This window comes from Ranitomeya imitator, chromosome 6, assembly GCF_032444005.1.
Source record: "Ranitomeya imitator isolate aRanImi1 chromosome 6, aRanImi1.pri, whole genome shotgun sequence".
Lineage (NCBI taxonomy): Eukaryota > Metazoa > Chordata > Amphibia > Anura > Dendrobatidae > Ranitomeya > Ranitomeya imitator.
Window position 1 is genome coordinate 428,135,412 of NC_091287.1, and position 288,358 is coordinate 428,423,769.

At 43.2% G+C, this 288,358-nt stretch overlaps 1 protein-coding gene across 1 annotated transcript; it reads right to left on the reverse strand.

Annotated features, from left to right (window-relative positions):
- Positions 1-45,762: 45,762 nt before the first annotated feature.
- Positions 45,763-236,583, reverse strand: OPRK1 (opioid receptor kappa 1). Its single transcript, XM_069731340.1, has 4 exons — positions 236,312-236,583; positions 107,711-108,037; positions 81,446-81,798; positions 45,763-46,604 (listed from the first exon to the last, which is right to left on the reverse strand). The coding sequence occupies exons 2-4, from the start codon at positions 108,004-108,006 to the stop codon at positions 46,081-46,083; spliced, it is 1,173 nt and encodes a 390-aa protein (XP_069587441.1). The 5' UTR covers positions 108,007-108,037; positions 236,312-236,583; the 3' UTR covers positions 45,763-46,080.
- Positions 236,584-288,358: the final 51,775 nt, after the last annotated feature.

The window sequence follows — 288,358 nt, forward strand, 5'->3', positions numbered from 1 at the left end:
ATTACATCAGCCTTCTTGCTACTATTACTAGACCACAAAAATATTTTTAAGGCCTGGTGTCTGTTTTCTACTAGTTTGCAAATCAGTATATTGCATTTGCCGTGTCATTGCTATTTCTAGGCCCCAAATCTAATTTTTCAGGGCTGGTGTCTGATTTCTAGTAATTTTGCAAATCAATATATCACATCAGCCTTCTCATTGCCATTTGTAAACCCTAAAAATAATTATTAAGGCCTGGTGTATGTTTACTAGTACTTTTGCAAATCAGTATATCGCATCAGCCTTGTTGTTGCCATTTTTAGGTGGCAAAAATTATTTGTAAGACCTGGTGTCTGTTTTCTAGTACTTTTCTAGTACTTTTGCAAATCAGTATTTAGCGATGATGTTGTCATTTCTAGGCACCAAAACACATTTTTCAAGACTGGTGTCTGTTTTCTAGTAATTTTGCAATTCAATAGATCAAACCAGCCTTGTTGTTGCCATTTCTAGGCCGCAAAAACAACACTCATCAACACAAAAAAATGATCAGCAAAGGTAATTTGTCTGTTTTATGGAGATTGATGTGCTCATTCCAAAAATATGCTTAGTTTTGCTCTATCACATTAAGTTTCTGAGAAAGAAGCATTTTTGTTATTAAGTTATTTCTGCATTTTCAATGTATGGGGTTTTCCTATGCTATTCCCATTTCTTTGCTTGTCTTACTTAATTGTGAATTTTCTTACAGGGACTACATCAGTAAAGGTTTTAGTGAGTTTTATGGGAAGGAGTATTGACAGTGCAGTCAACCAATGCCTGTTTCTCGGAAAGTCACATGTTATGGGGAGGAGCTAACTGTTATGAGGCGGTAAGATTTGAGTCATTTAGAAAAGGATGGTGATGGCAGCAAGGACTGGTATGTGAGACTCTGACAGGAGACAGGCCTCCACAAGGATCTGAGCCCTGCCACAGGGAGATAGAAGGGAAGGCAGCGGATAGCCGCCATTGTGAGTGGATTTTCACTGCATTTCTGTGAGGGCAAGTCACCTCACAGAGAAGAAAAGAGCTCAGTCACTGAGGCGTAACTGAGTGAGGGTCTCCACAGAGAGAGAACCTGAAAGCAGCCAATATCACACTGAGAAACTACCTGTCTGCAATTGTTCATCTGTAAGAAATAGGCTGACTCGTTTACCTCACAACTGTATATAGTTATTTACCAGATTACCTCCAGTACAATCAGTTCTGAATACATGCTGCCTCTGTCATCTCTGGGGAAATATCTACATGTAGTTGGTCGGCTCATCACATATTTTTTTAAGTTTGTCACCACCATTGAACTGACCTTACTCTACTGTTTGATCTGATTTAAAGGAGAAAAATGCCCCAACAGTGTATCAATCATCCAAACAGATTCTGCTATGTGTGTGGTTCTTTTACATCAAAAGGTCAAGTACGTTCAATCACTCATGATATTAAAAAGGTGCACCAGATGTACTTTAAGTGTCCACTTGGTGATCAAGACAAAAGCTGGGCCCCTCATGTTATATGCTAAAGTTGTTCAAATGGCCTTTGTGACTGGTTAAATATGAGGAAAGTGGCTATGTCATATGCTGTTCCCATGATTTGGAGAGAACCCAAAAATCATAGTGATGACTGCTACTTTTGTTTTGACAAACTGAAAGGCTTTTCTACAAAGAGCAAACATAAGATTAATTACCCTAATCTGTGATTAGGCCAGCTCCACAAGATGGTACCTTGCCAGTTCCTGTACCATTGTTGTCTGGATTGGATGAAAATGAAGTCGAATATAAAGACTATGGAGCTGAAGCTACTGGCGAAGTCATGGAGACCTCAAGTCAAGATGAGTATGTACATGATGGAGCAGCCGAAAAGCCAGAATGCTTTACTCAACATGAATTAAATGATCTCATCAGGGACCTTTCATTGTCAAAAGATAAAGCTGAACTTCTTCCATCTAGGTTGAAACAGAAGAATCTTCTCATGATTATGTCAAAGTGTGTTATTACTGAAACAGAAATAACACATTAACACAATTTTTCACAGTTGATGGACCAATGGTGTACTGTAACAATGTGAATGGCCTCTTTGGAGAACTGAATTAAGAGATTTTTGTCGCAGATCGGCGATTGTTTATTGACTCATACCAGAGAAGCTTGAAAGCAGTGTTGCTTCACAATTGAAATATGAAACCATCAATCCCTATTGCTCACTCATGTCATCTAATGGAAAGTTATGAAAATCTGTCAGTTGTTTAGGATGCTATACAATATAAGCATCATCAATGGAATATCTGTGAATTGCTTCTTGTGTTTATGGGACAGTAGAAATACAGTAGAGCATTGTGTTCGTCGTGATTGGGGACAAAGAAACATCTATGCTCCAGGTAGAGACAATGTTCAGCATAATTCTTTAGTTGCTCCAACAAAAATCTTTCTTCCTCCACTACATGTAAAGTTGGGATTGATTAAAACTTTGTGAAAGCCATGGCAAATGTTCACAAGGGTTCCAGTACATTTCATAGAAATTCTCCAGCATTTCACCAGCATTTCACCAGCAAAACTGAAGGAAGGGGTATTTGTTGGTCCTCAGATCAGAAAAATTATGAGAGATTATGTGTTTGAAGGAACTCTAAATGATAAGGAATTGAGATCTTGGAAAAGCTTCAAGTGGATCTGTGAAAACTTCATAGGAAAAAAGAAGCTCCAGAATATGTTGAAGGTGTTGAGGAACTGTTAATGCATACCCGTGTCTTGGATGTCACATGTCTCTGAAAAAGCACTTTTTTGCATTCACATTTAGATTTCTCCCCTCAAAAACTTGGGGATGTAAGCGATGAACAAGGTGAGCGGTTTCACCAGTACATTAAAGTAATGGAACACTGCTACCAGGCTTTTTGGAATGACTCAATAATGGCAGATTACTGTTGGATGTTATTTAGGGACAACCTTGGAAAAACGTATCTACTACAGTCTAAAGTCAAGCACTTTCAATTTCTGCCCATATTTTGGTTTTTATTTTGCATGTGAAATTATTTTGGTTCAATAAAAACTGTTTTGTAAGGTGAATCATTTATGTATGATATGTAGATTACTGTTTTCTTTATGTCGCCAGTATTTTTCCTATACCTTATAATAATTATGCTGCTCCTTGGAAACTATATGTGCTACAGAATAATTATATACATTTTTGAAATCAGGACAAAAAGGTGATTGAGAAAGGTGCAAAGTCAACTACGTTGATTACAAAAAATATTTTTTGTTGACCTGTGTAATTTTTCACGGCTGGTGTGTGGTTTTTATGTAATCACCCCAGGGAAAAGCACACTGCAAGATAAACACATTAAGATTAGTGTGCTGTACAAATACACATGAAAACATGAAAATAAAAATAAGCTCAAATACTCTGTACAAAATCATTTTCCCTTTAAGGAATATGAAATAATCTTATGCAAATAAAGTATCATAGCAGCCGGTAAAAATTCTATATCTGACTGGAGCAAGTCCCCACTGGAGCTGCATAGAAGGTATATGGTGTGAGTACATTGAAGTTAGTTCAGTGAATGCCTGCAGGCAAAAACAAGTATCACTAACCTCATCTAAATGGAAAATCCAAATATGGTGTTTCCCCGCCATCTGTGGTGGTGTGAAAGCACATTGGTGGCAGTGAGATTTAAATATCTGAGGGAAACCCTGCTCAGGTGTGGGTATCCCGGAAATTGATGGGCAGAATGGGTGGGACGGGCGTGCGATTTAATGAAAGAGTCAGAGAGAGGATTGAAGCGCACCAGGCGCGGCACATGTGCAGTAGCAGCACAAGTCCAGAGGAGCGGTGTGAAAGTGAGGTTTGAAGCGCTGACATGTGCAATGGAACTAATGACGGCCGGGTGCATGCACAATTGCGATTGAGCAGGGAGAAGATTGGATGGTTGCTGTTGCCTGCATGATCTGCGCTTTCTCCAATGGCACGTGGCTAGAAAACACATAACATAGTAACATAGTAACATAGTTAGTAAGGCCGAAAAAAGACATTTGTCCATCCAGTTCAGCCTATATTCCATCATAATAAATCCCCAGATCTACGTCCTTCTACAGAACCTAATAATTGTATGATACAATATTGTTCTGCTCCAGGAAGACATCCAGGCCTCTCTTGAACCCCTCGACTGAGTTCGCCATCACCACCTCCTCAGGCAAGCAATTCCAGATTCTCACTGCCCTAACAGTAAAGAATCCTCTTCTATGTTGGTGGAAAAACCTTCTCTCCTCCAGACGCAAAGAATGCCCCCTTGTGCCCGTCACCTTCCTTGGTATAAACAGATCCTCAGCGAGATATTTGTATTGTTCCCTTATATACTTATACATGGTTATTAGATCGCCCCTCAGTCGTCTTTTTTCTAGACTAAATAATCCTAATTTCGCTAATCTATCTGGGTATTGTAGTTCTCCCATCCCCTTTATTAATTTTGTTGCCCTCCTTTGTACTCTCTCTAGTTCCATTATATCCTTCCTGAGCACCGGTGCCCAAAACTGGACACAGTACTCCATGTGCGGTCTAACTAGGGATTTGTACAGAGGCAGTATAATGCTCTCATCATGTGTATCCAGACCTCTTTTAATGCACCCCATGATCCTGTTTGCCTTGGCAGCTGCTGCCTGGCACTGGCTGCTCCAGGTAAGTTTATCATTAACTAGGATCCCCAAGTCCTTCTCCCTGTCAGATTTACCCAGTGGTTTCCCGTTCAGTGTGTAATGGTGATATTGATTCCCTCTTCCCATGTGTATAACCTTACATTTATCATTGTTAAACCTCATCTGCCACCTTTCAGCCCAAGTTTCCAACTTATCCAGATCCATCTGTAGCAGAATACTATCTTCTCTTGTATTAACTGCTTTACATAGTTTTGTATCATCTGCAAATATCGATATTTTACTGTGTAAACCTTCTACCAGATCATTAATGAATATGTTGAAGAGAACAGGTCCCAATACTGACCCCTGCGGTACCCCACTGGTCACAGCGACCCAGTTAGAGACTATACCATTTATAACCACCCTCTGCTTTCTATCACTAAGCCAGTTACTAACCCATTTACACACATTTTCCCCCAGACCAAGCATTCTCATTTTGTGTACCAACCTCTTGTGCGGCACGGTATCAAACGCTTTTGAAAAATCGAGATATACCACGTCCAATGACTCACCGTGGTCCAGTCTATAGCTTACCTCTTCATAAAAACTGATTAGATTGGTTTGACAGGAGCGATTTCTCATAAACCCATGCTGATATGGAGTTAAACAGTTATTCTCATTGAGATAATCCAGAATAACATCCCTCAGAAACCCTTCAAATATTTTACCAACAATAGAGGTTAGACTTACTGGCCTATAATTTCCAGGTTCACTTTTAACACGACAGAGAGTAAATAAGGATGTCCTAAGCCAAGGTAACAGAGCGAGGAGGCAAGATGTATTTAGGGGAGCACTGGGTTATGTATTATGGGCGCACATGCGATGTAATGAAAGAGTCAGAGAGAGGATTGAAGTGCACCAGACACCGATGCATGTGCAGTAGCGCCTCAAGTCCAGAGGAGCAGTGTGGAAGTGAGGCTTGAAGCGCTGATGTGTGCAATGGAACTAATGACGTCCAGGCATATGTGCAGTTTTGATTGAGCAGGGAGAAGATTGGATGGTTACTGCTGCCTGCGTGATCTGCGCTGTCACCGATGGCACATGGCTAGAAAGCACAACAGAGAGTAAAGTATGTCCTTTTTGTCCCTAACCCTAAGTAAGTATGTCCTAAGCTAAGGTAGCAGAACGTCATATATCAAGATGTATATGGGGGAGCACTGAGTTATGTACAGTATTATGGGGAAATGGGAAAATCATGATCTACTGCAATAAAGAGGTGGAATCAGGAAGGTTATTTAGTAATCTGAAAAAATAAGGTATCGTATTTTCTGGCGTATAAGGCGACTTTTTGACCCCTAAAAATTGTCCCAAAAGTCGGGTGTCGTCTTATACGCCGGGTACGGCGTGTGCAGGGAGCGATCCTGCATTTCAGCGTGTGGTTTCCAGGGTCTGGAGGAGAGGAGAGTCTCCTTCAGGCCCTGGGATCCATATTCATGTAAAAAATAAAGAATAAAAATAAAAAACATGGATATACTCACCCTCGGATGACCCCTGGCTCACAGCGCTGCTAGCGTCTCCCTCCGTTCCTAAGGAATGCAGAGAGTGAAGGACCTTCGGTGACGGCGCGGTCAGGTGACCAGTCACCTGACCACTCATGTGACCGCGACGTCACCGAAGGTCCATCACTCTCTGCATTCCTTAGGAACGGAGGGAGACGCTAGCAGCGCTGTGAGCCAGGGTTCGTCCGAGGGTGAGTATATCCATGTTTTTTATTTTTATTCTTTATTTTTTACATGAATATGGATCCCAGGGCCTGAAGGAGAGTCTCCTCTCCTCCAGACCCTGGGAACCACATGCCGTATAAGATGACTGGGCGTATAAGATGATCCCCCGTCTTATACGGCGGGCATATCCCAAAGTCCATATTTTATATGGAAAAGTTGGGGGTCGTCTTATATGCCCAGTCGTCTTATACACCAGAAAATACGGTAGTTGGTACTAAGGCAAAATGCAAATAAATCAAGAGAAGAAAAAGCAAATAATAATAAGAACACTTTAAGTGTAAATGACAGAAATAAAATAAACAGAATAAGCAAAATGAAGATGAAAATTGAGGGTGGAAAATGAAATGCAAAAATGAGAAAAGGATGAAAAAAATAAAGAAGAGGAACATGGGAATGAAATGGAATACCGTAGATAGAAATGGAAAATGGAAAAAAATTATAAAGTATATGAAAAAATGAAGAAATTAACAGAATAATGGAATAAGGGAAAGTAGAGAAATAAAAAATAGTTGCAAAAAGAAAATAAGAGAAAAAAATAAAATAACATAAGAAATGATAAAAATAAAAATATGAAAAAGAAAAAAATAATACTAAAAAGAAGAAAATGAGAAAAAAAGAAAAAATGAAAAATGGGGAATATTTAAAAATATGGAGTTACTTACCCTCGGAGGATATACAAAGGGACTAGTGGGGGTATCAGTGGGTCTAGAAGGTAAGGGACAGGTTAGTAATGACATAAAAGGATAACAGCAAATATGACAGCAGAAATATGCCAGAAATGAGCCAGAAGTGAACAAAAGGTAAGATTAACCACTGTTAATAAATGTACTGAATTTCTTTCCCTTTCCACCACACTTACTCTCATCATGCTGACATACGCTCTAACAGTTTTGGCTCCATTACTCCCCACTCTCCTTCGCTATCCTCAAACCCCAGCACCCCCTAACCAAGTAATAATCTCTCCTTTCCTATTGCCTCCCCACCTGACCTCCTCTGCTGACCTGCTCCTCAACCTCAGATCTCTCCTAAAAAAACACAAAACAAGCCGCCCACTCTCCTTCTCACACCTGCTCTGTCTCTCTCTGCTTCTCCTCACTGCTGGTGACATATCTCCCAACCCTGGGCCCCCACAGCTCATACCTCCTACTACTACCCCTTCTTATCGCTCCCAACCCAATATAAACACATGAAATATTTCCCACCTCAAATCCGTGCCCATGACGCCCACCACCCTGCACCCTCTCTGTGGATCACTATGGAATGCCCGCTCCATCTGCAATAAACTCCACGTGATTCACGACCTCTTTACCTCTCGTAATCTTTTCTTTCGGGGCATCACCGAAACATGGCTGACACCCTCTGACACAGCCTCCCCTGCTGCACTATGTTACGGTGGCCTCCACTTCACCCACACTCCTCGCCCTGGCAACAAACATGGTGGAGTGGGCCATCTCCTTTCTTCCAACTGTGCCTTTAACTCAATCCCACCTCTACCCTCCCTTATACTCCCCTCTTTTGAAGTCCACTCTGTCTGCATCTACTCCCCCTACAACCTCCAAATGGCCATCATATACCGACCTCCGGGCCCGACCACTGCCTTTATTGACCAATTCTCCACCTGGCTCCTTCACTTTCTGTCTGCTGACATTCTGACCATCATCATGGGTGACTTCAACATCCCCATTAACACCCACCAGTCAGCAGCCCCCAAACTCCTGTCCCTTACTTCATCCTTTGGACTTACTCAGTGGTCCTCCTCAGCCACCCACACAGATGGACACACATTAGACCTGGTCTTCACCCGTTTATGCTCCCTATCTAACTTCACAACCTCCCCTCTCCCTCTATTTGACCACCATCTACTCACATTCTTATCCCTGTTCTCCTCACCTGTCACTCATGTACAGCACCATGCACACCCACGCTGGAACCTCGCACACCTAGACACCCACACACTCTCTGACTCTATCCTACCACTGTCCTCTATATTCTCACTCCACGACACAGACACTGCCACTGCTTTCTACAATGCCACTCTTGCATCAGCTATTAACACGGTCGCCCCTGTCATGCATAGCAGAGTCAAGTAAATAAGGCAGCACACTGCAGCGCTAAAACATGCAAACATGAAACACGAAAATTGAACTGCATTACTGCACTAGAAATATGAAAAATGAGAGCGTTTAGCGCATAAAAATGGCCAATTTTATGTGTACCTGGTAGCCACTTTATGGCATCTCTCTTATACCAGGTCCTACACTTGCCTTTCCTCGCTGAGAATAAACGTCTCCATCTGAATGGGTACCTGTGAATCCTTTTCTTAGACTAAAATTCTCTCTCTCTATGGAGGGGTTATGGACCTGTTGCGATTAAAACACCTGTGGCTAGGAGGCGGAGTGCTCGGTCAGAAGGCTAAAGAATATATTTAAAAAAACTGACATCTAAAAATTCTATACATCCTCTTTTTTATAATGAAGAGTCACTTGCATTACATGCTGTTTTATGCACACATTTCATGTAATCACATTAATTGTGCTATGTGCTATTTATTGTTTTTTTCTGTCATTTCCATATAATCCTATAACATGTTCCTATAATATGGGTACATTTTTGTCCATTTATGATCGGGCATGTTCTTATTTTGGTGTCTATTCCTCTTTGTCAAACCAGGGAGACATTTAGAACCATTAGATCATTATGAGATAGGACCGCTTTTGTTATCTTATAGCTCTCACTGTGTGCATATCTGTGGCTGAGATTTCGGCACTCTGTGGTGTCATTCATGGCTGGTACGCTTGCGCACTGGTGTGCCGGGGGTGTGTCTGGCCGCGGCGCTCGTCATTGGGGTGGGCAGGTTGCTGGGCCGGGTCTCCTTCCGTGTGCGGCCGCGCGGTTGGCGGCCTGTGCCCTGCACATCGCTTACCTCCGGTGGCGTGTGGGCGTGTCTTTCCTTCTCATAGGACTTTCGGTGCTGCATGCGCCGACTCATGAATGTAGGTAAATAAAATTGGCGCGCACTCTGGATAATAGGGGAGCGAGGTGCAGCTGTAGTGGGCTGTGATAGCCCCACGTATATAGAGAATATAGTACACCGCACACTCTGTATGTATATTGCGAATAGTGAGAGATTTATTAAACAAAATTAGACTATGTGACATGAAAAGCGACCAGAGGTAATCATAATGACGTTTCGGCCCTACCAGGGCCTTAATCATATAATCGCTATGGAAAAAAATAAGAAACAAAAAATATATAAACACACAATATATAAAGTAAACAATATTCCAAATCAATGAAAAACATAAATAAAATTCCCAACCTGGATAAAAGAAACAAGAGAACGAGTAAAACAAAATTGGGGGGAGGAGGAGGTAGAGCATAGTAACTGCGACATAACATGATTTACTTTTACAATATAACACCTCGTATGTCTACAGAGGGAGACATAAATAAAAACATGGTCACAGGGTTAGACTAAGGCTCATGAAGCCAGACTATATGACGGTTTATAGATGGAGCGACTTCCCCAACACCACAAACTGGCGGCGCCGCAACAATTCCAGGAGACCAGGATCCTACAGCTCCGGCAGCGACTCCTCTACCGGTTCCAACAGGCAACCTTTTTTAGCCACAGGTCGCAGGGGAGGACGACACCAAACAGACCAACCCGACGAGCGTGGCGACAGAATTGTGACCAGAAGTCAGGTAAGCCAACCAATCAAGTGGTTAACATCTCCAGTTACTCCCTGTCACCAGCGGAACTGACAGTCCTACAGAAAGGATTATCTTTCTGTCCAACACCCCACAGGGATCCATTTCAACTTGAAAAGGACTTGCATCGTTTTTACAGATCAATTAGACTTAAGACTCATTTTGGCAATATGCATACAGTGGAGCCAGTCGAGAGGCCTTCCGGATCTACTGATACCACCCCGGCTGTTGTGAATTCTGAGCTCCCTCCTGTGGTCACAAGTGGTACTTCGGCTGATTCTCTCTGTGAGCTTCCGTTGGTGGAGGAGAGTGGTACTGCGGCTTCTGAGTTTCCTTCCTCAGGTGATGTGGTGAAGTCGTTAGGTGCTGCTCTATTTAACTCCACCTAGTGCTTTGATCCTGGCCTCCAGTCAATGTTCTAGTATTGGACCTGTTTCCTCCTGGATCGTTCCTGTGGCCTGCTGCTCTGCATAGCTAAGTTCTGCTTTGCTATTTTGTTTGCTGTTCTTTCTGTCCAGCTTGTCTATTTGTTTTTTCTTGCTTGCTGGGAGCTCTGGAATGCAGAGGGTGTACCTCCGTGCCGTTAGTTCGGTACGGAGGGTCTTTTTGCCCCCTTTGCGTGGTTTTTGTAGGGTTTTGTGTTGACCGCAAAGTTACCTTTCCTATCCTCGCTCTGTTCAGAAAGTCGGGCCTCACTTTGCTAAATCTATTTCATCTCTACGTTTGTCTTTTCATCTTAACTCACAGTCATTATATGTGGGGGCTGCCTTTTCCTTTGGGGTATTTCTCTGAGGCAAGGTAGGCTTATTTTCTATCTTCAGGCTAGCTAGTTTCTCAGGCTGTGCCGAGTTGCATAGGGAGCGTTAGGCGCAATCCACGGCTGCCTCTAGTGTGGTTGGAGAGGATTAGGGATTGCGGTCTGCAGAGTTCCCACGTCTCAGAGCTCGTTCTATATTTTTGGGTTATTGTCAGGTCACTGTATGTGCTCTGACCTCTATGTCCATTGTGGTACTGAATTACCTTATCATAACAGTACTGGAGGCCCAAAGTACTAATGATTCTCAATAGAGGGAAAAAAGAAGTTCTGAGACCATTTTTTTTTTCTCTGCACTGTGTTTTGCCTTTTTTTCCCCTAGACATTTGGGTGGTTCAGGACACAGGTGTAGCGATGGACATTAAAGGTCTGTCTTCATGTGTGGATCAGCTCACGGCAAGAGTACAAAATATTCAAGACTTTGTGGTTCAGAATTCTATGTTAGAACCGAGAATTCCTATTCCTGATTTGTTTTTTGGAGATAGAACTAAATTTCTGAGTTTCAAAAATAATTGTAAACTATTTCTGGCTTTGAAACCTCGCTCCTCTGGTGACCCAGTTCAACAAGTTAGGATCATTATTTCTTTTTTACATGGCGACCCTCAGGACTGGGCATTTTCTCTTGCGTCAGGAGATCCTGCATTAAGTAATATCGATGCGTTTTTCCTGGCGCTCGGATTGCTGTACGATGAACCTAATTCAGTGGATCAGTCAGAGAAAAATTTGCTGGCTCTGTGTCAGGGTCAGGATGAGATAGAGGTATATTGTCAGAAATTTAGAAAGTGGTCCGTACTCACTCAATGGAATGAAGGTGCGCTCGCAGCTATTTTCAGAAAGGGTCTCTCTGAAGCCCTTAAGGATGTCATGGTGGGATTTCCTATGCCTGCTGGTCTGAATGAGTCTATGTCTTTGGCCATTCAGATCGGTCGATGCTTGCGTGAGCGTAAATCTGTGCACCATTTGGCGGTATTACCTGAGCTTAAACCTGAGCCTATGCAGTGCGATAGGACTTTGACCAGAGTTGAACGGCAAGAACACAGACGTCTGAATGGGCTGTGTTTCTACTGTGGTGATTCCACTCATGCTATCTCTGATTGTCCTAAGCGCACTAAGCGGTTCGCTAGGTCTGCCACCATTGGTACGGTACAGTCAAAATTTCTTCTGTCCGTTACCTTGATCTGATTACCGGGATGTATTTGATGAGCCCAAGTCCGATGCCCTACCTCCGCATAGGGATTGTGATTGTGCTATCAATTTGATTCCTGGTTGTAAATTCCCAAAAGGTCGACTGTTTAATTTATCCGTGCCTGAGCACGCCGCTATGCGCAGTTATGTGAAGGAATCACTGGAGAAAGGGCATATTCGCCCGTCATCGTCACCATTAGGAGCAGGGTTCTTTTTTGTAGCCAAGAAGGATGGTTCGCTGAGACCTTGTATAGATTACCGCCTTCTAAATAAGATCACGGTTAAATTTCAGCACCCCTTGCCGTTGTTATCTGATTTGTTTGCTCGGATTAAGGGGGCTAGTTGGTTCACCAAGATAGATCTTCGTGGTGCGTATAATCTTGTGCGTATTAAGCGAGGCGATGAATGGATAACTGCATTTAATACGCCCGAGGGCCATTTTGAGTATCTAGGAATGCCATTCGGACTTGCCAATGCTCCATCAGTGTTTCAGTCCTTTATGCATGACATCTTCCGAGAGTACCTGGATAAATTCCTAATTGTGTACTTGGATGACATTTTGATCTTCTCGGATGATTGGGAGTCTCATGTGAAGCAGGTCAGAACGGTGTTTCAGGTCCTGCGTGCTAATTCTTTGTTTGTGAAGGGATCAAAGTGTCTCTTTGGTGTGCAGAAGGTTTCATTTTTGGGGTTCATCTTTTCCCCTTCTACTATCGAGAAGGACCCTGTTAAGGTCCAAGCCATCCATGATTGGACTCAGCCGACATCTCTGAAAAGTCTGCAAAAGTTCCTGGGCTTTGCTAATTTTTATCGTCGCTTCATCTGCAATTTTTCTAGTATTGCTAAACCATTGACCGATTTGACCAAGAAGGGTGCTGATGTGGTCAATTGGTCTTCTGCTGCTGTGGAAGCTTTTCAAGAGTTGAAGCGTCGTTTTTCTTCTGCCCCTGTGTTGTGTCAACCAGATGTTTCGCTTCCATTCCAGGTCGAGGTTGATGCTTCTGAGATTGGAGCAGGGGCTGTTTTGTCGCAGAGAAGTTCTGATTGCTCGCTGATGAAACCATGCGCCTTCTTTTCCAGGAAGTTTTCGCCTGCTGAGCGAAATTATGATGTGGGCAATCGAGAGTTGCTGGCCATGAAGTGGGCATTCGAGGAGTGGTCATTGGCTTGAAGGAGCTAAGCATCGCGTGGTGGTCTTGACTGATCATAAGAACTTGACTTATCTCGAGTCTGCCAAGCGGTTGAATCCTAGACAGGCTTGTTGGTCGTTGTTTTTTGCCCGTTTTGACTTTGTGATTTTGTACCTTCCGGGCTCTAAAAAATGTGAAGGTGGATGCTCTGTCTAGGAGTTTTGTGCCCGACTCTCCGGGTTTATCTGAGCCGGCGGGTATCCTCAAAGAGGGAGTAATTGTGTCTGCCATCTCCCCTGATTTGCGGCGGGTGCTGCAAAAATTTCAGGCTAATAAACCTGATCGTTGCCCAGCGGAGAAACTGTTTGTCCCTGATAGGTGGACAAATAAAGTTATCTCTGAGGTTCATTGTTCGGTGTTGGCTGGTCATCCTGGAATCTTTGGTACCAGAGAGTAAGTGGCAAGATCCTTTTGGTGGCCATCTCTGTCGCGGGATGTGCGTTCTTTTGTGCAGTCCTGTGGGATTTGTGCTCGGGCTAAGCCCTGCTGTTCTCGTGCCAGTGAGTTGCTTTTGCCCTTGCCGGTCCCGAAGAGGCCTTGGACACATATCTCTATGGATTTTATTTCAGATCTTCCCGTCTCTCAAAAGATGTCAGTCATTTGGGTGGTCTGTGATCGCTTCTCTAAGATGGTCCATTTGGTACCCTTGTCTAAATTACCTTCCTCCTCTGATTTGGTGCCATTGTTCTTCCAGCTTGTGGTTCGTTTACATGGCATTCCAGAGAATATCGTTTCTGACAGAGGTTCCCAGTTTGTTTCAAGGTTTTGGCGAGCCTTTTGTGGTAGGATGGGCATTGACTTGTCTTTTTCCTCGGCTTTCCATCCTCAGACTAATGGCCAGACTGAACGAACCAATCAGACTTTGGAAACATATCTGAGATGCTTTGTTTCTGCTGATCAGGATGACTGGGTGTCCTTTTTGCCTTTGGCTGAGTTCGCCCTTAATAATCGGGCCAGCTCGGCTACCTTGGTTTCGCCGTTTTTCTGCAACTCTGGGTTCCATCCTCGTTTCTCTTCAGGGCAGGTTGAGTCTTCGGACTGTCCTGGTGTGGATACTGTGGTGGACAGGTTGCAGCAGATTTGGACTCATGTAGTGGACAATTTGACCTTGTCCCAGGAGAAGGCTCAACGTTTCGCTCATCGCAGACGCTGTGTGGGTCCCCGACTTCTTGTTGGGGATTTGGTTTGGTTATCTTCTCGTCATATTCCTATGAAGGTTTCCTCTCCTAAGTTTAAACCTCGTTTCATTGGTCCGTATAGGATTTCTGAGGTTCTTAATCCTGTGTCTTTTCGTCTGACCCTTCCAGATTCTTTTTTCATACATAACGTATTCCATAGGTCATTGTTGCGGAGATACGTGGCACCGATGGTTCCATCTGTTGATCCTCCTGCCCCGGTTTTGGTGGAGGGGGAGTTGGAGTATATTGTGGAGAAGATTTTGGATTCTCGTGTTTCAAGACGGAAACTCCAGTATCTGGTTAAGTGGAAGGGTTATGCTCAGGAAGATAATTCCTGGGTCTTTGCCTCTGATGTCCATGCTCCCGATCTTGTTCGTGCCTTTCATATGGCTCATCCTGGTCGTCCTGGGGGCTCTGGTGAGGGTTCGGTGACCCCTCCTCAAGGGGGGGTACTGTTGTGAATTCTGTGGCAGAGCTCCCTCCTGTGGTCACAAGTGGTACTTCGGCTGATTCTCTCTGTGAGCTTCCGTTGGTGGAGGAGAGTGGTACTGCGGCTTCTGAGTTTCCTTCCTCAGGTAATGTGGTGAAGTCGTTAGGTGCTGCTCTATTTAACTCCACCTAGTGCTTTGATCCTGGCCTCCAGTCAATGTTCTAGTATTGGACCTGTTTCCTCCTGGATCGTTCCTGTGGCCTGCTGCTCTGCATAGCTAAGTTCTGCTTTGCTATTTTGTTTGCTGTTTTTTCTGTCCAGCTTGTCTATTTGTTTTTTCTTGCTTGCTGGGAGCTCTGGGATGCAGAGAGTGTACCTCCGTGCCGTTAGTTCGGTACGGAGGGTCTTTTTGCCCCCTTTGCGTGGTTTTTGTAGGGTTTTGTGTTGACCGCAAAGTTACCTTTCCTATCCTCGCTCTGTTCAGAAAGTCGGACCTCACTTTGCTAAATCTATTTCATCTCTACGTTTGTCTTTTCATCTTAACTCACAGTCATTATATGTGGGGGCTGCCTTTTCCTTTGGGGTATTTCTCTGAGGCAAGGTAGGCTTATTTTCTATCTTCAGGCTAGCTAGTTTCTCAGGCTGTGCCGAGTTGCATAGGGAGCGTTAGGCGCAATCCACGGCTGCCTCTAGTGTGGTTGGAGAGAATTAGGGATTGCGGTCAGCAGAGTTCCCACGTCTCAGAGCTCGTTCTATATTTTTGGGTTATTGTCAGGTCACTGTATGTGCTCTGACCTCTATGTCCATTGTGGTACTAAATTACCTTATCATAACACCCGGCACTATCTATTTCTATTCTGGGACTTCGTAATGTCAGCACTTTCTCACCTCCACACTCCTATCATGCTGTCGAAACGTTCATTTCTCTTGTAGATCGTGACATCAAATCCTTGTCACATGAACAAAGATTAAGATTCTTTCCTACACACACTAACATGACACTCGAAGAGAAACAGGCACTCTCTTCAATACGGTCCAATAATACCATTACCATAAAACCTGCTGACAAAGGGGGTGCCACAGTTGTCATGGACCAGTCACAATTCTGAAGCGAGATACTTAGACAACTGGCAGATACCAATACCTATAGGGCCATACCTAGGGACCCCACTACAGCTATCACCAAAAAAATTAGGGACCTCATTGAAGTATACCTGGCTAACGGAACCATTGACGGCAAGACAGCCACTTTCTTACAAAACCCCCATCCAATTATTCCAGTTTTTTACGTCCTCCCAAAAATACACAAATCCCTGCATAATCCCCCTGGCAGACCTATCGTGGCCTCCACTGACTCGGTTCTTTAACCACTGTCCATATTTCTTGAAAAAATTCTGACACCGCTAACAAAAAACACCACGTCCTTTATACTTGATACTAATCAATTTCTCGAAAAAATTAAACGGTTACATCAGGTGCCTCCCCATAGCCTCCTCGTCACTATGGACGTGAACAGCCTGTATACATCTATAACCCATGAGAAAGGCATACAGGCCACCAGATAGCTCCTGGAACAAACAGATATGTCTCAGAATGCTATATCCTTCTGTCCCGAACTTCTAAACATGGTCTTATTCGAAAACTATTTCCTATACGAGGACACATATTATGTCCAGGTGTGTGGGACCGCCATGGGCTCGAATGTGGCCCCGGCCTACGCTAATGCGTATATGGATTATTTTGAATCACACCACGTCTATAACAATGAGCTTTTTTCCCTACATGCCTTGGATTACTGTAGGTACATAGATGATGTTTTCCTAGTCTGGACAGGGTCATCTGGCACCCTTGACTCATTCTTTTCCACCCTCAGCTCTACTTTCCAAGAACTTAAACTCACCATCCACACCCATGAAACGCAAATAGCCTTCCTGGACACCCTGGTACTGAAAGACGCTAACGGACTCCTAAAAACGGACCTGTACACGAAACCCACGGACTGCAACAGTCTGCTACTCTATTCTAGCTGTCATCCTACCACTACTAAAAATAGTTTACCTAGATCTCAATTCAAAAGAGTTTCCCGCATCGTTACGGACCCCGAGACACGACAAGTCAGACTGACGTCCATGGCACAGAAGTATAGCGACAGGAACTACCCCTCTACCCTCCTGACACAGGAACTCAACAGGTCCTCTAGTCCACCAACGAGTTCTGCACCACGTCATCCCCAGGAAAGGATACCTGTGCACACTCATCATCACACTCATCATCCTTTCATAACTAAGGTGTATTCCGTCATTAAAAAGCACTCCCCCCTCCTAGGTAAAGCTCACCCCGAAATCCCGTCCTTCAAGGTGCCCGGACTCATGAGCACAATGAGACCAACCAATATTCGTGACCAAATAGTCAGGGCCGATATGGGTAGCTCACATCGAGTTCCAACCCAACAGTTCCTAAGCTCACGCCGCAATGGGACTTTCCCGTGTTTGAATTGCGCTGCCTGCTCAAACGTAATAAAATCGGACAATGTGACCCACCCTAGGACTGGGAAGTCTTACCCTATCCGCGGATTCTACACGTGCGACTCAAATTTTGTGGTCTATACCATTAAGTGCCCCTGCGGCCTACTTTACGTGGGCGAAACCACGCAGCACATACGCGATAGAATCGCAAGCCACAAGTCCACCATCAGGTGCAACAAAATTTGGCTCCCCCTACCTGACCACTTTATAAAGGCGAGACATACAGTGGCCCAACTTAAATTTCAGGTCTTGGAGCAGGTACCCCGCCCTAGACGGGGAGGAAATCATATTAAACGATTAAAGTCTAGGGAGACATATTGGATATACACATTAGATACCCTCGCACCTAGGTGCCTTAATAGGGAAATCGATTGGCTGATGTGATCTTTCGAGCCTACTAATATTTTCCTCTTTCCTTGCAGATCCGTTGAGTTCCCCGGTGAGTCTCTTCAGTAGTATTATAATATCCATACCCATATTTGCTCCTTATACCATATACTTGGCCCCTAGTTGGTCCCCACATGTAGGCATCCTTCCCCTAGTATCCTACTATCCCCCCCACTCACATTTACATTAGGGTATTGTTGCCATATCAGTTCAGGTTGTATGATGAATACTGCCCCATCTATCATTGCATTATTTCTCCAGCCCCAGGGTCCTTTTTAGTTATACCATATGCTTGGCCCCTAGTTAGTCCCCACATGTAGGTATCCCCCTTTCACTTACATAATGGTATTTCTGCCATATCAGTTCGGTTTCCATGATGTATACTGCCCCGTCTATTATTATTTCTCTAGCCCCAGGGTCCTTTTTAGCTATGCACATTAATTACACATATGTCCCATTAGGCACTGGCCCTTTCACACTTCCCTGCTGCTTCATTGTCACCACAGCATTACACACTCATGTTTAACATTGCCCGTATAAGCGCTCTGGTTTTGCTCACAGCCGCTGACAAACACAGTGCCTGGGTTCCCTAGCAACCAGGCTTAAACAGTAATGCCGGCCGCGCATGTGCATTAGCATCCCCGAGCCGCCCGCATCACTTCCGGCACCACAGGTCCTACTTCCGGTTTGCGCCCTCATAACACAGCAGCGCCGGCCACGCTACACACAGACAGCAGGGCGCGGGAGCGCCGGGTTTTAACCCCTCTAGTAAGGTAATTAGTTCTCCTTCACCCTACACTGACTTTGCCGATACCGTAATATTATTTGAATGCCTCTTGGGAGTACTTGTCTCTTACATCTATATGCCTTTAATCTCTACAGACCCCACAACAGGGCTTTATCTGCGTCTACATACGCACAGCCACAAGGCATTTAAGGTACAACATACACCATTCTATCGACAGCACTTGATCTTCTATGTACCTCCTTTATCTCTTTTACCTCACGTACCTTTACCATCTTCCCTACAGTGTATGCCTTTACCTACAAGGATTCTTTCCTCTCCTCTGTGCACATTTAAGGTAAATTATTCCTACTATAATTCTCCATGTGTACCGTCATATAGTCTAGCTTCATGAGCCTTAGGCCGGCTTCACACTCAGCGTATGAAATTACGGTCCGTATATTACGGCCGTAATACGCTGAAATGTCCCGAAAATAGTGGTCCGTAGCTCCTCCGTAGGCAGGGTGTGTCAGCGTTTTTTGCGCATGGCATCCTCCGTATGTAATCCGTATGGCATCCGTACTGCGTGGTTTTCTCGCAGGCTTGCAAAACCAACATACCGCTATAGAAATGATCCATGTGTCCCAAAAAGAAAAAAATATATATATATACTGTCTATATATATATATATATATATATATATATATGTCATTAGACACATATATGTATATATATTAATATTTATTCCAGCGCTATACAGCTTGAAAGCCGGTAATTCAATTACCGGCTTTTTCTTTCTCCTTCTTAAAACCCGACATGATTTGAGACATGGTTTACATACAGTAAACAATGTCTTCTCTCCATTTTTTTTGCAGATTCCACACTACTAATGTCAGTAGTGTGTATCTGCAAAATTTGGCCGTTCTAGCTCTTAAAATAAAGGGTTAAATGGCGGAAAAAATTGGCGTGGGCTCCCGCGCAATTTTCTCCGCCAGAGTAGTAAAGCCAGTGACTGAGGGCAGATATTAATAGCCTGGAGAGGGTCCATGGTTATTGGCCCACCCCTGGCTAAAAATATCTGCCCCCAGCCACCCCAGAAAAGGCACATCTGGAAGATGCGCCTATTCTGGCACTTGGCCACTCTCTTCCCATTCCCGTGTAGCGGTGGGATATGGGGTAATGAAGGGTTAATGCCACCTTGCTATTGTAAGGTGACATTAAGCCTAATTAATAATGGAGAGGCGTCAATTATGACACCTATCCATTATTAATCCAATTGAATGAAAGGGTTAAATAAAACACAAACACATTATTTAAAATTATTTTAATGAAATAAAAACAATGGTTGTTGGAGTATTTTATTCTACGCCCAATCCAATCACTGAAGATGTAAATCCTTCTGAAGGGGTTAAAACATTTTGCAGCAAGGAGCTTTGCTAATGCAGGCTGCTCCTCGCTGCAAAACCCCGGGGAATGAGTCTAAATATAGATCAATGAGCTATATTTAGCTTCATTTGCGGTGAGGCGCCCTCTGCTGGATGTTCATAGATCGTGGGAAATTTCCTAGAAAGCTCCCAGGCTTTCTAGGCAAGTTCCCACGATCTATAAACAGCCAGCAGAGGGCGCCTCACCGCAAATGAAGCTAAATATAGCTCATTGATCTATATTTAGACTCATTCCCCGGGGTTTTGCAGCGAGGAGCAGCCTGCATTAGCAAAGCTCCTTGCTGCAAAATGTTTTAACCCCTTCAGAAGGATTTACATCGTTGGACGTTACAGATCTGCGGAGGGTAAGTATATTGTTGGTTTATTATGTTTTTTCTTTCACAGAACGAGGGTCTTCAGTGATTGGATTGGGCGTAGAATAAAATACTCCAACAACCATTGTTTTTATTTCATTAAAATAATTTTAAATAATGTGTTTGTGTTTTATTTAACCCTTTCATTCAATTGGATTAATAATGGATAGGTGTCATAATTGACGCCTCTCCATTATTAATTAGGCTTAATGTCACCTTACAATAGCAAGGTGGCATTAACCCTTCATTACCCCATATCCCACCGCTACACGGGAATAGGAAGAGAGTGGCCAAGTGCCAGAATAGGCGCATCTTCCAGATGTGCCTTTTCTGGGGTGGCTGGGGGCAGATATTTTTAGCCAGGGGGGGGCCAATAACCATGGACCCTCTCCAGGCTATTAATATCTGCCCTCAGTCACTGGCTTTACTACTCTGGCGGAGAAAATTGCGCGGGAGCCCACGCCAATTTTTTCCGCCATTTAACCCTTTATTTTAAGAGCTAGAACGGCCAAATTTTGCAGATACACACTACTGACATTAGTAGTGTGGAATCTGCAAAAAAAATGGAGAGAAGACATGGTTTACTGTATGTAAACCATGTCTCAAATCATGTCGGGTTTTAGGAAGGAGAAAGAAAAAGCCGGTAATTGAATTACCGGCTTTCAAGCTGTATAGCGCTGGAATAAATATTAATATATATACATATATGTGTCTCACTGACATATATATATATATATATACCTATTCTATGTGTACACATTTATTCTACCTATTCTACTGTAAGCTGTCAGTGTGATTTTACTGTACACCGCACTGAATTACCGGCTTTTCTCTCTAACAGCGCTGCGTATTTCTCGCAAGTCACACTGCTTGTCCGTGTGAAATCCGTATTTTTCACGCTTCCATAGACTTTCATTGGCGTATTTCTTGCGCAGTACGGTGACAAACGCAGCATGCTGCGATTTTGTACGGCCGTAGAAAGCCGTATAATACTGATCAGTAAAATACGGCAGATAGGAGCAGGGGCATAGAGAATAATTGTGCCGTATTTTTTGCGAGTTTTACGGACGTAGTTTCTGCGCTCTTACGTCCGTAAAACTCGCAAGTGTGAAGCCGGCCTCAGTCTAACCCTGTGACCATGTTTTTATTTATGTCTCCCTCTGTAGACATACGAGGTGTTATATTGTGAAAGTAAATCATGTTATGTCGCAGTTACTATGCTCTACCCTTCCTCCCCCCAATTTTGTTTTACTCGTTCTCTTGTTTCTTTTATCCAGGTTGGGAATTTTATTTGTGTTTTTCATTGATTTGGAATATTGTTTACTTTATATATTGTGTGTTTATATATTTTTTGTTTCTTATTTTTTCCCATAGCGATTATATGATTATATGATTAAGGCCCTGGTAGGGCCGAAACGTCATTATAATTACCTCTGGTCGCTTTTCATGTCACATAGTCTAATTTTGTTTAAAAAATCTCTCACTATTCGCAATATACATACAGAGTGTGCGGTGTACTATATTCTCTAGACTCATGAATGTACACAGATCCGGGACTACATATACCGGAATGCATCCTACTTGAAGTGCACTTCCTGATTCATTGGACACTAATTGACTACCATTGGTTGACTGCAGTTTTAAAGGAGCATGTTTGGAGTATGATGCCACTCCCCCTGATGAAGGCACGTCGCTAATGGGCCGTGGCACCATCTCCTGAGCTCTGGTAAGACCCTGCTATTTATGTTAGTTACGGTTGCTGCAAGTACAACGTGTGTTTCCCTGCTGTTTACCATATATCTATGCATGACAACTCTGGCACACCACTATGGCTGTATATTTTTGCTCATAGATATTTATGCCCTGTGGGTTGCTGTGTTCCCTATGCAGGAGTCTTTTTTCGTATAGCAACATACCATATTACATATAGTTCACTAGGTCTTGCCAGACCATCTGCTCAGTAGTGGTGCCACCTTTGTTTTTTGGCTCATTAACCAAACATTCCCTGTGGGTACTATTTTTAGATATATGTTTGTCCATTTTTATCCTAATAAAGATTGTTATATTTTGTTCTAAATACGCTTCAGTCTCTATATGATTCTATCAATTTTTGCGTAGAACAGGTGCAGAGTCAGACTAATAATTGGTATGGATGTCATATGACATTACAATTAGCTATTACATAACCATTATTACATAACCATTTATTCCTATTAGCATCCTTTGAACCTTGGGATTATTGTTTGATTTTCAGGTCCTACACTTGCCTTTCCTCGCTGAGAATAAACGTCTCCATCTGAATGGGTACCCGTGAAACCTCTTCTTAGACTAAAATTCTCTCTCTCTATGGAGGGGTTATGGACCTGTTGCGATTAAAACACCTGTGGCTAGGAGGCGGAGTGCTCGGTCAGAAGGCTAAAGAATATATTTTAAAAAACTGACCATCACATCCAAACATAGACTAAGTGTGAACAGGTGCTGAACCTAGAGTAACCAACTCGTATATAGTCAAGTAAATAAGGCAGCACACTGCAGCGCTAAAACATGCAAACATGAAACACGAAAATTGAACTGCATTACTGCACTAGAAATATGAAAAATTAGAGCGTTTAGCGCATAAAAATGGCCAATTTTATGTGTACCTGGAAGCCACTTTACGGCATCTCTCTTATACCAGGTCCTACACTTGCCTTTCCTCGCTGAGAATAAACGTCTCCATCTGAATGGGTACCTGTGAAATGCATAGCAGAGTGTGACGAACAAATAGACAACCCTGGCACAATAAGATCACTAAAATGCTTCGCAAGTATCCAGAATTGCAGAACGGCATTGGAAGAAAACGCATTCGCAAGATGATTTCACTGCACTCAAAGAAGCAACACTGGCATTCAAATCAGCTCTCACCTTTGCTAAACAGGCCTACTTCACAACCCTCGTATCTTCCTTATCTCACAAGCCCAAACAGTTGTTCAACACTTTTAACTCCCTCCTCCGCCCACCACTGCCCCCTCTGAGTTCCCTAATCATTGCCGAGGACTTTGCCATGCACTTCAAAAATAAGATAGACCAAACAAGGCAAGTCTTTGTTGTCCAACCACCACAACCCCTTTGTATGACAGACCAATGCCCAAACCCCATAACTTCACTCTCCAAAATCTCTGAAGGAGAGCTTGCTCATCTTCTCTCCAAATCACACCTCACCACTTGACCCCATCTCACCTCCTCCCCAACCTCACCACCACACTAATCCCATCCCTATTCAACCTATCACTAACTTCTGGTACCTTCCCCACTGCCTTCAAACATGACACAATCACACCTATCATCAAAAAGCCATCCCTTGACCCAAGCGGTATGTCCAACTATCGCCCCATATATTTGCTCCAATTTGCTTCCAAACTCCTTGAGCAGCACGTCCACGCTGAACTTTGATCTCACTTTGCATCTAACTCTCTCTATGACAAGCTACAATCTGGCTTCCGTCCCCACCGTTCCACTGAGACTGCCCTGATCAAAACTACTAATGACTTACTTACAGCCAAAGCTAACAGACAATTCTCTATACTCCTGATCCTAGACCTGTCCTCTGCCTTCGACACAGTTGACCACTGCCTCCTACTACAGATCCTCTCTTCCTTTGGGGTCAAAGACCTTGCCCTATCTTGGATCTCCTCATACCTTGCCAACTGCACATTTAGCGTTTCCTACTCCCATACTACCTCTTCATCTCGCCCCCTCTCCGTTGGAGTCCCCCAAGGCTCTGTCCTAGGACCCTTACTCTTCTCAATCTATACACTCGGTCTGGGACAACTCATAAGGTCCTATGGCTTTCAGTACCATCTATATGCCGATGACACTCAGATCTACCTCTCTGGCCCAGATGTCACCTCTCTGCTCTCCAGAATCCCAGAGTGTCTATCGGCCATATCCTCCTTCTTCTCCTCTCGCTTCCTTAAGCTCAATGTGTACAAATCTGAACTCATTATCTTTCCTCCATCACGCATATCTTTCCTACCTGATCTATCTATCAAAATAAATGAAATCACACTTTCCCCTGTCCTCAAAATCCGCTGCCTCGGAGTAACCCTTGACTCTGCCCTGTCCTTCAAATAGCACATCCAAGCTCTCACCACCTCCTGTCGCCTCCAGCTCAAAAATATTTCCAGAATCAATCCATTCCTCAACCCACACTCTACCAAAATGCTCGAGCATGCCCTAATCATCTCCCGCCTTGACTACTGCAACATCCTCCTCTGTGGCCTACCTTCTAAGACTCTCACACCCCCCCAGTCCATCCTTAACTCTGCTGCCGACTAATTAATCTCTCTCCTCGCTACACTCCGGCTTCCCATCTTTGCAAATCCCTTCACTGGCTCCCAATTTCCCAGCGTATCCAGTTTAAATTACTAACACTGACCTACAAAGCCATCCATAACCTTTCTCCTCCGTATATTTCCACACTAATCTCTCAATATCTTACCTCACGTAATCTCCGGTCCTCCCAAGACCTCCCCCTCTCCTCCACGCTTATTCGCTCCTCACCCAATCGCCTCCAAGACTTCTCCCGAATATCACCCATCCTCTGGAATTCAGTGCCCCAACACGTCCGGCTATCCACTACTTTGGATCCTTCAAAAGAGACCTGAAAACCCACCTCTTCAAAGAAGCTTACAGCCTGTAAAGACCACACGGCCACGTCAACACCATTGGAGCTACTGCAACCCTCGACCTACTGTGTCCTTCCCCATAATCCTGTAGAATGTAAGCCCGCAAAGGGCAGGGTCCTCTTCCCTCTGTACCAGTCTGTCATTTTTAGTTTTGTTTACTGTAAGTGATATTTGTATTTTGATGTAACCCCTTCTCATGTACAGCACCATGGAATTAATGGTGCTATATAAATAAATAATAATAATATAAAAGCACCAGCATGTTCACATCGGCGAGAATGTAGATTCATCATTTGACAATGAGATCCAGTTCCCTATTGAGACCCTTTGGTGTCAATGTTTGTAGAGTGTGTATCCAGTAGAATTCTCTTTCCTTGAGTAGTTTAATGTGATTCCTGCCTATCCTTGGTCGGTCCAACTCAATAATTTGAAACCTTAGTTGAGATACCGAGTGGTTGGCTGAAATGAAATGGTGTGGTAATGGGAGCCAAGTTTTTTGCACCTAATTGTGGAATTATGGCTTGCTATGCGATCGCGTACGTGTTGTGTGGTTTCCCCAATGTACAGTAGGCCGCATGGGCATTTGATCACCTATACAGCAAAGATGGTTTCACAGGTGTAGAAGTCTCCGATTTTAAATCGTTTGCCTGATTACATTAGAGCAACTAACAAAACCAAGGCATGGGTAGGTACCTGTTCTTTCAGTGGCAAGAAAGCTCAGTTTTGGTTGTTTAGAGAGACTACCTATATCTGCTTTCATGATTTGGTCTCTGATTTTCCTAGGTCTTCTTTTGCACATTAGGGCAGGTGTGTTAAATGCCTCAATATGTGGATATGCTCTTCCAAGGAGGGGCCAATGTTTATTAATGATATTATAGATTTTTCATTCAGTGGAGTTGACACTAAAGTTTGGTCAGAGACAATCCTCCTACCACTTAAACTGTGACTGTGGTAGGCTATTCTTTGTAGATTTTGGGTGACAACTAGTGTAGTGTAGCAGATTTCTAGAGTCTGTAGGTTTAGTAAAGATATCCATGGAGATCATGCCCCTCTGATCTTTGATCACGAGGGTATCAAGAAATGGGATTCTAGTAGTGTCCCAATTGAGAGTAAATTGTAATTCGGATCTCACTGAATTGATTTGATGTACAAAGGTGAATAGTGTGTCTGGGGTACCATCCCAGGCAAAAGATATAATCAATGAACCTAAGCCAGCATCTGCTGTGATTTTTAAAGAGGTCATTGTTGTAGATGTATGAGCACTCAAAAGGTATCAACCACTGAGGACTCTCAATTCTAAATATTTTTGTATGCAAATTGCCTCTTCTGAGAAAAAGAGTACTTAAACTTAAATATTTTTGAGCACTCAAAAGCATCCATATAGCTGTTAGCATAAGCTGGCGCTATGTTAACACCCTTAGCAGTGCCATGTATCTCTAAATAGAACTGGTCAGGTCATCAAACCGGAAGAAATTTTCATGTAATATTATTGCCAGTAGGTCCAGGCACAACTGTCTAGAATTCTGTGTGAGAGTAAAGGATTCTAGCAGATTCTGAACCGCGTTCAAACTCAAGTGATGTTTGATAGATGTATAGAGGCTTTTCACATCTAGGGTAGCCAGGATGCACTCAGGTGGGACTTTAGAAATTTATTTTATAGTTTTAAGGAAGTGGCCCATGTTCAGAATAAAAGATCTTGTTTTCTTGATTAGTGGGGTAAGGATTTTTTCCAGGAAAACAGAAAATAGAAATTAGATGGAATCTGTGGATGCCACGATGGGAAGGCCAGGGGGATTAATCACACATTTATGAATTTTAGGTAGTGTATAAAATACTGGGGTAACTGGATGTTGATTAGTTAAGAAGGTTACTGATTTCTGGTCTATGGTGTTCAATGCCAAATATTTACTGAGGATTCCTTCTATTTTAGTTCTAATATCTGGGGTTGGGTCACGGGAAATTTTCTTGTAGGTCTGTGTGTTGGAGAGTTGGTTCATAATTTCCTTAATATAGTCTGTCTGATTCTGGACAACAAAAGCCCCACTCTTGTCAGCCGATTTTATGACTATGTTTTTATTGCTCTTAAATGATTAATGGCTTGTTTTTCTATTGGGGTGATGTATGTCACTGTGTATGAGGTCAATACACACCTCAGTGGCATGATGGTTTTGTAGTGGGTGAAAAGTGCTATGATTCCGTAAACCAAACGTAGAGATTGACAGTTCAGGTGCAGAGGCTTCCCGACATGGGGAGCATCTGTTCCTGGGTTGATCTTGCAGAAATATGAAATGAGTCTTTGGACGTCAGTTGCGGTAGAAGCTCTGGAGATCCTGGGCCAATTTAAATTTTTCCCAAGGAGGAGTGGGGCAGAAGGAGAGGCCATGCTGGATCCAGTACTGTTTATTCTGCGGAGTTGAGGGTGTACGAAGAAATGTTTACCACCGAGTTGGGTGCCTTACCTGAGATCTTTTTGTCATCCAGTCGGTGGTGTTTGCGAGCCGCCCTCCATGTCAGTCTGCTCTTGTGTTCCGAGTGTTGCTCTTTGTTGAGTACCATCTGGATAAAAAATACCCTTGTTGTTGGCCACTTGGTGAACCGTCGCTGTCCGTGCTGAAGGAACCTTGACGTTTTATTTTTTTTTCTCTTATTTTCTTTTTGCAATTATTTTGTCCCTTTTTTCCTTTTGTTATCATTTTTATTTTTATTTTTCATTTTTTAATTTATATTTTTTATTTTGTATATAGATATATATATATATATTTTTTTTTCATTTTTTTCAATTTTTATTTTTGCTTTTTATATTTGTTTTCTCCACTGTCCTTTATTCCATTATTCAGTTAATTTCTTCATTTTTCATATACTTTATTATTTTTTTCCATTTTCCATTTCCATCTATTCCATTTCATTCCCATTTTCTTCTTCCTCATTTATTTAATCCTTTTCTCATTTTTACATTTAATTTTCCACACCTAGTTTTCATCTTCATTTTGTTTATTTTGTTTATTTTATTTCTGTCACTTACACTTGAGGTGTACTTATTATTTGCTTATTCTTCTCTTGATTTATTTGCATTTTGCCTTAGTACCAACTATCTTACTTTTTCAGATTACTAAATAGCCTTCTTCATTCCACTTCTTTATTGCAGTAGATCATGATTTTCCCATTTCCCCATATTACTGTACATAACCCAGAGCTCCCCATATACATCTTGTTCTCCTTGTTCTGCTGCCTTAGCTTAGGACACACTTATTTACTCTCTGTTGTGCTTTCTAGCCGCGTGCCATCGGAGATAGCGCAGATCATGCAGGCAGCAGTAACCATCCAATATTCTCCCTGGTGGATCGGAACTGCGCATATGCCCGGCCGTCATTAGTTCCATTGCACACGTCAGCGCTTCAAGCCTCACTTCCACACTGCTCCTCTGGACTTGGGCCGCTACTGCGCATGCATCGGTGTCTGGTGCACTTCAATCCTCTCTCTGACTCTTTCATCACATTGAATGTGCGCCCCCGCCCATTCTGCCCTTCAATTTCCGGAATACTGGCACCTAAGCAGGGTTCCCTGTTGTGAATTCTGTGGCAGAGCTCCATCCTGTGGTCACAAGTGGTACTTCGGCTGATTCTCTCTGGGAGCTTCCGTTTGTGGTGGAAAGTGGTACTGCGGCTTCTGAGTTTCCTCCCTCAGGTGATCTGGTGAGGTCGTTAGGTGCTTCTCTACTTAACTCCACCTAATGCTTTGATCCATGCTTCCTGTCAATGTTCCAGTGTTGGACTTGTTTTTCCCTGGATCATTCCTGTGGCCTGCTGCTCTGCATAGCTAAGTTCTTCTTTGCTATTTGTTTGCTATTTTTTCTGTCCAGCTTGTCTAATTGTTTTGCTGGAAGCTCTGGGACGCAAAGGGTGTACCTCCGTGCCGTTAGTTCGGTACGGAGGGTCTTTTTGCCCCCTTTGCGTGGTTTTCTTTAGGGTTTTGTGTAGACCGCAAAGTTATCTTTCCTATCCTCGCTCTGTTAAGAAAGTCGGGCCTCACTTTGCTGAATCTATTTCATCCCTACGTTTGTCTTTTCATCTTAACTCACAGTCATTATATGTGGGGGGCTGCCTTTTCCTTTGGGGTATTTCTCTGAGGCAAGGTAGGCTTATTTTCTATCTTCAGGCTAGTTAGTTTCTCAGGCTGTGCCGAGTTGCATAGGCAGAGTTAGGCGCAATCCACGGCTGCCTCTAGTGTTGTTTGGAGAGGATTAGGGATTGCGGTCTGCAGAGTTCCCACGTCTCAGAGCTCGTTCTATTATTTTGGGTTATTGTCAGATCACTGTATGTGCTCTGACCGCTATGTCCATTGTGATACTGAATTGCCTATCACAACAGTACAGGAAGCCCAAAGTGCTAATGATTCTCAATAGAGGGAAAAAAGAAGTTCTGGGACCATTTTTTTTTCTTTGCACTGTGTTTTGCCTTTTTTTCCCCCTAGACATTTGGGTGGTTCAGGACACAGGTGTAGCAATGGACATTAAAGGTCTGTCTTCATGTGTGGATCAGCTCACGGCAAGAGTTCAAAATATTCAAGATTTTGTGGTTCAGAATTCTTTGTTAGAACCGAGAATTCCTATTCCTGATTTGTTTTTTGGAGATAGAACTAAATTTCTGAGTTTCAAAAATAATTGTAAACTATTTCTGGCTTTGAAACCTTGCTCCTCTGGTGACCCAGTTCAACAGGTTAGGATCGTCATTTCTTTTTTGCGTGGCGACCCTCAGGACTGGGCATTTTCTCTTGCGTCAGGAGATCCTGCATTAAGTAATATCGATGCGTTTTTCCTGGCGCTTGGATTGCTGTGCGATGAGCCTAATTCAGTGGATCAGGCAGAAAAAAATTTGCTGGCTCTTTGTCAGGCTCAGGATGAGATAGAGGTATATTGCCAGAAATTTAGAAAGTGGTCCGTGCTCACTCAATGGAATGAATCTGCGCTGGCAGCTATATTCAGAAAGGGTCTCTCTGAAGCCCTTAAGGATGTCATGGTGGGATTTCCTATGCCTGCTGGTTTGAATGAGTCTATGTCTTTGGCCATTCAGATCGGTCGACGCTTGCGTGAGCGTAAATCTGTGCACCATTTGGCGGCATTACCTGAGATTAAACCTGAGCCTATGCAGTGCGATAGGACTATGACCAGAGTTGAACGGCAAGAACACAGACGTCTGAATTGGCTGTTTTTCTACTGTGGTGATTCCACTCATGCTATCTCTGATTGTCCTAAGCGCACTAAGCGGTTCGCTAGGTCTGCCACCATTGGTACAGTACAGTCAAAATTTCTTCTATCCGTTACCTTGATCTGCTCTTTGTCATCGTATTCTGTCATGGCGTTTGTGGATTCAGGCGCTGCCCTGAATTTGATGGACTTGGAATATGCTAAGCGTTGTGGGTTTTCTTGGAGCCCTTGCAGTGTCCTATTCCATTGAGAGGAATTGATGCTACGCCTTTGGCCAAGAATAAGCCTCAATACTGGACCCAGCTGACCATGTGCATGGCTCCTGCACATCAGGAGGTTATTCGCTTTCTGGTGTTGCATAATCTGCATGATGTGGTCGTGTTGGGGTTGCCATGGCTACAAGCCCATAATCCAGTATTGGATTGGAAATCCATGTTGGTGTCCAGCTGGGGTTGTCAGGGGGTACATGGTGATGTTCCATTTCTGTCAATTTCGTCATCCACCCCTTCTGAGGTTCCAGAGTTCTTGTCTGATTACCGGGATGTATTTGATGAGCCCAAGTCCGATGCCCTACCTCCGCATAGGGATTGTGATTGTGCTATCAATTTGATTCCTGGTAGTAAATTCCCAAAAGGTCGACTGTGTAATTTATCCGTGCCTGAGCACGCCGGTATGCGCAGTTATGTGAAGGAATCCCTGGAGAAGGGGCATATTCGCCCGTCATCGTCGCCATTAGGAGCAGGGTTCTTTTTTGTAGCCAAGAAGGATGGTTCGCTGAGACCTTGTATAGATTACCGCCTTCTTAATAAGATCACTGTTAAATTTCAGTACCCCTTGCCATTGTTATCTGATTTGTTTGCTCGGATTAAGGGGGCTAGTTGGTTCACCAAGATAGATCTTCGTGGTGCGTATAATCTGGTGCGAATCAGGCAAGGCGATGAATGGAAAACTGCATTTAATACGCCCGAGGGTCATTTTGAGTATCTAGTGATGCCATTCGGACTTGCCAATGCTCCATCAGTGTTTCAGTCCTTTATGCATGACATCTTCCGAGAGTACCTGGATAAATTCCTGATTGTGTACTTGGATGACATTTTGATCTTCTCGGATGATTGGGAGTCTCATGTGAAGAAGGTCAGAACGGTTTTTCAGGTCCTGCGTGCTAATTCTTTGTTTGTGAAGGGATCAAAGTGTCTCTTTGGTGTGCAGAAGGTTTCATTTTTGGGGTTCATTTTTTCCCCTTCTACTATCGAGATGGATCCTGTTAAGGTCCAAGCCATCCATGATTGGACTCAGCCGACATCTCTGAAAAGTCTGCAAAAGTTCCTGGGCTTTGCTAATTTTTATCGTCGCTTCATCTGCAATTTTTCTAGTATTGCCAAACCATTGACCGATTTGACCAAGAAGGGTGCTGATTTGGTCAATTGGTCTTCTGCTGCTGTGGAGGCTTTTCAGGAGTTGAAGCGTCGTTTTTCTTCTGCCCCTGTGTTGTGTCAACCAGATGTTTCTCTTCCGTTCCAGGTCGAGGTTGATGCTTCTGAGATTGGAGCAGGGGCTGTTTTGTCGCAGAGAGGTTCTGATTGCTCAGTGATGAAACCATGCGCTTTTTTTTCCAGGAAGTTTTCGCCTGCTGAGCGAAATTATGATGTGGGCAACCGAGAGTTGCTGGCCATGAAGTGGGCATTCGAGGAGTGGCGTCATTGGCTTGAAGGAGCTAAGCATCGCGTGGTGGTATTGACTGATCATAAGAACTTGACTTATCTCGAGTCTTCTAAGCGTTTGAATCCTAGACAGGCTCGTTGGTCGCTGTTTTTTGCCCGTTTTGACTTTGTGATTTCGTACCTTCCGGGCTCTAAAAATGTGAAGGCGGATGCTCTGTCTAGGAGTTTTGTGCCCGACTCTCCGGGTTTATCTGAGCCGGCGGGTATCCTCAAGGAAGGAGTAATTGTGTCTGCCATCTCTCCTGATTTGCGGCGAGTGCTGCAAAAATTTCAGGCTAATAAACCTGATCGTTGTCCAGCGGAGAAACTGTTTGTCCCTGATAGGTGGACGAATAAAGTTATCTCTGAGGTTCATTGTTCGGTGTTGGCTGGTCATCCTGGAATCTTTGGTACCAGAGAGTTAGTGGCTAGATCCTTTTGGTGGCCATCTCTGTCGCGGGATGTGTGTACTTTTGTGCAGTCCTGTGGGATTTGTGCTCGGGCTAAGCCCTGCTGTTCTCGTGCCAGTAGGTTGCTTTTGCCCTTGCCGGTCCCGAAGAGGCCTTGGAAACATATCTCTATGGATTTTATTTCAGATCTTCCCGTTTCTCAAAAGATGTCAGTCATTTGGGTGGTCTGTGATCGCTTTTCTAAGATGGTCCATCTGGTACCCTTGTCTAAATTGCCTTCCTCCTCTGATTTGGTGCCATTGTTCTTCCAGCATGTGGTTCGTTTGCATGGCATTCCAGAGAATATCGTTTCTGACAGAGGTTCCCAGTTTGTTTCGAGGTTTTGGCGAGCCTTTTGTGGTAGGATGGGCATTGACTTGTCTTTTTCCTAGGCTTTCCATCCTCAGACTAATGGCCAGACCGAACGAACCAATCAGACCTTGGAAACCTATCTGAGATGCTTTGTTTCTGCCGATCAGGATGACTGGGTGTCCTTTTTGCCTTTGGCTGAGTTCGCCCTTAATAATCGGGCCAGCTCGGCTACCTTGGTTTCGCCATTTTTCTGCAATTCTGGGTTCCATCCTCGTTTCTCTTCAGGACAGGTTGAGTCTTCGGACTGTCCTGGTGTGGATACTGTGGTGGACAGGTTGCAGCAGATTTGGACTCATGTAGTGGACAATTTGACCTTGTCCCAGGAGAAGGCTCAACGTTTCGCTAATCGTAGACGCCGTGTGGGTCCCCGACTTCGTGTTGGGGATCTGGTTTGGTTATCTTCTTGTCATATTCCTATGAAGGTTTCCTCTCCTAAGTTTAAACCTCGTTTCATTGGTCCGTATAGGATTTCTGAGGTTCTTAATCCTGTGTCTTTTCGTCTGACCCTCCCAGATTCTTTTTCCATACATAACGTATTCCATAGGTCATTGTTGCGGAGATACGTGGCACCTATGGTTCCATCTGTTGACCCTCCTGCCCCGGTTTTGGTGGAGGGGGAATTGGAGCATATTGTGGAGAAGATTTTGGATTCTCGTGTTTCAAGACGGAAACTCCAGTATCTGGTTAAATGGAAGGGTTATGCTCAGGAAGATAATTCCTGGGTTTTTGCCTCTGATGTCCATGCTCCCGATCTTGTTCGTGCCTTTCATGTGGCTCATCCTGGTCGGCCTGGGGGCTCTGGTGAGGGTTCGGTGACCCCTCCTCAAGGGGGGGTACTGTTGTGAATTCTGTGGCAGAGCTCCCTCCTGTGGTTACAAGTGGTACTTCGGCTGATTCTCTCTGGGAGCTTCCGTTTGTGGAGGAAAGTGGTACTGCGGCTTCTGAGTTTCCTCCCTCAGGTGATCTGGTGAGGTCGTTAGGTGCTTCTCTACTTAACTCCACCTAATGCTTTGATCCATGCTTCCTGTCAATGTTCCAGTGTTGGACTTGTTTTTCCCTGGATCATTCCTGTGGCCTGCTGCTCTGCATAGCTAAGTTCTTCTTTGCTATTTGTTTGCTATTTTTTCTGTCCAGCTTGTCTAATTGTTTTGCTGGAAGCTCTGGGACGCAAAGGGTGTACCTCCGTGCCGTTAGTTCGGTACGGAGGGTCTTTTTGCCCCCTTTGCGTGGTTTTCTTTAGGGTTTTGTGTAGACCGCAAAGTTATCTTTCCTATCCTCGCTCTGTTAAGAAAGTCGGGCCTCACTTTGCTGAATCTATTTCATCCCTACGTTTGTCTTTTCATCTTAACTCACAGTCATTATATGTGGGGGGCTGCCTTTTCCTTTGGGGTATTTCTCTGAGGCAAGGTAGGCTTATTTTCTATCTTCAGGCTAGTTAGTTTCTCAGGCTGTGCCGAGTTGCATAGGCAGAGTTAGGCGCAATCCACGGCTGCCTCTAGTGTTGTTTGGAGAGGATTAGGGATTGCGGTCTGCAGAGTTCCCACGTCTCAGAGCTCGTTCTATTATTTTGGGTTATTGTCAGATCACTGTATGTGCTCTGACCGCTATGTCCATTGTGATACTGAATTGCCTATCACAACAGTTCCCCTCAGATATTTAAATCTCACTGCCACCAATGTGCTTTCACACCACCACAGATGGCTGGGATAAGCCATATTCGGATTTTCCATTTAGATGAGGTTAGTGACACTTGTTTTTGCCTGCAGGCACTCACTGAACTACCTTCAATGTGCTCACACCATATACCTTCTATGCAGCCCCAATGGGGACTTCTCCCAATTCACCTGAACATTTTCTTCTCCTCTTAAGGTCAATATTTTCAGACTTTCTCTATTTCATGTTTTCCAGCATGTTCACACCACCTGTTTACCTGCTCTAGTCAGATATAACATTTTTACCAGCTGCTATGATACTTTATTTGCATAAGATTATTTCATATTCCTTAAAGGGTAAATTATTTTGTGTAGAGTATTTGATCTTATTTTTATTTGTATTTCCATGTGTATATGTACAGCACACTGATCTTTATGTGTTTGTCTTGCAGTGAGGTTTGACAAAGACCCAGATAGGGTCGAAGCGTTACCTTGCTTCCACTTATTGGCTTTTCCCTGTGGTGATTTCACTGTATATGTAATAAGCATAGACACTTTTTGCAACTTGATGGAATTTGTTGAGTGCGGCTGTTTTTTCCTTTGGCAACTATATTGGACTTAGTCCACGTTCAGCCTGCACCTCCATCCTAGCAGAGTGCACATAATTTTCTGTTCCTGTGGTTTTTATGAGGCTGAGAAATAAATAATTTGCATCAGCTGTCTTCTTGCATTTTTAAACCAAAGACATAAGTTTTCAGGACAGCTGTGATTTTATAGTGCTGTTGCAAACAAATAAATCTACTCTTCCGCAATCTCTTTTCGAATGGTATTTACAAAATCAACTTCCAAAAATGAGGACAGCATCAAATAAGTGATGTGGATGTGACCGTGGTGGTGCTGGTGTAGCTGCTGATCATGGTGGTGTAGCTGATAAAGGGAAAAGACATGGTCATATTGTACCTTCTACATGCACAAATACAACACCTTCCTCTGGTGTACAGAGATGACAGGACATTATGGTTCCTTTCGTAGGCACAAATAGGACTGCACAAATGGCGAGGAGACTATATTTTAAAAAGGTGTTATACTGGATGGTTGACAGGGGCTCCAGTTCATTTGCATTATCTTCCACCAGGTCCAGTGTAGAAAGTGCACAGTTGACACCTGAGGACCATGGACATCCGGCCTCTACATCACTCCCTTGCAAATCAGCCAAATAGTCTGAGCCTCAAGTCATGCAGCAGTCTCTTCTGCTTTCTAATGACTCTGTTGGCTGAAGTTCCATGGCACATTCACCAACCTCTACTCTAGAGTGGAAGAAAATGAGTGCACTGATGCCCAACCACTTGTTAGGTTGGATGATGAGTACGTGGGAGGGCTAGTGCCCATGGTCAGTGGACCACTGCAGTGTAAGGAGGAGGCTGGAACCCTCACATGCCTTCTCCCTCCTCAACAATGAACACATGTGTCACGTGCAGCACCCTAACATTTTATTAATGTAATGTGCGGTTTTCTAATTTTCTTGTATTGTGTATTTACTGTAATGTGATGCATTTGTTATGTATTGTGTATAAGCTTATGGACCGTATACGACCGTAGGGGATTAGAATAGAGGGGGGCACCATAGAATTAAGGAATAGAAGGATAGGATAGGAGTGATATTAAGGTGCAGGCAGCATGAGGTTGTTCAGTGGGAATGAGTTAGGGCAGAGTAGGGCTGAGCATCAGGGATATAGGAGAAGTTTGCACAATTATTAGAAAATGGAAGAAACACAAGATGACTGTCAGTCTTCTTTGGCCTGGGGCTCCATGCAAGATCTCGCCCTGTAGGTTAAGGATGATTCTGAGAAAGGTTAGGAATCAGCCCAGAACTACATGGGAGGACTTGGTCAATGACCTGATGAGAACTGGGACCATAGTCTCAAACATTATCAGAAGAAACACACTATGCCGTCATATATTTAAATCTTGCAGAGCACGCAAGGTCTCCCTGATCGCACCAGCACATGTCCACACCAGTTTTACCTTTGCCAATTAACATATAGTTGATCTAGAGGAGGCTTCAAAAGCGTCATGTGGTCAGATGAGATCAAAACAGAACTTTTTGGTATTAATTGCACACAATGTGTTTGGAGGAAAAAGGACGAGTACAACCTCAAAAAACACTGTCCCAACTGTGAAGCATGGTGAGGGAAACATCATAAAAATCTTGTTTTATAAATTTGCTGAAAAAATGAGAAATTGCTACAAAATTTGTAACCCTTGTAACATGCTAGTAAAAAAAATTACATTTGAAAAATGATTCAGATGTACCATAAACATATGGGAAATGTTATTTATTAATTATTTTCTACTGCATGACTAAAGACTAAACGTTTGAAAATTGCAAAGTTTTCACCAACATTCTGATATTTTCACAAATAAACCCAAAACAGTGATTAACGAAACCAAACTGTAAAGTTCGGGGTTTGTACTGGACTCCTAGTGTCCCTGCTTGGACCTTGAACATGCACTTTTTCCTGTAAGTACATCATAAAGCTGGTTGAAAAGTTTCTGGGCAGCTAATCAATAAGATTTTAGGCTGTAGGCATGTCCAGAGCCATCACAGCCATCACAAGTACTGTATAAAGGCCAGGTTACGGGTTGCGCTGCCATTCTATTCTATTTGCTGTTCTCTGTGCCACATGAGCCTCTTGCTCTGTGCTCTAAAAGCCTGTTCCTGTGTGCCATATCAGCCTTGTGTAGACTGCCCTACCAGACTGTTTCTCTATGCCATAAAACCTTTTGCTCTGTATCATAAAAGCCTGCTGCTCTGTGTCAAAAAATCCTATTGCTCTTTGCCATATAAATCTTGTACTCTGAGGCAAAAATCCAATTGCTCCATTGCATAGAAACATTGTTCTCTGTGGCAAAAAAAATCCTATTCCTCTGTTGCATAAAAACCTTGTTCTAAATGACAAAAAATCATGTTGCTCTGTTGCATAAAAACCTTGTTTTCACTGGCAATAAAATCCTATGGCACTGTGCCATATAAACCTTGTACTCTAAGGCCAGGGTCACACTTGCGAGTTGAATGCGAGAAACTTGCGTGAGTCTCTCGCATCAATTCCTGACAGTGCCGCCTGCACTCTGGACTGGAGTTTGCGGCTGCATGTATTTCTATGCAGCCACACGCTCCGATCCCGAGTGCCGGTGGCAGTGCTGGGAATTGATGCGAGAGACTCAGGCAAGTTTCTTGCATTGACAAGTGTGACCCTGGCCTAAGGCAAAAAATCCTATTGCTTTGTTGCATAAAAGCTTGGTTCTTTTTGACAAAAAATCCTATTGGTCTGTGCCAAATAAACCTTGTACTCTGAGGTGAAAAATTCTACCTGTGTTTAGCACGGCGGACGCATCCGTCTGTCCACAGCCAACGTGGGCAAGCTCACATTCTTTAAAATGAACCAGCCATGGACCACAAAGGACCTTTGGTTGAATAGACAACTATATCAGCTGCACCATTTTTAAAAATTTTGGGGCCTCTTTCACTAAAAAAAAGAAAAAAAGTTTAAAAGATGTTGGCTACCTCTTCCTCTATTTTGACCAACCCATTATAGAGGACCTGTAACTACGTCAAGAGTTTTGCTCTTGTTTTAATCCTGCTACTTTACGAGTAATGAGTTTTTTATATTTTTTTTGGTTATTTTTTTTTAAATTAAATCTACCATACAGTTCCTGAGATATAGGCCTTTTTATTTAGTGCAAATGTTTCTGGTCTTTACCAATAGGGTAGATGCCCACAGGGTAATGATATTGAACAGCCTAAATACACACCGCTAGAGAATTCTGGTAGCCAGGTCCCCTTGGTAAAGACCATAAAAATTAGGAGTTACTAAAAGTACCATATCTTTGGTATAATGTGGCAGATAAAAAAAAGAATACTTAGGGGAGCAGCAGGAATAAAATAAAAGCAAAAACTGGCCACCTTTGCCATGTATATAGGTCTTCTTTACGATTGCTGTTAGGGTGAGTACAATAAATACATTTATTACATTATTGCAACTTCCTGCTCCACATTTTACAAAATCATCATCACTGAAACAATTTCTTCCCCTTGAAAAAAGTAAAAACGTTATTAATGAAACATAATTTTTTTGAGAGATGACAAGGTTTTATTTACTGGAAAACTATTTGAAGGATCTAACAATTCAGTAACAATATCCCTTCTACAAATCGGAGCATCAAATGCTTTTTTCACAAATCATATTCTTTTAATATCATTCATGAGAGTGGAAGCAATGTTCATGGCTAAAAGCATTGGTTTGATTTAAAAGAATATTACAATTTGCAATGTCAGATTTTCAGTTCATTCTCAACATGGTATAATTTTATTTAGATCAATAACTTTTCAGGAAAATTGTTTTTCTCCCATAGTTCAACCTATTGTCTATAACACTTCTGAGACAAGGTATCGTTACCAGCAAACATCTAGATTTGTCACTTACCTTTGTCTATCATCAGTATTGAAGGTATTACATAAACGCTTCAAAGTCAAATACGCCTATGTCTTCTGGTGTCTTCTATTTACACCAGGTTTCCAATTTTGAGGTGTCTATGAACTTTAATAGGTTTCCTAGCAGATAGGAAACTTAAAAGAACTATAAAGGGATGCTGAAAACTGCTACAAATGTAACGTATCTTGTGGATAACACTTGAAAATAATAGTACAAAATATACTTAAAAAATGCTTCCAAAATCTACAAATACAAACCTGTTATCAATACAAAACTATAATAATCACTTTTTCATGATTTGGCATAATCTAACTTGCTTAATTAGTATCGTGTAGAATTACATTAATTTAATAAGTACATATTTTTACACCAGATATATACAGTATATATATATATATATATATATATATATATATATATATATATATATATATATATATACATATATATAAGGGTGAAATAAGTATAGAACACGCGACGAATGTTCTACGTATATATATTTCTACAGGTGATATTGACCTGAAATGCTCACCAGATGTCGGTAACAACACATCCAATCCATAGGATTTGCTGGTATTGTAAAAAGCAGCATAAAAAAGCAGCAAAAAAAACGCAGCAAAAACGCCCTGCGTGAACTTACCCTAATAATGTGAAATGACAGGGATAAAGCATTGGACACACTCAACTCAAATGTATTTAATACTTCATATAAAAGCCTTTGTTAGTGAATGCTAAAACAGGATAAAAACATGCTTAAAAATTGTCTGCTCTACTGGAAAGGAGTTTCTTGCTGTGGTATTCTTAGAAGGTTCTCTTTTAGCCACTATGCATTTCAATGCCTTACTGGCATCTTCATCAAGTGTAAAATTCCAACAGGTAGATTGTAGGGGGTGTTATTTAGCCATTTTGAGTAATGCCCACTGGTATAGTGGATATGACATTTTTAAAAATGTCTTTGTAATAATAGTTTTTTTTTTATAAAGAGTAATTGTGAGATCAAGGAAGTCAATACTAACCGTCTCCACAGTAGGAGTAAAGGAGATTCCCCATGGGTTCAGGTTAAGTTTATTTACAAAGTTGGCAAGGTCATGATAGTTTCCTTTCCATATAACAAATAAATAAATCATCAATGTAATGTAGTGATGGGCAGACTCGAACATTAAGATTCAGGGTCTCTATCGAACACTTAGTGTCCATTCAGGAAGTCCGTGTTACTGATCAGGTTTGGCAGCCCGAACATTGGGTGTTTCCCATACTGTCAGCTCTGTGACAGCACAAGAAACACCGGCTCAAAGATAGTTTGTGCCTAGTGATGAGCGAGTGTACTCGTTGCTCAGGTTTACCCCAGGCGCACACTCGGGTGACCTCCGAGTATTTATCACTGCTCGGAGATTTAGTTTTCATCGCGGCAGCTGAATGATTTACAGCTATTAGCCAGGCTGAGTACATGTGAGGTTGCCTGGTTGCTAGGGAATCCTCACATGTAATCAAGCTGGCTAATAGCTGTAAATAATTCAGCTGCCACGATGAAAACTAAATCTCCGAACACTAACAAATACTCAGAGATCACCCGTGCGTGCTTGGGAAAACCCGAGCAACGAGTACACTCGCTCATCACTATTTGTGACTGATAAATATATTTATGCTCAAATACACCCATTAAAAGGTCAGCTTAACTAGGTGCCATTCTTGTACCAATTTCAGTCCCACAACGTTGGTGATAAATATCTTTTTGAAATATGAAATAATTATTATGTAATATACATTCCACACCAACTAACATTAATAATCTGTATTGTATATTCAATCTACTTTCTTTTTCAAGAAAAACACGCATGCATTGCAATCCAATGTGATTCTGGATATTAGCATAGAGGGAGAAAACATCCAATGTTAAAAAGATAAATTAATTGTCCGACAATGTATCATGAAGAATACAAATTAAATCTTGAATCTTCACATGTGGTTGAAGTATGCGATGAAGATAAAATAAAAGACTGCTCATTAAGGCACTTACACAAGATATGATTGGTCTTCCTGATGGGTTGATCAAGCTCATGCACTTTGGGTAGATGGTTCATAAAAAGCATGGTGGGTTCACACATAGTTGGAAATTTCCTTTATTTTTTATTCTGGATCCTCTTCTCCAAAGCTTTCATTATGTGGGGGGTACATTTTGTTCTTAACCCCTTCACCACTTTGGGATTTTCTTTTTTTCATTTTCTTTTTTTTGTTTCCCTTTCTCCCAGAGCCGTAACTTTTTTACTTTTATGTCAATATGGCATTATGAGGGCTTGTTTTTTGCAAGATGAGTTGTACTTTTAAACAGCTTCATTGATTTTACCATGCAGTTAGTCCTCGGGTTACGACGGTCTCGTGTTACGTCATTTCGTGGTTACGACGCTTTATACGACGCCTCATTCTGACTTACGCGGTTTTGCGTCGTAAGTCAAACTACGTGCAACTTCATGTAGTGGCGGAAGAATAGAGTCCAGTACTGTACACTGTACCCAGTTACATGAGGAAAACGAGTCTCCTGCACGCCATAACACCCTAATTATGTATGGTACTGTGTTAGGATAGGCTAAGTGTTTGAAGTACTCTACTGTTATTATGGTACAGTACTGTATGAACGTATGGTCCGACTTACGTTGAAATTCAGTTTATGAGGCAGCGTAAGAGCGGATCAATGTCATAAGTTGAGGACTACCTATATAGTGTACTGGAAAATGGAAAGATAAGTTTAAGTGTGGTGAAATTGCAAAAAAGGTGAAAGAAACTAAGTTAACTAAGTTAGGTGATCACCTTTATAAACATACTTATGTTTTCTTTCATGGATTAAATGCTAACATTTGACCTTCCATTAGGATTTTCCAGGTCATTACGAGTTTGGAGATACCAAACAAGTATAGATTCTTTTTTATTTAAGTGGTTAAAAAAATACAAAATTTGTAAAAAAAAATGCTGCCATTTTCCAAGACTTGTAGCAATACCATTTTGGTGCTGATATGATCTTTTCATTGCCTGTTATTGCATTTTATTGCAATATTGCAGTAACCAAAAAAACTTAATTCTGGAGTTCTGTTTTTTTTTTCTTGTTACGCCGTTTACTAATCACATTAATTCTTTTTATATTTTGATAGAAGTCAGCAATGCCAAATATGTGTATTTTTAATTTTTTTATTATTTTAATTTTAAATGGGGCAAAAAGGGGTTGAACTTTTATATTTTTTAAATTTTAAAATATTTTTAAAACTATTTTTTTTAACTTTTCAATTGCTTCAATAGTGTCCTTAGGAGACTTGGAGTTGCAATCTTCTGATTGCTTGTGCTACACATAGCAGAGCTTCGGCATAGCAGAGCTTCAGCCCAGCTGTACGTAGCAGAAATCATCATCTGCAATGAATGTGCCTTACTTATAGTTTTCTTTGAAACAATTGTACCTGCTGATTGCAGGTATTTCTGTAGCTCTCCACAGATGGTTCTTGGCTCTTGCACAACTCTTCTTATAAATCTTTTCACTCCTCAGTCTTAAATCTTGCAGAGAACACCTGGTCCTGGCCACTTTATGGTGAAATGGTGTTCTTTCCATTTCTGGACTATGGTCCCCAAATTGCTCACTGGGACCTTCAGTAGTTTAGAAATGTTTCTGTAACCAATGCCGTCAGTATGTTTTGCAACAGTAAGGTTGTGAAGGTCTTGAGACAGCTCACTGGTTTTAACCATCACGAGCTGCATCTTGTGTGGCACCTTGGCAATGAGACATTCCGAATTGTGTGTGAAGTGAGAAAAATCTAGGCAAAAATTAAATATATGGGATCAAGTAACTAAAGATTGGCATGTGCATATGTATTCACTCCTTTTGCAATGAAGCCTTTAAAAAATTCTGGATAAAGCAATAACATTCATAAGTCACGTGATTGGTGAAAAGAGGTTCACCTGTGTGCAACACCATTAAGCAAGAGGCACCACCAGCGCAACAACACCATGAAGACCTAGGAGATCTCTAAATAAGTCAGGGACATCGTTGCTGAGAAGTACAAGTCAGGGTTGGGTTAAAAAAATCCCAATCTCTGATGATCACCCAGAGCACCATCAAATATATTATCACCAAATGAAAAGAGCATGGTATCACAACAAACCTGCCAAGAGGTCTACCCATCAAAACTCTCAGCCCAGGCAAGGAGGGTATTAATCAGATGCAGCACACAGACCAAAGATAACCCTGAAGGAGCTGCACAGTACCCAAACAGAGACTGGATTTATCCATGCGACCGCAATAAGCTGTACTCTCCATAGATGTGGCTTTTATGGAAAAATGGGTAGAAAAAATACCTTTACTTACACACAAAAATTGTATGGCTCGTTTTGTGCTTGCCAAAAAGCATGTGGGAGACTTCCCAAATGTGTGGAGGAAGGTGCTGTTGTCCAATGAGACCAAATTTGAACTTTTTGGCCCCCAAGGTAAATGCTACAGTGAGGAAAATAAGTGTTTGATACACTGCCGATTTTGCAAGTTTTCCCACCTACAGAAAATGCAGTGGTCTGTAATTTTTATTGTAGGTACACTTCATATGTAAGAGACAGAATCTTAAATTAAAAAAAAAATCGCATTGTATGATTTTTACATAAGTAATTAGCATTTGATTAAATGAAATAAGTATTTGATACAATAAAAAACATACTTTTATGCAATTACAGAGGTCAGAAGTTTCCTGTAGTTCTTGACCAAGTTTGCAAACACTGCAGCAGGGATTTTGGCCCCCTCCTCCATAAAAATCTTCTCCAGATCTTTCAGGTTTCAGGGCTGTTGCAGGGCAACATTGAGTTTCAGTTCCCTTCAAAGATTTTCTACTGGGTTCATGTCTGGAGACTGGTTAGGCCATGCTAGGATCTTGAAATGCTTCTTACAGAGCAACTCCTTAGTTGCCCTGGCTGTGTGTTTTGGGTCATTGTCATGCTGGAAGACCCAGTCATGACTTGTCTTCAATGCTCTTAGCGATGGAAAGAGGTTGTTGGCCAAAATCTTGTGATGCATGATCTCATCCATCCTCCTTTCACTACGATGCAGTCATCCTGTCCAATTGAAGAAAAGTATGATGTTTCTCCCAGCATTCATCATGGTTTGGACAGTGTTTATGGGGATAGTACTAATCCATCTTCTTCTTCCAAACAAGTGGAGTTGATACCAAAAAATTATATTTTGGTCTCATCTGACCACATAACCTTCTACCATGCCTCCTCTGGATCATCCAGATTGTCATTGGTCAGCTTCAAACGGGCCTGAACATGTGTTACCGTGAGCAGGGGGATCTTATGTGCCATGCAGGATTTTAATCGATGATGGCATAGTCCTTCCATTAAGTTTTGGTCTGATCTCTGACCTTGCTCAGAATCATCCGTATCCCACAAGCCCAAGATCGAGGAAGAACCACAGTCATCTTGCGTTTCTTCCATTTTCTAATAATTGTGCCAACAGTTGTTACCTTCTCACCAAGCTGCTTTCCGATTATCCTGTAGCCCATCCCAGTCTTGTGCAGGTATACAATTTAGTCCATGGTGTCCTTAGTCAGCTGTTTGGTCTTGGTCATGGTGGAGATGTTGGAGTATGATTGATTGAATGGGAGGACAGATGTCTTTTATACAGGCGTCGAGTTCAAACAGATGCAATTAATACACGTAATGAGTGCAGAGTAGGAGGGTTTCTTAAAGATAAACTAACAGGTCTGTGAGAGCCAGAATTCTTGCTGGTTGGTGGGTAATCAAATACTTATTTCATGCAATAAAATGCAATTTAATTATTTAAAAATCATACAATGTGATTTTCTGTTTTTTATCTTTAAATTCTGTCTCTCACAGTTGAGGTCTACCTGCGATAAAAATTACAGACCATTCTATTGTTTGTAGGTGAGAAAACTTGCAAAATTAACACTGTATCAAATACTTATTTTCCCAATTGTATGTCTTACGCCAAACCAACACAGCTCATCACCCCAAGAACACCATCTTGACAGTAAAACATGGTGGTGAATGCATTATGCTGTGGGGATGTCTTTTTTATGCAGCAGGGATTGGGAAAATAGTCTGAGTCGCAGGGGAGATGGATGGAGCAAAGTACATGGATATTCTTGAGCAAAACATATTATTACCAACATTTGGTGAAAATTTCATGTCAATAGCACCTTTAGAAATGTATTTACTTAGAAAATTGCCGACATGTCCAATAGTTAGATCACCCACTGTATATATATATACACTGTATATACACATACAGCTGAAACCAACTCTCTCATTTGGCAAGTATTAATAATAATGGTAGTCGCAAAAACGGGAAAGGTTTATTTTGATTTCATGTCAGACATTGAGAGAAACATGCATACAGTATGTGTCTTTTTATATAGTGTATGTAAACTTCTGGTTTCAACGGTATGTGTGTATATATACATACACACTTGTATATATACATGTGTATACATTATATGTAAATGTATATATATATACATATATATATATACTGTATTTTTATTGTGTTTATATTCATACACCCACATATGTATATGCACACACACATATCTACAGTACATATATGTGTACATATATATATATACAGTATATATATGCACACATATACATATCTACAAACACATATATGTACATATGTGTATATATACAGTATACTGTATATAAGTATACATATATATGTATATATACACACATATATCTAAGTGTATACAATGTGTACATGATCCATTACTGTTAAGTAGAATACAAAAACACTGAATAGTGTACATTTCATGGGTGCACATAGAAAACAATGTGTGACAGCACTCCAGTATCGAATAGCACATTATAGCATTTGCAAAATTTAGTTTAAATTCATGATTTTACTTTAATTTTGTACACACAAAATTCACATACAGTTGACAGCTATATACATATATTTACTTAAATCTATAAAATCATATGTGTAGCCAATGCATATATTACAGTGAATATAACACACCATGACTACATTGATGTGTTACATGACAATGGATTTGTGTGTTTCCTAGGAAAGTTCTGTTACAGATCTGCTCAAATCTATCATTGAAAATTACACAATATAATCAAACTACTGAAGTTATCTGAGTTAGCCCCAGCTCGTTCATCCCACTACTTCCTTGAGGAGTGTAAGAAGTCATTTCCACTGCTAGTCATACTGGCTTGGTAGTCCGCTCACCATCCCTTGTGTAAGCTGGGTCATGGACAGTGTTCCCAACTCTGCTGTTTCCTTGCCGATCCAATCTTAGCTTTGATGGGAAGCAAAAGTCTTTGAAACATCTTTTGAAGTTTTCATCTAGGAATGCATACAAGATTGGATTTAAGCTACTGTTAGTGTATCCCAAAGCAATGCAGAAATAATAGATAGAGCTCACAGCAATGCCTTGAGGTACATCTACAAGGGTTTCAACCAACACAAAAATATGAATTGGGGTCCAGCAAATAATAAATACTGCTACAACAACCAGCACCAGTCTTGTTATGCGTCGGAGATTCCTGTCTTTTTCCCGAGATCCAGACAGTAGACGAACACTTTTTAACCGCAGGATCATTTGGGTATAACAAATTGTTATAATAAACACAGGAATGATGAATGCAAAGATAAATACGCAGATTTTCATCACTGTGTCCCAGTACCAGTAAGGAGTTGGAAATTGAAGGGCACATTCTATGAGTCCTAGAAGGGTGAAAAGAAAATTAAAGTTAGATTTGCAGAAGATAATATGTTGGTTTGCCCTAGGGCGAATTCACACGACTACAGATCTTAGGAGTTCCCAGTGATGAGATCCTATTTTTTTCACAAATTAGGTATCATATTTTATTAGACACTTTGAGGTTAATGCTATTGAGGTAATAGCTTTCTGTCTGTCACGGATAATCATTGGTCGCGGCCGCTGGCTGTCATTGAATCCAAGTCGCTGATTGGTCTCTCCAGCTACCTGTCATGGCTGCCGCGACCAATCAGTGATGGCCACAGTCTGATTAGTCCCTCCCTACTCCCCTGCAGTCTACGCCCGCTCCATACTCCCTGCAGTCACCGCTCACACAGGGTTAATACCAGCGGTAACGGGCCGCGATATGCCACGGGTAACTCACTCCATTACCGCCGCTATTAACCCTGTGTGACCAAGTTCTTACTATTGATGCTGCCTATGCAGCGTCAATAGTAAAAACATCTAATATTAAAAATAATTTAAAAAAATAACAAATCATTATATACTCACCTTTCGCGACGCTCTGGTGACCTCTGGCAGGTTCCGGTGCCAAGGATGGTGTGGGAGAAGGACCTGCCATGACATCACAGTCATGTGACCGTGACATCATCACAAGCCCTGCGCGCCTGCGCGATAAAGACCTGCCATGACGTCACGGTCATGTGACAGTGATGTCATCACAAGTCCTGCACGCCTGCGTGAGAAGGACCTGCCATGACGTCACGGTCATTTGACCGCGATGTCATCACAGGCCCTGCAAGAGAAAGACCTGCCATGACATCACGGTCATGTGACTGCGACGTCATCACAGTGCCTGCGAGCCTGCGCGAGAACAACCTGCCGTGACGTCACGGTCATGTGACCGAGCTACAAGGGGCCCTCGGAAGGTGAGTATATGTTTATTTTTTAACCTGTGACATACGTGGCTGGACAATATACTACGTGGCTGGGCAATATACTACGTGGTTCTGTGCTGTATACTACATCGCTGTGCAATATACTATGTGGCTCTGTGCTGTATACTTCGTCACTGGGCAATATACTACGGAACTGGGCAATATACTACGTGGCTGGGCAATATATTACGTGGCTGGGCTATATACTACGTCGCTGGGCAATATACTACGTCGCTGGGCAATATACTACATGGCTGGGCAATATACTACATGGCTGGGCAATATACTACGTGGCTGGGCAATATACTACGTGACTGGGCAATATACTACCTGACTGGGTAGCTTCTGATTGGTCGCGGGCCGCCCATGTGACCGCCACGCGACCAATGACAAGCCGCGACGTCACCGCAAGCTATTAACGTGCTCATTTTTAAAAATGAGCGCGTTAATGGCTTTCAAAGACGTAGCGGCTTGTGATTGGTCGCGGCCACGCGACCAATCACAAGCCGCGACGTCACCGCAAGCTATTAACGCGCTCATTTTTAAAAATGAGCGCGTTAATGGCTTTCAAAGACGTAGCGGCTTGTGATTGGTCGCGTGGCGGTCACATGGGCGGCCCGCGACCAATCAGAAGCCGGGACGTGATTCTCAGGTCCTAAAAGCGCTCATTTTGAACAACGAAGCCTGCCGGTTACCCGCGCTGAGTTCAGGGGCCGCCGGAGAGGTAAATATATCAATATTTTTTATTTTAATTCTTTATTTTACACATCCCTATGGATCCCAGGGCCTGAAGGAGAGTTTCCTCTCCTTCAGACCCTGGGAACCATGAGAATACCTTCCGATACTTGATGTCCCATTGACTTGTATTGGTATCGGATATCGGTATCGGTGATATCCGATATTTTTCGGATATCCGCCGATACTATCCGATACTGATACTTTCAAGTATCGGACGGTATCGCTCAACACTAATCTTTACACTTCTTCAGAGACTCAGTGTCGCCTGAGGCGAAGTGATCAACTTGCTGCATTTTAGGTGCGCCCTTGGCCGGGGAACAGTGTTTACTGTAGCGCCTCTTCCCCGGCGGCCGTCCATGTGGTACTGATGCAGCACACAGTGTCCACACATATTACACACACAGAAACGGATATCTCCAGTACCGTTTTTTCCGGTACTGGAAATATCAGTATGTGTAAAACCATCCTAAAGCCACATTCACACTTTCAGTATTTGATCAGTATTTTACCTCAGTATTTATAAGCCAAATCGGGAGTGGGCAAGAAATCCAGAAGTGGTGACGTGTTTCTATTATACCTTTCCTCTGATTGTTCCTCTCCTGGTTTTGGCTTACAAATACTGAGGTAACATGCTGAACTTGTGAACGTGGCCTGATAGTGTGTTTCTGTTACTTCTGACTTCCCACAGACAGAAGTGGCAGTCACAAGATGGCGCCGATAATTGATGAAGACTACTCCAAGGCAACCCCCCAAAAAACCACAAAGTGGTGCAAAGAGTGCAGAATCCCAGCATTAAATCTACAACAAAAATACATACACTGAGAAAACTAAAACACACAGCAATGACCCAATAATCGGAGAGGATTGTTAACAACAACAAAAAAATATATATATATTAATAATGAAATGTGGAAAAACGCAATGTTTCTGCATTTAGGACCATGACACAAGGGGCAGACAACCTGGATATATCGACAGTACACAGGGTGTATGATTTGGGGCCATTTTGCTGACACAAATTACTTGTGAATAAAACTGGTGATAAATCTTATAAATTAGTGCTTAGTAATAGTGTAACAAATGCTGCAAAGAACAATGGAGATTCCTCCTGCTTTGTTCCAGCTCCGCAACTTCTTGGGACCAAACATTGCCCGTGTGCACACAGATAGGGCTGCCACTAGGAATTTCAGTGACCCATACTGTCAAAATTTTCAGGGTCCCCTTGAGACTCCACCCAGGCTCCACCCCAGCCCTGTCTCCACCCCTCGAACTGTCCACAGTCCCACCACCCTCTCTTGGAAAAACTGCTCTACTCACCAATCGCACATTAACAGTTCCCATCACCAGATCACACATATAGCCAGCAGCTTTTGTTTTGGACAAAAGATTTTTTAAGCCGCCATCACAACAAATAAGACTCTTTTGGCAGGGCACTACTCTACTCTAATCTATTAACCCCTTAAGCCCCCGAGGGTGGTTTGAACGTTAGTGACCGGGCCAATTTTTTCAATTCTGACCACTGTCCCTTTATGAGGTTATAACTCTGGAACGCTTCAACAGATCCTGGTGATTCTGACACTGTTTTCTTCAGAGATATTCTACTTCATGATAGTGGTAAAAAATTTTATATTACCTGCGTTTATTTGTGAAAAAAATGGAAATTTGGCAAAAATGTTGAAAATTTTGCAATTTTCCAGCTATTAATTTTTATGCCCTTAAATCTCAGAGATATGTCACACAAAACACTTACGTAACATTTCTATTTTAGATCAGCACAATTTTGGAAACAACATTTTTTTTTGTTAGGGAGTTAGAAAGGTTAAAATTTGACCAGCAATTTCTCATTTTTACAACACCATTTTTTTAGGGACTACATCACATTTGAAGTCACTTTGAGGGGTCTATATTATAGAAAATAACCAAGTGTGACACCACTGTAAAAACTGCACCCCTCAAGTTGCTCAAAATTACATTCAAGAAGTTTATTAACCCTTCAGGTGTTTCACAGGAATTTTTGGAATGTTTAAAAGAAATGAACATTTAATTTTTTTTCAGACAAAATATACTTCAGCTCCAATTTGTTTTATTTTACCAAGGGTAACAGGAGAATATGGACCCCAAAGTTGTTGTAGAATTTGTCCTGAGTACCCCGATACCTCATATGTGGGGGTAAACCACTGTTAGGACGCAAGGCAGAGCTCGGAAGGGAAGGAGCGCCATTTGACTTTTCAATGCAAAATTGGCTGGAATTGAGATGAGACGCCATGTTGCATTTGGAGAACCACAAATGTGACTAAACATTGAAACCCCCCACAAGTGACACCATTTTGGAAAGTAGACCCCTAAGGAACTTATTTAGATGTGTGGTGAGCACTTTGACCCACCAAATGCTTCACAGAAGTTTAGAATGTAGAGCCGTAAAAATAAAGAATAATATTTTTTCACAAATATGAACTTTTCGCCTACAATTTTTTATTTTCCCAAGGTTACCAGAAGAAATTGTACCCCAAACATTATTGTGCAATTTGCCCTGAGTAAGCTACTACCCCATATGTGGGTGTAAACCACTGTTTGGGTGCAATACAGAGCTCGGAAGGGAAGGAGCACCGTTTGACTTTTCAGTGCAAAATTGGCTGGAATTGAGATGGGACACCATGTTGCGTTGGGGAGCCGCTGATGTGCCTAAGCATTGAAATCCCCCACAAGCGACACCATTTTGGAAAGTAGACCCCCTAAGGATCTTATCAAGATGTGTTGTGAGAGCTCTGAACCCCCAAGTGTTTCACTACAGTTTATAACGCAGAGCCGAGAAAATAAAAATTATTTTTTTTTCCACAAAAATTATTTTTTAGCCCCCAGTTTTGTATTTTTCCAAGGGTAACAGGAGAAATTGGTCCCCAAAAGTTGTTGTCCAATTTGTCCAGAGTACGCTGATACCCCATATGTGGGGAACCACCGTTTGAGCGCATGGCAGAGCTCGGAAGGGAAGGAGCGCCATTTGGAATGCAGACTTAGATCGATTGGACTGGAGGCGTCATGTTGCATTTGCAGAGCCTCTGATGTACCTAAGCAGTAGAAACTCCCCACAAATGACCCCATATTGGAAACTAGACCCCCCAAGGAACTTATCTAGATGTGTTGGGAGAACTTTGAACCCCCCAAGTGATTCACTACAGTTAATAACGCAGAGCTGTGAAAATAAAAAATCATTTTTTCCATAAAAATTATCTTTAACACCCAGTTTTGTATTTTCCCAAGGGTAACAGGAGAAATTGGTCCCCAAAAGTTGTTGTCCAATTCGTCTTGAGTACGCTGATATCCTATATGTGGGGGGGAACACTGTTTGGGTGCATGGCAGAGCTCGGAAGGGAAGGAGCGCCATTTGGAATTCAGACTTAGATGGACTGGCTGCAGGCATCACGTTGCATTTGTAGAGCCCCTGATGTACCTAAACAGTAGAAACCCCCCACAAGTGACCCCATATTGGAACCTAGACCCCCCAAGGAACTTATCTAGATGTGTTGTGAGAACTTTCAACCCCCAAGTATTTCACTACAGTTTATAATGCAGAGCCCTGAAAATAAAAAATCATTTTTTTCCCACAAAAATGTTTTTTAGCCCCCCATTTTTTTTTTACAAGATTAACAAGAGAAATTGGACCCCAGAAGTTGTTGTCCAATTTGTCCTGAGTACGCTGATACTCCATATGTTGGGGTACACCCCTGTTTGGGCGCACGGGAGATCTTAGAAGGGAAGGAGCACTGTTTTACTTTTTCAACGCAGAATTGGCTGGAATTGAGATTGGACACCATGTCGGGTTTGGAGAGCCCTGATGTGCCTAAACAGTGGAAACCCCCAATTCTAACTGAATCTCTAACCCAACACACCCCTAATCCCAACCACACCCCTAAGCCAACCCTAACCACACCCCTAACTCCAACACACCCCTAACCCTACTCCCAACCATAACCCTAACCACACCCCTAACCTTGACACACCCCTAACCCTAATCCCAATGGTAAATGTAATCCAAACCCTAACCCTAGCCCCAACCCTAACCCTAGTCCCAACCCTAACCCTAACCATAGCCCTAACCTTAATAAGAAAAAGGAAATAAATACTTTTTAACTTTTTTATTTTTCCCTAACTAAGGGGGTGATGAAGTGGGGGTTGATTTACTTTTATAGCGGGTTTTTTATCAGACTTTTATGATTGGCAACTGTCATACACTAAAAGGTGCTTTTTATTGCAAAAAAAATTTTTTGCGTTGCCACATCTTGAGAGCTATAAGTTTTCCATTTTTTAGTCCACAGAGTCATAAAAGGTCTTGTTTTTTGCGGGACGAGTTGACATTTTTATTGGTAACATTTTCGGGCATGTGACATTTTTTAATCGCTTTTTATTCCGATTTTTGTGAGGCAGTATGACCAAAATCCAGCAATTCATGAATTTCTTTTGGGGGGGCGTTTATACCGTTCCGCGTTTGGTAAAATGGATAAAGCAGTTTTATTCTTCGGGTCAGTACGATTACAGTGATACCTCATTTATATCTTTTTTTTATGTTTTGGCGCTTCTATACGATAAAAACTATTTTATAGAAAAAATAATTATTTATAATGCATTTATTCTGAGGACTATAACTTTTTTACTTTTTCGCTCATGACGCTGTATTGTGGCTCGTTTTTTGCGGAACAAGATGACGTTTTCAGTGTTATTATGGTTATTTATATCTTTGTTTTTGATCGCGTGCTATTCCACTTTTTGTTTGGCGGTATGATAATAAAGCGTTGTTTTTTGCCTCATTTTTTTGTTTTTGTTTTATGGCGTTCACTAAAGGGGTTAACTAGTGGGACAGTTTTGTAGGTCGGATTGTTACGGACGCGGCAATAGTAAATATGTGTACTTTTATTGTTTTTTTATTATTTAGATAAAGGAATGTATTTATGGGTACAATATTATTATTTTTTTCTTTATTTAGGTTTTTTTTTTTTTTTACACATATAAATATTTATTTTTTTTACTTTATAACATGTCCCCGGGGGGCATCATGTTATAAGGTCAGATCGCTGATCTGACACTTTGCACAGCACTGTGTCATATCAGCGATCTGACATACAGGGCTGCTGGCTAACCAGCGCTTGCTCTGAGCAGGCGCTGGTAAGCCACCTCCCTGCAGGACCCAGATGCAGCCCCGTGGCCATTTTGGATCCGGGACCTGCAGGGAGGAGATGCTCATTACAAGGTGAGCACATCGCCTTGTACAGAGGGTCTCAGGGAAGCACACAGGGAGTGCGATGCTTCCCTATGCCGCCGGAACACTGCGACCATGTTTGATCGCAGTGTGCCGGGGGTTAGTGTGCCAGGGGTGGTCCATGACCGCTCCTGGCACATAGTGCCAGATGTCAGCTGCGATAGTCAGCTGACACCCGGCCGCGATCAGCTGCGTTACCCCCGTGAGCGCAGCCGATCGCTATGACGTACTATCCCGTGCCTGGGAATTAAGTCCCATGTCACATTAAGTGGTTAAACATTTCTTAAAATATCCAATACAATTTAGGTATATTTTTATTTATTTTTAACTTTTTAAAATGATCAATAATATCACATACGGGGGACAAATATTACCGCACCATGACCAAACCATATATTACCACCACATAGTGACCTATAATACCACATACAAAGTAGTGATGAGCGAGTGTACTCGTTGCTCGGGTTTTCCCGTGCACGCTCGGGTGACCTCTGAGTATTTGTAAATTCTCGGAGATTTAGTTTTCATCATGGCAGCTGAATGATTTACAGCTACTAGACAGCTTTATTACATGTGGGGATTCCCTAGCAACCAGACAACCCCCACATGTACTCAGCCTGGCTAGTAGCTGTAAAACATTCAGCTGAGATGATGAAAACTAAATCTCCGAACACTAACAAATACTCAGAGGTCACCCAAGCATGCTCGGGAAAACCCGAGCAACGAGTACACTAGCTCATCACTAATACAAAGGAACAAATACCACCACACTATGTCCAGACACCATATTATCACCACAGTGACCAAATAATACCACATGCAAGGAACAAATAACACCACACCATGACCAGACAACATATTACCACCACAGTGACCGAATAATACCACATACAAGGAACAAATACCACCACACCATGACCAGACCAAATATTACCACCACATGGTGACCAAATAATAGAACATACAAGGAACAAATATCACCACACCATGGCTGGACAACATATTACCACCACATAGTGACTGAATACTACAATACTGATCATTAACAAAAAAAGCAATACTAATATCGCCTTAAGCAACATTATACACAGGAGATCTGTACTTAGTATGCAGTGTCTGTGTTCAGGTAATACAGTGATCACCGGTGACATTATACACAGGAGCTCTCTCTATAGTGTCAGTGTACAGGTAATATAGTGATCACCAGGTACTATACACAGGAGCTCTGTATACAGTGCCAGTGTTAAGGTAATATAGTGATCACCAGTGACATTATACACAAGAGCTCTGTTTATAGTGTATAGTGTACAGGTAAAACAGTGATCACCAGTGACATACACAGGAGCTCTGTATATAGTGTCAGTGTACAGGTAATACAGTGATCACCGGTGACATTATACACAGGAGCTCTATATACAATGTCAGTGTACAGGTAATACAGTGATCACCAGTGACATTATATACAGGAGCTCTTTCTATAATGTATAGGTAATCAACGGTGACATTATACACTGGACCTCTGTATATAGTATGCAGTGTATAGTGTCAGTGTACAGGTAACACACTAACTCACCAGTCACATCTATAGGTGAAGTCCTTCATCTTCGCTTTTAGTCTTCATCCAGTACAGACCACCATCACGTCTTCCAGCCAGGGCTCATCTCTGCAGTAAATAACACAGTTATCTAGAGCACCACTTCCTGAACACATTACTTAATTATATCCTAAATTCTAAACTATACCAGATGAAGAAAAAAAGCGACAGTGTCGCTCTGCCCATTAACAGGACCAATTCCCCCATTTAAAACAGCATCCTCAAAAAAATAAAATAAATACATCACTGCAGTAATAATATCCCTTAATTAGCATATAAAGCAGGAATAGAACAATCCACAAAATAGATTATATGTGTAGCAAGGTGGATATTAAAGCTCAACCTTTATTAGATAGAATTCTAAAAACCCAAATTAGTCAAACAAAAATAAAGGGGTACCACAGTGAAGGAAGTGCCCTATAACCAACAAACAGAAAAAAGGGGGGGGGGGAGGAAGAGGGTTGTTAAAAGGTACTACTGGTCTCTCAGATCCTCAATATTAATCTCATCTGATAGCAAAATGACTATAGTTGCCCACAGGAAATGTCTTCCACTTGCCTAAGTCACAATAACATGTATGAGTATAACATCCCTTTCTTATAACTACCACTTGTTTGTACCATGTAAATGAGATCATCTATATACTATTCATCCTATGGGCAACTATAGTCATTTTGCTATCAGGTCAGATTAATATTGAGGATCTGAGAGGCCAGTAGTACCTTTTTAACAACCCCACCCCCTTTTTCTATTCGTTAGTTATAGGGTACTTCCTTCACTGTGGTTTTTGTTTTTGTTGTTTGACTAATTTGGCTTTTTACAATTTTACCTAATAAAGTTTTAATGTCCACCTTGCTACACAGATAATCCCTTAATTAGCCCCTATGGTATATCCTGGCCACCTTGTGTCAAATTCCTGGCTTCAGCCGTATGTTCTCACGTCCTGCCCTCATGAGTATCCATTCTGCCCCCATGTGATGTCCCATGATCCTGCCCCATCTGTCTCCATCATATCCATCCTGCCCCATCTGTCTCCATCATGCCCCATGATCCTGCCCCCTGCTCTATTCTGCCCCTGTGCTCCATTCTGCCCCAGTGTCTCCATTCTGCCCCCCCCCCCCGTCTCCATTCTGGTCCCCATGCTTCTTTCTGGCCCCCGGGTTCAATTCTGCCGGTGAAAAAAACTGCGGTTTGCCTCTTTCAATAAAAAAAACCTTTCTCCTTACCTTGCCGTGCTCCTGCGGCGATGCTCCCGTCCTCCAGGCCTTTCAAGCGCGGACTCGCCAGGGAATGACAATGACTTCATAAGCTGGGGATGTGCGCGCTGACGTCAACTGCCAGCCTCCGACTGGCTGGCAGCTTTAACCATTGCCATGTGGGCCCGGGCCCGCAAGGCAATGCTACCCACGAATCACCGACCTCGTACACGCACGGCTCCGCACACCTCATACACACACGATTTCACTTTGTATGCCTCGCACACACACGGCTCCACTCAGTACACACATGGCTCCATACCGTAAACCTCGCACATATGCGGCTCTGCTCCATACACCTTACACACATGCGGCCACGCTACTTACACCTCATACACACATGGCTCCACTCCGGAAACCTTGTACACATGCGGCTCTGCTCCATACACCTTGTACTCATGCGGCTCCTCTCTGTATACCTCATACTCATGCGGCTCTGCTCCATACCCAATACACACATGGCTCTGCTCCGTACACACACGGCTCAGCTCCGTACACTTTGTACACACAGGGCTCCATTTCGTACACCCCATACACATGTGGCTCCGCACCTTACACCCTGTACACACACGGCTCAGCTCCATACACCATGTAAACACACAGCTCTGCTCCGTACACCAAGTGCACACATGGCTCCTCTCCATACACCTTGTACACATGCGGCTCTGCTCTGCACACCTCGTACACACACACCTCTGCTCCCTACACCTCATACACACATGGCTCCACTCCGGAAACCTTGTACACATGCGGCTCTGCTCCATACACCTTGTACTCATGCGGCTCCTCTCTGTATACCTCATACTCATGCGGCTCTGCTCCATACCCAATACACACATGGCTCTGCTCCGTACACACACGGCTCAGCTCCGTACACTTTGTACACACAGGGCTCCATTTCGTACACCCCATACACATGTGGCTCCGCACCTTACACCCTGTACACACACGGCTCAGCTCCATACACCATGTAAACACACAGCTCTGCTCCGTACACCAAGTGCACACATGGCTCCTCTCCATACACCTTGTACACATGCGGCTCTGCTCTGCACACCTCGTACACACACACCTCTGCTCCCTACACCTCATACACACACGGCTCCGCTCCATACACCTTGTACATATGCAGCTCCGCTCCTCACAACTCATGCACACACGGCCCTGCTCTGTACACCTCGTACACACATGGCCCTGCTCCGTACACCTTGTACACACACGGCTCTGCTACATCCACCCTGTAAACCCCTCCTGACCCCACACATAAACTTCCCCTCATTTAGCACCATGACAACCAGCACAGCAGAGTCCTGCATACACTGAGGCCCCTGATCATGTGACTCCTGATTCATCCCCTCCTGTGACCTCATCACAGGTCCTGTGTGCACAGAACAGCCATATATGAGTAACCCGAGCAGATGCAGGAGAGGAGCGACTTCAGCTTCAGGACCTGTGATGATGTCACGATCATGTGACCGGTCACGTGAGCCGTGGAGGGCTGGATCAGGAGATCCGGGATAGTTGGGAGCCCCGAATAGAGTAGAAACAGAACCTGCGTCTCCGACGCAAGTTCAGTTACTACACCGGCAGAATCTGCCGCCCCCTCTCTTCAGGGAAGGCACCGTCGCCTGAGGCAAAGTGCTCAACTTGCCTCATGGTAGGTGCGCCCCTGCTCACCTTATTCATTGAAAGGCATGTACCTCATCATTAAACAGACATCTCGCACTTTACCCAGCCCTCTGTTAAGAGTGATGTGAAAAACCCCAGTCTTGATGAATTGGGGCAATTAAGTGGTTTCCTGATAAGATGGCTAAATCTAAAATAATCCAAAAAAGGGAGTAAAATAAAATAGAAAACACAAACTGAAAATAAAACAGGCTAGAAAAATATTCTCCAGTATAAATTTTCAATTCCTAAAAAAATGGATTAGTAATTGTGCAAAGTGATTCACATTCTGTATTAGCAATAGTATTATTTTTGTTTTGTTGCTTTAAAGGGGTATTCCCATCCAAGATCCTATCCCAATAAGTATTGGGCATTGAAGTCGCTTAGGTTTCACTGGATAGCCAATTAGAAAAACTATATTACACTTCTAATTGAAGATACTTGCTAATATTATTATTATTATACTGTATCTACTACATGATGGGATGATAGGATCTTGGAGATGGGACTTCCCCTGTGAACATGGTAATCAGTCATTGATGTATGTCATCATAGAACATGTACTTTGTAATATAAATCTCACAACTCACATCCACATTTTCTAGGACAAAATTCTTTGCAATTGCGTTTACCATTTTCCTTATTCACAGAAGAGTGATGATCACGCATACATCCAGGCCACCATCACTGCCAAGGCCATAACTGTAGTAAGATTGTCATATTAGTTTTCAAGGTTTTTTCTCATATGGAATAGAACAATTTACATGTACGAATTCCTGGAACATTGTGATACAGCAGATCAGAGTGCAACTAGCACATAAGGGAAACTTGTAGTGAACCACCACAATTGCATACAAAACAGACTGAATTATGGCGACTTTAGGAGCATAAAATCAAAAGTAATGGATAAAAAAAACCTTAATGTTCAATTTCAATCAGTCCACATTTACAAGAATAGCAGGACACAGACAATAATCTGGTTTATTCCAGTAAGTTTAAAGAAGCTGAATTGGCTACCTGCTGATCATAGTTCATATTTTGTATTGTTCAGTTCATCGTAGATAGGTTAAAGCAAATTTTCAGTTCGATGGTAGGTCTAAATGAGACTGCAGGCAAACTACGGTACTTACATGACTGAAACATTATTCATGCTTTAAAAGATTATCTTCCAACAAGAAAAAATTGGTTATTAAAAATATATTAATCTTTCTCATTACCAGCTTCATTCATTCCATAAAAATGGTCAGCCTTTCTTGCATTATATATTTATTTAAAGCCTTACCAGTCCAAGTATTTCATAGAGACGTACAGTTCTGCTCAAAAGTTTACATAACCCAGCAGAATTTTTGCTTTCTTGGCCTTTTTTTCAGAGAATATGCACGGTGGTGCAGTGGATAGCACAGCAGCCTTGCAGCGCTGGAGTCCTGGGATCAAAAGCCACTAAGGACAACATCTGCAAAAAGTTTGTATGTTCTCTCCGTGTTTGCGTGGGTTTCCTCTGGGTACTCTGGTTTCCTCCCACATTCCAAAGACATACTGATAGGAATTTAGATTGCGAGCCCCAACAGGGACAGCGATGATAATGTGTGCAAAAAACTGTAAAGTGCTATGGAATATGTTAGGCTAGTTTCACATTTGCGTTTAAAACCGCAGCGTTTAATCCGCATCCGCAAGTGGTGGAAAAAACGCATACAAACGTGGCATTTTTTAGACGCATGCGGTTTAAAAAACGCAGCCTTTATATGCGTTTGCGTTTTTGGTGCACATGATGAGAAATTTCACAAGAGAAAAATCAAGATAACCAGACACTGCCAATAGGACTACAGAGGGCATGTATTAAGGTATTTCTTTATATAGACCCCTGAACAGCTGTAATCTTCAGATTTTGCTCCTGTATCCTGTGTCATGACGGATCTTCGCATGGAGAGCTTTTATTTCAACCTGGATTTAAGCATCAAGCTGTTTCTTGTCTGTGCTTTTGCTTGGGAGCAAGACGGAAATCGCGAAAGATGGAGAAGGAGACAACGTAGGCGTTTTTGGAGACACCCCATTATCGAACTACGTGAGAGACGTGAAGCCTATCACATGCTGTATGGTGAGCTTAATGCCAACCCAGAGAAATTCCATGAATATACAAGGATGTCGCATGTCTCATTCCGGGATTTGCTTGCTCGTGTCCAAGAAGCCATATGGAGACAGGACACCCAGCTCCGTAGAGTGATTCCACCAGAGGAACGTCTGCTGGTTACATTAAGGTACGTTCCAAATCTAAACCAATGACAGTCCAAATTTTGTGTTTTCTGACATGTATGTTTTGGGTATGTTCCTTTCTTTCTTTAGCGTAACCACACCATAAATAGAATAGTTTGTAATTTTTGGGGGGTTTGTTTTTCTTACAGATTTCTGGCAACCGGAGAGAGTTTATCATCCCTCCACTTCCAATACCGGCTTGGAATATCCACCCTGTCCAGAATAGTTGTGGACACCTGTCAGGCATTGTGGAATGTACTCCGGGATGAGTTTATACCCCTACCCACCGTGGACATGTGGCTTGAAATTGCGGAAAAATTCTGGAGTGTGTGTGATTTCCCCAGCTGTTTAGGAGCTGTGGATGGAAAGCACATCCACATTATCAAACCTGCCAGAACAGGATCGGAGTATTTCAACTATAAAAAATATTTTTCTGTTGTGCTCATGGCAATAGCTGATGCGAACTGTCGCTTCATCGCTGTGGACATTGGAGCTTTTGGCCGTGGCAATGATTCCCAGACTTTCAAGAACTTGGATATGGGCCGCCGTGTGTATGGCAAAAATTTCCATTTTCCCCTGCCACAGCCTCTCTCCAACACTCAAGATCCACCGATGCCATTTGTTATGGTTGGGGATGAGGCCTTTCAGATGTGTGAAAACCTACTGAAGCCCTATTCCAGTTGGGACTTGACCCACTCTAGAAGAATCTTTAACTACAGACTGACCAGGGCCCGAAGAACAGTAGAGAGTTCCTTTGGCATTCTGGTCTCTAAATGGCGCATTCTTGCATCAGCCATAAATCTAAAAGTGGAAACAGTTGACGAGGTGGTCAAAGCCTGTGTGGTTCTGCACAATTATATAATGGCTAAGGAGCAACCCAACATTGAACTGGATGAACCAGTTGCACACCCACTGCCCGATTTCCAGCATCACCCGGTGTGGTCAACTGCAGCAGTTGGTCACATGCGGGACCAATTCGCTGCCTTTTTTGATTCAGATATTGGACGTGTGTCATGGCAGGACAATGTTGTGTAAATGTCCTGTTGTAATTAGATCTGTACCAGTAATTTTCTGAAATGATAATAATATTTCTCATTAATAAACTTTAGTTTTGGTTGTGTTGACCGTGTCTCCTATGTTTTTCCTCTACAAACGAAGGCTGTCCTAAAACTAGCAGTATTTGGTCTGTATTTAATATCAGTATTTGTAATCCAAAACCAGGAGTGGGTGATAAAGGCAGAGGTGCTAGTTATTATTTTAATATCATAATTTACATCTAATTCTTCCACTCCTTGTTTTGGCTTACAAATACTGATATAAAACACTGACCACATACTGCTAGTGTGACGGCAGCCATGTTGCTTTAAGCTTGGTGACGTCATTGCGTCCTGATTCTGTTCTGCAATATCCATTGGACACAGACTGAAGACACAATTAAAGAGATCTATACTCATCAAGTCAGGTGTCAGAAATAATGAATTCATGATGCACATATAACAGCCTCATGAATTCATTTCTGACACCTGTGCAGGTGATCATAGTTATGCCGTGTGTGACCACCATCGTCCTTCAATTTGTGTGTAATAGGTTATGTACACAGAAGAGAAAACGGAGGTTATACAAGGCAGTTCTCTACTCACCAGGTCAGGTGTCCTAACTAATGAGTTTTTTGACACCTGACCTGTTCAGTAGAGTTCTGCACTGTATTTCCGCCATTTTCTCTTCAGACTGCAACACTAGTCACAGACTAAGCAGAAAGAAGAGATTATGAAGATAATACATCTATTATTTTTTGGCCCACTTCATATCTTTATACTAAAGACACACAAAGCTGCAGTCTTTTTTTTATAACTACTGGAGATATGATGTGGCCCAAAAATTAAGTGTGTGGCGAAGTTTCTTTTATTTGGCGCACGTTGTGTGTTGCCAGCGGCGATAGACACAATACACCAAACATAATTGGGGCAAATCAAACTGTATTTTTTTTTTTTACAACCAAAAAATTTATTTAACTGCGCTGGCTTGGGATAGAGTGATGTAAACGGGGGTGTGAAGCACTGAGGCCTGGCTAACCGTGGACGACGCAGAGGTGACAGGAGAAAGGGCAATGAAACTAGTGGGGTCTGATAGTTTGGGGATGGGGCTTGACACATGAGAGGCTTGAGACGCACTGGAAGGGTGAGACAAACCTGACATTACAGACACATTGGGAGGTGAAGGGGGAGGAATACTAAGAGTCTTCTGTTTTTTTTTGGGGGGGTTGGGTTTGCCGTGTTCTGGGAAGCCTTGGTGGGCTCATATGGCGTGGCATGGTGGTGGGTGACCTGTCAGGGTCCGGCTGCACTGTGTCAGAGTCCATAGTGCTCGTAGAGTGTGCAGCCATGCCAGAGTCCATAGTGCTCGTAGAGCGTGCAGCCATGCCAGAGTCCATAGTGCTCGTAGAGTGTGCAGCCATGCCAGATTCCATAGTGCTCGTAGAGTGTGCAGCCATGCCAGAGTCCATAGTGCTCATAGAGTATGCAGCCATGCCAGATTCCATAGTGCTCATAGAGTGTGCAGCCATGCCAGAACCAGAATCAATAGCGCTCATAGAGCGTGCAGCCATGCCAGAGTCCATAGTGCTCGTAGAGTGTGCAGCCATGCCAGAGTCCATTGTGCACGTAGAGCGTGCAGCCGTGCCAGATTCCATAGTGCTCGTAGAGTGTGCAGCCATGCCAGAGTCCATAGCGCTTGTAGAGCGTGCAGCCATGCCAGATTCCACAGTGCTTGTAGAGTGTGCAGCCATGCCAGAGTCCATAGTGCTCATAGAGTGTGGAGCCATGCCAGAATCCATAGCGCTCGTAGAGCATGCAGCCATGCCATATTCCATAGTGCTCGTAGAGTGTGCAGCCATGCCAGAGTCCATAGCGCTTGTAGAGCATGCAGCCATGCCAGATTCCATAGTGCTCGTAGAGTGTGCAGCAATGCCAGAATCCATAGCGCTCATAGAAAGGAAGGCCATACCAGGGTCCTGCTGCATCATGGTGATGGCAGTATGGAATGCCATGCCAGGGTCCTGCTGCATCGTGGTGGTGGCGGTACGGAAGGCCATGCCAGGGTCCTGCTGCATCGTGGTGGTGGTGGTACGGAAGGCCATGCCAGGGTCCTGCTACATCGTGGTGGTGGCGGTACAGAAGGCCATGCCAGGGTCCTGCTGCATCGGGGTGGTGGCGGTACAGAAGGCTATGCCAGGGCGTTGCTCCTCATCAGAAGAAGAAGAAGACATTCTGATGCATGTAGAAAGAAAGAAATGCAAGAAATTAGGACATGTAGTGGCAGAAAATAGAAAATAAAGGCATTGGCTAGGATATACTCACATTCTTCAGTGTCTTGTTTTCCTCCGAGATGTAGCCTGTGTCTCGTCTGCTTTAGTGTCTGCTGAGTAGTGACCTGCAAATGTCCACTACCTCCCTTTATCACCTACTATGTGGGGGGTGGCTTATCAGTGTCTAGACATGTTTTTCTCTTGTGAAACGCATGCATTCATGAACGCAAGCAAACGCTTGTGCTTGTGAACGCATGCGTTCATATAGACAGCAATGCGTTTTTTTTGTCGCAATCCTTGCGCAATAGACCGCATACGTTTCCAGGTTGCAAATTGACGCCTCTAAAAATTACTACATGTTGCATTTCCGCACCAAGCCGCAAACGACGAAACGACGCATGCGGCTTCAAATGCGGCAAAACGCGAACAATCAAAAACACATGCGTCCCTAATGTTAAATATAGGAATACACAACGCATGCAGATATATGCAGTAGAAACGCTGCGGACACAACCGCAAATCTGAAACCAGCCTTAGCTCAGTATAAAAATAAAGATTATTATATAACACCAAAACGTTTTCTCCAGTCATGGTTAGTGGTTGAGTGAAGCCATTTATTGTCAAACTACTGTGTTTTCTCTTTTTAAATCATAATGACTACCCAAAACACCCAAATGACCCTGATCAAAAGTTCACATACCCCATTTCTTCTACCGATCCCAAGCGCACAGTTCAAGCTAAACAGCCATTTACAGGAACTGGAGGCTTTTTGCCTAGAAGAGTGGGCAGCTTTACCATAAAATAAAGAACCTCATCCACAACTACCACAAAAGACTTCAAGCTGTCATTGATGATGAGGGGGGCAACACACAGTAGAAAAAATGGGGTATGTGAACTTTTGATCAGTTTCTGTGTCAAGTTCCCGCCACTGCACAGGGGGAATTGTTATGAAAGGCAATTCAGTACTACAATGGACATAGCGGTCAGAGCACATACAGTGATCTGACAATAACCCAAAATCATAGAACGAGCTCTGAGACGTGGGAACTCTGCAGACCGCAATCCCTAATCCTCTCCAAACAACACTAGAGGCAGCCGTGGATTGCGCCTAACACTGCCTAGGCAACTCGGCACAGCCTGAGAAACTAACTAGCCTGAAGATAGAAAATAAGCCTACCTTGCCTCAGAGAAATACCCCAAAGGAAAAGGCAGCCCCCCACATATAATGACTGTGAGTTAAGATGAAAAGACAAACGTAGAGATGAAATAGATTCAGCAAAGTGAGGCCCGACTTTCTTAACAGATCGAGGATAGAAAAGGTAACTTTGCGGTCTACACAAAACCCTAAAGAAAACCACGCAAAGGGGGCAAAAAGACCCTCTGTACCGAACTAACGGCACGGAGGTACACCTTTTGCGTCCCAGAGCTTCCAGCAACAAAATAGACAAGCTGGACAGAAAAAATAGCAAACAAATAGCAAAGAAGAACTTAGCTATGCAGAGCAGCAGGCCACAGGAATGATCCAGGGAAAAGCAAGTCCAACACTGGAACATTGACAGGAAGCCAGGATCAAAGCATTAGGTGGAGTTAAGTAGAGAAGCACCTAACGACCTCACCAGATCACCTGAGGGAGGAAACTCAGAAGCCGCAGTACCACTTCCCTCCACCAACAGAAGCTCACAGAGAGAATCAGCCGAAGTACCACTTGTGACCACAAGAGGGAGCTCTGCCACAGAATTCACAACAGGGAATCTCAAACCATCTCCGCTGCAGTCTCCCATTCTTCTCCAGCCGCAGTGAAGCCTGCTCAGCAGAGACGTCAGTCCCAGCGTCTGGCTCAAGCTGATACTGTGCGGCTGGTTACTGCTGTCCTTCCAGGCTCAGCCATTGTAACCAGTGCTTATCAGCAGCGAACAAGCATCCCTGGGACTAAGTCCTGCTTTTTTTTCTTCTGAGCATGCCCAAGAGGCGACCTCTCATTGGAGGTCAGGGGTCACATGCTCAGGTCCTGTAGCAGCTCCTATTGGACCACTTGGAAGGTCCTGGAGAGCTTCCACTATAAAAGGTTCGCATGGCCGCACGGCCATGCGCTAGTATAAATTTATTATTGTATGTGTGTGGATGTATGCCTGTTGATGGATGAAAGCTCCGAATCATTCCCATCCCTAGTGTTGTTGACTGTTCGTGAATGGTGGAAGCTACCTAGCACCTGACAGTGCTATCCCGCACAGCTAGCACACGATACAGCATCTGATAGCAGTGACAGCCATTGCGGCGCCGTGTGCTAATAGAGCGCTTTCCTGGCCCAAGTCTGGGTGGTTAGTGGCGTCCGCCAGAGCGGCACTGCACGCACTCTTGTATAGTAAATTATTAGTTCTGTTAATCTCTGAAACCCCAGTAGCGGTGTCGAGCGCAAGAGGTCTAGAGGAACTCTTTACCTGAGTCTTGGGACAGAGTTCTGTGACTCTTAGCTTGCGCTCTTTGTGCAGTACCATGGCCCTGTGATGCAACAGGGTTACTTCCTTCATACCGGGTGAAGCTAACCCATGTGTGTATCCACATTATACCACCATATAGTCCATAATTACTTAGCAGCAGGTTCCATCTCTGCACGGTGGACCCCAGGCTGCGAACGCACCTTACACCAGCCTTATAATTATTTGGTGCGTTCCGCTAGCCCTAACAAAGTGTAGGAAGCAGAGTAGGATCCGGAAGGGATAACATTGTCTCTAAGTTCCAGACTGCCGTCACACAAGCGGGTGCCAAGGGAGTGTGGATTAATGCGATCGAGGGGGGCTGGTGATACCAAACTGTTATCGAAGGTGCAAGATCCGAGGAACAAATGGAGGAGGATGAGGTGATGGGCGAGCAACTGTCAGATAAAGAGGATAATCCTCCCCTCTCTGTTGATCATGGTTGGCAGGAGGGGATGGAGGAAAGAAGCCTCATTATTACGCAGCCACCAACACAGCATGGGCTTGGTCTTCATGGTAGAGCCCGAAATATGAGTGCCTTCTTGCTGCACTATCTGCAACATGATCCCTTTATAGTTATGATTAGGAATACTGCTGACTACTGGGTTGCCACTATGTTAGATCCACATTATAAAACCAAATTTTGCCAGATGCTTCCCACCCTGGAAAGGGAGCTGCAAATGCTGGAATATCGAAACACGCTTTTACACAACCTTAAGAGAGCTTTTCCCCAAGACAGCAGTGAAGCACACAGTTCGCATCGCAGCTCTAGACTTCCAACCTCCGACACGTCAATTTGTCAATGCCAAAACATTAGCAGCAGCAGCGGTGTAAATGGAAGGAGCAATTTCTGTGAGTTCTTTGACACTTTTTTTAGACCAGCTCGTGCACCAGCACAACAGAGTCCAAAACTTACACATGGTGAACGAATGGAGAGGATGGTGCAAGAGTATATAGAACTGAATATCAATACCATCAGCGAGAGATTGGACCCTTTCACATTTTGGTCTTCCAAAACGGATGAGTGGCCTGAGCTCACCTCACACGCCTTGGAGGTTTTATTGTGCAAAGTAGCCAGCGTTCTCTCAGAACGTGTCTTCAGCACTGCTGGTGGTGTCCTGACTGATAAGCTCTATTATACAATGTATTATATACTTAGCTTTAATATATGTACAGTATGTTGGTTTCCACTATTATTCCCCGTGTATTATTACTCTGATCCTGGTATTTATCTGCAGTATGCAATTATATTATATACCCAGGGTATTTGTTATCAACTTGGTCTGGGGGAAAATGTGTGTAAATGGGTTAGTAACTGGCTTAGTGATAGAAAGCAGAGGGTGGTTATAAATGGTATAGTCCCTAACTGGGTCGCTGTGACCAGTGGGGTACCGCAGGGGTCGGTATTGGGACCTGTTCTCTTCAACATATTCATTAATGATCTGGTAGAATGTTTACACAGTAAAATATCGATATTTGCAGATGATACAAAACTATGTAAAGCAGTTAATACAAGAGAAGATAGTATTCTGCTACAGAGGGATCTGGATAAGTTGGAAACTTGGGCTGAAAGGTGGCAGATGAGGTTTAACAATGATAAATGTAAGGTTATACACATGGGAAGAAGAATCAATATCACCATTTCACACTGAATGGGAAACCACTGGGTAAATCTAACAGGGAGAAGGACTTGGGGATCCTAGTTAATGATAAACTTACCTGGAGCAGCCAGTGCCAGGCAGCAGCAGCCAAGGCAAACAGGATCATGGGGTGCATTAAAAGAGGTCTGGATACACATGATGAGAGCATTATACTGCCTCTGTACAAATCCCTAGTTAGACCGCACATGGAGTACTGTGTCCAGTTTTGGGCAGCGGTGCTCAGGAAGGATATAATGGAACTAGAGAGAGTACAAAGGAGGGCAACAAAATTAATAAAGGGGATGGGAGATCTACAATACCCAGATAGATAAGCGAAATTAGGATTATTTAGTCTAGAAAAAAGACGACTGAGGGGCGATCTAATAACCATGTATAAGTATATAAGGGGACAATACAAATATCTCGCTGAGGATCTGTTTATACCAAGGAAGGTGACGGGCACAAGGGGGCATTCTTTGTGTCTGGAGGAGAGAAATTAGGATTATTTAGTCTAGAAAAAAGACGACTGAGGGACGATCTAATAACCATGTATAAGTATATAAGGGGACAATACAAATATCTTGCTGAGGATCTGTTTATACCAAGGAAGGTGACGGGTACAAGGGGGCATTCTTTGCGTCTGGAGGAGAGAAGGTTTTTCCACCAACATAGAAGAGGATTCTTTACTGTTAGGGCAGTGAGAATCTGGAATTGCTTGCCTGAGGAGATGGTGATGGCGAACTCAGTCGAGGGGTTCAAGAGAGGCCTGGATGTCTTCCTGGAGCAGAACAATATTGTATCATACAATTATTAGGTTTTGTAGAAGGACATAGATCTGGGCATTTATTATGATGGAATATAGGCTGAACTCGATGGACAAATGTCTTTTTTCGGCCTTACTAACTATGTTACTATGTTACTTGTAAATAGGAATACCCAACGGGCATTATTATATGTCTTTCCAGCATAATCAGCACGCTGGTTTTCCTTTGGAACTATACGTGCATATCCATATTACCATTCCCTTGACTGCAATTTTTCAATACTGTGTTGCGGACGTGGCACTATGATGTCATTATACCCTGTTTGTTTTTATATGTACTCGTTTTTATGATTAAAATATTGTCGTCAGAATTTTGAATAAAAATGTATATATACATTTCTTAAAGATTGCTCTAAGGTCCACTTTTTTTTCTTTGGTTGAATATTATCTATACTGTGCTGAAATTGATGCGACTTTGGTATTGTCTGCCAATAATTTTTGGAAAGTGAACACTCCTGGTTAGGTCTCCTTCATGTATGTTGCCTTTAGCAGTAGGCCTATGAGACCATCAGGCCTCCACTTTCTTGGACTCAACTACCTGTGTTACTATCCTTACATTTTTCTGACAATGGTAGTCTACAAAACTGATATTTGTGCCATCTGAGTGTGGCTCAGCATGAAAGCAGGTAGGGGTATTACATGTGGTATCAGGGCTCCCAGCAAAGGAGGCCTACACTGATCCCTCACCCACCTCGTCTTACTGTGACGTTCAATTGAAAACTGTAAATGCTGTCCCAGCCCCCGATACCTCAAGCCTGGCTGATTGCTGCAGTCCCATCCTACAATTTGTACTGTGGGTGACATGCGTTAGGTTATGTTCGGCGAATATTGCAAATTCAGCAATCGTAATCTGAACCGAACATTGAAATATTCACTCATCTCTACTACCCACAATGATGCAGGTTGGGGGTTTGAATCCTGATAAAACCAAAATCAAAATAAAAAATTGTTTATTTAATTAAGTTAAGTATGAACAGATCAGTGAGATGCCAGCCCCACCGCCCCAAGAATAAATAGCTAAATGCCCTCAACACATTTGCTAAAATTAGAAAGTGACCTACTCTTTTATGACTGATGTGATTATAAATCAACATTCTGCACCATTATATTTTCATGCTTGTAGTATGTCACTCCCTATGATCTTCAGCTTGTTCAAATTGGCTACAGCGCACCACAATATCATCACAAAGTCAGTAAATTGAGTGATAACTTTTGATAACTTCCAAACAAGTCTAAAAAATAGCAGTATAGGATAGCTATGCTATTTTCTTTTTTGTAGCATATTGAAATATTAATTTATCAGATGAATTTCTATTGAATGCAAATTATGTATTGAATTATGTAATCAGAATGGAAGATAACTAAATTTTGGTGAAATACTGCATTTGTAACTTTTAACTTCAATCATAACTTGTGGAAATTCATCTGCTAATTTCAAGTAAAATTATGGCCTCGATTCATGAAGACTAGTGTTATTAATGATGGTCTTGATGAGGGGGGGTGCTGTAGTCAGAGATGCCAGATACATTAAGGCTGCCGTCACACTAGCAGTATTTGGTCAGTATTTTACATCAGTATTTGTAAGCCAAAACCAGGAGTGGAACAATTAGAGGAAAAGTATAACACAAACATATACATAACTTCTGCATTTATCACCCACTCCTGGATTTGGTTTACAAATACTGATGTAAAATACTGACCAAATACTGAGCATGTGACAACAGCCTAAGAAGTGCATGCCTTTTAATGAATCAGACTCATATAAATAGTGGTGTGCGCATCCATGCACATCACCAAGAATCTTACTTCAGGTTGAGCTGGAGTAAGATCTATAGCGTACAGTGGGTACGGAAAATATTCAGACCCCTTTAAATGTTTCACTCTTTGTTTCATTGCAGCCATTTGGTAAATTCAAAAAAGTTCATTTTTTTCACATTAATGTAAACTGTGCAACCCATCTTAGCTGAAAACAAACAGAAATGTTGAAATTTTTGCAAATTTAATAAAAAAGAAAAACTGAAATATCACATGGTCATAAGTATTCAGACCCTTTCCTCAGACACTCATATTTAAGTCACATGCTGTCCATTTCCTTGCGATCCTCCTTGAGATGGCTCTATTCCTTCATTGGAGGCCAGGTGAGCTTAATAAAACTAAGACTTGATTTGGAAAGGTACACACCTATCTATATAAGACCTTACAGCTCACAAGTGCATGTCAGAGCAAGTGAGAATCATGAGGTCAAAGGAACTGGCCAAGGAGCTCAGAGACAGAATTGTGCAAAGGCACAGATCTGGCCAAGGTTACAACAGAATTTCTGCAGTAATAAAGGTTCCTAACAGCACAGTGGCCTCCATAATTCTTAAATGGAAAAAGTTTGGGACCACCAGAAGTCTTCCTAGACCTGGCCATCCAGCCAAACTGAGCAATCGTGGGAGAAGAGCCATGGCGAGAGCGGTAAAGAAGAACCCCAAGATCACTGTGGCTGAGCTCAAGAGATGCAGTAATAAGATCGGAGAAGTTCCACAAAGTCAAATATCACTGCAGCCCTCCACCAGTTGGGCCTTTATGGCAGAGTGGCCCGACGGGTGTCTCTCCTCAGTGCAAGACATATGAAAGCCTGCACAGAGTTTGCTAAAAGCACATGAAGAACTCCCATACTATGAGAAATATGATTCTCTGGTATGATGAGACGAAAATAGACCTTTTTGGTGATAATTCTAAGTGATATGTGTGGAGAAAACCAGGCACTGCTCATCACCTGCCCAATACAATCCCAACAGTGAAACATGGCTGTGACAGCATCATGCTATGGGGGTGTTTTTCAGTTGCAGATACAGGACAACTGGTTGCCGTTGAAGGAAACATGAATGCGGCAAAGTACAGAGATATCCAGGATGAAAACTTCTTCCATAGTGCTCTGGACCTCAGACTTGGCTGAAGGTTCACCTTCCAACAAGACAAAGACCCTAAGCACACAGCTAAAATAACAAAGGATTGGCTTCAGAACAACTCTGTGACAAAAACTTGACTGGCCCAGCCAGAGCCCTGACCTAAACCCAATTGAGCATGTCTGGAGAGACCTGAAAATGGCTGTCCACCAACGTTCACCATCCAACCTGATGGAATTGGAGAGGATCTGCAAGGAAGAATGGCAGAGGATCCCTAAATCCAGGTGAGAAAAACTTGTTGCATCATTCCCAAGAAGACTCATGGCTGTACTAGCTATAAAGGGTGCTTCTACTCAATACTGAGCAAAGGGTCTGAATACTTATGACCATGTGATATTTCAGTTTTTCTTTTTTAATAAATTTGCAAAAAATTTCTACATTTCTGTTTTTTTCTGTCAAGATGGGGAGCAGAGTGTACATTATTGAGAAAAAAAAGAGCTTTTTTGAATTTACCAAATGGCTGTAATGAAACAAAGAGTGAAAAATTTAAAGGGGTATGAATACTTTCCGTACCCACTGTAAGCTCATCATAAATTAGGCAAGTGGCGATGACACGCCTCTTTGTGCCATGTCTTGCCCCAGCTCCACCAATTTTGATGGAACTTGCTGAAACTGGGGTAAAAATGTCTAAAGTTGCAAAATTGTTGTTAAATTATGTTCTGCCAAAAAAATTGCAATGCTTCAAAGCATTTTGCAACAAAATGATGGAATACTTGCTTTTTTGAATCTGGGTCTATATGTTTATGTTTTATTTATATTATGTTAATTTGTTTATATTTATTTATTTAATTTATTTATTTATATTTAATTGAAAGCCTTTGTTTATCTAATGGAACTCACTTTCGATAAAAAATATTTCACAGAAAGCACATTTTCCAAAGGTAGACATACAATAAATGATGTGTTCCACTGACACTATAATATACTAGCAATAAAGTACACAGAAATATATTTAACTGAAAAATAATCACTGACTTGCAAAATTTAAATGAAGACCAGCATACTCAGAACTTTCAACACTATAAATTATCACACATTGATTAACTGCAAATTGTATGTTAATAAAGGAGCAGGAAGAAGAAAACTAATTAAATTGAAGACAAAACTAAATCAATATCATGATACAAGCAAATAGTGAAGAGCTTCCCAGGAGGGCCAGAAACCAACATTGACTTCATTTGAATTCATAGTTAAACGTTGACAAACAATTGCCTGATTATCTTTTGATTTACAACAGAGATTTTGCTTCATAGACAATAGCAGCTTACACAAAAAGATTAAGAAAAAGTCGTAAGATAATACACGGGTCTTGATTCATCAAACGATTATGCTTTTTGACACACATAGATTTGAAAATAGCTTTGCGCAACTTGGACTTACACAGAAATGTCATGGTCTTTGATGGCTTCACACCAGTTTTGCCCAGTTAAGTCAAAATGAGAGGAACTGGATTGGGACGGGGTGTGATGCCACTGCTCATCTAATTCATGATGAGCTGTAGTAATGCCGTATGCCAGATATATACAATAATTAAGATTTGTGGTGAAGTACATGGATGCCTGCTCCTCTTAATGAAGTAGGAGCATCAGGCTCCAATACACCCCCCTCATCAAGACATTGCCGCTCTTGATGAATCGAGCTGCTGTGATAAGATATAATAAATAAATTTATTCATCTTTGGACTCATAGTTAAATGAACTAGAGTTTATTCCTGAAAGCCATTTTCTGTCAATGCAATGTTAGTAAAAAAAAATGGTAAATTTAAGCTAATAAGCAAAAATTAAATTTTATAGTAGCCTCAAATCCATGATATATATAATATGCATTAAATGGGTTGTCCAACACACAAAGCACATTTTAATTAATAAATCTTAGAATAATAAGTTTCACAATTGGATGTGTTAAGAAAAAATGTTTCTATGCTCTGCTGAGATAATCTTGTCAATTTGCCCCTGCTATTTACTGTGTAATAGCTGTGTCTGACCATTAACAGCTGCTCAAGTTATGGTCAGCACATATCACAGTTCCTGGCCAGGGGATGAAGCATAAGTCACTTATGACAAGTTGAGTATACAAAGGACACAGTAGCGACTCTCAGCTGCTCTTTTCTGAGGAAACTCATTTCCATGCTTCAACAAATGAGCGAATGTTTATGTTATTATGTCGGATCTCCAGTCCTCTAAGCTTCTCATAAATCAAGTCAGCGATATGAGCTAAAGGGCATTGGATGTCCCATGTCACTAAGTTGATTTATGACGAGCTCCTAGGACTGGTGACATGGCAGAAACATTTGCTTCTGTGATAAAACAGACAGGGAAATGTGCTAACTCACAAAGCAGCTGGTGGGAGCCCTTATTGTTTCATCTGTATACTCACTTATCATATATTACTTATGTTATCTCCTCTGGACAGGAGCCATGGTATGTGCTGACAATGAACTGGAGGCTCTCTGCATGGTCAGACCCAGCAAATAACAGTATGTAGCAGAGGCATATTTATAAGATAATTTTAACAGATTCAATTGCAGAATTTACAGGTGCTTCTCACAAAATTAGAATATCATGAAAAAGTTAATTTATTTCAGTTCTTCAATTCAAAAAGTGATACTCATATATTATATAGAGTCATTACAAGCAGAGTGTTTTTCAAGTGTTTATTTCTGTTAATGTTGATGATTATGGCTAACAGTTAATGAAAACCCAAAAGTCATTATCTCAGTAAATTAGAATAATTAACAAAAAAGCCTGCAAAGGCTTCCTAAGCATTTAAAAAGGTCCCTTAGTCTGGGAAGACTGCTGACTTGAGACATGTCCAGAAGATAGTCATTGACACACTCCACAACGTGAGTAAGTCACAAAAGGTCATTTCTAAAGAAGCTGGCTTTTCACAGAGTGCTGTATCCAAGCATATTAATGGAAAGTTGAGTGTAAGGAAAAAGTGTGGTAGAAAAAGGTGCACAAGCAACTGTGTTAACTGCAGCCTTAAAAGCATTGTTAAGAAAAGGTCATTCAAAAATTTGAGGGAGATTCCCAAGGAGTGGACTGCTGCTGGAGATATTGTTTCAAGAGCCACCACACACAGTTGTATCCAGGACATGGGCTACAAGTGTTGCATTGCTTGTGTCATGCCAGTCATCACCAATAGACAATGCCAGAAGCATCATACCTGGGTGAAGGAGAAAAAAAAACTGGACTGTTGCTCAGTTGTTCAAGGTGTTGTTCAGAGATGAAAGTACATTTTGCAGACTTTATGGAGCTGGAAATTTCATTCTCAAGCATGACTTGGCACCTGTCCACACTCCCAAAAGTACCAATACCTGGTTTAAAAACAACAGTATCACGTATCACTGTGCTTGATTGGCCAGCAAACTAGCCTGACCTTAACCCCATAGAGAATCTATGGGGTATTGTCAAGAGGAAGATGAGTGACACCAGACCCAACAATACAGACGAGCTGAAGGCTGATATCAAAGCAACCTGGTCTTTCATAACACCTCAGCAGTGCCACAGGCTGATTGCCTCCATGCCACACCACATTGATCCCCTGCTGAGCTGGAAATTACATTTAAAGGCTTCCCCAAACTGGTGTCCATAGATCGGGGCCCTGTCCTTTTGTCTACCCTTATTCACACACTGAGGTTAACTCTTACTCATGGTAAGGTTTTTACCATTAGGCAGTATAGGACTGTCCAGATCAGGGTCACCTTGTCGACGGTGGGATGGCTTTTATGCTATTTTTGATCAAAAACAGTATTACTAAGAACCCTGTGTTATTTAGATGCACTTTTTCTTTTTACTCATTTATTTACAGCAGAGTTTTTGCTCATTTTGTTTTTTTTGTAGGTGTTACATGCTTTATTGCCAGTGTGAACATGCATTTATGTGCTACATGTATACTAACTTAAATCAAGCTCAATCTTTGTGTTTTTTTCTTTGTATTTTTGCATTCTGCGCAAGCCAAGGTGTGGCCTCCCTCTCAGCTGCAAATTCCATTTAAAGGCCGGCCTCACACTCAGCGTATAAAAATACGGTCCATAATTTACGGCCGTAATACGCAGAAAAGTCCCCAAAATAGTGGTCCGTATCTCATCCGTAGGCACGGTGTGTTAGCGTATTTTGTGCATGGCATCCTCCGTATGTAATCCGTATGGCATCCGTACTGCGAGATTTTCTCGGACATACAATGGATCCATGTTCTCAAAAAATCGTAAAAACATATATACTGTCATATATATATATATATATATATATATATATATATATATATATATATATATATATATATATAGTCAGTGAGACACATATATATACACAGTATATACAGTGGGGCAAAAAAGTATTTAGTCAGTCAGCAATAGTGCAAGTTCCACCACTTAAAAAGATGAGAGGCGTCTGTAATTTACATCATAGGTAGACCTCAACTATGGGAGACAAACTGAGAAAAAAAAATCCAGAAAATCACATTGTCTGTTTTTTTAACATTTTATTTGCATATTATGGTGGAAAATAAGTATTTGGTCAGAAACAAACAATCAAGATTTCTGGCTCTCACAGAACTGTAACTTCTTCTTTAAGAGTCTCCTCTTTCCTCCACTCATTACCTGTAGTAATGGCACCTGTTCAAACTTGTTATCAGTATAAAAAGACACCTGTGCACACCCTCAAACAGTCTGACTCCAAACTCCACTATGGTGAAGACCAAAGAGCTGTCAAAGGACACCAGAAACAAAATTGTAGCCCTGCACCAGGCTGGGAAGACTGAATCTGCAATAGCCAACCAGCTTGGAGTGAAGAAATCAACAGTGGGAGCAATAATTAGAAAATGGAAGACATACAAGACCACTGATAATCTCCCTCGATCTGGGGCTCCTCGCAAAATCCCACCCCGTGGGGTCAGAATGATCACAAGAACGGTGAGCAAAAATCCCAGAACCACGCGGGGGGACTGTTGTGAATTCTGTGGCTGAATTCACTCCTGTGGTCACAAGTGGTACTGCAGCTTCTGGGCTTCCTCCCTCAGGTGTTCTGGTGAGCTCGTTGGCTGCCTTGTTATTTAACTCCACCTGATTCTGTCTTCCTTGCTCCTTGTCAATGTTCCAGTGTTGGATCTGAGCTTTGGATCTTTCCTGTGGCCTGCTGCTCTGCTTAGATAAGTGCTTCTTTGCTTTTGTTGCTATTTTTTCTGTCCAGCTTGTCTATTCGTTTTGCTGGAAGCTCTGAGACGCAAAGGGTGTACCGCCGTGCCGTTAGTTCGGCACGGTGGGTCTTTTTGCCCCCTTTGCGTGGTTTTTTGCTTTAGGGTTTTTTGTAGACTGCAAAGTTCTCTTTGCTATCCTCGCTCTATCTAGAATATCGGGCCTCACTTTGCTGAATCTATTTCATCCCTACGTTTTGTCTTTTCCTCTTGCTAACAGTCATTATATGTGGGGGGCTGCCTTTTCCTTTGGGGTATTTCTCTGAGGCAAGTCAGGCTTGTATTTCTATCTTCAGGCTAGTCAGCTCCTCAGGCTGTGCCGAGTTGCATAGGTAGTGTCAGGCGCAATCCACAGCTGCCTTTAGTTGTGTTTAGGATAGGTTCAGGTATTGCGGTCTACAGAGATTCCACGTCTCAGAGCTCGTTCTATTCTTTTTGGGTTATTGTCAGATCACTGTATGTGCTCTGATTGCTGGCACACTGTGTCACTGGATTGCCTACATAACAGGGGACCTAGTGAATGAACTGCAGAGAGCTGGGACCAATGTAACAAGGCCTACCATAAGTAACACACTACGCCACCATGGACTCAGATCCTGCAGTGCCAGACGTGTCCCACTGCTTAAGCCAGTACATGTCCGGGCCCGTCTGAAGTTTGCTAGAGAGCATTTGGATGATCCAGAGGAGTTTTGGGAGAATGTCCTATGGTCTTATGAAACCAAACTGGAACTGTTTGGTAGAAACACAACTTGTCGTGTTTGGAGGAAAAAGAATACTGAGTTGCATCCATCAAACACCATACCTACTGTAAAGCATGGTGGTGGAAACATCATGCTTTGGGGCTGTTTCTCTGCAAAGGGGCCATGACGACTGATCCGGGTACATGAAAGAATGAATGGGGCCATGTATCGTGAGATTTTGAGTGCAAACCTCCTTCCATCAGCAAGGGCATTGAAGATGAAACGTGGCTGGGTCTTTCAACATGACAATGATGCAAAGCACACCACCAGGGCAACGAAGGAGTGGCTTCGTAAGAAGCATTTCAAGGTTCTGGAGTGGCCTAGCCAGTCTCCAGATCTCAACCCTAAAGAAAACCTTTGGAGGGAGTTGAAAGTCCGTGTTGCCAAGCGAAAAGCCAAAAGCATCACTGCTCTAGAGGAGATCTGCATGGAGGAATGGGCCAACATACCAACAACAGTGTGTGGCAACCTTGTGAAGACTTACAGAAAACGTTTGATCTATGTCATTGCCAAAAAGGATATATTACAAAGTATTGAGAAGAAATTTTGTTTCTGACCAAATACTTATTTTCCACCATAATATGCAAATAAAATGATAAAAAAACAGACAATGTGATTTTCTGGATTTTTTTTTCTCAGTTTGTCTCCCATAGTTGAGGTCTACCTATGATGTAAATTACAGACGCCTCTCATCTTTTTAAGTGGTGGAACTTGCACTATTGCTGACTGACTAAATACTTTTTTGCCCCACTGTATATATTAATATTTCATACAGCGCTAGATAGCTTAAAAGCCGGTAATTCAATTGCCGGCTTTTGCTATCTCCTTTCCAAACCCGACATGATATGAGACATGGTTAACATACAGTAAACCATCTCATAACCCTTTTTTTTTGCATATTCCACACTACTAATGTTAGTAGTGTGTATGTGCAAAATTTGGGCGCTCTAGCTATTAATTTAAAGGGTTAAATTGCGGTAAAAATTGGCGTGGGCTCCCACGCAATTTGCTCCGCCAGAATGGTAAAGCCAGTGACTGAGGGCAGATATTAATAGCCTGGAGAGGGTCCATGGTTATTGGCCCCCCATGGCTGAAAATATCTGCCCCCAGCCACCCCAGAAAAGGCACATCTGGAAGATGCGCCTATTCTGGCACTTGGCCACTCTCTTCCCATTCCCGTGTAGCGGTGGGATATGGGGTAATGAAGGTATAATGTCACCTTGCTATTGTAAGGTGACATTAAGCCAATTTAATAATGGAGAGGCGTCAATTATGACACCTATCCATTATTATTCCAATAGTATGAAATGGTTAAAACACACACACACATTATTACAAAGTATTTTAATGAAATAAATACACAGGTTTTTGTAATATTTTATTATACTGGTAATCCACCTGAAGACCCTCGTTATGTAAAAAAGGTAAAATAAAAAAACAACAATATCCCATACCTTCCGTCATTCTGTCACGTCCAACGATGTAAATCCATCTGAAGGGGTTAACTAATTTTACAAGCAGCAGCCTGCTAATGCAGCTGTGCTCCTGCCAGTAAAACCCCGGGGAATGAATGGAATGTAGGTCAATGACCTGTAGTTACCTTCAGTCGTTGTGATGCGCCCTCTGCTGGATGTCCTCATATGAACTCGAACGTGGGAAAATATTCTGAAAAGCTCCCAGGCTCGAGTTCATATAAGGACATCCAGTAGAGGGCGCATCACCGCGACTGAAGGTAAATACAGGTCATTGACCTACATTCCATTCATTCCACGGGTTTTACAGGCAGGAGCACAGCTGCATTAGCAGGCTTCTGCTTGTAAAATTAGTTAACCCCTTCAGATGGATTTACAGCCTGGGACGAGACTGATCATCGGAAGGAATGGGATATTGTTGTTTTTTTATTTTACCTTTTTTACAGAGCCAGGGTCTTCAGGTGCATTACCAGTATAATAAAGTATTACAAAAACCTGTTTATTTATTTCATTAAAATACTTTGTAATAATGTGTGTGTGTGTTTTTTAACCATTTCATACTATTGGATTAATAATGGATAGGTGTCATAATTGACACCTCTCCATTATTAATCTGGCTTAATGTCACCTTACAATAGCAAGGTGATATTAACCCTTCATTACCCCATATCCCACCGCTACGCGGGAATGGGAAGAGAGTGGCCAAGTGCCAGAATAGGCGCATCTTCCAGATGTGCCTTTTCTGGGGTGGCTGGGGCAGATGTTTTTAGCCAGGGGGGCCAACAACCATGGACCCTCTCCAGGCTATTAATATTTGCCCTCAGTCTCTGGCTTTACCATTCTGGCGGAGAAAATTGCGCGGGAGCCCACACCAATTTTTTCCGCGATTTAACCCTTTAATTTAATAGCTGGAGCGCCCAAATTTTGCACATACACACTACTAACATTAGTAGTGTGGAATATGCAAAAAAAAGGGATATGAGATGGTTTACTGTATGAAAACCATGTCTCATATCATGTCGAGTTTGGAAAGGAGATAGCAAAAGCCGGCAATTGAATTACCGGCTTTTAAGCTATCTAGCGCTGTACGAAATATTAATATATATACATATATGTGTCTCACTGACATATATATATACCCCTATACTATGTGTAGACATTTATTTTAGCTATTCTGTTCTAACCTGTCAGTGTGATTTTACTGTACACCGCACTGAATTGCCGGCTTTTCTATAGAACGCCACTGCGTATTTCTCGCAAGTCACACTGCTGGTCCGTGTAATCCGTATTTTACTGGCCCCCATAGACTTTCATTGGCATATTTTTTGCGCGATACGGTGACAAACGCAGCATGCTGCGATTTTCTACGGCCGTAGAAGACCGTATAATACGGATCAGTAAAATACGGCTGATAGGAGCTGGGGCATAGAGAAGCATTGTACCGTATGCAATCCGTATTTTCAGCACCTCTCTTACATCCGTAAAACACGCTAGTGTAAGGCCGGCCAAAGGCTTACCCAGACTGATGTCCATAGATCAGGACTCGGTCCTTTTGTCTGCCCTTATTCACACACTGAGGTCAACTCTGACACATCCTAAGATTTTTAATATTTGACAGTGTAGGACTGTCCCGCTCATGGTCACCTTGTCGACGGTGGGATGGCTTTTATGCTATTTTTTATCAAAAACAGTATTACTAAGAACCCTGTGTTATTTAGATGCACTTTAAGCTTTTTCTTCATTTAGTTACAGCAGGGTTTTTACTCATTTTGTTTTTTTGTAGGTTTTATATGCTTTATGGCCAATGTGAACATGCATTTATGTGCCGCATGTGTAACAACTTAAATCAAGCTCAATCTTTGTGGTTGTTTTTATTGATCCAGTAGTTGATGCAACAGGAGCCCCAACCAAGTACTGAGTGCATACATTTCAGTAAGTCTATATTTCGGATTTTAAAATCTTTTTCCAAACTGGTGACATAAAGTATTCTAATTTACTGAGATAATGACTTATGGGTTTTTATTGGCTGTAAGCCATAATCATCAACATTGACAGAAATAAATACTTGAAATAGATCACTCTGTTAGTAATGACTCTATATAATATCTGAGTTTCACTGAAGAACTTAAATAAATTAACTTTTTGGTGATATTCTAATTTTGTGAGAAGCACCTGTATTTTTATTCCAAGATCTATAGATTAAAATGTAGTTTCTTTGTGGGACAACCCCTTTATTTAATATTGTAAATCATGACTTCAAGGGTACTATTAAATGCAATTTTTGCCTAGTAGCACAAGACATTCAACAGAATTATATACCATTGGACTGAATATCAAAGCTACTAAAACTTTTGGAGGCACTTAAAATTTATTGAGAACAATTGTCCTATGATAAAAGATTTGTAGATATCAATAAGATTTCCCGAAATTGCATTTCTATCTTTCAGTTTGAATGGTCAAGAGAGACGTGTTCTAGCAGAGGTACCTGGAGTTTCTTCAGTTGAAAGGAACATTAATTATTACGAGGGTATGCAAATATAAATAGAAACATACTCACCATCACTTATTTTGGTGCCTCCAAGTACAATAGCAGATATTCCAACAGAGGAGGAAAGCATCCAGATACACACGTTGATGATTTTTGCTTTTAAAGGTGTGCGGAAATCAAGTGCCTTTACAGGATGGCACACAGCAATATATCGGTCAACACTCATCATGGTCAAAGTGAATATACTGGTAAACATATTATAATAGTCAATAGATATAACTATTTTACATAAAATATCTCCAAATGGCCAAGAGTTCATTAAGAATTCAGTGCTTTGAAAAGGCATTGTGGTAGTCACCAGAGCATCAGCCAATGCCAGATTAAAAATATAAATGTTGGTAGCAGTCTTCATTTTGGTGTATCTGTTGAGAGAAAATATAAAGGCTACTGAAACTCGATAAACTTGTAGAAGATTGTGTAATAGTCCAAGTTTGTTGAATTAATAAAAAATGTTTTAGGCCTTTGCAAAAAAAAACAATCATTTATCGTAATACAATAAAAAATGTGCAATTGGATCTTAACGCTATATCAAAATAAAAGCCAAGGTTTATGCGCTTAGTATACTATATAAGATTAGCACAAAATAATAAAAGAGTCGATTAAATACTATAGACAAAATAGAATTAATTTACCATATATTATATGCATTACACAGTAGAGTTGGTGAAAATTGATTCGCAGGACTCGGTCCATCGACCACACCATTAATCTCTGTTCACTTGTTGGAGGCCTTAAGAGCCACCTTCTGATGGTATCTGTGTCTCTACTTTTTATTAATGGGCCTGATGTGAAGTCACATGTACTGCAATGATGTGCTACTTTAAAGAAAAGCCTCAGATGCTGGGAGATAGAGACAGCTCTCTGTCGCTGGGAGACAGCTCTCAGAGTTCCTGTCCAGTGCCAACATATTACTGAAGTGTCCGATAGACAGAGTCTGATTCTCACAAACTCTACTATAACGGATATAGCTGACTGTACAATTTTGAATATGAGGGAGTACAATATTAACAAGTGGTCCACAGACCCAAATTTAAAATGAATCTTCAGTTAGGACGACTACTTTTCAAAAGAAAGCTACCCTGGAGAATGTAAGGAAAGCTGCACTTTTAAGTAATTTTTGTCAATATAATACCAGATTCTCCAAAGACCACCCCACACCAGTTCTCTTCTTTGCTAAAAAGGAGGAAGAGTCTCTAAGGGCTTGCATTGTCTCCTTTTGAAATCTTTTCATGGTTGTTTATGATTTTTTAGAACTCAGAAATCCTGCTTTAAACCTTTGTGTTATATATAAGTGTGGAGATATGTGGGTTAGTGGGTGGTCTGGCCTGGCTGTCTTTAGAAAGATTGCATTGACTACCAAATTCAACATGTTGAAACAAAGTCTGGAACTTAATGCAATATCTCTCTGGGTTGATGGTAAAAAGGGTCAACGGGGTGTCATTAATAGTCCAATAATCCATGCCGTTCTGATGCCCAAGAGATCGGACAGCATCCTTTGCCCAGACTTTCAAACTAATCCACAGGTATTTGTTTCAATCAGCTGTGGGCACCAGGTGAATCAGCATCAGGGTCTCAAAGCTTTGCAGTTGTTCATCAACCTCTGTGTTGGACTCATTAAACACTGGTATGACTCTCTCTAGTGGAGATGATTTCCTTCGTGGTGGGCTATCATTGAGGTAGGGTCCGAGGCTGGCAGTAGAGGTACTGGAACTCCCAAAACCGATTTGATAACACATGCCCTCTCCTTGCTTGAGGCTCCATGTTCCAATGCGATCAACAATTCCTGTATTCAGGCTGCTTAGAACTGGGTGTTTGATTACAGACTACCACTGGATCCTTGATTTGGCAAACAGTTTAGTTCCCCTGGGTTCACCTCAGTGGAGTTTTCATCATTATCCACAATGTTCTGGGCATCACAATGGACTAATTCATGAATTCAATCTTACTAAGTGTTAGTGGCCCGGAATTGAATCCATCAAAGCTGGCATAGCTCCCATAGTCGCTTTTTGTTGTTGCTGCTCTACATTCCCTCCAGACTTTTTTGCAGGGTTGAGCTGGTGTGGCTGGATATGGTGGTATCCAAAACCTGCTGTGTATGCCTCACCTATTGTCTGCTGGGCTTGCCTACATGCTATATGGTGGAGTCTGGGACAGAGTCAGAGGCTGGAACATCACACATCTTACTCACACCAAGAACAGACGGCCCAACTTCCATCAGAGTTTCAGTCTCCTCATATTGCAGTTCCTGTCTCTCCTCCTCATCCTCAGCAGAACTAGCCATCACTCCCCAGCTGGGAAATCTGCAGCACTGCCTTGGCGAAGTGGCAGCACGATCTGCTGAAGCTCATCTGCTTAGGTGATAAAGCTCACAACAAAGCCAAGCTGCTGAAAAGGATAGAAGAACAGAACAATCAATGGCTCTCCCCGCTGACCCTCCAACCAAGTCTTCTGGTTGTGTGCGATAATGGTCGTAACTTGGCGGTGGCTTTAAAGCTCGGCAAGCTGGTACATGTTCTATGCATGGCCCACATGCTGAACTAGGTTGTACCGTGGTTTTTCAAAACATACCCTGATTTGCTGGACCTACTTGCCAAGATATGCCATGTCAGCACACATTAAAAAAGTCATCTCAGGTTTTTGCTGATCTAGCTTTGCTGCAGCAGCGCTTTAATTTGCCTAATGACTGACTGATTTGTGACCTGCTTAAACTCTGGAATTCGGCCTTTCATATTTTGGCAAGTCTTAGTGAGCAGCAGAGATCAATATCAGAATTCCAGCTTCTCAATGCCTGTCAGATTAATACTCACACCCCACACATAACAACTGCCGATTGGGTGTGGATCTCTGACATAAATAATAATCATTTTTATTTATATAGCGCCAACAAATTCCGCAGCATTTTACAATTAAGTGGGGACATGTACAGACAATAAATTCAGTACAAGTTAAGACAATTTAAACAGTGACATTAGGGGTGAGGTCCCTGCTCGCAAGCTTACAACCTACAAGGAAATGGGGGGACACAATAGGTGAAAAGTGCTTGTTATTTCAGGTCTGGCAATTATAATAAGTAGGGATTTTCATATAAAGCTGCATGATCCAGTCATCAGCCCGTGTATTTAAGTGCAATAGTCAAGTATCAAGTGCAGTTATGTGCATGGAGGGTGTGGAGACAGATGAATAGTAGGGTGCAGATTCACATGCAGATAATATTTGGAAGGAGGGAACAGGACAAAGTTAGTTTACTGAGTAGTTGATTTGGTAGGCTTGTTTGAAGAGATGGGTTTTTAAAGCGTGCTTGAATAGGTCGGGGCTAGGTATCAGTCTGATCGTCTGGGGAAGTGCATTCCAGAGAGCTGGCGCAGCACGAGAGAAGTCTCGAAGACGGAGCTGCGAGGTTCGGATTACGGGGGATGTTAGTCTTAGGTCATTTTTAGAACGGAGGGCACGTGTAGGGCGATAGACGGAGATGAGAGAGGAGTAGTGTTGAGCGATACCGTCCGATACTTGAAAGTATCAGTATCGGATAGTATCGGCCGATACCCGAAAAGTATCGGATATCGCCGATACCCGATACCAATACAAGTCAATGGGACACCAAGTATCGGAAGGTATCCTGATGGTTCCCAGGGTCTGAAGGAGAGGAAACTCTCCTTCAGGCCCTGGGATCCATATTAATGTGTAAAATAAAGAATTAAAATAAAAAATATTCATATACTTACCTCTCCGGAGGCCCCTGAACATCACCGCTGGTAACCGGCAGCCTTCTGTGCTTAAAATGCGCGCGTTTAGGGACTTCCATGACATCACGGCTTCTGATTGGTCGCGTGCCGATCATGTGACCGCCACGCGACCAATCACAAGCCGCGACGTCATTCTCAGGCCGTAAACTCCTCATTCTAGGAATTTAGGACCTGAGAATGACGTTGCGGCTTCTGATTGGTCGCGTGGCGGTCACATGATCCGCACGCGACCAATCAGAAGCCGCGACGTCATTCTCAGGTCCTAAATTCCTAGAATGAGGAGTTTACGGCCTGAGAATGACGTCGCGGCTTGTGATTGGTCGCGTGGCGGTCATATGAGTGGCACGCGACCAACCAGAAGCCGTGACGTCATGGAAGTCCCTAAACGCGCGCATTTTAAGCACAGAAGGGTGCCGGTTACCAGCGGTGATGTCCAGGGGCCTCCGGAGAGGTGAGTATGTCAATATTTTTTATTTTAATTCTTTATTTTACACATTAATATGGATCCGATACCGATTCCCGATACCACAAAAGTATCGGAACTCGGTATCGGAATTCCGATACCGCAAGTATCGGCCGATACCCGATACTTGCGGTATCGGAATGCTCAACACTAGAGAGGAGATATAAGGCGGTGCAGAGCTGTGGAGAGCGTTGTGGGTGAGAGAGATGAGTTTATACTGGACCCTGTAGCAAATGGGTAGCCAGTGTAATGACTGGCACAAGATGGAGGCATCAGTGAAGCGGCTGGACAGAAATATGACCCTGGCTGCCACATTTAAAGGGAACCTGTCACCCCGAAAATCGCGGGTGAGGTAAGCCCACCGGCATCAGGGGCTTATCTGCAGCATTCTGTAATGCTGTAGATAAGCCCCCGATGTTACCTGAAAAAGGAGAAAAAGACGTTATATTATACTCACCCAGGGGCGTTCCCGCTGCTGGTCAGGTCGGATGGGTGTCTCTGGTCTGCCGCGGCGCCTCCCATCTTCATTACAAGACGTCCTCTTCTGATCTTCAGCCATGGCTCCAGCGCAGGCGTACTTTGCTCTGCCCTGTTGAGGGCAGACAAAGTACTGCAGTGCGCAGGCGCCGGGCCTCTGACCTTTCCGGCGCCTGCGCACTGCAGTACTATCCTCTGCCCTCAACAGGGCAGACAAAGTACGCCTGCGCCGGAGCCGTGGCTGAAGATCAGAAGAGGACGTCTTGTAATGAAGATGGGAGGTGCCGCAGCGGACCGGAGACACCCATCCGACCTGACCAGCAGCAGGACCGCCCCTGGGTGAGTATAACATAACGTCTTTTTCTCCTTTTTCAGGTAACATCGGGGGCTATCTACAGCATTACAGAATGCTGCAGATAAGCCCCTGATGCCAGTGGGCTTACCTCACCCGCGATTTTCGGGGTGACAGGTTCCCTTTAAGATGGATTGGAGAGGAGAAAGTTTGGAAAGAGGGAGACCGATCAGAAGAGAGTTGCAGTAGACGGGAATGAATGAGAGCGACAGTAAGAGTCTTAGCAGTTTCAAAGGTGAGAAAAGGTCGGATTCTGGAGATGTTTTTAAGATGCAGGTGACAGGAGCGATTGAGTGATTGAATATAGGGAGTAAAGGAAAGTTCGGTGTCGAATATCACCCCAAGACAGCGGGCATGCTGCTTGGGAGTTATGGTTGAACCCTCCAGGGTAATTTCGATGTTGGGTAGAGTGAGGTTAGTAGAAGGGAGAAACACAAGTAGTTCAGTTTTGGAGAGATTTAGTTTCAGATAGAGGGAGGACATGATGTTAGAGACAGCAGACAGACAATCCTTGGTATTTTGAATTAGGGTACGGGTGATGTCAGGGGAAGAAGTGTATAATTGGGTGTCGTCAGCATAGAGATGGTACTGGAACCCAAATCTGCTGATTGTTTGTCCAATAGGGGCAGTGTATAGAGAGAAGAGGAGGGGGCCCAGGACTGAGCCCTGCGGAACCCCGATAGTAAGGGGACGAGGAGAGTAAGAGGAGCCGGCAAAAGATACAGTGAAGGAGCGGTCAGAGAGGTAGGAGGAGAACCAGGAGAGGGCTGTGTCCTTGAGGCCTATGGAGCGGAGCATGGTGAGAAGGAGCTGATGATCCACAGTGTCAAATGTGGCAGAGAGATCCAGGAGAATCAGCAATGACCTTTGGATTTAGCTGTTATTAGATCATTAGAGACTTTAGTGAGGGCAGTTTCAGTGGAGTGTAAAGAGCAGAAACCAGATTGTAAGGGGTCAAGAAGAGAGTTATCCGAGAGATTGCGAATTAGATGGGAGTGGACCAAGCGTTCCAGGAGTTTAGAGATGAAGGAAAGGTTAGAGACAGGTCTGTAATTAGCCGTGCAGTTCTGGTCCAGGGATAGCTTTTTAAGTAAAGGGGTAATGATGGCATGTTTAAATGAGGAGGGAAAGATGCCTGAGGAAAGAGAGAGGTTAAATATTTTAGTCAGGTGAGTGGTGACCACTGGTGAGAGAGACTGCAGGAGAGGTAAAGTAATGGGGTCACTATTGCAGGTTGTAGGCCAAGCAGAAGTGAGGAGCTTGGAAACTTCTTCTTCTGGAACAGGCTCAAAGATGTCTAGTGAGCTTGAGGTGCGGCAGGGAAGGGGATCCAGGCACTGAGGAGATTGGGCTGAGATATCCTGATGGATGTGGTTGATTTTTTCTAGGAAATAAGTGGCCAGATCCTCACCACTGAGATTGGAGATGGGGGCCTGTACTTTAGGTTTCAGGAGGGAGTTTAAGGTTTCAAAAAGTAGTTTTGGGTTGTTGGATAGTGAGGTGATGAGGGTGGTGAAGTAGGATTGTTTGGCCAGAGAAAGGGCAGAGTTATAGGTTTTGAGCATGAACTTATAAATGAGGTTCTTCAAACCTTTGAGTACTGCACCAAGATGGTGAGCCCTGATGACGCTATTATCAACATAACCATCCCACTGCTCTGTCTATTAAAACGTTTGCAGCAGAATCTCAAAGAGGAAGCTTGGATTGCCAAGCAGGTGACTATGGAGAAAGATTTTACAGTGACTGCTACCATACAGCCCAGCCTCACACAGTATTCTCAGGCCACATTGGGTGATGATGAGGAACAGGAGGAGGACAAGGATGAGGAGGAACAGGAGTTTTTGCTCTGCACTACAAAGGGAACTCCCAATCCCAGCTTCATGCCTGTCCAGTATAGATTGCCTGAAGAGGAGGAGGAGGAGGCTATGCATTGTGAGGAGAAGAGGATGGTTAGTGTTCTTCCTGGTGAGGACAATGAATGTTTGACTCTTTGTAGTCTGCCACACATGGGAGAGTTCATGTCCAGATGCCATTCCCAAGACCCTTGTGTGAAACACATTTTGTCCAACATAAAATATTGACTGTGCACCTGCTAGGGCTAGCGGAATGCACCAAATAATAAGACAGATAGAGTATGGTGCGTTCGCAGCCCGGGGTCCACCGTGCAGAGATGGAACCTGCTGCCAAGTAATGATGGACTATATGGCGGTACAAAGTGAATACACACATGGGTTAACCTCACCCTGTGTGAAGGAAGCGAACCCTGTTACGTCACAGGGCCGCGGTACCGCACCAAGAGCGCAAGCAAGGAGTCCCAGAACTCAATCCCAAGACACAGGATTTGAGTACATAGACCTCATGCGCTCGACACCGCTACTGAGGTGTCAGAGTGACAGCAATAAAAGCACGAGAGTGCATGCAGTGCCGCATTGGCGAACGCCACTAACCACCCAGGCTTGGGTCAGGAAAGCGCTGTGAAAGCACAAGGCGCCGCACTGGCGGTCACAGCAATAAGACGCTGTATTGTGTGTTTACGTGCTGATGGCTAAGTCGGGCGCTAGATAGCAAACATACACCTTCCGCGAACAGTCATCCAATAGGGAGGGTTATTTAAAGAGCGACTTTCACTCACAACACACACACATTTACAAATGTACACTAGCGCATGGCCGTGCGGTCATGCGCAGCTTATATAGTTGCAGCACGTTCAGGACCTTCCAATAAAGGACCAATGGGAAGCTGCTACCAAAGTTTTGCCCTTTCAGGACCTTCCTGGAGGACCAATGGGATGTGCTGCAGTACCTGAGCATGTGACCCTCGATCTCCAATGGGAGATCCTGCCCTGGGCATGCTCAGAAAGAGAAAAGCAGGACTTAGCCCCAAAAGCATCTGCTCGCCGCTGCCCAACACTGACTTCAATGGCAGAAGCAGGAAAAGCAGCAGTAACTCTCTGCACAGAGTGAGACTGAGCAAGACGCTGGGACCGACGTCTCTGCTGAGCAGACTCCACTGCGGCTGGAGAAGAATGGGAGACTGCAGCGGAGATGGCTCAAGATTCCCCTTGTGCAGAAGCGGGAACTCGACACCTAACATTACCCCCCCTCCTAGGTCCCCCCCCCCTTGGGCCTCGCTACGCTTGAAGGCAGCAATGAGCTGTGGGGCCCGAATGTTTTCAGCAGGCTCCCAGGACCTGTCCTCTGGGCCATAACCCTTCCAATCCACCAGGTAGAACTTTTTGCCACGTACCACCTTGCACCCCAAAATAGCGTTCACCTCGTAATCGTCCGTAGACGAACCCGATGTCCCGGCAGATGACTCGGAAAACCGGGACATGTATACGGGTTTCAAGAGGGACACATGAAAGGTGATACCCAAGCATGGAGGAAGGGCCAGACGGTAGACCACAGGGTTAATCTGTTTAAGGACCTTGAAGGGACCCAAGTAGCGAGGTGCAAACTTAGTGGACTCAACACGCAGCCTGATGTTACGGGCGGAGAGCCACACTAAGTCGCCAGGAGCAAAGGTCGGAGCGGGGCGCCGATGAGCATCGGCGGAGGACCTCATTCTCTCCTTGGAGGCCTGAATGGCATCCTGAGTGCGGTCCCAAATGTCCCGTGCCTCCACAGCCCAGTCTGCCACCCTGGAGTCAGCAGAACACACAGGCATGGGCACAGGGACACGCGGATGCTGGCCATAATTTAGGAGGAATGGAGTCTGACCGGTGGAGACGGCTACGGCGTTGTTAAGCGCAAACTCTGCCCACGGTAGCAAGGATGCCCAGTCATCCTGCCTGGCAGAAACAAAATGTCGTAAATATGTGACCAAGGTCTGGTTGGCCCTCTCTACCAACCCATTCGTCTCGGGATGATATGCCGAAGAGACTCAATACTGAGTAGACGACAAAGCTCTCTCCAGAATCGAGACGCAAACTGGGGACCCCGGTCACTAACAATTTTGTCTGGCATACCGTGTAGGCGAAAGATATGTTTGATGAACAAGACAGCCAACGCCCGTGCAGAAGGTAGCCGTGGAAGAGGCACCAAGTGCACCATTTTGGAAAAATGGTCGGTGATCACCCAGATAATGGTGCAGTTATGAGACTTGGGTAAGCCCACCACAAAGTCCATCCCGACCATCTCCCAGGGCCTGTCCACCACCGGCAGAGGGTAAAGCAAACCAGCTGGCCGTTGCCGAGGGGACTTGTTCTTGGCGCAAGAGACACACGCCCGAACATATTCTGCGACATCACGAGCCATATGCGGCCACCAGTATGTCCTCGCCAGTAACTCAGATGTCCTTTTGGAACCAAAATGTCCACCCACCCTGGACGAGTGTGCCCAAGAGAGAACCTCCGGTCGCAAACTGGATGGTACAAAAGTCTTGCCCAGAGGCACAGACTCTAGCAAAACCGGGGCCACAGTTCTCAAGCTCTCGGTGGGGACAATCAGCCGAGGCTCCTCTTCCTCCTCCGCAGATGACACAACAGAGCGAGAGAGAGCGTCGGCCCGAATGTTCTTCTCCCCAGAAAGAAAATGGAGGGTGAAATGAAACCAGGAGAAGAATAAGGACCATCTGGCCTGGCGAGAATTCAACCGCTGGGCTGTCTGCAGGTACACCAAATTTTTATGGTCTGTGAAGACTTGGAAGGGAAAACGTGCTCCCTCCAAGAGATGTCTCCACTCTGAGAAAGCCAACTTCATGGCTAGCAACTCCCTGTCCCCGATGGAATAATTCCTCTCTGCTGGTGAGAAGGTCTTAGAAAAGAAGAAGCAAGGATGCTTCCGACCTTGAGCATCCTTTTGGAAGAGGACTGCTCCAGCACCAACAGAAGAAGCATCCACCTCCATGATAAATGGCTTATCAACATCGGGGCGATGTAGGATGGGAGCGCTAGCGAAGTGTGACTTTATGGAGTTAAAGGCCTTGGAGACCTCCTCAGACCACAATTTGGGATTTGCCCCCTTCTTGGTGAGAGCAACCAAGGGAGCTACCAAAGTTGAAAAGTGCTTTCACTCACAACACACACACATTTACAAATGTACACTAGCGCATGGCCGTGCGGTCATGCGCAGCTTATATAGTTGCAGCACGTTCAGGACCTTTCAATAAAGGACCAATGGGAAGCTGCTACCAAAGTTTTGCCCTTTCAGGACCTTCCTGGAGGACCAATGGGATGTGCTGCAGTACCTGAGCATGTGACCCTCGATCTCCAATGGGAGATCCTGCCCTGGGCATGCTCAGAAAGAGAAAAGCAGGACTTAGCCCCAAAAGCATCTGCTCGCCGCTGCCCAACACTGACTTCAATGGCAGAAGCAGGAAAAGCAGCAGTAACTCTCTGCACAGAGTGAGACTGAGCAAGACGCTGGGACCGACGTCTCCGCTGGAGAAGAATGGGAGACCGCAGCGGAGATGGCTCGAGATTCCCCTTGTGCAGAAGCGGGAACTCGACACCTAACAGCACCTTTCTTGACCCACTGTACTAGGAGGAATTTGCTTCTCTCATGTCAGAGGCAGACGTGCCATTTTCAGTGCATGCATGCAAGAGGGTCAATGTGGAAGTCTTGCTAAAAAGATTACCCTCAGACAACGCTTCTGGCAGAGGAAGCAGCTTCTTTACCCATAAGGATTACAGGGGAGGGCCACGCACACCAGGTGCAACTCAAGCCATCATATCAGCAAGCGCTATCTGTGGATGTAACTATGACGAGGAGGGAGAAGTTGACCAAGAAGGTGAAGGAGTACTTAAGTGACCAAACTAGAATCCTTTCTGATTCTTCAGTGCCCTTTAACTATTGGTTGTCCAAGCTGCACACTTTGCCCGACCTCTCCTTGTACGCCTTGGAGGTACTGCCATGCCCTGCTCCAAGTGTGTTGTCTGAGCGGATTCTTAGTTTTGCGGATACAATTATAACGGATGGTGTACACGGCTGTCAATGGAAAATGCAGACAGGCTGACTCTTCTAAAATTCAACAAGGGCTGGATTTCCTCCGACTTTGTAAGCCCTACGGATGGCAGCCACCATAGTGTAAATACTGGAGGAGGCTGCTTCCAAGTAAAATGAGGCTTGTACATGTTCCTGACACAGGTTTCAGGCCTGTCAGACTGAGCATAATACAGGCCCTCGCTTGCATACACTGTAATCAGAATTTCATCCTAATGCTTTTGGTGTCTGGTAGAATCCAATTTACTGACATTGCTCATACAGCTTCCTCAACTCCTGTATTATATTAACCTTACAGCGACTTCATCCACTATGACAGTTGTTTCATTGGGATCCGGTGGCAAAAATGAACTGCGGAGCTTACAAAATTCAGGTTTCACTGCATCTGCTGGCCCTCTGAAAATTTGAAGTGAGAGCCTCCTAATTACATGGTGGTGGACAGACTGGTGGTGGCGGGCAAAGCCCAAATTCACATGGACATGTTTGAAATGGCATTGTGAAGGGATTGGGAATATCTATTCCACTATCTTGCTAACTATTTGGCATGAGGGAGTGACATCCTAAATGTAGGTGTGAGAGCTCTACCAAATGTATGATACAGGGCCACCTAAGAACCCTTACCAAACTCAGGTTTCACAACACATGCTGGAACTCTACAAATTGTAAGCGAGGGCTGCATAATGACATGGCGGTGGACATGATGATGGTGGCAGGCGAAGCCCAAAATTCAAATGGGTATGTTTTAGCTGGCATTGTAGAGGGATGGGGAATATGTATTCCACTAGTTTGCTAACTATTAAGAATGAGGGAGAGACCTCCCAAATGTAGGAGTGAGAGCTCTACCAAATGTATGATACAGGACCACTTGAGGGCCTTTAACAAATACAGGTTTCACGGTACCTGCTGGAACTCTACAAATTGTATGCAAAAGCCGCATAATGACATGGTGGTGGACATGGTGGTGGTGGTGGGCAATACCCGAAATTCAAATAGGCATGTTTGAAATGGCACTGTAAAGGAATGGAGAATATGTATTCTACTATCTTGCTAACTATTTGGCATGAGGGACGGACCTCCCAAATGTAGGAGTGACAGGCCTCACAAATGTTAAAGGAAAAACTAAAGCCAAAACACTCCTTGTGAGCATATGCTAAAGGGGAGGTATAATTTTAAATAACAGATATTTTATTTTGCGTTATATACATGTAGTTATGAAGGAAAAGATGTTTCTTAGCATGTTTCCCTTTAAAAAAAATACTGGTTTGGTAGGTCTTTTTAAAAATCCGGAAAACCGGCACAATCGTTTGACAACATCATTCCCAGATACCATAGGTGAGTCAGAAAGGCATGCAGGCATCATCTCCATTCTGTTCCCATTTAGATTTAGCTCTTTCCCATCCATTTCAGCTTTTTTCCCATGTCCCCAGACCTGTTTGTCTGAAAAATATTCAGTTTTCCTTGCTTTGAATTAGTTATTCGGTACGAATACACGGATATTAGAAATTATTCTTGCCGATTATTTAACTATGCAAATTGCCTCTTGAGAGAAAAAGAGGACTTAAACTCTATAGCGCCACCTGTTGGAAGTAGCGATCCTACAAGTCACAATCAACTCTTTAACGAGTCGTGCAATATGACTTAGGATAAGAGCTAAATCAATATCTCAATACGCAGACACAGTGTTTTGGGCTGTTGGCCCTCCTCAGTGTGAAGCATGAGAACTGATTTGGCTAGGTGAGAGGCTCAGGACTGGGGTCTAAGGGGTATCGTTTCTCCTTATGGAGAGTGACATACCAGCTCTGGCTTGTCAAGGCAAGGAGGCTTATTCGCCGTGCAATGCTCCACTGGGAAATATAATATGCAAATTGCCTCTTCAGAGAAAAAGAGGACTTAAACTCTATAGCGCCACCTGTTGGAAGTAGTGATCCTACAAGTCACAATCAACTCTTTAACTTTTATTTAACTATTCACTCATCACTAGTTGCAATCGTTTGTAGGTTTTATGATATTTTCCATTTTATTTGCAGAAAATCTCAATGCATTTATATGAAGTAGTGAGTGGGTCCTAGAGATTGATCTGAGCTAGAGAAATGATTATTTTGTGTAACCATAAAACATCCATTGAATAGTAAGTGAATAGTCTCCATGGAGCTTCGAGAACATGCATCAAATGAGATAATAATTAAACAGGGATGACTAGTCTAAGGTTGAATCTGCGGGTGATTACAGATAATTTATCATCATAATGAAAATACAACCCATTCTTTATATAAACAGATCTTATGTTTCATTTCATGAAAAAAAGCAATACTTATATTACCTAGCAAATGAACTAGTAAACAATAGCAGTATGTTGCTGTAGTGTGTAAACTGGGGATCACAGTATGCAACTTAAATATAAACTGTAAGTTCATTGGAGCAAAGGCGAACGTATGATTACCAAATTCACATGATTGTTACAGTCTACTGTCATTTTCAACAGTCTATATTTTGTACAATTAGTCGAATGTGAGTATACATGGACCCTGATTAGAGATGAGAAGATCGATGAATGAAGAATGGAGTCTAATATCCAGAAACTCACAGATTGACACAAATTCATATATTTTGAGATATGATTTACAGTTCACCAAAAAAGAAAAGAAAATTTGCCTGGCATCATCTCCTACACTGCTAAAGCATTAGGGAGTGGGCTAATGTCATTTTACGGTGCCGCGCAGGTCTCTTCCTAAGGCCGGGATCACACATGCGAGAAACACATCCGTGTCTCGCATGTGAAATCCAAGTTCTGGCGCCGGCACTCCAGAGCAGAGCGTGTGGCTCCATGTGTTGCTATGCGGCCGCACGCTCCGCTCCGAAGTGCCGGCGCCAGAGCTTGGATTTCACATGCGAGACACGGGCGTGTTTCTCGCATGTGTGATCCCGGCCTAATGCTCAGCTGCTACGACATCTAACGGATTATCACAAGTGATGGGCGAACCCCCCGATGTTTGGGATCAGTGGGTTCACCCGAGTTTTTCTATAAAGTTCAAGTTCGGGGCTGGAGATGATGCGAACTTGCGTCTGAACCCCAAACTTTTACTTTACAGATATGGGATGGGGTGGGGGGGCTGTAAAAAAAAGCTTAAAGTTAATAATAAACATTGTAATTATACTTACCTGTCCAGCGACGCATCCTCCTGTCCCGCTGTCAACCGGTCGCATCTGCTTCCGGGGCCTCTCATTATCTTCTGGCGGTATTCACTGCACTCGGCAGTCTTCGGCTTTTCCGGAAGTATTCGTGCGGTGACGTCAGGTAAACCCGTGCTCGGGACCTTGTGACCAAACACTATGTGTTCGATACGGTCCCGAACTTTACAGTTCAGGTTCGCCCATCCTTAATTATCACACCTTGTACAGGATGGTTTTGTACCTAGGCCATCACAGATCAGTGGTTCTCAGTGGTGCTCCGTTTGTACGGCAGAGTCTCTTTTCCTCTCCAGAGTCACTGGGAAAGTCTCTTTTTTCTGTAGAGTGTAAGATCTCTCTCCTGAAAAGTGTAAGTTTTTATTGCCAGTAGGGTTCTCTCTCTCTCTCTCACCTGTAAGGGTATGTTCACACGTTGCAGATTTCCTGCGGATCCGCAGCGGTTTTTTCCACGCAGAAACGCTGCAGATCTGCAAGTGATTTACAGTACAATGTAAATGGATGGAAAAAAAATGCTGTTCTAATGGTGTGGAAAATTCAGCACGGAAAATGCAGCGGATTAAAAGAAGGAGCATGTCAATTCTTTGTGCGGACCTGCAGCGTTTCTGCACCCATTCCATAATAGAAATCCGCAGGGGTAAAATTGCATGAAATCCGCACAAAATCCGCAACAAAAACGCACAAAATAAAAAACACGCAGATTTTGACCTGCATTTTCTGCCAGGAGATGCAAAATCTGCACAGAAAATTCCACAGGCAAATCCACAACGTGTGCACATAGCCTAAAAGTGTATGCTCCTATAGTCAGTTGGGTCCTCTCTCTCTCTCTCCCTCATGTGTTTTCTGAGCAATTACAAGCTTTCCAGTATTGAGATTACAGCAAATTTATTTGCAGCTATTTAACTATTGGTGAAAGTTCTTCAAAGTCAATAAATTCAAGTTTCCAGGGATCCACTCATCTCTAACCCTGAGTAAACAAATTAGGATGGTAGATAAGATAAGGGCAGATGTTGCTATTATTATTTATAATCCCATGATATAACAGATGTTAGTGAAGATTAAATAAAAGCTATAGAAACTTTAAAGACTATGCACACTTATATGAAGAAAGCAAATGTTAAGGCTATGCAAGGGGTCATTATACTGTGTGGAGAGCTATGTTGTGGAGGGTTATGGGCTGTGATATTGTTTGAAGGGATATGTGGGGGCCACTATACCTTTTGGAGGGATATTGGGGGCCATTATACAGTGTGTGGTCCATTATACAGTGTGGAGGATTGTGTGGGGTCTATCATACTGTGTGAAGGGATGTGTGGTAGATATTCTAGTGTGTGGAGGGCTGTGGAGGCCATTATACTGTATGGAAGACCATCATGCTGCATGGATGATCATACTATATGGAGGGTTGTGTGGGGGCTATCATACTGTGTGGGAGGATTGTGGGGGACCGTATACATAAAACATTAGACCAATGTTATTCAACGAGACAGTGCTAATTAGAGCATTTTTTCTTAGCTGTTTTCGAAATGAGAAATTTCATTCCGAGATCGGTACAGGGTGAGAAATAAATCACATGCCATAAGAACCATCAGTATGGCACCTGATTTTTTCCAATACATTACAATTCTGCAGCATAGGAAACAGTAAATGGTCCTGTAAAAGATTAATAGATGTTTAGTAAAAAAACAGATTGCACTTGGACAGCAGCACATGGATGACAAGTGAGGAAAAAATAGTTCCACTCTCCTGGATGAGAATGGATCCGATTTTTTTTTAAACGAAATGTTAAGTCCTTCTCAGTCCCTGGCTTACTAGAGGTAGGGATCCTGAGTAAATGACACGCAAACAAGGTATTGTGTGATCATATACAGGGGAAGCCCAGGAGCACATCTCTCTCTCTGGGCTTTGCCCTCCCTTTATATAGAAAAGAATTATTCTTTTACAGACATGCGCACAAGCGCTCATATTTCACTATCTCTTACATAAACAATCTATACCAGTCTTTATCAGTAGAAAGTTACATCATCTGGAAGGTGAATGAAAGGCTGCTATTGAAAGAAGGAATGCACACATGATTACTTCCATAAAAGGAAATGTCAAGTCAGCAGAAATGTATCTTGTTGTAAGCGAGATTTCTCAGGAAGAAGACAAGATGGATTCCTTTAGTTCAGTCTGATCTCCACAATTCCCCCCTTTGACATTTTCTTTTATTTATTTTATTACCACAGGGCCAAAGACAAAGCCTTTATTTGGTATTACACATGTACATGCTTGTATTCAATAAGAGAATCAAATCTAGTATTAATTCTTCCGTTTAACTCTCGCAACCTTTTCTTTGTTTTGCAATAAGTACAGATATTACAAAGGGATAGCAAAATAAGCGCAATAATCAGTATTAGCAAAGGATAACATAAGAGAAGAAGGAAAAAAAAACTTTATACTCTTGCATCTATTACACAAAGTTTATCTGTGCATACTGAGATACTCTTGAGCACAATCTGGAATAGTACGTATATGACTACAATAATCATAACTATATGTATTATGCTCTGCATAATCCCAGCAACCCACCCACCGATTCCTCTGAACCAGTTGGCTGGGTTAAGAAAAGAAAAGGTATCTGACCACCAGCTATCCTTATTCTGGTCATTGTCTTTGTCATACTGATCTCTAAGTCGTTGTACGTCCTTTAATTTAAATGTCATACTCATAGTACTATTCGGGTCTATATAATGACAGCAGGTGGGTCCGATGATTTGACACATACCCCCTTGTGAGGCAGTTAGGTAATCCAATACCAGGGTATGTTGGTTAGTGACTATTATAAGCTGATTCTGTACAGCTATACTAGTGTTTAGTATATCCAATATATCCCAGATCTGATCATCTAGATAATCCGTGGCTCTAACTAATTTATCCCACATCTGTGTTAACATAGGATAAATAAAAATGGTACTAGCAATTTTGTTAGGAATTCCCATTTGTACTATATGTGGCCTCCCCGAGGGACGTGGTGAGTTATCTGCAGCTCTTTTATACAGTGTGTGCTTGGGCACGGCTTGCATATTCACTTGTTTATTTGAAATTATGAAAGTAGCCGGGGTTAGGCGTCCTAATGTACAAGTACCCTTTATACCTACGGGAAGCCATTTATATGCTCCTTCTCCGCATATCCAAAATGTACCTTCAGGCAGATCCCATAGAGCTGAGTGCTGCAATACCAATCTGTGAGCCAAGTCCACAAATCTAGATACATTCTGAAGCATACACCAAGAGGGTTTTTGTCCCAAGGGGCTACAGTACCCGGCTGCGGGATTCCCACATACAGGCATTCCTTTGATATACTCATTGGATTCATTACAAACCAGGTTCCCCAGCTTACTTGTACAACTGTCTGCATCACCTTGGGGGAACAATTTAGAATGTTTCCATTTTCTATTATGTATGTATCTTTCCAATACTACAGGTTTGAAAGCATCAGAGGGGGGGACGGTTGTACTGAAACTAAGCTGTAGATTTTCTGTGGGGACCTGTCCTAAATTAGTTAATCCAGTCTTATTTCTAGGTACCCATTTTCCTCCCCTAAATGCTAAATATTGTAGATGTGTGTTACTCCCTGAGAGATTACCCTGCCACCAAGGAAATTCTACCCATCCCACAATTGGTATGGCGATTGTAGTATTCCACAGCCTAGCATTACCAATTTGGTTGTTGGCCAGGTTGTCTGAACAATTAGGCCAAGCGAATATTTCTTCTGCTAATACGGGAACTGCTAGAAAAGGTATACTTGTGGCTGATACCGGCGAATGGGTACAGATCCAACAATCTGTCAGGGTTTGTGTATTGTTTAACAAGTCGTGCACTAATTTTCTATGATGTTGTACGAATCTATTGTTCAAAGGGGCTAGAGAATTCAGTCTATCCCACGCCTCCGTTGAGGTTATCATTATTAACATCAATATCATGAGTTTATACTGCTTTTCTTGCAATGGCTTGCATGTATCCATGATGCCTTTCCTTCAAGCTTGACTGATGTAGGTGTTGTCAACAGGACTTGGAAGGGTCCGTCAAACCTTGGTTCTAGAGCCTTTCTGGTGTGTCTTTTTACATAGACTTGATCACCTGGTTCCAACTTGTGACTTCCTTCTGTGTTGTCAGGATCTGGAAGGGAAGCAAAAACTTGTGCATGCACCTTAGTTAATTGTTTCTGAAGATTTTGCACATAAGAAGTCAATGACTCAATATTTAACACAAGTTGCTGTGGAAAATAACATCCTAAATCGGCAGTCCTGCCAAACAAAATTTCATATGGAGACAGTTTAGTCTTACCCCTTGGGGTATTGCGTATTGAGTAAAGGGCCAGTGGAAGGCATTCTGTCCAAGGCTTTCCTGTTTCAGCCATGGCTTTCTGTATTTTTAATTTTAAAGTTCCATTCATGCGTTCCACCTTACCAGAACTTTGAGGATGGTACGGAGTGTGTAACTGACTTTCAACACCCAACATTTTCAGTACATTTTGAAATATTTCTCCAGTAAAATGAGTACCCCTATCTGACTCGATCACTTCAGGGAGACCGTAACGGGGTATCAGTTCGGCAACTAGCTTTACAGCAGTGTTTTTAGCTGAAGCCTTCCGAACTGGATAGGCCTCTGGCCACCCCGAGAACATGTCCACACATACCAACACATACTCATACCCATTACTTTTTGGCAGCTGGATAAAGTCTATTTGTAATCGCTGAAACGGGTAGAGAGGTCGGACGTGGTGCTTCATAGGGGTCTTTGTTGTCTGTCCGGGATTATGTGCCAGGCATATAGCGCATGCAGCACAATAGTCTCTTGCATAGTTGCCAAAACCTGGAGCCAACCAGACTTGCTTTGCCAGTAGTGTCATTGCATTTGCAGACACATGAGTAGGGTGGTGCAGTCCACCAACTACAATCGGATACCAGGCTCTAGGTAGACATATTAGTCCATCTTTCTTCCAAATTCCCGCTTGTTCTTCTGCCCCTTCCTTTTTCCACCTGTCCCTCTCCTCTTCTCCTGCATCTTCCTGTGCTTGTCTCAGTCTATCTTCAGTATTTTCTGTGGGGTTTACAGTATGAACCTGTTGTAAGGGTTTGACAGCTGCTGCTTTGGCTGCTTTATCAGCCCTATCATTTCCCCTAGATTCCCTAGTGTCGAGTCTCACATGTGCAGCTACCTTGATTACTGCTACTTCTTTTGTTTCTTGTGCAGCCTCTAAGATCTGTTTGATCAGAGAAGCATGTTTTACAGGTTGTCCTGACGCTGTCATGTAACCTCTAGCTCTCCAGATTACTCCAAAATCAAACACAATACCATGTGCATACCTAGAATCAGTGTATATATTAGCTGTCTGGTTCTCAGCTATTTTAAGAGCTTCAATCAATGCTGTTAGTTCTGCTTCTTGTGCAGACTGTTTCGGTGGAAGTAGTTCTGCTTTGAGAGTTTCAGATTCTGACACAACTGCATACCCTGTATGGAAGTTACCTGTGTCATCTGCAAACCTACTACCATCTATAAACAGCTCTAAATCTGGATTTTGAAGTGGTGTTTCGGATACATTGGGTAAGCCTACCGTTTCTTGTAAAATGAGCTCTGTACAATCATGTGTGTCTGTAGGGAAAAAATTTGCGTGTGGATCAGTGTCCTTATTCCCCCCTTCAGACTCGAGAGGTAGCAGTGTAGCTATATTGAGAGTCTGAAGCCTTGCAAATGTGATAGTGGAGGGTAGCAGCAAAGAACACTGAAGCCGCAAATGTCTGGCCATGGAAATGTGTTTTGGTTGGACCTGGTTTAATATCCCATAAACATCATGTGTAGTTTGAACTGTGAGTGGATACTCTACAACAATTTCTGATGCTTTGTCCAACAATAGTGAGACAGCAACAACTACACGTACACAGGTTGGCGCTGCTCTAGCTACGGGATCTAACATTGCTGAAAGATATGCAATTGGTCTTTGTTTCCCTGCATGCTTCTGGGTAAGAACTCCTGTAGCATGGGAATCAACTTCTGCAGCCATAAGCTGAAACGGTTTGGTGTAGTCTGGTAGCCCTAACGCTGGAGCTGAAACAAGGGCATCTTTTAATTGTTGGAACGAAATCTGACCTTCTTTTGTCAACAAATAAGGTTCACTTTTTACACAGTCATACAGTGGTTGCATTAGTTGACTGGCATGTATAATCCATTGTCTACAATGAGACACTATTCCTAAAAATGCTCGTAGCTGTTTATGATTTCTAGGCTCATTCATCTGTCTTATTGCTTCAGTTCTTTGTGGTGTAAGATGCTTTTTACCTTGAGAAATGCAATGACCTAGAAAGACCACTTTGGTCTGACAAACTTGTAGCTTTTGTCTATTCACTTTACACCCTTCTTTTTCTAAAAAACATAGTAAACTCACAGTGGACCTTTCTGCAGTTTCTAGATCTGGGCAGCAAAGTAGTAGGTCATCCACATACTGCAAAATTACTACCTGTGGTTCGGGTTCAAACCTCTGAAGGACTGTTTGTAGGGCATTTGAATAAAGAGTAGGGGAGTGTATCATTCCCTGTGGAAGGCGTGTCCACGCCAACTGTTTGCCCTTAAATGTAAATGCAAACAAATGCCAACTATCTTGGTGTAAAGGAACCGAGAAAAATGCATTTGAAAGATCTATTACAGTAAATACTTGAGAACTGGCTGGTATCTGTGATAGTAACGTATGAGGATTGGGTACAACTGGGGTGATTGGATCTAGAACTTTGTTTATTTCTCTTAAATCATGTACCATACGATATTTGGGCATAGAACTCTTATCAAGAGTTCTCTTTTTGACTGGATACAGAGGAGTGTTAGCAGGTGATTGTATCTCTACCAAAACTCCTTTCTCTTTATATCCCTCTATCTGTTTTGTAATCGCTAGTTCCTGCTGGGCACTCACAGGGTATTGTCTGAGCTGTGGGAGAACAGTTCCTGGTTGCACAGATAGTTTTACAGGAGAGATATGCAATAGTCCCACATCGGTGTCACCCTGTGCCCACAGTGTTTCTGGGACCATTGAGAGGTCTAGATCTGTGGTGTACTCTTTTTCTTCAGCATAATCCTCAAAAGCCTGAATTCTAACATATTGTTCTAATGTTTCTGCATCATCAGGGATAGTCAGTATAACTGTGCCATCTTCCCTATAATTGATGTTAGCTTCTAATTTCTTTAGGACATCAGTTCCTAACAAACATGTTGGGGCACCTCTGGCATACAAAAATCTGGATGCAAAACATTTAGGTCCTAATGAGACCTCTAGGGGCACAGTATATGGCAGTGTTCGAATTACCCCATCATAACCCTCAGCAAAAGTTGTTTGTTCTGAAATATCTTCCGGATTCGGAAGAAAATCTTGATTCAAAATTGAGGAAGTTGCACCTGTATCTATCAAAAATGGAATCTCTCTCCCCCCCACATTCACCTGTATCATAGGTCTTCTAGCTGGTAGGGAAGTTTGTAACACATCGAGTCAATCTGAATCTGGTATGGGACCATCTATGATGGTAGATTTCTGCTGGTTGTCCGTTTGGGGAGGGTTATTTCTGGGAACAAATTTGCCTGACTTTATATCTGCCAACTTCTTCCTGCACTCTCTTTGGAAATGACCTGGCTTTTTACAGTAGTGGCAAGGAAAGTTGTGTCTCACTCTTCCTCCTGTATTAGCTTGTGCTATTCTAACAGGCTTACGATTCTCTCTCATATCCATGACTATTCCTAAACATCGTTGTTTCACAATATTTGGTTGTTCAATTGTTCTCCAATCTGGAGTAGAGGATTTAAATTTTTCTCTGATTTTCGGATCTAGCCCCTCTATTAATTGTTTTGTAAAAAGTCTCCTTACTGAAGCATCAGTCAAATCCAATCCTTCATCCCTAAAGCTATTTTCTAATTCTTGACTATATTCTTCAATACTTTGCCCAAATTTCTGCATAATCACACCCGTAGATCCCCTTTCCCTCTGTTTTTCTCTCATGAAAATTATTAATGCCTCTGTGAACTGGGTACCTGATGCTTCTGTCTGTAAGGCACCCCCTTCTGCCACTGGTCTATTGGGCTGTAGGTGTGTCAATAATTCCTGAAAAAGTCCGGGGGACATTTTCATTCTACATAATTCTTCCCCGTCCGCCCAGACCCCAGCATGAGTCTGCATGATTTGTTGTATGTATTGTGCAAATCGGATGGGATATTGAGTGGGATCAGGCGCATTATGCAGGAGGGACATACCTTCAGCAGGGGACCAAGGAAAATACTGTCGGGTCTGGTGATATCTAGTTCCCATTACCCCGTCAGCACCAGGTTCCCTAAAGGGTCTTGGTACTACCCTAACAGGGGCAAGTACAGCGCCATGTCTAGGTGTACCACAGACTAGGCAATCATTTCTCCAATCTGGATTTTGTTGTCCACAGTGTGAACATACCCATCCTCCTACCCCACCAAGATTGGGATACAAGGCTGGAAATTGTTTTCCTCCTTCTGCTCCTCCAGATGGTACAAATGATTGGGCTTTTGGATCTAGGTAAGGTGGTGGGATTATGTCACAACTTTTTCCCTTCCCCATAATCCATTTGGAAGTGTCTGGATCATACTTCCAATTCTCCTCTTTAGCTGTTTTTGAGACCTCTATCATACAGTGTATGATTTCTTCCCACCCATTGTCTTTGATAATTCCACCTCGTTCTTTACTCAGTTTTTCCCATTCTGTACTGAACATAAGTGCTTCTGAAATTCCCAATTTTTCTCTTACCCTTCTAATCTGACTTCTGACTGTCTTCCCACATCTTTCCTGTATGATATCTGCTGCTTCCACTTGTCCTAAGACGGTTTTTGTCTGTTTATTTCCCATTTTTCTTTTTTATTTTTTTTTCAATATTAGCTATTTCTACCCCAGGTGACGTTTGGACAATCACTTATCCTAGGTGATGTCTCGTTGCCTTCTCTCCTAGGGAGCTAAAATATTGAAGGGCTGATCTGCTCCATTCTTTCTAATGTGCAGAATGTACTTAAGTGCTATTATGCACGCAAACAGACCCAGCAACACCATACAGATCACAAAACTTTCTGTGTCAGTTAGCATACTTGTCCCAGGCTCATGGACCCGCGTCCTGGGCTCATTCTATCAAACCTTATCCAGAAATGAAGGAGGTTAAGCACTTAAATGAGAGTCAAGCATGGGCGGAGGTCTCCCCGAAAGGACGCAACCACATGACCCAGTTAGGCTGACTTCCGTGTATAAGGCTTATACCCCAACTATTTCGGCTTATTTTTCTACGCACTTTTGCTCTTCTTTCACAACATACCACAACCTTCACACTGTTCACACACTGCCAGGGACAGGACTCATAAATCTATACAATATAGTAACCCGAGTTTTATAGGTATCTACTCACTACTAGACTAACCCAGCGTGACACGGCTCATAGAGATCTTTCGGATAATACAAGGCAGATAAAAGAGAACTAATAATGTCTCTTACCTGGCCAGGTTTTTCAGTTCATTTGCCGTCCATTATCCCAGATCTCCATTGTCCGTATCTGCAGGTGAATCTCGAGCAAATACTCTCATCTCGGGTCCCTGTTCGGTGCGCCAAAGAAATGTTAAGTCCTTCTCAGTCCCTGGCTTACTAGAGGTAGGGATCCTGAGTAAATGACACGCAAACAAGGTATTGTGTGATCATATACAGGGGAAGCCCAGGAGCACATCTCTCTCTCTGGGCTTTGCCCTCCCTTTATATAGAAAAGAATTATTCTTTTACAGACATGCGCACAAGCGCTCATATTTCACTATCTCTTACATAAACAATCTATACCAGTCTTTATCAGTAGAAAGTTACATCATCTGGAAGGTGAATGAAAGGCTGCTATTGAAAGAAGGAATGCACACATGATTACTTCCATAAAAGGAAATGTCAAGTCAGCAGAAATGTATCTTGTTGTAAGCGAGATTTCTCAGGAAGAAGACAAGATGGATTCCTTTAGTTCAGTCTGATCTCCACACAACTATAAGCATACCTGAGATTTTACAGTGTATTTTAAAGTGACATAACATATGCAAATATGTTTCTATCTTAAAGAGACAGTACACAAAAGTTAAATCTAACTCAATTATACTTTATATATTGCAAATATCAATATTTGCCCATCACAGCATTACCATTTCAATGCATGTACAGTATGTCAATATAAAACTTGACACATGTTAACAGGCACTTCCACCATAATGTCACTAAATAATAATACTTTATTGATAAAGTATTGTAATTAATTAACCCCTTAACGACCAGAGTTATTTTTGGTTTTGCATTTTCATTTTTTGCTCCCCTTCTTCCCAGAGGTATAACTTTTTTATTTTTTTGGTCAAAAAGGCCATGTGAGGACTTGTTTTTGGCGGAACGAGTTTCACTTTTGAACAAAACCATTGGTTTTACCATGTCCTGTAGTAGAACGGGAAAAAAATTCCAAGCGCAGTGAAATTGCAAAAAAAGGGCAATCCCACACTTGTTTTTTTGTTTAGCTTTTTTACTAGGTTAACTAAATGCTAAAACTGACCTGCCATTATGATTCTCCAGGTCATTATGAGTTCACAGACACCAAACATGTCTAGGTTCTTTTTTATCTAAGTGGTGAAAAAAATTCAAAACTTTGTTAAAAATTTTTTAAAAAATCCACCATTTTCTGATACCCATTGCGTCTCCATTTTTCGTTATCTCGGGTTGAGTGAGGGCGTATTTTTTGCGCACCCAGTTGATGTTTTTAATTATACAATTTTGGTGCAGATACGATCTTTTGATCGCCCATTATTGCATTTTAATTCAATGTCGCTTTGACCAAAAAAATGTAATTCTGGCATTTTGCCTTTTTTTCTCGCTATGCTATTTAGTGATCAGGTTAATCCTTTTTTTATTGATAGAATGGGCAATTCTGAATGTGGTGATAACAAATATTTGTAGTTTCGATTTTTTTATTGTTTTATTTTGGATGGGGCGAAAATGGGGGTGATTTGAACTTTTATATATTTTTTTTTGGCATGCTTCAATAGTCTCCATGGGAGACTAGAAGCTGCCATAACGCTTTTGGCTGTGCTACATACAGGGGATGATCAGTTTGTCTGTATGTATCTGAATTACTCACTTGCTGTGAGCGCTGATCACTGGGCGGCGCTCACAGCAATCTGGCAGTGACAACCATAGAGGACTCCAGGAGACCTCTGGTTGTCATACCAACCCATCAGTGTCCCGTGATCACGTGATGGGGGTCACCAGTGGGCGGATTTCCAGCACAGTTGCTGGAAGTGCATGTTAAAAGCATTTGACATCTGCATTTAACTGGTTAATAGCCATGGGTGGATCGCAATTCCACCCGCGGCTATTCTGGGCTCATGTCAGCTGTTCTAAACAGCTGACATGTGCCGAAAAAGATGTGGGCTCACCGCCAGAGGCCATATCAAAGGGAGGGTGTCCGACATCAGTGTACTATTACGCCTGATGTCAGAAAAGGGTTAAGGCATACATTACACATCTTAACATTATCTTTCAACTTACTTGTTCAAGGATGGTGACTAACTTAATCTAACTGAAAGAACCCCTTCAAATGTTGCACCAACATTTGAAATCCAGAATAAATGTCTTGCCCTTAAAGAAGACTTCCTTCTTCTTTTTTTAAATAAGTCTATGTATTTGTGCATGTAGATCTTTCAGCTTCTCTGATTAAAGTATAACATTTTGTAGACTTTGTTAAAACAAATATCAAATGATCTAGTCAAAGATAATCTATTGAAAAATATAATTTCAAATATTTCAGAGCAGCACCAATGGTTCCAGTAATATGCTAAGCAGAATGATCTTGCATTTCGGGAGCACAGCATTTTAGATGATAAAACATGTAGCACCTCTGAAAATATAGCAATATTCTCTCAAAATTACTCTCGTCACTGCTAATGACTGCAATAACTAGTGACTCTCTTCTAGTAATAGTTAATCACTATTATTTTGCATTTTAAATAATTATCATGTTAGGCACACATTGATAATACACAAATATCTGTATCTGTTCGAATCTGTCTACTTACCGTATAATTACAAACATAACCAGAGCATTGCCCACCAAGCCAACGACAAAAACCATGGAGTAGACCGCTGTAATAATGACAGAAATTGTAGGCGAAATAGTGGTATGGTTGCTCTCATGCATCGGTGACATGGTATAATCACTGACATTCTCATAGTCACCCCATCCCACCAGTAAAGTGGAGTTAGGACAGATGGAAGTGCAGACTGGTATGCAACCTGGGGAGCACGTGGTACCCATTGAAGCTTTCTTTGGGTCAACCTCCTCTTCTCGAAAAATCTGTACTGGAGGTTCCATCGGTGCAAAGCAACTGAAGCTCTGGAAAACACTGTATAGATACAAAAAATGGTGAACAATGGTCATATTCAAGCAGATGAAAATAAAACACATAACCAAGTGATTATACTTATTAATATATAATACCATAAATAATATAATTAATAATTAGTATACTTTTATAATTCTTGGTTTACTCTAATTTTTTAATTAATATTTCAAATAATAAACCAAGAGTCAATACAACAAAGCATTCCTATACGATAACATTTGATATAGCATATAACATATAACAGCTCAAATGTGCACAGTCCCGGAGGGCTCTCTTTGCTGCTATATGTTCTCCAGCACATGATGTTTTTGACATTGGCTAAAAATCCTTTCATCATGTCTATAGATAATATCTTTTTTCTTAATCAAGCGTTTCATATTTTCATTTGTAAAGTCACAGATTGGTTCTAATTGTCTTTGATTGGTTCAGCATATCTACAATGTATCATGCATGGTATAACAAACACTAAGTGGAAGAACAAAGTAAACAAAATTACAAATTAGGACAATGGTTTTTATGCTAAGCTGGCCCTCACTATTGATCGATTAAACTGTGGAATGTATTATCTTAGCACGTTTATAACTTTACATTTCTCAATGTTCAGTTGTATTAGAAACATTGCAACTTTACTATGTATTTTCCCCCTCAGGTAATTTGCATTGTACTCTAATTTAATGCAAATTGTGGTAAAATGCTGACTTCCGGAAACAGCGAAGTGGTTCCCAATTTTCTACATGGATCGCTTATATAAGTGAAAAGCTTGAAAAGGTACACAGGTTCATCAAGTCTAACCAGAATCCTACAATGTTAGCCCAAAGGAATATAAAGACCACTGTGCTTCTATACATCTGTGATATGGCGTGCTATCCTGAGAATCACCCACAGGTATGGAGACGTGATGATTTGGCTGTCCTGGATCCCTCCAGAATTAGTAAGTCAGCTGTCCTGGATCCGTGCTTGATCTTCCACAGACCGTGTAGACAGCCTGCCAGCCGGTCACGTCTGTTCTCACAGTGGTCTGCAAAAATATGCCGCCCTGTGCCCGTGCCCATGTGACATCACTAAAGCCACAGGCTTTCCATCACAAAGGAGAAAAAGTCTGTTTGTTCATCGAAAACATTTATGAGACTCTCTTTTGTGGAGAGCACTTGGTCATGGCCGGTTTATGGTAAAATTATGTTCTTTCCAGATTATGGCCCCAACAGTTCTCTCTGGAACCTTCAGTTGTTTAGAAATTCTTTGTAACCAATGTCATCAGTATGTTTTGCAACAATAAGGTCTTGAGACAGCTCACTGGTTTAATCCATCATTTGGCCATTCATAGGCCATCAGTTGAACCAGCTGACATTATTTTTCACTTAGTGGTAGGATTGCTTTCTAATTACTAACAGTATTGAACATATGAAAAAAGAGAAAGTCATCATGACGCCAGCTGAAATCTTTGTCCCTGTGTCATTTCTCATACTGTAATTGCACGTAACTTAATTTATGGGCATCTATGATTTGATTTCTTTTGCCTGTGAGAATTGGATGGGTTGTGTTACTAACATCTGTTGAAAATTTCATGTCATAGGATCTTTAGAAATATATTTACTTAGAAAATTGGTATCGTGTTCAATACATATTTCACCCCTGTATTTACAAAACACAGGTGCTTCTCACGAAATTAGAATATTATCAAATGTTTATTTTTTTTTCAGTTCTTCAATACAAAAAGTGAAACTCATATAATACATAGAGTCGTTACAAACAGAGTGATCTGTTTCAAGTGTTTATTTCTGTTTATGTTGATGATTATGGCTTACAGCCAATGAAAACCCAAAAGTCAATTTCTCAGTAAATTAGAATACTTTATAACACCAGCATGAAAAATGAATTTAAAATCCGAAATGTTGGCCTACTGAAATGTATGTTCAGTAAAGGCACTCAATACATGGTTGGGGCTCTTTTTGCATCAATTACTGCATCAATGCGGCGTGGCATGGAGGTGATCAGCTTGTGGCACTACTGAGGTGTTATGGAAGCCCAAGTTGCCTTAATAGCAGCTTTCAGCTCATCTGCATTTTTGAGTCTGGTGTCTCTCATCTTCCTCTTGACAATACCCCATACATTCTCTATTGGGTGAAGATCAGGCGAGTTTCCTGGCCAATCAAGCACAGTGATACTGTTGTTTTTAAACCAGGTATTGGTACTTTTGGCAGTGTGGACAGGTGCCAAGTTCTGCTGGAGAATGAAATTTCCATCTCAAAAAAGCTTGTTGGCAGAGGAAAGCGTGAAATGCTCTAAAATTGCCTGGTAGACGGCTGCCCTGACTTTTGTCTTTATAAAACACAGTGGACCTACAGCAGCAGATGACTTGGCTCCCCAAACCATCACTGATTGCGGAAACATCACACTAGACCTCAAGCAGCTTGGATTGTGGCCTCTACACTCTTCATCCAGATTCTGGGACCTTGATTTCCAAATGAAAAGCAAAATTTAATTTAATTTAATTAATCTTTAAATTAATTTTAATTAATCTGAAAACAACACCTTGGACCAACCACTGAGCAACAGTCCAGTTCTTTTTCTCCTTGGCCCAGGTTACACGCTTCTGGTGTTGTGTATTGGTCATGAGTGGCTTGATACAAGGAATGCAACACTTGTAGCCCATGTCCTGGATACATCTGTGTGCGATGGCTCTTGAAGCAATGACTCTGGCAGCAGTCCACTCCTTGGGAATCTCCCCCAAATTTTTGAATGGCCTTTTCTTAACAATCCTTCCAAGGCTGTGGTTAACCCAGTTGCTTGTGCTCCTTTTTCTACCACACTTTTTCCTTCCACTCAACTTTCCATTAATATGTTTGGATACAGCACTCTGTGAACAGCCATCTTCTTTAGCAATGAACTTTTGTGGCTTTCCCTCCTTGTGGAGTGTGTCAATGACTTCCTTCTGGACATCTGTCAAGTCAGCAGTCTACTCCATGATTGTTGAGCCTACTGAAGCAGACTAAGGGACCTTTATAAACATTTAGAAAGCCTTTGCAGGTGTTTTTTTATTCAAATTTACTGAGATAATGACTTTCGGGTTTTCATTGGCTGTAAACCGTAATCATCAACATTAGCAGAAATAAACACTTGAAATGGATCACTCTGTTTGTAATGACTCTATATAATATACAAGTTTCACTTTTTGCATTAAAGAGCTGAAATAAATTAACTTTTTGATGATATACTAATTTTTTGAGAAGCACCTGTACATTGGGTATGACTGAGATCACTTCATACAGCGACTGGAGCTATTCATTTTGATGCTGTTGTCTATCAATTTCCAATATTGATAGTCCGTCTCCCTCGCCCAAAACGAGACTGCAGTATTATGATATGTTACCTTATTATTATGGTAGCAGCAAGTAATATTGAAAGAATTGTATTATATAATTAGATTGCAGATTCAAACCCGAAGGGCTAAGAAACTAAGTGCCAGGTAACTAAAAACAATTACAAAATTGGCTTAAATAAATAAATAAATAAAATAACATAAAACTTCAAATTACCAATTGTCTCCAAATATGAAAATATAAAAGTAAAAAAAAAAATGGGAAAAAAAACACTTATAATGCGTCCTATGTAAAAGTCTGATCTATCAAAATATAAAATTAAATAACCTCCTTGGTAGACACAATAAGGAAAACATATTGACATGCCAAAATTGGAGTTTTTCAGTCTAGTTTCCATCTCCCCAAAAATACTTTACATGTAACCCAAAATGGAATTAAAAAACCCTACAACTTTCCACACAAAATAATGCCCTCATACAGTTCTACCGATAGGAAAAAGATATGGTTCTCAGAAAATGGTGGCAAAACGATTCTTATTACCACATTCAGAATTTTTTAAAATTATTAGAATTAAAATAACTGAACAAGTTTGCTAATGATATCATAAAACTGACTGACAGAACCAAGGCCGGCTCCAGGTTTTCATGGGCCCCAGGTGAAAGAGTCTTAGTGGGCCCTTTTAACATATACCACAATTCATGATGCACAGATATGGCAGAGATACAGTATATAGGTATAGTACAATTCCAAAGATTTCACTTCTTACATTACATGAATAATATCTATTGTAAATTCTATAATAGCTCGGAAAACAGACAGTATAGTCCTTCATACAGTATTATGGGCACTACATAGTTCTCCATAAAGAATAATGAGACCCATATATAGCTCCATACAAAATTATGGACCCCATAAAATGCTCCATACAGTATAAAGAGCAAAATATAACGCCCCATGCAGTATAATGAGCCCATATAATATTCCATACAGTATAATGAGCCACATATATTGCCCCATACAGTATAAAATAGGCCCCATATATTGCTCCATACAGTATAGTGAGCCCCATATATTGCTCCATACATAATGGGTCCCATATAATGTTCCATGCAGTATATAATCGGCTCCATATAATGCTCCAGTATATGATGAGCCCCATATATTGCTCCATATATAATGGGCCCCATATAATGCTCCATACAGTATAAGATGGGCCCCATAGAGTAGAATGAACTCCATATATTGCTCCATACAGTATAATGAGTCCCATATAATGCTCCGTACAGTATATGATGGATCCCATATACTGCTCTATACAGGATAGTTCCCCATATCATGCTCCATACAAAATACCCCCATATAATGCTCCATATATGATGGGACCCATATAATACTCCATATATAATAGGTCCCATATGACGCTCCAAATATAATGGGCTCCATATGATGTTCCATTATAATGGGCCCCATATATGATGCTCCAATATGTGACAAAAATAGCGAGAAGGATGGGGAAAGATATGATATATTCCCCCACCACCAGAAATCCGCAGCATATTCAGAAAAATGGCAAAACAAACAGAATTAAAACTTAATTTTTACTTAATTAATCATAACAAAATTTTCAAACCTCATATTTAAAATATCTGTGCAAACAGTGATATAAAAAATGACCAACAAATATATACCTATACCATAAAAGCAGAGCCCGTCTCCCTGTTTGGGAAGAAAAATTATTTATGACAGTGGTCATATAATATGAGGGGCTAGCATGTCCATATTCTTAAAATAGCATGCAAATAAATTGCTGGCTCTATGCCAGATTGCAGAGGTAACAAAAAGGAACAATCTCACTGGATGTTGTACTCTGTGCTTCTCCTCTCCTCCTTGTAAGGGCAGGAGTCTCAGGATGTCAGGGTCAGCCTAATAACAGGGACTGACAGGGATAATACCTGGACCCCCTGTTCTATAAGTAGCAGAGGAAGGAGAAGAGGAAAAGCACGGAGAGTATAACATACGGTGAGATTGTTCCTTTCTGTTACCTCTGCAATCTGTATGTTCTCCCTGTGTTTACGTGGGTTTCCTCCGGGTACTCCGGTTTCCTCTCACATTCCAAAGACATACTGATATGGAATTTAGATTGTGAGACCCATCAGGGACAGCAATGATAATGTGTGCAAACTGTAAAGCGCTGCGGAATATGTAAGCGATATATAAAAATAAAGATTATTATTATTATTATTATTATTAAATACAGCAGAAAATAACCTCAGCCATGTCTGCCAGACTGCCAACAGCCAAGACTCACCTGTCATCACAAAAAGGTTGACTGTTCATGTTGTCCTCCTCCTCAACCTCCTCCTCATCCTCATCCTCCCTCTCTTCCTCATTTTCAGGCCATGCCCGCTGAACAGATGAGATGAATGTGATATGGGTACTACTGTCTGTAGCACAGGCAACCAGCTCCTATTCCTCTCCACCTTCTCATTATCATCCAATCCATGTTGAGAAGATGATATTAGTCTGGGCTGTGTACCATCACCCAGTATAGTTTCTTGCTCCATTTGTAGGCTCAGGGGTGAAAGCCTAATATCAGTCTGTTAGACCTTTCAACAACTCCGCGGCTCCCAGCCTGTGACTGATGTTGATATTTTTGAGATGGATGGGGATAATCAGGGGTAGGAGGTGCTGGAAGTGTTGTAAAAGGTGAGAGAAACCCTGATTGAACCAGGGCTCACAATACTCAATGTTGTTAGCACGTGTTCCGTCTAAGGGTCTGACTGGGTTCCAGTTTCCACAATGTTCACTCAGTGTGCCACCAGGGAAATGTAGCATCCCTAGCCACAAGTCCAGGTGTCTGTGGTTAAGTGGCCCTTCCCAGTAACAGCGTTGGTCAGGGCAAAGGCTGATGTTATGGGCCATGTTCTTCTGTAAGGCAGGAATGGTACATCAGGAGAAATAGTAGCGGCTGGGGACCGAATACCGAGGGACAGCAGTCGCCATGAGATTGTGGAAAGGTTCCATCTCCAAAAGCCTAAACAGCAACATTTCCAGGGCAAGCAGTATGGAAATGTAGCCTTTTAGTCTTGTGGACTGTGGGCGGGTGGCTGCATGTTTATGCTTGCATTCCAAAAACGTGAACGTGGTTGTTGATGTTGGTTCCAAGTGTGCAAAGACAGGTGCAGAGTGGGAGGCATCTTCACTTGCATCATGGACAGGGGATTGGCAGCATGTAGAACAGGGGAAAAGGCAGTCATTTCACATGCAGAAACCTAGCATACGGCCCAACTAGTCGGGTGATTTGCTCATATACTGAGCATGTTATGGTGGTCAGGGTGGTAGTTGAGCTGCTCCTGCTGATGCTGGAATGGCAGATGTTGCAAATGGCCTTTTTTGGGTTAGCAGGACTCTTTTAAAAAAGTACCAGACTTGATAACCCCTAAACCTTGGCCAGGCAAGTTTACTCATATTGGTGTTCTGGGGAACTCTTGCCCACCTTGTGTCTCTGGCTACCCCACTGCCTCTTCCTGACTGTTGTGGTGCTGCGGATCCCTCTTCCTGTGCGCTGCTATTCTTGCTCTGCATGTCACCTTCCCAGGTTGGGTCAGTGACTTCATCGTACAACATCTCATCTTCCACTTCCACACCCTGGTCCTCCTCCTGATTTTCTGACTTAACAAAATCACTTGCTGGCAATTGTGTCTCATCATCATCCACCTCTTAAGACAGTAATTGCATTTTCTCACCTTGGCCTTTTTTTGACTGTGGCTGCTCAAATATTTGGGCACCGCTGCATGTGAGTTCCTCATGTCCCACTTGAAACAGGCAGGGTTAGAAGCCAGAATCTATAAATGGAAATGTGAGCAGCTCTTCAAAGTGTCCAAGTGTGGGATCACCTGTCTCCGAGCATCTGACATGGTGAGAGGTGGATCAGGGTGAGGATTATGTGTTCAAGAATCACGGCTACAGGGACAGGACTATGTGGAAGACAGGCTTATGCTGGCAAAGTGACTGGAAGCATAATCTGCTATCCATCCAACAATCTTATCACACTTGTGTGGCTTCAAGAGTGGTATTCCATGATCCCCTAAGTGGGACAGGAAGCTAGATCAACATTATGTGTGTGTTTCACCTTGTCTACGGCCTCTGCGCTCACCATCAGCATCATCTACTTCCCAATCCCTTACCATGCACGTTGCCCATTTTAAATTACGTATGATACATCCCTGTAGAGAAAACTTTGAAGGATTAGTGTGCGTGAAAATTTACCCACATCAGATGGACTTCCTGCACTGCAGTATCAATATAACAATGCTATTTTTACCCAGCAAGTCTGGCTTTTTTGTTTTGATGTACAACTGTATAAATGCCAAACAATATTTTACTGGTGAAACAAATTTGTAGTATTACTATCGCAAGAAAATTTGCCCACTTCAGATAAACTTCTTACACTGCAGTATCAATATAGTGATGCTATTTCTAAGTAATCAAGTCTGGCTTTTTGCTTTGATGCGCAACTGGAGCAGTATAAATGCTGTAATACTATTTCACTGCTGAAAAAACTTTTCAGTATTACTATCGCAGGTAAATTGACCCACCTCAGATGAACTTCCTACTTTGCAGTATCAATACAGTGATGCTATTTATAACCAAGCAATTCTGGCGGCTTTTTTGTTTTGATGTACAACTGGAGCAGTATAAATGCCATATATTATTTCACTGCGGAAAAATTTTGCAGTATTACTATTGCAGGAAAATTTGTCCACCTCAGCTGAACTTGTTACATTGTAGGAGCAATATAGCGATGCTATTTATAACCAGAAAAGTCTGGATGTATGCTTTTGATGCACAGCTGCAGCAGTAAAAATGGTGTATAATATTTCCCCAGAACAATTTGCAGGATTAAGAGCAAAAAAATAATATCCCTGAGAAGAGCTTTTGGTATGAGTTGCAGCAGAAAGGAAGGAAGTGCAATTACCCCTATCCTGTCCTACACTATCCCTTCAGCACAATCTCTCCCTGAGTGCTTTTAACAGCAGTATTTATATTGACTATAATTAGCCCTAATAAAGGCCGTTGTTGCAGTTGAAAGAAATATAACTTGTTGTTTAATACCTGCCTATACACAGCTAAAATAAATTATCTCCCTAATTCACAAGCACCTCTCCCTGATCTGCTTGTTTCCTCACTAAGTGTGCATGTCAGAAATGACTGATTCTTTGTATATCTGTTTTATTAGTCAAATTTAATGTTTATGCTGTATATATTACTTCAATATTGGGACTTGCTGCCACTGTTGTGTACCTAGAATTTATTGATTGATCCTTTTCTGGAATGGAGAAACTGTATTATGGTGGTGCCTCATAGGCTGTAAGTTATACACTGTGCATTACATGCATCTCTGTGACTGAAAACCTACACAAGCCTTTGCAGGTGCATTTTTAAGAAGTGGCAGCCACCCTCTCCAAAGATGGTAGGTAGGTGAGTGGTTGTTTCATCAGTATTTTGCAGCTGTGCTGTTGTGAATTCTGTGGCTGAATTCACTCCTGTGGTCACAAGTGGTACTGCAGCTTCTGAGCTTCCTCCCTCAGGTGTTCTGGTGAGCTCGTTGGCTGCTTTGTTATTTAACTCCACCTGATTCTGTCTTCCTTGCTCCTTGTCAATGTTCCAGTGTTGGATCTGAGCTTCTGGATCTTTCCTGTGGCCTGCTGCTCTGCTTAGATAAGTGCTTCTTTGCTTTTGTTGCTACTTTTTCTGTCCAGCTTGTCATTTCGTTTTGCTGGAAGCTCTGAGACGCAAAGGGTGTACCGCCGTGCCGTTAGTTCGGCACGGTGGGTCTTTTTGCCCCCTTTGCGTGGTTTTTTGCTTTAGGGTTTTTTGTAGACTGCAAAGTTCTCTTTGCTATCCTCGCTCTATCTAGAATATCGGGCCTCACTTTGCTGAATCTATTTCATCCCTACGTTTGTCTTTTCATCTTGCTAACAGTCATTATATGTGGGGGGCTGCCTTTTCCTTTGGGGTATTTCTCTGAGGCAAGTCAGGCTTGTTTTTCTATCTTCAGGCTAGTCAGCTCCTCAGGCTGTGCCGAGTTGCATAGGTAGTGTCAGGTGCAATCCACAGCTGCCTTTAGTTGTGTTTAGGTTACGTTCAGGTATTGCGGTCTACAGAGATTCCACGTCTCAGAGCTCGTTCTATTGTTTTTGGGTTATTGTCAGATCACTGTATGTGCTCTGATTGCTGGCACACTGTGTCACTGGATTGCCTACATAACAGTACAAGGAGCCAACCTAATGATTCTCAATAGAGGGAAAAAAGAAGTTCTGACATCATTTTTTTTTCTCAGCTCTGTGTTCAGTCTTTTTTTTCCCCTAGACATTTGGGTGTTTCAGGACACAGGTGTGGACATGGATATTCAGGGTCTGTGCTCTTCAATGGATAATCTTGTTACACATGTACAAAGGATTCAAGATACTATTGATCAGAAATCTATGTTAGAACCAAGAATTCCTATTCCTGATTTGTTTTTTGGTGATAGAACTAAGTTTCTTAATTTCAAAAATAATTGTAAGCTATTTCTGGCCTTGAAACCTCATTCTTCTGGTAATCCTATTCAACAGGTTTTGATTATTATTTCTTTTTTGCGCGGCGACCCTCAGGACTGGGCATTTTCTCTTGCGCCAGGAGACCCTGCATTGAGTAATGTCAATGCGTTTTTCCTGGCGCTCGGATTACTTTACGATGAGCCTAATTCAGTGGATCAGGCTGAGAAAAATTTGCTGGCTTTGTGCCAGGGTCAGGATGATATAGAAGTATATTGTCAGAAATTTAGGAAGTGGTCAGTACTCACTCTGTGGAATGAATCTGCGCTGGCAGCTTTGTTCAGAAAGGGTCTCTCTGAGGCTCTTAAGGATGTCATGGTGGGTTTTCCTATGCCTGCTGGTTTGAATGAGTCTATGTCTTTGGCCATTCAGATCGGTCGACGCTTGCGCGAGCGTAAATCTGTGCACCATTTGGCGGTATTGTCTAAGAGTAAACCTGAGCCTATGCAGTGCGATAGGACTATGACCAGAGTTGAACGGCAAGAACACAGACGTCTGAATGGTCTGTGTTTCTACTGTGGTGATTCCACTCATGCTATTTCTGATTGTCCTAAGCGCACTAAGCGGTTCGATAGGTCTGCCGTCATTGGTACTGTACAATCCAAATTCCTTCTGTCCATTACCTTGATATGCTCTTTGTCATCGTATTCTGTCATGGCGTTTGTGGATTCAGGCGCTGCCCTGAATCTGATGGATTTGGATTATGCTAAACGTTGTGGGTTTTTCTTGGAGCCTTTGCGGTGTCCTATTCCGTTGAGAGGAATTGATGCTACACCTTTGGCCAAGAATAAACCTCAGTACTGGACCCAGCTGACCATGTGCATGGCTCCTGCACATCAGGAAGTTATTCGCTTTCTGGTGCTACATAATCTGCATGATGTGGTCGTGTTGGGGTTGCCATGGCTGCAAACCCATAATCCAGTATTGGATTGGAACTCTATGTCGGTATCCAGCTGGGGTTGTCAGGGGGTACATGGTGATGTTCCATTTTTGTCTATTTCGTCATCCACTCCTTCTGAGGTCCCAGAGTTCTTGTCTGATTATCAGGATGTATTTGAAGAGTCCAAGTCCGATGCCCTACCTCCGCATAGGGATTGTGATTGTGCTATCAATTTGATTCCTGGTAGTAAATTCCCTAAAGGTCGATTATTTAATTTATCCGTGCCTGAAAACGCCGCTATGCGCAGTTATGTGAAGGAATCCCTGGAGAAGGGACATATTCGCCCATCGTCATCACCACTGGGAGCAGGGTTCTTTTTTGTAGCCAAGAAGGATGGTTCGCTGAGACCGTGTATTGATTACCGCCTTCTTAATAAGATCACTGTTAAATTTCAGTATCCCTTGCCATTGTTATCTGACTTGTTTGCTCGGATTAAGGGGGCTAGTTGGTTCACTAAGATAGATCTTCGTGGTGCGTATAATCTGGTGAGAATCAGGCAAGGAGATGAATGGAAAACTGCATTTAATACGCCCGAGGGTCATTTTGAGTATCTAGTGATGCCGTTCGGACTTGCCAATGCTCCATCTGTGTTTCAGTCTTTTATGCATGACATCTTCCGTGAGTATCTGGATAAATTCCTGATTGTTTACTTGGATGACATTTTGATCTTCTCAAATGATTGGGACTCTCATGTGAAGCAGGTCAGAATGGTTTTCCAGGTCCTGCGTGCTAATTCTATGTTTGTGAAGGGATCAAAGTGTCTCTTCGGTGTGCAGAAAGTTTCATTTTTGGGGTTCATCTTTTCCCCTTCTACTATCGAGATGGATCCGGTTAAGGTCCAAGCCATCCAGGATTGGACTCAGCCGACATCTCTGAAAAGTCTGCAAAAATTCCTGGGCTTTGCTAATTTTTATCGTCGCTTCATCTGTAATTTTTCTAGCATTGCCAAACCATTGACCGATTTGACCAAGAAGGGTGCTGATTTGGTTAATTGGTCTTCTGCTGCTGTGGAAGCTTTTCAGGAGTTGAAGCATCGTTTTTGTTCTGCCCCTGTGTTGTGTCAACCAGATGTTTCTCTTCCGTTCCAGGTCGAGGTTGATGCTTCTGAGATTGGAGCAGGGGCGGTTTTGTCACAGAGAGGTTCTGGTTGCTCAGTGTTGAAACCATGTGCTTTCTTTTCCAGGAAGTTTTCGGCTGCTGAGCGTAATTATGATGTGGGCAACCAAGAGTTGCTAGCCATGAAGTGGGCATTCGAGGAATGGCGTCATTGGCTTGAAGGAGCTAAGCATCGCGTGGTGGTATTGACTGATCATAAGAACCTTACTTATCTCGAGTCTGCCAAGCGCTTGAATCCTAGACAGGCCCGTTGGTCGTTATTTTTTGCCCGCTTCGATTTTGTGATTTCGTACCTTCCGGGCTCTAAAAATGTGAAGGCGGATGCTCTGTCTAGGAGTTTTGTGCCCGACTCTCCGGGGTCATCTGAGCCGGCGAGTATCCTCAAGGAAGGAGTCATTGTGTCTGCCATCTCCCCTGATTTGCGGCGAGTGTTGCAAAAATTTCAGGCGAATAAACCTGATCGTTGTCCGGCGGAGAAACTGTTCGTCCCTGATAGGTGGACTAGTAAAGTTATCTCTGAACTTCATTGTTCGGTGTTGGCTGGTCATCCTGGAATCTTTGGTACCAGAGAGTTAGTGGCTAGATCCTTCTGGTGGCCATCTCTGTCACGGGATGTACGTACTTTTGTGCAGTCCTGTGGGATTTGTGCTAGGGCTAAGCCCTGCTGTTCACGTGCCAGTGGGTTGCTTTTGCCCTTGCCGGTCCCAAAGAGGCCTTGGACACATATTTCGATGGATTTCATTTCTGACATCCCGTTTCTCAAAAGATGTCAGTCATTTGGGTGGTCTGTGATCGCTTTTCTAAAATGGTCCATCTGGTGCCCTTGGTTAAATTGCCTTCCTCCTCTGATTTGGTGCCTTTGTTCTTCCAGCATGTGGTTCGTTTGCATGGCATTCCTGAGAATATTGTTTCTGACAGAGGTTCCCAGTTTGTTTCAAGGTTTTGGCGAGCCTTTTGTGGTAGGATGGGCATTGACCTATCTTTTTCCTCGGCTTTCCATCCTCAGACTAATGGCCAGACCGAACGAACCAATCAGACCTTGGAAACATATCTGAGATGTTTTGTTTCTGCTGACCAGGATGATTGGGTGTCCTTTTTGCCGTTGGCTGAGTTCGCCCTTAATAATCGGGCCAGCTCGGCTACCTTGGTCTCTCCATTTTTCTGCAATTCTGGGTTCCATCCTCGTTTCTCTTCAGGACAGGTTGAGTCTTCGGACTGTCCTGGTGTGGATTCTGTGGTGGACAGGTTGCAGCAGATCTGGACTCACGTAGTGGACAATTTGACCTTGTCCCAGGAGAAGGCTCAACTTTTCGCTAATCGCAGACGCCGTGTGGGTCCCCGACTTCGTGTTGGGGATCTGGTTTGGTTATCTTCTCGTCATATTCCTATGAAGGTTTCCTCTCCTAAATTTAAACCTCGTTTTATTGGTCCGTATAGGATTTCTGAGATTCTCAATCCTGTGTCTTTTCGTCTGACCCTCCCAGACTCCTTTTCCATACATAATGTATTCCATAGGTCGTTGTTGCGGAGATACGTGGCACCTATGGTTCCATCTGTTGAGCCTCCTGCCCCGGTTTTGGTGGAGGGGGAATTGGAGTATATTGTGGAGAAAATTTTGGATTCTCGTGTTTCTAGGCGGAAACTCCAGTATCTGGTTAAATGGAAGGGTAATGCTCAGGAAGATAATTCCTGGGTTTTTGCCTCTGATGTCCATGCTCCAGATCTTGTTCGTGCCTTTCATGTGGCTCATCCTGGTCGGCCTGGGGGCTCTGGTGAGGGTTCGGTGACCCCTCCTCAAGGGGGGGTACTGTTGTGAATTCTGTGGCTGAATTCACTCCTGTGGTCACAAGTGGTACTGCAGCTTCTGAGCTTCCTCCCTCAGGTGTTCTGGTGAGCTCGTTGGCTGCTTTGTTATTTAACTCCACCTGATTCTGTCTTCCTTGCTCCTTGTCAATGTTCCAGTGTTGGATCTGAGCTTCTGGATCTTTCCTGTGGCCTGCTGCTCTGCTTAGATAAGTGCTTCTTTGCTTTTGTTGCTACTTTTTCTGTCCAGCTTGTCATTTCGTTTTGCTGGAAGCTCTGAGTCGCAAAGGGTGTACCGCCGTGCCGTTAGTTCGGCACGGTGGGTCTTTTTGCCCCCTTTGCGTGGTTTTTTGCTTTAGGGTTTTTTGTAGACTGCAAAGTTCTCTTTGCTATCCTCGCTCTATCTAGAATATCGGGCCTCACTTTGCTGAATCTATTTCATCCCTACGTTTGTCTTTTCATCTTGCTAACAGTCATTATATGTGGGGGGCTGCCTTTTCCTTTGGGGTATTTCTCTGAGGCAAGTCAGGCTTGTTTTTCTATCTTCAGGCTAGTCAGCTCCTCAGGCTGTGCCGAGTTGCATAGGTAGTGTCAGGCGCAATCCACAGCTGCCTTTAGTTGTGTTTAGGTTAGGTTCAGGTATTGCGGTCTACAGAGATTCCACGTCTCAGAGCTCATTCTATTGTTTTTGGGTTATTGTCAGATCACTGTATGTGCTCTGATTGCTGGCACACTGTGTCACTGGATTGCCTACATAACACTGTGCTGCCTACACCTTTATCACGGGACTGCTGCATCCTGGAGTGCATTAGTATTGTGACCAGATGTTGGTAAATATGTCTGCTTTTTTTCTGTAATCTTTTTTTTAATTTGATGTCATTTTGCTGTGTTTTGAATAGGAGAATTATAGTTCAAAACACAAGTTAATTGTAGTATAGTAAAAAATGTATGCTAAAAGTAAAAATGGCAATGGCAATAGACAAAATATTCTAAAAGTAAACAACTTCATACTACTGCATCTGACAATAAGATGTGTGTGACACCTTTAGCAATAACGGAGCATTTTTGGGTGGCAACTTGTCAAAAAAACAAGTCTTCTTAACCCCTTCATGACATAGATGTACAGTTGCGCCATATGTCGTGTCCTTGCCTTTGATGTATGTTGGCAAGCTGATCCCGCATATTTCCCACCAGATGATGGCTGATTTAAACAGCCATAATGTCCCACTAACAGTCGGAGGTGGAGCAGAGCTCCGCCTGTAGCTGTTTAACATGTTAAATGCTGGTGTCAATGTCATCACCGATGGGTTACCATGACAGCCAGGGATCTGCTGAAGAACCCTCTGCCTATCAATATGATAGTTATGTGAAGGCCAGCATTTAGCTGGCGTTCATAGGATATTGTGATTTTAGCTATGCTGAAGTACTATTATGTATAGCACAAGCGATCAGATGATCGCAGCTTCACGTCCCCTAAGAGGACTAGCAAATGCAGTAAAAAGTGAGGAAAAAATGTTTTTAACCCCTTCACGACATGCGCCGTACTAGTATGGTGCATGTTGTGTTTCCCTCTTTGATGTGGGCTCCACATCTTTCCCGAGACATGTCAGCTGTTTTGAACAACTGACATGTAAACGCAATAGATGCAGGTGGAATAGTGAAACATCTACGGCTATTAACTAGTTAAATCCCACTGTCAATCTCTGACAGCGGCATTTAACTCGCGCTTCCGGCCATTGGGTCAAAAATCATCCCACCGGTGACCCCCATCATGTGATCACGGGTCACCGGTTCATTGACATGACATCTCCTGGAGACCTCTATGGCTGTCAGTGCCAGTTTGCTGTGAGCACCGCCCTGTGGTCAGCGCTCATAGCAAGTGAGTATTTCAGCTACATATAGGCAATCTGATCATCGCCTACATGTAGCAGAGCTGATCGGGTTGTGGCAGCTTCTAGTCTCCCATGGAGACTATTGAAGCATGCCAAAAGTTAAAAAAAATGTTTTTACAAATATAAAAAAATAAAAAAATATACAATTTCAAATCACCCCCCTTTCGCCCCATTCAAAATAAAACAATAAAAAAATCAAACATACACATATTTCGTAGCCGCGTTCAGAATCGCCCGATCTATCAATAATAAAAAAGATTAAACTGATCGCTAAACATCGTAGCGAGAAAAAAAAGTCAAAATGCTGGAATTACTTTTTTTGGTCACCGCAATATTGCATTAAAATGCAATAACGGGCGATCAAAAGATAGTATCTACACCAACATATGGTATCATAAAAAAGTCAGCTTTGCACGCAAAAAAATAAGCTATCACCCAACCTGATATCATGAAAAATGGAGATGCTATGGGTATCGTAAAATGGCCCCATTTTTTTATTTTTTTTTAACAAAGTTTGGTATTTTTATTTCAACAGTTAGATAAAAAAGAACCTAGACATGTTTGGTGTCTATGAACTCGGAATTACCTAGAGAATCATAATGGCTGGTCAGTTTTAGCATTTAGAGAACCTACTAAAAAAGCAAAGCAAAAAACAAGTGTGGGACTGTACTTTTTTTGCAATTTTACCACACTTTGATTTTTTTTCCATTTTTGAGTACACAACATGGTAAAACCAATGGTTTCGTTCAAAAGTTCAACTTGTCCTGCAAAAAACAAGCTCTAACATGGCCACATTGACAGAAGAATAAAAAAGTTATGGCTCTGGGAAAAAGGGAAGCAAAAAACAAACGCAAAAGCGAAAAGGGCTGCAAAGTGAATGGGTGAAAAATATGGGGAAAAAATACAAAGTTCAAATCACTACCCTATTGCCCCATTAAAAATAAAACATTTTTTTAAAAAAATACATATATTTGGTATCACTGCATTCAGAAAAGTCTGATCTATCAAAATCTAAGATAAATTAATCCATTCAGTAAATGGTGTAACCAGAAAAGAATATAAACTTTTTTTGCCCACCACAACATTGCAATAAAATTAAAAATGAAGTGATCAAAGCATTGTATCTAACGCAAAATAGTAACAGTAAAAACGTCAACTCGGGGCACAAACAGTAAGCCCTCACACAACCCCTTGTCCTGAAAATTAAAAACATTATAGGTCTTGGAAAATGGTGACAAAAGCAGGCATCTGACTGAAAGAAATGTTTATTTTTACAATGTTTTTTCCCTTTAAAATGCATTTACTAGTTTACAGCAGCCATGCATTGAGGTGACTTTAACATTTCTATAGAGCTTTATTTGCTTCAGAGAACTTGAAAGGGGTTCGAAACAGTTGCAGGAGACGTCAAACTGTCACACACATATTTTCAGGGCAAGTGAAGGCTTTGCACTTCGATTTTTGGCAAATCAATTCGACATTTTTGTGAAACTCTCATGAGGCTGATGAATTTACATTTCAAAAGATTTCCTCATCTCTAGTCTATAACTAATGGATATAATGAAAACAGATTCCCTCCTTCTTAGGCCGGCCTCACACTAGCTAGTTTTACGGACGTATGAGAGGTGCTGAAAATACGGATTGCATACAGTACAATGCTTCTCTATGCCCCAGCTCCTATCTGCCATATTTTACTGATCCGTATTATACGGTCTTCTACGGCCGTAGAAAATCGCAGCATGCTGCGTTTGTCACCGTATTGCGCAAAAAATACGCCAATGAAAGTCTTTGGGGGCAAGAAAAATACGGATTACACACGGACCAACAGTGTGACTTGTGAGAAATACGCAGCGGTGTTCTAGCGAAAAGCCGGCAATTCAGTGCGGTGTACAGTAAAATCACACTGACAGGTTAGAATAGAATAGCTAAAATAAATGTCTACACATAGTATAGGGGTATATATATATATATATATATATATATATATCTAATATATAATTGCCTAGAATACTACTTCCTGCAATTTGTGCCAACTTCCTGTCCGGAGCTAATGTCCGGAGCTAATGTCCGGAGATAAGTGACGTCAACAGTGTCCATTGTCTGATTGGTTGCCGCCTGCTGCGAGCGACCAATCAGAAACGTGCCGTACTGTGACACACTCCGCCCACCATTTTGGTGTGATTTTTGAATTTTTACCTCACAGCAAGTTTCTACTGCGTGGAGGCGGACCCAGTGACGTTGCTCTTCAAGCTCCTGCCGAATTTCGTCAAAAAAATGATAATACCATTTACCAAAACTATATATATTTAGTTGTGAAGTGGTTCAGTGACATTTTCACACCAATTTTGAACTTTTGTTTGGTGTTTTCTCCATATACTGCCTATTATTCATTGACTGTTATACTGAGAGACTGCCGTTTATTAACCTCTTCTTTGCCACATTGGGTATATTGCTCTATTATTTGCCACATAAGGACATTGTCCATTATTGCCCAGCAATTTCTTAAATAACAAGAATTGTCAAGAGCTGGTAAGTGCAGCCATTTTTTATTCTTTCTTACTATTATTTATTAATTGTATTATTCTTACATTTGAATAAATAAAGTATATATGGATTCTAGACTCCCGATTCTTTAGAATCGGGCTGCCATCTAGTATATATATAAATGTCAGTGAGACACATATATATATATATATATGTCAGTGAGACACATATATGTATACATATTAATATTTCATACAGCGCTAGATAGCTTAAAAGACGGTAATTCAATTGCCGGCTTTTGCTCTCTCCTTCTCAAACCCGACATGATATGAGACATGGTTTACATACAGTAAACCATCTCATATCCCTTTTTTTTTTTGCATATTCCACACTACTAATGTTAGTAGTGTGTATGTGCAAAATTTGGGCGCTCTAGCTATTAAATTAAAGGGTTAAATCGCGGAAAAAATTGGCGTGGGCTCCCGTGCAATTTTCTCCGCCAGAGTAGTAAAGCCAGTGACTGAGGGCAGATATTAATAGCCTGGAGAGGGTCCACGGTTATTGCCCCCCCCCTGGCTAAAAACATCTGCCCCCAGCCACCCCAGAAAAGGCACATCTGGAAGATGCGCCTATTCTGGTACTTAGCCACTCTCTTTCCATTCCCGTGTAGCGGTGGGATATGGGGTAATGAAGGGTTAATGTCACCTTGCTATTGTAAGGTGACATTAAGCCAGATTAATAATGGAGAGGCGTCAATTATGACACCTATCCATTATTAATCCAATAGTATGAAATGGTTAAAAAACACACACATTATTACAAAGTATTTTAATGAAATAAATACACAGGTTGTTGTAATATTTTATTATACTGGTAATCCACCTGAAGACCCTTGTCACCTGTAACAAATGTAAAAAAAAAAAAAAATATTCCTTACCTTCTGATGATCAGTCTCGTCCAACGCTGCAAATCCATCTGAAAGGGTTAACTAATTTTACAAGCAGAAGCCTGCTAATGCTGCCACCCCTGTCTGTAAAAACCCTGCGAATGAATGGAATGTAGGTGAATGACCTGTAGTTACCACGAGTTGCAGTGATGCGCTCTCTGCTGGATGTCCTCATATGAACTCTAGCCTGGGAAAATATTCAGAAAAGTTCCCAAGCTCGAGTTCATATGAGGACATCCATCAGAGGGCGCATCACTGCAACTCGTGGTAACTACAGGTCATTCACCTACATTCCATTCATTCACCGGCTTTTTACAGACAGGGGCGGCTGCATTAGCAGGCTTCTGCTTGTAAAATTAGTTAACCCTTTCAGATGGATTTACAGCGTGGGACGAGACTAATCATCAGAAGGTATGGAATATTGTTGGGAAGAGAGTGGCCAAGTGCCAGAATAGGCGCATCTTACAGGTGTGCCTTTTCTGGGGTGACTGGGGGCAGATGTTTTTAGCCGGGGGGAAGGCAATAACCATGGACCCTCTCCAGGCTATTAAAATCTGCCCTCAGTCACTGGCTTTACCATTCTGGCGTAGAAAATTGCGCGGGAGCTAACGCTAATTTTTTCCGTGATTTAATCCTTTAATTTAATAGCTAGAACGCCCAAATTTTGCACATACACACCAATAACATTAGTTTACTGTATGTAAACCATGTCTCATATCATGTCGGGTTTGTGAAGGAGATAGGAAAAGCCGGCAATTGAATTACCGGCTTTTAAGTTATCTAGCGCTGCGGTGGTTAGAGATGCTGATGATTGTTCATGGCGTACTGCCCCGGCCGGTGACAGTTGCCCCTTGCAAGGGAAAGTGTGTTGGAAGCGCAGCGCTCTGTAGTGTTGCAGCTGGCAGGACCTGCGTTCAATTTGGGTCACATGTCCAGTACGTCACGTGGTGCCCCTGTCGGCCGCGCTCCCAACACACTTTCCCTTGCAAGGGGCGGCTGTCACCGGCAGGGGCAGTACGCCATGAACAATCGTCAGCATCTCTAACCACCGCAAGGAAAGCGAAGTTAAGTATTTAACCTACAGTACTCACGTGTATCGCTCCTGCAGACACTGCCTATATTTACCGTGCGTGTACCCAGTAGCAGGTACGATTCCTCCTCCACTTCTTATGAGTGTGCATTTAAGAGGACGGTACTCCTTCATTGTTAGACTTTAATTTATTATCTCGATATTCGCTCATAGGTACTTACGCTCCTTAATATATTTATTTGTCTCTACCCTTAGACCTGGAGTAGTGTATTCCTAATCATATGCAAGCAACTTCACTATCTTTAGTGTAATCTCCCCCTCACCAGGTAAATAATTAATATTATGGCTTCATCTGCATGCATTTCTTAGCGCAAGTTTGATTTTTTAATCACACTTACATTATTCCTTTTTTCCCCCTATGTGGTAAGGGAGTTACTTGCTGCTTTTTTATGCTGTGTCACTAGCGCCGCTACATCACTCTATATATTAATATATTTTTATATATATATATATATGTCTCACTGACATATATATATATATATATATATATATATATATATATAGACAGTGTATATGTTTTTACAATTATTTGAGCCCATAGATCCATTGTATGTCCGTATGTCGGTTTTGCAAGCCTGCGAGAAAATCTCGCAGTACGGATGCCATACGGATTACATACGGAGGATGCCATGCGCAAAATACGCTGACACACCCTGCCTACGGATGACATACGGACCACTATTTTTGGCAATTTATATAACAATTAGCTGGGTAGATTGTTAAATTAATAGGATGCTGCCTTTGTCTGTACATAGTGTTTCAAGTATATTGTGCCAAGTACTGCTCATACAGGGTGGTGGCTCACTCTTGCACAGGACCCACCAGAGGTTTCTCCTGTTCTCCTGTGGGCCAATCCAAGTCTAAAAGTGACCCTAACACATTGAAAATTAAAGGGACACTGTCACCTGAATTTGGAGGGAACAATCTTTATCCATAGGGGCGGGGTTTTCGGGTGTTTGATTCACCCTTTCCTTACCCGCTGGCTGCATGCTCGCTGCAATATGGGATTGAAGTTCATTCTCTGTCCTCCGTAGTACATGCCTGCACTAGTATGAACTTCAATCCCATATTGCAGCCAGCATGCAGCCAGCGGGTAAGGAAAAGGTGAATCAAACACCCGAAAACCCCGCCCCTATGGCTAAAGATTGTTCCCTCCAAATTCAGGTGACAGTGTCCCTTTAAGTACTGTCTAGAGGCAGGATGCAGGCCCAGTTTCAGATTTTCATGGGCCCCGAGGCAAAGAGTCTCAGTGGGCCCCTTTAACACATACCATAATTCATGATGCACAGATACGACAGAGAAATATAGGTATAGTACAATGCCAAATATTTCACTTCTTATATTTTCATAATTGATATCTATTGTACATTCTACAATAGGTCAGAAACCACTTTTAATCAATGTTTAAATCTGTGTGTGAAAAAATAACAGCACCCATGATGTTCTCCCAGAAATTAGATGAGACTTTCCCATTCAAGTGTATGGGTGCTAAAAAAAAACATCCCCAGAATATTGGGACTTAGATATTGACAATGCATTCAATTACAAATTATAACTGGGGTGGATCCGTTAGGAAAAAGTGTGGAGTTGCTAAATTACTGAAAGAAAATTAATTATATTGTTGTTTTTGTTGATCTGTTGCTCAATTCTCCATATTTTTATGTTTTTCAATTAAAAATGTAAGAATAATTGAGAAATTTTATTTTTTTTTTATCTCAAAATTGCCCTAGCAGTCTGAACATTTTGATAGTACCATCAAATTATTAGCAAGGCTAGTAATGAATCCTATTGATGTTTAGAATTTTCAAGCTTAACATTGGCAATTTCACTGTTATTTTCACCTTGTGTCTAAGAGGGCAGCATGGAAAAAGGTTGAATTTATAATCTGTCTGCTTGTATAACTGTGCAAGCTCTGTCTTGTAACTGTAAAGACTAGTGTTGAGCGATACCGTCCGATACTTGAAAGTATCGGTATCGGATAGTATCGGCCGATACCCGAAAAGTATCGGATATCGCCGATACCGATACCCGATACCAATACAACTCAATGGGACACCAAGTATTGGAAGGTATCCGGATGGTTCCCAGGGTCTGAAGGAGAGGAAACTCTCCTTCAGGCCCTGGGATCCATATTAATGTGTAAAATAAAGAATTAAAATAAAAAATATTGATATAATTACCTCTCCGGAGGCCCCTGGACATCACCGCTGGTAACCGGCAGGCTTCTTTGTTTAAAATGAGCGCGTTTAGGACCTGAGAATGACGTCGCGGTTTCTGATTGGTCGCGTGCCGCTCATGTGACCGCCACGCGACTAATCAGAAGCCGCGACGTCATTCTCAGGTCCTAAACTCCTCATTCTAGGAATTTAGGACCTGAGAATGACGTCGCGGCTTCTGATTGGTCGCGTGGCGGTTACATGAGCGGCATGCGACCAATCAGAAGCCGTGACGTCATGGAAGTCCCTAAACGCGCTCATTTTAAACAAAGAAGGCTGCCGGTTACCAGCGGTGATGTCCAGGGGCCTCCGGAGAGGTGAGCATATCAATATTTTTTATTTTAATTCTTTATTTTACACATTAATATGGATCCGATACCGATTCCCGATATCGCAAAAATATCGGAACTCGGTATCGGAATTCCGATACCGCAAGTATCGGCCGATACCCGATACTTGCGGTATCGGAATGCTCAACACTAGTAAAGACTCATTATAGGTACAAGACAGATCCTGCACAGAAAGTATAGACTGTTCCACAAGAGCACTGTACATTAAGGCTATGTACACACGTTGTGGATTAGCCTTAGGAATTTCTGGTGCGGATTCTGCCTCTCCTGGCACCTGCGGATTTGTCGCGTTTTTTGTGTGGTTCCGCAGTGTTTTTGTGCATTTTTTCTGCTTTTTTTGCGGATTTGCTGCGCTTTTTACCCCTGCAGTTTTCTATAATTGATTTTGGGTACAAAAACGCTGCAGATTCGCAAAAAAGAAGTGACATGCTACTTCTTTTAAACCGCAGCGTTTCCGCAGCGGATTTTCCACAAAGTGTGCACAGCATTTTTTTTCTCATTGATTTACTTTGTACTGTAAATCAATTGCGGATCTGCAGCATTTCTGCACCGCAAAAAGCGCTGCGGATCCGCAGAGAATCTGCAACGTGTGCACATAGCCTAAAGCAAGTTTTTATAAGAATTCGGTTGACTCAAGGCTTCATAAAGGCCAGTATATTTTTCATTATTTCTATTGCCATCTGTCTTACAGTTTGAGGAACCTGTCTAAAATGTTGGACTACGGCGAGGTAGTAACTATTCCACAGACCAAGTGATGTCCTGAAGCTGCACAACATCCAAAGAATTTTATAAATATGACAAATTTCAAATATTTCAAATTGCACATTCAAAGAAGCAGCAGTTGTTTTTATCTCATTTTTATTTCTCATGGTTTTTTCATGGGTTGACATAAAATAGAATATACTTTCCATAAAACTTAGAAAATGGCTTAACCCCTTAACCCCCGGAGCTTTTTTAATTTTTTCCTTTTTGTTTTTCGCTCCCCTTCTTTCCAGAGCCATAACTTTTTTATTTTTCCATTAATATGGCTTATTTTTTGCGCGACGAGTTGTACTTTTGAACGATACCATTGGTTTTACCATGTTGTGCAACAGAAAACGGGGAAAAAATTCCAAGTGCGATGAAATTGCAAAAAAGTGCAATACTCCACTTGTTTTTTGTTTGGCTTTTTTGCTAAGTTCACTAAATGCTAAAACTGACCTGTCAATGATTCTCCAGGTCATTACGAGTTCATAGACCTCAAATATGTCTAGGTTCTTTTTATCTAAGTGGTGAAAAAAAATTCAAAACTTTTCTAAAAAAAACAAACAAATTGTGCCATTTTCCGATACCCGCAGCATCTCCATTTTTCGTGAGCTGGGGTTGGGTGAGGGCTTATTTTTTGCATGCTGAGCTGGCGTTTTTAACTATACCAAAAAAAATTGGAAAAAATTTGTGAATTTTTTTTTTTGAGAAGTATAATCTACATTGAATATTTGTCTGTGTTTTCACATGGCCTAGATTCATGCACATGTTCTGCTGTGTTCTTTTTTATCTATATCTATAGATAGATAGATCTGTAGATAGATCTATAGATAAATAGATATATCTATAGATAGATCTATAGATAAATAGATCTATCCATAGATAACTATCTATCTATAGATCTATCTATCGCTCTGTCTATCTATCTCTCTATCTGTCTATCTATCTATCCATCTATATATCTATTATCTATCTATATATAGATCTATCTATCTATTATCTATCTGTGTGTAAACATTATTCTTCAATGAAGTATGTAAATGAAGAGGTTGGACAAGAAATGACATCACAATTCTTTTTTTTGTTCAATAATAGATTTTTTTAGCTTTCAAAAATGCATACAAATCCGCAACAAAAACGCATCAAATCCACACCTGCATTTTCTGGCAAGAGAGGAAAGAATCTGCACAGAAAATTGCACAGCGTGTGCATATAGCCTTTTTCACTCACATCTCCTCTAGTCCTTCTCCCCAGCTTTTACTTCCTATTTAAAATATTTAACCTCTCTCTTTTTTTCCGGTATCTTTCCCTTTTCATTCAATCATGCCATCATAACCCCTTTATTTCTAAAAGCATTCATCGACCAGAACTGCGCTGCTAACTACAGACCGATCTCTAATCTTCCCTTTATCTGTAAATTCCTGGAAAGCTTAGTCCATACTCGCTTAATCCACTATCTCACAGATCACTCTCTTCTTGATCATTTACAATTTGGCTTTTGCTCTTTATATTATACTGAAACTGCCCTTTCTAAAGTCCCTAATGTCTGTATTGACCAATTAACAGTAAAACCCAATGGCCACTATTCCCTGCTGTCTCTCTTGGATCTCTATGTCGCATTTTACACTGTGGATCAACAACTCTTCCTCATCATGCTATGATCTATCTGCCGCAAGGATACTGCTTTCTGCTGGTTCTCCTCCTGCCTCTCTGACCACCCCATCACTGTATCTTTTGCTGGCTCTTACTTCTCTCCTCTTCCCTTTACGATCAGGGTTCCTCAAGGCTCAATCCTACACCCCCCTTTTCTCTCTATACACCACCCCTATTGGACAAACCAGTAGTAGATTTGGTTTCCAGTATCATCTCTATGCTGATGACACCCAATTGTACACCTCTTCTACTGACATTAGCTTCACTTCAATACAAACTACCAAGGATTGTCTGCTGTCTCAAATACCATGTCCTCCCTCTATCTGCAACGGAATCTCTCCAAAACTGAACTTGATATGCTTCCTCTCTCTAATAACTATACCAGATATTCCAATTACCTTGGGTGGATCAACCATAACTCCCAAGGGGCAAACTTGCTGTCTTGTGGTCATATTTGACACAGAGCTTTCTCTAAATGTAGTAACTCATTAGCCCATGTCACCTGCATCTTAAAAACATTTCCAAAATCTGACCTTTTGTCACTTTTGAAACTGCAAAAACTCTTACCATCGCTCTTATTCATTCTCATCTGGAATACTACAACTCTTTACTGATCAGTCTCCCTGTAGCCAAACTTTCTCCTCTCTAATTTTACTGAATGGGGAAGCAAGGATTGTATTTCTGCCAAGTCACTTCACCGATGCCTCCACCTTCTGCCATTTATTGCACTGGTTACCCATTCGCCATAGAATAAAATACAATTTTATCCCTCTCACCAACAAAGCTCTTCACAGTTCTGCACCACAATATAGCTAATCTCTCATCACTATCAATCACCCTACCCGTGCCCGTCATTCTGTAACTGCTCTAAGACTGCTCTAACATTCTCTATAATCCAAAACGCGCATCTCCATCTTCAAGACTTCTCTCCTGTTATGCCAGTGTTTTGGAATGCACTACCCGAAAAGAGGCGTAGCTAAGGGTTCAGCTCAGGGGGGGGGAAACATCTGAGTGGGCCCCTAAACATTGATTACAACTATGGTGGCACACTTTAATCATGGGTATAGGGGGAACCTCGCAGATGATCCTGCTGTAATTGAAAATATATAATGGCCCCCGCATTAGCCCCCACGTTGTATCTCCCTTGGATTCTGGTCTCTGTCCTGTGGGCTGCAAATTGCAGAAAATAAAAACAACCAGTAAATGCGTATAGAGTCCACCATATGGGAATAGGTCCCTGAATGAATCCAGGTAACCCTAAAAAGAATACTCTTGTCTGGACAAGACCCTAAAGAGGTGAATGGAAAGAAAGAGGAAAGCAGAAGAAAGGGGGGAGGTAAAATATCACACAATGAAAGAAGAAAGTGCACCCCCCTGTATGTCATCTCTTCTTTTTTTCCCTTCTCCCCATTTGTGGGCCATGTTATTCAGAGTATACATATGCATCTATATGTGATTATCTACACTCACCTACTGGCTGTTCCAATTTTTATTCTATTTGGCTCTTCGTCATATATATTTATCCTCAACTTTATGGTTTTTTTTATTGTTTATATAAATGGCATTTTCATGTTTATAACCTTGTATTTACTGATATGAGATGAGACACATTGGACTGATAGGACCCTGACCCCGTCTACAGGACCACATTACTAGCGAGACAGACACAGAGAGAGAGAGCTAGACAGACACAGAGAGAGCGAGACAGACAGAGAGAGAGAGAGCGAGAGCGAGACAGACAGAGAGAGCGAGAGCGAGACAGACACAGAGAGAGCGAGACAGAGAGAGAGCGAGACAGACACAAAGAGAGCGAGAGAGACAGACACAGAGAGTGCGAGACAGACACAGACAGAGAGACAGAGAGAGAGCGAGACAGACACAGAGAGAGCGAGAGAGAGACAGACAGAGAGAGCGAGACAGACACAGAGAGAGAGACAGACAGAGAGAGAGAGCGAGACAGACAGAGAGAGAGAGAGCGAGACAGACACAGAGAGAGAGAGAGCAAGACAGACACAGACAGAGAGAGCGAGACAGACAGAGAGAGAGAGAGCAAGACAGACACAGAAATAGAGAGCGAGACAGAGAGAGAGAGAGCGAGACAGACACAGAGAGAGAGAGCGAGAGCGACACAGAGAGAGAGCGAGAGCGCGAGACAGACACAGAGAGAGAGAGCAAGACAGACACAAAGAGAGAGCGAGACACACAGAGAGAGAGCGCGAGACAGACACAGAGAGAGAGAGAGCGCACGAGACAGACACAGAGAGAGAGTGCGAGACAGACACAGAGAGAGAGCGCGAGACAGACACAGAGAGAGAGAGCACGAGACAGACACAGAGAGAGAGAGCGCGTGCGAGAGAGACAGATAGAGAGCGAGACAGAGAGAGAGAGAGAGAGCGCAAGACAGACAGAGCAAAATGGATGCAAGAAACCTCAGGGACTTGTCAGTAGGGGAACAGTGTCCTGCCTCCTCCTCACTGCACAGTGCAGTCACCTCCAGCCCCCTGCAGCCTGAACTCCTACCTCTTCCTATCTCCTGTGCGGCTGCTCCTCTATGCAGAGCTCAGGGAGGGAAGAAGCAGCGTCTCTTCAGCAGACACCACACAGCCATCAATGTGTGTGTGTCTGCAGTATGCTCTGCTGGAGGCTCCGAGGCAGCAGGTACAGTGCTGGCTTCCAGCGTCCCCAGGTACATGCTCCTCTACAGAACAGACCGCGGCAGTGCAGGGAGATTCTGTCCCTGCTCTACCGCAGAGCTCAACTATATTGGCGTGCACAGCAGGCTAATATAGTTAAGGGTAGCATAGCTCCAGGTGGGCCCCCTCTGAGCTCCGGGCCCGGGGCGACCGCACCCTCTGCCCCCCTGGTAGCTACGCTACTGGATCTGACTAATATCTAGCCCCCATGTTTTTAAGAGTGCTTTTAAAACATATCTCTTTAGACAGGTCTGTCACCTCAACTCACCCACCTCTCCCCTGTTCACTCCTTCTAAATATTAATCATTATCTGTTCCCTCCTATTCATCAGTCTCCACATCCTCCAATCCCATGCACCCAATAGCATTTGGTAACTGCACTTAGACAGATCCTGGCTGATGACCGGATCATGCAGCTTTAAATAAAAACGCCTATTTATTATACAGTAATGATGGCTGGACCATACATGACAAGCACTTTTTACCTGTTGTGTCCCCTTATTTCCTTATAGATTGTAAGCTTGTGAGCAGGATCCTCACTACTCCTGTAACTGTTGAACTATTTGTTATTTTATATTGTATTTACTGTCTGTACATGTCACCACTTAATTGTAAAGTGCTGCGGAATGTGTTTTCTCTATATAAATAAAATTATTATTATAATTATCTCTGTTCTAAAAAACATAATTTCGTAGCTGTGGTGTTTAACTCCTTCATAACTAAAAAGGGCCTTTTGAACATAGCATATTTTCTTTTTAGTATTTTCATCATTACATTTTCTTTGTCACATCTCATCATCACATTTCATCGTTACATTTCTATCACGTTTTCTTTGTCACATTGTAGGGAGTAGAGCCAGGCTAACGTTTTCTCCTACATGTCTGGGCCGGAACCATCGGGGCTATCAACAGGGTTGCAGGGGGAAGAGATTGCTGACCGGAGCAGTTCAGGGCACTTGACTGATGGGGCGGGTCTGACATAAATAGCAGTTTGAGCGGGAAGATGGGACACTTGGCAGTGACCGAGCTTGTGAGTAGTGAGACGGTTAATTCCCTCTTCAAGGACCCATGCCCGCTATCTGTGCCTATACCTTCAGCTAGCCAGACTGCCAACACATCTTATTATTATTATTATTATTATTATACCCTCAGCACAGAGAGACTTCCACACCGGGGAGTGACCAGGATAGAGTATGTACCTTGGCTCCGCTCACCACCGTGGAGACACCGCTTAGTCCCATCATTGCAGTGCCTGCTAAGGAACGGTCTGTGCCTGTGACTTTGTCCACTGGACTGTGTGCTTTTACTGCTGCCTTGCCTACTGAACTTTCGGCTTCTTCTTGTGTGCCGTCGACCATCAACTCTACGTCACCGTGCGCACAGATCAGGAGATGTCATGCCAAAGAACCCCGAGGATTCATCGTCACAAGGAGAAAGTGCATCGCTCATTTGCGGGACCGGATCAGAGACATCTCGTGCCGTCTGCGGCGCCGCCGAGGGATCTTCCAGCCACCTTTCTCCAGCGCACAGAGACTGATAAGTTAACCTGCTATATTCTAGTGCATTTGACTTTCCCCATCCTCCAATCACATCCTTTACCCCCCTGCTTGTACCATTACTGTTCCTATACATAAAGAACCTGTTAACCCTTGCTCTGCCTCCTGTGTGTCACTGCATCCTACGCACCTGCTAGCATCGTACAACATCTTATCATCACATTTCATTGGCACATTTCTGTCCAGTTTTCATCGTCAGTTTTGATATTTCTATATTTTTGTCGACAATGTTATACTGACAGTGTGCTATTCAACCCACAATTCTGGCAAAGTTACCATAGCAACCCATCTGCACCGTGATCATGCTGAGAGTGCGCCAATGGGTTGAAAAATGGAGATATTTCCCTGTTAAACTCATTAGGCGATATTGTCACTTTCCAAAGTGTAATATGAGGGAGTAAAAAGTTGAGACCAGTGATAAAGAAATCAAGCAGGAGCCCGGCTGTGTATGGCAGTCAGGCTCCTGCAACTCCTTAAATCAAAGGAGACTCTCTTGAAAGTGTTGTAGACAGTACCAAGCGAACGTCTGCTCTGTAGTGAAAAGTGAGGGGGTGCATCTGAGGAAGACCTGCCGAAACGTGCATTAAGGGGATCCACTGTTGCAGGTTGGAGCTCTGGTACATATGCCTATACTGAGTGTTGCTTAGATATCTGCTTAGTAAACCATATTTGTTTCACTGCCCCTGGTCTGTCTGCTACCGGATAGTTTGGAATCATGCTATTATAGCCTTATTTCTAATATCCAAGCCGTCAGGTTTGCACCACACACCTGGGACAGTCTCCATCATCTTCCAGCATCATGTATATGTATTAAGCACTCAGCACTTGTTTATTGCATATTAACCCTTACTGTCTTGAATGTTCATTAGGATGTATATTGCATTGTTAGTGTGATTAGGACTGCAGCCTATATTTCCATCATCAACATTAGGTACTTACTAGTTTACATGCTCTATATGTATCTATAAATGGAGTGGTTTTTAATATAACCTCTGCATAGTGTATTTTTTATTTTCTATTTGTATGTGTTGCCATCTCCTCTTTAATTATGTCCTTTTTAAAAATAATTGTTAAATAAAAACCAATACTTTTTAGACACTATTTTGCGTTTGGAGGATCCTTTTTTTCCTTATCAGTTCTTAGTCTTTCACGGTCCTCCATGTTACTATTTAGGGCACAATAGGCTCTTGTCTAAACAATAATCAGAACTTCTGCGTTCAAGGCACAAAGAATGCAATCTACTCCGCGAAGACTTGAGAATACGCAGGTATCATAGCCGAGTCAGTGATTTAAAAAACTATTTGATGAAAAAGGCGTTGTTTTTTAATAATAATAATAATAATAATAATGTTTGTTCTGTTTTGGAGGCCCTTGGATATCAACATTGGTAAAATGAGTGGATATTGCTCAAAGTCTCATCAACAGATAGTTTGAAAGCTATCCTTTTGCATAATGGTAATAACCTACCATCAATACCTGTTGCATGCTGCTGATATGAAAGCGACATACAAAAATGTGAAATTGCTGTTGCAAAAAATCCAGTATTAATATAGCTTGAATATATGTGGAGATTTGAAGGTGATTGCTTTATTGCTTGGATTGCAACTTGGATACACTAAATTCTGCTATTTCTCATAATAATGGGATAGTAGTGATAGGAAGTCAAACTATATTCAAAAACAATGGCCCAAAAGTGAATCTCTTGTTCCTGGACAAAAAAAATGTGTTATATGTGTTAGGAGTCGAGTTTCCTCCGCTGCGGTCTCCCATTCTCCTCCAGCCGCAGTGGAGTCTGCTCAGCAGGGACGTCGATCCCAGCGTCTCGCTCAGTCTGACTCTGTGCGAAGAGTTGCTGCTGCTTCTCCAGTCTCTGCCATTAAAGTCAGTGCTGGTCAGCAGTGAGCGGACTTCTCTGGGACTAAGTCCTTGTCTGCACGTACTGAGCATGCCCAGGGTAAGATCTCCCGTTGGAGATCGAGGGTCATGTGCTCAGGCTCTGCAGCACATTCCATTGGTCCTCTTGGCAGGTCTTGGAAGGGCAAAAGTGCTGTAGCCACTTCCTGTGCTGCAACTATATAAACTGCGCATGACCGCACGGCCATGTGCTAGTATTGTCTCATAATGTTATATGTGTGTGTGTAGATGAATGTATGTCGATGGATGAAAGCTCCTAAATATCCCTCCCTAGAGTTGTTGTCTGCTCGCGGATGTTGGTAGCTATCTAGCGCCCGACTAATCATCTGCACGATACACACATTACAGCGTCCTCTTGCTGTGTCCGCCTGTATGGCGCCGTGCGCTTGCCTTGCGCTTTCCATACCCAAGCCAGTGTGGTTGGTGGCGTCCGTCAGTGCGGCATTGCTCACACTCCTGTGCATTTATATATTTATTCTTAGTTTCCTTACACACCCAGTTGTGGTGTAGTGCCAGCGAGGGTCTAATCGGACTTCAATCCCAGTTGGGGTTAAGTACGCTGACTACTCGCTCGCGCTTTAGGTGCGGTACCGCGATCCTGTGACGCAACAGGATTGCTCCCTTCACGCTGGGTGAGGTTGAACCCACGTGTATATACTTTAGTGTACCGCCATATAGTCTGTATTTACTAGCAGCAGGTTTTCACCTGCACGGTGGACCCCGGACTGCGAACGCATCTATACCACCTTTCTTGGTGCGTTCCGCTAGTCCTAACAGAATACTAGCGCCAGGGTCTGGCTAGTAAATGATGGACGATCAGAGTTCACAGCAGTACATCCAGCAGCTGGAGGGAAGGTTGGCGGCTCTTGAGCGTTCAACTTCAGCTGTGGATGTCACTGCTGTCGCTGTTCAGGCTGCTAGTGTTGCTGCAGCCACCTTGTCCACTGCCGCTCCTGTCCCGACTCTAACTCGCCTCCCGCTTCCAGAGAAATTCTCTGGTAACAGTAAGTCTTGTAGGGGTTTCGTGAGTCAGTGCTCTATCCATCTCGAGCTTCTGGCCTCTCGTTTCCCTACAGAGCGGGCTAAGGTGGGATTTATAGTGTCTCTTCTGTCGGACAGAGCGTTGCAGTGGGCTACGCCGCTATGGGAGCGTAGCGATCATGTGGTGCAGAGTGCTCCGTTGTTTCTGAGCACTCTGAAACAGGTCTTTTTGGGACCTCGTGTCACCCATGATACGGCGCTCCAATTGTTGGCATTGACTCAGGGCTCGTCCTTGGTCAGTCATTTTGCCGTCCACTTCCGCACCATAGCATCTGAGCTGGAGTGGTCGGATAAAGCCCTCATTCCAATATTTTGGAGGGGGCTGGCTGACCACGTTAAGGACGCCCTGGCCACTAGGGAGATTCCCGCCACACTCGAGGAATTAATTACTCTATCCACTCGTATTGATCTCCGTTTTCACGAGCGGAGGTTAGAGCGAGCCCAGTGTAGGCAGAGGTTTCGGCTGGCTCCCACCTTCGCCAAACCTTTGGAATCTCCAGACCAGGCTCCTGAGCCCCATGAGCCTGTGGTAGAGTCTCGAGCAGGATCTAAGTCCCGGACCGCTCGTGCACTCCAGATTTGTCATCTTTGCCAACAGTCTGGACATCTTGCCTCCAGATGTCTCCAGCGGTCGAGGAAACGTCAGCGTCTAGTGGTAGTTGGTGGAGGTGCACTAGACACGGCGACGTTTGCCTCCAAATTGTCCTTTAAGGGGACAATAACATTGGGCTCATCCTCTCACTCGGTGGAACTCTGCGTGGATTCTGGGGCGGAGGGCAATTTTATGTCTTCAGCCTTCGCCCAACGTCACGCAATTCCTCTGGTCATGCTATCTCAACCAGTAACGGTACGAATGGGTGAATGGGTCGACACTGCCCACACAGATTACACATCAAACTATCCCTTTTACTCTGTCCATGTCACCATCTCATCAGGAGATTATATCTCTACTCGTCATTCCTGAGGGAATTGATGAGGTTCTCTTGGGGATACCTTGGTTACGGTACCACTCTCCTCACATCGAGTGGTCCTCAGGCAGAATTCTGGGATGGGGTGAATCTTGTGGGAACAGGTGTCATCAAGAGTGCGTTCAGGTTACTACTACAGAGGTACAGTAATAGAGGTACAGTTATAGGCCAGTAAGTCTAACCTCTATTGTTGGTAAAATATTTGAAGGGTTTCTGAGGGATGTTATTCTGGATTATCTCAATGAGAATAACTGTGTAACTCCATATCAGCATGGGTTTATGAGAAATCGCTCCTGTCAAACCAATCTAATCAGTTTTTATGAAGAGGTAAGCTATAGGCTGGACCACGGTGAGTCATTGGACGTGGTATATCTCGATTTTTCCAAAGCGTTTGATACCGTGCCGCACAAGAGGTTGGTACACAAAATGAGAATGCTTGGTCTGGGGGAAATTGTGTGTAAATGGGTTAGTAACTGGCTTAGTGATAGAAAGCAGAGGGTGGTTATAAATGGTATAGTCTCTAACTGGGTCGCTGTGACCAGTGGGGTACCGCAGGGGTCAGTATTGGGACCTGTTCTCTTCAACATATTCATTAATGATCTGGTAGAAGGTTTACACAGTAAAATATCGATATTTGCAGATGATACAAAACTATGTAAAGCAGTTAATACAAGAGAAGATAGTATTCTGCTACAGATGGATCTGGATAAGTTGGAAACTTGGGCTGAAAGGTGGCAGATGAGGTTTAACAATGATAAATGTAAGGTTATACACATGGGAAGAAGGAATCAATGTCACCATTACACACTGAATGGGAAACCACTGGGTAAATCTGACAGGAAGAAGGACTTGGGGATCCTAGTTAATGATAAACTTACCTGGAGCAGCCAGTGCCAGGCAGCAGCTGCCAAGGCAAACAGGATCATGGGGTGCATTAAAAGAGGTCTGGATACACATGATGAGAGCATTATACTGCCTCTGTACAAATCCCTAGTTAGACCGCACATGGAGTACTGTGTCCAGTTTTGGGCACCGGTGCTCAGGAAGGATATAATGGAACTAGAGAGAGTACAAAGGAGGGCAACAAAATTAATAAAGGGGATGGGAGAACTACAATACCCAGATAGATTAGCGAAATTAGGATTATTTAGTCTAGAAAAAAGACGACTGAGGGGCGATCTAATAACCATGTATAAGTATATAAGGGGACAATACAAATATCTCGCTGAGGATCTGTTTATACCAAGGAAGGTGACGGGCACAAGGGGGCATTCTTTGCGTCTGGAGGAGAGAAGGTTTTTCCACCAACATAGAAGAGGATTCTTTACTGTTAGGGCAGTGAGAATCTGGAATTGCTTGCCTGAGGAGGTGGTGATGGCGAACTCAGTCGAGGGGTTCAAGAGAGGCCTGGATGTCTTCCTGGAGCAGAACAATATTGTATCATACAATTAGGTTCTGTAGAAGGACGTAGATCTGGGGATTTATTATGATGGAATATAGGCTGAACTGGATGGACAAATGTCTTTTTTCGGCCTTACTAACTATGTTACTATGTTACTATGTTACCCGCAGATCTCTCCTCTCTCCCCAAGCAATATTGGTCTTATGCAGACGTATTCTCCAAAAAGGCAGCGGAGACCCTTCCGCCCCATCGCCCCTATGACTGTCCTATTGATCTCTTGCCTGGTGCTGAGCCTCCCCGGGGTCGAGTCTATCCATTATCTCTCCCGGAAATGGAGGCAATGTCTCAGTACATACAAGAGAATCTGGCAAGAGGGTTCATCAGGAAGTCAGTGTCACCTGCTGGGGCAGGGTTCTTTTTCGTGCAGAAGAAGAATGGAGAACTACGTCCATGCATAGACTACAGGGGTCTTAATGCTATCACAGTTAAGAACAAGTACCCTTTGCCGTTGATATCTGAGCTTTTTGATAGGCTTCGGGGAGCTAGATTGTTTACTAAACTAGATCTACGGGGTGCTTATAACCTGATTCGCATCCGTGAGGGGTACAAGTGGAAAACGGCATTTAACACCAGAGATGGGCACTATGAGTATCTGGTGATGCCCTTCGGGCTCTGTAATGCACCTGCCGTTTTCCAAGACTTTGTCAACGACATCTTCCGGGATATGCTTTCCACCTCGGTTGTAGTCTATCTGGATGATATTCTCATCTTTTCTCCAGATATTGACTCCCACCGGAGAGATGTTGGCAGAGTCTTCGACCTCCTACGGGCAAACTCTCTTTACGCAAAGTTGGAGAAGTGTGTGTTTGAGCAGGAGTCCTTACCTTTCCTGGGCTATATCATCTCCGCCCAGGGATTGGCTATGGATCCTGCCAAACTACAGGCTGTGATGGACTGGCAAGAGCCCCATTCTCTTAAAGCGGTGCAGCGCTTTATGGGGTTCATAAACTATTACCGCCAGTTCATTCCCCACTTCTCAACTCTGGTAGCTCCCTTGGTAGCCCTCACCAAGAAGGGAGCGAATCCCAAATTGTGGTCGGAAGAGGTCTCCAAGGCCTTCACTTCTATTAAGTCCCACTTTGCTAGCGCTCCCATCTTACATCGTCCCGATGTGGATAAGCCATTCCTACTGGAGGTGGATGCCTCGTCCGTTGGTGCTGGAGCAGTCCTCTACCAAAAGGATGCTCAAGGTCGGAAGCATCCATGCTTCTTCTTCTCCAAGACCTTCACGCCAGCGGAGAGGAACTACTCCATCGGGGACAGGGAGTTGCTAGCAATGAAGTTGGCCTTTTCAGAGTGGAGACACCTTCTGGAAGGTGCGCGGTTTCCCTTCCAAGTTTACACGGACCACAAAAATTTGGTCTATTTGCAGACAGCTCAGCGGCTAAATTCTCGCCAGGCCAGATGGTCCCTGTTCTTCTCCCGGTTCCACTTTTCCCTTCATTTTCTCGCCGGGGAGAAGAATATCCGTGCTGACGCTCTCTCTCGCTCCCTTATGTCAACTGAGGAGGAGGAAAAGGAGCCTCGGCTTATTGTCCCTTCCGAGAGCCTGAGAACCGTGGTGCCGGTTTCGCTAGAGTCTGTGCCTCCGGGCAAGACTTTTGTGCCCATTAATTTGTGACTGGAGGTTCTTTCTTGGGCTCATTCGTCCAGGGTGGGTGGACACTTTGGGACAAAGAGGACATCTGAGCTACTGGCGAGGACGTACTGGTGGCCGCATATGGTCCGGGATGTCAGGGATTATGTTCTGGCGTGTGTCTCCTGCGCCAAAAATAAATCTCCGCGTCAAAGGCCAGCTGGTTTGCTCTATCCCTTGCCGGTGGCAGATAGGCCCTGGGAGATGGTCGGGATGGACTTTGTTGTGGGTTTGCCCAAGTCTCGCGGCTGTACCATCATTTGGGTCATCACCGATCATTTCTCAAAAATGGTGCATTTGGTGCCGCTGCCACGGTTACCTTCTGCACGGGCCTTGGCAGCGTTGTTCATTAGACATATCTTCCGCCTGCATGGTATGCCAGACAAAATTGTCAGTGACCGGGGTCCCCAGTTTGCGTCTCAGTTCTGGAGAGAGCTCTGTCGTCTTCTCAGTATTGAGTTGAATCTCTCTTCCGCTTATCATCCCGAGACAAATGGGTTGGTAGAGAGGGCCAACCAGACCTTTGTCACATACCTGCGACATTTTGTTTCAGCCAGGCAGGATGACTGGGCATCCTTGCTATCATGGGCAGAGTTTGCACTGAACAACGCCGTAGCCGACTCCACTGGACAAACCCCATTCCTCCTCAACTATGGTCAGCATCCATGGGTACCTGTGCCTATGCCCGTGTCTTCCGCCGACTCCAGGGTGGCAGACTGGGCTGTGGAGGCACGGGATATTTGGGACCGCACTCAGGATGCCATTCGGGCCTCTAAGGAGAGAATGAGGTCCTCCGCTGATGCTCATCGGCGCCCCGCTCCGACCTTTGCTCCTGGCGACTTGGTGTGGCTCTCCGCCCGTAACATCAGGCTGCGAGTTGAGTCCACTAAATTTGCTCCTCGCTACTTGGGCCCATTCAAGGTCCTCGAGCAGGTTAATCCTGTGGTCTATCGTTTGGCCCTTCCGCCACGCCTGGGTATCACCGACACCTTTCATGTGTCCCTCTTGAAACCCGTGTATATGTCCCGGTTTTCCGAGTCATCTGCTGGGACATCGGGTTCGTCTACGGACGATTATGAGGTGAACGCTATCTTGGGGTGCAAGGTGGTGCGTGGTAAAAAATTTTATTTGGTGGACTGGAAGGGTTATGGCCCCGAGGACAGGTACTGGGAGCCTGTTGAGCACATTCGGGCTCCGCAGCTCATTGCTGCCTTCGAACTTAGCGAGGCCCAAGGAGGGGGGGGCCCTAGGAGGGGGGGTAATGTTAGGAGTCGAGTTTCCTCTGCTGCACAGGGGGAGTCTCGATCTGTCTCCGCTGCGGTCTCCCATTCTCTTCCAGCCGCAGTGGAGTCTGCTCAGCAGGGACGTCGATCCCAGCGTCTCGCTCAGTCTGACTCTGTGCGAAGAGTTGCTGCTGCTTCTCCAGTCTCTGCCATTAAAGTCAGTGCTGGTCAGCAGCGAGCGGACTTCTCTGGGACTAAGTCCTTGTCTGCACGTACTGAGCATGCCCAGGGTAAGATCTCCCGTTGGAGATCGAGGGTCATGTGCTCAGGCTCTGCAGCACATTCCATTGGTCCTCTTGGCAGGTCTTGGAAGGGCAAAAGTGCTATAGCCACTTCCTGTGCTGCAACTATATAAACTGCGCATGACCGCACGGCCATGCGCTAGTATTGTCTCATAATGTTATATGTGTGTGTGTAGATGAATGTATGTCGATGGATGAAAGCTCCTAAATATCCCTCCCTAGAGTTGTTGTCTGCTCGCGGATGTTGGTAGCTATCTAGCGCCCGACTAATCATCTGCACGATACACACATTACAGCGTCCTCTTGCTGTGTCCGCCTGTACGGCGCCGTGCGCTTGCCTTGCGCTTTCCATACCCAAGCCAGTGTGGTTGGTGGCGTCCGTCAGTGCGGCATTGCTCGCACTCCTGTGCATTTATATATTTATTCTTAGTTTCCTTACACACCCAGTTGTGGTGTAGTGCCAGCGAGGGTCTAATCGGACTTCAATCCCAGTTGGGGTTAGTGTACCGCCATATAGTCTGTATTTACTAGCAGCAGGTTTTCACCTGCACGGTGGACCCCGGACTGCGAACGCATCTATACCACCTTTCTTGGTGCGTTCCGCCAGTCCTAACAATATGTTCCTTTCGGGAATCCTGAAAAAGTATATGTACCTTCACTGCATATTCAACAAGGATTGATGAAACAATTTGTACTGGCACTTGATAAAAATTCTGCTGATGCGAAACTGAAAGAAGGCATTTTTATATGCCATAAATAAGATTGGTGATGGATGATAAACAATTTCAGTAACTGTTAAATCCATTGCAAAAAGTAACCTGGCTGTCCTTCAAAAATGTTTACTCTTCTTTTCTTGTAAATGATAAAGCAGAAAGCTACAGTGATATAGTGAGTGATCTTGGGAAATCTTACCAAGCTATGGGATGAAACATTTCCATAAAACGTAATTTCTTGGAATCCCATGTGGACTGCTTCCCAGAAAATCTTGGTGCTGTCAGTGACAAGTGGATCGCTCCCCCAGGGGCCGTGGGGTACTCGGTACCGGGTCCAATGTTCACTAGGGGATGTCACGTGGCTGACCCGGTCCGTGGCCCTTGGACATCCGTGTAAAAGAGAAAGGTCTTTAAAGGGATAGAGTTTATGTTTGTGACACAACCTGTGGTATTCGGTCAGGGTGACCGACGCTGCTTTGAGGGGTCAGCTGGGGTGATGTTATGGCAGCTAGATGGTATACCTTCCCACAGGTGAAGTGTGTTCCCGAGGCCTCCCGGTGTGTAGACGGTGGTATGGTGAAAGACGCACTGAAGAACGAGGCAGGTTGCAGTCTCTTTACCTTTACTGAAGGCTTCAGCATCCACAGTCCAGAGCACCAGATCACAGAGCAGGCAGAGTCCGGTTATTTTTCCATAAATATCTGTGTGAGGGTTTGCCTTTTGCTTGGCAAGCTGAAGCTTTAATTTATATTGTTTAAGGATACATACTATGTTTTGACTACTTATTATTGCACTTTTTTTGTGGTGTTGTGGTGATGAAGACCAAATTGTAATGTTTCTATTTTTTTCCTGTCATCTCCAGACCTGAACCCCATCGCAAACCTCTGGAATGTAATCAAGAGGATCATGGATAGTCACAAGCCATCAAACAAAGAACAACTGTTTGCGTCAGGAGCAGTGTGAAAGACTGGTGGAAAGCATGCCAAGACACATGAAAGCTGTGATTAAAAATCATGGTTATTCCACAAAATATTGATTTCTGATCTCTTCCTGACTTAAAACAGTATTGTTGCTTCTAAATGATTAGGAACTTGCTTTCTTTACATTATTTGAGGTCTGAAAGCATTGGGGTTTTTTATTATTTTGACCATTTTTCTTTGTCAGAAAAAAAAATAAAAAATGTATTGCCTGGAAATTCGGAGACATGTTGTCAGAAATTTATAGAATAAAACAATTTACATTTTACTCAAAAATATACATATAAGGAGAAAAATCAGACAAACTGAACATTTTGCACTAGTCTCTTAATTTTTAGTTGTATTAAAGACCAAATAAACAAATGTCATGAAGAGGCCTTCATGAGGGAATGTCACACCTATCCTACTTTTGGGAATGATCGTGTTGGGTGACATAATATACAACAACCAGACTCCTGTAGTTTTCATTCCTAGTACCCTATCAGCGTGGCATTCCATTGATTTGGTAATGGAACCAGTGAAACGACCATTTTTCAAAACAACAATGCCAGGCTACATGTTGCTTGTGCTACTGGGAGTAGCCAGTGTGGCTTTTAATATGCTATGATGGTCTGCAGTACCTCCAGATTTGTCTCCCATCAAGCATATCTGGGATGTATTTAAAATATACAGCAGATAAAATGAGTATTGAACACATCACCTTTGTCCATGTGAATACATTTCTGAAGGTGCTACTGACATGAAATTCTCACCAGATGATGGTAACAACCAATCCAATCCACACAGGCAAACCATAGATGTCCATAAATTAAGTTATGTATAATAATGGGAAATGACACAGGAAAAAAGTATAGAACACGCTTACTGAAATGTAATTAATACGTCATACGAAAGCCTTTGCACTATAGTGCTTTGCTCTGCCCTTGGCAGGGCAGATAAAAATGTGCTTGTGCAGAAACGCAATGGAGGTCACTGCGTAGATGGCATAAGACGAGTCATCCACATGAAACGGGGAATGAGGAAGACGATCGCAGCAAAATAGGAGACACCGGGTCAAGACCAGAGACATCCACCGAACCATGCCGTTTGTGAGTGTAATAAAAGCCCTAATTTGTGCCATGCATTACTATTGGGAACAGACATACAGCATACTAGAATGTTAGTCAAGTTGATTGATTTTGGATCAATGTTTAGAAACAAAGGGTCCTTCTTAGTGAACGGCTCAGGTCCCACTGAATTATTAGGGTATGTTCACACGTTCAGGATTTCCATCCTTTTTTTTTCAGGACTGTTTTTTTAAAAAACTGCAGCTCTTGGCAGAAAACGCAGGTCCTTTTTTTGGTCCTTTTTTGTCCTTTTTTGATGCGTTTTTTGATCCTTTTTTTTTATGCAGTTTTCTAACCCTAACCCTAACCCTAACCCTACCCCTAACCCTACCCCTAACCCTACCCCTACCCCTATTCTAACCTTAGTGAAAAAAAAAAAAAAAAATCTTAATTTTTTTATTGTCCCTACCAATGGGGGTGACAAAGTGGGGGGGGTGTCATTTACTATTTTTTTATTTTGATCACTGAGATAGGTTATATCTCAGTGATCAAAATGCACTTTGGAGCGAATCTGCCGGCCGGCAGATTCGGCGGGCGCACTGCGCATGCGCCCGCCATTTTGCAAGATGGCGGCGCCCAGGGAGAAGACGGCCGGACGGACACCGGGACGCCGGGTAAGTATAAGGGGGGGAGATTAGGGCACGGGGGGGGGGGCATCGGAGCACTGGGGGGGCATCGGAGCACGGGGGCGGGATCGGAGCACGGGGGGGCAGCCACACTCCGCCCACGCACTTCCGCCCGCTCCCCCGCACTTCCTGCTGCAGCGGTTCTGCACATCAAATCGCAGTAAAACCCGCAGATATATTTTTGATCTGCGGGTTTTACTGCGGTTTTGACCTCACAATGGAGGTCTATGGGTGCAGAACCGCTGCGGTTCAGGAAAAAGAAGTGACATGCTCCTTCTTTTTTGCCGCAGCTATTCTGCGCGGCTTTTTAAACGAAATTCCGGATCATGTGCACAGCAGTGACTGTTTTCCATAGGGTTACATTGTTATGTACCCTGCATGGAAAACAGCTGCGGAACCGCAGCGGCAAAACCGCTGCGGTTCCGCAGTAAAAAACGCACTGTGTGAACATGGCCTTAATAGTATGATTCCTCTGGGACTCAGTCTTCATTTTATGTCAATAAATCTATTTTATGCGTCTTTATAACATTCTTTTTTTTGTTCATTGCAACATCAAGGTCTTCTTATGCTTAAATCAATACAAAAAGTCCCTAATTACACACATTCAGCACTTTGAATAAAGCTCTTTTATCTTTTGCCAAGAAGCTATAGAGTGATATACCAGTCCATTGCATTCTTAAATTATGTCATGTTTAATTCTATTAGGGTCAAATATATGATACACATATTAAAACTGTAACGCTGGAGGAGAGACAATCGTGAACTGCAAGAGATATTTAGTCATCTAGAAGAATTACTAGAATCAAATCTTCTAATTCTGCGGCTTTAGATGCATGCATTTGTTTTTGCAATTATGTTACTTGATTTGATTAGGCTTGCAATCTGCATTCATTTCACAAATGGTTGTAAATACGTGATTTCGAACATGTGAGACGCATCATTTTTGGTCTCAAGGCAGTTTTCCACATTTTGTAATTGCATTTTATGAACAAAATCAAACACGTAGATTTTAAAGGGATTTTCCAGTTTTATGTAAAGAAAGTTTAATTTTTGTATAATTTTAAATTATGAAAATTATTATTATGCATAAAAAAATTGTGTTTCAGTCCATTACTGATTGCAAGTACTCTGTGGAATTTTAAAGACGGTACCTGTGTGAACAGGAAACAATTGGTGAACAATGGAATCCTAAAGTTTTCTGGAATTTTGTAAACCTTTTTTTATAGAATTATTAAAATCAGGAAAGTCTTTAAACTGTAAATTAATATTCTTATGATTGGAGAGATACTTTTTAAAATTCACTTCTTTACTGATTCTCTAAGATGGGATTCACTGCAAATCTTAAAGCTGTAGAATCAATTCTATCATAATAAAAACCAGACAAAGAAGAGTACTATCCAAATTAGTTGTGTTGACTATGGCAACCAATTATAGTTTGATACATATGTGGATCATAATGAGGGCAATCTGGGCTACAGCCCAGGGCCTGAGGCTCCAGGAGGGCCCATCACTAGATTGTCCTCAGTCACCATAGGCGGTGCACATATCCCAGCGGGGAACTTTACTGATGCTGCAATGCAGACAATACAGAATGGCAGTGAAGCTCCAGGGCAGCTCCTGTTGCCTTCGATGTGACGTGCCAGCTGGCGCCGATGCATTTACATCATCATGCCACATGTACGCTCTGGCCAGTAGAAGTGAAGCCTCGGGGACCATAGCAGAGTGCCAGGGGAACGGGAGCAAGATGAGTATGTCTGTATGTGTTTTTTTTCATTAATGCATACGTGATGTGATGGCTCGTACTGAATATAGGAGGCTATATGGGGGCTTGTACTGTATATAGGAGGTTATGTGCAGGCTCACACTGTAGATAGGAGGCTATATAGGGGCTCATACTGTAAATAGGAGGCTATATAGGGGCTCACACTGTATATAGGAGGCTATCTGTGGGCTCCTACTCCATATAGGAGGCTATATAGGGTATCACAATGTATATTGGAAGCAATATAGGGGCTCTTACTGTATGTTGCAGGCTATATGGGGCTCATACTATATATAGGAGGCTATATGGGGCTCATACTGTATATAGGAGGCTATTGGAGGGCTCACACTGTATATAGGAGCCTATATGGGGCTCATACTGTATATAGGAGACTATATGGGGGCTCATACTCTATATAGTAGTCTAGGGGCTCATACTGTATATAGCAGGCTATATGCAGACTTGTACTGTACATAGCCTACTATATATAGTATCAGCCCCATATAGCCTCCTATGTGCAGGCTCATACTGTAGATAAGAGGCTATATGGAGGCTCCTACTGAAGATAGGAGGCTACATGGGAGCTCATACTGCATATACAACTATATGGGAGTTCATACTATATATAGGAGACTATGTTGGGGTTCATACTGTATATAGAGAGGCTATGTGGGCTCATATTGTTTATAGGAGGCTATGTGCATACTCATAATGTGTATAGGAGACTATATGGGGATCATACTGTATATAGGAGGCTATATGGGGCTGCAGGTTCACACTGTAGATGGGAGGCTATATGCGGGCTCATACTGTAGATAGGAGGCTATATTGAGACTCATACTGTAGATAGCAGGCTTTAAAGGGGCTCATATTGTATATAGGAGACTATACAGGACTTCACACTGTATATAGGGGGCTATATACGGGCTCATACTGTATATAGGATATATGGGGGCTCATACTGTATATAGTGAGCTCTGTGTGGGCTCATAATGTATCTAGGAAGCTATTTGTAGGCTCATACTGTACCTAGGCAGCTATGTGCAGGCTCATACTTTATATAGGAGGTTATGTGCAGGCTCATACTGTATATTGGAGGCTATATGGGGCCCATAGTGTATATAGGAGGCTAGATGGTGGCCAGGGCTGGCTCCAGGTTTTCATGGGCCCTGGGCGAATGAGTGGGCCCCTTTAACACACACCACAATTCATAAAGTACGGATATGGCAGAGAAATATAGGTATAGTACAATGCCAAAGATTTCACTTACTTCTTACATTACATGAGTGATATCTATTGTGCATTCTACATTAGCTCAGAAACCGGACAGTATAGTCCTCTATACAGAATAATGAGCCCCATATATTGCTCCAAACAGAATAATGAGCCCAATATTATGCTCCATACAGAATAATGAGCCTCATATAATGCTCCATACAGTATAATGGGCACCACAGAGTACTCCATACAGAATGAGCCGTATATATTGCTCCATACGGAATTGACCCCATATAATGCTCCATACAGTATAATGAGCCACATATAATTCTCCATACAGTATATGATGGGCCCCATCTATTGCTCCATATATAATGGGCCTCATATAATGCTCCATACAGTATATGATCGGCCCCATACAGTACACTGAGTCCCATATATGGCTCCATACAAAATAGTCCCCATATAATGCTCCATATGTAATTGGCCCCATATACTGCTCCATATTGAATTGGCCACATAAGATGCTCCATATTAAATTGGCCCCATATAATGCTCCCTATAGAATTGGCTTCATAAGATGCTCCCTATATTATTGGCCCCATAAGATACACCATATAAAATTAGCCCCATATAATGCTCCATATATGGGCCCCTTCTGATGGTCCCCATATATTGCTCCAAATATTAAAAAAAATTAAGTACTCACCTCTCGTTGCTTGTTGCTGCTCTGCTCTGGACTCCTCACCATCGGCATCTTCCTGCTCTCTGTGCTGTGACTTCTCAGTCAGAGGGAGCGCACTGGTTACATCATCGCGCCCTCTGACCTGAATGTCACAGTCAGAGGATGGAAGACGCTGCAGCGCTGGAACCGGGAGAGGTAAGTATTGCAGGTGCCGGGGCCCGGAGCAGGTGGGGGGTCCACTCGCGGAGGCTGACACTATAGCGCGGCAGTGTCCCCGACGGCGAGTGGGCCCCCTGCCTGCTCAGGGCCCTGGCACTTGCCCGGGTGCGTTGGGTGCTGACGCCGGCCCTGATGGTGTCTCATATTGTATATAGGAGGCTATGTACAGGCTCATAATGTATATAGGAGGCTATATAGGGGTTTATACTGTACATAGGAGGCTTTATGGGCCTCATACTGTATATGGGATATATGGGTAATTATACTGTATATAGAAAGCAATATTGCTGCTCATACTGTATATAGAAGGCCATATGGAGGCTAATACTGTATATAGGAGACTATATGGGGGCTCATATTGTACATAGGGAGCTTTGTGTGGGCTCATAATGTATCTAGATTGCTATGTACGGGCTCATACTGTATCTGGGGATAAATGTGCTGGCTCATACTCTATAAAGAAGGTTATATAGGGACTCACACTGTATATAGGGAGCTATGTGCAGCTTATACTGTATATAGGGAGGTATGTGTTAGGCATCGGGATTCTCCCGCTGTGAGGGATAGATCCCAAGCATTTTCTGCTTCTGCGGTCCCCATTCAGGTCCGACCGCTGTGATTGCTGCTCAGCACAGACGTCGGTCCCAGCATCTTGCTCAGGCTCGTGGTATATGCTTGGTTACTGCTGGCTCTCCAGTCAAGTCTATGGTAACCAATGAAATGCAGGTGCAGCCTTGCACTCTGGAGTCTAAGTCCAGAAGTCACCTTACTGAGCATGACCGTGATGTGGCAGCTTCTCATTGGTGGTCAGACGTTAGTTGCTCTGATGACGCTATAGCTCCTGATTGGTCCACGGGCGATGTTTCAGCAGACTGGGCATGAGGGTTTGGGGTTGAGCCTAGCATATAAAAGGCTCTCAGTGGCGCACATAGGCGGGCTAGTGTCATTTATGTTTGGTGTGTGGGTATCTACTCTACCACTCTGTCTGTGTGTGTGCTTTTGCTCAGAGACTGTACACGTTGGCAGGCAGGATGCACACTTATGCGGTATAATACCCTTGGCTCAGTGGTCTGCTACATGCTTAGGGTGCCGGTCAGGCACAGGTTCAGTAGTGTCAGGACTGGGGTAACTACAGTAGCCGCTTGGCTTAGCGTCTGTTTCATACATGTGTGCGATTGGCACAGTTCAGTTACAGTGCAAGCTCAACCTTTATGTTATACTTCTCGGTGAAAGCGACAGGGTATTGTACATAGCATCAAAGAGCTCTCGCTCTTGGCTCAGCATCTGCTTCATTTATATTTGTTGTTAGCACTGTTTAGTTGCAGAGCTAGCCCAATCCACGTGCTATGATCCCTGTGACGCTAACAGGGTATAGCACTTCGCATACTCATGCCGTACCTCTCGGTGAAGTAACTGAGCTTGGTACTCAGTGTTTCCTTTCACACTGAGTGGCGTTAACTCAGTGTGTTCAGGGTAACGCTTGCTGTTGTTTTCCGTCATTACTCACACTAGCAGCAGGGTTCCTCTCTGCACAGTGGACCCCGGGTTGCGATTGCACTTTATTTTTACATTTTATTTAATGCAGTCCACCAACCCTAACAGTATGTGAGTGCTTATTCTGTATCTAGGTAGTATATGCGGGGTCATACAGTATATAGTGAGTTATGTGGGCCTTTTAATTTTTATATGTAGCTATGTGTGGAATCATATTGTATATACAGTTATGCACCTGTCAAATTTTGTTTGAATGCAGATTGCACATTTTCTGTTAGTACAATAAACCTCATTTCAAGGCAGAAACATTACTGTGTCCAACAGTTATTAGATATATGAAACTGAAATAGCTGTTGCAAAAAAAACTATTTTTATAAAACATGAAGCTTAAGATTAATAGGGGTGCCCAAATTTTTTCATATAACTGTAGGTGCTGTGTGAGAGCTCATATTGTATGTTGGGGCATATTGCCTGGGCCTGTGAGTTGTTATCCTCATTGTAGTACTGCTTGTGGCCTCCTTTCCTTGTCTTGAATAAAGGAAAACCCTGATGAGCCCCTGAATGACAAAAAGTGGGGGGAAATTTATCTGAAGGAGATGCCATTAAGCTAAGTACACAACTGTTCATGCCATTTAGGGTTTATATACAGTTGTGTGAAAAAGTGTTTGCCCCTTTCCTGATTACCTATTCTTCTGCACACTTAAATGATTCAGATCACCAAACAAATTTAAATATTAGACAAAGATATTACAAGTAAACACAAAATGCAGTTTTAAATGAAGGTCTTTATTATTAAGGGAAATCCAAACCTACATGGCCCTGCGTGAAAAAGTGATTGTCCCCCGTAAAAAATTAACTGTGGTTTATCACATCTTTGGGAAGCTGAGTTCAAATTCCCTAGCCACACGCAGGCCTGATTACTGCCATACTTGGTCTCAATCAATAAATCACTTAAATACGATCTGCCCGACAAAGTGAAGACTAAAAGATCCTCAAAAGCTATACATCATGACGCAATCTAAGGAAATTCTGGAACAAATGAGAAACAAATAATTGAGTTCTATCAGTAGGGAAAAGGTTATAAAACCATTTCTCAAGTTTTGGGACTCCAGCAATCCACAGTGAGAGCCATTATCCACAAATTGCGAAAACATGAAACAGTGATGAAGCTTCCTAGAAGTGACCGGTCGACCAAAATTACCCCAAGAACACAGCAAGAATTCATCGAAGAGGTTACAAAAGATCCAGCAACAACATCCAAAGAACTACAGGCCTCACTTGCCACAGTTAAGGTCAGTGCTCATGACTCCACCATAAGAAAAAGACTGGGCAAAATGGCCTGCATGGTTGAGTACCATGTAGAAAACCACTTGTTCTGTCTTCATACACGTTGATACGGTGTGTGATCCGACATACGGCATAAACCACTTCTGTCTCCCAAATAAGCAGACTGTTCTATGTAGTCTAACTTGTTTATTGGTAAACATGAGCGCGGTAAAACTATAAGAATACAAATGATTTGAGTAAGTATTGTGCAAATAGTAACATGACTGCAACTAACAGGGAAAGCATACAGGATGATGCAACTTCTATAATAACTACATACAGCAGGTAACTGAAATCACATTTCCTGTGTACTGGCTGCTATACAGTTAATCACACTCTGTACAACATTACATAGCAAGAACAGGGATAATGGTCTTACCGGATAAACTTAACCGGAATGGGAAGTAAGTGAGGTAGTTCAACACAGCAGATTAACACGACACTCTGTACAACATTACATAGCAAGAACAGGGATAATGGTCTTACCGGATAAACTTAACCGGAATGGGAAGTAAGTGAGGTAGTTCAACACAGCAGATTAACACGTGTGTCCAGAGAAATACACAGAGAGAAAATGGAGTTTCCCCTTCCCATGATACCTTGGTGAATCCCAGAATGCAACACTCTAATAATTACTGAAAAACACAGGTAATAAATTTAACCACCACTAGGTGGTGCTATAACACAGCAAAACCAAAACTATGGTATTAAACCTTTTTAAAGCTAGGTACGAAACCTGACCTTCGCTAGAATGGGCAGAACACTCCCCGCTTGGCATCAACCGATGCCACCCACAGGTTCTTTTGGCGAAAACAGCAAGACAAGTTCCGCAACTGGTCTAAGGAATAGTTTACTCTCCCCGGACTTGCCTACTTTGACCTCGACCTTACACACCTTCCCATCTTTGCTTGGGAGTATCTTAGTGATGAGGCCTAGTGGCCACTTATTACGGTGAGACTGGCTGTCTTTCATGAGAACGACATCACCGGTTTTGATGTTTGGTTTGTCGGTCTGCCACTTCTTCCTGGGTTGTAAGGTGGAGAGGTACTGCTTCCTCCATCTGTCCCAGAAGGTATTGGAGAGACTTTGGACTTGTCTCCATTGTCGTCTGTAGAGGTCCTTGTTGCTAAATTCTCCAGGTGGAGCGCTGAGAATGCTGGCTTTCTGAGTAAGTAACATGGCAGGAGTGAGAATGGTCGGATCCTCAGAGTCACCAGAAAGTGAAGTCAATGGTCTAGCATTAATGATGGCCGAAACTTCTGCCAGGAATGTGGTCAAACTTTCATGTGTGAGTCTTGTGCTACCTGCTTGCAAGAAGATGGAGTCAAGGATTCTGCGTGCCATTCCTATCATCCTCTCCCAAGCACCTCCCATGCGAGAAGAGTGTGGAAGATTGAAAGTCCAGGTTGTGTCCTTAAGGTGTCTTGCTTCAATGGATCTGGTTGCGTGGTCCGCAGGGTTGTGGTGTGTGGACACATAATGCCACTGTTTAGGGTTGGTGGATCTCCTGATCCTTAGCACCCGATTGCTGACATAGACATAGAAACAACGAGTTTCATTGCAAATGTACCCCAATACTACCTTGCTGTCAGTGTAGAACTCGATTTCTTTGACCTCCAGGTCCATTTCTGTCGAGATAAGCTCAGCTAACTCTACTGCTAACACAGCTGCACAGAGTTCCAGTCTGGGTACTGTGTGTTCACGGAGTGGGGCCAGTTTTGTCCGGCTCATAACAAGCCTCATGTGGCTTTGTTCGTTGATGTCAGTAGTTTTCAAATACGCCACTGCCGCAATTGCTTTGGTTGAGGCATCGCAGAAGATACAAAGCCTTTGCATCTTGATTTCTGTTGATGGCACAGAAGCATATGGTCGTGCAACGTAGAGACTTGACAGGGCTTCTAAAGAGTTCCTCCATCTTACCCACGAGTCTCATAGTAACATAGTAACATAGTTAGTAAGGCCGAAAAAAGACATTTGTTCATCCAGTTCAGCCTATATTCCATCATAATAAATCCCCAGATCTACGTCCTTCTACAGAACCTAATTGTATGATACAATATTGTTCTGCTCCAGGAAGACATCCAGGCCTCTCTTGAACCCCTCGACTGAGTTCGCCATCACCACCTCCTCAGGCAAGCAATTCCAGATTCTCACTGCCCTAACAGTAAAGAATCCTCTTCTATGTTGGTGGAAAAACCTTCTCTCCTCCAGACGCAAAGAATGCCCCCTTGTGCCCGTCACCTTCCTTGGTATAAACAGATCCTCAGCGAGATATTTGTATTGTCCCCTTATATACTTATACATGGTTATTAGATCGCCCCTCAGTCGTCTTTTTTCTAGACTAAATAATCCTAATTTCGCTAATCTATCTGGGTATTGTAGTTCTCCCATCCCCTTTATTAATTTTGTTGCCCTCCTTTGTACTCTCTCTAGTTCCATTATATCCTTCCTGAGCACCGGTGCCCAAAACTGGACACAGTACTCCATGTGCGGTCTAACTAGGGATTTGTACAGAGGCAGTATAATGCTCTCATCATGTGTATCCAGACCTCTTTTAATGCACCCCATGATCCTGTTTGCCTTGGCAGCTGCTGCCTGGCACTGGCTGCTCCAGGTAAGTTTATCATTAACTAGGATCCCCAAGTCCTTCTCCCTGTCAGATTTACCCAGTGGTTTCCCATTCAGTGTGTAATGGTGATATTGATTCCTTCTTCCCATGTGTATAACCTTACATTTATCATTGTTAAACCTCATCTGCCACCTTTCAGCCCAAGTTTCCAACTTATCCAGATCCATCTGTAGCAGAATACTATCTTCACTTGTATTAACTGCTTTACATAGTTTTGTATCATCTGCAAATATCGATATTTTACTGTGTAAACCTTCTACCAGATCATTAATGAATATGTTGAAGAGAACAGGTCCCAATACTGACCCCTGCGGTACCCCACTGGTCACAGCGACCCAGTTAGAGACTATACCATTTATAACCACCCTCTGCTTTCTATCACTAAGCCAGTTACTAACCCATTTACACACAATTTCCCCCAGACCAAGCATTCTCATTTTGTGTACCAACCTCTTGTGCAGCACGGTATCAAACGCTTTGGAAAAATCTCTTCGAAGCGGATCATCCCAATCGGATGTCTCTTGGGTGAAGTCTCTCAACATCATTTTACCTTGGATAGTTACAGGAGTTACAAATCCCAGAGGATCGTACAAGCTGTTCACAACGGACAGGATGCCTCTACGCGTGAAAGGTTTCTCTTCTTCGCTGATCTGGAAGGTGAATGCATCCTTTTCCAAATCCCAAAGTAAACCCAGGCTCCGCTGCATAGGAAGGGAGTCCGTGCTTAAATCCAAGTCTTTTAAATCGGTTGAGTAATCTTGAGAGGGAAAGGCTGCCATTAGTTTTTGGCTGTTGGAAGCAATTTTGTGCAACCTCAAATTGGATGAAGCGAGCATTTCTTGTGCCCTTTTCAGGAGACTGACTGCCGACTCATCTGTGGGTGTGGATTTCAGACAGTCATCTACGTAGAAATCCTTTTCCACAAAAGATCTTACATCCGATCCATACTTTGCTTCACCCTTTCTGGCTGAATGTCTAAGCCCATAGATAGCGACAGCAGGGGAAGGGCTGTTCCCGAAGATGTGTACCTTCATACGATATTCCACGATGTCCTTGTAGGGGTCATTATCGCGGTACCAGAAAAACCTCAAGTAGTTTCTGTGTTCTTCTTTAACAAGGAAGCAGTGAAACATCTGTTGTATGTCAGCCGTAAATGCTACTGCATCTTTGCGGAAACGAAGGAGTACTCCCAGAAGTCTGTTGTTGAGGTCTGGACAAGATAGAAAGACGTCGTTTAAAGAGACACCTTCGTATCTGGCACTTGAGTCAAATACCACTCTTATCTGACCAGGTTTCTTCGGATGATACACGCCGAAAATAGGTAAGTACCAACATTCCTCGGAATCTTGAAGTACAGGTGCAATTTGCGCGTGGCCACTCTGGAATATTCTCTCCATGAAGGTAAAGAAGTGTTCTTTTGTCTCTGGTGACTTCTGCAGTTTGCATGTAAGGGAGACAAATCGACTGTACACAAGTTCTCTGTTGTTGGGTAAGCGTTGCCTCTATGGTTTGAATGGTAAAGGTGCGACCCAACTCTTTGATTCATCTCTTACTATCTCTCGCTCCATGATGTCCAAGAACAGTCTGTCCTCTATGGACGTTGCTACCTGGTTGTCTTCTCTTGTCCTGTGGAAAACTGTGCACCCTATATGATCTTGCTCACCGTCGCATGCATGGTCTTCACAGGAGGGATCAGCTAACGGACAAGATGGAGGGGTGTTGTGTGGCAATTCTTTAATCAGGAAACTGCTCTCGAATGGCTGGAAGAGAGACGGGCGTCCATTCTCGAGGGTATTGGTGAGCATGCTGTTGACTGATGTTGGCCTGCGTGCTCCACCCAAACAGAAGTCTCCCACAATGACCCATCCTAGGTCAAGTCTCTGAGCATATGGGGCGTTTTGTGGGCCGTTGATCTGTCCTCTAGCCTTGTGGACCCGTAGAATGTCTCCTCCGAGGAGTAAGACGATAGGAGCTCCTTGGTCAAGCTCCAGTATCAGGTGAGCTATACGTCTCAAGTGGGTGTGATGAGCTGCTACCTCCGGTGTAGGTATCTCAGACCTGTTGTCCGGAATTTGATTGCACTCCAGTATCGATGGCAAGGATAAGCAGGTTTGACCGGCTATAGACTCTACTTTGAATCCGGTCGCTTTTCTCCCCGCCATCTCGACAGTACCTGCACATGTCTTCAAGGAGTACGGAGAGCCGGGACCAGCAATGTTGAAGGTGTTGAAGAAAAAGCACTTAGCTAGAGACCTGTTACTCTGATCATCCAAGATTGCATATACCTGGATTGCCTTATCCCGTTGGCTCGCTGGGAATACTCTGACAAGACAGATCTTCGAGCAGGATCTTCCTGCTACAAGTTCCTTGCAGATCTCTGTACACTGAGAAGTGACCACTGGGGTGTCAATGTCAGTGTCCATCTGTTTTTCGGCAGACTCTTCTACTCGCGACGATACCCCTGAGGGTGGTCCAGGGTGTAAAGCCGTGTTGTGCTCCACACTACTGCATTCTGCGCATTTCACACTGGTTTCACAGTTCTTGGCGAAGTGTGAGGTAGTCGCGCAGCATCTGAAGCATATCTTGTTTTCCTTTAGGAAGCTCTTACGGTCTTCTAGAGGTTTCTCCCTGAAGGCTCTACATTTTAGTACAGGATGAGGTTTCTTGTGTAGGGGGCAGTGTTTGCTGAGATCCTGAGGTTTGTCCTCCTCTGGAGAGGACTTACTTGCCCTGTAAGGAAAACCTGTGGAGGTAACATTAGTTTTGTGTACTGCCACTGGTGTTTTACTGGGTTTTACACCGGAGGCAGTGGTACATGACATAGTGAAATCAAAACTGGGGTCATATCTAACTTTAGCCTGCTGAGCAACAAAGTCTACAAACACCCTGAAAGGAGGAAATGACACCTTATGAGCCTGTTTGTAACGGAACCCGTAACTGACCCACTTTTCTTGTAAGTTGTAAGGGAGCTTTTGGACAATCGGGTTGACACCTCTGGCAGTGTCCAGGAATGCCAACCCTGGTAGGTCACCTTCTGCCTGAGCAGCATGTACCTCCATTAACAAGTCGCTCAGTTCCCTGAGCTTTTGATAACCCTTATTTGCTATCTTGGGGAAATCATCAATTCTTTTATTCAAAGCATTTTCTATAGCTTCTATTGACCCATAACATTCTTCTAGTCTCTCCCACACCATGCGAAGTCCTGTGTGTGGGTACTTTATGTTAATGTTCCTGATTCTTTTGGCGTGTTCATCTGACTCGCTCCCAAGCCACTTAACCAGTAGTTCTAACTCTTCACTACTGAAAAGATGCAAGTCTCTGATGGCATTCTGGAAGGAGGCTCGCCATGCTCTGTAGCTTTCAGCTCGATCAGTGAACTTTACAAGTCCCTTGGTCACCAGCTCCCGGCGGGTAAAGAACCTTGCAAAGTTCATAGTGGCTGAGTCAGTGCCGACATGAGCTGGTGTGCTGTTGTCATGCGGTGTGTGTGTGGTGCATCCTCATACCTGGTAGGAGCTTCTGGCTTAGGAAAGTCTGTATAAAACCGTTCTGAAGCGAAGGGTGTCCCTGTCAGTCTGGGAGGAGGCCGTACCTTCTGTTCTGTAAGACGGTAGTGGTGGTCGACTTCGTTTCGCAGTATACCTTCCTGCTTCCAGTACGGTGTTTGGAGGAAGGATCTCTGGTAATCTGTATAGGCTGGTTGGTGTAACGGATCAGAGTTGTCTTCTATTCTGGGATGTTGGTGGACATATTCTGAGATGCGTTGAGCAGGGTCCTGACGATCAAGGTCTGGTCCACGTACGTCGCTGTCACGCTCAGATTCGGGAAACTCCACGGCTTCTAAGAACTCAGCTTTGGCTATTGCGGCTGCTGCTTCTTTTTCAGCGGAAAGCCTTTCTAAGGTCGCTCGCAGGCGTGCTGTATCTGCGTCTCTATCGGCTTGCAAGCGGGCTCTTTCTGCTTCTTGCTCTGCTTGTCTTAACTTTAACTGCATCTCTTGTGCAGCGAAGGAGGATCTTACCTTCGCCGCCTCAGCTTCTGCTCGGGCGAGGGTGACAGACCTTTTCGAGGAAGACTTGCTAGAGCGGCTTGTTTGGGACCTCGTCCTGAGTAAGGATGCTCGACTTGCAGACATTGTGTGCCCGTTTGCAGGCTGTAGGACGTCTCAGAGTGGGTAGGAATGACTTCAGTGTGGACTGAGACGTGTCGTGCTTGGTGGGCTGCACTCTCGGTACCTGAGGCTGTATGGCGGCCGCTGCGGTATCTGCAGGCAGTGCGGTGTGGTACAAGCGGCTATTTAAGTGGTCTTTGTAATAGCTAGCGTCTAGCCTGGGTTTGCTAGCCTCCGCTGGAGTATAGCTTCCTTTTTACTGCTTGCTGGTATCTAGCCTGCGTTTTACTGGCCTCCTCTGGTATCTAGAATCCGTTTTACTGTTCTGTCTTCATACACGTTGATACGGTGTGTGATCCGACATACGGCATAAACCACTTCTGTCTCCCAAATAAGCAGACTGTTCTATGTAGTCTAACTTGTTTATTGGTAAACATGAGCGCGGTAAAACTATAAGAATACAAATGATTTGAGTAAGTATTGTGCAAATAATAACATGACTGCAACTAACAGGGAAAGCATACAGGATGATGCAACTTCTATAATAACTACATACAGCAGGTAACTGAAATCACATTTCCTGTGTACTGGCTGCTATACAGTTAATCACACTCTGTACAACATTACATAGCAAGAACAGGGATAATGGTCTTACCGGATAAACTTAACCGGAATGGGAAGTAAGTGAGGTAGTTCAACACAGCAGATTAACATGTGTGTCCAGGGAAATACACAGAGAGAAAATGGAGTTTCCCCTTCCCATGATACCTTGGTGAATCCCAGAATGCAACACTCTAATAATTACTGAAAAACACAGGTAATAAATTTAACCACCACTAGGTGGTGCTATAACACATCAAAACCCAAACTATGGTATTAAACCTTTTTAAAGCTAGGTACGAAACCTGACCTTCGCTAGAATGGGCAGAACACGACTGCTGAGCAATAAGAACATAAAGGCTCATTTCAGTTTTGCCAGAAAACATCTTGATGATCCCCAAGACTTTTGGAAGAAAAGTTTGATGAGACAAAAGTTGAACTTTTTGGAAGGTGTATGTTCCACTACATCTGAAGTAGAAGTCCAAAGCATTTCAGAAAAGGAACATCATACCAATAGTACAATATGGTGGTGGAAGGTTGATGGTCTGGGGCTTATTTGCTGCTTCGGAACCTGAAAGACTTGCTGTGGTAAATGGCACCATAAATTCTGCTGTCTACCAAAAATTCCTAAAGGAGGCTGTCCAACGAGCTGTTCATGACCTCAAGCTGAAGCTCACTTGGATTATGCAGCAGGACAATGATCCAAAACACAACAGCAAGTCCTCCTCAGAATGGCTTAAGGAAAACAAAATTAAGATTTTGGAGTGGCCCCGTCAATATCCAGACCTTAATCCGATTGAGATGCTGTGGCATGACCTTAAAAATGCGGTTCATGCTCGGAGACCTTCCAAAGTGGCTGAATTACAAAAATTCTGCAAAGATGAGTGGGCCAAAATTCCTCCAGAGCATTGCCATGCCAATTTTTTTTTACATCACTGTTTTTTTCTGTTCAAGTGTGTGCATGTATGTCTTTTTGTATTGGGCTTTTAGATTAACTAAATAAAGAGCAAATTTTTTAATTTTTTTTTGCTGAGGTTGACATGTATAAGGGCCCCACAGATTGATTGCTTTGGTTGTTGATTGAGGGGGCTGTGTGGGGGCTCATGTTATATGTAGAGGGCTATGTGGTGGGTCATACTGCATTTAGGGGATGTCAGCAAACTTAATTCTGCTCAATATTAAGTCATACAATTATAAAAATATATATCTGAAATTAATATTGAGCAAAATTAATTTCAGACTACTAGTTCAGCCTTCTCAATAGTCACGGTCTGTCATGTGGCCCTTTGGGAAAATTAATCTCCCACCCATTGTCAGTATACAGTGCTATATAATATGGTGATTGTGATATATTGAGGGGATAAAAAACTTGGACGGGAGTGCTTCTTTAATAACTCTTATTGCACATGCCAGATTAGTAAACAATGTTTAAATAGCTTTATGAATACATTAAAAGGGCTAAATAGCAAAATGTAGGCATTTATTAAAGTTACAAAACCCAAGATGAAAAACATAATAAGCAAATACGCTGCAGGAAAAAAAATAAACAGCAATAGTGCATAAAAATAATATATGGTGCTTAGCTCGCATAATTTTGATCACAAAAATGTAAACGCCATCCCACCATGTCACGGTGTCCCTATTCAGAAGGGACGGTCCTAACCTATAATTTTAAAATCTTACCATTTGTCAAGTGACGTGAATGTGGATAAGAGCTGATAAAGACTGAACTCGGAAGTGGACACAAAGCCATATTAGAGATTAGGACCGTCCCAATCTGCCTTTATTTTGATAAAGAATTCTGTGTTGACAAGTTCCCTTCAAGGCTATTGGGTATCATAAAGTGGAGTGCTTTGCTCAGATTACCTTCTATAAGCCACAGTGTGGCGCCATTGACTAAGTATAACTTTTGGTCTTGAAGATTTGGGGCAGCCATGTATTACATAGTCAGTTGAAATGAGCCAGTCTGTTGAAATTCAAGTATACCAGCTTCGCTGAATTATTCCAAGAAATTCAATTCATCACAAATGTATTCATGGCAGCTTGCAACTACCTCAATTCCCCTAGAAAGATGTATATTACACTCTGATGTGTCCTAACACTGACTCCAGCAGATTTCAAGCTCTTTAGCCTTGGTAAAATGGAGTGACCTCAAAAATATCTCTATTGCAGTGGCGTATCCAGGGGGGGGCAGGCGGGGCATTTGCCCCGGGCGCAGCTGACAGGGGGCGCCAGCGGGGCCGCCTGAATTGATGATGTGATGCGGCATTGCAGCTGTTAAAAGCCAGGCTCCTCGTCGGCGCCTGGCACATTCTGCCACCCGCGGACTGCCCCCCCCCCCCCGCAGTGAGATAATCCCGTGCCGCTGGAGGTTCGCTTGCTTCAAGGAAGGAGCCCCTTCCTTTTCAGTCTAAGCGCCTGGCCGGCTGCTCCCCGCCCCCTGACGACCGCTGAGAGGCACAGGCTGACGTCACAGTCTGACTGAGCGTGTGACTCACTGTGACACATCTCACACAGGCAGGCTGCTTCATAACCGCTGGTCGTTCGTTGCGCCCTGCACCGGTGACTGAGACTCGGTTTGTCCGTTCGCTCGGGGTTCGGGTGTGTCGTCGTGCAGTCAGTGCTCGTGTGTAGTATTACTAGTAGTCACTCACTGTAGGAGGAGGGGGAGCCGGGGAGGGAGCGCTCAGCAGTGGCCAGGGCAGGGGCAAGTTGCAAACTGGGTATGTAACGAGACTGTCAGACTCACTCACTCACTGTTGTGAGAATGAGTCTGACGACTGTGATGGGGGCACAGATCAGGACAGTATGGGGGCAAAGATCTGGACATTATGGGGGCACAAATCTGGACAGTATGGGCCATAATGTCCAGATTTGTGCCCCCATAATGTCCAGATCTGTGCCCCCATACTGTCCAGATTTGTGCCCCCATACTGTCCAGATGTGTGCCCCCATACTGTCCACATCTGTGCCCCCATACTGTCCACATCAATGCCCCCATACTGTCCACATCTGTGCCCCCATACTGTCCACATCTGTGCCCCCAAAGGGGGCACAAATCTGGATAGTATGGGGGCACAAATCTGGACAGTATGGGGGCACAAATCTGGACATATGGGGGCACAAATCTGGACAGTATGGGCCATAATGTCCAGATTTGTGCCCCCATAATGTCCAGATTTGTGCCCCCCATACTGTCCTGATCTGTGCCCCCATACTGTCCAGATTTGTGCCCCCATACTGTCCAGATCTGTGCCCCCATACTGTCCAGATCTGTGCCCCCATACTGTCCAGATCTCTGCCCCCATACTGTCCACATCTGTGCCCCCATACTGTCCACATCTGTGCCCCAAAGGGGACACAAATCTGGATAGTATGGGGGCACAAATCTGGACAGTATGGGCCATAATGTCCAGATTTGTGCCCCCATACTGTCCAGATTTGTGCCCCTTATACTGTGGGGGAGGGGGGGGGGCGCCGAACTGATCCTTTGCCCAGGGTGCAGGAAAGGCTAGATACACCTCTGCTCTATTGGCATCTGGACGGAAAACATTCTTCACTGTTTTGCTGTAACACACTATCTGTAATGCTTACTCAGTATTTGTGGCTTCTCTACCTACCTCTATGGCTAATCTGTGAGCTGTGTCATTTTTTCACGACAGCTAAAAAGAACAACAAAAAGAGGTGCTCCATAGTGTGGGATAAGGAACATTTGTGAAACGGCTCATCTGTTGGAGTTGTGCACGGACAGGCACAATTCTATGTAGCACTACATAGAAGACCTTGCAATGATCATGGATTCTGTCCTACTCGCTGAACCAGGCACACGACGTGGAGGAAATTTAAAGTAAGATATGCAGGGTCAAAAAGGTGCTGCATATCCAAATGATCGATAAGACTAAAGTATATTAAAAGGTTTGGCTCTATTGACAACGTGTTTGATAGCTGTACTAACTCCTTTGTACAGGTACAAACAACTGCTGACCTTCCAAGCTTTAGAGCAATGATGTAATATTGCAATCACATCCACTATTCAGCTGTATACTAATACCTTCAATTGAAATACCCATGAGCGATATATACTTATACATTTTTTTTAAAGTTCTATATTTACTATATATAATATTGTTTAAAATGGTAGCAGTAATCATAAAGATAGGGAGAATAGGATAATGCCATGAATATTTACAACCATAACTGTCCAGAAAAACCCTAAACACCAGGAGGGTAACACTTCAAAATTCATAAGTACATTCTGACTCTAGTAAATGATCTAGGATTAAGAAGTTTATGATGCTATGTATTTTAAAAAAAATAATCTTTTCATTAACATTAATAAATAGCAAAAAATGTATAAAAATTGAAGCTGCCTCATACCAAGAGGAGAAGCAGCATATAAGTAAACAGAAGGCTTCAATAGACAGTGACATCTAGCATAATCCCAACACAGATACGTATCAAAAGTTGATATGTAATCAAGATGCAAGTATGGAGTGACCAATGTGTGTGTCTGATAGACTATTCACTTACTTTCCTAACATTGTAACACTGTAGTATTTTTACTGATAGTCACACCTGTGGGAATTTCTGAGACCTGCCTCAATGAAACATCGTTCAGGATTGGCTGATGACAAGGCTGTGGCGCGATCGCCTCTGATTGGTCGAGGTAGGCGATCCTCTTCTAGCTGATTGGCTAGGAGGTGAGATAGCAGTGACGTGATCATGGGATCGCTCTGATAGGATGGCACTACTGAAGCCCTTAATGGTTGACGCAGGTGAGTCCCCCCAGTTAATAAATGAACGTGAGACTGGTGAGCTTTAAAGGGGTTCTGCGATTCACCTTGATTGGATGACGCTTGTCACCTCCATACCGTGTCTTCTAGCTGGGAACTACTGTGCGGTGAAGCTGATTGGTGGTTAAGTGACTTCTTGAGGCAAAGGGGGTGAGTCTTCCCAGCATTTATAAGGATACTGGTTTGGCCACCGAACACAGCCAGCAATCATGCCAATACCAAGATTTATGATATGCCATCTACATTATCTTGATGTGCACACTTTGCTTGCCCCTGATGATTCAAAGCAGTAACCAATGATTCATGGAACACGTAGAGCTATTGTTGTGAATTCTGTGGTCAAGCTCCCTCCTGTGGTCATCAGTGGTACTTCGGCTGGTTCTGTCCTTGAGCTTCCTTTGGTGGATGTGAGTGGGGCTGCGGCTTCTGAGTTTCCTTCCTCAGGTGACGAGGTTAAGTCGTTAGGTGCTGCTCTATTTAACTCCACCTAGTTCTTTGTTCCTGGCCTCCAGTCAATGTTCCAGTATTGGTCTTGCTCTCTCCTGGATCGTCCTTGTGGCCTGTCTGCCCTGCATAAGCTAAGTTTTGCTGGTGTTACTTTTGTTTGCTATTTTTCCTGTCCAGCTTGCTATATTGGTTTTTCTTGCTTGCTGGAAGCTCTGAGACGCAGAGGGAGCACCTCCGTACCGTTAGTCGGTGTGGAGGGTCTTTTTGCGCCCTCTGCGTGGTTGTTTGTAGGTTTTTGTGCTGACCACAAAGCTATCTTTCCTATCCTCGGTCTATTCAGTAAGTCGGGCCTCACTTTGCTAAAATCTATTTCATCTCTGTGTTTGTATTTTCATCTTTACTCACAGTCATTATATGTGGGGGGCTGCCTTTTCCTTTGGGGAATTTCTCTGAGACAAGGTAGGCTTATTTTTCTATCTTCAGGGCTAGCTAGTTTCTCAGGCTGTGCCCGAGGCGCCTAGGTCTGGTCAGGAGCGCTCCACGGCTACCTCTAGTGTGGTATGATAAGATTAGGGATTGCGGTCAGCAGAGTTCCCACGTCTCAGAGCTCGTCCTATGTTAATAGTAACTATCAGGTCACTTTGTGTGCTCTTAACCACTAGGTCCATTGTGGTTCTGAATCACCAGTTCATAACAGTACTGGAGGCCCAAAGTACTAATGCTTCTCAATAGAGGGAAAAGAGAAGTTCTGAGACCATTTTTTTTTCTTTGCACTGTGTTTTGTCTTTCTTTTCCCCTTTACATCAGGGTGGTTCAGAACACAGGTGTAGACATGGACATTCAAGGTCTGTCCTCTTTGATGGATAATCTTGCTATAAGTGTACAGAACATTCAAGATTTAGTGGTTCAGAATCCTATGTTAGAACCTAAAATTCCTATTCCTGAGTTATTTTCTGGAGATAGAGCTAAGTTTCTGAATTTTAAAAATAATTGTAAACTATTTCTGGCTTTGAAACCCCGCTCCTCTGGTGACCCAGTTCAACAAGTAAAGATCATTATTTCTTTATTACGTGGCGACCCTCAAGACTGGGCATTTTCCCTTGCGCCAGGAGATCCTGCATTATGTGATATTGATGCGTTTTTTCTGGCGCTCGGGTTGCTTTATGATGAACCTAATTCAGTGGATCAGGCAGAGAAAATCTTGCTGGCTCTGTGTCAGGGTCAGGATGAGGTAGAGATATATTGTCAGAAGTTTAGGAAGTGGTCTGTGCTCACTCAATGGAATGAATGTGCTCTGGCAGCAATTTTCAGAAGGGGTCTCTCTGAAGCCCTTAAGGATGTCATGGTGGGATTTCCTATGCCTGCTGGTCTGAATGAGTCTATGTCTTTGGCCATTCAGATCGATCGACGCTTACGTGAGCGTAAAACTGTGCACCATTTGGCGGTATTATCTGAGCATAAACCTGAGCCTATGCAATGTGATAGGACTTTGACCAGAGCTGAACGGCAAGAACACAGACGTCGGAATGGGCTGTGTTTTTACTGTGGTGATTCCACTCATGCTATCTCCGATTGTCCTAAGCGCACTAAGCGTTTCGCTAGGTCTGCCACCATTGGTACGGTGCAGTCGAAATTTCTTTTGTCCGTTACTTTGATCTGCTCGTTGTCATCCTATTCTGTCATGGCATTTGTGGATTCAGGCGCTGCCCTGAATTTGATGGACTTGGAGTCTGCTAGGCGCTGTGGGTTTTTCTTGGAGCCCTTGCAGCATCCTATTCCATTGAGAGGAATTGATGCTACGCCTTTGGCCAAGAATAAGGCTCAGTATTGGACCCAACTGACCATGTGCATGGCTCCTGCGCATAAGGAGGATATTCGCTTTTTGGTGTTGCAGAATCTGCATGATGTGGTCGTGTTGGGGTTGCCATGGCTACAAGTCCATAACCCAGTATAGAATTGGAAATCTATGTCTGTGTCCAGCTGGGGTTGTCAGGGGGTACATGGTGATGCTCCATTTCTGTCTATTTCATCATCCACCTCTTCTGAGGTCCCAGAGTTCTTGTCAGATTACCGAGATGTATTTCATGAGCCCAAGTCCAGTGCCCTACCTCCGCATAGGGATTGCGATTGTGCTATCGATTTGATTCCTGGTAGTAAGTTTCCTAAAGGTCGACTGTTTAATTTGTCTGTACCTGAGCACGCCGCTATGAGGAGTTACGTAAAGGAATCCTTGGAGAAGGGTCATATTCGCCCGTCGTCATCGCCATTGGGAGCAGGGTTCTTTTTTGTGGCCAAGAAGGATGGTTCGCTGAGACCTTGTATTGATTACCGCCTTCTAAATAAAATCACAGTCAAATTTCAGTACCCCTTGCCGCTGCTGTTTGATTTGTTTGCTCGGATTAAGGGGGCTAGTTGGTTCACCAAGTTAGCTCTTCGTGGTGTGTATAATCTTGTGCGTATTAAAAAGGGCGATGAATGGAAAACAGCATTTAATACGCCCGAGGGCCATTTTGAGTATCTGGTTATGCCATTCGGGCTTTCTAATGCTCCATCAGTATTTCAGTCCTTTATGCATGACATCTTCCGAGAGTACCTGGTTAAATTCCTGATTGTATACTTGGATGATATTTTGGTCTTCTCGGATGATTGGGAGTCTCACGTGAAGCAGGTTAGAATGGTGTTCCAGGTCCTGCGTGCGAATTCTTTGTTTGTGAAGGGGCCAAAGTGTCTCTTTGGTGTTCAGAAGGTTTCATTTTTGGGTTTCATTTTTTCCCCTTCTACTATCGAGATGGAGCCTGTTAAAGTTCGGGCCATTTATGATTGGACTCAGCCGACATCTCTGAAGAGTCTGCAAAAGTTCCTGGGCTTTGCTAATTTTTATCGTCACTTCATCAATAATTTTTCTAGTATTGCTAAACCGTTGACTGATTTAACCAAGAAGGGTGCTGATGTGGTCAATTGGTCTTCTGCTGCTGTGGAAGCTTTTCAGGAGTTGAAGCGTCGTTTTTCTTCTGCCCCTGTGTTGTGCCAGCCAGATGTTTCGCTCCCGTTCCAGGTCGAGGTTGATGCTTCTGAGATTGGAGCAGGGGCTGTTTTGTCGCAAAGAAGTTCTGATGGCTCGGTGATGAAACCATGTGCCTTCTTTTCCAGGAAGCTTTCGCCTGCTGAGCGTAATTATGATGTTGGCAATCGAGAGTTGCTGGCCATGAAGTGGGCATTCGAGGAGTGGCGTCATTGGCTTGAAGGAGCTTAGCATCGCGTGGTGGTCTTGACTGATCACAAGAATTTAACTTTTCTCGAGTCTGCCAAACGGTTGAATCCTAGACAGACTCGTTGGTCTCTGTTTTTCTCCCATTTTGATTTTGTGGTTTCGTACCTTCCGGGCTCTAAAAATGTGAAGGCGGATGCCCTGTCTAGGAGTTTTGTGCCCGACTCTCCGGGTTTGCCTGAGCCGGCGGGTATTCTCAAGGAGGGGGTGATTTTGTCTGCCATCTCCCCTGATTTGCGGCGGGTGCTGCAAAAATTTCAGGCTAATAGACCTGACCGTTGCCCAACGGAGAAACTGTTTGTCCCTGATAAATGGACGAATAGAGTTATCTCTGAGGTTCATTGTTCGGTGTTGGCTGGTCATCCTGGAATCTTTGGTACCAGAGATTTGGTGGCTAGATCCTTTTGGTGGCCGTCTCTGTCGCGGGATGTGCGTTCGTTTGTGCAGTCCTGTGGGATTTGTGCTCGGTCTAAGCCCTGCTGTTCTCGTGCCAGTGGGTTGCTTTTACCCTTGCCGGTCCTGAAGAGGCCCTGGACACATATCTCTATGGATTTTATTTCGGATCTCCCCATCTCTCAAAAGAGGTCGGTCATTTGGGTGGTTTGTGATCGCTTCTCTAAGATGGTCCATTTGGTACCCTTGTCTAAATTGCCCTCCTCCTCTGATTTGGTGCCATTGCTTTTCCAGCATGTGGTTCGTTTACATGGCATTCCGGAAAACATCGTTTCTGACAGAGGTTCCCAGTTTGTTTCGAGGTTTTGGCGAGCCTTTTGTGCTAGGATGGGCATTGATTTGTCTTTTTCCTCGGCTTTCCATCCTCAGACAAATGGCCAAACTGAACGAACCAATCAGACCTTGGAAACATATCTGAGATGTTTTTTTTTCTGCTGATCAGGATGATTGGGTGTCCTTTTTGCCTTTGGCTGAGTTCGCCCTTAATAATCGGGCCAGCTCGGCTACTTTGGTTTCGCCGTTTTTCTGCAATTCTGGTTTCCATCCTCGTTTCTCTTCAGGGCAGGTTGAGTCTTCGGACTGTCCTGGTGTGGATACTGTGGTGGATAGGTTGCAGCAGATTTGGACTCATGTAGTGGACAATTTGACATTGTCCCAGGAGAAGGCTCAACGTTTCGCTAACCGCAGGCGCTGTGTGGGTCCCCGACTTCGTGTTGGGGATTTGGTTTGGTTGTCGTCTCGTTATATTCCTATGAAAGTTTCCTCTCCTAAGTTTAAGCCTCGTTTCATTGGTCCGTATAGGATTTCTGAGGTTCTTAATCCTGTGTCTTTTCGTTTGACCCTTCCAGCTTCTTTTTCCATCCATAATGTATTCCATAGGTCATTGTTGCGGAGATACGTGGCACCTGTGGTTCCATCCGTTGATCCTCCTGCCCCGGTTTTGGTTGAGGGGGAGTTGGAGTATATAGTGGAGAAGATTTTGGATTCTCGTATTTCGAGACGGAAACTCCAGTACCTGGTTAAGTGGAAGGGTTATGGTCAGGAAGATAATTCCTGGGTCTTTGCCTCTGATGTTCATGCTGCCGATCTGGTTCGTGCCTTTCATTTGGCTCATCCTGGTCGGCCTGGGGGCTCTGGTGAGGGTTCGGTGACCCCTCCTCAAGGGGGGGTACTGTTGTGAATTCTGTGGTCAAGCTCCCTCCTGTGGTCATGAGTGGTACTTCGGCTGGTTCTGTCCTTGAGCTTCCTTTGGTGGATGTGAGTGGGGCTGCGGCTTCTGAGTTTCCTTCCTCAGGTGACGAGGTTAAGTCGTTAGGTGCTGCTCTATTTAACTCCACCTAGTTCTTTGTTCCTGGCCTCCAGTCAATGTTCCAGTATTGGTCTTGCTCTCTCCTGGATCGTTCTTGTGGCCTGTCTGCCCTGCATAAGCTAAGTTTTGCTGGTGTTACTTTTGTTTGCTATTTTTCCTGTCCAGCTTGCTATATTGGTTTTTCTTGCTTGCTGGAAGCTCTGAGACGCAGAGGGAGCACCTCCGTACCGTTAGTCGGTGCGGAGGGTCTTTTTGCGCCCTCTGCGTGGTTGTTTGTAGGTTTTTGTGCTGACCGCAAAGCTATCTTTCCTATCCTCGGTCTATTCAGTAAGTCGGGCCTCACTTTGCTAAAATCTATTTCATCTCTGTGTTTGTATTTTCATCTTTACTCACAGTCATTATATGTGGGGGGCTGCCTTTTCCTTTGGTGAATTTCTCTGAGACAAGGTAGGCTTATTTTTCTATCTTCAGGGCTAGCTAGTTTCTCAGGCTGTGCCCGAGGCGCCTAGGTCTGGTCAGGAGCGCTCCACGGCTACCTCTAGTGTGGTATGATAAGATTAGGGATTGCGGTCAGCAGAGTTCCCACGTCTCAGAGCTCGTCCTATGTTAATAGTAACTATCAGGTCACTTTGTGTGCTCTTAACCACTAGGTCCATTGTGGTTCTGAATCACCAGTTCATAACAGTACTGGAGGCCCAAAGTACTAATGCTTCTCAATAGAGGGAAAAGAGACGTTCTGAGACCATTTTTTTTTCTTTGCACTGTGTTTTGTCTTTCTTTTCCCCTTTACATCAGGGTGGTTCAGAACACAGGTGTAGACATGGACATTCAAGGTCTGTCCTCTTTGATGGATAATCTTGCTATAAGTGTACAGAACATTCAAGATTTAGTGGTTCAGAATCCTATGTTAGAACCTAAAATTCCTATTCCTGAGTTATTTTCTGGAGATAGAGCTAAGTTTCTGAATTTTAAAAATAATTGTAAACTATTTCTGGCTTTGAAACCCCGCTCCTCTGGTGACCCAGTTCAACAAGTAAAGATCATTATTTCTTTATTACGTGGCGACCCTCAAGACTGGGCATTTTCCCTTGCGCCAGGAGATCCTGCATTATGTGATATTGATGCGTTTTTTCTGGCACTCGGGTTGCTTTATGATGAACCTAATTCAGTGGATCAGGCAGAGAAAATCTTGCTGGCTCTGTGTCAGGGTCAGGATGAGGTAGAGATATATTGTCAGAAGTTTAGGAAGTGGTCTGTGCTCACTCAATGGAATGAATGTGCTCTGGCAGCAATTTTCAGAAGGGGTCTCTCTGAAGCCCTTAAGGATGTCATGGTGGGATTTCCTATGCCTGCTGGTCTGAATGAGTCTATGTCTTTGGCCATTCAGATCGATCGACGCTTACGTGAGCGTAAAACTGTGCACCATTTGGCGGTATTATCTGAGCATAAACCTGAGCCTATGCAATGTGATAGGACTTTGACCAGAGCTGAACGGCAAGAACACAGACGTCGGAATGGGCTGTGTTTTTACTGTGGTGATTCCACTCATGCTATCTCCGATTGTCCTAAGTGCACTAAGCGTTTCGCTAGGTCTGCCACCATTGGTACGGTGCAGTCGAAATTTCTTTTGTCCGTTACTTTGATCTGCTCGTTGTCATCCTATTCTGTCATGGCATTTGTGGATTCAGGCGCTGCCCTGAATTTGATGGACTTGGAGTTTGCTAGGCGCTGTGGGTTTTTCTTGGAGCCCTTGCAGCATCCTATTCCATTGAGAGGAATTGATGCTACGCCTTTGGCCAAGAATAAGCCTCAGTATTGGACCCAACTGACCATGTGCATGGCTCCTGCGCATAAGGAGGATATTCGCTTTTTGGTGTTGCAGAATCTGCATGATGTGGTCGTGTTGGGGTTGCCATGGCTACAAGTCCATAACCCAGTATAGAATTGGAAATCTATGTCTGTTTCCAGCTGGGGTTGTCAGGGGGTACATGGTGATGTTCCATTTCTGTCTATTTCATCATCCACCCCTTCTGAGGTCCCAGAGTTCTTGTCAGATTACCGAGATGTATTTCATGAGCCCAAGTCCAGTGCCCTACCTCCGCATAGGGATTGCGATTGTGCTATCGATTTGATTCCTGGTAGTAAGTTTCCTAAAGGTCGACTGTTTAATTTGTCTGTACCTGAGCACGCCGCTATGAGGAGTTACGTAAAGGAATCCTTGGAGAAGGGTCATATTCGCCCGTCGTCGTCGCCATTGGGAGCAGGGTTCTTTTTTGTGGCCAAGAAGGATGGTTCCCTGAGACCTTGTATTGATTACCGCCTTCTAAATAAAATCACAGTCAAATTTCAGTACCCCTTGCCGCTGCTGTTTGATTTGTTTGCTCGGATTAAGGGGGCTAGTTGGTTCACCAAGATAGATCTTCGTGGTGTGTATAATCTTGTGCGTATTAAAAAGGGCGATGAATGGAAAACAGCATTTAATACGCCCGAGGGCCATTTTGAGTACCTGGTTATGCCATTCGGGCTTTCTAATGCTCCATCAGTATTTCAGTCCTTTATGCATGACATCTTCCGAGAGTACCTGGTTAAATTCCTGATTGTATACTTGGATGATATTTTGGTCTTCTCGGATGATTGGGAGTCTCACGTGAAGCAGGTTAGAATGGTGTTCCAGGTCCTGCGTGCGAATTCTTTGTTTGTGAAGGGGTCAAAGTGTCTCTTTGGTGTTCAGAAGGTTTCATTTTTGGGTTTCATTTTTTCCCCTTCTACTATCGAGATGGAGCCTGTTAAAGTTCGGGCCATTTATGATTGGACTCAGCCGACATCTCTGAAGAGTCTGCAAAAGTTCCTGGGCTTTGCTAATTTTTATCGTCACTTCATCAATAATTTTTCTAGTATTGCTAAACCGTTGACTGATTTAACCAAGAAGGGTGCTGATGTGGTCAATTGGTCTTCTGCTGCTGTGGAAGCTTTTCAGGAGTTGAAGCGTCGTTTTTCTTCTGCCCCTGTGTTGTGCCAGCCAGATGTTTCGCTCCCGTTCCAGGTCGAGGTTGATGCTTCTGAGATTGGAGCAGGGGCTGTTTTGTCGCAAAGAAGTTCTGATGGCTCGGTGATGAAACCATGTGCCTTCTTTTCCAGGAAGTTTTCGCCTGCTGAGCGTAATTATGATGTTGGCAATCGAGAGTTGCTGGCCATGAAGTGGGCATTCGAGGAGTGGCGTCATTGGCTTGAAGGAGCTTAGCATCGCGTGGTGGTCTTGACTGATCACAAGAATTTAACTTATCTCGAGTCTGCCAAACGGTTGAATCCTAGACAGACTCGTTGGTCTCTGTTTTTCTCCCATTTTGATTTTGTGGTTTCGTACCTTCCGGGCTCTAAAAATGTGAAGGCGGATGCCCTGTCTAGGAGTTTTGTGCCCGACTCTCCGGGTTTGCCTGAGCCGGCGGGTATTCTCAAGGAGGGGGTGATTTTGTCTGCCATCTCCCCTGATTTGCGGCGGGTGCTGCAAAAATTTCAGGCTAATAGACCTGACCGTTGCCCAACGGAGAAACTGTTTGTCCCTGATAAATGGACGAGTAGAGTTATCTCTGAGGTTCATTGTTCGGTGTTGGCTGGTCATCCTGGAATCTTTGGTACCAGAGATTTGGTGGCTAGATCCTTTTGGTGGCCGTCTCTGTCGCGGGATGTGCGTTCGTTTGTGCAGTCCTGTGGGATTTGTGCTCGGTCTAAGCCCTACTGTTCTCGTGCCAGTGGGTTGCTTTTACCCTTGCCGGTCCTGAAGAGGCCCTGGACACATATCTCTATGGATTTTATTTCGGATCTCCCCATCTCTCAAAAGAGGTCGGTCATTTGGGTGGTTTGTGATCGCTTCTCTAAGATGGTCCATTTGGTACCCTTGTCTAAATTGCCCTCCTCCTCTGATTTGGTGCCATTGCTTTTCCAGCATGTGGTTCGTTTACATGGCATTCCGGAAAACATCGTTTCAGACAGAGGTTCCCAGTTTGTTTCGAGGTTTTGGCGAGCCTTTTGTGCTAGGATGGGCATTGATTTGTCTTTTTCCTCGGCTTTCCATCCTCAGACAAATGGCCAAACTGAACGAACCAATCAGACCTTGGAAACATATCTGAGATGTTTTGTTTCTGCTGATCAGGATGATTGGGTGTCCTTTTTGCCTTTGGCTGAGTTCGCCCTTAATAATCGGGCCAGCTCGGCTACTTTGGTTTCGCCGTTTTTCTGCAATTCTGGTTTCCATCCTCGTTTCTCTTCAGGGCAGGTTGAGTCTTCGGACTGTCCTGGTGTGGATACTGTGGTGGATAGGTTGCAGCAGATTTGGACTCATGTAGTGGACAATTTGACATTGTCCCAGGAGAAGGCTCAACGTTTCGCTAACCGCAGGCGCTGTGTGGGTCCCCGACTTCGTGTTGGGGATTTGGTTTGGTTGTCGTCTCGTTATATTCCTATGAAAGTTTCCTCTCCTAAGTTTAAGCCTCGTTTCATTGGTCCGTATAGGATTTCTGAGGTTCTTAATCCTGTGTCTTTTCGTTTGACCCTTCCAGCTTCTTTTTCCATCCATAATGTATTCCATAGGTCATTGTTGCGGAGATACGTGGCACCTGTGGTTCCATCCGTTGATCCTCCTGCCCCGGTTTTGGTTGAGGGGGAGTTGGAGTATATAGTGGAGAAGATTTTGGATTCTCGTATTTCGAGACGGAAACTCCAGTACCTGGTTAAGTGGAAGGGTTATGGTCAGGAAGATAATTCCTGGGTCTTTGCCTCTGATGTTCATGCTGCCGATCTGGTTCGTGCCTTTCATTTGGCTCATCCTGGTCGGCCTGGGGGCTCTGGTGAGGGTTCGGTGACCCCTCCTCAAGGGGGGGTACTGTTGTGAATTCTGTGGTCAAGCTCCCTCCTGTGGTCATGAGTGGTACTTCGGCTGGTTCTGTCCTTGAGCTTCCTTTGGTGGATGTGAGTGGGGCTGCGGCTTCTGAGTTTCCTTCCTCAGGTGACGAGGTTAAGTCGTTAGGTGCTGCTCTATTTAACTCCACCTAGTTCTTTGTTCCTGGCCTCCAGTCAATGTTCCAGTATTGGTCTTGCTCTCTCCTGGATCGTTCTTGTGGCCTGTCTGCCCTGCATAAGCTAAGTTTTGCTGGTGTTACTTTTGTTTGCTATTTTTCCTGTCCAGCTTGCTATATTGGTTTTTCTTGCTTGCTGGAAGCTCTGAGACGCAGAGGGAGCACCTCCGTACCGTTAGTCGGTGTGGAGGGTCTTTTTGCGCCCTCTGCGTGGTTGTTTGTAGGTTTTTGTGCTGACCGCAAAGCTATCTTTCCTATCCTCGGTCTATTCAGTAAGTCGGGCCTCACTTTGCTAAAATCTATTTCATCTCTGTGTTTGTATTTTCATCTTTACTCACAGTCATTATATGTGGGGGGCTGCCTTTTCCTTTGGGGAATTTCTCTGAGGCAAGGTAGGCTTATTTTTCTATCTTCAGGGCTAGCTAGTTTCTCAGGCTGTGCCCGAGGCGCCTAGGTCTGGTCAGGAGCGCTCCACGGCTACCTCTAGTGTAGTATGATAGGATTAGGGATTGCGGTCAGCAGAGTTCCCACGTCTCAGAGCTCGTCCTATGTTAATAGTAACTATCAGGTCACTTTGTGTGCTCTTAACCACTAGGTCCATTGTGGTTCTGAATCACCAGTTCATAACAGGCTCTTTAGTGCCAGGTCTATTTTTCTGGGACTAGTGTTGTTTTTGACAGTTGTCAGCTAGTTTTTAAAGGAGGGAAACATCAGGGAATAATACTCCTTATTAGACCAGGTAGGTAATGTGATTCTGAGTCTCATAACTGAGACCTAGGGATCAATATATCGATGCACACATATTGCACTCATGTTACTAATATATTGAGACTGATTATGCAATAAGAGAACAGGATTTAGTGGCCAATATCTCAGGAACAATCTTGTCACCTGTAGTTCTTAGTGAGTTGTAGGCAATATGATACTGAGTCTCACAATTAACCCCTTCCCGACCTCCGCCGTACTATTACTGTGGAGGTCGGGTCCCCTGCTTTGATGTGGGCTCCGGCGCTGAGCCCACCTCAAAGCCGGGACATGCCAGCTGTTTTGAACAGTGGACATGTGCCCACAATAGCGGCAGGTGATATCGCGATTCACCCGCTGCTATTAACCAGTTAAATGCCGCTATCAAACGCTGACAGCGGCATTTAACCGGCGCTTCTGGCCGCGTGGCCGGAAATGATCGCATCGTCGACCCCGTCACATGATCGGGGGTCAGCGATACGTCAGGATAGTAACCATAGAGGTCCTTGAGACCTCTATGGTTACTGATGCCGGCCTGCTGTGGGCGCCACCCAGTGGTCGGCGCTCATAGCAAGCCTGCAATTCAGCTACATAGCAGCGATCGGATGAGCCGATCCAGTTGTGCCAGCTTTTAGCCTCCCATGGAGGCTATTGAAGCATGGCAAAAGTTTAAAAAAATGTTTTAAAAAATATGAAAAAAATAAAAATATATAAAAGTTTAAATCACCCCCCTTTCGCCCCATTCAAAATAAAACAAAAACAAAAAAATCAAACCTACACATATTTGCTATCGCTGTGCTCAGAATCGCCCAAATCTATCAATAAAAAAAGGATTAACCTGATCGCTAAACAGCGTAGCGAGAAAAAAACTTGAAATGCCAGAATTACGGTTTTTTGGTCACCACGACATTGCATTAAAATGTAATAACGGGCGATCAAAAGAACGTATCTGCACCAAAATTGTATCATTAAAAATGCCAGCTTGGCATGCAAAAAATAAGCCCTCACCTGACCCCAGATCACGAAAAATGGAGACGCTACGGGTATTAGAAAATTGCGCATTTTTTTTTTCTTTTAGCAAAGTTTGGAATTTTTTTTTACCACTTAGATAAATTGTAACCTAGACATGTTTGGTGTCTATGAACTAGTGATGACCTGGAGAATCAAAATGGCAGGTCAGTTTTAGCATTTAATGAACGTAGCAAAAAAGCCAAACAAAAAACTAGTGTGGGATTGCACTTTGTTTGCACTTTCACCGCACTTGGAATTTTTTTCCTGTTTTCTAGTACTAGACATGCTAAAACCAATAATGTTGTTGAAAATTGCAACTTGTCCTGCAAAAAACATGCCCTCACATGTCCATATTGACAGAAAAATAAAAAAGTTATGGCTCTGGGAAGGAGGGGAGCGAAAAACAAGAACGCAAAAACGGAAAAGGGCAAGGTCGTGAAGGGGTTAAGACCCAGGGATCAAAATATGAATACAGACCTATAGGACTCACATCATTAATATATTTAGGTTTATCAAATAATTAGAGAATAGGATTTAGTGGTCAGTATTTTTGGCACTGAGAGAAGATTTGTGATTATTATGTAAATATCTTCAGAAATAAAAGGAAATGGAAATATATCCTCAGGATTTTTTAATTGGTGGTCCAAAGTAATACAACAATAAAACATTGTTTTTCCAACTTACATGTTACTATTTCAAACAAGAAACAAAATAAACAAAATGTGGTGCAAAAAAGGCACCCCTAATAAATACTGGTTGCACACCCTTTGGCATTGATGACAGTCTCCAAACGTTTCTTGTAGCCATCTATAAGCTTCTTGCACTTGTCAGCTGGTATTTTCTCCCACTCTTCCTTTGCAGTTTGTTTAAGTTCTTGAATGTTGGCACGTTTTTTTTTCCCAATATCAGATTTCAGCTAAGCCCCAAAGATTTTCAATGGCATTGAGATCAGGACTTATTGTTAGACCTTTTAAAACAATCCATTTTTCCTTATTCAGCCACTTCCGTGTACTTTTGGATGTGTGCTTTGGGTCATTGTCTTGTTAGAGGACCCTTGATCTTTGACTCAAACCAAGTTTTCTTACACTGGGTAGGATATTTCTGTGTAAAATTTCTTGATAACTCTCTGATTTCATGATTCATGTGATACAGTCAAGGCCTCCAGTACCAGACATAGCAAAGCAATCTCACAATATTATGGATACTCCACCATGCTTAACTGTTGGTGAGTGTTATTTTCCTTATAAGTTTCATTGCATCACCTGAAAACAAACTGTTGCTTTGCAGTGCCAGAAAGCTCTATTTTTGTTTCATCTGTCCACAGAACATTTTCCCAGAAGGATTGTGGTATGTCAAGGTACTTTTTGGCAAAGATCAGTCATTCCTTTTTATGCATTTTCTTCAACAATTGGTTCTTCCTTGGCCCTCACCCATAAAGCTATGCTTGATTTAGTGTGTGGCATATGGTACTTGTTGAAACCATGACCCCAGACTGTTCCAGGTTGGCCTTCAGGTCTTTGGATATTTGAAATGGTGTTTTTTCCATCATTCGCACCGACCTTTAGAAGGCATCTCTTGTCAATTTTCCTTTTTCGCTACATTCAGGGAGGTTCTTGACTGTAGCATGCTTGACAAACTTCTTAGTAACAATGTGCAATATTGAAACTGGGATGCCAAGGTCTTTGGAGATGGTATTATACCCTTTAGAAGTCTTGGGTTTGCTAATAATAGCAGTTCTGATGTCTTCAGACAGCTCCTTTGTCTTCACCATTGTTACAAAGGTACAAAGCCTGCCATGAAGCTTTTTAAAACAGTGAGATCATCATTCATTGGCTAATTCATGTTACATGGGCACTGACAATCACAGCTGATTCTCATTTGTGATTTACTATAGGCAAGTCAAAATGTGTTTCCATATTAATTTAATGTAAAGGATGTTAATACCAGTGTCACAGCAAGCTTTAGGTTTTTCTGTTTTTCCCTCTCATTGCTTATGTTTTACATTATTGCTTATCAGTTGCTCTTTTGTATTTAACACACGTGCTCTATACAAAAAAAAACGTTTCACTTGATTAATTTTTTTTTCAGGAGATATTCCATATTATGTACTTAAACTTCATGGGTGCCAATAATGATGAACAGGACTGTATATCTTGTCACTATCCAAATCGGCAAAAAATTGCTGCTACATTCCCTGCATTTGTTTTTATTCAGACTATGACAGTGTCACTTGATTGGAGGTGCTATGGAATCTAATGTGACAGCTGCATTGCATTATGATGAAGCCTGCCGGGCAACGCTTCCATGTGAGCCTTTTCTGGCTGATGTGATCTTCTGAAAATGGCCATTTTTGGCGATTCAAACAAATCAAGTCATAAAGAGTTTGAATTCACTTCATTCAGCCAATTCCTAAACATTCACAAAATTCGATTCATATGCAATTAGTTCACTCATATCAAAAAGTCAGCCACTCACTTGGCCAGATACAACCTTTCCTTATAAAGTCAGCTAGTTATTGGGGGCTCCAAGAGCTAGACTCATAACTAATTGTTAAAGCAGTTTTTTTTATGTATTTTACAATCGTTCACTATCTTTGGAATGATTATGAATTTTTAGGAAACTTTAGCTTCCCATACAGAAAAGTGTCAAAGATGGAAGTGCGCTAATATTTTCTCCACATGGACATCAAACTGATTACAGGGAACTAATACATTCACATTTAACCAACCAGTAGGCTCACAATTCAAATATACAGAGATTTAGATTGTGAGCCCCATCGGGGACAGTGATGATAATGTGTGCAAACTGTAAAGCGCTGCAGAATATGTTAGCGCTATATAAAAATAGAGATTATTATTATTATTTACAGAGAACTGAAACTTCTTTTAGCCTTGAGCTTAAAGGCAACATGTCATGTTGAACGTGGTCTCTGATCTGCCAGATTAGAAGTTGACCAAATTTCTACATAGTTTTGTGGGAAAATATTCAGAATATGCTTATATTTTATTAATGTAAATCCCTTTACATCTCTTGTAGCTCAGGTATCTTGTGGGTGGTCCAAATAAGTGAATGGCAGCTATGTTTGCACATGCAGGGATGATTGACAATGCCCAAAAAGTACACACACAGGACCCATATAAGACATAAATTAGTTAACACAGCTGAAATATTGGACAGCATTTTCACGGAGACAGGATACCTTTTTTCATACTCTCATGTACACATCCATGAAACAGTAAACTTCTGCCACAATGGTATTCTGCTATGTATCCTAACTATGTATATCTGACATGTTCGTTACTCCCAACATTAAAAATAGGATAAGGCAAATGCAAATAGAATGTTATCCAATTGTCCTAGCTCCACTGCCGGTTTGTGCCTCTTCCTTCTCCAGTGGCTGTCTCTCTTTGTGTGCTCTAGTATGCACCGAGCCACCATGTCATGATTTATTCCAAGGCCTCTTAAAGCTGGCTTAGGTGGCTCCACACTGCCTGAGTATTACGTAAGTAAGTACACACTGCAACCATGTGTCTGACCTCATGGCTTTCACAGCTCTATGGTCACCAGGCTCTGCTATGATCCTCACTAAGTGTGTCTCCTGACACATATACCTCTGCTATCCTACAGTGATGTCAGGACAATCTGTTCTGCAACATCAAAGTGACTTATCACTTTGGTTCTACTGTTCTAAGCTGCTGACACATACTCAACTCTGCTGCATCAAACTACTCATCTACACTGGTCTTGTTTCAAGATACTGTCACTAAACTCAGCTCGGCTGCATCAATGTACCTACTGCCTGCATGACTATTCCAAGGTATTATTCAAACATTCGGCTCAGCTATATTGAGGTATCAGCATGCTTATGTGACTTTACAATAGTGCTGTCTGCACATTTAGCTTTGTATGTTTATCTACATTACTTTGTTGTTCCCAGGTACTGCCCACACACTTGACTCTGCTATACCATGGTGCCTAACTACATAAACTGCCCTGTCAGGCCAAGTGCTGGTCGCAAAGTCTGCTCTGTTTTTCTAAGGGGCCTGTCATATCCTGCTCTGCTGACCTGTGCTGTTCAACATACCATCCAGCATTCCCAACTCTGCTGTTCCACACGCTGTCCAGCATATCCAGCTTTACTGATCCTCATTGTTTCACATTTCTTTTAGGATAATCAACACATTTGGTCTGTCCTGCTCACACTGACCTACGACTATCCAAATCCACCACTACATAGCTACGGGGGGGCAGAGGGGGCCATCGCCCTGGGCCCTGCGCTCTGAGGGGGCGCACCCGGAGCTACGTTATGTAACTGTATCGACGAACACATTGCGCCGATACAGTTAAATTCTGTGATTAAATCACCATTGTCCCTATTATATCACTGGCACTTCCTAATATATACCAAACACTTTTCGGACTGACAATCAGGCAGCCGAATAAATTGACGAGATCCAGAACTTAAATTTAAAATAAGGCTTTATTCATGGACAATATATCCCGTGCCATAGTGCACAAGCACCAAAACTAAAGGTGGGAGGCCACGTAAATATAATAGGCTAAAAGCATACAATGCCACATAGTAGAGAACAATGCTACATATAGACTTATTCTGTCACACTTTAGCTGCCTAAGCATACATACAGTGGATCCATTATAAATATAATAAAAAGAGATAGTAGCAATAACTACCTGTAGCTGACCCAGCGTCCCACCTCACCCCAACGCGCGTTTCGCAATCCAGCTTCTTCTGGGGGCTTTTTGTATGCTTTTAGCCTATTATATTTACTCTCTATCAAGTCACACTCCCATTTTACATCACCCTGATGTTGATTAACCATTTATCATGGAGGTGGATACCTCTTCCGTCGGTGCTGGAACAGTCCTCTTCCAGTAGGATGCTCAAGGTCGGAAGCATCCTTGCTTCGTCTTCTCCAAGACCTTCTAACCAGCAGAGAGGAAATATTCCATCGGGGAATACATGAAGTTGGCCTTTATGGAGTGGAAACACCTCCTGGAGGGGGCTCACTATCCCTTTCAAGTATTCACCGACTGCAAAAATTTGGTATATTTCCAAACCGCCCAGTGGCTAAACTCTCACCAGGCCAGATGGTCCCTGTTCTTCTCCCGGTTCCACTTCACCCTCCATCTTCTCTCTGGGGAGAAGAACACTCATGATGATGCTCTCTCCTGCTCCTTAGTGTCATCAGAGGAGAAGGAGGAGCCTCGGCTAATTGTCCCCTCTGAGAGCCTGAGAACTGTGGCCCCGGTTTCACTAGAGTCTGTGCCTCCAGGCAAGACTGTTGTTCCACCTAATTTGCGACCGGAGGTTCTCTCTTGGGCCCACTCCTCCAGGGTGGGTGGACATGTTGTCAATAAGAGGACATCTGAGCTCCTGGCGAGGACGTACTGGTGGCCGCATATGGCCCGTGAAGTCAGATACTATATTCGGGCATGTGTCTCCTGCTGGGTTACTTTACCCCCTTTCCATGGCAGACAGACCCTGGGAAATGTCGGGATGGACTTTGTGGTGGCTTTACCCAAGTCCCGTAGCTGCACCATTATTTGGGTAGTCACCGACCATTTTTCCAAAATGGTGCACTTGGTGCCTCTTCCACGGCTACCTTCTGCACGGGCCTTGGCAGCGTTGTTTATTAAACACGTTTTCTGCCTACACGGTATGCCAGACTAAATTGTCAGTGACCGGGGTCCCCAGTTTGCGTCTCGGTTCTGGAGAGAGCTTTGTCGTCTACTCAGCATCGAGCTGAATCTCTCTTCAGCATACCATCACAAGATGAATCGGTTGGTAGAGAGGGCCAACCAGACCCTGGTCACATACCTGTGACATTTTGTTTCAGCCAGGCAGGATGACTGGGCATCCTTGCTACCATGGGCAGAGTTCGCGCTGAACAACGCCATTGCTGACTCCACTGGGCAGACCCCATTCCTCCTTAACTACGGCCAGCGTCCGCGGATTCCGGTGCCCATGCCCATGTCTTCCACCGACTCCAGGGTGGCAGACTGGGCTGTGGAGGCATGTGACATTTGGGACCGCACACAGGATGCTATCCTGGCCTCCATGGAAAGAATGAGGGTCTCCACCGATGCACATCGGCGCCCCACTCCGACCTTTGCTTCTGGTGACTTAGTGTGGCTCTCCGCCCATAATATCAGGCTGCGAGTTGAGTCCACTAAGTTTGCGCCTCACTACTTAGGCCCCTTCAAGGTTCTGCAACAGATTAACCATGTGGTCTATCATCTGGCCCTTTCTCCACACCTGGGTATCACCGACACCTTTCATGTCTCCCTCCTAAAGCCCGTTCACATGTCCTGGTTTTCTGAGTCATCTGCTGGGACATCGGGTTCGTCCATGGATGAGTACGAGGTGAACACTATCATGGGGTGTAAGGTGGTACGTGGCAAAAGTTCTATTTAGTGGACTGGAAGGGTCATGGCCCAGAGGACAGGTCCTGGGAGCCTGTTGAGCACATTCGGGCGTAGCGAGGCCCAAGGGAGGGAGGGCCCTAGGAGGGGGGTAATGTTAGATGTTGAGTTCCAGCCACTGCACAGGGGGAATCTCGAACCATGTCCGCTGTGGTCTCCCATTCTCCTCCAGCCACAGTGGAACCTGCTCAGCAGAGACGTCGATCCTAGCATCTGGCTCAAGCTGATACTGTGCGCTTGGTTACTGCTGCCTTTCCAGGCTCAGGCCTTGTAACCAGCACTGATCAGTGGCGAGCAGATGTTCCAGGGACTATGTCCTGCTTTTCCCATACTGGGCATGCCCACGAGTTGACCTCTCATTGGAGGTCGGGGGTCACATGCTCAGGTCCTGTAGCGGCTCCTATTGGATCACTAGGAAGGTCTTGAAGAACTACAGCTATAAAAGGTTTGCATGGCCGCACGGCCATGAGCTAGTATAATCTTGTTAACTTGTGTGTGTGGATGTATGCCTGTCGATGGATGAAAGCTCCGAATCATTCCCATCCCTAGTCTTGTTGACTGTTCGCGAATGGTGGAACTACCAAGCGCCTGACAGTGCTATCCTGCATATTTAGCACAAGTCACTTTATCTAATTAGCAGTTATGCGACCGTCAGTGCAGTGCTGTGTGCATATAGTGCGCTTTCCTGACCCAAGTTTGGGTGGTTATTGGCGTCCGCCAGAGCTGCACTGCATGCACTCCTGTGCAGTTAATTCTAAAGTTCAGTTTAGTCTCTGACACCCCAGTAGCAGTGTCCAGCGCAAATGGTCTAGAGGAACTCTTTCCCAGAGTCCTGGGTCAGAGTTCTGTGACTTACTGCTTGCACTCTTTGTGCGGTACCACTGCCCTGTGACGCAACAGGGTTCACTTCCTTCATACCGGGTGAAGCTAACCTGTGTGTGTACTCACATTATACCGCCATACAGTCCATCATTACCAAGCAGCAGGTGTCTTAGCTGCACAGTGGACCCCGAACTGCGAGCGCACCTTATTTCATCTCTAATTATTATTTGGTGTGTTCCGCCAGTCCTAACACCAGGCTGGACACACAACTGCGTAGAGCAATTCTAGCTGAGGAACGTCTGTTGCTGACCCTAAGGTATGTAATTTTGAAATGGGGGATGAGGCGTTTCAAATGTGTGCCAACCTCATAGAACCATAATCAAGTCGGGACTTGAATCACACCAAAAGGATTTTCAACTGCAGACTGACAAGGGCACGAAGAACTGTGGAGTGTGCCTTTGGTTTGCTGGCAGCTAAATGGCGCATTTTGGGAACACCAATCAATCTTGAAGTAGAGACAATTGATGAGGTTGTGAAAGTGTGTGTTGTTCTGCTAAATTACATCCTGGCAATAAAGCAACCCCACTTTGAACTTGAGGAACCTGTTAACACCACTTTGCCGGATTATCATGCTCACCCTCTGAGGACTGATAGGATAAATTCCCTATCAGTATGTCTTTGGAATGTGGGAGGAAACCCACGCAAACACGGAGAGAACATACAAACTGGGATGTTGTCCTGGGTGGGATTAGAACCCAGCGCTGCAAGGCTGCAGTACTAACCACTGTACCACCATGCTGCCCCATGCGCCACCGTGCTGCCCCAACTTTAATAATAAACAACTTAACTGTAACACCCATTAATACTTTACTCAATAATACACACAACAATGCACACATCTACTATATAAAGCTGAATGTGTGTGTGTGTGTGTGTGTGTGTGTGTGTGTGTGTGTGTGTGTGTGTATGTGTGTATGTCCGGGATTGGCATCTGCACCGTCGCAAGCGAAATTTTAACCCCGCGCGTTCCAATTCACCAAACAATTTTGCCCCTATCTACATAATGAGGAAAAAAGTGAAAGGAAAAGTGTTGGAGGCGTCGCAGCTACAGAAACAAAATTTTGCACAGTCACACGTCTGGACCCCGAGAGCATCATAGGCTATGTTGTGAGGTGAAATTTTAACCCCGCGCGTTCCAATTCACCAAACAATTTTGCCCCTATCTACATAATGGGGAAAAAGTGAAAGGAAAAGTGTTGGAAGCGTCGCAGCTACAGCAACAAAATTTTGCACAGTCACACGTCTGGACCCCGAGAGCGTCATAGGCTATATTGTGAGGCGAAATTTTAACCCCGCGCGTTCCAATTCACCAAACAATTTTGCCCCTATCTACATAATGGGGAAAAAAGTGAAAGGAAAAGTGTTGGAGGCGTCGCAGCTACAGAAACAAAATTTTGCACTGTCACACGTCTGGACCCTGAGAGCGTCATAGGCTACGTTGTGAGGTGAAATTTTAACCCCGCGCGTTCCAATTCACCAAACAATTTTGCCCCTATCTACATAATGGGAAAAAATGAAAGGAAAAGTGTAGGAAGCAAATTGACAGCTGCCAGATGTGAACAAGGGGGACTTAAAGAATGAGAGCGATGGCGCCAAAGAGTATATACCGTACAGTTGCTAAGGTGGGGCCTCGACATGGGATACTCACCACACACGGGGATATGAACACACACAAAATGCGCCACACACTACCACGTGCTTGAACACATATACCACCCTCAGCACACATTTCACCACAAATACACCAACCTCGCCACATAAAAGTCAAAACACAAAAGTCGCCACTCAAAACTCGCCACGCGCAGAACTCGCCACATTCAAAAACTAGGCTCTTGCAAAACTCGCCACAAGGATATAATGGAACTAGAGAGAGTACAAAGGAGGGCAACAAAATTAATAAAGGGGATGGGAGAACTACAATACCCAGATAGATTAGCGAAATTAGGATTATTTAGTCTAGAAAAAAGACGACTGAGGGGCGATCTAATAACCATGTATAAGTATATAAGGGGACAATACAAATATCTCGCTGAGGATCTGTTTATACCAAGGAAGGTGACGGGCACAAGGGGGCATTCTTTGCGTCTGGAGGAGAGAAGGTTTTTCCACCAACATAGAAGAGGATTCTTTACTGTTAGGGCAGTGAGAATCTGGAATTGCTTGCCTGAGGAGGTGGTGATGGCGAACTCAGTCGAGGGGTTCAAGAGAGGCCTGGATGTCTTCCTGGAGCAGAACAATATTGTATCATACAATTATTAGGTTCTGTAGAAGGACGTAGATCTGGGGATTTATTATGATGGAATATAGGCTGAACTGGATGGACAAATGTCTTTTTTCGGCCTTACTAACTATGTTACTATGTTACTAAGTGCAAAATTCTCCTCATGAAAAACTCGCCACACGCAAAACTTGCACACGCGGAAAAATTGCCACATGCACAAAAGTTGCAACACATGCAAAAGTTGCCTCACACAAAACTTGCACATACTCAAAAGGCACCACACATAATACTCGCAACGCGCAAAACTCGCCATGCGCAAAACTTGCTGCACACAACTTGCTACACTAACCTGTCACATGCAACTCGCTACACAAAACTCATCTCACAAAAGTCGCTACATGCATGTCGCCACACGCAACTCAACACACACAACTTGACAAACGAAACTCGCCCTAAAACACACACAAGTCTGGTATTATCCTTCAAAAATAAAAATCTGATTAATAAGCAGACAAACTACAACAATTGCACCATATAGGAAATACGGCAGGTGTCAGTCACATGACCTGTCTATTATGTGTATGTGTGAGCTAATATATACTGCCAGGGGGAGGGCTTCCTGTTGGCTGGGGATTTATCAGGCTGCCAATTTAGCTTACAAATACTGAGGTAAAAATACTGAGCAAATAACGTGTTAACGAGGTCTAATACAGGAGGAGATGACACACAGGTATATACTATATACAGGGGAGATGACACACAGATATATACTATATACAGGAGAGATGACACACAGGTATATACAGTGGGGCAAAAAAGTATTTAGTCAGTCAGCAATAGTGCAAGTTCCACCACTTAAAAAGATGAGAGGCGTCTGTAATTTACATCATAGGTAGACCTCAACTATGGGAGACAAACTGAGAAAAAAAAATCCAGAAAATCACATTGTCTGTTTTTTTATCATTTTTTTTGCATATTATGGTGGAAAATAAGTATTTGGTCAGAAACAAACAATCAAGATTTCTGGCTCTCACAGACCTGTAACTTCTTCTTTAAGAGTCTTCTCTTTCCTCCACTCATTACCTGTAGTAATGGCACCTGTTTAAACTTGTTATTAGTATAAAAAGACACCTGTGCACACCCTCAAACAGTCTGACTCCAAACTCCACTATGGTGAAGACCAAAGAGCTGTCAAAGGACACCAGAAACAAAATTGTAGCCCTGCACCAGGCTGGGAAGACTGAATCTGCAATAGCCAACCAGCTTGGAGTGAAGAAATCAACACTGGGAGCAATAATTAGAAAATGGAAGACATACAAAACCACTGATAATCTCCCTCGATCTGGGGCTCCACGCAAAATCCCACCCCGTGGGGTCAGAATGATCACAAGAACGGTGAGCAAAAATCCCAGAACCACGCGGGGGGATCTAGTGAATGAACTGCAGAGAGCTGGGACCAATGTAACAAGGCCTACCATAAGTAACACACTACGCCACCATGGACTCAGATCCTGCAGTGCCAGACATGTCCCACTGCTTAAGCCAGTACATGTCCGGGCCCGTCTGAAGTTTGCTAGAGAGCATTTGGATGATCCAGAGGAGTTTTGGGAGAATGTCCTATGGTCTGATGAAACCAAACTGGAACTGTTTGGTAGAAACACAACTTGTCGTGTTTGGAGGAAAAAGAATACTGAGTTGCATCCATCAAACACCATACCTACTGTAAAGCATGGTGGTGGAAACATCATGCTTTGGGGCTGTTTCTCTGCAAAGGGGCCAGGACGACTGATCCGGGTACATGAAAGAATGAATGGGGCCATGTATCGTGAGATTTTGAGTGCAAACCTCCTTCCATCAGCAAGGGCATTGAAGATGAAACGTGGCTGGGTCTTTCAACATGACAATGATCCAAAGCACACCGCCAGGGCAACGAAGGAGTGGCTTCGTAAGAAGCATTTCAAGGTCCTGGAGTGGCCTAGCCAGTCTCCAGATCTCAACCCTATAGAAAACCTTTGGAGGGAGTTGAAAGTCCGTGTTGCCAAGCGAAAAGCCAAAAACATCACTGCTCTAGAGGAGATCTGCATGGAGGAATGGGCCAACATACCAACAACAGTGTGTGGCAACCTTGTGAAGACTTACAGAAAACGTTTGACCTCTGTCATTGCCAACAAAGGATATATTACAAAGTATTGAGATGAAATGTTGTTCCTGACCCAATACTTATTTTCCACCATAATATGCAAATAAAATGTTAAAAAAACAGACAATGTGATTTTCTGGATTCTTTTTTCTCAGTTTGTCTCCCATAGTTGAGGTCTACCTATGATGTAAATTACAGACGCCTCTCATCTTTTTAAGTGGTGGAACTTGCACTATTGCTGACTGACTAAATACTTTTTTGCCCCACTGTACTATATAGAGGAGGAGATGACATATAGGTACATATATATACAGGAGGAGATGACATACAGGTATATACTATATACAGGAGGAGATGACATACAGGTATATGCTATATATAGAAGATGACATGCACGTATATACTATATGCAGGAGGAGATGACACTCAGATATATACTATATACAGGGGAGATGACACACAGGTATATACTATATACAGGAGGAGATGACATACAGGTATATGCTATATATAGAAGATGACATGCAGGTATATACTATATGCAGGAGGAGATGACACTCAGATATATACTATATACAGGGGAGATGACACACAGGTATATACTATATACAGGAGGAGATGACATACAGGTATATACTATATATAGAAGGAGATGACATTCAGGTATATACTTTATATAGGGGAGATGACACACAGCAGGTATATACTATATACAGGGGAGATGACATACAGGTATATACTATATACAGGAGATGACATACAGATGTATACTATATATAAGGGAGATGACAAACATGTACAGTGGGGCAAAAAAGTATTTAGTCAGTCAGCAATAGTGCAAGTTCCACCACTTAAAAAGATGAGAGGCGTCTGTAATTTACATCATAGGTAGACCTCAACTATGGGAGACAAACTGAGAAAAAAAAATCCAGAAAATCACATTGTCTGTTTTTTTTATCATTTTTTTTGCATATTATGGTGGAAAATAAGTATTTGGTCAGAAACAAACAATCAAGATTTCTGGCTCTCACAGACCTGTAACTTCTTCTTTAAGAGTCTCCTCTTTCCTCCACTCATTACCTGTAGTAATGGCACCTGTTTAAACTTGTTATCAGTATAAAAAAACACCTGTGCACACCCTCAAACAGTCTGACTCAAAACTCCACTATGGTGAAGACCAAAGAGCTGTCAAAGGACACCAGAAACAAAATTGTAGCCCTGCACCAGGCTGGGAAGACTGAATCTGCAATAGCCAACCAGCTTGGAGTGAAGAAATCAACAGTGGGAGCAATAATTAGAAAATGGAAGACATACAAGACCACTGATAATCTCCCTCGATCTGGGGCTCCACGCAAAATCCCACCCCGTGGGGTCAGAATGATCACAAGAACGGTAAGCAAAAATCCCAGAACCACGTGGGGGACCTAGTGAATGAACTGCAGAGAGCTGGGACCAATGTAACAAGGCCTACCATAAGTAACACACTACGCCACCATGGACTCAGATCCTGCAGTGCCAGACGTGTCCCACTGCTTAAGCCAGTACATGTCCGGGCCCGTCTGAAGTTTGCTAGAGAGCATTTGGATGATCCAGAGGAGTTTTGGGAGAATGTCCTATGGTCTGATGAAACCAAACTGGAACTGTTTGGTAGAAACACAACTTGTCGTGTTTGGAGGAAAAAGAATACTGAGTTGCATCCATCAAACACCATACCTACTGTAAAGCATGGTGGTGGAAACATCATGCTTTGGGGCTGTTTCTCTGCAAAGGGGCCAGGACGACTGATCCGGGTACATGAAAGAATGAATGGGGCCATGTATCGTGAGATTTTGAGTGCAAACCTCCTTCCATCAGCAAGGGCATTGAAGATGAAACGTGGCTGGGTCTTTCAACATGACAATGATCCAAAGCACACCGCCAGGGCAACGAAGGAGTGGCTTCGTAAGAAGCATTTCAAGGTCCTGGAGTGGCCTAGCCAGTCTCCAGATCTCAACCCTATAGAAAACCTTTGGAGGGAGTTGAAAGTCCGTGTTGCCAAGCGAAAAGCCAAAAACATCACTGCTCTAGAGGAGATCTGCATGGAGGAATGGGCCAACATACCAACAACAGTGTGTGGCAACCTTGTGAAGACTTACAGAAAACGTTTGACCTCTGTCATTGCCAACAAAGGATATATTAAAAAGTATTGAGATGAAATTTTGTTTCTGACCAAATACTTATTTTCCACCATAATATGCAAATAAAATGTTAAAAAAACAGACAATGTGATTTTCTGGATTTTTTTTTCTCAGTTTGTCTCCCATAGTTGAGGTCTACCTATGATGTAAATTACAGACGCCTCTCATCTTTTTAAGTGGTGGAACTTGCACTATTGCTGACTGACTAAATACTTTTTTGCCCCACTGTATATACTGAGGTGATGAGGTGAAAATGAGAGGTGTGAGGTGAAAATGAAAAGGTGTGAGTGCAAAATGAGAGGAGTGAGGAAAAATAGTGGAGTGATCAGAAAATGACAGATGTGAGGTTGAAATGACAAGTGTTAGGGGGGAATGAGAGGAGTGAGGGAGAAAATGAGAGGTGTGAGGGAGAAAATGAGAGATGTGAGGGGGAAAATGAAAGATGTGATTGGGAAAATGAGAGGCGTGATGGGAAAATAAGAGAAGTGACGTGCTATAACTAACCACAGATATTTACTATGCCCAGGCAACGCCGGGCTCTTCAGCTAGTGTTTAAATAAAGAGCTAAAGAAAACACAGTGAGACAGTACAGTGAATCAAAAGAATTTTTATTAACAAAAATAAAAACAATTTCAATTTAAAAAAAAAAAAGAAAATGTGATTACTTTCGGGTTCTGCGAGAGGGAGTTACATGGTGGACCTGGGGGTGACGGGCTGTGATGATAGGCTTGGAGTGGTTAGGGAAGTAGGGGAAGTGGAAGCCGCAGACAATTGGAGGATTGGATTACAGACATTGGCAGAGGACACATTGGGGGAAGAGGACACCTTAGGAGTGGAAAACAAGTTGGAAGTGTATTTGACAGATTGGATGGGAAAGAACAAAGGGAAGAATAAAGAGAAAAAAATGCAATCGCACAGCCGCTATACGCTAGACCCTTACTGCTCCAGGGGCAGAAAAATGCACTATTAAAGCCTTTTGTCAGAAAACAAACTAAACAAAAAAACCGCTAAAAAGATTATACCTTGGTGCTGCTTAAGAAAAACAGATCCAACATGATACATAAGAAGAGACTGAAAGCGCACTCACCGGTATATGAACAATCAGATCATTGGATCTGTTGAAGTGCTCACCTAGCACGAAACAGCTGTCATCCTCTTTTGTATTCACATACCCTCCTTGCACCGCATGATCTCATGTGAATAAACCGCTTTGATTGTTCATATACCGGTGAGTGCGCTTTCAGTCTCTTCTTATGGAACAAAGGGAAGGTGTGGACAGACTTGAAAATAAAGACACATTTGGAGGTGAGAATCGAGGGGGTAGGTAATTTTTTGGCAGCTTTAGGTTCATGGACTTGGTTTTGCTGCTTCCTCTGCCCTTTGTTTCCTGTTGCTGCATGGTGGGAGTGGGAGTCTGGGCTGCTGCACTCAGCTGCATGGTAAAAGTTGAAGGCTGGGCTGCTGCACTCAGCTGCGTGGTTGAAGGGGAAGGCTGGGCTGCTGCACTCGGCTGCATGGTGTAGCTGGGTACTGTTGGAATTGTCCTAATGTCCAGCGGTGGTTGTGGTGGTGGTGGATAGTGCTCCTGATGTTGTCCTGGAGCTTGTTGCCCTGTAGAGAAAGAATTTTGTGCCTGCTGCTGATATCAGGACCACTGCATGGCCTCGGTGTAAGCATCCTGACAGGCCTTCATCACATAGTGCTGGAGATCAGGACTAAGGTTTTCCATTACACTCCGTTCTACAGAGGAAAAATAATGTTGTGCTGGTCTATTAAGGTCGGCTTCTAGGCGGTCAAGGCATCTGTGGACGTCCTGGAAAAGTGTATTCACCTGAGTGAACCCACTATCCAGTCTTTCTACAACTGCCTGGAAGACCGAGCTTAAGTGAATAAACTCGGGCATGACTGACCTCTCCCAGGCTCTCTGCTGCTGGCGAGCAGACCCAAGTAAAGTAGTGGCAGAGGGCTGGGAGAGGGAAAAACCAGCTGGACTGGCTTCCTGTTCCCCAGCCTGTGAAGCCTGCCTGGTTGCTCCATCGCTGGTGGATGATTGGGACTGGGCCTGGTCGTTGGATGGTCGATGAGGGGCCAAGAGAGGATGATCCAGGTTCTGTGGTGCTGCACCAGGTTCTGTGTGGAAAATAAATGAAAAACATTAGTAAAAAAATTAAAAGTTTAAATAATAGTAAGACAACACAAAAGATACTCACGTTCGCTGAGCAAGCGCAGACCTCAGAAAAAAAAGCCGCTGATGGTACTTATATTTTCTAACTTTTTGAGCAGCACCACTTCGAACCTGAAGCTCCTATTTCATGTCCTTATTAAAGCGATCCTTCTTTGAACTTTTACTCTTTTCATTGTGAAGGGGGAAGAAAAAAAAATTATTGTAAAAAGACACCAACATTTACAGCAAAACCGAAGCATAAAAGACCACATTGCAATACTTACCAAAATCCTTTCTAAGTTGTGGCCTTACATGGTCCCAATCATAAAGGAGGAGTGTGGAAACCACACGGAAAAACGACCAAAATAGGGTATAATACTACTATGAAAAAGTCTTTATTGATACAAAAATGCATAAATATAAGTAAAGTAAAAGAGAACATATAAACAGATCCCTGGACTACAGTGGTACAAGCAGAAGAAGTGGTGGCGACCGCTGGAACAGATCGCCACTGTACAGAAGAGGACGCACAGACCGGAAACCCAGATAAAATGGTATAAATATATACTGGTAACTAGACCCATAGAATAACTAACCGTCTGGATGGTAAATATATAGAGCAACTGCCTAACAAATGAGCAGCATATGCAGCAAATAGGGACAGCAGCAGCACCAGGACCAGAGCAGCAAACAGTCTACAAGGAAAAGAAAAAAAATAGTACAGAGTACAAAGGATGGCAGCAACAGCATCGGAGCAGCAAACAGTCTACATGGAACAGAAAAAAAATTAGTACAGAGTACAGACTGCAAAGAGAAACAGACATTTTCAAAGCTTCTATACTTACATCCAGCAGCACCAGGATGGCAGCACCAGAAAGATGGCAGCAACAGGAAGGCGGCAGCAACAGGAAGGCGGCAGCAACAGGAAGGCGGCAGCAACAGGAAGGTGGCAGCAACAGGAAGGCGGCAGCACTAGAACAGAAACAACAGGATGGCAGCAACAGGACCAGAGCAGCAAACAGAAAAAAATTAGTACAGAGTGTTACAGACTGCAAAGACAAAAATACATTTTCAAAGCTTCTATACTCACATCCAGAGTCTTGTCCTGAGTCTTGTGCTTCCATCCAGAGTCTTGAAAGTAATGGACTACCTATCTCCAGACCTTCTTTTATACATTAGTGATTTCGAAGGTGTTGACATCACATCCTGGACATGATTAGCGTGAAGTACGCATTGCGTATCGAACACACGTGTATGCATTTCCTTGCATAACAATGCATTCCCATAGATAGTACGCAATCATCTGCAATCATCCGCATGTGGACGATTGCGCAATATTTGACGCCTCAAAAAATGCGACATGTTGCTTTCGCCGGACACCACTGCACACCGCAAACGACGCATGCGTACACATCCGCATGCGAACGCATGCAAACGCATGTCCCTGCCTACACCTTGTTAAAGATATGTATGCATGACGCAGGCGTATGTATGCGGATTATACACAGCACACAGAAACGCTAATGTAAACCCGGCCTAAGTCACCATCTGTAACTGTACTTTGATCTGCTATATGTTCTGCAGGACTGGTACTGTATCTACCACTGACCATATGGCGGTAATATCCATGTTGGTCTTTGTATAGAGATTTTTTTCAGCAATCAGCGCAGTCATCTGCTGAGGTTCTCCAATATTAGGGTGCGTCACCCAGCTGTAATCAAGGATACCTGGTTAGGGGCCCACTCAGAAGCTTCGCCCCCCCGAACCAAAACCCTAGCTACACCTCTGAACAGTTGTTTTGTCAATGCAACCACAAACCATTTTTTTGCTATTGGCTTTTGCAGAATTTCAAAGAGGCCATATTCAATTAAACCGGGCACGTAATGCCTGATGCAGTGCCAGCAGTGACAGTTGTTATAGAGGAAAGATCTTTCACACAAAAGAAATATCTTTCACAGTGTGATAGGCTGTGCATTGGCTGTGTGACTAAAATACACTCAACTGCTAGTTACTACAGATAAAATTTGGGGCTGACTTGTTTCCAGACATTGTCAGCTTAAAAAAATCTCATATTTTAACCCAAGAAACATTTGTTATGTGTGAAATTGGGTAGACTATAGTCTTATGTGCATGTGCATTTCAGCGTTCTATTCTATATTTTACTTTGCCCTTTCGTTATCCATCTTCAAATAGTATTATTATACAGATAAACAATATAGATTTTTATTTAATAGAATTAATTTTCCGCACTATAATTTTTTTTATGAAAAAAAAAAATATTCAGCCTTTATTTAATTGTACAAACATCTAAGAAATATGCCCTTAAAACATATACAATTATATGACCTTAGCTCAGAGGCAATCTATATTGGACTTGATTACATGGGTTTCACATGGGATCATTGTAGCTAGAATCTCCTTTCCATAGGGTATAATATTATATATATATATATATAAATATATATATATATATATATATATATATATATATATATATATATATATATATATATATATATATATATATATATATATATATATAGTAATTATTCTATGCTAAAAAGGTTAATATTGACTTTTAGGATTGCTATGTCCTATTGGTGGCTCTGGAAGTTTAAGTCCTGCTCCTCTCTGTAGAGATTATTTGCATATTTAAATTCGTAGAGAAACAATGCATGGCCTGTAAATCTCCTTATGCTGACTTCGCAATCTCCACAATGATAAACTCAAACTCACAGACAGAATATGGGTCCTATATGACAAATAATATCCCAGTGGTTTTATATATCTACCCATAAAGTAACTAGAAAGTGGGTGTATACTCCCAATACACATTTAAACATGAACTAAGTAAAAAAAATATAAATTTTATTGTAAATATAATTACATAATGAATCATAAATTAACAGTCAAAAAAAAAACAAAAAAACAAAAAAGAGACCCTAGTAAAGAAACAAGTGAAACCCGGGCATAGAAATCACTTATGTGTCACCATGGTACTAACAATATGTCACTATAGATCATACGGACCGTAGATGCATCCAGCATCAATTATAACACAGTTCACATACCCATCTGTATTACTCCTGAGACTAGATGTCCTAAGTAAAAAGTAATCCCCTCAGACTATCATATAGACCAGTGCTCTCACTGAGAGGAATAAGCAAATACTGACACTTCTAGTAACAAAGGAGCTTACCCATGGTGAATGTGATACAATGCCCAGGGACCAGATCCACCCCTTGATGCACGTTTTGCATAAGCTTTCTCAAAAAGGGATTGTAACGAGCTTACCCCATGCCGGCGTCTTTATAGTGCCATTGATTGTGCGTAATGTCCATAGTGCGCGTGCGCACCGCCACAACACCGGAAGTGTACCCATTCCCCAGCATTCACCAGGAGCGCACGTCAGGGCAAATCCCCGTGTGACGTCAGAAAGGACATGCGCACCTGGAAAAATGAAGCCGGAGGTGTAGGGCTCTCCCGGTAAGTGCAGGGCGCACGCGCAGGACACTGCCGCTATGTTAAGAGGTGGTGGAAAGAAAAAGGGGGCTGGTACATACGCACCTGAAAAGATGGAACCGGAGGTGTAAAATTATCCCGGTGAATGAGGGGCACACACACAGGATTCTGCCGTAATATTAAGAGCTGGTTGAAAAAGGGGGCTGATACAAAAAAAAGGGGTGGACAACAAAAGGGAAAGAAATACTGGAAAGGAAAAAAATCACCTATGAAGACAGCACGGTGCATAGTATGAAGTCTGTGAAAGACCTGAACCATAAATATAATAATAAAGTGCAAAGTGCAATAACATTTGTGTTGACCTTAAATAAACGGCCCTATCACAATATTATAAATCAATATCAGATAAATTGGTGCACATATAAAAAGTGCAACCGTTTTATAACATAATATTTATAAGATATGGTCACTAAGAATCTCCACAATGAGAATCTTTTCCCCCTTAGACCACCAATCACAGGCCTTTCACCTAGCAAAATCAGATCACCTGTTTTACACTGGGGAGGGGCAAACACACTGAAAAACCTGTCAGCAAATAGGAGTTTCTGGTTTGGCTTCCTATTCTGGTACCTTCACACTGAGCAACTTTTGAAAGATAACGATAGCGATCCGTGACGTTGCAGCGTCCTGGATAGCGATCTCGTTGTGCTTGACACGCAGCAGCGATCAGGATCCTGCTGTGACATCGCTGGTCGGAGCTAGAAGGCCAGAACTTTATTTCGTCGCTGGATCACCCGCTGTCATCGCTGGATCGGCGTGTGTGACGCCGATCCAGCGATGTGTTCACTGGTAACCAGGATAAACATCGGGTTACTAAGCGCAGGGCCGCGCTTAGTAACCCGATATTTACCCTGGTTACCATTGTAAATGTAAAAAAAAAAAAACACTACTGTACATACTCACATTCCGGTGTCTGTCACGTCCCCCGCCGTCAGCTTCCCGCACTGACTGTGTCAGCGCCGGCCGGCCGTAAAGCAGAGCACAGCGGTGACATCATGACGTTACCCGGGGACTTCGGCATCGTTGGTCGCTGGAGAGCTGTCACACAGACCACTCAACGACTTACCAACGATCACGGCCAGGTCGTATCGCTGGTCGTGATCGTTGGTAAATCGTTTAGTGTAACGGTACCTTTAGTCATGTGACAAGGCTCTTTAAAGGGTCAAAATTGACTTCTAGGCTATGTGCACAAGTCGAGTAAATTGATTCAGAAATTTCTGCACCATTTCTGCATCTCTTGGCAGGAAAAACGCAGCTGCTCATTTTTCCTGCATTTCTGATGCATTTTTGCCCTGCGCATTTGAGTGAAGACAGCGGTAAAGAACGATGGTAAAAACACAGAGAATTGACATTGTGCAGATTCTTTCCTGGCACCAAGTCTGCAAGTCACAAATAAGCAATGTGTGCATGACACTTTAGGTTTCTCATTCCCTGGCATCAGGATGTCAAATCTGCATTGCAAAAACGTACCAAATCTGCAACGTGTGCACAAGCCCAAAGGATTGCCACATCCAATTGTTGGCACTAGAATTTAAGTCCTCTTCCTCTCTGAGCAGGCTATTTTCATATTCTGTTCTAAAAGGTATTCAGCTCAAACCTAGATTCACACAAGTCTGTCAACACAAAATGACTGTTCAAACAAAGCATAGGTGCCCAAGGCATCCTTGGTGTGGTCAAATAGACTAGTGCACATTCTATTGTACTTGTTTCCCACTTACCTCTACCCTCTTTTGGCCCCTATAATGCCAGAACTGTCAACTAAAGAACAGTAGGGCAGACATACAGTGTGGGGGAAAAAAGTATTTAGTCAGACACCAATTGTGCAAGTTCTCCCACTTAAAAAGATGAGAGAGGCCTGTAATTGACATCATAGGTAGACCACAAGTATGAGAGTCAAAATGAATAAACAAATCCAGAAAATCACCTTGTCTGATTTGGCAAGATTTATTTGGCAAATTATGGTGGAAAATAAGTATTTGGTCATTATCATTAACAAAAGTTCATCTTAATATTTTGCTATATATCCTTTGTTGCCAATGACAGAGGTCAAACGTTTTCTGTAAGTCTTCACAAGGTTGCCACACACTGTTGGAGGTATTTTGGCTCATTGCTCCATGCAGATCTCCTCTAGAGCAGTGATATTTTGGGCCTGTCGCTGGGCAACACGGACTTTCACCTCCCTCCAAAGGTTTTCTATGGGGTTGAGATCTGGAGACTGGCTAGGTTACTCCAGGACCTTCATATGCTTCTTATGAAACCACTCCTTCATTGCCTTGGTGGTGTGCTTGGAATCATAATCATGCTGAAAGACCCATCCACATTTCATCTTTCATGCCCTTGCTGATGGAAGGAGGTTTGCACTCAAAATCTCATGATACATGGTCCCATTCATTCTTTCATGTACATGGATCAGTTGTCCTGGTCCCTTTGCAGAGAAACAGCATGATGTTGCCACCACCATGTCTCACAGTAGGTATGGTGTTCTCTGGATGCAACTCAGCATTCTGTCTCCTCCAAACGTAATGAGTTTTGTTTCTACCAAATAGTTTTACATTTGCTTTATCAGACCATATGACATTCTCTTCTGGATAATCCAAATGTTCTCTAGCAAACTTCAGATGGGCCCAGGCATGTACTGGCTTAAGCAGGGGGAAACATTTGGCACTGCATGATCTGAGTCCCTAGTGGCGTAGTGTGTTACTGATGGTAGCCTTTGTTACGGTGGTCCCAGCTCTATGCAGGTCATTCACTAGGTCCCCCAATGTGGTTCTGGGATTTTTGCTCACCATTCTTGTGATCATTTTGACCCCACGGGGTGAGATCTTGCGTGGAGCCTCAGATCGAGGGATATTATCAGTGGTCTTATATGTCTTCTATTTTTTATTATTGCTCCCACAGTTGATTTCATCACACCAAGCTGCTTGCCTATTGCAGATTCAGTCTTTCCCGCCTGGTGCAGGGCTACAATTTTGTTTCTGGTGTCCTTCACAGCTTTTTCGTCTTTACCATAGTGGAGTTTGGAGTATGACTGCTTGAGGTTGTGGACAGGTGTCTTTTATACTGATGACAAGTTCAAACAGATGCCATTACTATAGGTAATGAGTGGAAGACAGAGGAGCCTCTTAAAGAAGAAGTCACAGGTCCGTGAGAGCCAGAATTCTTGCATGTTTATAGGTGACTAAATACTTATTTTCCACTATAATTTGCAAAATAAATCTTGCCAAATCAGACAATGTGATTTTCTGTTTTGTTTCCTCATTTTGACTCTCATAGTTGTGATCTACCTATGATGTCAATTACAGGCCTCTCTCATCTTTTTAAAAGAAACCTGTCAGCAGGTTTTGCCACTATAAGATGCGGCCACTGCCTTTCAGGGCTTATCTACAGTACTCTATAATGCTGTAAATAAGCCCCTGGTCCGACCTGCAAGTGATGAAAAATATGTTTTATTATACTCATCCGGGGGCGGTCCGGTCCGATGGGTGTCGCAGATCGGGGTCCGGCAGCTCCCATCTTCTTCTGATGCCGCCCTCCTGCTTCTTCATCGCTCCCGGGCTTTGGCACTCCTGCGCAGGCTTACTTCTCTGCCCTGTTGAGGGCAGAGTAAAGTACTGCAGTGTGCAGGCACTGGGCTTCTCTGACATTTCTGACTGCTTCTGACTCCCAGGTAGATCTTTTCTTCTTACTACCCCTCTGTGCCAGTATGTGTGGGAAGTTCCTACAGACATGCTCACTGTCACTTGATCCAAAAGTATAGGCATTAGGTTATGATCACGCGATCAGTATTTGGTGAGTATTTTACATCAGTTTTTGTAAGCCAAAACCAGGAGAGGAACAATCAGAGGAAAAGTATAATAGAAATGTGTCACCACTTCTTCATTTTTTACTGACTCCAGGTTTTGGCTTACAAATACTGATGTGAAATACTGACAAAATACCGATAGTGTGACCGTAGCCTTAAGAATAGACTGGTAGATAGCTTGTTACGATACACATATGACTGCCACCTTTCAGATCCTATTTTGTTTAGCGCTTTTAGAATATTATGAATCCACCCCCCTAATAGATGATAGATGTGTGAGTGGATGTCCATCAATATTTTGCATCTGGGCTACCTCCTCCATTAACCATTGGGCCCTGTCGGCATCTTGCATCTTGATAAAATTAAGACTGCATGTAATCTGCTACTGTTGACTATTACTCATTACTAGTCTACAAATGGGATTTGTTTATAGACTGTAACCATGAAAACACAAATCTTTCTTTTTGACAAAATATCAAACTGTTTAACCCCTTAATGACCGCCAATACGTCTTTTAACTGACCTGAGATATAAGAGACTAGCCTCCCCATACATGTGACAATCCAGCAGCTGTCGGCTGTCCACTATAGCTGACAACTTGCTGTATCAGCCACGATCAGTGTTTGCACTGTCCAAATCTGTTTAACCCCTTAGATGCTGCTGTCCTTTGTGACTACATCATTATAAATGGTTAACAGAGTGTGGGGGCTTCCTATTTATCCCAATTGGTGCCCTCCGATCATGATTGTGTGGTCCTGATGTTTGCCATGACAATTCATGACCAAATAGCGGCCTTACAGTCTGACGGCTGTTGTAACCTGTTCAGAAGTTAGAGACATTTAGGTGGTAAAAATACACATTTTCATTTCTGTCATACCATTTTGCATTAATCCTGTAAAGCACCTGAAGGGTTAATAAACTACCTGACTGCAGTTTTCAATATGTCAGGGGGTGCTGTTTTTAAAATGGTATCACTTTTGGGGGTTTCCCAATATAGGGGTCCACTAAAGGCACTTTAAACATGGATAGGTCCCTAAAAACATACATTTTGTAAATTTCCTTGAAAAAATGAAAAATTACTGCTACATTTTTAATCCTCCTAAAATGTTAACAAAATAAAATAACATTTTACAAATGGTGCTGAAGTAAAGCAGACATGTGGGAAATGTTATTTATTAATGGTTTCCTGTGGTATGACTATCTGGATTAAAGGGATAATCATCCAAAGTTAGAAAATTGCTAATTTTTTAACATTGTTCTCAAATTTCTGATGTTTTTTATAAATAAACACAAAACATATCAACCTAAATTTACCATTTTCATAAAGTATAATGTGTCACGAAAAAACAATCTCAAAATCACTGGGATTTGTTGAAGTATTCCAGAGTTATTACCACATAAATTGACACTGGTCAGATTTCAAAAATTTGGCTCCGTCACTAAGGGGTTAATCTTTCCAACATTGTTTTATATGGTCCAAACATTTTCAATGGGTTTACTCATAAATAGGCTGATCTCTGGATGTTCAGGTCCGGCATGTTCAGCCTAACAGTTCGAAAAAGTTCAGGTTCGGGTACCAGAACAGTACCCGGACCTGGACCCAAACGCCCATTCACTTAAATGGGAGTCCTGGACATATAGTGTTTGCCATACTGTCATGTGCATGACATCGCAGCAAACACTGCTTCTGATCAGCAGTAAAGTTATTACCCCCGGTCAAGCAGCTATGATTCCCGTGCTGTCAAATGACAGCGTGAGTACTGGCATTGGCTGATGGGACTACTACTCCCATCAGACGATGCTTGTTGTCGCTAATAACTGTAACAGCAGATGGCGGCTGATGGAAGTATTTAGTATCAGCCGCCACCTGCGCTCAAAATAAACAATTAAAAAAAACCGTTGTGGGCTCCCTGTATTTTTGATAATCCACCAGGCAAAACTTATTGGTTCTCAAGAATAATAATAAATAATTTTAAAAATTGGTGTGGGGTTCCCCCCGTTTTTGAAAAACAGCCAAGCTAAAGCAGACAACTGGGGACTGGTATTCTCATGCTGGTAAACGGTCGTGGATATTGGCTAACCAGCCTAAAAATAGCAGCCCGCAGCCACCGAGAAAAGGTACATCTATTAGATGAGTCGAGAGGACCGTTTCAGTCGGATGTGAGCATCCTTCATCACATCATCACACCCTTGTTAGGTTTTTCCCGCCCCCAGCGGTCAACATGTAGGCTTTGAGCTTTAGCCCTCAAGTCACAGTCCATCTGCGTCACCAGACCCTAAGTCACCACATTTTTTCTTCAAGGTCTCCCAGCTATGTCATTCATCCCTGAGTCAACTTAGGTGACACTACATTTTTCCTTAGGCTGGGTACTTCCACAGCTTTGTTTGTCCACATTTCGGGTCAAATGTGGCAGCCATCTTCCATCAAGTGAGCGCAGCAGTCATGTAAGGCGCCGTCCTTCAACCCTTAACTGCTCGATCCCCTTCAGATATACCATACGATATTCCAGCAGAGTCCGTATTTCGCCAAGACTCTCCTCTGTTCCCACAACAAAGAAGGGAACCATACCCTTTTCCCGTGGTATTTGGTCTTCATGGACACCAGGTATTCTCAATCTTACCACTCCAGACTTATCCACCATCTCTTGCATGGATTGACCATTCCGTCCAATGACTCTTTTTACCATAGAGACGGGTACCTGTATTACACTTTCCTGAAGAGTCCGAGCTTTTCTCACATGCTCCAGTCGTCTAGCAGCGTCTTCATTCCGCAATTGGATCATCCACTTTGTGCGAACATATCTCAAGTGCATGTCACTCAGGCGACGGGAGGACTTTTCCTTCTGGTGGGGCTCTTCTTTACTGTACTCCCCTACTTCCTCAGAGTCACAATCACCCGCATAGTCTGTGTCATACCCCACAGTGTGGTAAACGCCCAAGTCACACTCTTTCCGGGTGTAAGCTCCACATGTTCTATCTATCACACCACTAACAGTCATATTGTGGCACACGTCAGGTGACATCATGTCCGTAAGTTGGGGTTGTCCACAATTTTCCTTGGTCACGCCTAACTTAGGACTGTCAACTATAGGGGGTGCATTCTCTGCATTAATTTTCATACACATTAATTCCACAGACACTTTCCCTCTTATCCACCAGTCCCACTGGGTTTCCAAATCTCGCCCTATTACCATAGTGTACAGTAAGTCCGGGACTACTCTTACATCATGATACGTGGACTCCTCTGTCATGTCAATATAGAGGCAGGCTGCCAAATATTCTTTATCGTCCCCACCTGTGTCATTCACTCTTGTCCCTAACCCAGGGGACACAGTGCATTCAGAAGGGGTTCTAAGCAAAGTCGCTTTACTCCCTGGGTCTATCGGGTCTATCACACATTCTCCATCTAAAGGCCCCTTCACATTAAGCGACGCTGCAGCGATACCGACAACGATCCGGATCACTGCAGCGTCGCTGTTTGGTCGCTGGAGAGCTGTCACACAGACAGCTCTCCAGCGACCAACGATCCCGAAGTCCCCGGGTAACCAGGGTAAACATCGGGTTACTAAGCGCAGGGCCGCGCTTAGTAACCCGATGTTTACCCTGGTTACCAGCGTAAAAGTTAAAAAAAACAAACACTACATACTTACCTACCGCTGTCTGTCCCCGGCGCTCAGTTTCTCTGCACTCCTCCTGTACTGGCTGTGAGCACAGCGGCTGGAAAGCAGAGCGGTGACGTCACCGCTGTGCTTTCCGGCTGACCGACGCTCACAGCCAGTACAGGAGGAGTGCAGAGCACAGCGCCGGGGACAGACAGCGGTAGGTAAGTATGTAGTGTTTGTTTTTTTTTACTTTTACGCTGGTAACCAGGGTAAACATCGGGTTACCAAGCGCGGCCCTGCGCTTAGTTACCCGATGTTTACCCTGGTTACCAGTGAAGACATCGCTGGATCGGTGTCACACACGCCGATCCAGCGATGTCCACGGGAGATCCAGCGACGAAATAAAGTTCTGGACTTTGTTCAGTGACCAACGATCTCCCAGCAGGGGCCTGAACGATTTCCTTAACGATATCGTTGCTACGTCACAAAAAGCAACGATATCGTTAACGATATCGTTATGTGTGAAGGTACCTTAACTAAAAAGGAGCACTGTCATGATAAACCATTAGCTGAGCAATCCACAGTATAACATGGACCTGCATAATACAATGTCCCCTAGGGCCCACCTGTCTGCACCACCCTTTTAACTTCAGGAGGCTCCGCCCTTTTTTTGGACACTGGCATTTCCCAGGTTACCGCCACCTTTTGGGACTCCAACCCTTTAGGGTTACCACCCCTTTTTGGGCAATCACTCCCTTTTGGGACACCACCCCCTTTTGGGACTCCGCCACTTTTTTGGCAACCATCCCTGTTTGGGTTTTCCGCCACATTTTTGGGATGCTACCCTTTAGGGACACCACCCCTTCCCTGGGGTACACCCAACAGTACCAGTTCACACAGTACAGTAAAAACACATCTCTTTGGGTCGCACCATCCCTTTAAGAGTCTGCACTGAAAAAAAAATGTTTTGTTTTTTTTCAACACTTCACCAACTCCTGCTGGCAATCACAAGCCGCTGCAGCTGAACCTCTTGCTGCAACTGCAGCCGCACTCCACAATGCGCTGTACGGCTCCACCGCAGACTTCGTGAACCCGCCGACCCACAGCAAGACGCTTGTCACCTTCGTAACCCTGCCGAGTTACAGGCATTACAGCACAAACACACTTTCCCACTGATGCGGTGATGCGCCCTCTGCTGGATGTCCTCATATGAACTCGAGCCTGGGAAAATAAAGTTCCCAGGCTCGAGTTCATATGAGGACATCCAGCAGAGGGTGCATCATCGCGACTCGAGGTAACTACAGGTCATTCCCCTGCATTCCATTCATTCCCCGGGTTTTTACAAGCAGGGATGGCTGCATTAGCAGGCTTCTGCTTGTAAAATTAGTTAACCCCTTCAGATGGATTTACAGCATGGGACAAGACTGTAAGACGGAAGGTAAGGGATATTGTTGTTTGTTTTGTTTAACTTTGTTTCAGGTGACAAGGGTCTTCAGGTGGATTAAGAGTATAATAAAATATTAAAACGACCTGTGTCTTTATTTCATTAAAATGCTTTGTAATAATGTGTGTGTGTGTTTTATTAACCATTTCATATTATTGGATTGATAATGGATAGGTGTCATAATTGATGCCTCTCCATTATTAATCTAGCGTAATGTCACCTTACAATAGCAAGGTGACATTAACCCTTCATTACCCCATATCCCACCGCTACATGGGAGTGGGAAGAGAGAGGCTAAGTGCCAGAATAGGCGCATCTTCCAGATGTGCCTTTTCTGGGGTGGCTGGGGGCAGTTGTTTTTAGCTGGGGGGGGGGGGGGCAATAACCATGGACCCTCTCCAGGCTATTAATAGCTGCCCTCAGTAACTGGCTTTCCCACTCTGGCAGAGAAAATTGCACGGGAGCCCACGCCAATTTTTTCCGCGATTTAACCCTTTAATTTAATAGCTAGAGCCCCCAAAATTTAACCCAAGACACTTCTTACATTACTAAATAGGAATATGTAATAAAAGAAGGGATATGAGATGGTTTACTGTATGTAAACCATGTCTCATATCATGTCGGGTTTTGGAAGGAGATAGCAAAAGCCGGCAACTGAATTACCGGCTTTTCTGCTATCTAGCGCTGTATGAAATATTAATATAAATATATATATATATATATATATATATGTGTCTCACTGACATATATATATGTATATATAGACAGTATATATGTTTTAAAGAATATTTGAGCCCATGGATCCATTGTATGTCCGTTTTGCAAGCCTGCGAGAAAATCTCGCAGTACGGATGCCATACGGATTACATACGGAGCATGACATGCGCAAAATACGCTGACACACCCTGCCTATGGATGACATACGGATCACTATTTTGGGGACATTTGTGCGTATTACGGCTGTAAAAAACAGACCGTATTTTCATACGCTGAGTGTGACGCCGGCCTATCCGTGTATTCGTACCGAATAACTAATTCAATCCAAGTCAACGAAAAAGCCGAATTTTTTTCTGCTGGATCGAACAAACAGTTCTGAGGGCATGAGAAAAAGGCTGAAACGGATAGGAAAGAGCTAAAACTAAATGGGAACAGCATTGAGAAGATGTCAGCATGCCTTTCTGACTCTCATATGATATCTGGGTATAATGTTGTCAAACTATTGCGCCGGTTTTATGGATTTTTAAAAAGACCTACCAAAATAATTTTTTTTAAAGCGAAAAATGTTAAGAAACATTTTTTTCTTTATAATTACATGTATATAAAAAAAAATATATATATATATATATATCTCCCCTTTAGTATACGTACACACGGAGCGTTTTGGCTTTAGTTTTTCCTTTACCATTTTTGAGGGCTCTCACTCCTACATTTAGGAGTCTGGAAAGGTCAACAATAGTGTTTGTTCAGCATCGGACAATGTAAATTGTGAATAGACATATATGCTTACAAGGGACAAGTGAACGCTGCGCTGGGACAATGAACTGGATGTGGTTGCTGGCATTTGTGTCTGTGCAACTGCAGGTTGTGGACAGGAGGCTTCACCGCCTCCTTCCTGGACAGCAGATTGGGAAGCACATAACACAGGGGAAGGGCCAGTGGTTTTACCATCAGACACAGATTTTGTACCCAGGCGTTCCGCCAACTTGCTGAGGTGCTGCGTATATGAGCAGCATATGGCATCTGCTAACAGAGGTATTATGTTGAATTTCCCTTTATAAAGGGCTGTTGGGTGTGGCTGTGTGGTGGATTTTCGAACTAGCAGCATATACAGCACTGGTAAAAATTAAGAGACCACCACATCAAAACCCTGTCATGGACAGCCCAATCTCCAGACCTGAACCCCATTGAAAACCTCTGGAATGTAATCAAGAGGATGATGGATAGTCACAAGCCATCAAACAAAGAAGAATTGCTTACATTTTTGCGCCAGAAGCAGTGTGAAAGACTGGTGGCAAGCATGCCAAGACACATGAAAGCTGTCATCAAAAATCACGATAATTCCACAAAATCTTGATTTCTGAACTCTTCCTAAGTTAAAACATTAGTATTGTTTCTAAATGATTATGAACTTGTTTTCTTTCTATTATTTGAGGTCTGAAAGAACTGTTTATTTTTTTATTTTGACCATTTTTCTTTGTCAGAAAAAAATACTAAATTTTTACTATCATCATGGGTGACTTCAACATCCCCATTGACACTTCCCTCTCAGCTGCCACTAAACTTCTATCCCTCACTTCCTCCTTCAGCCTCACTCAATGGTCTTCTGCAGCCACTCACAAAGATGGTCACACATTGGACCTCATCTTCACCCGTCTCTGCTCCCTATCTAACCTCTCTAACTCACCTCTTCCTCTTTCTGACCACAATCTACTCACATTCTCTTCCCTCTCCACTCTTTGTCCACAATCCCAACCCCACAAACTTGCACAGCCTCGCAGAAATCTTAAACACCTTGATCTACATTCACTCTCTGAATCCCTCCTCCCTCTCACAGACATAAGTTCGCTAAACAATGCGGATGCCACTGCCACTCTATATAACACCACAATAGCTGCAGCTTTAGAATCTCTTGCCCCTCTCACACATACCAAAGCTTGCAAAATCAACAGACAACCCTGGCACACCAGCCTGACCAAAGAACTGAGGCGAGCTTCCAGGGCTGCAGAGCGGAGATGGAAAAGATCCTACTCCAACGAGCACTTTATCGGATTCAAACAGTCCCTCACTAGTTTCAAGACCACACTTGCCACAGCTAAACAAACCTACTTCTCATCTCTCATATCCTCCCTGTCTCACAACCCTAAACAGTTATTAAACACCCTCAACTCTCTCCTCCGTCCCCAGCATCTCCTCCCTCCCCACTTATCTCAGCTGAAGACTTTGCCTCATTTTTCAAGCAGAAGATTGAGAACATCAGAGACAGTTTTAGTCGACAACCCCCAGAGCCTTCCTCCCAACTACCCAGCCCTCCACCTCCAAAACCAACTTCTCCACTATTACAGAAGATCGACTCTCCACTCTACTCTCAAGATTGCATTTCACCACCTGTGCACTTGACCCGATCCCTTCCCACTTCATCCCAAACCTCGCCACAGTCTTCATCCCAACTCTAACCCATCTCTTCAACCTATCACTAACAACTGGTGTTTTCCCCTCAAGCTTTAAACATGCCTCAATCACACCTATCCTCAAAAAGCCCTCTCTTGACCCATCCTCTGTATCTAGCTATCGCTCTATATCACCTCTCCCCTATGCCTCAAAACTACTGGAACAACAAGTCCATCTTGAACTGTCCTCCTATCTATCTTCCTGCTTCTGATCACACCACTCCACTGAAACTGCCCTAAGTTCACCAATGACCTATTAACTGCCAAGAGCAAGCGACACCTCCTCCTCCTGGACCTGTCCTCTGCCTTTGACACAGTGGACCATTCCCTATTACTACAGACCCTCTCATCCCTTGGCATCACAGACTTGGCCCTATCCTGGATCTCATCATACCTAACTGACCGAACATTCAGCGTCTCCCATTCACACACCACCTTCTCACCTCGCCCCTTATCTGTCCCGCAAGGTTCAGTTCTAGGGCCCCTGCTCTTCTCCATTTACACTTTAGGCCTGGGACAGCTCATAGAATCTCACGGTTTTCAGTATCGTCTCTATGCTGATGACACACAGATCTACATCTCTGGACCAGATATCACCACCTTACTAACCAGAATCCCTCAATGTCTATCCTCTATTTTATTATTTCTTATTTTTATTATTTATTATTTCATCCTTATTCTCCCCTAGATTTCTAAAACTTAACAAGGACAAAACAGAATTCATTGTCTTTCCCCCATCTCACGTGACCCCCCCAATGAACCTATTCATTACTGTAAACGGCTGCCCTCTCTCCCCAGTCCCTTAAGCTCGCTGTCTCAGGGTAATCCTTGACACTGATTTCTCCTTCAAACCGCATATCCAAGCCTTTTCCACTTCCTGCTGCCTTCAGCTCAAAAATATTTCACGGATCCGTACATTTCTAAACCAAGAATCTGCAAAAACCATAGTCTATGCCCTCATCATCTCCCGCCTTGACTACTGTAACCTCCTGCTCTGTGGCCTCCCCTCGAACACTCTCGCACCCCTCCAATCTATTCTAAACTCAGCTGCCCGACTATTCCACCTGTCCCCCGCTATTCCCCAGCCTCTCCCCTCTGTCAATCCCTTCACTGGCTCCCCATTACCCAGAGACTCCAGTACAAAAGCCTAACCATGACATACAACCTGTCTCCTCCATACATCTGTGACCTCGTCTCCCGGTACTTTCCTGCACGCAACCTCGGATCCTCACAAGATCTCCTTCTCTAATCTCCTCTTCCCACAATCGCATACAAGATTTCTCTCGCGTATCACCCCTACTCTGGAACTCTCTACCCCAACATATCAGACTCTCACCTACTAGAGTTGAGCGACCTTGACCTTTTTAGAGTCGAGCCGGGTTTTGCGAAACCCGACTATGTCCAAAGTCGGGTCGAGTGAAATCGGCCGATTATGACGTAAAGTCGGGATCGACCGAAACACGAAACCCAATGCAAGTCAATGGGGCAGCATAGTCGGCAGTGAGTGGGGGCCAGGAAAACACCTAGAGTGCCCATTTTAATGTCAAAACCATCCATTCTTCTTAATGAAGCTTGTCAAGCGTAATTTACCTTATAATAATTGGAAGGCATTTGAAATTGGGGGTCATTTGGCTAAAGTTGTGGGGGGTAGGGCTGGTTCAAGTAATTAGTGGGCCCAGGAAATCTGGACCACGTCACGGCAGTGGAGCAGGGAGAGGTAAGTATTTCAACTTTGCAAGTGCTGTGAACCTGAGCAAGCAGGGGGGGCCCACTCGTTGGCATTGGCACTGGCACAGGGCCCCTCAAAGTACAGCGGTGTGTTTGCACGGCGGGGGCGCCTCCCACCGGCAGCAACACTTTTGCGTACTATGAGAGGCCCTGTGCCAGTGACGTCGCCAACTAGTATTCCTCCCCCCACCTGATGAAGGAACCTGCACTTTCATCTGCACCTTCCTCTTTGTCCCCGTGTAAGGTGGTATGGTATGCGGGAAGAGCAACCTGACTTTCAGCAGGGTCACAATGTTGTTGTGTAGCGTGCACGGGGAATGTTGCGTTATGGGTCAATGTACCAGCAGACTCATCTATCACTGGCTGGGCAATGGGCACGATGAAGTGGAAACACAGATATAGGCCCAAAGAAGAAAGTGGGCTAAATGCAGTTCAAAATTGGTAACACAGGAATAACCAGGGGGCATTGCAGTGGAGGACAACTGGAATGAGAGGCTGACACAGAGAGTAGGGCCAAATCAGTAAGTAGTCGAAATGCAGTTCAAAATTGGCAACCGTAGTAAACAGGCGGCACAGCTTTGTTCAGTGGAGGAGAACAGCAAGGAGTGGCAGACACCGATAGTAGGCCCCAACCCAACTAGTAGGCCAAATGCAGTTTAACATTAACAACTACTTAACGAGAGGCTGAAAATGGAATTTCAGGACAGGAAACCAGGAGAACAGCAAGGAGCGGCAGACACCGATAGTAGGCCCCAAACCAACTAGTACGCCAAATGCAGTTGTTCCATTTAACCACAATTTAATGAGAGCCTGAAGATAGAAGCTCAGGAAAGGCAACCTGGTGAAAACCTTGGAGTGTAACACAACCTGTCTCTACACCCCATACCAAATTTGTAGGCCTAATGCAGCGTAGTTTCCACCAACTACTAAACGAGAGCCGGAAGATCGAAGCTCATGAAAGGCAACCCGGGGAACACCTTGGAGTGTAACACAACCTCTCTCTACACCACGAAAGGGCTGATTCTTAGGAAGGAAGGCTGTTGTAAATAAGCATTGCGCGTCCGAGGGTGATTATATTCTTATTCGGTATCTACTCACCCTCGGACGCGCCATGCTTCTTGATTTGTAATTAATGTTTATTTGCAATGTGCTTTTGACTTACTCAATTATTTTTTTAATTATTGATTTTATTAAATTAATAGTTTAACATCTTATTGGAAATAATTTAAAGGAGACGCGACAGGACAACACTCGGTGGATGCCATATCTGTGTTAACAACTCCAAAAAACTTTCAGTTAACTTCTTGCAGGAGAAAGAAATTGTAGCTGTTGGACCTTTGTAGTACAGTTCCAGATATTTGTTGTGTGTTTGTTTTGATTGTTAAAATGTCTGCATTTGAGATCTCAACACGATCTTATTTTTTATAATCAAATTAATTTTTTAAATATTTTATTAGGTTGGTTCAAGGGGTACACGGGCCGCAGTAGACAGGTCAGTGGAGGCCTAGTGGAAGGAGGGACCGCAGATGCGCCACTGTTTCACCCATACACAATTAGTAGGCCTAATGCAGCGTAGTTTCCAACAGCTACTAAACGAGAGCCGGAAGATCGAAGCTCAGGAAAGGCAACCTGGGGAACACCTTGGAGTGTAACACAACCTCTCTCTACACCACGGAAGGGCTGATTCTTAGGAAGGAAGGCTGTTGTAAATAAGCATTGCGCGTCCGAGGGTGATTATATTCTTATTCGGTATCTACTCACCCTCGGACGCGCCATGCTTCTTGATTTGTAATTAATGTTTATTTGCAATGTGCTTTTGACTTACTCAATTATTTTTTTAATTATTGATTTTATTAAATTAATAGTTTAACATCTTATTGGAAATAATTTAAAGGAGACGCGACAGGACAACACTCGGTGGATGCCATATCTGTGTTAACAACTCCAAAAAACTTTCAGTTAACTTCTTGCAGGAGAAAGAAATTGTAGCTGTTGGACCTTTGTAGTACAGTTCCAGATATTTGTTGTGTGTTTGTTTTGATTGTTAAAATGTCTGCATTTGAGATCTCAACACGATCTTATTTTTTATAATCAAATTAATTTTTTAAATATTTTATTAGGTTGGTTCAAGGGGTACACGGGCCGCAGTAGACAGGTCACTGGAGGTCTAGTGGAAGGAGGGACCGCAGATGCGCCACTGTTTCACCCATACACAATTAGTAGGCCTAATGCAGCGTAGTTTCCAACAGCTACTAAACGAGAGCCGGAAGATCGAAGCTCAGGAAAGGCAACCTGGGGAACACCTTGGAGTGTAACACAACCTCTCTCTACACCACGGAAGGGCTGATTCTTAGGAAGGAAGGCTGTTGTAAATAAGCATTGCGCGTCCGAGGGTGATTATATTCTTATTCGGTATCTACTCACCCTCGGACGCGCCATGCTTCTTGATTTGTAATTAATGTTTATTTGCAATGTGCTTTTGACTTACTCAATTATTTTTTTAATTATTGATTTTATTAAATTAATAGTTTAACATCTTATTGGAAATAATTTAAAGGAGACGCGACAGGACAACACTCGGTGGATGCCATATCTGTGTTAACAACTCCAAAAAACTTTCAGTTAACTTCTTGCAGGAGAAAGAAATTGTAGCTGTTGGACCTTTGTAGTACAGTTCCAGATATTTGTTGTGTGTTTGTTTTGATTGTTAAAATGTCTGCATTTGAGATCTCAACACGATCTTATTTTTTATAATCAAATTAATTTTTTTTATATTTAATGATGTTGGTTCAAGGGGTACACGGGCAGCAATAGACAGGTCAGTGGAGGCCTAGTGGAAGGAGTGACGGCAGAGAGGCATCAAAGGCCTAACATTGGGCTGGCTGTAGGCAAGTTAAAATTGGTTCCAGGGGAACACGGCCATCAGTGGCCTGGTCAGTGTAGTTGTAGTTGAAAGAACGGGACGCAGACAGGCTTCGAAGGCCTAACATAATAACATAGGGCTGGCTGTAGGCAAGTTAAAATTGGTTCCAGGGGAACACGGCCATCAGTGGCCTGGTTAGTGTAGTTGTAGTTGAAAGAACGGGACGCAGACAGGCTTCGAAGGCCTAACATAACAAACTTGGGCTGGCTGTAGGCACTTTTAAATTTGTTCCAGGGGTACATGGGCAGCAGTGTATGGTCAGTGGAAGTCTAGTGGAAGGAGTGACCGCAGACAGGCTTCCAAGGCCTAACATAACAAACTTGGGCTGGCTGTAGGCACTTTTAAATTGGTTCCAGGGGTACACGGGCAGCAGTGGTCTGGTCAGTGGAAGTCTAGTGGAAGGAGTGACCGCAGACAGGCTTCCAAGGCCTAACATAACAAACTTGGGTTGGCTGTAGGCACTTTTAAATTGGTTCCAGGGGTACACGGGCAGCAGTGGTCTGGTCTGTGGAAGTCTAGTGGAAGGAGTGACCGCAGACAGGCTTCGAAGGCCTAACATAACAAACTTGGGCTGGCTGTAGGCACTTTTAAATTGGTTCCAGGGGTACACGGGCAGCAGTGGTCTGGTCAGTGGAAGTCTAGTGGAAGGAGTGACCGCAGACAGGCTTCCAAGGCCTAACATAACAAACTTGGGTTGGCTGTAGGCACTTTTAAATTGGTTCCAGGGGTACACGGGCAGCAGTGGTCTGGTCAGTGGAAGTCTAGTGGAAGGAGTGACCGCAGACAGGCTTCCAAGGCCTAACATAACAAACTTGGGTTGGCTGTAGGCACTTTTAAATTGGTTCCAGGGGTACACGGGCAGCAGTGGTCTGGTCAGTGGAAGTCTAGTGGAAGGAGTGACCGCAGACAGGCTTCCAAGGCCTAACATAACAAACTTGGGTTGGCTGTAGGCACTTTTAAATTGGTTCCAGGGGTACACGGGCAGCAGTGGTCTGGTCTGTGGAAGTCTAGTGGAAGGAGTGACCGCAGACAGGCTTCGAAGGCCTAACATAACAAACTTGGGCTGGCTGTAGGCACTTTTAAATTGGTTCCAGGGGTACATGGGCAGCAGTGTATGGTCAGTGGAAGTCTAGTGGAAGGAGTGACGGCAGACAGTCTTCGAAGGCCTAACATAACTAAATTGGGCTGACTGTAGGCACTTTTAAATTGGTTCCAGGGTAACACGGCCAGCAGTGGCCTGGTCAGTGTAGTAGTTGTAGAAAGAAGGGACCGCAGACAGGCTTCGAAGGCCTAACATAACAAAAATGTCAAAACAATGGTATTGTCAGTGCCAGGCATTGAAGGATGTCAGCGCCTAGACTACACATTGGTGAAGCTGTGAGAGATAATTTTGCTAGTGGTAGAGCACTGTTTGAGCTGGGGGGGGGGAACTGTCTTGTGGCCGGCGGTACAGGCACAGGGCCCCTCATATTACAACGGTGTGTCTGACGTTGGGTGCGCACCACCACCGCCAGAGACACTTTATTGTACTATGAGGGACCCAGTGGCAGTGCCGTCGAACAAAAGCGGCCACACCCACCTCTTCAGACAAACAGCACTCTCAAGGGTCCAAGCGCAAAGTGGCGATAGCACGGCCCCGTGTGGGGAGTTTGGCCATTTCGTGAGGTGGAAACATGTCGTATGCTGGACAATCAGGTGAAGAAAATTACGAGATTGGAAAAGTCATTCAGAATAGTCCACAGGCAAGACCTTTTCATAGGAAAGCTAGGTGTCAGCCGGGCAGGGTGGGGCAAAAGATTTTGAAATCCAGTTGTGGTTCATTTTAATGAAGGTTAGATCATCTACATTTTGGGTAGCCAGACGAGTCCTTTTTTCTGTTAGTATTGAACCTGCAGCACTGAATACTCTTTCTGATAGGACACTAGCTGCCGGGCAAGCAAGCTCCTGCAATGCATATTCTGCCAATTCTGGCCAGGTGTCTAATTTGGATGCCCAGTAATCAAATGGGAATGACGGTTGAGGGAGAACGTCGATAAGGGATGAAAAATAGTTTGTAACCATACTGGACAAATGTTGTCTCCTGTCACTTTGAATTGATGCTGCAGTACCTGTCCTGTCTGCGGTCGTAGAAAAATCACTCCACAACCTGGTCAGAAAACCCCTGTGGCCAACGCCACTTCTGATTTCTGCCCCTCTAACACCTCTGGTCTGCTGGCCCCTGGAGCTCGTGTGAGAACGATCACGGGCGCTGTGTGCAGGGAATGCCAGAAGCAAACGGTCAACAAGAGTTGATTGTTTTGTTGCTAATATTAGTTCCAAGTTCTCATGTGGCATAATATTTTGCAATTTGCCTTTATAGCGAGGATCAAGGAGGCAGGCCAACCAGTAATCGTCATCGTTCATCATTTTTGTAATGCGTGTGTCCCTTTTGAGGATACGCAAGGCATAATCCGCCATGTGGGCCAAAGTTCCCGTTGTCAAATCTGCGGTTGTGCTTGGTTGAGGGGCAGTTGCAGGCAAATCTACGTCACTTGTGTCCCTCAAAAAACCAGAACCCGGCCTTGCCACGCCACCAATTTCCCGTGCCCCCGGGAAAGCTTCCTCATTAAAAATATACTCATCCCCATCATCCTCCTCATCCTCCACCTCCTCTTCGCCCGGTACCTCGTCATGTACACTGCCCTGACCAGACAATCGCTGACTGTCATCAAGGCTTTCCTCTTCCTCTGGTGCAGACGCCTGATCCTTTATGTGCGTCAAACTTTGCATCAGCAGACACATTAGGGGGATGCTCATGCTTATTATGGCGTTGTCTGCACTAACCAGCCGTGTGCATTCCTCAAAACACTGAAGGACTTGACACATGTCTTGAATCTTCGACCACTGCACACCTGACAACTCCATGTCTGCCATCCTACTGCCTGCCCGTGTATGTGTATCCTCCCACAAAAACATAACAGCCCGCCTCTGTTCGCACAGTCTCTGAAGCATGTGCAGTGTTGAGTTCCACCTTGTTGCAACGTCTATGATTAGGCGATGCTGGGGAAGGTTCAAAGAACGCTGATAGGTCTGCATACGGCTGGAGTGTACAGGCGAACGGCGGATATGTGCGCAAAGTCCACGCACTTTGAGGAGCAGGTCGGATAACCCCGGATAACTTTTCAGGAAGCACTGCACCACCAGGTTTAAGGTGTGAGCCAGGCAAGGAATGTGTTTCAGTTGGGAAAGGGAGATGGCAGCCATGAAATTCCTTCCGTTATCACTCACTACCTTGCCTGCCTCAAGATCTACAGTGCCCAGCCACGACTGCGTTTCTTGCTGCAAGAACTCGGACAGAACTTCCGCGGTGTGTCTATTGTCGCCCAAACACTTCATAGCCAATACAGCCTGCTGACGTTTGCCAGTAGCTGCCCCATAATGGGAGACCTGGTGTGCAACAGTGGCAGGTGCGGATGGAGTGTTTGTGCGACTGCGGTCTGTGGACGAGCTCTTGCTTCTGCAGGAGGACGAGGAGGAGGAGGAGGGGGTGCGAACGGCTACAGACAACTGTTTACTAGACCGTGGGCTAGGCAGAACTGTCCCAAACTTGCTGTCCCCTGTGGACCCTGAATCCACCACATTTACCCAGTGTGCCGTGATGGACACGTAACGTCCCTGGCCATGCCTACTGGTCCATGCATCTGTTGTCAGGTGCACCTTTGTGCTCACAGATTGCCTGAGTGCATGGACGATGCGCTCTTTAACATGCTGGTGGAGGGCTGGGATGGCTTTTCTGGAAAAAAAGTGTCGACTGGGTAGCTCGTAGCGTGGTACAGCGTAGTCCATCAGGTCTTTGAAAGCTTCGCTTTCAACTAACCGGTAGGGCATCATCTCTAACGAGATTAGTCTAGCTATGTGGGCGTTCAAACCCTGTGTACGCGGATGCGAGGCTAAGTATTTCCTTTTTCTAACCATAGTCTCATGTAGGGTGAGCTGGACTGGAGAGCTGGAGATCGTGGAACTAGCGGGGGTGCCGGTGGACATGGCAGACTGAGAGACGGTGGGAGATGGTATTGTTGCCGCCGGTGCCCTAGATGCAGTGTTTCCTACTACGAAACTGGTGATTCCCTGACCCTGACTGCTTTGGCCTGGCAAAGATACCTGCACAGATACAGCAGGTGGTGCGCTAAATGGTGGTCCTACACTGCCGGAAGGGATGTTGCGTTGATGACTAGCTTCATTGGCCGAGGGTGCAACAACCTTAAGGGACGTTTGGTAGTTAGTCCAAGCTTTCAAATGCATGGTGGTTAAATGTCTATGCATGCAACTAGTATTGAGACTTTTCAGATTCTGACCTCTGCTTAAGGAAGTAGAACATTTTTGACAGATGACTTTGCGCTGATCAATTGGATGTTGTTTAAAAAAATGCCAGACTGCACTCTTTCTAGCATCGGATACCTTTTCAGGCATTGCAGACTGAGCTTTAACCGGATGGCCACGCTGTCCTCCACCAGGTTTTGGCTTTGCCACGCGTTTTGGGCAAGATACGGGCCCGGCAGATGGAACCTGTGGCGATGTTGATGCCTGCTGCGGCCCCTCCTCCTCCTCTGCTTCAGAACTGCTGCCGCCTGCACCCTGTTCCCCCAATGGCTGCCAATCGGGGTCAAGAACTGGGTCATCTAATAACTCTTCTTGTACCTCCTGCGCAACTTCGTCTGTGTCACCGTGTCGTTTGGTGGTATAGCGTTCGTGATGGGGCAACATAGTCTCATCAGGGTCTGATTCTTGATCAGCACCCTGCGAGGGCAATGTTGTGGTCTGAGTCAAAGGACCAGCATAGTAGTCTGGCTGTGGCTGTGCGTCAGTGCACTCCATGTCAGATTCAACTTGTAATGGGCATGGACTGTTAACTGCTTCACTTTCTAAGCCAGGGACGGTATGTGTAAAGAGCTCCATGGAGTAACCCGTTGTGTCGCCTGCTGCATTCTTCTCTGTTGTTGTTTTTGCTGAAGAGGACAAGGAAGTGACTTGTCCCTGACCGTGAACATCCACTAACGACGCGCTGCTTTTACTTTTACCAGTTTCACGAGAGGAGGCAAAAGAGCTAGAGGCTGAGTCAGCAAGATAAGCCAAAACTTGCTCTTGCTGTTCCGGCTTTAAAAGCGGTTTTCCTAATCCCAGAAAAGGGAGCGTTCGAGGCCTTGTGTAGCCGGACGACGAACCTGGCTCCACAGCTCCAGACTTAGGTGCAATATTTTTTTCCCCACGACCACCTGATGCTCCACCACTACCACTACCCTCATTAACAGCTGACAATGAACGCCCCCGGCCACGACCTCTTCCACTAGACTTCCTCATTGTTTTAAAAACGTAACCAAACTAACGTTATTTGTTGCAGTCACACAACTTACACGGTGAGCTATAACTTCAGTATGATTTAGCTACCCCTTTACAGGTTGGTGAGACCACAGCGAAAATCAGGCCCAATGTTACACACTCTGTTTTTGGTGGCTGCAAATTAGAGAGATGCCCCACACGCAGGACTGTCACTGAAGCACAAATGTTAATATTAATGTCACACTATTATTTTTTTTTTATTTTTATTTTTTTCAGGAACACTTTAGAAACCCCAAAAAAAAAAAAAAAATAGATTTTTGCAGGGAGAATTTAGAAAACAAATGTAACAAACTATATGCTTTCTATGGGCCACTGAGTGAGAGATGACGCACACAGGAATCAGGAGTGGCACACAAGCCCAGAGGCCAATATTTTTCTACCAATGATTGATGGAGTTATTTTCTCTGGTAGATTTTGGAACCCAAATCAAGGAAAAAAAATATAGGCTTTCTATGGACCACAATTGGAGAGAGAGAGAGAGAGAGAGAGAGAGAGATGGCACACCCAGGAGTCAAGACTGGCACACAAGCAGAAAGGCCAATATTAATCTCCCATTTTTTTGGGGGGTTTGTTTTTTTTTTTTTTTTTTTTTTCAGGGAGACTTTAGAAAAAAAAATAATAAAAAAAATATGATTTTATCAGGAAGAATTTAGAAACCAAATAAAATAAAATGATTTTTTCAGGGAGAATTTATAAAACAAATAAAAACAAAAATAGGCGTTCTATGGCCCACTGACTGAGAGATGACGCACACAGGAGTCAGGAGTGGCACACAAGCCCAGAGGCCAATATTTTTCTACCAATGATTGATGTAGTTATTTTCTCTGGTAGATTTTGGAACCCAAATCAAGGAAAAAAAATATAGGCTTTCTATGGACCACAATTGGAGAGAGAGAGAGAGAGAGAGAGAGAGAGAGATGGCACACCCAGGAGTCAAGACTGGCACACAAGCAGAAAGGCCAATATTAATCTCCCACTGTTTTTTTTGGTTGTTTTTTTTTTTTTTTTCAGGGAGACTTTAGAAAAAAAAATAATAAAAAAAATATGATTTTATCAGGAAGAATTTAGAAACCAAATAAAATAAAATGATTTTTTCAGGAAGAATTTATAAAACAAATAAAACCAAAAATAGGCGTTCTATGGCCCACTGACTGAGAGATGACGCACACAGGAGTCAAGACTGGCACACAAGCAGAAAGGCCAATATTAATCTCCCACTGTTTTTTTTTTTTTTTTTTCAGGGAGACTTTAGAAAAAAAAATAATAAAAAAAATATGATTTTATCAGGAAGAATTTAGAAACCAAATAAAATAAAATGATTTTTTCAGGGAGAATTTATAAAACTAATAAAACAAAAAATAGGCGTTCTATGGCCCACTGAGTGAGAGATGACGCACACAGGAGTCAAGACTGGCACACAAGCAGAAAGGCCAATATTAATCCCCCACTGTTTTTTTTGTTTGTTTTTTTTTTTGTTTTGTTTTTTTCAGGGAGACTTTAGAAAAAAAAATAATAAAAAAAATATGATTTTATCAGGAAGAATTTAGAAACCAAATAAAATAAAATGATTTTTTCAGGGAGAATTTAGAAAACAAATAAAACCAAAAATAGGCGTTCTATGGCCCACTGACTGAGAGAGAGAGAGAGAGAGATGGCACGCTTAGTACTGGCACACAAGCCCAAAGGGCAATATTAATCTCCCTTTTTTTTTCAGGGAGAATTTCTAAAACCCCAAAAAAAAAAAAAAATAGGCTTTCTATGGCCCACTATTTGTGAGAGAGATGGGACGCTCAGGAGTGGCACAGATGGCACGCTCAGGACTGGCACAGAAGCCCAGAGGCCAATATTAATCTCCCTTTTTTTCAGGGAGAATTTATAAAACCAAAAAAAAAATTAAATAGGCTTTCTATGGCCCACTATTTGTGAGAGAGATGGCACGCTCAGGACTGGCACAGATGGCACGCTCACAACTGGCACACAAGCCCAGAGGCCAATATTAATCTCCCTTTTTTCAGGGAAAATTTATAAAACCAAAAAAAAAATTAAATAGGCTTTCTATGGCCCACTATTTGTGAGAGAGATGGCACGCTCACAACTGGCACAGATGGCACGCTCACAACTGGCACACAAGCCCAGAGGCCAATATTAATCTCCCTTTTTTCAGGGAAAATTTATAAAACCAAAAAAAAAATTAAATAGGCTTTCTATGGCCCACTATTTGTGAGAGAGATGGCACGCTCAGGACTGGCACAGATGGCACGCTCACAACTGGCACACAACCCCAGAGGCCAATATTAATCTCCCTTTTTTTCAGGGAGAATTTATAAAACCAAAAAAAAAAATTAAATAGGCTTTCTATGGCCCACTATTTGTGAGAGAGATGGCACGCTCAGGGCTGGCACAGATGGCACGCTCACAACTGGCACACAAGCCCAGAGGCCAATATTAATCTCCCTTTTTTCAGGGAAAATTTATAAAACCCAAAAAAAAATTAAATAGGCTTTCTATGGCCCACTATTTGTGAGAGAGATGGCACACTCAGGACTGGCACACAAGCCCAAAGGCTAATATTAATCTCCCACTGTATTTTTATCAGGGAGAATTTATACACCCCACAAAAAAAAATACAGAAAAATGAAAAGGCTTTCTATGGCCCACTATGTGAGAGAGATGGCACACACAGGGATGGCACTCTAGCAGAAATGCCAAATTGCCAATCTTAATCTCCCACCAAAAAAAAAAAAAAACAGGGAATGTCCTACAATTACTATCTCCCTGCCTGCAGTAATCTCAGCCAGGTATGGCAGGCAGCAATAAGGAGTGGACTGATGCACAAATCAAATAAAAAGTGTGGACAAACAAAAAAGATAGCTGTGCAGAAAGGAAGGAACAAGAGGATTTGTGCTTTGAAAAAAGCAGTTGGTTTGCACAGCGGCGTACACACAGCAATGCAGCTATCAGGGAGCCTTCTAGGGCAGCCCAATGAGCTACAGCGCTGAGGGGGAAAAAAAAAAAAAAAACTTCCACTGTCCCTGCACACCGAGGGTGGTGTTGGACAGTGCAAATCGCTGCAGCACAAGCGGTTTTGTGGTTAATGGACCCTGCCTAACGCTATCCCTGCTTCTGACAAAGCGGCAGCAACCTCTCCCTAAGCTCAGATCAGCAGCAGTAAGATGGCGGTCGGCGGGAACGCCTCTTTATAGCCCCTGTGACGTCGCAGACAGCAAGCCAATCACTGCAATGCCCTTCTCAAAGATGGTGGGGACCAGGACCTATGTCATCACGCTGCCCACACTCTGCGTTTACCTTCATTGGCTGAGAAATGGCGCTTTTCGCGTCATTGAAACGCGACTTTGGCGCGAAAGTCGCGTACCGCATGGCCGACCCCGCACAGGGGTCGGATCGGGTTTCATGAAACCCCGACTTAGCCAAAAGTCGGCGACTTTTGAAAATGTTCGACCCGTTTCGCTCAACCCTATCACCTACCATCGAAACCTTCAAAAAGAACTTGAAGACCTACCTCTTCCGGCAAGCCTACAACCTGCAGTAATCACCGATCGACCAAAGCACTGCACGACCAGATCTATCCTTACCTACTGTATCCTCACCCATCCCTTGTAGATTGTGAGCCTTCGTGGGCAGGGTCCTGTCTCCTCCTGTACCAGTTGTGACTTGTATTGTTCAAGATTATTGTACCTGTTTTTATTATGTATACACCTCACCACATAAAACGCCATGGAATAAATGGCGCTACAGTAAATAATAATAATAATTTATTGCTTGGATATTCAGAGACATGTTGTCAGAAGTTTATGGAAAAAAACAACCATTTACTTTTTTTCTCAAAAAAAATATATAAAGAGAGAATAATCAGACAAACTGAACATTTGCAGTGGTCTCTTAATTTTTGCCAGAGCTGTATATAGAGCATGTTTCATTACTCATACTATTAGTCTGTGTAAGGCTGAAACCAGAAGAATTGTGTATAGCATATTGGAGCACAATCAAAAAAATTATAATATTAGAATATATAGAGATTGAGAGTAGAAATTTGGGCCCCCAATGAAGCCAACGCGAAACGCGCATTGGGGCTGCGCACACGGTGTCCTCCAGTGTAGATCATGGATAAGAGGAGCTGTTAGCATTTATTAGTATTCACTTGTTCCCTTAAAGTGGTATACACATGTGTTTAATTTGGATTAAATACTATGCATTTACATGATGTTGCAGTCATCTGTAGGGCTTACAAAGTCAGAGGAAATGCAGCCCTTGTTCAATTTTAGAAGAGTCAGCCTGTCTGCATTTTCCGTTGACAGCCATGTGCCCCTATCCATTATGATTGCATCTGCCGAACTAAAAGCCCGCTCAGACAACAGACTTGCAGCAGTGCATGGCAGCACCTCCAAGGCATACAAGGAGAGGTCGTGCCAAGTGTGCAAGCTTGGACAGCCAATATTTAAAGTGCACTGAGGAATCAGGAAGTACGCTTGTATAGTCACTTAAATAGTCCTTCACCATCTTGGTCAACTTCTCCTTCCTTGTCATAATTATACTGACAGATAGACCTTGGTGATGTGACAGTTTAAATAAAATGGCCAAGTTGGTGGACATTTTCCCCTCTCTGAGTTGCACCTGGCGTGCCAAGAGCGTTGTTTGAGGGTAAACTTTTTAGAAAGTCTTCCACAATGGCCCTTTGGCATGCATGCACTGAAAATGGATTGTCTGCTTCTGACATGATAGCAGCAAGAAGAGTGGGCAGTTTTACCATCTGAGAAAATAAAGAACCTCATCCACAACTACCACAAAAGATTTCAAGCTGTTACTGATGTTAGAGGGGGAAATACACATTAATAAGAAATGGGGAAATTGAGCTTTTGATCAGGGTCATTTGAATGTTTTGAGTTGTTGTTATGATTTAAAAAGAGAAAACACAGTAGTTTGACAATAAATGGCTTCACCCATCCACTAACCATGAGTGGAGAAAAAGTTTTGATGTTATCATTCATATTCTCTGAAAAAAAGATCAAGAAAGCAAAAATTCTGCCACGGTATGTAAACTTTTGAGCACAACTGTATATATATCTATGTATATACATATACAGTACAGACCAAAAGTTTGGACACACCTTCTCATTTAAAGATTTTTCTGTATTTTCATGACTATGAAAATTGTAAATTCACACTGAAGGCATCAAAACTATGAATTAACACATGTGGAATTATATACTTAACAAAAAAGTGTGAAACACCTGAAAATATGTCTTATATTCTAGGTTCTTCAAAGTAGCCACCTTTTGCTTTGATGTCTGCTTTGCACACTCTTTGCATTCTCTTGATGAGCTTCAAGAGGTAGTCACCAGGAATGGTTTTCACTTCACAGGTGTGCCCTGTGAGGTTTAATAAGTGAGATTTCTTGCCTTATAAATGGGGTTGGGACCATCAGTTGTGTTGTGCAGAAGTCTGGTGGATACACAGCTGATAGTCCTACTGAATAGACTGTTAGAATTTGTATTATGGCAAGAAAAAAGCAGCTAAGTAAAGAAAAACGAGTGGCCATCATTACTTTAAGAAATGAAGGTCAGTTAGTCCGAAAAATTGGGAAAACTTTGAAAATGTCCCCAAGTGCAGTTGCAAAAACCATCAAGCGCTACAAAGAAACTGGCTCACATGAGGACCGCCCCAGGAAAGGAAGACCAAGAGTCTCCTCTGCTTCTGAGGATAAGTTTATCTGAGTCACCAGCCTCAGAAATAGCAGGTTAACAGCAGCTCAGACTAGAGACCAGGTCAATGCCACACAGAGTTCTAGCAGCAGACACATCTCTACAACAACGGATAAGAGGAGACTTTGTGCAGCAGGCCTTCATGGTAAAATAGCTGCTAGGAAACCACTACTGACAGGCAACAAACAGAAGAGACTTGTTTGGGCTAAAGAACAAGCAATGGACATTAGACCAGTGGAAACCTGTGCTTTGGTCTGATAAGTCCTAATTTGAGATCTTTGGTTCCAACTATCGTGTCTTTTTGCGACGCAGAAAAGGTGAACGGATGGACTCTACATGCCTCGTTCCCACCGTGAAGCATGGAGGAGGAGGTGTGATTGTGTGGGGGTGCTTTGCTGGTGACACTGTTGCTGATTTATTCAAAATTGAAGGCATACTGAACCAGCATGGCTACCACAGCATCTTGCAGCGGCATGCTGTTCCATCCGGTTTGCGTTTAGTTGGACTATCATATATTTTTCAACAGGACAATGACCCCAAACACACCTCCAGGCTGTGTAAGGGCTATTTGACCAAGAAGGAGAGTGATGGGGTGCTACGCCAGATGACCTGGCCTCCATAGTCACCAGACCTGAACCTAATCGAGATGGTTTGCAGTGAGCTGAACCGCAGCGTGAAGGCAAAAGGGCCAACAAATGCTAAGCATTTCTGGGAATGCCTTCAAGATTGTTGGAAGACCATTCCCGGTGACTACCTCTTGAAGCTCATCAAGAGAATGCCAAGAGTGTGCAAAGCAGTCATCAAAGCAAAAGGTGGCTACTTTGAAGAACCTAGAATATAAGACATATTTTCAGGTGTTTCACACTTTTGTGTTAAGCATATAATTCCACATGTGTTAATTCATAGTTTTGATGCCTTCAGTGTGAATTTACAATTTTCATAGTCATGAAAATACAGAAAAATCTTTAAATGAGAAGGTGTGTCCAAAATGTTGGTCTGTACTGTACATGTTTATATAGACTGTGTGCACAATTATTAGTCATGTATTTTAAATATATCATCATTTTTATGCAGCTTTTCCAACTCCAAGCTGTAATCATGGTGGGTGTGAACCAACTGCGCCATGTATTGGGCTTTCCCAAGAGGAAAAAGCAAAGACAAAGGGCAAGGGGCAAAGACAAAAATGTGGTCAGAAGGTCCGCGGTCGGGGCAGGTAGCATAGAGTCAGAATACATATCCGAAGTTAGGAGCGGACAGGTCAGACTGGATGGGTAGGCAAGTTGGGTCAGTAACACAAGAAACATTAACACATAAGCACATACTGTTTATTAGAAGGACAAACAAGCTAGGAAACAACTTTTGGGCAAAGATTGCTAAGAGGAGCTGCCAGATATAGAGCCTAGTGACACGGTATTGGCCAGGGAGCCTAATCTCTGCAGGGCACATCAGGGTTAAATTTCTGCAGAAACCAGCCACACACCACTAAGGCAAAAGGAAACCACCAAAGATGCAGCAGAGCTGCAAGAGGCAAAACACAGCGAGCTATGTGATTACCACTGTGAGTAGGGCAACGCTGAGGAGGCATACAAGGTGACAGAATTGGTGGTGCTTATTGGATGAAGCAGATCAGGTGATGTGTATTTGTGTAATTATGGAGGGTGCAGCCTAAGGATACAACAGCCTTTCTCAAGGTGTGCAAAATTATTAGTCAGCTTGTTTTCCTCAGGCATAAATGGGTCAATAAAAAAAGATTTATCTGACTCAAACGTCAAGAATTGTTGTTAAAAGTCTCACAGAGAGATCCACTTTTCTTGAAACTGCTAAGATATTGCTTCGTTATCATAAATCAATCAAAAGTTTTGTTGCAACTAGTCAGCAGAGTTCAGATGTTTCAGAGGTTTTATGGACTGAAGAGATGAGAGTGACTCTTCACGTGTCAGATGGATGGGCCTGTGGCTGAATCAGTAATGGGTAAAGATCTCGACTTCTACTCAGACACCAGCAAGGTCTAGGAGGGGTACTGCTATGGGCTGGTATTATTAAAGATGAGATACATGAACCTTTTCTGATTATAGATGGACCCAAAATCACATGCCAAACCCACTGTCAGTTTTTAGACACTTTCTACAAGCAATGGTACAGGAAAAAGTCTGCAACTTTCAAGAAAACCATGATTTTTATGCTGGACTATGCTCCATCGCAACATTGAAGTCTCCACTGATTGGCTGCTAGTAAAGGCCTTAAAGGTGAAAGAATAATGACCTGGCTCCTTTGTCTCCTGAGCTAATCCTTATTGAGAACTTGTGGACCCTTCTTAAATGGGAAATGTACTAGGAAGGAAAACAGTCACCTCTCTGAGCAGTGTCTGGGAAGCTGTGGTTGGTGCTGCCCAAGAAAGTTGATTATCAACAGATTAAGAAAATAACAGACTCCATGGATGGAAGGCTTATGGCTATTACTGAAGGGATGTGTGTTGAGCGATACCTTCCGATATTTGCAAGTATCGGTATCAGCCGATACCGTCAAAATATCGTATCTCGCCGATACCGAGTTCCGATACCAATACAAGTCAATGGGACACAAATATCAGAATGTATCCTGCATGGTTCCCAGGGTCTGAAATAGAGGAAACTCTCCTTCAGGCCCTGGGATCCATATTAATGTAAAAAATAAAGAATAAAAATAAAAAATATGGCTATACTCACCCCTCCGAAGAACCCTGGCTGTCACCGCTGCAAGCGTCCGCCTCCGTCCTTAAGAATGCTGTGAGTGAGGATGAAGAGGATGTAGAGGATGAAGATGGCACACCTAAGGATGAAGCAATACCAGCAAGCAAAAAAGAAAAGGGCACACAGCAACAAGTGACAGCAAAATGTACAGCCAAGAAGCAACGAAGAGTGGTGGTGGTGGGAGACTCACTACTGAGAGGCACAGAAGCAGCCATCTGCAGACCGGACATAACTGCAAGAGAAGTATGCTGCCTTCCAGGTGCGATGATCAAGGATGTGACCGATAGGATACCAAAGCTCTTCAGCTCCAAGGACGTCCACCCATTTCTTCTGATACATGTTGGCACCAATGACACGGCAAGGAAGGACCTACCGACAATCTGCAAGGACTTTGAAGAGTTGGGGAAGAAAGTAAAAGAACTGGATGCACAGGTAGTTTTTTCTTCTATCCTTCCAGTAGATGGGCATGGCACCAGGAGATGGAACAGGATCCTTGATGCAAACAACTGGCTAAGACGATGGTGCAGACAACAAGGATTTGGATTCCTGGACCACGGTGTGAATTACTGGTATGATGGACTCCTCGCCAGAGACGGACTACACCTCAACAAACCTGGGAAACACACATTCGCCAGAAGACTCGCTACACTCATCAGGAGGGCGTTAAACTAGAAGAAGGGGGGACGGGAAGAAAAACATTAGACTCGAACAAAGACGACCCAGGAAAACATACTCAGAAGGGAGGTAAGAACATTTCTAAAACAATCCACAGTGAGGAGATTGGAACAAAACAAAATCCTCTAAACTGCATGCTCGCAAACGCCAGAAGCCTGACAAACAAGATGGAAGAACTAGAAGCAGAAATATCTACAGGTAACTTTGACATAGTGGGAATAACCGAGACATGGTTAGATGAAAGCTATGACTGGGCAGTTAACTTACAGGGTTACAGTCTGTTTAGAAAGGATCGTAAAAATCGGAGAGGAGGAGGGGTTTGTCTCTATGTAAAGTCTTGTCTAAAGTCCACTTTAAGGGAGGATATTAGCGAAGGGAATGAGGATGTCGAGTCCATATGGGTTGAAATTCATGGAGGGAAAAATGGTAACAAAATTCTCATTGGGGTCTGTTACAAACCCCCAAATATAACAGAAAGCATGGAAAGTCTACTTCTAAAGCAGATAGATGAAGCTGCAACCCATAATGAGGTCCTGGTTATGGGGGACTTTAACTACCCGGATATTAACTGGGAAACAGAAACCTGTGAAACCCATAAAGGCAACAGGTTTCTGCTAATAACCAAGAAAAATTATCTTTCACAATTGGTGCAGAATCCAACCAGAGGAGCAGCACTTTTAGACCTAATACTATCTAATAGACCTGACAGAATAACAAATCTGCAGGTGGTTGGGCATTTAGGAAATAGCGACCACAATATTGTGCAGTTTCACCTGTCTTTCACTAGGGGGACTTGTCAGGGAGTCACAAAAACATTGAACTTTAGGAAGGCAAAGTTTGAACAGCTTAGAGATGCCCTTAATCTGGTAGACTGGGACAATATCCTCAGAAATGAGAATACAGATAATAAATGGGAAATGTTTAAGAACATCCTAAATAGGCAGTGTAAGCGGTTTATACCTTGTGGGAATAAAAGGACTAGAAATAGGAAAAACCCAATGTGGCTAAACAAAGAAGTAAGACAGGCAATTAACAGTAAAAAGAAAGCATTTGCACTACTAAAGCAGGATGGCACCATTGAAGCTCTAAAAAACTATAGGGAGAAAAATACTTTATCTAAAAAACTAATTAAAGCTGCCAAAAAGGAAACAGAGAAGCACATTGCTAAGGAGAGTAAAACTAATCCCAAACTGTTCTTCAACTATATCAATAGTAAAAGAATAAAAACTGAAAATGTAGGCCCCTTAAAAAATAGTGAGGAAAGAATGGTTGTAGATGACGAGGAAAAAGCTAACATATTAAACACCTTCTTCTCCACGGTATTCACGGTGGAAAATTAAATGCTAGGTGAAATCCCAAGAAACAATGAAACCCCTATATTAAGGGTCACCAATCTAACCCAAGAACAGGTGCGAAACCGGCTAAATAAGATTAAAATAGATAAATCTCCGGGTCCGGATGGCATACACCCACGAGTACTAAGAGAACTAAGTAATGTAATAGATAAACCATTATTTCTTATTTTTAGTGACTCTATAGCGACAGGGTCTGTTCCACAGGACTGGCGCATAGCAAATGTGGTGCCAATATTCAAAAAGGGCTCTAAAAGTGAACCTGGAAATTATAGGCCAGTAAGTCTAACCTCTATTGTTGGTAAAATATTTGAAGGGTTTCTGAGGGATGTTATTCTGGATTATCTCAATGAGAATAACTGTTTAACTCCATATCAGCATGGGTTTATGAGAAATCGCTCCTGTCAAACCAATCTAATCAGTTTTTATGAAGAGGTAAGCTATAGACTGGACCACGGTGAGTCATTGGACGTGGTATATCTCGATTTTTCCAAAGCGTTTGATACCGTGCCGCACAAGAGGTTGGTACACAAAATGAGAATGCTTGGTCTGGGGGAAAATGTGTGTAAATGGGTTAGTAACTGGCTTAGTGATAGAAAGCAGAGGGTGGTTATAAATGGTATAGTCTCTAACTGGGTCGCTGTGACCAGTGGGGTACCGCAGGGGTCAGTATTGGGACCTGTTCTCTTCAACATATTCATTAATGATCTGGTAGAAGGTTTACACAGTAAAATATCGATATTTGCAGATGATACAAAACTATGTAAAGCAGTTAATACAAGAGAAGATAGTATTCTGCTACAGATGGATCTGGATAAGTTGGAAACTTGGGCTGAAAGGTGGCAGATGAGGTTTAACAATGATAAATGTAAGGTTATACACATGGGAAGAAGGAATCAATGTCACCATTACACACTGAATGGGAAACCACTGCGTAAATCTGACAGGGAGAAGGACTTGGGGATCCTAGTTAATGATAAACTTACCTGGAGCAGCCAGTGCCAGGCAGCAGCTGCCAAGGCAAACAGGATCATGGGGTGCATTAAAAGAGGTCTGGATACACATGATGAGAGCATTATACTGCCTCTGTACAAATCCCTAGTTAGACCGCACATGGAGTACTGTGTCCAGTTTTGGGCACCGGTGCTCAGGAAGGATATAATGGAACTAGAGAGAGTACAAAGGAGGGCAACAAAATTAATAAAGGGGATGGGAGAACTACAATACCCAGATAGATTAGCGAAATTAGGATTATTTAGTCTAGAAAAAAGACGACTGAGGGGCGATCTAATAACCATGTATAAGTATATAAGGGGACAATACAAATATCTCGCTGAGGATCTGTTTATACCAAGGAAGGTGACGGGCACAAGGGGGCATTCTTTGCGTCTGGAGGAGAGAAGGTTTTTCCACCAACATAGAAGAGGATTCTTTACTGTTAGGGCAGTGAGAATCTGGAATTGCTTGCCTGAGGAGGTGGTGATGGCGAACTCAGTCGAGGGGTTCAAGAGAGGCCTGGATGTCTTCCTGGAGCAGAACAATATTGTATCATACAATTATTAGGTTCTGTAGAAGGACGTAGATCTGGGGATTTATTATGATGGAATATAGGCTGAACTGGATGGACAAATGTCTTTTTTCGGCCTTACTAACTATGTTACTATGTTACTATGAAGGACCTTCGATGACATCGCGGTCAGGTGAGCGGTCACCTGACCGCTCACGTGACCGGTCACCTGACCGCGACGTCATCGAAGGTCCTTCACTCACAGCATTCTTAAGGACGGAGGCGGACGCTTGCAGCGGTGACAGCCAGGGTTCTTCGGAGGGGTGAATATAGCCATTTTTTTTTTTTTTATTCTTTATTTTTTACATTAATATGGATCCCAGGGCCTGAAGGAGAGTTTCCTCTCCTCCAGACCCTTTGAACCATACGCACCGCACACTCCGATACCGATTTCCGATATCACAAAAATATCGGATCTCGGTATCGGAATTCCGATACAGCAAGTATCGGCCGATACCCGATACTTGCAGTATCGGAATGCTCAACACTAGTGGCTATATTGGTCACTGATGATTTTTTTAAAATATCAGAAGTGTATTTCTGTTTATGTTGAGTTGTTTAGTTATTATTCTTCCTTTAACAGATAAAAATAAACAACTGAAATTGGAAAGGTTTTTCCAATTTAGTTGCAAAATAATTCTGCACAATAATAGTTGTCCAATAATTTTGCACGTATAGATATTCTCCTAAGAAACACAAAACCATACTTCTGCTTTCTTAAATGTTTCAGGTTTATTATTGTTTTGATTGACTGACAGCATTGGCGATGTTCAAGAATAAAATTAGTCAGCAAAAATACAAATCACAATAATTTTATTTAAATAGAACAAACATATTCAGCAGCACTGTACAAACAATTTGCCTAATAACTGTCCACATATTGCTTACAATAGTAGAGTGGTAAGTTAAAGACAACCCTTTACATTGAAAATGCAGTAGTCTAATCTGTAGGCATCTGTAGGCATCATGGTAGGGTCTGTTGTTGAGATTGACATCCTCTCAGTCATTAAGACCACCTACTTGACTGAAAAGCCCAGAATATGCAGAGAATTAATCACAGGTTATAATGAATCTTTTGGCATAAAACTGCTCTATGCAATGCCGCCTGCAGATTGCCCTACAAGTTCCTTTAAGGAGTATTCAGACAACTTTCGATAATGCGTCCAGTTCCATGTTTCACACATTTATTATTGAGGCATTTATAGTACTTGTTATATCGGAGTATACTGGGGCGCAGATAAGTGTACCTATGGAAACAAAGAAGTTCTGGAGAAAGGGAGCACATGTTGCCATGTAACTCTGGGACTAATGTGTGCTGATTATTATCACCATGGTTAGCACACACTACTGTTCCCACTAACACAAGAGGATACAAGTAGCTTTCACATCAAGATCAGGCACTTCACTGAAGGAGCTAATAGCCCAGGTTTAACGTGGACAGCGTAAATACGATGTTACACCAGGTCCTACAGTTAGCAGGTGTCTTAGCTGAATGCATCTGCAGCACTAATGTGCCACTTTTAATAAGCATTAATTCACATTTCTGTCTCAGTCCCTGAGGCTGAGGATATTGAACATTTATTCATGACTGGTGGCACTAATAATCAACCATCTATATTAATTGATTGTTTCTCTGTTTTCTTTCCCGTTATCATTAGCTGTCTTCTATACACAAATCTCAGAATGCAACATATCACTAATAATTTCTTTCATCAAAACATTACATCCATAAACAAAGCACAAAACGTACATACACTGCGAACACATGAAAAGCCAACGGTCTACAGACAATAGAGATAAGCGTGACTCTTATTCATATATTGCTCATCGCGTGCATATCATATACAGTTAGTAGGAGATCTGTCATCACACACTATCACATACAATATACGGTATATATTTCATCTTCTGCAATGAAATATACAGAGATCGGTTAGAATAGATAATCTCATGGCAGAGCTGAGTTTGCCAGATGTAGCTGAAATTGGTAAAACTCATCATGATACTGTATTATAAGACTCTATCTAGATTTAAGAAGTAACATATCTAAAGGAAACAAATATGATATATATATAATTTTCCTGTAATTCATTTGCGTAGTAGTAAAGACAGGGAATGATATGTGGGAATTACCTGTTCCAGGCTGTTTTGGAGACGTTGAATGTGATGCTCTTGATGGAGATGCGCTTGTCACTCTGTGGCTCCTCTCCTGACACCCTATAGACAAGAGATGATCCCCTGCTGAAGTCTACGTTACACTCTCAGGCACATCAAGCTTAGTCCCATTTCACCTGTAATCTATGTCTGTGCAAAGCTCCTTTTTCAGTTGTTACTTTCCTGCTCTGTCTCTCAGCTTCTCCTTTACCTATGCTACCCTCATGGTAACACTTTTCTCTGCTTGTGGTTCACAGCCCCTCCTCTCTACTTTGCATCTCTCTTTTCCCCCCTCTCTCCTTCTTTCTTCAGATTTCTATCTGAAGCAGGGCTCTGGTCTGAGACATCCCTCTGATGATAGGATGTATCACACTATGACATCTGCTTGCCAAGTGCAGAGAAAAGCCAAAAGGCATGGAATAGGTCCAGATCATGTTTCTTTTTTTTTTCTTCATTTTAAATGTAAAATTGTATTAGAACTGCAATATTTGTGTATAATGTCCACATGTGCGTATGCATGTGTGTGATTGTGCACATGTATGTGTACACATAAAAATATGCGTATATGTGCATACGTATGTGTATATGTGTTTGTGCGTGTACACATACAAATACGTACGCGTGTACATGTGTGACTACATGTGTATGTATGTGTATAAAAAATAAGCTGAGGATCGAGTTTGAACAAATTTTTCTGAAATTAGTGGTTTCATGCGAATTCGAACATTTTGAGATTTGATTCGCGGTTCATAAAAAACAAAAAATCTTGTCTGGCACAATTTCCAACACTGATAAAGCATAAAAGAGCAGGCAAATATCATTTTTAGTGATGAGCGAATATACTCGTTACTCGAGATTTCCCGAGCACGCTCCGAGTATTTTTTAGTGCTCGGAAATTTAGTTTTTATTGCCGCAGCTGAATGATTTACATCTGTTAGCCGGCGTAAGTACATGTGGGGGTTGCCTGGTTGCTAGGGAATCCCCACATGTAATCAAGCTGGCTAACAGATGTAAATCATTCAGCTGCGGCAATAAAAACTAAATTTCCGAGCACTAAAAAATACTCGGAGGACACCCGAGTGTGCTCAGGAAATCTCGAGTAACGAGTATATTCACTCATCACTAGTGTTGAGCATTCCGATACCGCAAGTATCGGGTATCGGCAGATATTTGCGGTATCGGAATTCCGATACCGAGTTCCGATATTTTTGTGATATCAGGAATCGGTATCGGGATTAAGATTCATGTGTAAAATAAAGAATAAAAAAAAAAATATTGATATACTTACCCTCGGACGCGCCCTGGTTGTCACCGCTGCAACCGCCATGCTTCCGTTCCTAAGAATGAGCGCGTTAAGGACATTCGATGACGTCGCGGCTTGTGATTGGTCGCTGAGCGGTCATGTGACCGCTCAGGCGACCAATCACAAGCCGCCACGTCATCGAAGGTCATTAACGCGCTCATTCCTAAGAGATCAGAGGGCCATCAGAGATCAGCAGTTCTCAGCGGAGCACAGTTTGCCAACAGGGTCATTTTCATCTCCAGACTCTCTAAGTCTCTCTCTACTAATGATCATTGTAGGGTCCTCTCCTTCTCACTTACATAGAATGTAAGCTCTTATGGTCAGAAGGCTCCTCTCTCTTTACTGTAGAATGTAAGATCTTACGGTCAGCTGGGTGCAATCTCTCCTGTAGGGTGTATGCTCTTATGGTCAGCTTGGTCCAATGTCTCCTGTAGAGTATAAGCTCTTATGGTCAGCTGGGTCCAATCTCTTCTGTAGAGTATAAGCTCTTATGGTCATATGGTCAGCTGGGTCCAATGTCTCCTGTAGAGTATAAGCTCTTATGGTCAGCTGGGTCCAATCTCTCCTGTAGAGTATAAGCTCTTATGAACATATGGTCAGCTGGGTCCAATGCCTCCTGTAGAGTATAAGCTCTTATGGTCAGTTGGGTCCAATCTCTCCTGTAGAATATAAGCTCTTATGGTCATAAGGTCAGCTTGGTCCAATGTCTCCTGTAGAGTATAAGCTCTTATGGTCAGCTGGGTCCAATCTCTCCTGTAGAGTATAAGCTCTTATGGTCCTATGGTCAGCTGGGTCCAATGTCTCCTGTAGAGTATAAGCTCTTATGGTCAGCTTGGTCCAATGTCTCCTGTAGAGTATAAGCTCTTATGGTCAGCTGGGTCCAATCTCTCCTGTAGAGTATAAGCTCTTATGAACATATGGTCTGCTGGGTCCAATCTCTCCTGTAGAGTATAAGCTCCTGTGGTCATATGGTCACCTGAGTCCAATATCTCCTGTAGAGTATAAGCTCTTATGGTCAGCTGGGTCCTGTCTCTCTCTCGCCTGTAAAGTGTAAGCTCTTGGTAAGCGAGGTCCTCTCTTTACTCTCATCCATGTGTATAGTAAGAGCAATTACAAGTTCTCCAGTATTAAAATCCACTAATGTGGAAAACACCAGGGATTCAAGCTTGAGGAGGATTATTTGCATATTCCAGGTGCCTTCTGGGAAAAGCGAAGAGTCTCCCTCAGCAAGAAGATCGTTGGGTACAGCCGGGACCAGCTGCTTGGAAAGCATCACCAAACCAGGGATTCAAGCTTGAGGAGGATAATTTGCATATTCCAGGTGCCTTCTGGGAAAAGCGAAGAGTCTCCCTGAGCAAGAAGATCGTTGGGTACAGCCGGGACCAGCTGCTTGGAAAGCATCACCAAAACAGGGATTCAAGCTTGAGGAGGATAATTTGCATATTCCAGGTGCCTTCTGGGAAAAGCGAAGAGTCTCCCTCAGCAAGAAGATCGTTGGGTACAGCCGGGACCAGCTGCTTGGAAAGCATCACCAAACCGCGCGCTGAATTTTTGCCTGTAGGACATTATTGCAAGAAAGCTTGGCTGAGTAGATTACACAAGAAGGAAAACACACAGCAAGTCAGCAGGATCTAGGAGCAACATGGCAGATGTGACAACCTACATGGTGAGCTGCAGCATGTGCTACATGTTCAAAGATCGACCAGAAGAAGAATCCAATTTCACCTGTCAGAAGTGTAGACTTATGGCCCTTTTAGAAGAAAAGGTGCGGGATCTGGAAGAAAGAATAGCAACTTTGAAACTCATCAAAGAGAATGAAGACTTCCTAGACAGAACAGAAGCATCTCTACTGGTCACAGAAGGTGAAAAAAGTGTCAGAGAACCTCCAAAAGCAGATGAGTGGAAGCATGTGACCAAAAGAAGCAAGAAGACCATGGAGAAAACACCAACCACACAACTGAAGAACCGATATCAAATCTTTGTTGAGGATGAAGATGGCACACCTAAGGATGAAGCAATACCAGCAAGCAAAAAAGAAAAGGGCACACAGCAACAAGTGACAGCAAAAAGTACAGCCAAGAAGCAACGAAGAGTGGTGGTGGTGGGAGACTCACTACTGAGAGGCACAGAAGCAGCCATATGCAGACCGGACATAACCGCAAGAGAAGTATGCTGCCTTCCAGGTGCGATGATCAAGGATGTGACCGATAGGATACCAAAGCTCTTCAGCTCCAAGGACGTCCACCCATTTCTTCTGATACATGTTGGCACCAATGACACGGCAAGGAAGGACCTACCGACAATCTGCAAGGACTTTGAAGAGTTGGGGAAGAAAGTAAAGGAACTGGATGCACAGGTAGTTTTTTCTTCTATCCTTCCAGTAGACGGGCATGGAACCAGGAGATGGAACAGGATCCTTGAGGCGAACAACTGGCTAAGACGATGGTGCAGACAACAAGGATTCGGATTCCTGGACCACGGTGTGAATTACTTGTACGATGGACTCCTCGCCAGAGACGGACTACACCTCAACAAACCTGGGAAACACACATTCGCCAGAAGACTCGCTACACTCATCAGGAGGGCGTTAAACTAGAAGAAGAGGGGACGGGAAGAAAAACATTAGACTCGATCAAAGGAGACCCAGGAAAACATACTCAGAAGGGAGGTAAGAACATTTCTAAAACAATCCACAGCGAGGAGATTGGAACAAAACAAAATCCTCTAAACTGCATGCTCGCAAATGCCAGAAGCCTGACAAACAAGATGGAAGAACTAGAAGCAGAAATATCTACAGGTAACTTTGACATAGTGGGAATAACCGAGACATGGTTAGATGAAAGCTATGACTGGGCAGTTAACTTACAGGGTTACAGTCTGTTTAGAAAGGATCGTAAAAATCGGAGATGAGGAGGGGTTTGTCTCTATGTAAAGTCTTGTCTAAAGTCCACTTTAAGGGAGGATATTAGCGAAGGGAATGAGGATGTCGAGTCCATATGGGTCGAAATTCATGGAGGGAAAAATGGTAACAAAATTCTCATTGGGGTCTGTTACAAACCCCCAAATATAACAGAAACCATGGAAAGTCTACTTCTAAAGCAGATAGATGAAGCTGCAACCCATAATGAGGTCCTGGTTATGGGGGACTTTAACTACCCGGATATTAACTGGGAAACAGAAACCTGTGAAACCCATGAAGGCAACAGGTTTCTGCTAATAACCAAGAAAAATTATCTTTCACAATTGGTGCAGAATCCAACCAGAGGAGCAGCACTTTTAGACCTAATACTATCTAATAGACCTGACAGAATAACAAATCTCCAGGTGGTCGGGCATCTAGGAAATAGCGACCACAATATTGCACAGTTTCACCTGTCTTTCACTAGGGGGACTTGTCAGGGAGTCACAAAAACACTGAACTTTAGGAAGGCAAAGTTTGACCAGCTTAGAGATGCCCTTAATCTGGTAGACTGGGACAATATCCTCAGAAATAAGAATACAGATAATAAATGTAAAATGTTTAAGAACATCCTAAACAGGCACTGTAAGCAGTTTATACCTTGTGGGAATAAAAGGACTAGAAATAGGAAAAACCCAATGTGGCTAAACAAAGAAGTAAGACAGGCAATTAACAGTAAAAAGAAGACATTTGCACTACTAAAGCAGGATGGCACCATTGAAGCTCTAAAAAACTATAGGGAGAAAAATACATTATCTAAAAAACTAATTAAAGCTGCCAAAAAGGAAACAGAGAAGCACATTGCTAAGGAGAGTAAAACTAATCCCAAACTGTTCTTCAACTATATCAATAGTAAAAGAATAAAAACTGAAAATGTAGGCCCCTTAAAAAATAGTGAGGAAAGAATGGTTGTAGATGACGAGGAAAAAGCTAACATATTAAACACCTTCTTCTCCACTGTATTCATGGTGGAAAATGAAATGCTAGGTGAAATCCCAAGAAACAACGAAAACCCTATATTAAGGGTCACCAATCTAACCCAAGAAGAGGTGCGAAACCGGCTAAATAAGATTAAAATATATAAATCTCCGGGTCCGGATGGCATACACCCACGAGTACTAAGAGAACTAAGTAATATAATAGATAAACCATTATTTCTTATGTTTAGGGACTCTATAGCGACGGGGTCTGTTCCGCAGGACTGGCGCATAGCAAATGTGGTGCCAATATTCAAAAAGGGCTCTAAAAGTGAACCTGGAAATTATAGGCCAGTAAGTCTAACCTCTATTGTTGGTAAAATATTTGAAGGGTTTCTGAGGGATGTTATTCTGGATTATCTCAATGAGAATAACTGTTTAACTCCATATCAGCATGGGTTTATGAGAAATCGCTCCTGTCAAACCAATCTAATCAGTTTTTATGAAGAGGTAAGCTATAGGCTGGACCACGGTGAGTCATTGGACGTGGTATATCTCGATTTTTCCAAAGCGTTTGATACCGTGCCGCACAAGAGGTTGGTACACAAAATGAGAATGCTTGGTCTGGGGGAAAATGTGTGTAAATGGGTTAGTAACTGGCTTAGTGATAGAAAGCAGAGGGTGGTTATAAATGGTATAGTCTCTAACTGGGTCGCTGTGACCAGTGGGGTACCGCAGGGGTCGGTATTGGGACCTGTTCTATTCAACATATTCATTAATGATCTGATAGAAGGTTTACACAGTAAAATATCGATATTTGCAGATGATACAAAACTATGTAAAGCAGTTAATACAAGAGAAGATAGTATTCTGCTACAGATGGATCTGGATAAGTTGGAAACTTGGGCTGAAAGGTGGCAGATGAGGTTTAACAATGATAAATGTAAGGTTATACACATGGGAAGAAGGAATCAATATCACCATTACACACTGAACGGGAAACCACTGGGTAAATCTGACAGGGAGAAGGACTTGGGGATCCTAGTTAATGATAAAGTTACCTGGAGCAGCCAGTGCCAGGCAGCAGCTGCCAAGGCAAACAGGATCATGGGGTGCATTAAAAGAGGTCTGGATACACATGATGAGAGAATTATACGGCCTCTGTACAAATCCCTAGTTAGACCGCACATGGAGTACTGTGTCCAGTTTTGGGCACCGGTGCTCAGGAAGGATATAATGGAACTAGAGAGAGTACAAAGGAGGGCAACAAAATTAATAAAGGGGATGGGAGAACTACAATACCCAGATAGATTAGCGAAATTAGGATTATTTAGTCTAGAAAAAAGACGACTGAGGGGCGATCTAATAACCATGTATAAGTATATAAGGGGACAATACAAATATCTAGCTGAGGATCTGTTTATACCAAGGAAGGTGACGGGCACAAGGGGGCATTCTTTGCGTCTGGAGGAGAGAAGGTTTTTCCACCAACATAGAAGAGGATTCTTTACTGTTAGGGCAGTGAGAATCTGGAATTGCTTGCCTGAGGAGGTGGTGATGGCGAACTCAGTCGAGGGGTTCAAGAGAGGCCTGGATGTCTTCCTGGAGCAGAACAATATTGTATCATACAATTATTAGGTTCTGTAGAAGGACGTAGATCTGGGGATTTATTATGATGGAATATAGGCTGAACTGAATGGACAAATGTCTTTTTTCGGCCTTACTAACTATGTTACTATTTTACTATGTATTCACCACCATGTGTTTCTACATGTGTGTACTGTACATGTGCTTGTGTGTGTATTCCATGTGTGAATATGTGTGTACATGTATGAATTCCTGTGTCAGCACATGTTGAACAAAGATTTCAGCTGTTCATATTGCTTATGTCAAGAATTATTCTGAACTACAGCATAATAAAGACCCTTGGATTGTTACCTGTTGCTATAGCAGCATGGTAAACTACCATGCAGAAATCAAAGCAGTATTTTCCTTATAGTCGACCAATTCAATAACAATCTCCAAAACATGGAGAAGACCAGGGAATTAATAAATATCAATCAAGATGTTTAGGTTACATAGTTATCCTATATTTCATTCCCATATTGTTTGAGGGTGCTAAATTATTAAGTTAATTACTAACCTGTCAGTGACTGGACAGAACTCTTATTCTGACTCCATAACAAAGCTGCAAGTTTAGGCTGCCTCAGTATGAACCAGTATGAAGATTCCATAAAATTTATTTTTCAGCTGAATTCTTGAAGTTATGCACACATACAGTAGGTAAAAATACTTTGTCGAACCAGTGTTGCAAACACATGAGCTTCTAAGATAGCTAACAGACAGTAATTTAGGAAGAAGAATGAGGAATAAGGGAGGGGTTACAGACCTCAGAACTACATCACAGCTAGAGGGAAAGATGGAAAGAGGAAGGACAAGCTTCTAAAGAGGGACAAGCCTTAATGCATTGCAATGAAACAGCACAATATAATGACTATACAATACTGTCTGTATCATTCCCAACTTGTGGGACATGACACTCCCTATCTGAAATCTTTACATTTCATGATGATCCCATTTTGATATGATGTTTTCCAAGGATGTCTGCAGCCGTTCTTGAAACCTCAAAGACAAAAAGAAAACACAAGCATGCAACAATAAAGCTATAAACAGTTGTAAAGTACAAATTTGTGGTTGATGGCCTGTAGTCTACAACAACAGGATAGTCCAAATTCAAATCAGAAACCCATCTTCGGATTGGGGAAGCCACAACATGCAACTCTTCCACAAAAAACAAAAATTCAAATGGTGAAAGTTCCATGTCCTAAAATAGCTGGAGGAACTGTATGTGCAGGTATGCTCCTAACCTTAAGCTGTGTCCAATAGTAGTGTCTTGCTTCATATGAAGCCTTCTCTGACGAGGCACTGAGCGATGTACATCAGGTGAGTACCAGCTTGCAAGACCAATGACCAACTCAAGTGGCATCCTAAGCAACGAGGTCTCAGCTTCAACCTTGGTACCAAAGATGTGCAGCATGTAGAGAAGGCTGGCCTGATCTCCTAGGTCATATGCTTTGTTAGCATCAAGAGAAAAAGCTTTTAAAAAAGGGCTGGATGATTACACATGACATTGTGAGTTATAGTTAATTTAGTGACAAAATGTATAATTGCTGGAGAAAAGATAAACTTGATGGACCTAGGTCTTTTTTTAACCTATGTAACTATGTAGCCTTCAGAGACTTATTCCATGTCTCACATCTGTTGTTTCTGGGATGGTAGTGGAGTGTCCCATTCTGTGTTCTCAGTGGCAAACTGGCTCAGCAGTATCTTGCCTTGAATAGTAATGGATGCTATAAACCCAAAAAGATTGTAGATGCTATTTACAACAGAAAAGATTCCTCGTTTGCTGAAAGGGTATTATAGCCAATTGACACCTGGAATGTGAACCTGTCCTGTTTAATGTCCCACAGCAGACCAAGACTGCGTTGCATAGTAGGAACATCAGAACCCAGAGGTTTATACTCGTTGAAAGGTCCTCAAATGGCAAATCCTTCATTACCTCCTAGCTGTTGGAGATGATCTTATAAAACATGAGGTTTGATGCAGACAGCATTTTCTGTGTTCTAGAGAGCATATCAATTGACTCTTCACTAGAGTTGAGCGACTTTTCCTTTTTTGAGGTCGAGTCGGGTTTCGCGAAACCCGACTTTCTCAAAAGTCGAGTCGAGTGAAATCTGCCGATTATCTTGAAAAGTCAGGGTCGGGGGATCGGCCGAAACACGAAACCCAATGCAAGTCAATGGGATATCTCTATATATTTATATTTACTTCAGGCGTGCGAATGAAGGTAACTACAGGTCATTGACCTACATTACCTTCATTCTCCGGGGTTTTACAGGCAGGAGCACAGCTGCATTATAGCAGAGCTCCTGCCTGTAAAATAATTTAACCCCTTCAGATGGATTTACATCGTGGGACATATCGACGGAAGGTATGAGATATTGTTGGTTTATTATTTTTAATTTGTTACAGGTCGAGGGTCTTCAGGTGGATTGAGAGTGCAATAATATATTACAACAACCTGTGTGTTTATTTCATTAAAATACTTTGCAATATTGTGTGTGTGTGTGTTTTTAACCATTTCATGCTATTGGATTAATAATGGATAGGTGTCATAATTGACGCCTCTCCATTATTAATCTGGCTTAATGTCACCTTACAATAGCAAGGTGACATTAACCCTTCATTACCCCATATCCCACTGCTACACGGGAGTGGGAAGAGAGTAGCCAAGTGCCAGAATAGGCGCATCTTCCAGATGTGCCTTTTCTGGGGTGGCTGGGGGTAGATGATTTTAGCCAGGGGGGCCAATAACCGTGGACCCTCTCTAGGCTATTAATATCTGCCCTCAGTCACTGGCGTTACCACTCTGGCGGAGAAAATTGCGCGGGAGCCCACGCCCATTTTTCCCGCGATTTAACCCTTAAATTTAATAGCTACAGGCTGTAGCTATTAAATTTAAGGGTTAAATCGCGGAAAAAACACATAACATTAGTTGTGTGGAATATGCAAAAAAATGGGGATATCATGTCGGGTTTAGGAAGGAGATATGAAAAGCCGGCAATTGAATTACCGTCTTTTCTGGATTATCGCGCTGAAGTAAATATAAATATATATATATATATATTTGTCTCAATTATATATATATGTATATATATATAACGAAACCCGACTTTGGAGCGAAGATCGCCGACCGCCGACCCGATCTCACAGTGGGATCGGGTCGGGTTTCACGAAACCCGACATTGCCAAAAGTCGACGACTTTTGAAATTGGCCAATCCATTTCGCTCAACCCTACTCTTCACTTTTGTGCAAAGACTTAAGTTCATCATCGGCATAAAAGTTCTTCTCCACAAATAGACGAGCATCAGATATGTACTCTCTCACAATCTTGAGTTGTCCAGCTCAGTTCATAGATTGCCACAGTAGATGAGTAGTCTGAAGCAAATCATTTTTACTAGAAAACTGTTGTTTAAGTTAGCCAAGTGAGGAGCAAATTATTGAGAGATGCCTTCATACTGGGCACTGGAATAAAAAACCACTCTGATTTAATTAGGTTTGCGTGGATGACAGATGGAAAATAATGGAGGGTACCAACTTTCTTCTTCCTTTAGTGGTGGTGCAGGCTCTGCATGATCTCTGTCAAAGATTTTCTGTATGAAGTTGATGAAATGTTTCTCCATCTCTGTTTTCCTCTTCAGGGTGCGTTTTAACCCCTTTCTGACATAGTACGTAATAATATGTCCCTTTGCCCTGGGCCTTATTTGACCAGGGATGGATTACTACGTCTACGTGATCGTCCATGCACACAGGCTCTGCGCGCATGATCGCCCCTGGGTGTCAGCTGTTTCTCTGTTTCTCTACCAGGAGTGGTCCCGCACCACTCCCGCCACTTTAACCCCCTAAATGCAATCGCAGCATTTCAGGAGCAGGCAGAGGGATGACAGCCCCTCTGCTTTTGGTTCGGAGACCCTGCGTCGGGGTTCCGATTGTTGCTATGATGATCCAATGTCATCATTACGACATCCGGGTCATTAGAGCAGTGCATGATCAGCAACTTTCTCTGTCAGTGCAGAGCTGACATTTTGCATAGCATGGGGATGCTGCTGTATCCCCATGCTATACAAGTGATCAGCCTGCACCATAGTGAGACAAAGTAAAAAAGGTAAAAAAAAGAAAAAAATATTTTTCTAAATAATAATTAAAAAGTCTAAAGATATTGTACCCATAAATAAATATTTCTATGACAAAAAAAGAACACATATTTGGTATCGCCACACCTGGAACAACCTGACCTATAAAACTGTCCCACTAGTTAACCCATTTAGTAAACACAATAAAAAATAAATAAAAACAAAGCAAAAACAATGCTTTATCATCATACCATCGAACAAAAAGTCGAATAAAACGCAATAAAAAAGAAGGATATAAATAAACATTGTACTGCTGAAAATGTCATCTTGTGTAAAAGTGCAAAGCATAAAAAGATATAAATGAGGTATTGCTGTAATAGTACTGACCCAAAGAATAAAACTGCCTTATGAATTTTATCACATGTGGAGTCACATAACTCCCCCCCCCCTCAAAAAAAAAAATGTCCTGAATTGCTGTTTTTTGTACATTCTGCCTCCCAAAAATTGGAATAGAAAGCGATCAAAAAATGTCATGTATCTGAAAATGGTACCAATAAAAATGTCAACTCGTCCAGCAAAAAAACAAGCCATCACATGACTCTGTCGGCAAAAATATGGAAAAATTATAGCTCTCAAAATATGGTGATGCAAAAAACTAGTTTTTTGGAACAAAAAGGGTCTTTTAGTGTGTGACAGCAGCCAAACATAAAAACCCGATAAAAATCTAGTATCATTGTAATCGCACCAACCTGAAGAATAAAGTTGCCTAATCACTTATACCGCATGAGGAACAGAATAAAAAATAAATGAAAACAAATTTCACCTGCAGTTGATTTTTTCATTCTGTCTCTCAAAGATCACAGTAAAGGCTCATCTCCACTTGTGTGAGAAAAAAACGGTCCGATTTACGGACCGAAAAAACTGATGTAACGTCTGCGAGTGCCATGCGAGTGCCATTCGAGTGTCATGCGAGTGTCATGCAATTTTTTTATCGCAACATCCGTATGACATCCGTATTGCTGTCCGATTTTTACGCACGGGTCTCCTTTGAAAAGCCGGTAATTCAGCGCAGAGTACAGTAAAATCACAGTGACAGGTTAGATTAGAGTAGATATATACACATAGAATAGGTATATATACATATATATATGTCAGGTAGACACCTATATATATATATTTATATTTAATGCAGCACTAGATAGCTTTAAAGCTGGTAATTCAATTACCGGCTTTTGCTTTCTCCTTCACAAACCCGACATGATATGAGACCTGGTTTACATACAGTAAACCATCTCATATCACCATTTTTTTTGCATATTCCACACTACTAATGTCAGTAGTGTGTATATGCAAAATGTGGGCGTTCTAGCTATTATATTTAAGGGTTAAATGGCGGAAAAAATTGGCGTGGGCTCCCGCACAATTTTCTCCGCCAGAGTAGTAAAGCCAGTGACTGAGGGCAGATATTAATAGCCTGGAGAGGGTCCATGGTTATTGGCCCCCCCCTGGCTAAAAACACCTGCCCCCAGCTACCCCAGAAAAGGCACATCTGGAAGATGCGCCTATTCTGGCACTTGGCCACTCTCTTCCCATTCCCGTGTAGCGGTGGGATATGGGGTAATGAAAGGTTAATGCCACCTTGCAATTGTAAGGTGACAGTAAGCCTAATTAACCCCTTCATGACCGGGGGATTTTTCGTTTTTCCGTGTTCGTTTTTCGCTCCCCTCCTTCCCAGAGCCATAACTTTTTTATTTTTCTGTCAATTTGGCCATGTGAGGGCTTATTTTTTGCGGGACGAGTTGTACTTTTGAACAACATCATTGGTTTTAGCATGCCGTGTACTAGAAAACGGGAAAAAAATTCCAAGTGCGGTGAAATTGCAAAAAGAGTGCAATCACACACTTGTTTTTTGTTTGGCTTTTTTGCTAGGTTCACTAAATGCTAAAAATGACCTGCCATTATGATTCTCCAGGTCATTACGAGTTCATAGACACCAAACATGACTAGGTTATTTTTTATCTAAGTGGTGAAAAAAAATTCCAAACTTTGCTAAAAAAAAAAAAAAAAAAATTGCGCCATTTTCCGATACTCGTAGCATCTCCATTTTTCATGATCTGGGGTCGGTTGAGGGCTTATTTTTTGCGTGCCGAGATGACGTTTTTAATGATAGCATTTCGGTGCAGATACGTTCTTTTGATCGCCCGTTATTGCATTTTAATGCAATGTCGTGGCGACCAAAAAAACGTAATTCTGGCGTTTCGAATTTTTTTCCCGCTACGCTGTTTAGCGATCAGGTTAATACTTTTTTTTAATTGATAGATCGGGCGATTCTGAGCGTGGCGATACCAAATATGCGTAGATTTGATATTTTTTTTATTGATTTATTTTGATTGGGGCGAAAGGGGGGTGATTTAAACTTTTATGTTTTTTTTATTTTTTTCACATTTTTTTAAACTTTTTTTTTTAACTTTTGCCATGCTTCAATAGCCTCCATGGGAGGCTAGAAGCAGGCACAGCACGATCGGCTCTGCTACATAGCAGCGATCTGCTGATCGCTGCTATGTAGCAGAATTGCACGTGTGCTGTGAGCGCCGACCACAGGGTGGCGCTCACAGCGACGGGCAATCAGTAACCATAGAGGTCTCTAGGACCTCTATGGTTACAATGGAGACGCATCGCCGACCCCCGATCATGTGACGGGGGTCGGCGATGACGTCATTTCCGGCCGCCCGGCCGGAAGCGGTAGTTAAATGCCGCTGTCTGCATTTGACAGCGGCATTTAACTAGTTAATAGGTGCGGGCAGATCGCGATTCTGCCCGCACCTATTACGGGCACATGTCAGCTGTTCAAAACAGCTGACATGTCCCGGCTTTGATGCGGACTTTCAAGGAAAGTTCCCACGATCTAGGAACAGCCAGCAGAGGGCGCCTCACCGCAAATGAAGCTAAATATAGCTCATTGATCTATATTTAGACTCATTCCCCGGGGTTTTGCAGCGAGGAGTAGCATTGCATTAGCAAAGCTCCTGGCTGCAAAATGTTTTAACCCCTTCAGAAGGATTTACAGCGTTGGACTTTACAGATATGTAGAAGGTAAGTATATTGTTGGTTTATTTTATTTTTTTTGTCACAGAACGAGGGTCTTCACTGAGTGGATTGGGCGTTAAATAAAAAATTACAACAACCTTTGTTTTTATTTCATTAAAATAATTTTTAATAATGTGTGTGTATTTTTTTAACCCTTTCTTTCAATTGGATTAATAATGGATAGGTGTCATAATTGACGCCTCTCCATTATTAATTAGGCTTAATGTCACCTTACAATTGCAAGGTGGCATTAACCCTTCATTACCCCATATCCCACCGCTACACGGGAATGGGAAGAGAGTGGCCAAGTGCCAGAATAGGCGCATCTTCCAGATGTGCCTTTTCTGGGGTGGCTGGGGGCAGGTGTTTTTAGCCAGGGGGGGCCAATAACCGTGGACCCTCTCCAGGCTATTAATATCTGCCCTCAGTCACTGGCTTTACTACTCTGGCGGAGAAAATTGTGCGGGAGCCCATGCCAATTTTTTCCGCCATTTAACCCTTAAATATAATAGCTAGAACGCCCAAATTTTGCATATACACACTACTAACATTAGTAGTGTGGAATATGCAAAAAAAAATGGTGATATGAGATGATTTACTGTATGTAAACCAGGTCTCATATCATGTCGGGTTTGTGAAGGAGAAAGCAAAAGCCGGTAATTGAATTACCAGCTTTAAAGCTATCTCGCGCTGCATTAATTATAAATATATATATATAGGTGTCTCCCTGACATATATATATTATTATTATTATTATTATTATTTATTATTATAGCGCCATTTATTCCATGGCGCTTTACATGTGAGGAGGGGTATACATAATAAAACAAGTACAATAATCTTGAAAAATACAAGTCACAACTGGTACAGGAGGAGAGAGGACCCTGCCCGCGAGGGCTCACAATCTACAAGGGATGGGTGAGGATACAGTAGGTGAGGGTAGAGCTGGCCGTGCAGCGGTTTGGTCAATCGGTGGTTACTGCAGGTTGTAGGCTTGTCGGAAGAGGTGGGTCTTCAGGTTCTTTTTGAAGGTTTCGATGGTAGGCGAGAGTCTGATATGTTGTGGTAGAGCATTCCAGAGTAGGGGGGATGCACGAGAGAAATCTTGTATGCGATTGTGGGAAGAGGAGATAATAGGGGAGTAGAGAAGGAGATCTTGTGAGGATCGGAGGTTGCGTGCAGGAAAGTACCGGGAGACGAGGTCACAGATGTATGGAGGAGACAGGTTGTGGATGGCTTTATATGTCATGGTTAGGCTTTTGTACTGGAGTCTCTGGGTGATGGGGAGCCAGTGCAGGGATTGACAGAGGGGAGAGGCCGGGGAATAGCGGGGGGACAGGTGGATTAGTCGGGCAGCAGAGTTTAGAATAGATTGGAGGGGTGCAAGAGTGTTAGAGGGGAGGCCACAGAGCAGGAGGTTACAGTAGTCAAGGCGGGAGATGATGAGGGCATGGACTAGGGTTTTTGCAGATTCTTGGTTTAGGAATGTGCGGATCCGTGAAATATTTTTGAGTTGGAGGCGGCAGGAAGTGGAAAGGGTTTGGATATGTGGTTTAAAGGAGAGATCAGTGTCAAGGATTACCCCAAGACAGCGGGCTTGTGGGACTGGGGAGAGTGGGCAGCCGTTTACTGTAATGGATAGGTTCGTTGGGGAGATCGCGTGAGATGGGGGAAAGATGATGAATTCTGTTTTGTCCATGTTAAGTTTTAGAAATCTAGTGGAGAAGAAGGATGAAATAGCAGACAGACATTGAGGGATTCTGGTTAGTAGGGAGGTGATATCTGGTCCAGAGATGTAGATCTGTGTGTCGTCAGCATAGAGATGATACTGAAAGCCGTGAGATTCTATGAGCTGTCCCAGGCCAAAGGTGTAGATGGAGAAGAGCAGGGGTCCTAGAACTGAACCTTGCGGGACTCCGACAGATAGGGGGCGAGGTGAGGAGGTGGTGTGTGAGTGGGAGACGCTGAATGTACGGTCAGTTAGGTATGATGAGATCCAGGATAGGGCCAATTCTGTGATGCCAAGGGATGAGAGGGTCTGCAGCAGCAGGGAATGGTCCACTGTGTCAAAGGCAGAGAACAGGTCCAGGAGGAGGAGGACAGAGTAGTGTCGCTTGCTCTTGGCGGTTAATAGGTCATTGGTGACCTTAGTTAGGGCAGTTTCAGTGGAGTGGTGTGACCGGAAGCCTGATTGAAAGCGGTCGAAGAAGGAGCAGGAAGATAGATGGGAGGACAGTTCAATATGGACATGTTGTTCCAGTAGTTTTGAGGCAAAGGGGAGAAGTGATATAGGGCGATAGCTAGATACAGAGGATGGGTCAAGAGAGGGCTTTTTGAGGATAGGTGTGATTGTGGCATGTTTAAAGCTTGAGGGGAAAATGCCAGTTGTTAGTGATAGGTTAAAGAGATGGGTTAGGGTTGGGATGAAGACTGTGGTGAGGTTTGGGATGAAGTGGGATGGGAGTGGGTCAAGTGCACAGGTGGTGAGATGCGATCTTGAGAGTAGAGTGGAGAGTCCGTCTTCTGTAATGGTGGAGAAGTTGGTTTTGGAGGTGGAGGGCTGGGTAGTTGGGAGGAAGGGTTCTGGGGGTTGTTTACTAAAATTGTCTCTGATGTTCTCAATTTTCTGCTTGAAAAATGATAAATAAATATATGTATATTTACCTATTCTATGTGTATATATCTACTCTCATCTAACCTGTCAGTGTGATTTTACTGTACTCTGCGCTGAATTGCCGGCTTTTCTAAGGACACGGGTGCGTAAAAATCGGACAGCACTCGCATGGTGCGAGTGCTGTGCGTTTTTTTTCTCGCACCCATTGACTTGCATTGGCGAGTCTCGTCCGAGAATCTCAGCAATACGCAGCATGCTGCGATTTTTTTCTCAGCCGACACAGATTTTTCTCAGTCCGATTTCGGCTGGGAAAATAATCGCAAATGGAGTGTCACATATTGATTAACATTGGTCCGAGTGCAATCCGATTTTTTATCGGATTGCACTCGTCCGTTTTCCTCACAAGTGGAGATGAGCCCTAAGGCTCAGCACATATCTATCCTGTGCAATACGCTGAGGTTTCCGTGTAAATCTCTGAAATACATGAGGCAGATGAAGGCTCTTATGGACGCCATCTGACCTGTGATCTGGTGGTGTCCATCTTTTTAGGATTGCATAAAAGTGCCGTCAGCCACAATTTTGTGCACATCTGAAAAGAAGGACACCACTGAACAGAGACAAGATGGAGTCCAGAGTAACTGTGCTGCCTCATTATAGTGAATGGATCCCTCAGGGGTTTCTTCTGAATTACGTCACTCAGAGATTTAGATGGAAACCCCAAAGTAAGTGCACTCTATAGAGCGCCAGATAAAATGTGATCCCAAACGTTATGGAAAATGTTCCCAATAAAAACTTCAACTTTAATCCACAAAAAAAAGCAGGTCCCCACATAGGTCTCTCATCTGTTAACGTAAATATAAAGGGCTTCCATGTTACTGGTAGTACCAAGGCCCTGGAAAAGCGAAATGGCTTCGTCCTCACCCTCCAAAAGAAATTCCGCAAATTCTCCACTCCCAAATCCAAATTCCCTTTCCCTTCTGAGCCCCACAGTGTAGTTAAGTTACATATAGTGTCCACATGTCTCCAGAAGCATGAGCTGGGCATAACGTACTGGTGACTGCAGTGTACTGGTCACTACAACGCACTGTCTCTACAACGGCAGTTTGTATTTTTTACTTGGCAACATTCATTGCTGCTTTTTTCTGTAAAATACACATGGAGTCAAAATTGGCACTACACCTGTAGATAAATTCCCAAAATGGGGTCACTTTAAGGGGGATACTGCTCTTCTAGAAATTAGAGGCTCTGTATGTGGCATCCGCAAACTGTTCTAGGAAAATCTGCGCTCCAGGAGGCAAATAGCGCTATGCCCCTCTCAAGTCTCCCCGTATCGCTAAGTAGAACTGTACAGCCACATATGGGGTGTTGCCTCATTCAGTAGAAAATGTTGGACAAAACATGGTGCAAATTCTACCTACTTCTTACGTGAAAATGAAAAAATTTGGGGCTAAAACTAAATTTTGGTGGTAAAATTGTAGTTATTTTTTCTTCACTTCCCAATGGTATAAAATTCTGTGACACACCCATGGTGTCAATATGTTCACTGCACACTTAGATGAATTCATTTAGAGGTGTAATTTGTAAAATGGGGTCACTTGTTGGCAGTTCTGCTGATCTGGCACCTCATGGGCTCTCCCACTGGGTCAGGGCACCTGCACAGCATAACAGTAAAATCTGGCGCTCCTTCTCTTCTAAACTCTGTACTGTATTTCCCGATTACATGTAGGGTATTGGCGCACTCAGGAAAAAATGGACCTCAGTTTGTTGTAAAAATAAATTTCTATTAGCCCTTAGAAAAATTGAAAACTTGGGGCTAAAACATCATTTTAGTGGAAGAAATATAATTTATTCTTTCTACAACGGCATAAAATTCTATGAGGCACATGTAGTGTCAATATGACCAATGCACACCTAGATGAATTAATTGGGGAGTGTAATTTGTAAAATGAGTTCACATAAATTGACTTTCTGTTGTTCTGGTACCTTAGGGGCTCTGCCAATGTGACATGACACCTTCAAAAGATTCCAGCAAAATCTGAACTCCTTTATGGCGCCTCTTCCCTTTGGAGTTTTACACTGTGCATCAAAAGTAGTATTCCCCCACATATGTATTATCAGCGTACTCAGGAGAAATTAAGCAACAAATTGTATGGTGCAATTTCTCCTGTTACCCTTATGAAAATGCAAAATGTGGGGCTCAAAATAAAAATTTTATTGGGAAAATATGATTTTACTTTTTTCACGGCTCAACGTTATAAACTTCTATAAAGCATCTGGGGGTTCAAGTTGCTCACTACACATCTAAATACATTCCTTGAGGGTTCTACTTTCCAAAATGGGGTCACTTGTGGGGGGGTTTCCACTGTTTAGGCACATCAGGGGCTCTCCAAATGGGACATGACAACCGCTAATGATTCCAGGAAATTTTACATTCAAAAAGTCAAATGACACTCCTTCCTTTCCCAGCACTGCTGTGTGCCCAAACAGTAGTTTATCCCTCATATGGGGTATCGGCGTACTCAGGAGAAATTGCACTACAAATTTTTAGTGCAATTTCTTCTCTTACCCTTATGAAAATGCCACATTTGAGGCTAAAAACATATTTGTGGGGAAAATGTGATTTTTTTTATTTTCATGGCGAAATGTTATAAACTTCTGTGAAGCACCTGAGGGTTCAATGTGTTTACCACTCATCGAGAATATTTTTCTAAGAGACCTAGTTTCCAAAATGGTGTCACTTATGGGGGATTTTCAATGTTTAGGCATGTTAGAGACTCTCCAAACGCGACATGGCATCCGCCAATTGTTCCAGAAAATTTGGCATTCAAAAAGTAAACGGCTCTCTTTCCCTTCCGAGCTATGCTGTGTGCCCAAACAGTGGTTTTCTCCCACATATGGGGTATCAGCATGCTCAGGAGAAATTACACAACACATTTTTGGGTCCATTGGGGTCCATTGCTTTCTGTTACTCTTGTCAAACTAAAAAAAATTTGAATCTGAAGTAATTTTTTTGTGAAAAAAAGTTAAATGCTAATTTTTACCACATTCAAAAATTTCCACAAAGGTTTTTGTAAATTTTGTTGGAAAAATGAAAAAAATTGCTGGTTAACTTTTAACCCTTGTAACTTCCTACCAAAAAAATACAAAATTGTGCTGATGTTAGGTAGACATGTGGAAAATTTTATTTGTAACTTTTTTTGTGTGACATATCTCTGTGATTTAAGGGCATGAAAATTTAAACTTTAAAAATTGCGAAATTTTTTCGGTTTTTGCCAGATTTCCATTTTTTTAAAAAATAAACACAAGTCATATTGAATAAATGTTACCACTATCATGAAGTACAATATGTCACAAAAAACAGTCTCAGAATCACCAGGATCCATTGAAGTGTTCCAGATTTATAACCACATAAAGTGACAGTGGTTAGAATAGAAAAAATTAGCCTGGTCATTAACATGCAAGTTACTTTTGGAGGTAAAGAGGTTAAGAAGGAAATCCTTGCAATTGCTTGCTTCAGATTATTCCGCAACTTCGTTCTTGGAGAAAAGGGTAAAGGTGCTACCCAGCTGTGTGAATCAGCAATTATGAATTCTTTGTCTACCCTGACAGGTGCCAATTTGTTGTCCTCACTTGTAGAATTGAACACCTTTGACTCGAGGTTGTCATCACAGGAAAGGAATGTGTTCATGTTGTCAGGGGTTTCCTGCCACTTACTGTCACTCAGCTTCATCCTTCACCCAGTAATGTTGTGGGCATGGCTGAAATTAAGTCCTGTTACCATATGGCGAGATATGAGTCTTACATGAGGAAATCTTTGTGGGCCTCTTCATCTTATCAGTGCAGAATTTGCATATGATAACCCAGCCCAGATCAAAGCATTGGGCAAATGGAGCATCATGTGGTCTATTAATTTGCTGACATACCTTGTGTAGACGGAGAATGTCTCTGTCATGCAAAATCAGTATAGTCTGAACTGTTGTCAAAGGCTGGTATCTTGTTGGCTAAAGAGCAGCTTCTGACATTGGAATTTCCTGTATACTGGAAGGTATCTGGTTGAACTTGACGAGAGTGGGTAAGGGTATCTTCAGATTGTTCTCAAGCATAGATACCATAAACCCATTGGTTCTTTTCACAGAGAAATCTGTAACACCCAGGGACTGTTTTAGACAAATTGGGACCCTAGGCAAAATTCAAAGTGGAGCCCCCATGTCCATATAAAACAGGTACATGTTACACTGATATTGGTGTCACCAGTGTTTTGAATCAGTGTGCCATCCATGTGCCATCCGTGTTTTTCCAGTATGGATAATGGAAATGAAATTACAAAGCTTCTCATATACTTTCCATCTTAAATACAGACTGCACATGTCCGGCACACGTACAGCACACGTACATCACACATATGGCACATGGACAAATAGACTTTTATTTGCCCTTGACATCTGTGCTGCTGGGAAAATATGGACATGAGTGCAGCACCATAGGTCAAATAGGGCACACGTGGCATCTGTGAAAAACATGATAGGTTGTGTGAAGGGGCTGTACAGTCACATAATAGAAAACATTAGCAGAACTGCCGTCTTTTTCTAAATCCTACCTCACAAACAGAGGAGTAAAAAGAGAGTTTAAAAAAAGTCCTACATGTCCGTCCTGTGCTAAATCCCCTCTGGGTCCGTGGCCGATGGTTCAGGGTCCCTGATAGTTATTATTCAATATGCAGCTATAATGTAAGGTGCAGCCACAAGACCACTGCAGCCCAGTGCTGAGACTGGCGGAGACCCCCGGAGCCACAAGACCCATGGAGCCCAGTGCTGAGACTAGCGGAGACCCCCGGAGCATCATTGCTGGAGCCGCATGGGATTTATCATTTCATGCTAATTATTTTTACATTCTCAGAAAACCCCTGTAGTGTCGGTTCACAAGCACCATTTTTGCTGCGGATTGATCTACAGTGTTGGCAGGAAATATTCTGCGTTTGTGCAGCCTTTTCACTTGCAGTTTTGTGTCCCATTCATTTGAATAGGAAAAGAAACGCTTAAAAAAAACAGCAATAGATTTATTAAAAAAAAGTGTCTTGTGGCCGGTGTCCATGTCTGGCTGCTGTACTGTGACAGTGTGGAATAGTATAGTAGATGGCACTATTCCACACAATAGCATATTAACCCCTTTACCCCAAGGGTGGTTTGCACGTTAATGACAAGCCAATTTTTACAATTCTGACCACTGTCCCTTTATGAGGTTATAACTCTGGAACGCTTAAACGGATCCCGGTGATTCTGGCATTGTTTTCTCAAGACATATTGTAGTTCATGATAGTGGTAAAAATTTCTTTGATATTTATCAAAGAAAATTTATATTTAGCGTTTATTTGTGAAAAAAACGGAAATTTGGCGAAAATTTTGAAAATTTCGCAATTTTTCAAATTTGAATTTTTATGCCCTTAAAACACAGAGATATGTCACACAAAATACTTAATAAGTAACATTTTCCACATGTCTACTTTACATCAGCACAATTTTGGAGCCAAATTTTTTTTTTGTTAGGGAGTTATAAGGGTTAAAAATTGACCAACAATTTCTCATTTTTACAACACCATTTTTTTTTAGGCACCACATCACATTTGAAGTCATTTTGAGGGGTCTATATGATAGAAAATAACCAAGTGTGACACCATTCTAAAAACTGCACCCCTCAATGTGCTCAAAACCACATTGAAGAAGTTTATTAACCCTTCAGGTGTTTCATAGGAATTTTTGAAATGTTTAAAAAAAATGAACATTTAACTTTTTTTCACAAAAAAATTATTTCAGCACCAATTTGCTTTATTTTACTAAGGGTAGCAGAAGAAATTGGACCACAAAAGTTGTACAATTTGTCCTGAGTACACCGATACCCCATATGTGGGGGTAAACCACTGTTTGGGCGCATGGCAGAGCTCAGAAGGGAAGGAGCACCATTTGACTTTTTCAATGCAAAATTGACTGGAATTGAGATGGGACGCCATGTTGCATTTGGAAAGCCCCTGATGTGCCTAAACATTGAAACCCCCCACAAGTGACACCATTTTGGAAACTAGACCCCCTAAGGAACTTATCTAGATGTGTGGTGAGTGCTTTGACCCAACAAGTGCTTCACAGAAGTTTATAATGCAGAGCCGTAAAAATAAAAAATCATAATTTTTTGCAAAAATGATCTTTTCACCCCCAATTTTTTATTTTTCCAAGTGTAAGAGAAGAAATTAGACCCCAAAAGTTGTTGTGAAATTTGTCCTGAGTATGCTGATACCCCATATGTGGGGGTAAACCACTGTTTGGGCGCATGGCAGAGCTCGGAAGGGAAGGAGCGCCATTTGACTTTTCAATGCAAAATTGACTGGAATTGAGATGGGACACCATGTTGCCTTTGGAGAGCCCCTGATGTGCCTAAACAGTGGAAACCTCCAATTCTAACTGAAACCCTAACCCAAACACACTCCTAACCCTAACCCCAACCACACCCCTAACCCCAACACACCCCTAACCTTAATCCCAATGCTAACCACACCCCTAACCCTGACACACCCCTAACCCTAATCCCAACCGTAAATGTAATCCAAACCCTAACCCTAGCCCCAACCCTAACCCTAGTGCCAACCCTAACCCTAGCCCTAACTCTAGCCCTAGCCCTAACCCTAGCCCTAACCCTAGCCCTAACCCTAGCCCTAACCCTAACCCCAGCCCTAACCCTAATGGGAAAATGGAAATAAATACATTTTTTTTTTAAATTTTTCTCTAACTAAGGGGGTGATGAAGGGGGTTTGGATTTACTATTTATAGCGGGTTTTCTAGCGGATTTTTATGATTGGCAGCCATCACACACTAAAAGACGCTTTTTATTGCAAAAAGTATTTTTTGCATTACCACATTTTGAGAGCTATAATTTTTCCATATTTTGGTCCACAGGATCAGTTGGGGTCTTATTTTTTGCGGGACGAGTTGACGTTTTTATTGGTAACATTTTCGGGCTCTCAAAATGTGGTAACGCAAAAAATATTTTTTGCAATAAAAAGTGTCTTTCAGTGTGTGACGGCTGCCAATCATAAAAATCCGCTAAAAAACCCACTATAAAAGTAAATCAAACCCCCCTTCATCACCCCCTTAGTTAGGGAAAAATTAAAAAAATGTATTTATTTCCATTTTCCCATTAGGGCTAGGGTTAGGGTTAGGGCTAGGGTTAGGGCTGGGGTTAGGGTTAGAGCTAGGGTTAGGGTTAGGGCTAGGGTTAGGGCTAGGGTTAGGGCTAGGGCTAGGGTTAGGGCTAGGGTTAAGGTTAGGGCTAGGGTTAGGGCTAGGGCTAGGGCTACAGTTTGGGTTGGGGCTAAAGTTACAGTTAGGGTTTAGATTACATTTACAGTTGGGAATAGGGTTGGGATTATGGTTAGGGGTGTGTCAGGGTTAGAGGTGTGGTTAGGGTTACCGTTGGAATTAGGGTTAGGGGAGTGTTTGGATTAGGGTTTCAGTTATAATTGGGGGGTTTCCACTGTTTAGGCACATCAGGGGGTCTCCAAAAGCGACATGGCGTCCGATCTCAATTCCAGCCAATTCTGCGTTGAAAAAGTAAAACAGTGCTTCTTCCCTTCCGAGCTCGCCAGTGTGCCCAAACAGGGGTTTACCCCAACATATGGGGTATCAGCGTACTCAGGACAAATAGGACAACAACTGTTGGGGTCCAATTTCTCCTGTTACCCTTGGGAAAATACAAAACTGGGGGCTAAAAAATAATTTTTGTGGGAAAAAAAGATTTTTTATTTTCACGGCTCTGCGTTATAAACTGTAGTGAAACACTTGGGGGTTCAAAGTTCTCACAACACATCTAGATAAGTTCCCTGGGGGGTCTAGTTTCCAATATGGGGTCACTTGTGGGGGGTTTCTACTGTTTAGGTACATTAGGGGTTCTGCAAACGCAATGTGACACCTGCAGACCATTCCATCTGCATTCCAAATGGCACTCCTTCCCTTCCGAGCCCTCCCATGCGCCCAAACAGTGGTTTCCCCCCACATATGGGGTATCAGCGCACTCAGGACAAATTGGACAACAAATTTTGGGTCCAATTTCTCCTGTTACCCTCGGGAAAATACAAAACTGGGGGCTAAAAAATAATTTTTGTGGGAAAAGATTTTTGTTTTATTTTTACGGCTCTCCATTATTAACTTCTGTGAAGCCCTTGGTGGGTCAAAGTGCTCACCACACATCTAGATAAGTTCCTTAGGGGGTCTACTTTCCAAAATTGTGTCACTTGTATGGGGTTTCTACTATTTAGGTACATTAGGGGCTCTGCAAACGCAACATGGCGTCTCATCTCAATTCCTGTCAATTTTGCATTGAAAAGTCAAACGGCGCTCCTTCCTTTCCGAGCTCTCCCATCCGCCCAAATAGTGGGTTAAATGGCGGAAAAAATTGGCGTGGGCTCCCGCACAATTTTCTCCGCCAGAGTAGTAAAGCCAGTGACTGAGGGCAGATATTAATAGCCTGGAGAGGGTCCATGGTTATTGGCCCCCCCCTGGCTAAAAACACCTGCCCCCAGCCACCCCAGAAAAGGCACATCTGGAAGATGCGCCTATTCTGGCACTTGGCCACTCTCTTCCCATTCCCGTGTAGCGGTGGGATATGGGGTAATGAAGGGTTAATGCCACCTTGCAATTGTAAGGTGACATTAAGCCTAATTAACCCCTTCATGACCGTGGGATTTTTCGTTTTTCCGTGTTCGTTTTTCACTCCCCTCCTTCCCAGAGCCATAACTTTTTTATTTTTCTGTCAATTTGGCCATGTGAGGGCTTATTTTTTGCGGGACGAGTTGTACTTTTGAACAACATCATTGGTTTTAGCATGTCGTGTACTAGAAAACGGGAAAAAAATTCCAAGTGCGGTGAAATTGCAAAAAAAGTGCAATCACACACTTGTTTTTTGTTTGGCTTTTTTGCTAGGTTCACTAAATGCTAAAAATGACCTGCCATTATGATTCTCCAGGTCATTACGAGTTCATAGACACCAAACATGACTAGGTTATTTTTTATCTAAGTGGTGAAAAAAAATTCCAAACTTTGCTAAAAAAAAAAAAATTGCGCCATTTTCCGATACTCGTAGCGTCTCCATTTTTCATGATCTGGGGTCGGTTGAGGGCTTATTTTTTGCGTGCCGAGATGACGTTTTTAATGATAGCATTTCGGTGCAGATACGTTCTTTTGATCGCCCGTTATTGCATTTTAATGCAATGTCGCGGCGACCAAAAAAACGTAATTCTGGCGTTTCGAATTTTTTTCCCGCTACGCTGTTTAGCGATCAGGTTAATACTTTTTTTAATTGATAGATCGGGCGATTCTGAGCGCGGCGATACCAAATATGCGTAGATTTGATATTTTTTTTATTGATTTATTTTGATTGGGGCGAAAGGGGGGTGATTTAAACTTTTATGTTTTTTTTATTTTTTTCACATTTTTTTAAACTTTTTTTTTTAACTTTTGCCATGCTTCAATAGCCTCCATGGGAGGCTAGAAGCAGGCACAGCACGATCGGCTCTGCTACATAGCAGCGATCTGCTGATCGCTGCTATGTAGCAGAATTGCACGTGTGCTGTGAGCGCCGACCACAGGGTGGCGCTCACAGCGACGGGCAATCAGTAACCATAGAGGTCTCTAGGACCTCTATGGTTACAATGGAGACGCATCGCCGACCCCCGATCATGTGACGGGGGTCGGCGATTACGTCATTTCCGGCCGCCCGGCCGGAAGCGGTAGTTAAATGCCGCTGTCTGCGTTTGACAGCGGCATTTAACTAGTTAATAGGTGCGGGCAGATCGCGATTCTGCCCACACCTATTACGGGCACATGTCAGCTGTTCAAAACAGCTGACATGTCCCGGCTTTGATGCGGGCTCACCGCGGAGCCCTGCATCAAAGCAGGGGAGCCGGCATCGGACGGTATAGTACGTCCGATGCCGGTAAGGGGTTAATAATGGAGAGGTGTCAATTATGACACCTATCCATTATTAATCCAATTGAAAGAAAGGGTTAAAAAAATACACACACATTATTAAAAATTATTTTAATGAAATAAAAACAAAGGTTGTTGTAATTTTTTATTTAACGCCCAATCCACTCAGTGAAGACCCTCGTTCTGTGACAAAAAAAAAATAATAAACCAACAATATACTTACCTTCCACAGATCTGTAAAGCCTGGGAGCTTTCAAGGAAAGTTCCCACGATCTATGAACAGCCAGCAGAGGGCGCCTCACCGCAAATGAAGCTAAATATAGCTCATTGATCTATATTTAGACTCATTCCCCGGGGTTTTGCAGCGAGGAGTAGCATTGCATTAGCAAAGCTCCTGGCTGCAAAATGTTTTAACCCCTTCAGAAGGATTTACATCGTTGGACTTTACAGATCTGTGGAAGGTAAGTATATTGTTGGTTTATTTTTATTTTTTTGTCACAGAACGAGGGTCTTCACTGAGTGGATTGGGCGTTAAATAAAAAATTACAACAACCTTTGTTTTTATTTCATTAAAATAATTTTTAATAATGTGTGTGTGTATTTTTTTAACCCTTTCTTTCAATTGGATTAATAATGGATAGGTGTCATAATTGACGCCTCTCCATTATTAATTAGGCTTAATGTCACCTTACAATTGCAAGGTGGCATTAACCCTTCATTACCCCATATCCCACCGCTACACGGGAATGGGAAGAGAGTGGCCAAGTGCCAGAATATTCGCATCTTCCAGATGTGCCTTTTCTGGGGTGGCTGGGGGCAGGTGTTTTTAGCCAGGGGGGGCCAATAACCGTGGACCCTCTCCAGGCTATTAATATCTGCCCTCAGTCACTGGCTTTACTACTCTGGCGGAGAAAATTGTGCGGGAGCCCACGCCAATTTTTTCCGCCATTTAACCCTTAAATATAATAGCTAGAACGCCCAAATTTTGCATATACACAATACTAACATTAGTAGTGTGGAATATGCAAAAAAAATGGTGATATGAGATGGTTTACTGTATGTAAACCAGGTCTCATATCATGTCGGGTTTGTGAAGGAGAAACCAAAAGCCGGTAATTGAATTACCAGCTTTAAAGCTATCTCGCGCTGCATTAAATATAAATATATATATATAGGTGTCTCCCTGACATATATATATGTATATATACCTATTCTATGTGTATATATCTACTCTCATCTAACCTGTCAGTGTGATTTTACTGTACTCTGCGCTGAATTGCCGGCTTTTCTAAGGACACGGGTGCGTAAAAATCGGACAGCACTCGCATGGTGCGAGTGCTGTGCGTTTTTTTTCTCGCACCCATTGACTTGCATTGGCGAGTCTCGTCCGAGAATCTCAGCAATACGCAGCATGCTGCGATTTTTTTCTCAGCCGACACAGATTTTTCTCAGTCCGATTTCGGCTGGGAAAATAATCGCAAATGGAGTGTCACATATTGATTAACATTGGTCCGAGTGCAATCCGATTTTTTATCGGATTGCACTCGTCCGTTTTCCTCACAAGTGGAGATGAGCCCTAAGGCTCAGCACATATCTATCCTGTGCAATACGCTGAGGTTTCCGTGTAAATCTCTGAAATACATGAGGCAGATGAAGGCTCTTATGGACGCCATCTGACCTGTGATCTGGTGGTGTCCATCTTTTTAGGATTGCATAAAAGTGCCGTCAGCCACAATTTTGTGCACATCTGAAAAGAAGGACACCACTGAACAGAGACAAGATGGAGTCCAGAGTAACTGTGCTGCCTCATTATAGTGAATGGATCCCTCAGGGGTTTCTTCTGAATTACGTCACTCAGAGATTTAGATGGAAACCCCAAAGTAAGTGCACTCTATAGAGCGCCAGATAAAATGTGATCCCAAACGTTATGGAAAATGTTCCCAATAAAAACTTCAACTTTAATCCACAAAAAAAAGCAGGTCCCCACATAGGTCTCTCATCTGTTAACGTAAATATAAAGGGCTTCCATGTTACTGGTAGTACCAAGGCCCTGGAAAAGCGAAATGGCTTCGTCCTCACCCTCCAAAAGAAATTCCGCAAATTCTCCACTCCCAAATCCAAATTCCCTTTCCCTTCTGAGCCCCACAGTGTAGTTAAGTTACATATAGTGTCCACATGTCTCCAGAAGCATGAGCTGGGCATAACGTACTGGTGACTGCAGTGTACTGGTCACTACAACGCACTGTCTCTACAACGGCAGTTTGTATTTTTTACTTGGCAACATTCATTGCTGCTTTTTTCTGTAAAATACACATGGAGTCAAAATTGGCACTACACCTGTAGATAAATTCCCAAAATGGGGTCACTTTAAGGGGGATACTGCTCTTCTAGAAATTAGAGGCTCTGTATGTGGCATCCGCAAACTGTTCTAGGAAAATCTGCGCTCCAGGAGGCAAATAGCGCTATGCCCCTCTCAAGTCTCCCCGTATCGCTAAGTAGAACTGTACAGCCACATATGGGGTGTTGCCTCATTCAGTAGAAAATGTTGGACAAAACATGGTGCAAATTCTACCTACTTCTTACGTGAAAATGAAAAAATTTGGGGCTAAAACTAAATTTTGGTGGTAAAATTGTAGTTATTTTTTCTTCACTTCCCAATGGTATAAAATTCTGTGACACACCCATGGTGTCAATATGTTCACTGCACACTTAGATGAATTCATTTAGAGGTGTAATTTGTAAAATGGGGTCACTTGTTGGCAGTTCTGCTGATCTGGCACCTCATGGGCTCTCCCACTGGGTCAGGGCACCTGCACAGCATAACAGTAAAATCTGGCGCTCCTTCTCTTCTAAACTCTGTACTGTATTTCCCGATTACATGTAGGGTATTGGCGCACTCAGGAAAAAATGGACCTCAGTTTGTTGTAAAAATAAATTTCTATTAGCCCTTAGAAAAATTGAAAACTTGGGGCTAAAACATCATTTTAGTGGAAGAAATATAATTTATTCTTTCTACAACGGCATAAAATTCTATGAGGCACATGTAGTGTCAATATGACCAATGCACACCTAGATGAATTAATTGGGGAGTGTAATTTGTAAAATGAGTTCACATAAATTGACTTTCTGTTGTTCTGGTACCTTAGGGGCTCTGCCAATGTGACATGACACCTTCAAAAGATTCCAGCAAAATCTGAACTCCTTTATGGCGCCTCTTCCCTTTGGAGTTTTACACTGTGCATCAAAAGTAGTATTCCCCCACATATGTATTATCAGCGTACTCAGGAGAAATTAAGCAACAAATTGTATGGTGCAATTTCTCCTGTTACCCTTATGAAAATGCAAAATGTGGGGCTCAAAATAAAAATTTTATTGGGAAAATATGATTTTACTTTTTTCACGGCTCAACGTTATAAACTTCTATAAAGCATCTGGGGGTTCAAGTTGCTCACTACACATCTAAATACATTCCTTGAGGGTTCTACTTTCCAAAATGGGGTCACTTGTGGGGGGGTTTCCACTGTTTAGGCACATCAGGGGCTCTCCAAATGGGACATGACAACCGCTAATGATTCCAGGAAATTTTACATTCAAAAAGTCAAATGACACTCCTTCCTTTCCCAGCACTGCTGTGTGCCCAAACAGTAGTTTTATCCCTCATATGGGGTATCGGCGTACTCAGGAGAAATTGCACTACAAATTTTTAGTGCAATTTCTTCTCTTACCCTTATGAAAATGCCACATTTGAGGCTAAAAACATATTTGTGGGGAAAATGTGATTTTTTTTATTTTCATGGCGAAATGTTATAAACTTCTGTGAAGCACCTGAGGGTTCAATGTGTTTACCACTCATCGAGAATATTTTTCTAAGAGACCTAGTTTCCAAAATGGTGTCACTTATGGGGGATTTTCAATGTTTAGGCATGTTAGAGACTCTCCAAACGCGACATGGCATCCGCCAATTGTTCCAGAAAATTTGGCATTCAAAAAGTCAAACGGCTCTCTTTCCCTTCCGAGCTATGCTGTGGGCCCAAACAGTGGTTTTCTCCCACATATGGGGTATCAGCATGCTCAGGAGAAATTACACAACACATTTTTGGGTCCATTGGGGTCCATTGTTTTCTGTTACTCTTGTCAAACTAAAAAAAATTTGAATCTGAAGTAATTTTTTTGTGAAAAAAAGTTAAATGCTAATTTTTACCACATTCAAAAATTTCCACAAAGGTTTTTGTAAATTTTGTTGGAAAAATGAAAAAAATTGCTGGTTAACTTTTAACCCTTGTAACTTCCTACCAAAAAAATACAAAATTGTGCTGATGTTAGGTAGACATGTGGAAAATTTTATTTGTAACTTTTTTTGTGTGACATATCTCTGTGATTTAAGGGCATGAAAATTTAAACTTTAAAAATTGTGAAATTTTTTCGGTTTTTGCCAGATTTCCATTTTTTTTAAAAATAAACACAAGTCATATTGAATAAATGTTACCACTATCATGAAGTACAATATGTCACAAAAAACAGTCTCAGAATCACCAGGATCCATTGAAGTGTTCCAGATTTATAACCACATAAAGTGACAGTGGTTAGAATAGAAAAAATTAGCCTGGTCATTAACGTGCAAGTTACTTTTGGAGGTAAAGAGGTTAAGAAGGAAATCCTTGCAATTGCTTGCTTCAGATTATTCCGCAACTTCGTTCTTGGAGAAAAGGGTAAAGGTGCTACCCAGCTGTGTGAATCAGCAATTATGAATTCTTTGTCTACCCTGACAGGTGCCAATTTGTTGTCCTCACTTGTAGAATTGAACACCTTTGACTCGAGGTTGTCATCACAGGAAAGGAATGTGTTCATGTTGTCAGGGGTTTCCTGCCACTTACTGTCACTCAGCTTCATCCTTCACCCAGTAATGTTGTGGGCATGGCTGAAATTAAGTCCTGTTACCATATGGCGAGATATGAGTCTTACATGAGGAAATCTTTGTGGGCCTCTTCATCTTATCAGTGCAGAATTTGCATATGATAACCCAGCCCAGATCAAAGCATTGGGCAAATGGAGCATCATGTGGTCTATTAATTTGCTGACATACCTTGTGTAGACGGAGAATGTCTCTGTCATGCAAAATCAGTATAGTCTGAACTGTTGTCAAAGGCTGGTATCTTGTTGGCTAAAGAGCAGCTTCTGACATTGGAATTTCCTGTATACTGGAAGGTATCTGGTTGAACTTGACGAGAGTGGGTAAGGGTATCTTCAGATTGTTCTCAAGCATAGATACCATAAACCCATTGGTTCTTTTCACAGAGAAATCTGTAACACCCAGGGACTGTTTTAGACAAATTGGGACCCTAGGCAAAATTCAAAGTGGAGCCCCCATGTCCATATAAAACAGGTACATGTTACACTGATATTGGTGTCACCAGTGTTTTGAATCAGTGTGCCATCCATGTGCCATCCGTGTTTTTCCAGTATGGATAATGGAAATGAAATTACAAAGCTTCTCATATACTTTCCATCTTAAATACAGACTGCACATGTCCGGCACACGTACAGCACACGTACATCACACATATGGCACATGGACAAATAGACTTTTATTTGCCCTTGACATCTGTGCTGCTGGGAAAATATGGACATGAGTGCAGCACCATAGGTCAAATAGGGCACACGTGGCATCTGTGAAAAACATGATAGGTTGTGTGAAGGGGCTGTACAGTCACATAATAGAAAACATTAGCAGAACTGCCGTCTTTTTCTAAATCCTACCTCACAAACAGAGGAGTAAAAAGAGAGTTTAAAAAAAGTCCTACATGTCCGTCCTGTGCTAAATCCCCTCTGGGTCCGTGGCCGATGGTTCAGGGTCCCTGATAGTTATTATTCAATATGCAGCTATAATGTAAGGTGCAGCCACAAGACCACTGCAGCCCAGTGCTGAGACTGGCGGAGACCCCCGGAGCCACAAGACCCATGGAGCCCAGTGCTGAGACTAGCGGAGACCCCCGGAGCATCATTGCTGGAGCCGCATGGGATTTATCATTTCATGCTAATTATTTTTACATTCTCAGAAAACCCCTGTAGTGTCGGTTCACAAGCACCATTTTTGCTGCGGATTGATCTACAGTGTTGGCAGGAAATATTCTGCGTTTGTGCAGCCTTTTCACTTGCAGTTTTGTGTCCCATTCATTTGAATAGGAAAAGAAACGCTTAAAAAAAACAGCAATAGATTTATTAAAAAAAAGTGTCTTGTGGCCGGTGTCCATGTCTGGCTGCTGTACTGTGACAGTGTGGAATAGTATAGTAGATGGCACTATTCCACACAATAGCATATTAACCCCTTTACCCCAAGGGTGGTTTGCACGTTAATGACAAGCCAATTTTTACAATTCTGACCACTGTCCCTTTATGAGGTTATAACTCTGGAACGCTTAAACGGATCCCGGTGATTCTGGCATTGTTTTCTCAAGACATATTGTAGTTCATGATAGTGGTAAAAATTTCTTTGATATTTATCAAAGAAAATTTATATTTAGCGTTTATTTGTGAAAAAAACGGAAATTTGGCGAAAATTTTGAAAATTTCGCAATTTTTCAAATTTGAATTTTTATGCCCTTAAAACACAGAGATATGTCACACAAAATACTTAATAAGTAACATTTTCCACATGTCTACTTTACATCAGCACAATTTTGGAGCCAAATTTTTTTTTTGTTAGGGAGTTATAAGGGTTAAAAATTGACCAACAATTTCTCATTTTTACAACACCATTTTTTTTTAGGCACCACATCACATTTGAAGTCATTTTGAGGGGTCTATATGATAGAAAATAACCAAGTGTGACACCATTCTAAAAACTGCACCCCTCAATGTGCTCAAAACCACATTGAAGAAGTTTATTAACCCTTCAGGTGTTTCATAGGAATTTTTGAAATGTTTAAAAAAAATGAACATTTAACTTTTTTTCACAAAAAAATTATTTCAGCACCAATTTGCTTTATTTTACTAAGGGTAGCAGAAGAAATTGGACCACAAAAGTTGTACAATTTGTCCTGAGTACACCGATACCCCATATGTGGGGGTAAACCACTGTTTGGGCGCATGGCAGAGCTCAGAAGGGAAGGAGCACCATTTGACTTTTTCAATGCAAAATTGACTGGAATTGAGATGGGACGCCATGTTGCATTTGGAAAGCCCCTGATGTGCCTAAACATTGAAACCCCCCACAAGTGACACCATTTTGGAAACTAGACCCCCTAAGGAACTTATCTAGATGTGTGGTGAGTGCTTTGACCCAACAAGTGCTTCACAGAAGTTTATAATGCAGAGCCGTAAAAATAAAAAATCATAATTTTTTGCAAAAATGATCTTTTCACCCCCAATTTTTTATTTTTCCAAGTGTAAGAGAAGAAATTAGACCCCAAAAGTTGTTGTGAAATTTGTCCTGAGTATGCTGATACCCCATATGTGGGGGTAAACCACTGTTTGGGCGCATGGCAGAGCTCGGAAGGGAAGGAGCGCCATTTGACTTTTCAATGCAAAATTGACTGGAATTGAGATGGGACACCATGTTGCCTTTGGAGAGCCCCTGATGTGCCTAAACAGTGGAAACCTCCAATTCTAACTGAAACCCTAACCCAAACACACTCCTAACCCTAACCCCAACCACACCCCTAACCCCAACACACCCCTAACCTTAATCCCAATGCTAACCACACCCCTAACCCTGACACACCCCTAACCCTAATCCCAACCGTAAATGTAATCCAAACCCTAACCCTAGCCCCAACCCTAACCCTAGTGCCAACCCTAACCCTAGCCCTAACTCTAGCCCTAGCCCTAACCCTAGCCCTAACCCTAGCCCTAACCCTAGCCCTAACCCTAACCCCAGCCCTAACCCCAGCCTTAACCCTAATGGGAAAATGGAAATAAATACATTTTTTTTTTAAATTTTTCTCTAACTAAGGGGGTGATGAAGGGGGTTTTGATTTACTATTTATAGCGGGTTTTCTAGCGGATTTTTATGATTGGCAGCCATCACACACTAAAAGACGCTTTTTATTGCAAAAAGTATTTTTTGCATTACCACATTTTGAGAGCTATAATTTTTCCATATTTTGGTCCACAGGATCAGTTGGGGTCTTATTTTTTGCGGGACGAGTTGACGTTTTTATTGGTAACATTTTCGGGCTCTCAAAATGTGGTAACGCAAAAAATATTTTTTGCAATAAAAAGTGTCTTTCAGTGTGTGACGGCTGCCAATCATAAAAATCCGCTAAAAAACCCACTATAAAAGTAAATCAAACCCCCCTTCATCACCCCCTTAGTTAGGGAAAAATTAAAAAAATGTATTTATTTCCATTTTCCCATTAGGGCTAGGGTTAGGGTTAGGGCTAGGGTTAGGGCTAGGGTTAGGGTTAGAGCTAGGGTTAGGGTTAGGGCTAGGGTTAGGGCTAGGATTAGGGCTAGGGCTAGGGTTAGGGCTAGGGTTAAGGTTAGGGCTAGGGTTAGGGCTAGGGCTACAGTTTGGGTTGGGGCTAAAGTTACAGTTAGGGTTTAGATTACATTTACAGTTGGGAATAGGGTTGGGATTATGGTTAAGGGTGTGTCAGGGTTAGAGGTGTGGTTAGGGTTACCGTTGGAATTAGGGTTAGGGGAGTGTTTGGATTAGGGTTTCAGTTATAATTGGGGGGTTTCCACTGTTTAGGCACATCAGGGGGTCTCCAAAAGCGACATGGCGTCCGATCTCAATTCCAGCCAATTCTGCGTTGAAAAAGTAAAACAGTGCTTCTTCCCTTCCGAGCTCGCCAGTGTGCCCAAACAGGGGTTTACCCCAACATATGGGGTATCAGCGTACTCAGGACAAATAGGACAACAACTGTTGGGGTCCAATTTCTCCTGTTACCCTTGGGAAAATACAAAACTGGGTGCTAAAAAATAATTTTTGTGGGAAAAAAAGATTTTTTATTTTCACGGCTCTGCGTTATAAACTGTAGTGAAACACTTGGGGGTTCAAAGTTCTCACAACACATCTAGATAAGTTCCCTGGGGGGTCTAGTTTCCAATATGGGGTCACTTGTGGGGGGTTTCTACTGTTTAGGTACATTAGGGGTTCTGCAAACGCAATGTGACACCTGCAGACCATTCCATCTAAGTCTGCATTCCAAATGGCACTCCTTCCCTTCCGAGCCCTCCCATGCGCCCAAACAGTGGTTTCCCCCCACATATGGGGTATCAGCGCACTCAGGACAAATTGGACAACAAATTTTGGGTCCAATTTCTCCTGTTACCCTCGGGAAAATACAAAACTGGGGGCTAAAAAATAATTTTTGTGGGAAAAGATTTTTGTTTTATTTTTACGGCTCTCCATTATTAACTTCTGTGAAGCCCTTGGTGGGTCAAAGTGCTCACCACACATCTAGATAAGTTCCTTAGGGGGTCTACTTTCCAAAATTGTGTCACTTGTATGGGGTTTCTACTATTTAGGTACATTAGGGGCTCTGCAAACGCAACATGGCGTCTCATCTCAATTCCTGTCAATTTTGCATTGAAAAGTCAAACGGCGCTCCTTCCTTTCCGAGCTCTCCCATCCGCCCAAATAGTGGTTTACCCCCACATATGGGGTATCAGCGTACTCAGGACAAATTGTACAACAACTTTTGGGGTCCAATTTCTTCTCTTGCCCTTGGAAAAATAAAAAATTGGGGGCGAAAGATAATTTTTGTGAAAAAATATGATTTTTTATTTTTACGGTTCTACATTATAAACTTCTGTGAAGCACTTGGTGGGTCAAAGAGCTCACCACACCTCTAGATAAGTTCCTTAGGGGGTCTACTTTCCAAAATGGTGTCACTTGTGGGGGGTTTCAATGTTTAGGCACATCAGGGGCTCTCCAAACGAAACATGGCGTCCCATCTCAATTCCAGTCAATTTTGCATTGAAAAGTCAAGTGGCGCTCCTTCGCTTCCGAGCTGTGCCATGCGCCCAAATAGTGGTTTACCCCCACATGTGGGGTATTGGCGTACTCAGGACAAATTGTACAACAATGTTTGTGGTCCAATTTCTTCTCTTACCCTTGGTAAAATAAAACAAATTGGAGCTGAATGAAATTTTTTGTGAAAAAAAGTTAAATGTTCATTTTTATTTAAATATTCAAAAAATTCCTGTGAAACACCAGAAGGGTTAATAAACTTCTTGAATGTGGTTTTGAGCACCTTGAGGGGTGTAGTTTTTAGAATGTGATTTCATTGCATAAAAATTCAAAGTTGGAAAATTGCGAAATTTTCATAATTTTCGTCAAATTTCCATTTTTTTTCACAAAAAAACGCAGGTACTATCAAAGAATTTTTACCATTGTCATGAAGTACAATATGTCTCGAGAAAACAATGTCAGATTCACTGGGATCCGTTGAAGCGTTCCAGAGTTATAACCTCATAAAGGGTCAGAATTGTAAAAATTGGCCCGGTCATTAACGTGCAAACCACCCTTGGGGGTAAAGGGGTTAATTATATCCATCATTTTGATCGTGTGTTATTCCACTTTTTGTTCGGTGGTATGATAATATAGCGTTGTTTTTTGCCTCGTTTTTTTTGTACTGTGTACTGTTCACTGAAGGGGTTAACTAGTGGGACAGTTTTATAGGTCGGGTTGTTACGGACGCGGCGATACGAAATATGTGTACTTTTATTGTTTTTTTTTATTTAGATAAATATATTCATGGCAACAATATGTATTTTGTTTTTTTTAGGAATTTTTATTTTCTTTACACATCTGAATATTTTTTTTACACTATAACATTGCCCAGGGGGAGGCATCATGTTATAGTGTAAGATCGCTGATGTGACACTTTGCTGTGCACTGTGTCAGATCAGCGATCTGACGTGCACTCCTCGAGGCTTCCCGGGCCCTGCTATGAGCAGGCGCTGGTAAGCCACCTCCCTGCAGGACCCGGATGCAGCCCAGCGGCCATTTTGGATCTGGGGCCTGCAGGGAGAAGAAGGTAGGAGACCCTCGGAGCAACGCGATCACATCGTGTTGCTCCGGGGGTCTCAGGGAAGCCCGTAGGGAGCCCCCTCCCTGCATGATGCTTCCCAATACCACCGGAACACTTCGATCATGTCTGATCGCAGTGTGCTGGGGCTTAATGTGCTGGGGGCACATAGTGCCGGATGTCAGCTGCGATAGCCAATCGCTATGACGTACTATCCCATCGGTGGGCATATGGGCCCACCCCACCTCGACGGGATAGTATGTCTAATGTCAGAAAGGGGTTAAGCCCTGTTCACATTGCGCTTCTGCAGTGCATCTAGGGGCTCTGCCTGAATCCCCCTAAGATAGGATTCATATAGATCCCCTACGGGGCCACAGACTGCACTGACACAAGCAGAGGCCAAAGGAATTTTTTTTTTTCTGAAATTGACTGATTTATTTTCTTAGGCCAGGTGCACACGGTCAGGAATTGGCAGCGCTTTGGACACAGCACACGTCCGCTGCCGGCTATTGAACGCAGGTCCAATACATTGTACTGGTGACATTTATCGCATCTCCGCAAGATAAATGCACATGTTGCAATCTGGAAAGATGAGCCGTGTGCGTCTGTGCACGCATAGCGGGCATGGGATTTCTTGAGATCCCATCCACTATGCTGAAACATCTGGCGGCTGCACAAGTACACAGCGTCAAACCCACAGCGATTACTGATCGTGTGCACCTACCCTCAGAGTCCGTTTGTGTTTTTTTCGTCTAAAAGTGTCCACTTTTCTGTGGCTGATGGACAGACGGACACGTTCAGAAAAAAAAACATCACATGTGGAATTTATTTGAACTCCATTTCTGTCATCGCAATCTATGCCTCTATACAGGGTTCAGGCAGAATGCAGCGGGAGCAGTAAAGAAAGTGTGAACAGGCCCTAATATAAGACACAGGCATTAGACATACTGTATTTTTCGGATTATAAGAAACACTTTTTTCCCAAAACTTTTTTGGGAAAATGGGGGTGCGTCTTATAATGCAGATATACCGTACCGGCCGCTGTGGAGCAGGGTCTCTGCAGGTCGCAGGTTGGGATGAAGGGGTAATCGCATGTGCGGTGCACCACTGCAGGTGTTCGGTGCTGCAGGTGTATGGTGCTGTGTGGGCTCTGCCGACATTTTGTGAAAGGCCAGAGTCCCCACAGTAGCATGGTTTCCTATGGGGTGGACTCTGGGAAAATGGCAGCACATGACCAGATGGAGATCTCAACCATACAACTGGGGTTGCATGGTGGCTCAGTGGTTAGCATTGCAGCACTGGGGTCCTGGGTTCAAATTCCACCAAGGACAATAGCTGCAAGGAAAGGAAGACCAAGAGTCACCTCTGCTTCTGAGGATAAATTTATCCGTGTCACCAGCCTCAGAAATCACAGGTTAACAGCAGCTCAGATTAGAGACCAGGTCAATGCCACACAGAGTTCTAGCAGCAGACACATTATTATTATTATTATTATTATTTATTTATATAGCAACATTAATTCCATGGTGCTGTACATGAGAAGGGGTTACATCAAAATAAAAATATCACTTACAGTAAACAAAACTAACAATGACAGACTGGTAGCCAGTGAAGGGATTTGCAAAGAGGTGAAGCAGGAGTGTAGCGAGGAGAGAGATTAATTAGTCGGGCAGCAGAGTTAAGGATGGACTGGAGGGGTGCGAGAGTGTTTAGAAGGTAGGCCACAGAGGAGTATGTTGCAGTAGTCGAGGCGGGAGATGATTAGGGCATGCACGAGCATTTTGGTAGAGTGTGGGTTGAGGAAAGCACCTATTCTGGAAATATTTTTGAGCTGGAGGCGACAGGAGGTGGTGAGAGCTTGGATGTGCGGTTTGAAGGACAGGGCAGCGTCAAGGGTTACTCCGAGGCAGCGGATTTTGGGGACAGGGGAAAGTGTGATTTCATTTATTTTGATAGATAGATCAGGTAGGGAAGATATGCATGATGGAGGAAAGATAATGAGTTCAGATTTGTCCACATTGAGCTTGAGGAAGCGAGAGGAGAAGGATGATATGGCCGATAGACACTCTGGGATTCTGGAGAGCAGAGAGGTGACATCTGGGCCAGAGAGGTAGATCTGAGTGTCATCGGCATATAGATGGTACTGGAAGCCATAGGACCTTATGAGTTGTCCCAGGCCGAGTGTATAGATTGAGAAGAGTAAGGGTCCTAGGACAGAGCCTTGGGGGACTCCAACAGAGAGGGGGCGAGATGAAGAGGTAGTATGGGGGTAGGAAACGCTAAATGTGCGGTTGGCAAGGTATGAGGAGATCCAAGCTAGGGCAACCTCTTTGACACCAAAAGAAGAGAGGATCTGTAGTAGGAGGCAGTGGTCAACTGTGTCGAAGGCAGAGGACAGGTCTAGGAGGAGGAGTATAGAGAATTGTCTGTTAGCTTTGGCTGTAAGTAAGTCGTTAGTAATTTTGGTCAGGGCAGTCTCAGTGGAATGGTGGGGACGGAAACCAGATTGTAGGTTGTCAAAGGGAACTCGGAGGGGGCAGTGGTGGGCGGAGGAGAGAGTTATGAGGAGAGCTCATCAAGAGATTTCCAAGAGTGTGCAAAGCAGTCATCAAAGCAAAATGTGGCTAATTTGAAGAACCTAGAATATACAACATAATTTCAGTTGTTTCGCACTTATTTTGTTAAGTATATAATTCCACATGTTAATTTAGAGTTTTGATGCCTTCAGTGTGAATGTACAATTTTCATAGCCATGAAAATACAGAAAAATGTTTAAATGAGAAGGTGTGTCCAAACTTTTGGTCTGTACTGTATATATACACACTCACATGCACCACAGATATACACAATCATACTATATACTGTATATATGCACCCACATACTATATACACTTATACAGACACACACACACTGTATACTGCACATGTACACACACAGATACACATATACATGTATACTTACCAGGTTCTGCAGCTTCACTTGGACAGATCCATTCCCAGGACAGTGCTAGGAGCAGCCATGATGAGGACTCCCAGACCCACAGGGCTGCAGGCATCTTCCTGGCCCGGCTCTGACCTCTGTCTGCTGTGCTGTAATCGGCCCCCACCTTCTAGCCTGACTGTAGGGATAAAGAGAAAGAGAGGGGGGCTGGAGGGGGGTTTGGAAGAGACTCTCCGGGACTACAGAGGATGCACAGCATTATTCATTGCTGTACACCCTCTAGGCACTTCATAAAGGGGCTCCAGATGCAGGTGGCCCCCTTTGTGAGTGGGGCCCCAGGTGTCTGTGCAGCGCCCCAGAGATCTGGTCGTTGCAGTATGACACTCTGCCACTAAGGGGAGTGATGGTACGTCTGATGGCACTGAAGGAATTCTACTGACCAGGTATGACCAGCACACATTACACTTCACACTCCGGCCTCACACTGGTAAAACTAGGGGTGGGATAAAAAGTTAGTCAGAAGCTGACTGGGTTGGATTCAGGCAACATCCCGTGGCAGGGGGTGTTGCAGGGAGAAGACACAGGGGGGTCCCTGTCAGGTGTGGGAACCTGGCAGGCACCTAGCGACCAGAATAGAACGTTACGGAACCACGCCTGCACACCCCGCGGCGGTATCCTAAGAAAGAGACACGAAGCGAAGGATATTGTGAGACAGTAAGATACGAGATCAAGCACAAAGGAGAGCCAGTAGGAGTCGTGCCGTGAGACCAAGGCAACATCCTACTGAGGTGCGTAGCCGGTGGCCGGAACACCGAGGGAGTATCTGACTCTACGCCTTACTTCAAACTCCGCACGACAGTTAATTATAGGTTGGCTGTCTCACCTAAACACCTACGAAGACATAGGGGGCAACAGTGGGAGAGGGGCGTCTCTAGGGTCCCGGAAGACCTCCAGGCCTTCCCGTCATACGGGTGCGTCCTAGCCATAACATACCTGGGGGACGTTGAACTATAAACATCTGGAACACATTAGAAAGAACGAACGAACGAGAACAGAAGTTGTGAGGACTATTCCGAATGCTCAGCAGGGTAGCACTACAACACACAGGCGCTATTGGTAGGCAACGATTTCCACCTGCAAAGGGAATTCTGGAAGTGCCCATCGTAACCGGCCGGTCTCAGATAGCCCTGTTAAGTGTGCTCTGGATTGCGGATCCTGAAGTCTTCAGTAAAGAGACTGCAACCTTGTGTCCTCGTTATTGACTGCACCTCACACCATCACCATCCACCTTACTGGGAAGCCCTGGGGACATACTTTACCTGTGGGAAGGTATACCATCCAGCTGCCATTCCATCACCCCAGCAGACCCCACAGCAGCGTTGGTCACCCTGACTGAACACCACAGGTGGCATCACGAATCCCTGACAGACTGTATCACCTTTATTGGACACCCCTTAGCAGGGTCGTGGACCGGGTCTAGCCACCGTGACAGCATCAGAACCGAACCAGAGAGGCCCGGTACCGAGAACTCGTGGCCCTGTGTCTGGGGACGCTCCAACTTGGCGTCACGAACAGGATCGTACTTAAGCCTGAGAAGCAGGTCATGTGTGCCTTGGAACTGTGATTGAATTGTGCATGAACTGTGATCTGTTGCAAAGACTGTGTATTGCTATTTGCCACAAGATTCCCGCCAAAACCGCCACCATTGCCGCGCCACGAGGAGCGCAGGAGAAGAAGAAGGGCGTGGAAGTGGGCATGAGCAAGCTGAAGAGCGCGAAAAGTAATGGCCGCCCAGTCTAAATATTTCTGTACTTTGCGGTCGTGTCCGTCAGCAGCCAAGATCCGCCTCCTGATCCTCAGTGGAGGGCGGAGACAAAGGAAGCAAAACCGCCCACGAAGGAGAGAGCGGGAAAAGGACAAGGAAGGAGAAGAAGTGAACCACGTGGGAGACGCCATGGCCAGCCAACCGGGATCGGAGCGTGGGGTCGGAGCAGAGGACTCCCCCAGCTACCCAGAGAGATACCGCGGCCAGGCGTCACCTGTTGGCCCCGACTTCCTGCAGGCCGGAGTGGACGAGCTCAGCGATCAACTCTGGCGGACGCAGCTGAGCACTGAGGCCAGGTGGAAGGAGACCGTCATCGGGGGCCTCACCAGATGTCTGTCGGCAGCCTCGTGTGGTCCGGAGCGAGAAAGAAGTTCCAGCGCTCAGAAGCCAGAAAGCAAGGCCCTGCCGGAAAGCGAGATACTGCAAACATAGATGACAACGCCACAGCGCAAGGTCCCGCCGTCAGCGTTCCAGATCCTAGCGGAGACGGAGCAGGCCGGCACCGGAGGGACCGCATCTGAAGCAGGTATGAAGAACGACCCTGCCCCAGTCACAGAAGACCTACTGATAAGCTCCGTAGCAGCGCCACCTGCTGCCATGACTAAGACTAACTCTGAACTAACAAATCCTAATACTACTACCACAGTGGGCATTATTGCCGCTACTGAACCTACTACCAAAAGTGACATTCAAACCCAGATTATACCTGAACAACCGATTAGTGACATTGATACCGCATCGGATGAGAAAAGAGATATGCAAAGCCATAAGGCCCCCATCTGGAGTGAGGGAGCCCCTTATGTGGCACCTGGTAGCCGCCAGTATCTAGCTGGGCTACTCCGACCGGTGCTACCCCCTGAGTTACAGCAAAAAACCTTGAAGAACCGAGTATGTACATAGCTATTTAACTGTTTTGCTGCTTTAAACCCGTCCAGGGTTATTTCTTAAAGGGATCCCTTTGTTGACCCGGGATCCCTATTGTTTTCATTTCTTTTTCTATTTTTGCACAAGTTCATCATTGTTTAAAAGACTGCCGGATCATGAACAGTGAATGATTCCAAAACTGTTTTGTATATAGTTTGCACCTTCTTAAAGGTGCTCCCTACTGGTTTTACATAGAAAGAAGACTTTGCGAAGATAATGCTTCTGGGGTTAGAGAGAGAGTCCTCCTGAGAACTGTAGAACGATAGTTGGTTGCTGAAAGAGAGACAATGACAGTAGGCCCGGTCCAGGAGCTAGGCGGTCCTGCATTGGTGAAGCTAGAAAGGAAAGACAAGTTAAGTTATTTTATAGTATTTTATAGTAGGCCTTTAGTGGGTTCAGCTTATACGCCCTTAAAGGAAAAGTAAACTTATTGTTCAGAATTTGCACTGAGTAGAATACCCGGTTGGGTGAAAAGAGTTATTTATAGTCATAATGTTATTTAAAAATATTTAATCCTGTTTTTGTTTGTAACGTTCAAGTGTCCTCACCTCCCATAAAGGGAAGCATTGTTCTATTTACTTGTTTTAAGCATTTCAAAATTTTGTATGTCTTTTGCTGAAATGTATTGTTGTTCTTCTTCCCAGTCCAGGAGTACTGGATTTAACCGGGGGGAGTGCAGTGCCCCAGAGATCTGGTCATTACAGTATGACACTCTGCCACTAAGGGGAGTGATGGTACGTCTGATGGCACTGAAGGAATTCTACTGACCAGGTATCACCAGCACACATTACACTTCACACTCCAGCCACTAGGGGGAGCCAAAGGCTTTATTTATTGGGCCACTCCTCACACTGGTAAAACTAGGGGTTGGATAAAAAGTTAGTCAGAAGCTGACTGGGTTGGATTCAGGCAACATCCCGTGGCAGGGGGTGTTGCAGGGAGAAGACACAGGGGGGTCCCTGTCAGGCGTGGAAACCTGGCAGGCACCTAGCAACCAGAATAGAACGTTACGGAACCACGCCTGCACACCCCGCGGCAGTATCCTAAGAAAGAGACTCGAAGCGAAGGATATTGTGAGACAGTGATAAACGAGATCAAGCACAAGGAGAGCCAGTAGGAGTCGTGCCATGAGACCAAGGCAACATCCTACTGAGGCGCGTAGCCGGTGGCCGGAACACCGAGGGAGTAACTGACTCTACGCCTTACTTTAAACTCCGCAGGACAGTTAATTATAGGTTGGCTGTCTCACCTAAACACCTACGAAGACATAGGGGGCAACAGTGGGAGAGGGACGTCTCTAGGGTCCCGAAGCCCTCCAGGCCTTCCCGTCATACGGGTGCGTCCTAGCCATAACATACCTGGGGGACGTTGAACTAGAAACATCTGGAACACATTAGAAAGAACGAATGAACGAGAACAGAAGTTGTGAGGACTATTCCGAATGCTCAGCAGGGTAGCACTACAACACACAGGCGCTATTGGTAGGCAAAGATTTCCACCTGCAAAGGGAATTCTGGAAGTGCCCATCGGACTGGCCGGTCTCAGATAGCCCTGTTAAGCGTGCTCTGGTTTGCGGATTCTGAAGTCTTCAGTAAAGAGGTAAAGAGACTGCAATCTTGTGTCATCGTTATTGACTGCACCTCACACCATCACCATCCACCTTACTGGGAAGCCCTGGGGACATACTTCACCTGTGGGAAGGTATACCATCCAGCTGCCATTCCATCACCCCAGCGGACCCCACAGCAGCGTTTGTCACCCCGACCGAACACCACATGTGGCGTCACGAATCCCTGACAGACTGCACCATCTTTATTGGACGCCCCTTAGCAGGGTCGCGGACCGGGTCTAGTCACCGTGACAGCATCAGAACCGAACCAGAGAGGCCCCGGTACCGAGAACTCGTGGCCCTGTGTCTGGGGGCGCTCCATCTGCTTGGTCTGCCTGCCCCAAACACAGGCCCTAGTAACACCACTACATGTACCCAAGATGTAGGGATAAGTATTTCTATTTAAAAAGAGCAGATCAAAGAGTTCTGAACTTGCAAGTGATCAGTTGCTCTTAAAGTCCAGGATGGCGTACACCTTTACATTTTTCTCTGTTTGACCCTTGGGATAAATGCTCACAAGGCATATCTTCGCACACAAATTGTCCCAGAGGTCTTCTCTGCAGATGTCTTTGTAGAAGAAACTTGTAGGAGTCACTGCTTGATCTGCATTGGTTTCTTTCTGAAGCTGATGCACTTCTTTAGAAGATGTGTCTTTTTATGAATGGGGCAAAGTCAATTAGAGTTTTTAACCTTTTTATTTTCATCTTTGTTGCCCTTGTCTGGAACTCAAGAAGGTGTGGGAAGAACCACATTTTTCGCTGACACTTGACTGCTGCAGTTTCTGTTGCTCAAACATGGTCTCTCATACTTATGAGAAGGCAAACCAGAGCCGCTAGGTCTCCTGTAGTAAAAGCTTTGATGAGTCTTATACTCTGCAATATTACAAAACCAAAAACAAGAAGGTTAATCTAATAATAAATGTGTCATGTAGAATAACACCTACAGAAGTTATAAACCAAAAGAAAGACCAAGAAGGAGGAGTTATATTGCTTGCTTAACTATGATGATCACTATAAATACATAGTTTTGGTGCAACACGCACGGCAGTGGAAGTGGCTCATATGCTTCATAATAGTGAGATCACAGACATCAATGCAAGAACCAAGCAATGCACATTAAACAAGTCTGGAATGGCGACACGACTTCAATATTGTCATAAAAACATCAGTTCAAGTTTGCAAACAAGTACAAAAAGTGGACATTTAAAGATTTGAAACGAGTGATTTGGAGCGATGACATGAAAGTCAATAGACTAAGCTCTGATAGGTGAAAATGGGTCTGAAAGAAACAAGGGAAAAAGGGGTTAACTATTTATTGAGAAATTGAAGGAAATGTCAAGTTCGATGGAGGAAGCCTTATGATATGAGGTTGTTTCACAGCCAAAGCCATTGGATACTTGACCAGGATCGATGGTGGTCTCAATGCTGTGACTATCCTATAAGATGAGTTACTTTGTTCTCTCAAGTATTGTGAATATGAAAAGGATGGCATAGTGTTTAAACAGGACAACAACACGAAGCATACATCAAGATTGGCGACAATCGTCTTGGATATTTCATACTTGCATTGACTTGCAACTATTTAGCATATGATTAGTTATGCAGATTCTTGTCATGTTACTCCATTGTTACTGTTTTGCTCCAAATCTTTCTGGGCATTCACTCGAACAGATTCAAACATGTGTAGACCAAAATTTTATCTCTGGTGTCTTTTGCACATTCCCAAAATTGGTGCATGCTGGTCGACTCATATGTACTGTATATGTTTACAGTTTTTTCTTCAATTCCAAGTGTTTGATTGGGTTAAGATCCGGGGACTGTGTGGGCCTTTCCAGCAGCTCCTGTTGGAACACTTTGTTGTTCTTTTCATACTCATAGTACCCAAGTGTACGAAGTAACTCATCTTGAAGGATACTTTCTTATAGCTCAACATGGAGACCACCAGCTATCCTGGTCAAGTATCCAGTGTCTTGGGCGGTGAAACAACCCCATATCATCAGGCTTCCTCCACCAAACTTTACATTTCCTTCAATTTCTCAATCCGATAACAACTTTTCCCTTGTTCTTTCAGCCCCATTTCCACCTATCAGAGCCTAGTCTATTGACTTTTGTATCATCACTCCAAATCAACCATTTCAAATCATTAAATGTCCACACGTGATTCAGTTTAGCATTTGTCTTTGCTAAGACACCTCTATCGATGAACTGGACGATGCATCTTCTCTTTTCTTTGGAAATCATTTTCATTGCTGCTTCTTGATTCGAACCAATGACCTTTCACTTGGGAATCAACCTAATAATACACTGAGCTATTAGGGAATGTGAGAACAGGTTGTATTTTGTACTATTCAGGAGTAAAAATAACAATGCAGTGACATGACAAGAATCTGCATAATTAATCATATGCTGAATAGTTGCATGTCAAATTTATGTATGAGATAGCCAAGATGATTGTCTATAAAATGATGGTAGTCTCACAATCAAAACAGTAGTGGATGGTGAGATATGGAGCATGAAAGTCAAAAGTTCAAAACATTATCACCCTTTTGCTTTTCACTGGATAATAAGCAAACAGTAAGTTAGGTGTCAGAGTTAAATGCCAAAGTCAGATCTGAAAGTCGGATCTCAAAGTCAGATGTCAGATGTCAGTCAGATGTCAAAGTCACATATCAAAGTCAGCTCTCAAAGTCAGATGTCAAAGCTGGAGATCAGATTCAGATGTCAAAGTCACATATCAAAGACAGATGTGAAAGTGAGATACCAGATTCAGATGTCTAAGTCACATATCAAAGTCACATGTCAAAGTCAGATGTCAAAGTCGGTTCTCAGACAGGGTATTTGGCCTCAAACTGACATCAATCTGAATTTTGAGTTTGATTTTTGATCATGTCCTAAAATAGACACTGCACAAATGAAACATTGCAGGAAGTATAATAAAAAAAACATATTTTGGGATTAGGTAAATACGGAAAAGTGTAGGGTATTATGCAACCAGGCAAATTACAAAAGTGGTTAGGGTGTAAAATTCATTTGAACTGTTGCTCGTGTCCATCTGCAGTGCTTTTGCAATCTATGAGTGAAGAAACCTTTTTTTTCTACACGGGCCAGTGTGTATGTTATTTAAAGTGGTCAATGCACACTGTCCCTGCTCCTCTTACAGGTTATCCAGAAAAATGATGTGTTATTATCATATTATGGTTAAAGAAGGACAGCAGTGCAGCTTAAGTAGAAAAAAATCAGTTCTTGCCATTACTGTGTATGATGAAGATGACAGCACTGCGGGCTCCTAATCTCCCAAGCAGAACAAGAAATAGACCATCACTGTTTATTTTTTCTTTATGACAATATATATTACAGACAAACACAGAGGCAACAGAATGGGTGGGGGGCATTATTTTTGTTAAGCGCTGAACTATGACAATTTCAATATGAGGAATAATTGGATTAAGGTATATACACTGTTATATTTTTCACCATGTATTGTTATAGGGTGTCCTTTAACGAGATGGAAAAATATGATTACAATAGTAAATGCCTGCATGTTGCTTTAACTCCTTAGTGACCAAGCTAATTTTTAACTTTTGACCAGGCCAAAGTTTAGAAATCTGACCAGTGTCACTTTATCTACTATATAATTGTCTAAGAGTCACTTCCGTCTGTCTGTCTGTCTGGCTGTCTTTCTGTTTGTCTGTCTGTCACGGATATTCATTGGTCGTGGCATCTGTCTGTCATGGAAATCCAAGTCGTTGATTGGTCGTGGCAAAACGCCTACGACCATTGCCACGACCAATCAGTGACGGCCATAGTCTGGCAGCGAAATGGCCGCTGCTTTACTGCCCTGCAATCAGCGCTGAGTGCTCACACAGGGTTAATGCCAGTGTTAAGGGACCGCGGTGTAACGCACTCCGTTAACACAGCTATTAACCCTGTGTGACCAACTTTTTACTATTGATACTGAGTATGCAGCATTAATAGTAAAACGATCTAATGTTACAAATAATAATAATAATTTTAAAAAAAGGTTATTCTCACCCTCCGACGTCGCGTTATCCTCGGCAGTGCAAGCGGCAGATTCCGGTGCCAAGGATGCTATGCAAGAAGGACCTGCCGTGACGTTACGGTCATGTGACTGCGCTCATACCAACCCTGGGACCGGAAGCTGCTGCGTGCACCGCACACAGGAGCCAGGACTTCAAGGGGCCTTCGGAGGGTGAGTATATGTTTATTTTTTATTTTAAGTCTTTTTTAACCACGCATATAGTGCACACATTGCTATATACTACGTGAACTGTGTTACACACTGCGTGGGCTCTGTTATATACTACATCTCTGCTATATACTATGTAGCTATGTAGCTGGGCAATATACAACATGACTGTGCAATATACAATGTGGCTGTGCAATATACTACGTGCTCTGTGTTATATACTACGTAGCTGTGCAATATACTATGTGGCTGTGTCGGTTCTGTTATATACTACATCGACTGTGCAATATACTACGTGGCTCTGTTATATACTACGTGGCTGTGCAATATACTAAGTAGCTATGCAATATACTACGTGCCTCTACAATATACTACGTGGCTATGTTATATACTACGTGGCTCTGCTATATACTACGTCATTGACCAATATACTACATAGCTGTACAATACACTATGTAGCTGTGCAATACACTACGTGACTGTGTTATATACTGCGTGTCTGTGCAATATACTACGTGCCTGTGCAATATACTATGTGGCTCTACAATATACTATGTGGCTATGTTATATACTACGTGGCTCTGCTATTTGCTACGTGGCTGACCAATATACTACATACCTGTGCAATACACTACTTGGCTATGTTATATACTATGTGGCTGTGTTATATACTACGTAGCTCTGATATATAAACCACGTACGCTGTGTTACATACTACGTAGCTCTGTTATATACTACGTAGCTATGTTAGATACTACGTCAGTTGTGTTATAGTCTACGTCACTGTGCAATATAGTACGTAGCCTGTGCTGTATACTACCTACATATTCTAGAATACCCGATATGTTAGAATCGGGCTACCATCTAGTGTGGTAATAGCTCTAGAGCGCTTCAACAAATCCCACTAATTCTGAGATTATTTTTAGTGACATTTTGTACTTCATGATAGTGGTAAATTTTGTTCAATATGACTTATGTTTATTTGTGAAAATATTGCAATTTTGGTGAAAATTTTGAAAAAGAAATCGCAATTTTCAAACTCTCAATCTTTATATCCTTAAACCAGTTAGTTGTACTGTACGCCATCTATATACATAATTGTCTAAGGGTCACTTCCGTCTGTCTGTCTGTCCTTCTGTCACGGTTATTCGTTCACTGATTGGTCTCGGCAACTGCCTGTCATGGCTGCCGCGACCAATCAGCGACGGGCACAGTCCGATTAGTCCCTCCCTACTCCCCTGCACTCACTGCCCGGTGCCCGCTCCATAATCCCCTCCACTCACCGCTCACACAGGGTTAATGGCAGCCGTAACGACCCGCGGTGTAACGCACTCCGTTACCGCTGCTATTAACCCTGTGTGTCCCCAACTGTTTACTATTGATGCTGCCTATGCAGCATCAATAGTAAAAATATGTCATGTTAATAATAATTAAAAAAAAAAAAACCTGCTATACTCACCCTCCGCCACCTTTCCCGCTCCTCTGGATGCTCCCGTACTCACCCTCCGCCACCTTTCCCGCTCCTCTGGATGCTCCCGGGACCGCGCCATTGCAAGCAGCAGCTTCCGCTCCCAGGGCTGGTGTGCAACAAGGACCTGCCGTGACGTCAAGGTCATGTGATCGCGACATCATCATAGGTCCTGCTCACACCAGCCCTAGGAGCAGAAGCTGGCGCTTGCAAAGGAGCGGTCCCGGGAGCGCCCAGAGGAGCGGAAAAGGCGGCGGAGGGTGAGTATAGCAGGACTTCCAACGGGCCTTCAGAAGGTGAGTATATGTTTATTTGTTTTTTAAGTCTCTATACTACGTGGCTCTGTGCTGGGCAATATACTACGTGGCTGGGCAATATACTACGTGGCTGGACAATATATTACGTGGCTCAGCAATATACTACATGGCTGGGCAATATACTATGTGGCTGGGCAATATACTGCGTCACTGGGCAATATACTATGTGGCTGGACAATATACTCCGTCGCTGGGCAATATATTACGTGACTGGGCAATATACTACGTGGCTCTGCTATATACTTTGTGGCTGGGCAATATACCGTACTATGTGGCTCTGCTATATACTTTGTGACTGGGCAATATACTACGTGACTGGGCAATATACTACGTCGCTGGGCAATATACTACGTGACTGGGCAATATACTACGTGACTGGGCAATATACTACGTGACTGGGCAATATACTACGTGACTGGGCAATATACTACGTGACTTGGCAATATACTACGTGACTGGGCAATATACTATAATATACTACATGGTTGGGCAATATACTACGTGACTGGGCAATATACTACGTGACTGGGCAATATACTACAATATACTACATGGTTGGGCAATATACTACATGACTGGGCAATATACTACGTGACTGGGCAATATACTACGTGACTGGGCAATATACTATGTGACTGGGCAATATACTACGTTACTGGGCAATATACTATGTGGCTGGGCAATAAACTACATGGCTGGGCAATATACTACGTCTCTGGGCAATATACTGCGTGGACATGCATATTCTAGAATACCTGATGCGTTAGAATCAGGCCACATCTAGTCTACTATATAATTGTCTAAGGGTCACTTCCGTCTGTCTGTCTGTCCTTCTGTCACGGTTATTCATTTGCTGATTGTCTCGCCAGCTGCCTGTCATGGCTGCCGCGACCAATCAGCGATGGGCACAGTCCGGAAGAAAATGGCCGCTCCTTACTCGCCGCAGTCAGTGCCTGTCGCCCGCATACTCCCCTCCGGTCACTGCTAACACAGGGTTAATGCCGGCGGTAACGGACCGCGTTATGCCACGGGTAACGCACTCCGTTACCGCCGCTATAAACCCTGTGTGTCCCCAACTTTTTACTATTAACACTGCCTATGCTGCATCAATAGTAAAAAATGTAATGTTAAAAATAATAAAAAAAAAAAAAAAAAACATGCTATACTCACCCTCCATAGCAGCTCGCGCCGGCTGCCATCTTCCGTTGCAGGTTCCGG

Coding starts and splice junctions, on each gene's coding strand:
- OPRK1 (XM_069731340.1), bottom strand. CDS start 108,006: ATGGAACCTCCAGTACAGATTTTTCGAGAAGAGGAGGTTGACCCAAAG. Junction 81,799..107,710: donor GTTATGTTTGTAATTATACG/GTAAGTAGACAG, acceptor TTCTCTCAACAG/ATACACCAAAATGAAGACTG. Junction 46,605..81,445: donor AGGCACCAAAATAAGTGATG/GTGAGTATGTTT, acceptor TCACCCTTCTAG/GACTCATAGAATGTGCCCTT.